Source organism: Bos taurus, chromosome 1 (assembly GCF_002263795.3).
Source record: "Bos taurus isolate L1 Dominette 01449 registration number 42190680 breed Hereford chromosome 1, ARS-UCD2.0, whole genome shotgun sequence".
In the NCBI taxonomy this organism is placed as follows: Eukaryota; Metazoa; Chordata; class Mammalia; order Artiodactyla; family Bovidae; genus Bos; species Bos taurus.
In genome coordinates, this window is record NC_037328.1 from 136,803,989 (window position 1) to 137,050,221 (window position 246,233).

The 246,233-nt window shown below is 38.0% G+C and overlaps 4 protein-coding genes across 7 annotated transcripts; 2 read left to right on the forward strand and 2 right to left on the reverse strand.

Annotated features, from left to right (window-relative positions):
- Nucleotides 1-10,779: 10,779 nt before the first annotated feature.
- Nucleotides 10,780-67,137, forward strand: NPHP3 (nephrocystin 3). 3 transcript variants are annotated; one of them, NM_001192152.1, is made up of 27 exons: nt 10,849-11,244; nt 13,081-13,206; nt 13,917-14,067; nt 15,820-15,972; nt 17,161-17,294; nt 18,888-19,048; nt 30,123-30,279; nt 32,762-32,836; nt 34,486-34,659; nt 38,535-38,638; nt 40,584-40,698; nt 40,952-41,095; nt 41,583-41,680; nt 44,346-44,448; nt 44,885-44,967; nt 46,364-46,502; nt 48,473-48,637; nt 54,900-54,994; nt 55,617-55,739; nt 57,321-57,510; nt 57,669-57,910; nt 59,152-59,227; nt 60,467-60,594; nt 62,137-62,377; nt 63,354-63,479; nt 64,076-64,191; nt 65,182-65,572. In NM_001192152.1, exons 1-27 carry the CDS (start codon nt 10,849-10,851, stop codon nt 65,360-65,362), a joined length of 3,996 nt encoding a protein of 1,331 aa, NP_001179081.1. In that variant the 3' UTR covers nt 65,363-65,572. The 3 variants fall into 3 exon arrangements, with proteins under 3 accessions (XP_005202008.1, XP_005202007.1, NP_001179081.1); XM_005201950.5 differs by lacking the exon at nt 13,081-13,206 and having other exon boundaries at nt 10,783-11,244; nt 65,182-67,137; XM_005201951.5 differs by lacking the exons at nt 64,076-64,191; nt 65,182-65,572 and having other exon boundaries at nt 10,780-11,244; nt 63,334-63,479.
- Nucleotides 67,138-68,762: 1,625 nt separating this feature from the next.
- On the reverse strand, nt 68,763-101,508 carry UBA5 (ubiquitin like modifier activating enzyme 5). The gene is made up of 12 exons (NM_001101067.2): nt 101,155-101,508; nt 94,829-94,874; nt 94,624-94,713; nt 91,562-91,671; nt 89,603-89,689; nt 88,601-88,685; nt 86,627-86,731; nt 86,320-86,447; nt 72,858-72,993; nt 71,575-71,650; nt 71,317-71,423; nt 68,763-70,801 (listed from the first exon to the last, which is right to left on the reverse strand). The coding sequence occupies exons 1-12, from the start codon at nt 101,313-101,315 to the stop codon at nt 70,718-70,720; spliced, it is 1,215 nt and encodes a 404-aa protein (NP_001094537.1). The 5' UTR covers nt 101,316-101,508; the 3' UTR covers nt 68,763-70,717.
- A 580-nt stretch (nt 101,509-102,088) lies between these two features.
- Nucleotides 102,089-221,125, forward strand: ACAD11 (acyl-CoA dehydrogenase family member 11). The gene is made up of 20 exons (NM_001075893.2): nt 102,089-102,277; nt 120,418-120,517; nt 122,545-122,670; nt 123,694-123,855; nt 129,538-129,702; nt 153,599-153,740; nt 154,090-154,211; nt 156,647-156,753; nt 158,329-158,455; nt 168,676-168,753; nt 169,439-169,577; nt 171,878-171,985; nt 176,056-176,154; nt 196,610-196,676; nt 197,306-197,391; nt 199,144-199,215; nt 200,087-200,241; nt 216,321-216,437; nt 218,664-218,773; nt 219,898-221,125. The coding sequence occupies exons 1-20, from the start codon at nt 102,129-102,131 to the stop codon at nt 220,010-220,012; spliced, it is 2,346 nt and encodes a 781-aa protein (NP_001069361.1). The 5' UTR covers nt 102,089-102,128; the 3' UTR covers nt 220,013-221,125.
- ACKR4 (atypical chemokine receptor 4) lies at nt 177,297-181,581 on the reverse strand. 2 transcript variants are annotated; one of them, XM_015473488.3, is made up of 2 exons: nt 181,264-181,581; nt 177,297-178,865 (listed from the first exon to the last, which is right to left on the reverse strand). In XM_015473488.3, the coding sequence occupies exon 2, from the start codon at nt 178,854-178,856 to the stop codon at nt 177,804-177,806; it is 1,053 nt and encodes a 350-aa protein (XP_015328974.1). In that variant the 5' UTR covers nt 178,857-178,865; nt 181,264-181,581; the 3' UTR covers nt 177,297-177,803.
- Nucleotides 221,126-246,233: the final 25,108 nt, after the last annotated feature.

Here is a 246,233-nt window from a genome sequence, read left to right on the forward strand (position 1 = left end):
TAGCTCTCCAGACAGAGAGCCCAGTCATTGTGAAGGGATGGGGAGGACTTTTTCTGAGTGGTTACTGAGTGGGGGACAGGGGTGCTGGATTCTGTGGTTAGGTTAGGATTTCCCTTCTTGGTGAGAAGTTCCATTACTTACAAGGTTGTAACCAACTTTCTTTCAAAAGTGAGAATTAGGGGGGAAGGAAGGGTAGGAGTCCATGGGGTTGCTAAGAGTCAGGCACGACTGAGCGACTTCACTCTCACTTTTCACTTTCATGCATTGGAGAAGGAAATGGCAACCCACTCCAGTATGCTTGCCTAGAGAATCCCAGGGACAGAGGAGCCTGGTGGGCTGCCGTCTATGGGGTCGCACAGAGTCAGACACGACTGAAGCGACTTAGCAGCAACTTACCATGAGCAGGAAAGCACTGCACATTCCATCATCTCTCTACGTTCTTCCTTATATTTTTCCATTTCTTCAATCTCTTCCCCTTCCCTGTTCAAATTAATTCAGTATGGTCCTCTATCAATCAGGACAGGCTGGGATGTGCTACAGTACAAAAAGCCCTCAAACCAATCGCTTAAAACATTTATATGGGAATGAGACCTTCACTGATATGCTTTGAAAGTGCCCACAGAGATAATTTGAACCTTAAGCTCTACATCTATATCTTTTATACCATGTATATAGAAAATAATTACAATATGCCAAGGAGGACCTTATAGTCCCCTAAAAGGAGAACTTTATTTTGGCCTGTGTGTGTGTGTGTGTTAGTCGGTCAGTCACGTCCAAGTATTTGCAACCCCTGTAGCCAGCCCCAGGCTCCTCTGTCCATGAAACTCTCCAGGCAAGAATACTGGATGGGTAGCCATTCCCTTCTCCAGAGGATATTCCCAACCCAGGGAATGAACCCGGGTCTCCTGCATTGCAGGCAGATTCTTTACCAACTGAGCCACCAGGGAAGCTCCTATTTGGGCCTCAGTTCAGTTCAGTTCAGTCGCTCACTCATGTCCGACTCTTTGCAACCCCATGAATTGCAGCATGTGAGAGAGCAGGGACTCTCAAGAGTCTTCTCCAACACCACAGTTCAAAAGCATCAATTCTTCAATGCTCAGCTTTCTTCACAGTCCTAATGGTTGCTAAATTAGGACTTGCTTCAGAATCATGTAGGGAAAAAAAAAATTCAGATACTTTAAATTTTACGCCCCATTCTCAAATACTTTGATTTGGTGGATTCGATGTACAATCCAGGACTCTAAATTTTTAACAAGCTCCCCAGGTACTTCTGAAAGTTATCCAGGTTTGAAAACTACCCCTCTAATTCAGGCATCAGCAAACTATAGGCCTCAAGCCCCCTGCCATCTATTTTTGTAAATAAAGTTTAATTAGAATGTGGACATGCCCATTCATTTTTGTGTTGTGTATGGATGTTTTTATGCTGTAATGGCCAAGTTGAGATAGAAACCATATAGCCCATAAAATGTAAAATATTTGTTATCTGGTCCTGTATAGAAAAAGTTCACAGACCCTTGCCTGTTGTCTATTTCATGACTAATTTCCAGAAGTCATGTTATTACTTGTGGTGGAAACTAAGTAAGGCAATGTATTTTATCACTATTGAAAACAATAATACCTGGACTGAATTCTTTACAATCTTTATCTTCACATGGGAAAAATGATTCTTTTTAATATATACAAGTAACAGGCCAAATTTTTTTCCTGAATTACACTGCCCTCTGATGGTAGAAATGTTAAATCACAGATGTTTAATCAGATTAGATGTTCCCCATTGTTAATCAATTCCTGAAATCAGTCTCTAGATTTGGTAACAGGGACTTTAGGAATCAGTTCATGTGGTAGAACTGAGTAGAACTAAATGGCCTCGGAGAAGGCTGGCAATTTTAATAAGAATTAGAATGTCTTCCCTTTGTGAAATTCTTTTCTCTTCAAAGACTATTAACTCTCTGTATGTGCAATTAGACAGTCATTTATCCCAAGGTGGTACATTTTCTTGGGGACATTTTGGCCATGTGTGATGCTAGGTCATCACCACAACTGAAGAACAACGCTATCAACATGGTCAAAATTACATGAGCACTCACTATGTGATGAAAGGAAGGGAAGCTTAACTAGGAATCTGGATGCATACAAACATGCCAAAGCAGTTTCCAAGGGGGACTGCACACACGTTGGCAATAATGAGTTAGCAGAGGATAAAACCATTGATTTTCCCCCTTGACTATTGACTAAAATTCTCCAAGAAGCTTTTAAAAACATGACGGCCAAATCCTCCCTGGCCCTCGACCCCTCCCTTCCTCCCCACGCCCCACATATTATGACCTAACAGGCAGCAGTGCTTTTTTTTTTTAAGTTCTGCAAGTGATTTTCTGTGCAACTAAGGTTAAGAATTCGGAGAAGGCACTGGCACCCCACTCCAGTACTCTTGCCTGGAAAATCCCATGGATGGAGGAGCCTGGTAGGCTGCAGTCCATGGGGTCTCTAAGAGTCGGACACGACTGAGTGACTTCGCTTTCACTTTTCACTTTCATGCATTGGAGAAGGAAATGGCAACCCACTCCAGAGTTCTTGCCTGGAGAATCCCAGGGATGGGGGAGCCTGGTGGCTGCCGTCTATGGGGTCACACAGAGTCAAACACGACTGAAGTGACTTAGCATAGCATAGCAAGGTTAAGAATTACTGTTCTATAGCAGTTTCTCAAATTTTAAGGTATATTCAAATCACCTGGGGATATTTCAGATGTGCACGTTGATTCAGTGGGTCTGTGATGAAACCTGAGAATGATTCCTAATAAGCTTTAGAGCAGGGGGTTCCCAACCTCCAGGCTGCAGACTGGTACCTCCTGTCAGATCAGTGCCAGCATTAGATTAGAAATATAGTGCACAATAAATGTCATTCACTTGAATCAACCCCAAACCATCCTCCCCACCTCCGGTCCATGGAAAAATCGTCTTCCACGAAATTAGTCCCTGGTACCAAAAAGGTTGGGGGTGTTGCTTTAAGGTGATGTTGCTGCTGGACCACACTCTGTGTAGGAATGAATTAGATCATCTTTAGCCACTAGACACAATTTTTATGCAAACTCAGTGGTTATGAGATCTTAAAGTATGTGTCACTTGGGAGATAACTAAACATGCAGATTTGCAAGCTCCAGTCTCAGAAATTAAACCTCAGTGGATCTCAATTCTTAATAAACATCCTAAGTGGTTTTGAGATTCATAGTCTGGGGACCAAACCTATACTAACCTACACAACTGATATTTACTCTACAAATCACATTGTTTAAAAGATGGCAGCATTATTTATTAATTTTACAAGCTACCTTCACCAAATGTGGGGAAATTTTTCTCTTGCTCTAGGTATAAGAAGAAATTATCCTCAAATTCATTGGCTTAAACCAACAATTATATATATTTCATGATTTTGTAGATCAGGACTTGGGCAGAGGTTGACTGGGTGATTTTTCTACTCTCCTTGTGGTACCAACTCAAGTCACTTAGTACTATCCAACTACCAAATAGGTTGACCTGAAGAGTCCCAGATGGCTTCACTTCACATGCCTTGGCTGGGAGTCTGGGCAACTGTTGCCTGGAATACCTACACACAAGCTCGCCAGTCTGGTAGTTTTGGCTGAGGTGATAGATCTCCTTACATGGCAGCTCAAAGTTTCAAGAATGTTTCAGGACACAGGAAGTGGAAGCTGCCGTTCTCTCAAGGTCTGGACTCAGAAACTGGCACAGTCATTTCTGCCATAGTCTATTGGTCAAAGCAGTTACAGAGCCCAACCAGATTCAAGGAGAGAAGTCAATAAACAGGGTAGAGTAATGGGCACACAGCCCTCTGGAAAACTCAAGGGCAATTGCATAGGGACATGCACAAAAAAGGACTCCATTCTTCATTTATTGCTATCTTAAAATTCTTTATAATTTTTGAATGAAGGTCACTAGATTTTCATTTTGCACTGCCACCCACAAATTATGTACCCTGTCTTCATCATAAACCTCACTTTACAATGGATAGAGTATTTAACATTTTTTGGCCATCTTTAATTGGCCATAAGCTTCCTTAATCCTTACCATCATTCTGTATTCAAAATTATCCTTTCAAAATGCAGACTGAGGTTTGTGGTGTAAATTCAGTATAAAGAAGGGAAACAAATTATGAGGTTGAAAATTGGAACAGATGCTATGATAAGTTTAGGATTAGAAAATGTTGGAAACCAACCACACTGAGTATCTGCTAACACTTTTTAACTGATCACCTCTGGGCCCACTCACTCAGTTAGGTCACTTAGGCATTAACCAACAGGTATCCAAGGTCAGTATCTGTGCTGATGCGTATTGTCCTTGATGAGAAATGTATTGTCCTTGATGAGTATATTGTCCTTGATGAGAAGGTAGCCAGTAATCACTAAATAGAAAGAAGTCTCAGAAAACATGGATTTGTTTTGGAGGCAAAACTATGTAAAAGTTATTAGAGAAGGCAGTGACAACTCCTATGCTTTTGGAGAACCCCAGCCACATTTGACATTTCTTTGGGTCATTGTGCTACATTATATTCTCAGCAGGAGTCCAGTAAGGTTGCTGGTGATGAATCTAAGCAATAAATGGCCTCAAAACAGTAACAACTACCAAAAACCAAGATAGATAGAATGGAGACACAATTAATGGAGAACAAGATCAGAAAAAGTTAAGTACAGGTCTTTGCACAAAGATGAAGATTATTGAATTGAAATTATTGATAAGATAAACTCTTGAAAGGTATGATTGTCCAGTGAAAGTTTCTTGGGCAAAGAAGTTAGACTTTGAAAGAAATGAGGGTTGCCAGAGTACTGAAAAGAAATAGAAACTATGTTGGTATAAGGACCAGAAGAAAATCAGCCCTGTCGGACACGACTGAGCGACTTCACTTTCACTTTTCACTTTCATGTATTGGGGAAGGAAATGGCAACCCACTCCAGTGTTCTTGCCTGGAGAACCCCAGGGACGGGGGAGGCTGGTGAGCTGCCTTCTATGTGGTCGCACAGAGTCGGACACAACTGAAGCGACTTAGCAGCAGCAGTGTGGAGGAACAAGACAAATTAGAGGTGAGGAGAGGAGAGCCATTGCTCCAGGGCACTGTTCCAAGGCTGCAGAATCTGAATTTACTCCACAAGCTATGGGAAGTTTGCTATTGGTTTGGAGGAAATGAGTGACGGCCTTTTACTCTATTATTCAAGCATAATAGTGGAAGTCTCCAGCTGATGCCCATTCCTTATCTAAGGAGATTATTTGAAGAATTTAATATGTATCTCTTAGAGTTTGAAGAACATAAGGATCTGGTGTCTGCACTCCCACCTTAAGAAAATCTAAAGGGTCAAAGGAAAGATGACTAGCTACTTTGATGAAAGGAGTGAGAATTGGCTTGCATTTCCAGAGTTCTTGGGGGTGAAGGTTGTGTCTTTTGTTGTGATAGATGTGATGCCTGAAAGACTTGTTTCTCCAACCACTGGGAGTGATGCCAGCAGACAGTCCTCCACCATCAGTCTCCTGGGGATTGTTTTGGCTGAAGAAAGATGATAACTAGCTGGTACAGGGGTATAAAGTCCCAGTTTAGAAAAATTAGAAAAATTCTGCAGGGCCAGCTTCAGAACTTCCTGTAGACTGGCTAAGGCCTCTGTTGAGATTGTTGCAAAGCTCAACTTCTCCTGCTAATCAATTTAGCCTCTTTTCCTTCCTTTATTTTTCTCCACTCTTCTCCAGGAGCATATTGGACACCTACCGACCTAGGGGTTCATCTAGCAGTGTTATATTTTTTTGCCTTTTCATACTGTTAATGGGGTTCTCAAGGTAAGAATGCTGAAGTGGTTTGCCATTCCCTTCTCCAGTGGATCACATTTTATCAGAACTCTCCACCATGACCCGTCTGTCTTCTGTGAGTCTATACAGCATGGCTCATAGTTTCATTGAGTTACACAAAGCTGTGATCCACATGATCATTTTGGTTAGTTTTCTGTGATTATGGTTTTCATTCTTCCCTCTGATGGATGAGGATTACACTGAAAGATGAAGCCCCCAGGTCAATAGGTGTCCAATATGCTACTGGAGAAGAGCAGAAAAATAGCTCCAGGAGGAATGTAGAGGCTGAGCCAAAGCAGAAGCAATGCCCAGTTGTAGATGTGTCTGGTGGTGAAGTAAAGTCCCATGCCATAAAGAACAATATTGCATAGGAACATGGAATGTGAAGTCCATGAATCAAGGTAAATTGCAAGTGGTCAAACAGGAGCAAAAGCAAGAGTGAAATCAACATTTTATGATTCACTGAGCTAAATGGATGAGAAAGAGTGAATTTAACTCAGATGACCATGATATCTTATCCCTTAGAGAAACGGAGTAGCCCTCATAGTCAAAGAAAGAATCTGACATGCAGAACTTGGGTGCAATCTCATAAATGGCAGATTGATCTCAGGCTCATTTCCAAGGAAAACCATTCAATATCACAGTAATCCAAGTCTATGTCCCAATCACTAATACCAAAGAAGATGAATTTGAACAATTCTGTTCTAAAAAAAGATGTCCTTTTCATCACAGGAGACTGGAATGCAAAAGTAGGAAGTCAAGAGATACCTGTAACAGGCAAGTTTTGCCTTGGAGTACAAAATGAAGCAGGGCAAAGGCTCACAGAGTTTTGCCAAGAGAACACACTGGTCATAGCAAACACCCTCTTCCAACAGCACAAGAGATGACTCCCCACATGGACATCGCCAGAGGGTCAATACTGAAATCACAGGGGGAGGGTATGGGGAGGGAGGAGGGAGGAGGGTTCAGGATGCGGAACACAGGTATACTTGTGTCGGATTCATTTCGATGTTTGGCAAAACTAATACAATATTGTAAAGTTTAAAAATAAAATAAAATTTTTTTTAAAAAAAGAAAAAAAATTGTCTTCTCAGAAGAATACTACCATGTTAAAATTAAAAAAAAAAATACTGAAATCAGATTGATTATATGCTTTGCAGCTGAAGAGAGAAAAGTTCTATATAGTTAGCAAAAACAAGACCTGGAGCTGACTGCAGGCTCCTTATTGCAAAATTCAGGCTCAAATTTAAGAAAACAGGGAAAGCCACTAGGCCAATCAGGTATGATCTAAATCAAATTCTTTATTATTATACAGTGGAGGTGATGGATAGATTCAAGGGACTAGGATCTAGTAGAGTGACTGAAGAACTATGAATGGATGTTCATACCATTGTACAGGACGTGGTGAAAAAAAACATCCCCAAGGGGGGAAGAAATGCAAGAAGGCAAAATGTTTGTCTGAGGAGGCCTTACAAATAGCTGAGAAAAGAAGAGATGTGAAAAGCAGAGGAGTAAAGGAAAGATATACCTATCTGAATGCAGAGTACCAAAGAGTAGCAAGGAGAGATAAGAAAGGCTTCTTAAGAAAACAATGCAAAGAAATAGAGGAAGACAATAGATTGAGAAAGTCTAGAGATCTCTTCAAGAAAATTAGAGATACCCAAGGGAACATTTCAAGCAAAAATGGGCACAATAAAGGACAGAAACAGTACTGACCTAACAGAAGCAGAAGAGGTGGCAAGACTACACAGAAGAACTGTACAAAAAAAATGTCTTAATGACCCAGATAACCATGATGTTGTGGTCATTCACCTAGAGCCAGACATCCTGGAGTGTGAAGTCAACTGGGTCTTAGCAAGCATTACTATGAACAAAGTTAGTAAAGAAGACGGAATTCCAGCTGAGCTATTTCAAATCCTAAAAGATGGTGCTGTTAAAATGCTGCACTCAGTATGTCAGCAAATTTGGAAAACTCAGCAGTGACCACAAGACCAGTAAAGGTCAATTTTCATTCCAATCTCAAAGAGCAATGTCAAAGAACGTTCAAACTACCACACAATCTCATTCATTTCACATGCTAGCAAGGTATATGGGGTCGCACAGAGTCAGACACGACTGAAGTGACTTAGCAGCAGCAGCAGCAGCAAGGTAAGGCTCAAAATCCTTCAAGCTAAGCTTCAACATCATGTGAACTGAGAACTTCCGGATGTACAAGCTGGATTTAGAAAAGGCAGAGGAACCAGAGAAAAAAATCACCAGCATCTGCTGAATTATAGAAAAAGCAAAATAATTCCAGAAAAAACATCTACTTCTGCTTCATTGACTACGCTAAAGCCTTTGACTACACAGATCACAATGAACTGTGGAAAATTCTTCAAGAGATGGGAATATCAGACCGCCTTACGTGCCATCTGAGAAACCTGTATGCAGGTCAATAAACAGCAGTCAGAAGCAAACATGGAACAATGGACTGGTTCCAAATCGGGAAAGGAGTATTTCAAGGCTATCTGTTGTCACCCTGCTTATTTAACTTATATACAGAGTACATCATGCGAAATGCCAGGCTGAATGATCCACAAGCTGGAATCAAGATTTCTGGGAGAAATATCAATAATCTCAGATATGCAGATGACACCACCCTAATGGAAGAAAGCGAAGAGAAACTAAAGAGCCTCTTGATGCAGGTGAAAAAACAGAGAAAAAGCTGGCTTAAGACTCAACATTCAAAAAGTTAAGATCATGGCATCCGGTCCCATCACTTCACACCAAAGACATGAGGAAAAAAATGGAAACAGTGACATATTTATTTACTTGGGCTCTAAAATCAGTCCAGACTGCATTGGTGACTGCAGCCATGAAATTAAAAGACACTTGCTCCTTGGAATAAAAGCTATAACAAATGTAGACAGCATATTAAAAAGGAGAGACATCATTTTGCCAACAAAGGTCTTTATAGTCAAAGTTATGGTTTTTCCAGTGGTCATGTAAGATCTGAACCATAAAGAAGGCTGAGTGTCAAAGAATTGATGCTTTTGTACTGTGATGCTGGAGAAGACTCATGAGAATCCCCCTGACAGCAAGGAGATCAAACCAGTCAATTCTAAAGAAAATCAATCCTGAATATTCACTGGAAGGACTGATGCTGAAGTGAAACTTCACTACTTTGGCCACCTGATGGGAAGAGCGAATTTATTGGAAAACACTGTGATATGGGAATGATAAAGGTCAGGAGGAGAAGTGGACAACAGAGGATGAGATGGTTGTATGGCAGCACCGACTCAATGGACAAGAGTTTGAGCACGATCCAGGAGATGAAGGACAGGAAGCCTGGTGTGCTGCAGTCCATGGAATCGCAGAGAGTTGAACACTACTGAGGGACTAGGCCGGAGAAGGCAATGGCACCCCACTCGAGAACTCTTGCTTGGAAAATCCCATGGACGGAGGCGCCTGGTAGGCTGCAGTCCATGGGGTCGCTAAGAGTCAGACACGATTGAGCGACTTCACTTTCACTTTTCACTTTCATGCATTGGAGAAGGAAATGGCAACCCACTCCAGTGTTCTTGCCTTGAGAATCCCAGGGATGGGGGAGCCTAGTGGGCTGCCGTCTATGGGGTCGCACAGAGTGGGACACGACTGAAGTGACTTACAGTACAGTACAGAGGGACTAGGCGATGGCACCCCACTCCAGTACTCTTGCCTGGAAAGTCCCATGGAAGGAGGAGCCTGGTGGGCTGCAGTCCATGGGGTCCTAAGATTCGGACACGACTGAGCGACTTCACTTTCACTTTTCACTTTCATGCATTGGAGAAGGAAACGGCAACCCACTCCATTGTTCCTGCCTGGAGAACCCCAGGGACGGTGGAGCCTGGTGGGCTGCCGTCTATGGGGTCGCACAGAGTCGGACACGACTGAAGTGACTTAGCAGCAGCAGCAGAGGGACTATTACCTGTCCTCCTACCCCGGGTTCCAAACCTGGAGAGGTTAGAAACTTGGCGGAGGGGCAAGAGCACAAGACAGCATAAGCAAGAAGATGACAACCCCACTCTTTTCCTGACTTAAAAGTTTAAAAGTTTCCCCATCTCTTCATGTTTTATGATATGGCTCATAGTGGATCCTTTCCTTTAATGGGTTAAATATACCATATTCCTCTGAAGTCCAGGTCTCCAATATCCCATGTTGCAAAAAACCCGAACTTTCACCTTGTCTAAGGTGAAACTGGTGGTCTCAGGCTGTAAAGTCTAGAAACATTTTCTTGGCTGATACTATGTCTCTCTGGTCATTCCAACTGCAGGCATTCTGAGAGATGCATAATGAGAGGCATATAGCAGTCGCTCAATAAATTTCTGATTTCCTAACTGCCTTCGGGTTCAATCCCTGGGTCGGGAAGATCCCTTAAAGGAGGAAAAGGCAAACCCACTCCAGTATTCTTGCGGATATTCTTGCCACGGATAATCCCGTGGGCAGAGAAGCCTGGCGGGCTACAGTCCATGGGATCCTAAAGAGTGGGACGCGACTGAGCACACACGCATGCAAACTGCCTTCGAGAGGAGAGCGGCGTCTGGAAAGGCCGCAGCACAGAAACTGCAGCAACAGAAGTGGAGCAACAGGGGACTCAGGCCAGAGTTCAGTGTGAGGCACGCGCCCGGGGGAAGTCTTGGCCAGGTAGAGGGAACTGTGAGACGCCTACTTGCGCCCTCCCATAGGCACTGACAAAGTGCAGTGGCGGGCCAGAGCCACATCCCTGCTGCACTCTGCGCCACGCCGATTCCTTGCGCAGCAACCCGCAGGCGGGCTCAGCTACCTAGCCCAACCCAGTCCTCCCGTCCCGCCCCGCCCCGCCCCATCCGTTCTGCTCCTCTGGCCCCACCCTGTCCTTCTTGCCCGCCCACTGGCCCGCCCCTCCTTGATATGCTCGCCCCGCCCCTTCCTGCTGCCCCGCCTCGTCCCTCTGGTCGTGTCCCGCCCCCTCCTCTTACCCTGCTGGCGATTAGCAGCGCCAGCCGGCGCCATGGGTACCGCTTCGTCGCTCGTGAGCCCCGCGGGTGGGGAGGTGATCGAGGACACGTACGGGGCGGGCGGCGGCGAGGCCTGTGAGATCCCGGTGGAGGTGAAGCCCAAGGCCCGCCTGCTGCGCAGCTCGTTCCGCCGGGCCGCGGGTGTGGCGGCTGCGGGAGCCGGGCCGGGTTCGCTGCCCCGTGGAGCGGGCGGCGGCGGGCTGCTAGGGGCCAGCTTCAAGTCTACTGGCTCGTCGGTGCCCGAGCTGGAATACGCGGCTGCTGAGTACGAGCGGCTGAAGAAGGAGTACGAGATCTTCCGGGTCAGCAAGAACCAGGAGTTGTTATCCATGGGCCGCCGGGAGGCCAAGCTGGACACGGAGAACAAGCGGCTGCGGGCCGAGCTGCAGGTAATGCTGTGCCCGGGCACTCACCGGAGATGACCGCGACACCTGGGAACTGAGGCCCGGGGCCGTCTGCCCACCGCCCCGCAGCCGCGTGGCGGCACTGCCAACTGGACCCTGAACTCCTGACTTCGTCCCTTGTCCGTCCTGTCTCATCTCCAAACCAAGAAGTTTTGAAAGTTAAGCAGAAACTGCTCTGCGTTTTACTTTGAAAGAACATACTGCCTTGCGGTCTTAACTGATTCTTTAACAACCACCAGCTCCCCCACCTACCTTTTTTTTTTTTTTTTTTTCTGTCTTTGGGCCATTCATTCAGACACCTTGAAGCTATTAGCCCGGAGCAGCAAATGCTCGGAGCTTCCCTGGTAGCTCAGCTGGTAAAGAAAATGTGAAAGTGAAAGTCTCTCAGTCGTGTCCGACTCTTAATAGTCCATGGAATTCTCAAGGCCAGAATACTGGAGTGGGTAGCTTTATCCCTTCTTCAGGGGATCTTCCCTACCCAGGGATTGAACCCAGGTCTTCCACATTGAACCCAGGTCTTCCACATTGCGGGCGGATTTTTTACCAGCTGAGCCACAAGGGAAACCCAGGAATACTCGGGTGCTCGAGTGGGTAGCCTATCCCTTCTCCAGGGGCTCTTCCTGACCCAGGAATCGAACTGGGGTCTCCTGCACTGCAGGCAGATTCTTTACCAACTGAGCTCTCAGAGAAGCTCTGTTAAAGAATCCGCCTGCAATGCAGGAACCCCTGGTTGGATCCCTAGGTCGGGAAGATCCCCTGGAAGAGGGAATGGCAACCCACTCCAGGATTCTGGCCTGGGGAATCCCCATGTACAAAGGAGCCTGGCGGGCTATAGTTCATGGGGTCTCAAAGAGTTGGACACGACTCAGCAACTAAGCACAGAGCAGCACCAAATGCTAATCTCCAGGGAAGTAGGTCTGCCAGGACCACACAGATACACAAAAGACTTTGGTGACATCTGTTGAGGCAGCTCATCAAACCCTTCCTAGGCGTTTAAACCCCGCCCCCCAAATGCAATTACAACAGGACAGAGTGCACTAAGGGGTGACAAATGTTCCAGGCCCAGGTTATTTCTGTTACCAATCCTGATTCCTTATGTAACCTTGTTTTTCCTTTTTCATATACCTAGGCATTTAAAACACACACACACACACACACACCCTATATTTATTTAATCCATTCAGTCAGACATTTACTGAAGACCTGCAGTGTATCAGCCTTGGAGCTAGCAAGAGGAATGACGTGGAGCCAAGGAGTGCACAGTCTCACAGAAATAATTATTCTTCAGGTTAAACCTTATAAATTGTGATTTTGTGTGGGAAAACTGAGTTGTAGTGAAGATTCAGAACTGGTGCAGTATTTCAAAGAAAAAGTATTAATTTCCATTGGAAGCTTAATGTTGAATATCTTCATTTATAATTCAAGCACATTTGCAGGGTTTTTTCCCCATTATATGTTTGAATAGAATGGCAGTATGCAGTTCTTGATAACTGGTGAAAAACTAAGTAGACTGTTCATATTCTGAGATATGTAATATGTATATGAGAGTGTTAGTTGCTCAGTCATATCTGACTACCCCATGGACTATAGCCTGCTAGGCTCCTCTGTCCATGGAATTCTCCAAGCAGGAATACTGGAGTGGGTTGCCATTTCCTTCTCCAGGGAATCGTCTGGACCCAGGGATCAAACCCAGGTTTTCCCACATTGAGGGAAGGTTTTTTACCTTCTGAGCCACCAGGGAAGCCCAATATGCATATAACATAATGTAAAATTTGGGAGGCATGCTATTTTTGTTAGAAATAACAAGGTAAATTTTTCCAGGCACTTCAAAAAACTTACCAGAAGATACTTCGGGAAAAGGAAAGTGCTTTAGAAGCAAAATACCAAGCAATGGAGAGAGCAGCTACATTTGAACATGACAGAGATAAAGTTAAGAGGCAATTTAAGGTAAATTTCATACATCTTTATCCCCACAGTGACAGGGAATAAAGCAATATATTTTAAAAGTTCATATAATACTGTGATGAGTAAATAGAAGTAAATGATGTAGGAGTCATGAAAGGTATAAGAGTTAAAGTCTTATAAAAAGTAAATACTTTTTACTTTTGAAGTATTTGAGTTGGACCAGGTAAACTTGAGATAGTTTCAAAGAAAAGGTATAAAAGTGAACATTTTAAAGGGGGTGGGGAGAGGCAAGGGTTATATTAGGGGAGAGCATTTAGAAATATTTGAGAATGTATCCTTTGGGAGAGCATTACTGGCAATAAGTGTACACGCTAAGTCACTCCAGTCATGTCCAACTCTGTGACCCTATGGACTGTAGCCCACCAGGCTCCTCGCTCCATGGGATTCTCCAGTCAAGAATATCGGAGTGGGTAGCCATGCCCTCCTCCAGGAGGGCAATAAGTGGGAGGGGGACAAATTTGCTAAACATCAGGTAGCACACACGGCAGCCCCTCACCTTAGATATATCCTCCTGGAATTCCACTGGGTTCCAGTTACAAAACAGTGACAGAGAGGTATTCACCTTACAAAAGAGGAGATCAAGGACCAAATGAATATTGATTTTATGAATGAAAGAATTTTCCCTTAAAAGTTGATAATATCACTTTTTGCTTATGGAAAAGGATTTCAAAATTAAAATACATCTTTTAAAGATTTTTAGGGAGACCAAGGAAAATGAAATTCAGGATTTATTGAGGGCCAAGCGAGAGTTGGAGAGCAAACTTCAGAGGCTACAGGCTCAGGGGATCCATGTATTTGATCCTGGAGAGTCTGATTCAGATGACAACTGTACAGATGTTACTGGTAAGTTTATTTCCTATTTATAATGTTTTGAGATATCAATATATTAATAGGTATAATGATTGTAGAGTCAACTTTGAATCCTTGTACTGATAAGTAATTGCTGTTACAAATAGAGTTGCTCTTTCTCTTTCTCATGTTATAACAGGTCTTTTCTATAGAAGTCCATGGTGTAGAAGCTGAGGTTCCTTCTATCTTGTTGTTTGCCAGCCTTAACCCATAGCTTTTCTCTCTCTGGTCTAAGATAGCCCCTCCAAGTCCCATCATATATACAATTTAGCTAGAGGGAGTGGGGGAATACATTACTTTCCTTGAAAGCACAATCTGAAAGATACACGCATTACTCCTGCTCAAACCCCTTTGGCCTATACCTTCCTCTACCTAGGAAGATGGGAAAGTGTAATTATTAGTAGGAGAGCCATGTATGCACATAAAGTTTGGGGCTGTGTCATTAAAGAAAGAAAGGGAGAATGGATGTTGGAGAAAGTTAGTAGTTTTTGTTACATTTTCCCACATAATGGATGTATTCTTGCAGCTATCAGAGTATCTACATGATGTTTCAGCAAGTGGTTTCCAATACAGTTTTTTGAAATATTTTAAAGTTTTTGTTTTATAATTAAACATATTAAATGTCTTTCTAGAAATAAAGAAAAACTCAGAATCATAGAATGAAAATGTCCACTATGTTAATAGGAAATAATATTGAAATGTGATTGATATTGAACAATATTCTATTTTAAATGTAGTAGGAAAATGAAGCCACTCTCCCATTTATAAAAAAAAAACTGTAGTTATATTCTTCCAAATTAATGTATTTTGGAGTGAAATATGGCAATTGATAATCCCCTCTTAATTTGCATTTTAGTACCATTGAAATCTACTAACTTTTGAGGAAAAAAAGGCGAATAATGGCTTATTATGACTAACACATTAGTCTTAGTGGTTATTTCAGTGTTGACATATGTTAAAATATACAGTGTTTCAAAACTATTATATTCTAATTCTCTTGGCAAGTTAATAAAAACAAGTTAATATTTCCTGCTAGGTCTTTCCTCCTATTTTGATATAAACATGAAGAAGGAATGCTTGAGGGAATATTGCTCATTATTTGTCACCTACAAATAAAAATCAGTTTTGCCAGAGATTTTCACCCAAATACCAGTTTACTTAAGTTTAGTCAAGGACTCCATGTTATAGCAAATATTACTTATTTTAAAAATGTGTGTTTAAGTACTCATTAATTCAGACATTAATTTTTTTCCTCTGGGAGGTTAAAGAGAATGTACTCTTTACGTCTTTAGCTTATATCCTAATGAATTGCCAATATCAATTACTGGTGTGCCAGTAATAGTCTTCCTTTGAAATTCTTCCCTTCAAATTTTACACTGATACATAAATCATATGGTTATAAAAGTTTTTTAGAAATTTTTGTTGGGGAGTGTTTTTAATTCCTCTCTGTTATTATAATTTCTTTGGTTATTGTATTCCTAATTTCTTTTCATCTGTCTCTCTTTAATCCCCCTTTTAAGATTGAGATAACCAAAACTGTGTTAACTACCACCTTAGAACATGCCAGAAGTTGGTGGCAAAGTACTTTCAGAATTATTCTTTTGATTTCAAAATCAAAGTTTGAATATTTGTTGTATTTATAATCTTATAGTACTTTTTTGGATTAGAAATCCTGTTGAATATATTTGATAAGGTTTTGAAGTTTCAATATTATTTGGTTTTCATCCGATGAAATCTGCTTTACAGCTGCTGGAACCCAGTGCGAATATTGGACTGGTGGAGCCTTGGGAAGTGAGCCTTCCATAGGGAGTATGATCCAGCTTCAGCAGTCCTTCCGGGGCCCTGAGTTCGCCCATAGTTCTATAGACGTGGAAGGACCGTTTGCTAATGTCAACAGAGGTAAATGGCTAATTACCATGGCTAATTAGCTTAGTTAATGGCAATGACTGTTTGTGTACTACAGTCTTGTGCTGGGAGAACTGCCATCAGCAGAGCAGGAGACTTGTTTTCTGGGTGTCGTCCACTGTCAGGCCATTATGTTCTGGTACTTGTCACTGATCAGGAAGGATGAAGTTACATAATTCACATCAGGATCAGATAGTGTCCCCCAGCCTGACTGACCAATAAGTTCTAATAACTGAAATTTTGGTCTGGATTCTCAGGTGTTTTAGTTGAGTAGTGAGAGTTTAATGTAGGTCAGCTGAAAAACAGTAGTTTTCGTCTTTTCTTTTGCATCTTTGATGGTATTGAAAAGTTATGTGTGCATGTGTGCTAAGTCGTTCAGTCACATGTGCACCCTATGGACCGCAGCTTGCCAGGCTCCTCTGTGCATGGGATTCTCCAGGCAAGAATACTGAAGTGGGTTGCCATGCCCTCCTCCAGGGGATCTTCCTGATCCAGGGATCGAGCCTGCATTTCTTATGTCTCCTGCACTGGCAGGCGGGTTCTTTACCAATAACACCACCTGGGAAGCCCAGTTTTATTCATTATCTTTGTATAATTTGGTATTCAAAACAGCTCTTAAGATCTGTTCAGAATTTCAGTACCACAGCAGACCTGAGATATTATAAGTAGCTCCATTCTTTTCTTAAAACTATGAAATTATTTATCTATTAGCAAAATGAAAATTATTTTTTAAATAATGCATTTTCAATTAGTCAAATATGTCTTAAAATATTCATTCTCACTATCTTTAAGTTACTTTTCATTTTATACCATTCTTGAACTTTCTTTTTGACTCAGTATATTTCAAGAATAATAAACAAGTAAAACCAGTCTGGGAGCATAGGCCTTCCTCAAGTTACAAATTAACGGAACAGCCCATATGGCCTAGTTCCCTGACATTTGACTGGAGCCATGGGTACCCCAGCAGAGACCACTGGTGACTTTGATTGCTTTAAACCCCAGGATAGAATTTGAGATTAGAGAACTGATTGCCTTCTAATATGTTATTCTAGAAGTTATGTCAGTATTACAAGTGAGATAAGAAATTATTCTATGATGTCTGTTGTGGTTTTTCAGACTTTCAGACATCATATGGTCTTCTAATAATTCTTTTGGGGAACTTATGAGAAATTTTATTTTCAGATGACTGGGATATTGCTGTGGCTAGTTTATTACAAGTTACCCCTTTGTTTTCACATTCTCTATGGAGTAACACTGTCAGATGTTACCTCATTCATACAGATGAAACCCAGCCCGAAATGGATCTTTTCCTTAAGGTAAGGACATTTATAAATTTTGTATTCAGTGATTTAAAATACAAGTTAATATTGTATTCTGGTTATGATACTACTGCATCTGAACCAGATAGTTTACTACATATAAGATTACATCTTAAAGAATAGGAAGCATCTTGGGCTTTTCTTAAGAAAATGTCTTAGTATTTTCAGTATATTCAAATTAAGTCCTTGAAACTTTATGCTTTTGAATGCTTCATTACACATTCTCCACAGTGTTTAGCTGTGCCTGCTTTAGTTAATCCCTGCCAGCCCTATTCTTGAATCTGTTTCAGGTTATAACAAAATTTAGTCCTTGTCATGATTTTCAATTTTTCACAGCAGCTATTGGGGTTAATCTAAGGCAGGGGTCAGCAAACAAAAGCCTGTTGGCCAAATTTGGCCTGAAGTCTTTGGTTTCTGCGGTTTTAAATTATTGAAAAAGAAATCAGAAGAAGAATATTTTGATGTGAAAATCATATGAAATTCAAATTTTTTTGTCTATAAATTTTTATTAGAACACAGCCACACACAACATGTTGTCTCTGGTTGTTTCACATTAATGGCAGAATAAAATTATAGTGGCACCTAAATGCACCACAAAAACCTCTGCCCAAACAGGCAGGTTCTTAAACTATTATTAATTTGCCATCTGGCTCTTCACAGAAAAGTTCACCAATTACCTTTCTAACTGAATTTTCAATAAATATATGTGGCACATGTAATACCTTCAATATTAGCATCCTCCAGATTGTTGATTAATAAGTCCATTTAGCTTTCCTTTTTGATAATTTTGGCAAACAGACAAAGTATTTTGAAAACCAAAGCTTCTACTCACTAACTGAGTATACATTATTCACAAATACATGTTGAGGGAATCACTAATTTATTGTATAGTAATAATCAACATTACTAAGTAAGTTAATTTCTTATCAGTTCAGTTGCTCAGTTGTGTCCGACTCTCTGCGACCCCATGGACTGCAGCATGCCAGGCCTCCCTGTCTATCACCAATTCCCAGAGTTCACTCAAACTCATGTCCATTGAGTCGGTGATAACATCCAACCATCTCATACTCTGTCATCCCCTTCTCTTGCCTTCAGTCTTTCCCAGCATCAGGGTCTTTTCAAATGAGTCAGCTCTTTGATAATTTGTAATAGACCAGCATATTTTTATTTTATATCTGTTTGCTTTAGTGTTCATGACAGACACTTTTTACTATATAAATTTATGGATTTATGTTTGGCACCCTGTAACAATAAACAGAAGTTATTTGTAAGAATAATAATAAAAATATATACCACGGCAAAAGAACTTAATACTGTTCTCCTGTTGTTTTAAGTTTTATTATGAGATAAATCATTTTCTGAACTAGGAAACAGCCAAGCTGCTAAGCTATTACTATTTTCAATTTATAAAGAAATTTGCCTTTCCTCTTAAAGATTTTTTTTAAATGTGATTATGATTTTTTTAGTTTTAAATCAGAGACTATCCAACATAACTTGTGATAAAGCATGTTTTTTGATTTAAGTAGTATGAAGCTGACTAGATCTTCAGTTAAATAAGCTGTGCTATCTTGTGTTTCAATTTGTTTTTAGGATTACTCACCTAAACTTAAGAGAATGTGTGAGACAATGGGATATTTTTTCCATGCTGTGTATTTTCCAATAGATATTGAAAATCAATACCTCGCTGTAAGAAAATGGGAAATTGAGAAAAGTTCATTAGTTATTTTATTCATTCATTTAACCTTACCAAGGTAAGCAGAAAATTCTATAATTTATTATAAGGGTTAAACTTGTAAATAGAATTAAGTTTGCCAAATGAACTTGAAACATAAGTTCTAATTGCATTTTTTTTTAATTTATTTATTTTTTAATTGAAGAATAATTGCTTTACAGAATTTTGTAGTTTTCTGTCAAACCTCAACATGAATCAGCCACAGGTATACATATATCCCCTCCATTTTGAACCTCCCTCCCATTGCCCTCCCCATCCTACTCCTCTAGGTTGATACAGAGCCCCTGTTTGAGTTTCCTGAGACATACAGCAAATTCCTGTTTGCTATCTATTTTATATATGGTAATGTAAGTTTCCATGTTACTCTCCCCATACGTCTCACCTTCTCCTCCCCTTCCCCCTTGTCCATAAGTCTATTCTCTATATCTGTTTCTCCACTGCTGCACTGCAAATAAATTCTTCAGTACCATTTTTCTAAATTCCATATATATGCATTTGTATACAATACTTATCTTTCTCTTTCTGACCTACTTCACTCTGTATAATAAGCTATAGGTTCAGTTCGTCCACCTCATTAGAACTGACTCAAATATGTTCCTTTTTATGGCTGAGTAATATTCCATTGCGTTATATGTATAAGAAGTAATGGATACTTCTTTATCCATTCATCTATCGATGGACATCTAGGTTGCTTCCATGTTCTAGCTATTATAAATAGCGCTGCAATCAACAATGGGGTACATGCGTCCTTTTCAGTTTTGGTTTCCTTAGGGTTTATGGGTAGGAGTGGGATTGCTGGGTCATAAGGTGGATTTATTCCTAGTCTTTTAAGGAATCTCCATACCGTTTTCCATAGTGGTTGTATCAATTTACATTACCACCAGCAGTTCAAGAGGGTTCCCTTTTCTCCACACCTTCTCCCACATTTATTGTTTGTTGACTTTCTGATGATGGCCATTTGACCAGTGTGAGGAGATATCTCATTGTAGTTTTGATTTGCTTTTCTCTAATAATGAGCAATGTTGAGCCTCTTTTCATGTGTTTGTTAGCCATCTGTATGTCTTCTTTGGAGAAATGTCTCTTTGGGTCTTTTTCCCACTTTTTGATTGGGTTGTTTGCTTTTCTGGTATTGAGTTATATGAGCTGCTTGTGTATTTTGGAAATTAATGCTTTGTCAGTTGTTTCCTTTGCTATTATTTTCTCCCATTCTGATGGTTGTCTTTTCACCTTGCTTATAGTTTCCTTTGCTCTGCAAAAGCTTCTAAGTTTAATCAGGGCCCATTTGTTTGTTTTTGTTTTTATTTCCGTTACTCTAGGAGGTGGGTCATAGCTTTGATTTGTGTCATCGAGTGTTGTGGCTATGTTTTCCTCTAAGAGATTTATAGTTTCTGATCTTACATTTAGGTCTTTAAACCATTTTGAGTTTATCTTTGTGTATGGTGTTAGGAAGTGTTCTAATTTCAGTCATTTACATGTAGCTGTCCAGTTTTCCCAGCACCATTTATTGAAGAGGCTGTCTTTGCCCCATTGTATATTCTTGTCTCCTTTGTCAAAAATAAGGTACCCATACGTGTGTGGATTTATTTCTGGGCTCTCTATCTTGTTCCATTGGTCTATATTTCTGTTTTTGTGTCAGTACCATACTGTCTTGATGACTGTAGCTTTGTAGTATAACCTGAAGTCAGGAAGGTTGACTCCTCCAGCTCCATTCTTCTTTCTCAAGACTGCTTTGGCTATTTGGGGTCTTTTGGGTTTGCATATGAATTGTGAAATTTTTTGTTCTAGTTCTGTGAAAGATGCCATTGGCAATTTGATAGGGATCACATTGAATCTGTGGCTTGTGTTTGGTAGTATAGTCATTTTCACAATATTGATTTTTCCTACCCAGGAACATGGAATATCTCTTCATCTGTTTATGTCATCTTTGATTTCTTTCATCAGTGTGTCTTATAATTGTTGTGTACACTTCTTTTGTCTCTTTAGGTAAGTTTATTCCTAGATATTTTATTATTTTGTTGCAATGGTGAATAATATTGATTGCTTAATTTCTCTTTCTGATTTTTCATTGTTAGTATATAGAAATGCAATTGATTTCTGTGTATTGATTTTGTATCCTGTGACATTGCTAAATTCACTGATTAGCTCTAGTAATTTTCTGATAGTATCTTTAGGGTTTTTTATGTACAGTATCATGTCATCTGCAAACAGTGAGAGCTTTACTTCTTCTTTTCCAATCTGGATTCTTTTTATTTCTTTTTCTTCTCTGATTGCTGTAGCTAGGACTTCCGAAACAATGTTGAATAATAGTGGTGAAAGTGGATACCCTTGTCTTGTTCCTGATTTTAGGGGGAATGCTTTTAGTTTTTTTACTATTTGCTGTAGGCTTATCATATATAGATTTTACTATGTTGAGGTAGGCTCCTTCTATGCCTATTGTTTGAAGAGTTTTAATCATAAATGGGTGCTGGATTTTGTCAAAGGCATTTTCTGCATCTAAGATTATCATATGGTTTTTATCTTTCAATTGGTTAATATGGTGTATCACATTGATTGATTTGTGTATATTGAAGAATCCTTGCATCCCTGGAATAAACCCACCTTGATCATGGTGTATGAGCTTTTTAATGTGTTCCCGAATTCTGTTTCCTAAATTTTGTTGAGGATTTTTGCATCTATGTTCATCAGTGATATTGGCCTGTAGTTTTCTTTTTTGGGGGGTTGTCTTTGTCTGGTTTTGGTATCAGGGTGATGTTGGCCTCGTAGAATGAGTTTGCAAATCTTCCTCTGCAATTTTTTGAAATGGTTTTAGAAGGATAGGCATTAGTGCTTCTCTGAATGTTTGATAGAATTCTTCTGTGAAACCATCTGGTCCTGGGCTTTGTTTTGGGAGATTTTTGATCACGGCTTCAACTTCAGTGCTTGTCATTGGCTTGTTCATAATTTCTGTTTCTATTCTAAGAATCTATCTATTTCTTCCAGGTTATTCATATAGTTGTTCATAATAGTCTCTATAATTCTTTGTATTTCTGCATTGTCTGTTGTAACCTCTCCTTTTTCACTTCTAATTTTGTTGATTTGACTCTTCTCTCTTTTGTTCTTGATGAGTCTGGCTAAAGGTTTGTCAATTATGTTTATCTTTTCAAAGAACCAGCTTTTAGTTTTATTAATCTTTACTGTTGTTTCTTTCATTCCTTTCTCATTTATTTCTGCTCTGATCTTTATGATTTCTTTCCTTCTGCTATGTTTGGGGTTTTTTGTTCTTTTTCCAATTGTTTTAGGTGTAAAGTTAGGTTGCCTATTCAATGTTTTTCTTGTTTTTCGAGGCAGGATTGTATTGCTATCAACTTTCCTCTTAGAATTGCTTTTGCTGGATCCCATAGGTTTTGAGTTGTCATATTTTCATTGTTCTTTGTATCTAAATTTTTTTTAATTTCCCTTTTCATTTCTTCAGTAAACCATTGGTTATTTGGAAACATATTGTTTAATCTTCATGTGTTTGTATGTTTTACATTTTTCTCCTTATAATTGATATCTAGTCTCATAGCATTGTGGTCAGGATGCTTGATATGACTTCAGTTTTCTTAAATTTACTGAGGTTTGATTTGTGACCCAAGATGTGGTCTATCGTGGAGAATGTTCCATGTGCAGTTGAGAAGAAGGTGTATTTTTCTGCATTTGGATGGCATGTCCTAAAGATATCAATGAAAACCATCTCATCTGATGTATCATTTAAGACGTGTTTCCTTATTAATTTTCTGTTTTGATGATCTGTCCATTCTTGTGAGTGGGGTGTTAAAGTCTCCTACAGTAGTAATCGTATTATTGTGTTAGTGTCAGTTTCTCCTTTTATGTGTTAGTGTTTGCCTTACATATTGAGGTGCTCCTATGTTGGGTGCATAGATATTGACAGTTGTTATGTCTTCCTCTTGGATTGATCCCTTAATCATTCTGTAGTGTCCTTCCTTATCTCTTGTAATATTCTTTATTTTAAATTCTATTTTATCTGCTATGAGGATGTTACTCCAGCTTTCTTTTGTTTTCCATTTGCATGGAAAATATTTTTCCATCCTCTCAGTTTCAGTCTATATGTGTCTTTAGGTCTGAAATGGGTTTCTTGTAAACAGCATATAAATGGGTCTTGTTTTTGTATCCATTCAGCCAGCCTGAATGGATTGGAGCATATAATCCATTTACAGTAAAGTAATTATTGATATATATGTTCCTATTGCCATTTTCTTAATTTTTTGTGGTTTTATTTTGTAGATCTTTTTCTTCTCTTGTATTTCTTGACTATATAAGTCCCTTTAACATTTGTTGTAAAGCTGGTTTGTTGGTACTGAATTCTCTTAACTTTTGCTTGTCTGAAAAGCTTTGGATTTTCCATCAGTTTTGAATGAGATCCTTGCTGGGTAGAGTAATCTTTGTTGTAGATTTTTCCTTTTTCAGTACTTTTAATATATCCTCCCATTCCCTTCTGGCCTGCAGAATTTCTGCTGAAAGATCAGCTGTTAAACGTATGGGGTTTCCTTGTACGTTACTTGTTGCTTTTCCCTTGCTGATTTTAATATTCTTTCTTTGTGTTTAATCTTTGTTACTTTGATTAGTGTGTGTCTTGGCATGTTTCTCCATGGATTTATCCTGTATGGGACTCTTTGCACCTCTTGGACTTGATTGAGAGACCCTTTTCCATGTTGGGGAAATTTTCAACTCTAATCTCTTCAAAATTTTTCTCATACTCTTTCTTTTTCTCATCTTCTGGAACCCCTATAATTTGAATATTAGTGTGTTTGATATTGTCCCAGAGGTCTCTGAGACTACCCTCAGTTCTTTTTATTCTTTTTACTTTATTCTGCTCTTCATAAGTTATTTCCACCATTTTATCTTCTAGCACACTGATTCCTTCTTGTGCTTCAGATATTCTGCTACTGATTCCTTCTATTTTTAATTTCAGTAATTGTGTTGTTTGTCTCTGTATCTTTATTCCTTAATTCTTCTAGGTCTTTGTTAATTGATTCTTGCATTTTCTCTGTTCTATTTTCAAAGTTTTTGATCATCTTTACTATCATTATTCTGAATTGTTTTTCAGCTAATTTGCCTGTTTCCTCTTCACTTATTTGGACTTCTGTGTTTCTAGTTTGTTCCTTCATTTGTGCATTATTTCTCTTCCTTTTCATTCTTTTTATTTAAACTTACTGTGTTTGATGTCTCCTTTCCCCAGGCTTCAAGGTTGAATTCTTTCTTCCTTTTGGTTTCTGCCCCACTATGGTTGGTGCAGTGGTTTGTGTAAGCTTTGTATAGGGTGAGATTTGTGCCAAGTTTTTTTTTATTTGTTTGTTTTTCCTCTGATGGGCAAGGCTGAGTGAGGTGGTAATCCTGTCTGCTGATGACTGGGTTTGTATTTTTGTTTGTTGTTTGGATGAAGTGTCCTTCATAGGGTACTACTGGTGGTTGGGTGATGCTGGGTCTTGTATTCAGGTGGTTTCCTTTGCAGGAGTTCTCGCTATTTGATACTCCAGAGGGTTAGTTCTCTGGTAATCTAGGGTCTTGGAATCAGTACTCCCACTCCAAAGGCTCAGGGCTTGATCTCTGGTCAGGATCAAATATTCCACAAGTGGTTTGTTATGGCATTAAGTGAGATTAAAACAAATACCCCAAAACAAGAAACCAAAGATGAAACCCAGATAAATGGCAGTTACAAAATCAGGCAAATAATAATTAAAATAATGGAATATACACATATACATATACACCCATAAGCAAAATCAAAACAGTCCAAGAAAAATAAAGTTCAATAGATTGACCAAGCAAACAAAGGAAAACAAAAATTATATCTAATGGTTAAGAACTAAGCTAACTAAAGCACAAACTAGAAAACAAAACTAAAGCAAGATGCCAAGTGGGGAATAAAGCAATGAAAATAAAACTAACAAATATGTTGAGAGGAAAGGAAAGAAAGAAAGAATAGATATGCAAAATTAAACAGAGGTAGATAAAGGAGACTTATATACATTAAAGCTTAACTTCAAGGTGAAAAGAACAGTAGGAAAAGCAAACAAAGAATAAATGTAGGAAAATAATAATAGGTTTAAAAAAACTAAGATTAAAAAAGGAGAAAAGGGAAAAAAGGAAGAGGAAAGGGCAGAAAAAAGAAAAAAGAAGAGAGAGAAAAAAAAAAAAAACAAAACTCCACAGAACTGCAAAAGCCCAATGTAGATAGAAGAGGTTTAAAACAAGGAAAATCATGATTTAAAAAAAAAAAAAATCAAAAGCTTAATTAGATTTCATGATGCCAATAAAATCAACAACTACAACAGGATGGGTTGGGGGGAAAGGAAAGAAAAAGGGACAAAGGAAAAAGAAAAAAAAATCCAAAAGAAAGTACCGAACAAGTTAAAACATAAGAATAATAAATGTTTTTCTTGAGTCACTGCTGTCAAGATCCTTTCCCTCACTGGGAGTCACAGCCCACCTCACCTCCCTAGGATGCCCTCCAACACTGTGCTGGTCTCTGGACGTGCTGTGGGGGCAGCTCAGATTCTAATGTGGTTTGATTCCTGTGTGTTCTTGCCTCCAATGTCCACAGCTGTCAGAACTAGTGTGTTTTCTTTTGTGGGAGCTCTCAATGTCCTTTTATACATTCCATAGACACACAGTCTGCCTAGTTGTTCATGTGAATTTAATCTGCAACTTGTACAGCTAGTGGGAAGGTTTTGGGTCTTCTTCCTTAGGCACCCTGCCCCTGAGTTTCAATTGTGGTTTTATTTCCACCTCTTTGGTCATCCACTGGGGTTTGCTTCTGAGGCTGCCCTGGAGGACTTGGATCTGTCCCAGAGAGGGCCAGTTGCAGAGGTGGTACAGCTGCTTGGGTTGCAGGGGTTCTGGTAGCACCAGGTACTCAGGGGAGTTGGCAGCTAGGGCAGCAGGAAATATAGTGCTCTAGAAGAGTGCAACCAGTAATGGCCCAAATGCTCCAGTATTCTTGCCTGGAGAGACCCCCTGATAGAGAAGCCTGGCAGGCCACAGTGCACAGGGTCGCAAAGAGTTGGACATAACCAAAGCGACCCCATGTGCATAGTGGCAAGACTTTGTTTTACTTGTGGCAGCTCTGCCCAAGTGAGGGTTTAGCATGAACGTGGTGCAGCTGCTTGGTTTGCAGGGACTTGGCGGCGCCAAGTGTGCAGGTTCACAGACTGCCTTCACTGCAGGAGTTATGGCCCTATCAGAGTCTTTTCTCAAGTCTCTGGTAGCTGGCGATCAGAAGGCCTCTTTGGCTAGTCTTTCTCTGTAGCTCCATCCATTCAGACACTTAGAGGGCTCCCTTGCCTGGGGTCCTTCTCTGTAGTTCAGTGCATCAGGTACATAGAGGCTGGGGTCCTTCTCTATAGATCGGTGAGTCAGGCACTTAAACAGTCACCCTGGGTAGCATCCTACTCTAGTTCAGGTAGGTCAGGGGCTTGGTGGGCCATTCTCTCTATTGTTCATCTGCCAATGCTGGCTGTGGGGAGAGAGAGGCTATGATGATGGCTCTAACCCTTACATGTGACTCAGTATTGCCTTGCTTCCATGGCTGCTTGGCTTTCCTTCACAGGCATTTCCCACCACGATCTCCTCCCTCACATCCCCTCAGTCCATCTGTCCACAGTCAACAGCAGCCCTTGCCCTAGGATTGCTCCACAATCCCTAAGTTGCAGCTCTCAGCCGCTGCACCTTCTGGGGACCTGTGTCCTTGTCCAGGATGCATATGGCTGTGGCAAGGACTGTCTGATTCTCATTGCATTTAGGCTGCCACAGATCAGCTTGTTCACTCTCATAAATGTTTCTCCTCTAACTCAGACAGTTGCCCCAATGTGTGGATTGGACCCCTGCTTCAGGTCCCCGACGTGCTGTGGATGGGTCCAGTCCTACTAACATTCCTGTTTTTCCTCCTAGTTCCTTCATCCTACTGAGTTTTTGTGTGGTTCTGTATATTCTTTTCTGGTGGTCTGGTACTCCTGTCTGCTCTCAGCTGGTGTTCTGCACACACTTCTGTGTCTGAAGGTGTATTCCTGATGTATCTGTGGAGAGAGATGTACTCCACATCCACCTACTCCTCCACTATCTTGTTTTCTCTTTCTAATTGCATTCTTATAATCAAAGACAATCCTTGAAATTCAAAAAATTATATGACTTTTCATACTTCAGTTCAGTTCAGTTCAATTCAGTCTCTCAATCGTGTCCGACTCTTTGCTACCCCATGAATCGCAGCACAACCAGGCCTCCCTGTCCATCACCAACTCCCGGAGTTCACTCAGACTCACGTCCATAGAGTCAGTGATGCCATCCAGCCATCTCATCCTCTGTCATCCCCTTCTCCTCCTGCCTCCAATCCCTCCCAGCATCAGAGTCTTTTCCAATGAGTCAACTCTTTGCATGAGGTGGCCAAAGTACTGGAGTTTCAGCTTTAGCATCATTCCTTCCAAAGAAATCCCAGGGCTGATCTCCTTCAGAATGGACTGGTTGGATCTCCTTGCAGTCCAAGGGACTCTCAAGAGTCTTCTCCAACACCACAGTTCAAAAGCATCAATTCTTCGGCACTCAGCCTTCTTCACAGTCCAACTCTCACATCCATACATGACCACAGGAAAAACCATAGCCTTGACTAGATGAAACTTTGTTGGCAAAATAATGTCTCTGCTTCTGAATATGCTATCTAGGTTTGCTCAGTCATGTCCAACTCTTTGCAACCCCATGGATCACAGCACACTGGGCCACTCTGTCCATCACCAATTCCCGGGGTTTACCCAAACTCATGTCTATCAAGTTGGTGATGCATTCCAGCCATTTAATCCTCTATCGTCCCCTTCTCCTCCTGCCCCCTATCCCTCCCAGCATCAGGGTCTTTTTGAATGACTCAACTCTTCGCATGAGGTGGCCAAAGTACTGGAGTTTCAGCTTCAGCATCATTCCTTCCAATGAACACCCAGGACTGATCTCCTTTAGGATGGACTGGTTGGATCTCCTTGCAGTCCAAGGGACTCTCAAGAGTCTTCTCCAACACCACAGTTCAAAAGCATCAATTCTTCAGCACTCAGCTTTCTTCACAGTCCAACTCTCATATCCATACATGACCACTGGAAAAACCATAGCCTTGACTAGATGGACCTTTGTTGGCAAAGTAATGTCTCTGCTTTTCAATATGCTATCTAGGTTGTTCATAACTTTTCTTCCAAGGAAATATTAATAAAAAGTTTCACACTGTTAGGCTTGTTTTTGATAGGTTATAAGATTAACATCATTAATGTAAGATCATTTTAATCAGGGTTTAGCAAACCATGGCCCTCAAGTCAAATCCAGCCAGTCACCTGTTTTTATAAATAAAATTTTACTGGAACACAGATACGTTCCTTTATTTGTGTATTGTCTACAGCCGCTTTCACAGTGTACCACCAGCGTTGATTATTTCGGCAGAGACAGTGTGTACTGCAAAGCCTAAAATGTTGGCTAGCTGACTCTTCACAAAAAAGGGTGGTGACCCCTGATTTCAGTAATTAGCGTTAACCTTCATTATTTTCTTTGTTCATATACAGATTGAGAGGCACTTGAACACTTGTATAAGTGTTAAATCATACTTTTAATTTGCTGAGGAGGTAACTACTTAAATCCTGTAAAGTGAGCAGTTTTCTTATAATGTGAATATAATCACACCAATGAATCTAATCTGCAAACAAAGTTTTTCTTTTTTTTCACCAGTTAGATATATAGATAGAAGACAGAATAGGATAGATAGAAGGTTAAATAAGGGGTTAGTTTTTCTTTCTATACTTTCTATCTGATTGTATTTAATCTTTCCAAAGCATTTTTTCTTTTTATTGAGGACCAACTCTGACTTTAACTGTGTATGGAAGTGTTTGGAGCCCTAAGCTTTACAAGAGACTCTGCAGTATAACCCATCCTTGATCCTTAAGACTATAGAGTGTAGTCTGGATAGCCAGAGGCCAGGTGGCCGGGGAACCACCTAGTCAAGGAACCTTTTCACAAAACAAGTTTGAGGATTCCTTCAACTTGATTTCCTCTAGTTGGAGTTCTTTACCTCCCCTCCCTGTTTTCCTTTCTTGTTTTGTTTTTATATTTATTAAGAATATATCCTGTTTTATATTTAACATCTGGGTAACATTTTATCTCAGGTGGTAGTATATGTCATTTGTTGTTTTTCTCGTTAATTCTTTAATCTTTGCAACCATGTTGTTTTTTTTTTTTGGTTTTCCTCTTTGTTTTTTCTTCTGTTTTGTATTAGGGCTGGTATTTTAGTTTTTTAATGAAGATTCTGAATCGTATAATTGCTTTCCCTTGTATATACAGTACTTATTTGCCTCCCTAGACAAATTTTGATTTAATGCCTTTTAGAAAGGGAAATTTATAGTTTTCCTTGTGATATAGAAAATGCTAATAGTCTGTAAGATTTCTAGAATTTAAATAGGAATAGTACAAACTATAGTTATAGTTATAGTACATTGTAACAGAATTTCTTTTTAACCTTTACCTTGGTCAAGATTTTTACCTAGCCTTTCTAGCCTTTCTCATTTGCCTCTGGATCTTTCTTACAGTGTATCTGGGGTATAAGGATTCAGATCATTTACTGGATGAGTAAAGGCTAAAGGACTAGAGGAGAGAAAATCTTGAAACCTTGAGGCTGATAATATTTGTGTTTTAACTTGAGAATTATATAATTGTATATGGAATTAGGTTTTCCATTTATTTGCAAAGTGTCATGAGTCTGGTGCATTATTTTGAGCAATGTTTAACAGTATTTTTGAGAAGTTGTTTTAAAAAATTATATTTAAATAAATTTATGTATGATTTTAAATTTAATTTATTGCCCAATTTTTGTCTGCTATTGTCTACTCTGTCTGCTAGTGAATATACTGTACTTTAATATAAGCTAGAACAAAGCTATAAAAAACATCCATTTTTGGAAAGTTTCACTTGTTCTGCAGCAGGGCATTTCCTGGCCGCTTGTCATTGTAGGAAATCCCCTTCTTGGGACTTAGGTTAATAGACTATCTGTGTGCTGCCACAGTGCAGTGTAGCACAAGAAATACTGATTTCCAATCTAGTCTTTTATTGGAAGACTGTGAAGAAGCTTTTCTGAAAAACCCTGAAGGCAAACCACGATTAATTTATCATCGTTTGGAGGATGGGAAAGTCAGTTCTGACTCTGTCCAGCAACTGATTGATCAAGTTTCTAACCTGAACAAGACCAGCAAAGCCAAGGTAAAATTCATAGGTTGTTTTTAAGAACATGCTTGGGAGAGCAGTGTGCTGGGACAAAAGCCATGAGGTGGGAGTGAGCCTGGCATGTTTGAGGAAAGGAAGGACGCTAGTGTGGCTGGAGCAGAGTGAGTGAGGGGACGTGAGCCAATCCTGAAAAACCTTGGTTTTTCTCACTTAGAGTGAGGTGGGGAGCCATTGAAGGACTTTAACCAAAGAGGAAGAAATGCTGTTGTGACAAGGCTGTCTTGGGCTGCTGTGTTGAGAACTGACTGTGGTTTGAAGGGAGGGTAGTGGAGGGGGACAGAGCTGGAGAGCTCCTGCTGTTATCCAGACGAGAGTTGCTGGTGGCTCAGACCAAAGGATGTGATGAGAAGTGACAGGATTCTGAATAAATTTTGACAGAGTCAATAGATTTCCTAAGAGATTAGTCGTGGACTATGAGAGAACGAGACACGAATAGTGATATATACCTAAAAAGTATATGATATGTAAGTGGGCAAATCAGAATCATTACTGTGCATTTTTCTCAAGCACAGAGTCGTTCTATCTATTATTGGCCAAGGATCAGTGTAAAGAAGAGCCTTTTCCTGGTAACCCTTTCTGAGGGCTTTGGGAAAACCCAAAAACTGATGATGAGTGGGAGAAGGATTTGATCATCCTTAGATGCAAAGCAGAATGTATTTTAGAATAGCGATTACAGGCTTTGCATTACTGCATGCTGAGATAACTTGGTAAATGTTTATAGTTAATGGTAAGAATACAATTAAACAACTCTAGGGTTTTCACAAAGTTTCTGTTTCTCTATGTCCAGCCAGAAAATAAGATCAAATGTGAATACAAACATTTTTCTTGAAGTCAGCATAACACAGTGAAGAGTCTAAGAAAAAAAGAGTACATTTTTATTATAGTTAATCTCCAAAGCCATTTCATCCTGTTTTAATTTATTTTAGTACCAGCCTACGTTACTAGATGCTACAAGGGAAGTTACTTATTCTATAGATACTGCTTTTAAAAATTAGTATACCACAGGTTGAATTTTTTTATATAGGAGTCACAATCTCTCTACTATGATTATAAATTTAAATGTAGGCTAAACTTCTTTGCTTTGTTTTGTAGAATTGTAGTTTTACTGGCATAAAGATGGATTTTGAATGTTATGTATATTGAATGGTACAGAAATACATAAGATGAAATTAGCTGTTTAATTCATGTGTGTGTGACTATGTGTTTAAGAAAAAAAAAAAATGCCATTCAGGACATCAAGAGAAGGGACATTCAGCAGAGTGATTAAAACAATAAAGGCTGGTATTTGGCGTTGCCTAGCTTTGGAATGTTCATAACCCAAAAGGTGAAGTGATTAGCAAGGAATCTACAAGTTTTTACCTGAAACAAAACTATGAGAATTCAGCCATTGGAGTTTTCCTGAAAAAAAAAGACTATTCCTTTCACCTGGGGCCAAGCCCCCCAGCCAAACAGGGAAGGAGCTGAGAGGGGCAGTTGTGGGGGTACCTTGTCCTCTGCACCCCCACCTGCTCCCCAGGTGAAGGCCCCCTCAGCCTTGGCACATGGCCTCCTCCCCCCACCACTCCTCTGGATCATTCTATAAATAACCCACAGATTTGCTGAGCACCTAGGCCCCAGGTCCACAGAGAAAAGCAGAGGAAGCCCCATTAACTCCCACTAAAGAAAGGCTGGTTCCCCCTCACCACAACCAGGGACCCCAACCCTTCCACGTTTCCTCAGGTTATCCTGATTACCCTTCCAAAACAAATAGGCAGAAAGCAAGCAATATTCAGAGAGGGCTTTTATATGAGCCTACGTGTTGAGGTTGCAGGACAAGAAGAAAGAAACAAAAATTATTTCCCCCAAGGCTGTGAGATAAAAAGAATCAAGCCAAACTTAGGAATACTTTCCACAGTCTCTGCTCCACATGATAAAATCTGCTTCTGTTTGCAGGCAGAGATGGAGGTTCCATGGCCTCGCAGCACACCCAGGGGTGTAGACGCTGCTTCCAGGGCCCCAGCACATACCATCCCACCTATCCAGGTCTTTAGTAGGTTCCTGCTCTCTTGTGTCACAATGGTCAGCTGTGTGCATCAGTCCAGACAAAGTGGACTTTCAGTGGTGATACCAGGTCCTGGACAGAGTTTTGGCATCACCAATACCAGTCACTTTTCCAGATGAACACATGAACCAAAAAAAAAAAAAAAGGCATATGTTTTGTTTTATTTGCAACATTGTTCACACAAAATCCCTGTGTGACCTTAGACAAGTTATTTAACTTGCCTCAGTTTCCTCTTCTAGAAAATGGAGAGAATAACAGTGTCTTCTTATAGGGTTGTGAGGCTAAGTGAGCTATACACACAGAGCACTTAGAACTGTTCCTGACACATAAGCCTGTAAAAATGTTCAGTACCACCTCCTCCTCCTGTTAGTATTGCTTTTTCTTGTTGTTAAACTTCTTTTTTTCCCCCCCTACTAGATCATTGATCACTTGGGAGATCCTGCAGAAGGAGTCTATAAAACCTATATTTATGTAGAAAAGATTATTAAACAGGTAAATATGCATTCCCTGTAAGATTTCATCTCAAATATCTTGACTGATTTCAACAAAATTGAGTTTTCCAGAGAAAATCACTTGTTTGCTTTTTTGAAAACAATGCTTGAGTTGTGTGCCCTTGTTTCTGGCAAGAGTCCATCCTGTAGTATTGTTGTGACATTCCCAGTACTGTGTATCTGTATCTCTGAGCTCACAAACAATTTGATTCTTTAATACCCATCAGGTATAAAATGGATTACAAAAGCGGTAGGTAAAAAGCAAGTATTTGAGGGATAATGTTCATCCTGTTCAATAGAGGGTCTCCTCAGGTTCTGTGTGCACCTTGAGTTTTTGTAAATAGAAAAATTCAGGATGGATTTTACTATCCTCCTAACCATAGAGACGAGTGAAAACATACCTCTGTGTGTCTGAGGTCACGGATCTCAGAGACATCTCAGACTAAAAGTTTCTATGATATCTCAGTATTATCTTGAAACTTTATGTGAGTTAAATATTTTGCTTGATATTTACCTCTTTATTTTTAATATTAAAAATCATTCAAAATTATGTATCAGCAAAAATGCTAATAATGATAATAAAAAGTATTCCCTATCTTCAAGTAAAATGGACACAAGAAGATGTTTAGTCTGTGTTTATTCTTACCTGCTGACCTCTCCCTCAGGGTACTGGGAACTCTATTTGAGAAATAAGGGTCTGGATTACTTTTTAAAAATTAACTCATGTTAAAGTATGGAGATATGTTATTAGAGAAAAAGAGTGAGCCCCGAAATAAATGAATTAAACAGAATAAATGGTAATAAATGAAAATGGACATACTCACCAACTTTATCACTTGTAGGACAATATATTTTCAGTGATTAATATAAAGAGTAGATATCACAGCAGAGAGATTTAACATAAAAAAACCCTAATTAGTAATTAAATTCTTATAAAAATGTAAAGCAGCACATATCTTAGACATTAGCACAGTCTTTAAAATTGTTCACTAGCCAAATACAACCCTATTGTGTAATATTTTTCAGAAACCAGATCCCCTCTAACTTTAATGAAAGAGAGAGGTCTTTGTTTTTATTATTTTAATATTTCTTTGTGTTGTTCTGTTAGTCACTCAGTTGTGTCCAAGTCTTTGCGATCCCATGTACTCTAAGCCACCAGCTTCCTCTGTTGATGGATTTCTCCAGGCAAGGATACTGGGGTGGGTTGCCATTCCCTTCTTCAGGAGATCTTCCTGATCCAGGGACTGAACCTCAATCTCCTGCATTGCAGGCAGATTCTTTACTGTCTGAGCCACCAAGGAAGCCCTAATATTTCTTTACCTTTATTTTTAAACTATTGCTTAATTTTATAGTTATAAATTGATCCCTGGAGGTACCATTAAAGGCCATAGGTTTGAACTTGCCCTCCAAGGTAGATGAGGGCCACCTTAGGCCTGTGTGCTGACTATACTGTACAAGGTCTTCACTTCCTTCATTCACTTTTTTTTTTTTCTAATTTTATTTTATTTTTAAACTTTACATAATTGTATTAGTTTTGCCAAATATCAAAATGAATCCGCCACAGGTATACATGTGTTCCCCATCCTGAACCCTCCTCCCTCCTCCCTCCCCACCTTCATTCACTTTTGTGTGCTTGCTCTTGGTGTTCAGGACATCCTGGGCTTTGAAAACACAGACCTAGACACCAAGGATTTGGGCAGTGAAGATTCTATTCCAGAAGAAGATGATTTTGGTGATGTTCTGTGGGACATACATGATGAACAAGAGCAAATGGAAGCTTTTCAGCAAGCTTCAAATTCAGCCCATGAGTTGGGATTCGAGAAAGTAAGCATTTGGTTTACAGTTCCAACAAAAATCAGTTGCACTTAAAAGCTGTAATGTAATTGTGGTTTAATCTAATTATAGTCAAGGTTAAGGACTATGTTAATAACTTCCTGATGGCTCAATTATCCATGTTGAGACATGTGCTTAGGTTTGTATCATGTGAAAAAAAGTGAGATTCAAATATACTTATGAACATCAAACATGTTTACTTACAGATTGTGCTTGTGTGCAAAGTCACTTCAGTCATGTCTGACTGTTTGCGACCCTATTTGCCGTAGCCCACCAGGCTCCTCTGTCCATGGGATTCTTCAGGCAAGAATACTGACGTGGGTTGCCATGCCTTCCTCCAAGGGATCTTCCCAACCCAGGGATTGAACCCACGTCTCTTATGTCTCCTGCATTGGCAGCTGGGTTCTTTACCACTAGTGCCACCTGGGAAGCCCTAGTTACAGATTAGGATTTATCAACTACATGTTTATTATGCTACCGTCTGCAATTCTCTAAGATAATATGCCTAGGAAACCTGATAAAAATAGTCAGGCTATCTATTCTTCCAGTTCCTAGAGGAATCAAAATACCAAACATCCAGAAAACAAAGCAGAGTAGTTAACGCAATAGGCAGATCTGTCCTTCAGCATCTTTAAATATCTAAGCGAATAAACAAGACTAGAAGTGTACAAAGAATCTATCTTCAAGTTTAAAAAACACTTAATATTTAAAAATTAATAAAAGAATATCTTAATATTACAGTAACTGTCACTAACAGCTATTTTTTTTATAGAACTTTTAATGGCTTTTATAATTTAGACTCAGTTTTATGTCTTGGTTCCACTGTTTCCTCACTATGGCTTTTGACCAAGCAACTTAGCTCTAAGCTTTGACTTTCTTGTGTATAAAATGAGGATGACTATAGAACCTACCTCACATGGTTGTTGGGGGGACTAAACCAGATCTTGCACATAAAGCACTTGACACGGTACCCATCACATGGTAATGTTAAATTGTTATTTCATAAGGAAGGCAAGATATCACTATTTTATAATTGAAGAACCTAAGGTTCAGATTACAGTTTGCCTATGAGCCTACAGAGTATAGATTGCAGATGTAAGATTTTAACCTAGATCTTCTGGCTATAAATCCTGTGCTTTCTTCTGTGGCAAGGAGTCTTAATGTGGGAAACACAGGTCTATAAAAAGACTTCGTGTACGTGCTCAGTAGTATCTGACTCTTTGCTACCCTATCGATTGTAGCCTGCCAGGCTCCTCTGTCCATGGGATTCTCCAGGCAAGAATACTAGAGTGGGTTGCCATTTCCTCCTGCAGGGGATCTTCCTGATCCACAGATTGAACCCAGGTCTCCTGAGTCTCCTGCATTGGCAGGCAGATTCTTTACCACTTTAAGCCACCTAGACTTTAGGTGGGGCCATGAACTAAATTGTTAGGTCATATAACCTAACAATTTACGAGGTTTATGAGGTCATAAATCAAATAAGCCCTTTGTTTCTTGAGAAGCATCATTTCTATCAGAAATATTTGAATTCCTGGGAAATATGATATGACAAACAGAAAAACTGATTGAAAAACTATACTAAGTAATTATTTATTGTAATTGCTAGAAATCTCTGCTACCCTAAAGCTCACACAAACTGCTTATTACACATTCTTTTGATTCTTCATCAGTTATCATTTACACCACTGGTACACTTAACATCCTAACCCTCAAGATGACTTTGGAAATTCCTTTATAACAACTGAGATGTTGCAGTTTTCTGAGCAAGTTCCTTTTCAGCTCTGAACCAAGTTTTCCTATCTGGGATGGCCTCGGAAATAAGAGTTCTTGGGCTTTGCATAGAATTCACTCAATTTCAAAAAGATCTTAGGTGGCCTGTCCTAACTTGATTCTCTGTAGTGAGTTTGGTGACTCCAAGGCTTCAGATAAGACCTTCTCATTGTTTCTCAGGAATCCTTGGAAACTGAGATGGTCTTCAGAACAGGTGACATCTAGGTTGCTTCCATGTCCTGGCTATTATAAACAGTGCTGCGATGAACATTGGGGTACACGTGTCTCTTTCCCTTCTGGTTTCCTCAGTGTGTATGCCCAGCAGTGGGATTGCTGGATCATAAGGCAGTTCTATTTCCAGTTTTTTAAGGAATCTCCACACTGTTCTCCATAGTGGCTGTACTAGTTTGCATTCCCACCAACAGTGTAAGAGGGTTCCCTTTTCTCCACACCCTCTCCAGCATTTATTGCTTGTAGACTTTTGGATTGCAGCCATTCTGACTGGCGTGAAATGGCACCTCATAATGGTTTTGATTTGTATTTCTTTGATAATGAGTGATGTTGAGCATCTTTTCATGTGTTGTTAGCCATCTGTATGTCTTCTTTGGAGAAATGTCTATTTAGTTCTTGGGCCCATTTTTTGATTGGGTCATTTATTTTTCTGGAATTGAGCTGTAGGAGTTGCTTGTATATTTTTGAGATTAGTTGTTTGTCAGTTGCTTCATTTGCTATTATTTTCTCCCATTCCGAAGGCTGTCTTTTCACCTTGCTAATAGTTTCCTTTGTTGTGCAGAAGCTTTTAAGTTTAACTAGGTCCCATTTGTTTATTTTTGCTTTTATATCCAATATTCTGGGAGGTGGGTCATAGAGGATCCTGCTGTGATGTATGTCGGAGAGTGTTTTGCCTATGTTCTCCTCTAGGAGTTTTATAGTTTCTGGTCTTACGTTTAGATCTTTAATCCATTTTGAGTTTATTTTTGTGTATGGTGTTAGAAAGTGTTCTAGTTTCATTCTTTTACAAGTGGTTGACCAGTTTTCCCAGCACCACTTGTTAAAGAGATTGTCTTTAATCCATTGTATATTCTTTCCTCCTTTGTCAAAGATAAGGTGTCCATATGTGCGTGGATTTATCTCTGGGCTTTCTATTTTGTTCCATTGATCTATATTTCTGTCTTTGTGCCAGTACCATACTGTCTTGATGACTGTGGCTTTGTAGTAGAGCCTGAAGTCAGGTAGGTTGATTCCTCCAGTTCATTCTTCTTTCTCAAGATAGCTTTGGCTAATCGAGGTTTTTTGTGTTTCCATACAAATTGTGAAATTATTTGTTCTAGCTCTGTGAAGCTATATATATGACAAACCCACAGCAAACATTATCCTCAATGGTGAAAAATTGAAAGCATTTCCTCTAAAGTCAGGAACAAGACAAGGGTGCCCACTTTCACCATTACTATTCAACATAGTTTTGGAAGTTTTGGCCACAGCAATCAGAGCAGAAAAAGAAATAAAAGGAATCCAAACTGGAAAAGAAGAAGTAAAACTCTCACTATTTGCAGATGACATGATCCTCTACATAGAAAACCCTAAAGACTCCACCAGAAAATTACTAGAACTAATCAATGATTATAGTAAAGTTGCAGGATATAAAATCAACACACAGAAATCCCTTGCATTCCTATACAGTAATAATGAGAAAACAGAAAGAGAAATTAAGGAAAGAATTCCATTCACCATTGCAATGAAAAGAATAAAATACTTAGGAATATATCTACCTAAAGAAACTAAAGACCTGTATATAGAAAACTATAAAACACTGGTGAAAGAAATCAAAGAGGACATTAATAGATGGAGAAATATACCATGTTCATGGATTGGAAGAATCAATATAGTGAAAATGAGTATACTACCCAAAGCAATTTATAGATTCAATGCAATCCCTATCAAGCTATCAACAGTATTCTTCACAGAGCTAGATTTCATTTTTTCTTGCAGCTTTTCTCCACTGATTTCAGAGGATAATTGGAAATTGACTCTATTTAGTATTTGAAGAGGCATGTTCTTCTTCACAATTTACAATTTACATTCATTTTTATTTCTAGTACTACCAGCGCCTTAATGATCTTGTGGCAGCACCAGCACCAATTCCACCCCTTCTTGTATCTGGAGGACCAGGCTCTGGAAAGTCCCTTCTTTTATCAAAGTGGTATGATACAGTGCAATTAAACAGTTATTGTTGTCATCATTTGAACTACTGAACTCATTCAACAAAGTGAATTATTGCATGTCTACCTTCCTGCAGGGCCTGTATTGAATATTAAAAAAGCAAAAAGAGTAAAATAACAGACTCATGCCCTGAGAAATATACAACTTGAATGTTAGAGGGAAGATACAGAATGAGAAAGGAATAGCATTTGTGATTGTGTACATAAATTATGTTGTTGTTTAGTCGTTAAGTCTGACTCTTTTGTGACCTCATGGATTGTAGCCTGTCAGGCTCCTCGGTCCATGGGATTTCCCAGGCAAGAATAGTGGAATGGGTTGCCATTCCCCTCTCCAGGGGATCTTCCCAACTCGGATCGAACTGGCATCTCTTGAGTCTCCTGCACTGGCTGGCTGGTTCTTTACCACTAAGCCACCAGGGAAGCCCACATAAATTATATAGGTCAGAGCTAAGGGAGTGGTTAATATCAATATCAATAACCTCCGATATGCAGATCACACCACCCTTATGGCAGAAAGCTAAGAGGAACTAAAGAGCCTCTTGATGAAAGTGAGAGGGAGTAAAAAATGTGGCTTAAAACTCAATATTCAGAAAACTAAGATCTTGGCATCTGGTCCCATCACTTCATGGAAAATAAATGGGGAAACAATGGAAACAGTGACAGACTTTATTTTCTTGGCCTCTAAAATCACTGCAGATGATGACTGCAGCCACAAAATTAAAAGATGTTTGTTCCTTGGAAGAAAAGCTATGACCAACCTAGACAGCATATTAAAAAGCAGAGACATTACTTTGTCGACAAAGGTCTGTCTAGTCAAAGCTATGGTTTTTCCAGTAGTCATGTATGGATGTGATATTTGGACCATAAAGAAAGCTGAGCACTGAAAAATTGATGCTTTTGAACTGTGGTGTTGGAGAAGACTCTTGAGAGTCCCTTGGACAGCAAGGAGATCAAACCGGTCAATCCCAAAGGAGATCAATCCCGAATATTCATTGTGAGGACTGATTCTAAAGCTGAAGCTCCAATACTTTGGCCACCTGATTCAAAGAACTGACTCATTGGAAAAGACCCTAATGCTGGGAAAGTTTGAAGGCAGGAGAAGCGGATGACAAAGGATAAGATGGATGGCATCAACAACTCAATGGACATGAGCTTGAGCAAGCTCTAAGAGTTGGTGATTGACAGGGAAGCCTGGCGTGCTGCAGTCCATGGGGTCACAGAGTTGGACTGAGCAGTTGAACTGAACTGAAGGGAGTGGTCAGTGTGACAGGGCATTAGGTGAATTACAGAGGCATGTACCTTTATTTTCAGTTACTGGGCTCATCTTTAAAGATTCATTGGGATTTTAAATATTTGAAATAAGACACACTATTTAGAGTGAAATAAATCATAAAGAATATCAAAATAAAGGATAATCTTTACTATGAATGTAAAACTGGTTCTTTAAATTATGGACTAAGGTTCATTTAAGCTAATAAACTCTTATTTTAGTTCATCATGTTATTTAAAAACAAGAGGTAAGACCATTTTCTTTCATTCATAGTTATTATTTACATTGAGGAATTATCATATGTTATTTCCTTTTTATTGCCCTTTTATTCAAAGTTATATTTCAAAATATTATTTTTGTACTTACCATAGAAACTTTCTTCCTAGGTTAATGTTCATTTTACTAATACTTTAACCTCAAATGTTTTAATTAACATTAGTCACATCAATTTGTAAATAAAATGAAGCTATAATTTTTAACGGTTTATTTAAAAGAATCTAAAAGTGGAGTAAAAATGGAAATTTCCCATATTAATTCAAAATTAACTGATCTTGTAATTACTAACAGGTAGCAATTGATGCTTAATGCATTGTGAATTCTTTTTTGTTGACAGTAAAGGAGGTTTATCAGTCTTACAAAAGGTCTTTTTCTTTCAGGATCCAATTACAACAGAAGAATTCCCCTAACACACTAATTCTTTCTCATTTTGTGGGGAGGCCCATGTCAACCAGCTCAGAGGCTTCCTTGATTATTAAACGACTGACTCTAAAGGTAGAATATACCATTTTTGGAGTTACTACAATTTTTATTTAGATTCAGAAGTTGTCTGGCCTGAGGACCTGATGATAAACTAATTTTCGGTATTACCCATTTGTTTTGGTTTTGCATAAGGTTAAAAGTATATTCAATGCTATTGGGTCCTTCTGGTGACAATTTTGGTTTAAAATGCAGAGACAGAAATATTTCTCACCAGCTGTGTGATAAAGTGTAGCTACTTTAATTTGTATATGTTCTCACCTTGTAGTTGATGCAGCATTCTTGGTCAGTATCTGCTCTGACATTGGATCCTGCTAAGCTTTTGGAAGAATTTCCACGTTGGCTGGAAAAACTCTCTGCCCGTCATCAAGGCAGCATCATCATCATTATTGATTCTATAGATCAAATTCAGGTATGTTTTCACTTTGCAACCTGTTGATACACTCAGAAAGAGACAAAAAGTATCAGTAATGACAGATGTTTAAATCATGTTTGTGAGAAAAAAATGTTGATTTTGTTTCTTTTATTTCTGCTTAATTTATAGAGAGGAAGCCTGTGGATAATACAGAAACACACACACACATACATATATATATATATGCCAGTAGACACTAGTATCTTGTTGGGAAGGACCAACTATATTTTTACAGTTAGCAAACATTGTTCATTTTGATATAGTTTTAGGGCTTTGACATTTCCTTGCATGCCCATAATTCGGATCAGTGATGGTAGTGTTTTGCCACTTCTAATATTCTACGATAAATAATCCCCAAGTAAGATTTTACCCTTAATGAGAACTATAATGAGAATTTCATTTTAATTGGAAAGCTTTTGAAATATTCTAAATTAATAGATGGAATTATTATTGTTTTTATATAAATTGTTTTTATATTTTTAAGCAAGTTGAAAAACACATGAAATGGCTGATAGATCCCCTGCCTGTGAATGTAAGAGTAATTGTTTCTGTGAATGTAGAAACATGCCCTCCAGCGTGGAGGTAAGCTGCTAACATTAGTTATTTCTGGTTACATGAAATATTTTAAGTAGAAAGAAAGTTTTTTGATACGTGATTATTTCTCATATTTTTCATGTAAGTGGGAGTGAGGATAGGGAGAAATGGACAAATTCAGGAAAAGGATGCAATCTATAGCATTTTGTGGGAAATTAGATCTGAGATGTGAGGGAGAAGACTAGGATGGCCCCTAGGTTTCTGGCTTGAGAAATAAAGTAAATTGTGGTTCCATGAACTAAGATGGGAAACACAGAGGACAGGCAGGTTTGTGGAGGAAAGGTCATGAGTTTTGTTTTCAGACATGGTTTGTTTGAGTTGTCAATTATAGCTCCAATTGGTGATTTCTGTCTGGTAGGCAGTTAAATTTATGGGTGAGGAAAACAAGGGAAGAGCTGGGCCCAGAAAAATAAGACTAGCCATCTGCGATCCTGAAATGCAAGTCCAAAACTTAAAAAGGGATGCAGTGGTTGAGTTCTGTGAAGTGGTGTTTCTCAATCTATTTTTGTCTCTCTACCCCGGGAGCATTTTTAGTAATGCTTTTCCTAATCACCTCCCTACCAAGAAATTTTAATATCACACATATACCATACATAAATTCATGAAGATAAACAGATATATGTATATTTGTTGTTCAGCTGCTAAGTCATGTCTAACTCTTTGCAACCCCATGGACTGCAACATACCAGGCTTCCCCGTTCTTCACTATCTCCTAGAGTTTGCTCAAACTCACACCCATTGATTGAGTCAGTGATACCACTGAACCATCTCATCCTCTGTGTCTCCCTTCTCCTCTTGCCTTCAATCTTTTCTAGCATCAGGGTCTTTTCCAGTGAGTTGGCACTTTCCATCAGGTAGCCAAAGTATTGGAGCTTCAGCTTCAGTCCTTCCAATGAATATTCAGGGTTGATTTCCTTTGGGATTGACTGCTTTGATCTCCTTGCTGTCCAAGGACTCTCAAGAGTCTTCTCTGGCACCACAATTTGAAAGCATCAATTCTTCAACACTCAGCTTTCTTGCAAAGATTAAAAGTATACTCAGTGCAATTGGGTCCTTTTGCTGACAATTTTGGTTTAAAATGCAGAGATAGAAATATGTCTCACCAGCTGTGAGAAACATGACTCATACCCATACATGGCTATTGGAAAAAGCATAGCTTTGACTATATGGACCTTTGCTGGCAAAGTGATGTTTCTGCTTTTTAATATGTAGTCTAGGTTTGTCATAGTTTTTCTTCCAAGGAGCAAGTGTAATTTTGTGGCTGCAGTCACTGTCCACAGTGATTTTGGAGCCCAAGAAAATAAAACCTGTCACTGTTTCCACTTTTTCCCCAGGTGTTTGCCAGGAAGTGATGGGCCCAGATGCTATGATCTTGGTTTTTTGAAAGTTGAGTTTTAAGCCAGCTTTATCACTCTTTCACCTTCCTCAAGATGTTCTTTAGTTCCTCTTTGCTTTCTGCATTAGGGTGGTGTCATCTGTATATCTGAGGTTATTGATATTTCTCCCAGCAATCTGGATTCCAGCTTGTGAGTCATGCAGCCTGGCATTTTGCATGATGTACTCTGCATGTAAGTTAAATAAGCTGCGTGACAATATATAGACTTGATGGACTCCTTTCCTAATTTTTAACCAATCTGTTGTCCCATGTCCAGTTCTAACTGTTGCTTCTTGACCTGCATACAGGTTTCTCAGAAGGCAGATAAGGTGGTCTGGTATTTCCATCTCTTTAAACATTTTCCACAGTTTGTTGTGATCCACACAGTCAATGGCTTTAGCCTAGTCAATGAAACAGAAATAGATGTTATTCTGGAACTCTCTTGCTTTTTCTATGAGCCAATGGATGTTGGATATTTGATCTCTGATTCCTCTGCCCTTTCTAAATCCAGCTTGTACATCTGGAAGTTCTTGGTCCTATACTGTTGAAGCCTAGCTTGAAGGATTTTGAGCATAATCTTGCTGGCATGTGAAATGAGCGTAATTGTACAGTAGTTTGAACATTCTTTGGCATTGCCTTTCTTTGGGATTGGAGTGAAAACTGACATTTTTCAGTCTGTGGCCACTGCTGAGTTTTCCAAATTTGCTGGCATATTGAGTGCAACACCTTAACAGAACCATCCTTTAGGATTTGAAATAGCTAAGTTGGAATTCCATCACCTTCACTAGCTTGCTGGGGAGGGGAAATCTTACACTTTTTATGTATAAAGCGCAGATTTGTGGTTTATAAAAAGCGTAAGATTTCCCTTCTCCAACAAAGAATTTCAGCACTTCATTGAGAATGGATGTTATAGGGTGATTAAATTTGACTGAATTACAAGTAATGTTTGGTCAAAGACTATGTCTGGCACTATTCCTCATAGGTACCAATACTGATGTTATTTTACTGATCATATAGAACATAGAACTAGAAATGTTTTACCAGTTTACAGTCAATATATAAGCTTTTATCTTATAACAGTGTTTGTTGTGATTAATTGCTAAAAGTAATGACATGCATATTATAACATGTATAAAGGAAATAATATTACTTACTATGATTAATTTTATGAAGGTAGTATAAAAAATTAATTCTTATAATGGACTTTGATTTGTATTATGGGAAGCTTTGTTGTTTCATTAGAAAAGAATTTCATTTTTCTTTTTCTTTAAATAAAAGGCTGTGGCCTACACTTCATCTTGACCCTTTAAATCCAAAAGATGCAAAATCTATTATAATTGCAGAATGCCACTCTGTAGACATTAAATTGAGTAAAGAGCAGGTAAGTATTTTTAATTATGCTGCTCTCTTTTACTCTCTATAGCTTTTTTATTTAAAAAAAATACCTTATATGAGACTTAAAATTCAATATAGGAACTCTATGTGGTTCCAAGGAAAATTGGAATTTAGTTATTACTTTGTTAAATGCATTTACCCTTAAACTAATAACAGATATAGAACAAGCAATAAAAAAATACTTTGGTCTTAAGGCTTACTTTACTATATTATATTAAGCAGTATTTTAAAAGTGAAAAAGCATTTGAATGTTGACAGCACTTGTAGCTTACCACAACACAGCAGTGATGCCACTGATGAGGTGGCAGGAACTGTGTTATTTCTTCAGGGACATTTGCTGATGGCTCAGTTGTAAAGGCCACTTAATTCCAGGGTGGTTTTGTATTTTTGTTTTGTTTTGTTTTTTTGGTTAACTGGTACAGGAAAAGAAGCTAGAACGACACTGTCGTTCTGCTACAACCTGCAATGCTCTTTACGTCACTCTTTTCGGCAAAATGATTGCACGGTAAGTGGTAGTTATTTTATGTCATCTTCAGCAATTTTGTGTTTGCTGCAGAATGCTTCCTCACTGTGTGAAACAGAACTGACCATTATGGCAATCTCTCAGGCCACTAAGATTCTGGTGTTCTAACTGTGATACTATGACTTGACTGTGATACTGTAGCTTGACATCCATGATAATGTGACGACTGAAAATTACTAGCCCGTGAATATCAGAACTTGTTGGATATATTTGTCTGGTTTTCATCACACTAACCTTTTCTCAACTTGGGGCTGCAAAAGAAGGCCATCTTTGTTCTAAATTGTCACCTTGAGGCCTGTAGTTTTGGGAAAGTGAGGAGGCAAATGAGGCATAAAAAGTGTTATTTCAGGTGTCTTTCAATATCAGTAGATAGGTATATTGGTGGGAATTTTTAATTGTCTCTGTTCCCACATCCTGATAAACGTTTCATCTTACAGCAGAGACGTCTATTTTAGACATTCATTTGTAATGTGCCTTTATATAAGCAGTAGAGAGTTTTACTACTTTTACTTCTTCAGGACAGCCTCACCTTACTTTGTCTGTTTGAAACCAGAGGTTAAAAAAAAAAAAGACTAATACTTGTTTTGGTATTCATCAGAGTAGGTTGTAATCCTAGAACAATTCATACTGGGGAAACTGAAACTAGTACCGTTGTCTCTCAATTCCACATTCTCACCTGAAGCACCAAATTTGAAATGAAAAAAATCTTTCAAAACTTTGAATTGGCTGTGATATTTTCACTGACCCCTCCCCCTGTCCCCAGAGTTATAGCAGTGAATCTGAGAACAACAGTGGCTTGCATGAGTACAAAAGTGTTAAGTCATGCATTTCGTATTTTTTCAAGTAATCTCTTTTAAGAGGGACTATGGACCATTTTTTATTTTTTCACCATTCTTTACATATTAAAAAAAGAAACTACTGGTAAATATTATGTAATGTTTTCAAACAAACCCTATCTACTGTTTTCTTTAAGCTGATGTTTTCTTAACTTCTGGTTCTGTTTGTTTAAATTTAGTTTGCATGGCTAACTAATAATACTTATTTGTAATTATTTTCTTGCTTCCTGTATGTAGGTGGCGTGCATCTAGATGTACCATGTCTTATTTTTATGTTTCATAGTGTGCAGTAATTACTTGATACATAGTTAATTCCCAGCATATGTTTATTGCATTGAATTAAATGGTATACTAAAATAACTCTGATGATTCTAGCAGTCCCATAAAACTAACATTTTTCCTGGGCCATGTTTTATCGAATTCCTGTTGTTACCAGTTGAACAGTATAAAAAAAGATAAAGTAGAGCATTGTTTTTATTTACCCCCAATTATTCAGTTGTTGTCAGACTGTAAGAAATTAAATCTATTCTCAATTCCAACAGTGCTGGGAGAGCAGGCAATTTAGATAAAATCCTTCTTCAGTGTTTCCAGTGTCAAGATACTGTTTCATTATATAGACTTGTTCTGCGATCTATCCAGGAGTCCTTGGCAAACGATACAGATAAAGAACTAATGAAACAGGTAAAATGTAATAAACTTATAAAGGGAAGATTATTTTGCCATGTTTGCATTTGTGTGTGAATTAAAGTAAATGGTAAATCCCTGTAATGTTAAATATGTTTCAAGCATATACTATACCCACTGCCATAGTGTGCTTATGACCAGAAGTGATATCTCAGGGAATCTTCATTTTCCTGATTATCATGGAGATTTTTCATCTTTTCATGCTTCTTGGCTATTCTTGTTTCATCTTCTGTGAATTGCTGGGTCAGGTCCTTTACCCATTTTTTAACTGAGTTGACTTTTTCTTGTTGATCTGTTAGTTTTTAAAGGTTCTGCATATTGAATACAAATTCTTTGTTATAGAGTTTACAAATTAATGTCTTCCCTGTTCTTGTGTTTTAACCTTATGGCATCATTATACAAAGTTTTGTTTTAATAAAGTGAAATTTATCCATAGTTTCTTTTATGGTTTATGCCTGTTTATCTAATTTTTTAAAATCCTTTGCTGTCATAAAAATGATTTCATATTTTTCCCTTCAAAATATTTTATAATTTTGTTCTTCATGTGTAAGTCCTTAATGTACATTACATATTTTTATTTATTGTGTGAGGAAGGAATATACTTTTTTTTTTTTTTTTTTGCCACACTGCACAGCTTGCAGGATTTTAGTTCCCTGACCAGGAATTGAACCTGGGATACTTCAGGGAATTCCCAGGAGCCTAATTCTTAATCTTTTAAAATATAGCTAGTTAATTGTTTATTTTATTTTATATATCTTTCCTACTGATTTGGAATGCTACCTCTCAGGTATCAAGCTCATATATAAACATGAGTCTGTTTCTAGGCTCTTCTGTTCCAATTTACTATTCTTTATCAATACCATTGTCTTAATTATTAGAACTTGAAAGTAAGCTTTGATATTTCATTGGGCAAACCCCTTCTTAATATTTTTCATAGTTATCTTGGCTCATTTCCCATGTGTATCTTTAGAGTTGGCTCAGCAACTCCATGGAAATTCAATATGCAATTTTAATTGGAATTGCACTGAATTTAGAGGCTAATTTGGGGAAAATTATCTTATATCTTCTCCTTCATGAAAAGCTAGATAGTTCTCCATTTATTTAGTCATCTTCTTGAATGATTTTCAATCACATTTTATCTTCTTTCCCATAAAAGTTTTGAACATCTTTTGTTAAAATTTGTTTCTAATGACTCTGTAGTAGTTAAAATAACTTGTAAAACTTTTTTGTTGCTGGTTATTCAACTTAGTTTTTGGAAATTCACTAACAACCTTGCTGAGCCCTTATAGTTTTAACCTGGATCCATTTTTGTGTTTATTTCTCAGCTTGGGGGGGGGGTGGGTTCCTGTAGGTTGGACTTTTCTTTTTTTTTTAATTTAATTTAATTTAAAAATTTTACAATATTGTATTGGTTTTGCCGTATATCAACATGAATCCGCCACAGGTATACACATGTTCCCCATCCTGAACCCTCCTCCCTCCTGGACTTTTCATTCTACCTCTAAGCCCACAAGCTTCCTTCCTTGTCTTCTTGTTCTGCTATTTATCTATCTAAATTTTCAGTTTCCTATTTGGGATACTTGGGGGATTTCCCTTTCTTTTCTAAAGGTTCAGTTATGATTTTAGAAATGTTTTTTTACTTGTTGTTATCTGATATTGAGAGGCATTTGTACTAAGAGGGTTGTTTTCTTCCACCATCTTCCCAGAATTGGAACTCTTTAATTAGTTTACTTTTTCTATATGTATGCTATCTTTGGCATGCTACATTTTATATGTACACTGTCTTATTCTTGATTAGTGTCTTTTGGAAAGTGTGTTTTAAGAAATCTGTTTCTTGGTTTATTAAATCACTTGAATGATAAATTTGAATAAGTTAATAAGCTTAAAAGAATTATGGACATTTTAATGGCTATTAGTTAACAATAGAGGTACTGTATAATCACTGTTAATTTATTTTATCTACCTAGATTCTCTGCCTTGTAAATATTAGTCACAATGGTGTGAATGAGTCAGAATTGATGGAACTCTATCCTGAGATGTCCTGGACTGTCTTGACCTCCCTTATTCACAGTTTACACAAAATGTGTTTGTTGACTTATGGTTGTGGTTTGCTCAAGTTTCAACATCTACAGGTAAATGTTATCTTAGTAAGGTTTTTTCACTTATTGAAATGTCTACATATCATCGCATGTGTATTATGGTATATAATACCATATTATTTCAAATATTTTAATTAAAAGACAAAATTGAATCTCATTTGGCATTACAGATATTTTTCCAGTAATTTTAGGTTAGATACAAAATTTGGCTAATATTCTTATGAAGTAAATACCTTTATGAAATGGCTATTACTTTAAAAGGTAGTTTTTTCTGAAAGAGAAAAACGTTTTTTTTCAATTTTATGTTTCATTGTATTGTTGGTGTAGTATACATGTTTTAAGAGCTTGGGTTCTGTCACTCTGCCTCAGTTCACAGCCCAGCTCTTTACAGCTTAATGTAACCCTGGGCAAGCTCTCTGAGCCTTGGGCAGATGTTTTCAGCTTACCTCGGGGTTGTGAAGATAATTAACTGAAATGGTGAATAATTAATTGGTCCTGGTGAAGTCCTAAACATGATTTCTAGCACCTAGTAAATAATGACTAATATAACTCTTTTTTTGTACCGCATAATTTGCATCAGTTAATCCCAAATTCCCAATCCTTCCCTCCCCAACTACCCCTTCCCCTTGGAAAACACAAATTTGTTTTCTGTGTCTGTGATTCTGTTTCATAGATATGTTCATTTGTGCCATATTTTAGATTCCATATGTAAATGGTAATCATACAGTTTGTCTCTTTCTGACTTCGCTTAGTATGAAAATCACTAGGTCCATCCATGCTGTATTTTATTCTTTTATTTATGGCTGAATAAATATTCCATTGCATATATGTACATTGTATTTTTCATCTGTTCTCCTATTGATGGACATTTAGGTTTTTTCCATGTCTTGGCTATTGTAAAGAGAACTACCAAGAACACAGAAGTGCATGTATCTTTTTGAATTACAGTTTTTTTCTGGATAAATGCCAAGAGTGGAATTGCCAGCTCTTATGATTACTTTATTTTTAATTTTTAAAGAAACCTCCATGCTGTTTTCCATAGTGGCTATACCAGCTTACATCCCTACCAGCACTATGGGAGGGTTCCCTTTTCTCTACACCCTCTCCAACATTTGTTATTTGTAGACTTTAATCATGGCCATTCTGACTGGTGTGAGATGGTACCTCACTGTAGTTTCAATTTACATTTCTCTAAAAATTAGCAATAATGAGTATCTTGTTATATGCCTATTCACCATCTGTATGTCTTCTTTGGAGATATATCTACTTAGGTCTTCTGCTCATTTCTTGATTGGGTTGTTTGGTTTTTTGTTATTGCGTTGTATGATCTGTTGGTATATTTTGGAAACTAAACCTCTGTTGGTCACATCATTTGCAAATATATTCTCCCTTTGTTTGTCTGTTTGTTTATGATTTTATTAAGCCCTGTTGGTTTAGTTTTGCTTTTATTTCTATTGCCTTGGGAGACTGACCTAAGAAAACATTGGTACAATTTATGTCAGAGAACGTTTTGCCTATGTTCTCTTCTATGAGTTTTATAGTGTCATGTCTTATATTTAAGTCTTTAAGTCATTTTGAGTTTGTTTTTGTGTATGGTGGGAGGATGAGTTTTAACTTCACTGATTTACATGCAGCTGTACAGCTTTGCTAACACCACTTGCTGAAAAGACTGTCTTTTCTCCATTGTATTTTTTTGTTTCCTTTGTCAAAAATTAATTGACAGTAGGTGTGTGGGTTTTTCTTGGCTATTTTATTCCATTGTTCCATAGGTCTGTTTTTGTGCCAATACCATGCTGTTTTGATTGCTATAGCTTTGTAGTATTGTCTGAAGTCTTGGGGGGTTATGCCTCCTGCTTTGTTCTTTTTCCTAAGGATTGTTTGTCAATTCTGTGTCTTTTTATGTTTCCATATAAATTTTAGGATCATTCGTTCTAGTTTTGTGAAAAATGTCATGGGTAATTTGGTAGGGATCACATTAAATCTATAGTTTGCTTTGCGTAGTATGTCCATTTTAACAATATTAATTCTTCCAATCCAAGAGCATGGGATATCTTCTATTTTTTTGAATCATATTGTTTCCTTTATTAATGTTTTTTGCTCTCAGCATATAAGTCTTTCACCTCTTTGGTAAGATTTATTCCTAAGTATTTTATTTTTTGCTATGACTTTAAAAGGAATATTTTTTTACATTCTCTAATATTTCATTTTTAGTGTAAAGAAATACAACTGATTTCTTTATGTTAATCTTATATCCTACTATCTTCCTGAATTCATTTATCTGTTCTAGTAGTTTTTGTGTGGAGTTTAAAGTTTTCTATATGCAGTATCATGTCATCTGCATATAATGACAATTTTAACTCTTCCCTACCAATTTGAATACCTTTTACTTTTTTTTTTTTTTTTGTCTGATTGCTGTGGCTAGGACTTCAAATACTATGTTTAAGAGAAGTGAGGAGAGTGGGCATCTTTGTCTTCTTCCAGATTTTAGTGAGAAGGCTTTCATCTTTTCACCATTGAGTATTATACTGGCTGTGGGCCTGTAATAAATAGCTTTTATTATGCTGAGATATGTTCCCTTTGGATCTACTTTGGTAAGAGTTTTTATCATAGATGGATGTTGAGTTTTCTCAAATACTTTTTCTGCCTTTATTGAGATGATCATGTGTTGTCTTTTTTTTTTGTTGATGTGGTATATTACATTAATTAATTTGCATATATTAAATCATCCTTATGACTCTGGGATGAATCCATCTTGGTTGTGGTGGTGTATGATCTTTATGTATCGTTGAATTCAGTTTATTAATATGTTGTTAAGAATTTTTGCAACTACATTCATCAAAGATAGCCTATAATTTTCTTTTTCAGAAGTGTCTGGTGTGGTATCAAGGTGATGGTGGCTTCATAGAGTTTCTTTGGGAATGTACCTTTCTCTTCAGTCTTTTAGAAGAGTTTAGGAAAGACTGGTATAAGTTCTTCCTTGTATGTTTGGTAGAATTCACTTGTGAAGCTATCTGGCCTTGGACTTTTGTTTGTAAGGAGTTTATAAATTACAGATTCTGTTTTACTTCTAGTTATTGGCCTGTTCAAGTTATTTATTTCTTCTTGATTCAGTTTTGCTGGATTGTATGTTTCTAGAAAGTTGTCCATTTCTTCTAAGTTGTTGAATTTGTTGACCTGTAATTGTTCCTAGTATTCTCTTATGGCCCTCATACCAAAAAATATTAAGTCCACACAGGCTACACAGGGATGCTCCCACATAAAAATGGTCCTCCAAGACCACAGTAGATAACTGTTTCTCCTAAATCCATAGAGTTAGAGAAATATAAGTAAAATGAAGCAGAGGAACCACTCCCAAATAAGATCAAGAGATTCCCCTGAAAGAACAAACAATGAGACAGACTTCTTCAATCTAATAGACACTGAAACAACAAGATAATGAAAATACTGAAGGAATTAAAAAGGACTATTCATAGTAATGTAGGTTACTGTAAAAAGAGACTAGAAACTAGAAGGAGGAGCCAAGAAAAATTAGAAAATTCACTTGCTGAAATGAAAGCTGAGCTAAAGGCAATGAATAGCAGAATAAATAATGCAGAAGAATGAATAAGTGATCTGGAAGATAGAATAATGGAAATCACCCTATCAGAACAGCAGACAGAAAACCAAATGAATAAAAAAAAAAAAAGCAATATAAGAGACCTATGGGATACTATGAAAGCATGTCAGTCTATACATAATAGGGATCCCAGAAGGAGAAGAAAGAGAGAAGGGGAATTGAAAATATATTTGAAGAAATTATGCCTGAAAATTTCCCAAACCTAAAGAAAGAAACATATCTTCCTGTGTACAGGAGGCACAGAGGGTCCCAAACAAGATAAACCCAAACAGACCTATATTAAAACATACTATAATAAAAAAAATGGCAAAAGTTAAACATAAAGAGTGCAAGAGAATAAGGGGGTGACAGAGAATGAGATGGTTGGATGGCATCACTGACTCAATGGACATGGGTTTGAACCAACTCTGGCAAATAGTGAAGGATGGGGAAGCCTGGCATGCTGCAGTTCATGTGGTTGCAGAGTCAGACATGACTTATCAACTGAATAACAACAAAATATAAAGAGAAGATACTAAAGGAAGCAAGAGAAAAACAAAGAGTTAATTATAAGGGAATCCCTATAAGGCTATCAGCTGATTTCTCTATGGAAACATCACAGGCCAGAAAAGAATGACAAAATATATTCAAAGTCCTAAAACAGAAAAATCTGTAGCCTAGGATACTCTACCCTCCAAGATTATCATTTAGCACTTTTCAGATGAGCAAAAACTAAAAAAAAAAAAAAAAAAAAAAAACAGCAATACTAAACCCATCCTAAAGGAAATATTGAAAGGTCTTATTTAAATAGGAGAGAAGTAAGAATCAATAGGGAAAAGAAAGCCACAATTGGAAAGTAAATCATTTAAATAAGCTGGTTTGTTATTTAGTCACCAAGTCATGTCCGACTCTTCTGTGATCTCATTGACTATAGCCCGCCAGGCTCCTCTGTCCATGGATTTCCCAGGCAAGAATACTGGAGTGGGTTGCCATTACCTTCTCCAGGGGATCTCCCCAACTCAGGGAATGAACCTGTGTCTCATGCATTGGCAGGCAAATTTACCACTGAACCACTGGTACACAGATATTTAAAAATTTCTGTCAAAGTGGTGATAACCACAACAAACAGCAAAAGGACAAACATTAAGATATAAAAGAGGACATCAAGATCATAAAATGTGGGGGACGAGCATAAGAAAATATAGATTTTTTTTTTTTCCTAGAATGAATGTGTTTGAGCCGTACAACTACCAGTCTAAGGCAAGCAGATATAGGAAAGGGGTTAGCATACATGAAACATAGGGTAACCACAAATCACAAACATATAATAGATTGACAAAAACCAAAAAGAAGAGAAGATAAGCATAATGCAAAAGAAAATCATCAAACCCCAAAAGGAAAAAGAAAAAGAAAGGAACAAAGAAGAAATATAAAACCATGGAAAAACATGATTTAAAATAATAATAAATACATTTCTATTAATAATTACTTTAAATGCCAATGGACTGGATGCTCAAATCAAAAGACACATAGTCGCAGAAAGGATTAAAAAAAAGAGTCTAGAATATGCTGCCTACAAGAGACTCATTTTAGGGCAAATGATACACACAGATTGAAAGTGAGAGTATGGAAAAAACCATTTCAAACAAATGGAAATGACAAGAAAGCAGGGGTTACAACATTCATATCAGACAAAATAGACTTTAAGTCAAAGGTTATTAAGAGAGATAAAGAAGGATACTATATTATGATAAAAGGATCAATATAAGGAGATGACAGTACACTCATCAACATATATTCAGTCAATATAGGAACAACTAAATACATAAATACTAACAGACATAAAGGGATAAATTGATGGGAATACAATAATAGTAGGAGACTTTAATACTTGACTCACATCAATGGACAGATCTTTGAGACAGAAAATCAGTAAAGCAACAGACAGCCAAAATGATACAATATAATAGTTAGACTTAGTTGATATTTTCAAGACATTACATCAAAAATAGCAGAATACACATTCTGTTCAAGTGCACATGGAACATTTTCTAGGATTGAGTACATGTGTGTGTGTGTGTGTGTGTGTGTTCGGTCCTGTCCAATTCTTTACAACCCCCTGGACTGTAGCCCACCAGACCCCTCTGTCCATGGAATTTTCCAGGCAAGAATATAGGAATGAGTTGCCATCCCCTTCTCCAGGGTATCTTCCCTTGAACCCACATCTCTTAAGTCTCTTGCATTAGCAGGCAGGTTCTTTACCACTAATGCCACCTGGGAAGCCCTTCAATGCCATGGTTAATTTACATACGTAAACTAATGTAAATAAATTCTTTCATTTGAGTATGCTGTGTTATATGTAGGTGTGGAATATTTGTAATTTCACAGGCTTATCTTTCTCCTTTGTAGTATTAATATATCACTTAAATATAGCTTGCTGCTTTTAATACTTTTGCAGTTCACATTTCAGATTTTTAATATATTCACTAAAAGTTTGAATTGTATTATATTTTGAGTTCTAACAAGAATTCTCATGTCAGTTGTCACATAAATATATACTGAATTTTTAAATATTCTAATGCTATTTCTATTATACAACTATAAATTGAAATAATTATAAATTTCATTTAAAAAATTCACTGTTAGATGTACAGTGACTTACAGAAAATAGACTGTAATATTTTTTCTTTTCCTCCATAGGCTTGGGAAACAGTGAGACTAGAATACATGGAAAGCCCCACCATTATTGCTTCATATAGACAAAAGCTAACCAACTACTTTACCATGCAGCTAAGGTATTACAAACGTGCATTTTGTTGTTCTTAGCTTCTGCAACACACTGCACCTCTGTGTCCTTACTTTTTTCTTTCTTAGAATAACTTAATGTATAAAAATTTACTTATTATTTTAAAGGTTAAGTCCTCTCCTGTTAATGCCAAAAGAACAAAAATATAATTATGCAAGTCAGTCTTTTAATATTATGCTGAAGATTTAAGTGAAATCAATGCAGGATCATTTTATTATTTTTATTTTATTCTAGTTAAATAGTTTAAGTAGTTTAAAAATATGTGTGTGTCTGTAAATACCTGGGTGTGTACAGTTGTGTCCATTGATTTTTTTTTTTTTTGATAATTCAATTTGTGTCCATTGATGGTTTTTTTAATAGTTCAGTGCCTACTCTATAGGTGTAGGAAAATACCTATAGAGTTTGATCAGTGGTCCTGAATATTACTTTATTTCCATAGTTAGGTTTATAAAGTTTCTGATTTTTACCTAATTTTCTCAGTATTATTCATAGAGTCAGGGATAGGATATATATCAAATATATATCTCCTCCTTTAACATTTGCCAGTAGTCTTTTGAAGCAATCTCACTGTGGGACAGTACTACTGAATGTTGTCCCTTCTTTTCTAATAGTCAGGACCGAGTGACTTGGAGGAGTGCAGATGAACTGCCTTGGCTTTTCCAGCAGCAGGGAAGTAAACAGAAGCTGCATGATTGTCTTCTTAACCTCTTTGTATCTCAAAACCTCTATAAAAGGTAAAAAACTTATTTGTAGGACATCTTTCCCCAGAAAAACAGATTCAAACAGTTGTTCGGTGTAATGGGACAATGGCATTCTTCATTTAAAAATTAGTCCACTTTCAGTGGTAACCGTAATATAAAACAATGTGGGAGAAATTTTAAACAGTTTGCAAATTGCCACGTCTACTTTTTCCAAGAGGTAAACAAAAAAGATGCTGTGCTGTGCTTAGTCACTCAGTCATGTCTAACTCTTTGCAACCTCATGGACTGTAGCCCACCAGGCTCCTCTGTCCATGGGGATTCCCAGGCAAGAAAACTGAAGTGGGTTGCCATGCCTTCCTCCAGGGAATCTTCCCAACCCAGGGATCGAACCAAAGTCTCCCACATTACAGGCAGATTCTTTACCATCCGTGCCACCAAGGAAGCCCAAACAAAAAAAATAGAGTATTGTTTTTATGAAATCAGAGCTGGAATGCTCTTGAGATAGCTTTGTATCTTAATCTTTCACCGAAGCAGGTTTAAATCTAGACCACCCAGAGAGGAGGTTCATGATGTCTACCTCTTAGGGCATCCAAGTATTTTAAAGTGTAGCCTTCAAACCAGACTTTGGGCTCTTCATAGGATCGGACTGGTGTCAGAATTTAAAGAAAGGATTACCCTTTTTTTATAATAATCTTTTTTAAGTTTTTATTCTATCTTTTTGGCTGTACTATGTGGCATGTGGGATCTTATTTCTCTTACCAGAGGTCAAACCCACACACGGTGCAGTGGAAGCGCCAAGTCTTAACCACTGGCCCACCAGGGAAATCCTTTATGTCTCATTGTTATCTCCTGGTGTGTCTGAATTTGCCTCTTGCAGAATCACCTTTTTATGAGCCAACCTTCTGACCTCTAAGCCCCACCTCTGTCTCACCTAGAAATTTAGACACTTCTCATAACTTAGCTGCATAATTTGTTTTGTTCCTTAATGATCTCTCTCAAATTTCTTTGTTGCAGCTCATAAATTATTTCTGGTCTCCATCCAGTTTTTCATGATTTAAAATGAGATTCATCCTTTAGTTTAACAGCTCTCCATCCTACTTAATACCATCTAGAGATGAATAAGCTTACTTTTATCATTCCATCCCTTGATGAAAATACAAAGCAGGTATTCTGACAGCTTGCCTGTGCTTTGTTTCTTCTGTTCGTATTTCCATCATTTAAAATAATTTTGGGGTGAACTCAGCAGTTGACTGCATATCATAAAAAGTCTAAACAGGATTCTGATAGGGTTCCATTGGTGAATAATCATAATGGTATTAATGGTAACAGCCAACACTATGGAGTACTTGCTACATGCCATAATCTCCTTAAAGCAACACTTGAGGCAGGTGATATCGGTGTGCTCCTTCTGCAGTCGAGAATGATGAGGTAAGAGAGAACACAGCGAGAGTGCTGTGGACTCAGATGGCAGGCCCAGTTTACACCTTTACCGCACTACACTGGACTGGCCTCCTAATACACTGTCAGTAGCTTGATATGAATTTGTGGCATCTTCACTCAGTAGTGGGGTTTAACGTTTCTTTTTCATTATATTACTGTTATTTGTTGAAACAGAGGACATTTTGCTGAGTTGCTGAGTTACTGGCAGTTTGTTGGCAAAGACAAAAGCGCAATGGCAGCAGAATACTTTGATTCATTGAAGCAGTATGAGAAAAACTGTGAAGGCGAAGAGAGCATGGTTTGCTTAGCTGACCTTTATGAAACCCTGGGGCGATTTCTCAAGGATCTAGGCCTTCTCAGTCAGGTAACTTCAGCAGGGAGTTAGAGACTGTGTGGGTCTTCATGTTTACTCTTTTCTCCTCCCTAGGAATTGATGTAGCTTTCATTTGTTGTGCTAATGAGATGGCAAATCTTACAGGATTTCACTCACATTAATTGGTCTTTAACCTTTTTATTCCCCAGGCTGTTGTGCCTTTGCAGAGGTCTCTGGAAATTCGAGAAACAGCTTTAGATCCAGATCACCCACAAGTAGCTCAGTCTCTCCACCAACTCGCAAGTGTGTATGTGCAGTGGAAGAAGTTTGGCAATGCAGAACAGCTGTATAAACAAGCACTGGAGATCTCAGAAAACGCCTACGGTGCAGACCATCCACATACTGCTCGCGAACTTGAGGCACTTGCAACTTTGTACCAGAAACAAGACAAGTAAGATTTCAATGAGTAATTCTCTGGTTTTTTGACAGGGAATTACAGTTCTTAATGTACTTATGTGGGAGGCATTGTTTTGTGGCTGTGTACTTTTCTTTATCCTGTACTTTCCTTATCCTATATTCTTTTGAATCCACCATATTCAAATATTATTCTTGGTCTGGGTCTTCATGGGGTAAACAGAAAATTAGAACTGCAAGGTTTATCTCTGTTTCAAGATGTGTGGAGGACAGAACATGGACTTTGGAGTCATAGAGCTGGATGTGAAAATGAGCTCCTTTTCTGACTGGCTTTGTAATATTGAGTACTACTAATACAGGGGACAGCAAACCATCACCCACATGCCAAGTCCAGAAGGTCCCCTGTTTCACACCTAAGGTTGTAGTGGAACACAGCCATAGTTTTTTTTCATTTACATATTGTCTGTGGCTGCTTTCATGCTTTGACGGTAGCTTTTTAGTTTCAACAGCAATCACATAACCCACAAAGGCAAAACTGTTTACTCTCTAGCAGTTTACAGAAGTTTGATCCCTAGTATAATACGCCCTCTGATAGGTATCTCTTCTCTGTCTGAAATCATTTCTTTTGCTCAATCATAAGTGACACATATTGGAATTTTTCTTTAACTTCTAAAAATATTGTTTCACACAGATTTTGTGTGAATTTCACATTTCTATGTGACCAAAAATTAGTTGATATAGCAAACTAAAGTTTTGAATTTTCATTTAATTAGATTGCATTTTAGAGATTGCCTTTTAAACTCAAAATGAGTTTAATCAGCTGAAAAATAGTTAAATGTCAGCTAGTTGGAAGACTTGTTCTTTTAGTTGCTAAGTCATGTCTGAGTCTTTTGTGACCCCATGGACTGTATCTCTCCAGGCTCCTCTATGCATGGGATTTCCCAGACAAGAATACTGGAGTGGGTTGCCATTTCCTTCTTCAGGGATCCATTTTCCTTCTCCTAAACTCAGGGATCAAACCTGCATCTCATGCATAGGCAGGCAGATTCTTTACCACTGAGTCCCATGGAAGCCCACTTGGAGGACTAGATTTATTAGATTTTGTTTTGTGAAAATTTTTGTTTAAGATTTTTCATTCCCTATGACTCTCACTTCTAGAAATAATGTTGTATTTAATTAGCAAAAAAAGACTTTACATTGGTGCTTTCATTTCACTGAAGTGTGACACTTTGGACATGTTGCTTTCCTTTGACTTACTTTTTTTTTTTTTTTTTTAAGATATGAACAAGCTGAACATTTTAGGAAGAAATCATTTAAAATTCGTCAGAAAGCTGCAAGGAGAAAAGGCAACTTGGTAATGAGAGATTTCTTTTGTGTTGTGTTTTGAACAAAAAGGAAAAGAACATCTCCATATCATAATGTAGATACATAAACCTCACATATTTAAAAACTTTTGATTTTAAATTGATTTCTAGGGAAGTACTGATTAATATTTTCTGGTTTAAAATACATGTTTAAAAACTAGTATTACTGAGAAGTACAAATTAGTATATGTTTAAAAAGTGGAACTATATATTTTGGTAATCATTTTACACTATATACATATGTCATATAATCATGTTGTACACTTTAAATTTACACAGTGTTATATGTCAATTATATCTCAATAAAGCTAGGGAAATTTTTTTTTAATTTTTAAAAGGTAGAACTATACAATTCAAAGATTAGATTTTAGTGTGAAGCAATTATACTCCAATAAAAATTAACAAAAATGATAAAGGTTAGATTTTAGAAGATGGACTTAAAAGCTGTTTCAATTTTTTAAAGCGCTTGAAAGGAGAATAAAAGAAATTTAGTAAACATTTAATGTTACATTCAAATGCCAAGAAATTATTATCCTTAAATGCAAAAAATTTTTCATTTTTCTAAGCTGCTGATAAAATAAATATAGCATATTTATTTTAACTTAAAATGCTATATTCAGTTTTTTATTAAAATGTATTTGACATCTAACATTGTGTAAATATAAGATGTACAACATATTTATTTGATGCATTTATATATTGTAATATGATTGATTACACCATAACGTCACATCACAAAATTATTTCTTTTTTGTAGTTGGAATAATTAAGATCTGGTCTCTTAGCAAGTTTGATCATTATAATACAGTATTGTTGCCACTATTCCCTATGCTATCTATACATTTGATTTCCAGGACTTACTTGTCTAAGAGATGCAAGTGCTATGTGCAGTTTTAAGTACCTGGTATTAAATGTTTAGTAATAGGGTTAATAAATATATGCACATTGTTTCCTAATCTTTCTGATGCATTTAGGGATTCTGTTCATTTTGCTAAATTATCATAGTCATTTTCACAAAATAGTTTTAAATGAATTTAAGAATGTGAAGTCACTGGGAAGTATGTATATTTTTTAATAATCATTAGAGTAATTCAGTATACTTAAAGTAATTGTAATCTACTTTAAAGGAAACAAAAGGAGAAAGGATTTTTTCAGAACCCTAGTATATAGCTTCAGAATCAGAGATTGCACTTACTTGATGATTGTTGTAAATTTCTATGTTTCTCCAGTATGGATTTTCCCTTTTACGTAGACGGGCCCTACAATTAGAAGAGCTCACATTAGGTAAGGATACACCTGACAATGCTCGGACCCTCAATGAACTGGGTGTGCTCTACTATCTTCAGAACAACCTAGAGTGAGTACCCTACTGTTAATAATGAAAACACGTATTCATTTCATCTCTTAGATGCAAAGCTGTTTTACATTTCTATCAAGCCAAGCTAGAAAAAATCAACAGAATTTTTCATGTATGATATGTTATGAACATGGCCACATTTAACAAAGACCATGACAATTTCTCCACTGTTTCCTTTCACATTGTTTCTTTAGTAACTAAAAAGATGTTCTGTAGTTTCCTTAGTATTTTATATGTTTATAACAAATGAGTTTGTGTAGATATTATACAAAAGATCTCACATAAGAACAAACTTGGGACTGAGGGAAGATAAAGAAAAGAATGTAGATGGCTGCTAATTTTATTCTTCAATTTATTTGGGCATAGACTCAAAGACTCTTTTATGAAAAATGAGTGTTTTTGGACTTCTTTGTATGTCAGCAAAATACAATAGATTTGACATTTTGGATATCAGAAAAATACAAATATTTAGCCCACTTCACACGGAGAAGGCAATGGTACCCCACTCCAGTACTCTTGCCTGGAAAATCCCATGGATGGAGGAGCCTGGTGTCCATGGGTTTGCTAAGAGTCGGACACGACTGAGCGACTTCACTTTCACTTTTCACCTTCATACATTGGAGAAAGAAATGGCAACCCACTCCAGTGTTCTTGCCTGGAGAATCCCAGGGATGGGGGAGCCTGGTGGGCTGCAGTCTATGGGGTTGCACAGAGTTGGACACAACTGAAGCGACTTAGCAGCAGTAGCAGCAGCAGCCCACTTCACAAAGGAGCAAGGTCTACTGTTTCTTGTGGTGCTCAGGCTTCTCATAGTGGTGGCTTCTCTTGTTGCAGAGCATGGGCTCTAGGGCACATGGGCATCAATAGTTGTAGCACACAGGCTCAGTAGTTTTGGTCCATGGGCATATGTAATCTTCCCAAATCAGGAACTGAACACATGTCCCCTGTACTGGCTGGCAGATTCTTATCCACTGCACTATTAGGGAAGTCCCACAAAGGGTTCTTTAATTAAAACTTATTTAGTACTAGAGAGCTCCCTTGCAGCCTGGTGGTTAGGATTTGGCTGTTTCACTGTGGAGGCCCAGGTTCCACCCCTGGTCAGGGAACCATCTTGCATGCCACAATGCAGCCAAAATATCAAAAAAAAAAAAAAACCAAACAAAAAAAAACAACCAGATTTAGTACTAACTCCAAAGGGAGGGAGAAGGAAAGAATACCAAAATCTTTTGAGTTTGGCTTAGTAATTTTTAAGATATAAAAAGTTTGTTTTGGAAACTATTTATGAGTTTGTGTTTTAGGAGTGAAGTGGAGAATGGAGACAATCATCCAGACACCTTAGGGTCTCACACTACTAGGAAGGCATATTTAATTTTTGGAAAAGGGCAGAAAGAGATGAGGGGTAGGAAAGAGGATTTTGAGCTGAATCCTTCATTTTAACTATCTTGGATTTAAGAATAAAAGTACTTCAGTTCTCCTCCTAATTAGGACTAGGGTTCTGACTTCTAGAGAATAGTTTAAACCATCTGGGTCTTTTGTTCATAGAATAGCTGACCAGTTTCTGAAGCGTTCCTTGGAGATGAGGGAGAGAGTTCTAGGACCAGATCACCCTGACTGTGCCCAGTCGTTGAATAATCTGGCGGCTCTATGCAATGAAAAGAAACAGTATGACAAAGCAGAAGAACTTTATGAAAGAGCCTTAGACATTCGGAGACGAGCATTAGCTCCTGATCACCCTTCTTTGGCTTATACGGTAAAGCATCTTGCGATCTTATACAAGAAAATGGTAAGTAATCCATAGCATGCCTACATGTGTTTTATAATATACCAGTTAAGCCATAGTTGCTGTAAGCAAAATAATTTATCTTCCAATGGATATATTATTTTCTATGAGCTTTTAAATCACAATGATTTATTTCAGACTTAACTAAATTAAGGTCCTAGTTTAGTTTTTAAAAATACATTCTAAATACAAATGCATTTGTCAGTACTCTAACTAGAACTTATTCTTCTTTTACATTTCAGAAGTTTTAAAATTCAACTAGTATTACGTTTGCTGTGTTAGGCTACCATAGATGTATCAAATCACCCAATTGTAAGGACTGAAGAAGTCTCCATAGCTAATGAAATGACCATTTCACTTTTTCTTTGCTTGCAATTAAATGTAACCATTCTTTACCATACAGTTCTAGTCTAAGTGATATTTGGATTTTTTTATGGCTGTCTTTAAGACAAACGAAAATCAGGAGAAAAAACTGCTTTCATTTAGTGTGGTTACAGAGTTGTATAGTCTTTGTGGGACTGTTGCTAACCCTCCTAGTACTGAAGTTGATGTTTCAGTATAAAGGATCCATTGCTGCTATTTCTACCTAAATTTCAAGTAAAAAAGAAATAATCAGAAAAATCTGGAAAGGATTTGGTGGAAAATGAGTTTTAAGATAAAAACTTTGATGCTATCTCTAAATTACATATAGCAGCAAACATACTTTAACTGGCATGTGTTTACATCACCAGAAAGTTATAATGGGTGATCCTAAAGAACTTTCTGAGTTATCAGATAAAATGTTCTTATATTCGATATAGCTTTACTTACATATTAGATTTCAGATACCCATAAACTTATCCATTAAACTGGGAAGAAATATTTCTGAACTTTTTTCCTCAGAATTATTTTACCATGAAACTGTATTTATGGAACAAGCTCTGATCATAAAGTATTTATTGCTTTAATATTTTTGTTAGATTTCACTTTTGTGTTTTAGGGGAAACTTGACAAAGCTGTACCTTTGTATGAGCTGGCTGTTGAAATCCGGCAGAAATCCTTTGGCCCAAAGCACCCAAGTGTAGCCACTGCCTTGGTAAACTTAGCTGTTCTTTATAGCCAAATGGTAAGTTCCCATAATGTAACGCTTTATAAATCAATAGTTTTAACATATGAAATATAGGTAAACATGTATTAGATATAGGTAAACATGTATTAGATATGACACAGTAAAAATAATTAAAGGACAATTAAGGTTATCTACTAATGTTCCCTTTAATACTTGAGAAGTTATTAAAGTTACAACTGTAAGACAGTCCATTCTTCTTAGTGTGAAATACTGTGTTTAGTTCATTGCATAGACTTATTTATTTCTGGAGACTCCCTACATCTCTTTATCTAATATTGTTCCTAAGATATATCATTTGCTTGTCATGAGTAAGAGATATGGTACCCTGGGGTACCACAAAGAAGTTTGTGCTTATATAATTGGATTAATGTCAATTGTTACCAAGCCAGGTCTAAAACTTAAGTTTCTGAATTTTATTATACTACTTCTCCAATTATGATTACTCCTAAATTAATCAGTTTATCTACATCTTGTAGGAGGATATTAACTCTTTTAAAGTGCTTAGCCAAGTAGGTCAGCTTAGTCTAGAGTACCTTAAAAGTAATTTCAGAAACCCAGTGTGTTCAAATGAGCATTGTTTCTTTTTTAATAAGAAAAAACACAGTGAGGCCTTGCCGTTGTATGAACGAGCATTAAAGATTTACGAGGACAGCCTGGGTCGGATGCATCCTCGAGTTGGAGAAACACTAAAAAATTTAGCTGTGCTTAGGTAAGAATTTTTCACTTTCCTCATATAGCCAAAATCCCTCTTAGGACATCTTTGATTCATCATAGAACCCCACAAAATATTTATTGCTGATATGCTTTTTAGTAGAACAGAGGGTTTATTTTTGGCTGATCTAGTTCAAGAGACATTGAAATAATATCCAGAAGTGAAATTGAAGGTGGCACAACATATTTTGTAGAGGAAGTATCATGACAAATAAGAGGATGGATTACATTTGCAGCTAACTGGCTCTGGGGGTAATCGGCAACTTGCTATCCTCAAAGTGGATTTACCATGTTGACTTTTGCATTATATTTACCTCAAGATGCTAACTTCCTTTAGCAGTTTCACTGTACCCATTACAATGTAGTCTTAATGGTGCCCCGTAAGACACTTGGCAGCAGACAAAAAGGAGAATTTGGGTATTCTGTTTTATTGGTCTGCCTGAAAATGGACTTTTCTTGCAGAGTAAAACTTACAAACTGAAGTTAAAATATAAAGGAAGATCATTTCTTAGGCAAAACACAAAACCTAGAAATGATCCACAGAGTCTTTCCAAGTAATGGGTCAAGCTGCCTCTTGCACATCACTGTGGGACCACTCAGCATTTCAGTGCACAGAAAACCTGGCTGCAGGGTTTTACACTAGGTGAGGTGGAGAGCACTTCTGGGTAGATTTCAGGTAGATTTTTTTTTTTTTTCAATTATTTATATTTTGTCATATGGTTAAATGACTAGCAATTGGCTGAAATAATCTTGGAAATCCTGTGATAGTTGGCATTTTAGAAAATTTTGAAAGCATTCAACAAATATAACTTTTTCTATATAAAAAACTAATAATAAAAACCTCCAGTTTTTCAATCTTCAGCTTGGAAAAAAAGAGCACAACTTGTTTTTCTGTATCCTATAAGATCATTTAGAATTGTTAAAAAAATTGTTAAATATTTATCTCAAAATAAATATTTTCATTTTGAGACTTTTTTTTCTCCCAAAGCTATGAAGAAGGGGATTTTGAAAAAGCTGCTGAACTATACAAAAGGGCAATGGAAATAAAAGAAGCAGAAACGTCACTTTTGGGTGGAAAAGCTCCTTCCCAACACTCATCAAGTGGAGATACATTTAGCTTAAAAACAACCCATTCTCCTAATCTTTTCCTTCATCAAGGACAAAGGTGATAGCAGCAATTACCACTCACTGGAAATGCACCTTAGGATAAAATAATTAAGAAACATTTGGAACTTTAAAATTTATAAAAACTGTTAAGAAAATTTAATTTCACTGTGTGATTTAACTGGTTATTTGTATGATATTGGACTACATTGAAGTTTGAGTCATGACTATTTCAATTTTAGCTGTTTGAAAGAATTAGCTTTCCTATTGTGTGGGAACCAATATCAGATCAGATCAGATCAGTTGCTCAGTCGTGTCTGACTCTTTGCGACCCGGTGAATCACAGCACGTCAGGCCTCCCTGTCCATCACCAACCCCCGGAGTTCACTCAGACTCATGTCCATCGAGTCAGTGATGCCATCCAGCCATCTCATCCTCTGTCGTCCCCTTCTCCTCCTGCCCCCAATCCCTCCCAGCATCAGAGTCTTTTCCAATGAGTCAACTCTTCGCATGAGGTGGCCAAAGTACTGGAGTTTCAGCTTTAGCATCATTCCTTCCAAAGAAATCCCAGGGCTGATCTCCTTCAGAATGGACTGCTTGGATCTCCATGCAATCCAAGGGACTCTCAAGAGTCTTCTCCAACACCACAGTTCAAAAGCATCAATTCTTCGGCACTCAGCCTTCTTCACAGTCCAACTCTCACATCCATACATGACCACAGGAAAAACCATAGTCTAAACTAGACAAACCTTTGTTGGCAAAGTAATGTCTCTGCTTTTGAATATGCTATCTAGGTTGGTCATAACTTTTCTTCCAAGGAGTAAGCGTCTTTTAATTTCATGGCTGCAGTCACCATCTGTAGTGATTTTGGAGCCCAGAAAAATAAAATCTGACACTGATTCCACTGTTTCCCCATCTATTTCCCATGAAGTGATGGGACTGGATGCCATGATCTTCGTTTTCTGAATGTTGAGCTTTAAGCCAACTTTTTCACTCTCCACTTTCACTTTCATCAAGAGGCTTTTGAGTTCCTCTTCACTTTCTGCCATAAGGGTGGTGTCATCTGCATATCTGAGGTTATTGATATTTCTCCCAATATAGACACCTTGGAATCCTAAGATGACATGAAGAGTTGATCATGAAGAGTAGACTGGTCTCTGTTCTGTAAGAGCAGTTATAACTCTTTATTAGCAGTTAAGACAAGGAGTTCAAGAATTCCATGATTCTTCTCTCTCAAAATCTACTTTTGCCTCACCATTCCTCATCTTGCTATTCAGTAGCAGTCTGGCCCAGTTGTCTACCTCAAAGAAAAGTTTCGGAATAAAGGGATAATGTTTATGGGACATATGAACTGTCTTCTGTAAAATGAACTAGTATTAGGAATCTCTGTCTGCTACATGTCTTTTATTCTACCTTTTCCTTGAGCAGATACGGCTAAGCCCACTGTTTTCTGTGCTTTCTACATTGTATATTGTTTTTACTGTGTAGAATGTCCTTGCACAATCTGAAGTCAGTATTGCAGTAACAAATCAAGCCCTTTGGCATTCTTTTAACTTTTCCCAAAATATGGACACAACCTTCTTCCTTAAATGGCCTAAATCTACCTCTTCATTTATCTCGAACTCAAATTACTTTCCCGTTTTATATTGAAAATTAAATATTTTTATAGATTTTATAAATATTGCCAATCTGGGGTACTGTTTCATGCCATTTATGTATTTATATATAATAAAATTTTCATTTTTAATACTTGTAACATTCCAGCATGTATTAATTGTAAAGGTGAAAGATGTGATAACCATATTTCACTATTTTAAAATAAAGGTGAAATTTCAAGTTCTTTTTTCCACTCCAGTTTATACAAAAGGATTATATTTACATAATTAAGAAAAATGTTGAACACTACAAAAAAAAAAAAAAAGAATTAGCATTGTAGTTTGCTAATTCACTGAGTAGTTTGCTCAACTTGAGCTTCAGTGACTCCTTAGGATTTTGGTTAATGTTCTCTAAGGCTTGGCTACTCAAGGTGGTCTGTAGACCAGAATCATCAGTATTACCCTGGGAGCTTAGTAAAAATTCACACAGGCTCTCCCCAGACTTATTGAATCAGCATCTGCAATGTAGCTAGATTCTCAGGTGATTCATATGCATATAAATTTGGGGAACAGTGGTCTAATTTTAAGGCACTACAGTGGTGACTTAAAGTAAATGAGGTAGAATCTTACAAAATGAACATCATTCTTCTCCCTTCTGGCAGAAGTACAACAGGGAAAAAAGAAGATAAACTACAACCATAACACATATTTCTGGGTTTGCCAGCTATGAAAGGCACAAAGCAATTGAATTCACAAATATATCAGACACTGACTGATTTTAGAATTAACTTTTTAGAGTTTAAAATTTGATTATTTAGTGGTATAAGTAATTTAACACATCATAAATAATAAATTTAAATTTAAAATTAAATAAATTTAAATGTAAACTTTAGAAAATAACCTGAGATTAATATCCTAGAAGAAGCCTGAAAAAAAGGAAAAACTAGCAAAAGGATAATATGCATTTTTCTTTGTTCCTACAAAGTTTGGACTTGAAAAATATACAAAAAGTGAAAACTTACATTATTCAAAGTGACTTTATGGTAAGTTATTAATTATACTTGAGGGGTGATTATTTCAAAAGGTTTAAGTATAGTTTTTAAGACTATATTTTGATCTTACTAATTATACTACCAACTCAAATGTTTTCATGTAGAATGCCTAAAAAAGAATAGGTACTTCCCTGAAGGTCTAGTGGTTGGGACTCCACGCTTCCATTACAGGCAGCACTATGATCCCACATGCCATGTTGCACGGCCAAAAAAGGTTCTCAAAAGGAATATTATGTACACTTTAATATACACCTTTAACATGAAAAGCATAGGTTTAAAATAATTATAAATCTGAATTGGAAGGCTCTAAACTATGGTAGTTATAATTAATTTTCATTAATACTTTACAAAAAGAGAAATACTAAAAAAACATGCGATGGGGGAACTTAAAGCTTCATTAATATTCTTAAATATTTATTACATTTTTGGGTTGGTCAGTGTGTTTATAGGTATTCAGGAAGTAATATTTTTACATAAAGGAACTCATAATACTTTTTTTACTACATAAAACATTAAAATAGTACCATAAATTAACCTCCCATTAAATTAAAAAGGGATTAAAGTTAAACATATTGTTTGTTTTACTCTAATTTAGAGCATTTGTGCTAAGGCAATTTTGGGAGTGTGTTTCCATCTTTTATACTTGAAGCAATAGTGTTATAAATCTGGTCAAACACTATGGGTTTATTTAGTAACATAAAATCCAATGATGATTAATTTCTCATGGTCAGCTGTCTACATATACAAATTTTCATGACATACAGACTTGTCAAGAGAGCACTCTAGATTACAAAAGATATTTGTTACCAGATTTTTTCTGTTAAAATAATAACTTTAATGGAAGATATAAGAAAAAAATTAGATAAGATTTTATAAAATATAAGATAACAGCAGGGTACAAATTAAGAACAGAAAAAAAAATCTTTAGATGATAGTAGGTTCTAATATATATAACTGATTCACTTTGCTGCACACCTGAACATAAACACAACATTGTAAATCAACTTTTTAAAAAGATGGTAGGTTCTAACTATTTATCAAACTATATAAACTTAAACTTGTAAGTATAGCCTATACCAAATTAGTGTACCAAAGGAATGTTATTTAGAAAGACTGCATTTCTTTTCTGAAATTCAAAGCATCTCTATGAACTAGAAAAGTTATTTTACAGATGAATATACTGAACTTTTAAATAACTGCAATGACCTAGCAAGGCAACATAAATACGTTTCAAGACCAGAAAGCTATCCCCATATATCCTGACATTACTGTAAACGTAAGAATCACAGTACCCTAAAATCTCAAAACTAATATATTAAACATATTTGATATTTGGAGCTTTCTGAAATTAATTTGTAGAATCTTATTTCATAAGTAGGAAAGGTACTTGTAACTTTTTAATTACATTTTCCCCTAGAATTTAGACATTCTCTCTTCAAAGCAAAAAAATCATCAAAATAGGAGACAAGCACAGTAACAGCCTACGGATAATGGTTACCAGTGCATGTTTATTAGTCTCTAAACCATTAGGAATTTACTTTAACCAAGGCTCTCTAAGCCTTCATTATTTGTATGCAAACTCCAGAGAAAAGCAGTTTATCAAATGACAATGATCAGGGAAAATGATACTCTTCCCTGTGAAGAAATACATGTCAGTCATTGCAGAGGTAATTTAGGCTTCATTTATTATCTGCTACCCAGGACAAGCCTTTGCCAGTAACTAATTACCCGGGGAATCAAATTTGAATAAAATAAAGTATTAGAAGGTAGCCCATATGATGGGTATAATTTAGGTGATCTTAAGCCTAAATTTATCTTTTGCTCCTCAATAAAGCACACTGACTCAGACAGATGATATGCTGACTTCCCTGGTGGCTCAGACGGTCAAGTGTCTGTCTACAATGCGGGAGACCTGGGTTCGATCCCTGGGTCAGGAAGATTCTCTGGAGAAGGAAATGGCAACCCACTCCAGTACGCTTGCCTAGAAAATCCCATGGACAGAGCAGCCTGGTGTCCATGGGGTCGCAAAGAGTCGGACACGACTGAGCGACTTCACTTTCACTTTCAGGGCACAAATACAATTTGTACATCCTGAAAATATCTTTACCTGTCTATCCATGAAGGAAGCTTCTTTTTATTTGCCTCTGTCTTGCTTAGATTATATATATCACAAGTTTACACACTTTTCCAGTGCCTACATTTCAGCTTATATTTCATCAGGAAACATTCGAGAGGATGTTTTTATTTTATAGGTTTACAACTTGAAATTCACTGTTGCTCAAGTTAGTAGTAGTGGGCAGTTTTCTTGTAGAGAGCAATTCCAAACACAATGAGTATGTGCCCACTGGCTTAAATAATCAACATGCTGTACCTCTTGTTCTTTCCCTCTATGTGATCACACACTATTCTATTGTCCATGGCCGCAGGCAACAGACTACAAAGGATTACTGAAAAGAAAAGGAATATACCAGCAAATTGGTCCTTTCTTCTCACTGCCCCCGACAAAAGGTCAAAACAGTTCAATGGCTAACCTACAATAATCCTTTAAGTTTTCTTACTATAATGAAATATGAGTTTTAAGAGAGTTTCTGATTTAGTTGAAGGAGGGGAGCAACAAGCAACAGTCACAGTATTTCCAAAAAGTTAATAACAATTCAGTGAAGATTACACATCAATTGATGTTCCCTTAAGTTTTCTCAGTTTTTAAATGATTTTTTTAATTGCAAGGGAATAGGTTTAAACACAGGAAATAAAATATAGGCCAGTCCATTATTTATATGTTCTTCATCTTGGCCATAAGGTCTTCCAAGCTTTCACCAGAATCTTCTACTGTTACTTCAGGTACAGAATCTTCTTGCTATCAATAAATGAGGAAAACATGGTGAAAAAATAATCAAAGTTCTTAATGCTTAGGATCAGTAAGCTATAACTATGTTCAAAAATTTTATGAAGTAAACCTTCTTTAATAAATATGCCTTCTAATTTTTAGGAGAGATAAAATCCTTTATTTTCTCCACCAGTCTTTCGACTTACAAGGCAGTAATTTCAATGTTCTTGAGATCTCTACTGAACTGGTATTTTTAAATGGTATTGTGGCTAAAAATATCAATATACAGAAAAGGTAGTCTTAATCAAAATCTATTTCACCGATCCATCAATGAATGAACAAAACTATGTCTATATTTTCAAACAGTTTAAAATGTGCTGTGCATATTTCCATATTAACACTGAATACCTCTCTCACAAATCTTAATGTAAAATATCTAAAATAAGAAATACTGCATTGGCATTATAAAATAGGTTGAAGATGGAAGAGTATAAATAGACATTTTCTCTTTTATCTTCTTATGGTAAACCAGATTTTAGATGTACCTTTTGGGGAACTGTATATGCCACTATAATTCCTTCAGGTAAGTCAGGGATTGGACCTGAAGATTTTTTCAGTTCCTCTTCTGAAATCTCAGATACCAGCTCAATACCTGTAAAGTTAAACTTAAATCTTAAAACCGCTTTCAAGGAGCTTAATGAGCAATAATCATTCAAAACTTGTATAATCTTAATTATAATTAGATTCCCTCCCATAAAAGAATGGTTTTTTGCTGCCATTTCAATTTATAAAACAATTCCTACCCCACTCATTGTCTTCATGTATTATTTCTCCTTCTTCTTGAATTACCTCCTGTTTGGGCAGTGCTGCTACCTTTTTCTGTAGAAATCAAACAGTTTCGGTATTTTTACTCATTCTCAGTTCTCTGAAGCATCATTCAGACTTGATCAGAATCAAGAATTCAGACACACTTTTTCTAAGGTCTACATACAGAGACCTTACGGAATACATAGAGAGATCCAGCAGACATGTATCACTAATCATCAGGGAAATGTGAATGAAAACCACAACGAGATAACACTTGTCAGAATGGCTACCATCAAGAAGACAACAAATAACAAGTGTTAGCAAGGACGTGGAAAAAAGGCAAACCTTGTGCACTGTTAGCAGGATTGTAAACTGGTGCAATCATTGGAAAACAGTATGGAGGTGTCTCAAAAAATTAAAAACACAACTATCATGTGATCTAGCAATTTCACTTCTGGGTTTTTTTTTTTTTTAAATGAAAACAAAAACACTCAAAAGATATATAATCCAATGTTCACTGCAGCATTATTTATAACAGCTAAAACATGGAAGTTACCTAAATGTCTATCAATAGATAACTGGATAAAGGTGTGGTACATATGTACAATGGAATATGACTCAGACATAAAAAAATTTACTATCTGCAACTACAAGGCATGGATAGAACTACAAGGCATTATGTTCAATGAAATAAGTCAGACAACCAAAGATAAATACCATATAATCTCACTTAAATAAAGGACCTAAAAACAAAACAAAAGGAAAACAGACTCACAGATACAGAGAACAAATAATGTTGCCATAGGAGACGTGGGGGTGCAAAATAAGTGACGTGAACAAAAAGGTCTAAACCTATAATTATATAATAAGTCACAGAAATACAATTTACAGCATAGGGAATATAGTCAATAATATTTTAATAACTTTTCATAGGAAAGAGATGATAACTAGATTTCTCACAGTGATCATTTGATAATGTATGCAAATGTAAGATCATTACGTGGTATACCTGAAACTAGCATAATATGTGTGTCAACAATATTTTAGCTTAAAAAATTAAAATTTAAAAACAGAATTCAGACAAGCTTTTTATCTTACAAAAAACAAGAAAGGACTTTGAACAAAATTTTCATTTTTAAAGCATGGTGAATAAATTAGAACTTTAAAAATCCAGAATCCATTTATCTTGTATTCCAAGTCTAAATAATTACTTCTTCTTTTTCAAGTTTTTGTCCTATGCAATATGATCTCTCATGCATTGTGACACATTGACATATACCTTATATTCCTTCTGCTGCTTCCTACAGTTTCTGTCATCACACTGAGGATTTGGCTTCATGGACATAGTAGGGAAAAAATCCTGCATTGCATTGTATCCAAGGTAAAAACTAACAGTACCAAAATTTAACAGAAACCTATAAAAACAAAGCAGACTTAAATAAAGAAACAAAACCATAAAAATATTAGAAAAAACTGATCCTTTAAAAAAAATTATTTTCAAGGTAATGACTTTTGAAACAAGAACCCAGAAAACAATTTTTTTATCTTGTTTATAGGGCCTGGCTTATAGTAGATTATCTTGAATTAAACAACAGAATGCACTATTATTTTTTGAACCTGTAATCAAGATAAAATGCTGCCAATTAAACTATGACATGTCAACAACATTAAGAAGCATATTAATTTCAGAGAAGTTCAAATGTGAGATATCAAAGATATCTTAAAGACATCTTTGAGATATGGTTCTAAATCTCAGTTTTAAAAGTTTTTATATATGACACTGCAAAGTTTGCTATCTTAAATTTGTATTAAATCTCAATACAATTTTACACAAGTATTCACTCATGTAATAATCACTACCAGATCAAAATATAGTTGGCCCTCCATACCTATGGGGAATTGATTCCCTAACACCCCCACCCCAGGGTACCAAAATTAAGTCCTGCATATTTGCAGATAACCTGTGCACATCCTCCCATATACTTTAAATCATCCTGGTGGCTCAGACAGTAAAGAATCTGCTTGCAATGCAGGACACCAGAGTTTGACTCCTTGGTCAGGAAGATTTTCTGGAGAAGGGAATGGCTACCCACTTCAGTACTCTTGCCTGGAGAAATCCATGGACAGAAGCAGGCTACAGTCCACACAGTCACAAAGAGGCTGACATGACTGAGCAACTAAGCCCTGAGCACTTTCACTTAGATTACTTACAATACCTAATATAAATGCTATGTAAAAAGAAAGTGAAAGTGAAGTCGCACAGTCATGTCCGACTGTGACCCCATGGACTACAGCCTCCCAGGTTCCTCCATCCACGGGATTTTCCTGGCAAGAATACTGGAAGTGTGTTGACATTTAAATAGTCCTAAATATAATGCAAATACTATATAAACAGTTAACAGCCTGTGGCAATTCACATTTTGCTGTTTGGAACTTTATGGATTTTTTTAGATCTACAACTGGTTGATTCTGCAGATGCAGAACCCAAGGAAATTAAGGACCAGCTATATAGTGCATTTCCAATATGCCACAAAGCACCCTTGCTCCCTTACATTTGAATCTGATTCCTTTTATTTATTTATTTTTTAAGTTTTTATGTATTTATTTATTTTTGGCTACCCTGGGTCTTCATTGCTGCACACCGGCTTTTCTCCAGTTCAGCGTGCAGGCTTCTTATTGCAGTGGCTTCTCTTGTTGCAGTACATGGGCCCTAGAGCACTCAGACTTGAGTAGTTGGGGCACGTAAGCCCAGTAGTTGAGGCATGTGGAGTATAGAGTGCAGGCTAAGTAGTTACAGCACATGGGCTCAGTTGCCTCTCGGCTTCCCAGAGCAGGAATTGAACCTGTGTCCCCTGCACTGGCAAGGGTATTCTTAACCACTGGACCACTGAGGGAGTCCCTAATTCCTTTTAGAAGCTTGTCAGTAGAGGAAAAATCATTTACAAACATAAACAACAAAAGGAAAAAAATCGAAAAATGCATAGTCTCAACATACAACAAAAAAAGACAAAACTGAACAGAGAGAACAAGGCGGCAGAGCAGAAGGTGGACATGGAGTACTTCTCCCTCCACGGATACATCAGGAATGTATCTTCAGACACACAAGTGCGTGCACAACACCAGCTGAGAGCGGACAGGAGTACCAGACCAGCGGAAAAGAACATATAGAACCATGCAAAACTTGGTAGGGTGAAGGAACTAGGGGGAAAAACAGGAGTGGTACTAGGCCTGGACCAGCCCTCGGTAGGTGGGGGAACTGAAGCAGGGGTACGATCTCCACATCAGGGCAATTGTCTGAGTCAGAGGAGAAATATTTAAGGCTGAGAGTGAAACAGCTGATATGTGGCAACCTAAATACAATGAGAATCAGAAGTCCTCGCCGCAGCCATATGTACCCCGGATAGGGAAGCAGGTGCCCTAGAAGGTGCAGCAGCTGGGAGCTGGAGCTTAGGGATTGTGGAGCAATCCCCGGGTGAGAGCTGTTGTTCCCTGCAGACAGATGGACCGAGGGGATGTGAGGGATGAGACTGTGGTAGGAAATGACTGTGGAGGAAAGCCAGGCAGCCATGGAAGCAAGTTGACACTGCTAAGTCAAACTAGGGGGTGTAGCCATCACAATAGCCTCTCTCTCCACACATGCCAACAGCAGCTGACAACAGACTGGCCCATCAAGCACCTGACGCACCGAACTACAGACTAGGACCACACCCAGGGCACTCCTTTAAGTGACTGATGCATGGAACAGAGTAGGACTCCACCCAGGGTGCCTGTTTAAGTGCTGGACACACCAATCTACAGAGTAGGACCCCAGCCAGGGGGGGCCTTCTATGTCCTTGACATGCTGATCAACAAATAAATACCCCAAAAGGGAGCCCTCTAAGGGCCTGAACAGGTGGAGCTATGGAGAAAGACTAGCCAAAAAGGCTTCTGATCGCCAACTACCAGAGGCTCGAAAAAAGACTCTGATAGGGCCATAACTCCTGTGGCTGAGGTAGTCCGTGTCCCTGCAGACTTGGTGCCACCAGGGTCCCAGAGACCCAAGTAGCTGTGCCACCTTCACGCTCAACCTTCACTGAGGGAGAGCCGCCACAAGCAAAAAAAAAGTCGTCCCATCTATGCACGTGGGGTCATTTCCATCGTGTTCAACTCATTGTGACCTTGTGCACTGTGGCCTGCCAGGCTTCTGTCAGGGGGCATTCCCCAGGCAAGAACACTAGAGTGTACTGGCCATTACTGGTTTCCATACCCTTCTTTAGAAGCACTATATTTCCTGCTGCCCTAGTCGCCAACTCCTCTGAGTACCTGGTGCTGCCAGAAACCCTGCGACCCAAGCAGCTGCACCACCTCCACACCTGGCCCTCACAGGGGCAAACCCAAGTCCTCCAGGGCAGCCTAAGGAGCAAACCCCTGTGGACAAACCACATGCAGAGGTGGAAATAAATCACAAATGAAACCCAGGGGCAATATGGCTAAGGAAGAAGACCCAAAACCTTCCCACCAGCTGTACAAGCTGCAGATTAAATCCACATGATCAACTAGGCAGACTTTGTGTCTACGGAATATGTAAAAGGACATTGAGAGCTCCCACAAAAGAAAACACACTAGTTCTGATAGCTGTGGAAAATGGAGGCAAGAACACACAGAAGTAAGACCAGATTAGAATCTGAGCTGCCCCAACAGCAGGTCCAGAGACCAGCACAGTGTTGGAAGGTACCCTAGGTGGGTAAGGGGGACTGTGACTGGACCCTGACAGAAGTGATTCAAGAAAAACATTTATTATTCTTATGTTTTGACTTCTGTAGTTTCTTTTGGATTTTTCTTTTATTTTTTCCCACCTCTGTTGTAGTTATGATTTTAATGGCACTATGAAATCTAATTAAGCTTTTAAGTTGGTTTTTTTTTTTCAATCACACTTTTTATTGTTATAAACCTCTGCCTCTATGTTGGGCTTTTGCAGTTCTACAGAGTTTTCCTTTTTTTCTTCCTTTCCTCTACCTTTTTTTCTAATTTTAATTTTTAACTTTTAAAAACCTATTATTTTTTTCTACATTTACTCCTTTGTTTGCTTTTCCTACTGTTCCTTTACTCTTGCAGTTAATCTTCAATGTATGTAAATCTTTCTAAAGCTATATTTAACTTTTCATATCTATTCTTTTTTTCTTTTCTTTCTTTCCTTTCCTCACAACATATTTGTTAGTTTTGTTTTCATTGCTTTATTCCTCATTTGGCACCTTACTTTAGTTTTGTTTTCCAGTTTGTGCTATAGTTTGTTTTGTTCTTAACTGGTAGATATAACTTTTGGATTGCTCTGTTCACTGTGTCAATCTATTGTATTTTATTTTTGTTGGACTGTTTTGATTTTGCTAATGGATGTATATGCATATGTGTATATTCCATTATTTTAATTATTATTTGCCTGATTTTGTAACTGCCATTTGTCTGGGGTTCACCTTTGGTTTCTCATATTGGGGTATTTGTTTTAATCTAACACATAATGCCATAACAAACCACTTGTGGAATCTTCATTTCTGAACAGAGATCAAGCCCTGAGCCTTTGGAGTGGGAGCACTAACTCCAACCCTAGACTACCAGAGAACTAACCATAGGGAGTATCAAATAGTGAGAACACACACAAAGGAAACCACTTGAATACAAGACCAGGTATAACCCAACCACCAGTAGCACCCTGTGCAGGACACCTCATTCAAACAACCAAAACAAAAATACAAACCCAATCGTCAGCAGACAGGATTACCACCTACTCAACCTTGCTCATCAGAAGAAACACAAAAAAAAACTTAGCACAAATCTCACCATATACAAAGCTTACACAAACCACTGGACCAACCTGAAGAGGGCAGAAACCAAAAAGAAGGAAGAATTCAACCTTAAAGCCTGGGGAAAGGAGACCTCAAACACAATAAATTAAAAATAAATAATAATGTAAAGGTAGAGAAATACTGCACAAATGAGGGAATAAGCTAGAAACACAGAAGTCCAAATAAATGAAGAGGAAATAGGCAAACTACCTGAAAAATAATTCAGAATAATGATAGTAAAGATGATCAAAACCCTTGAAAACAGAATGGAGAAAATGCAAGAATCAATTAACAAAGACCTAGAAGAATTAAAGAGTAAACATACAAACAACACAATTAATGAGATTAAAAATATTCTAGAAGGAATCAACAGCAGAATATCTAAAGAAGAAGAATGAATCAGTGAGCTGGAAGATAAAATGGTGGAAATAACTTCTGAAGAGCAGAATAAAGTAAAAAGAATGCAAAGAACTGAGGAAATTCTCAGAGACCTCGGGGACAATATCAAACACACCAACACTGAATTATAGGGGTCCCAGAAGAAGAAGAGAAAAAGAGATGGTATGAGAAAATTTTTGAAGAGGTTATAGTTGAAAATTCCCCAACATGGAAAACGAAATAGTCAATTAAGCCCAAGAGTGGGAAAGAGTTCCATACAAGATAAACCCAAGGAGAAACATGCCAAGACACACACTAATCAAAGTAACAAAGATTAAATACAAAGAATATTAAAAGCAACAAAGGAAAAGCAATAAGTTACATACAAGGGATACCCCATATTTTTCACAGCTGATCTTTCATCAGAAACTCTGCAGGCCAGAAGGGAATGGCTGGATTATATTTAAAGTACCGAAAGGGAAAAATCTACAACCAAGTTTACACTACCCGACAAGGATCTCATTCAAAACTGATGGAGAAATCAAAAGCTATTCAGACAAGCAAAAGTTAAGAGAATTCGGTACCACCAAATCAGCTTTACAACAAGTGTTAAAGGGACTTATATAGTCAAGAAATACAAGAGGAAAAAAAGATCTACAAAATCAAACCCCAAAGAATTAAGAAAATGGCAACAGAAACATATATATCAATAATTACTTTAAGCATAAATGGATTAAATGCTCCAACTGAAAGACACAAATTGGCCAAATGGATACAAAGACCCATATATATGCTGTCTACAAGAAATCCACTTCTGACTTAAAGACACATATAGACTGAAACTGAGAGGAAGGAAAAATATATTCCATGCAAATAGAAAGCAAAAGAAAGCTGGAGTAGCAATCCTCGTATCAGACAAAATAGACCTTAAAGTAAAGAATACTACAAGAGATAAGGAAGGACACTACATAATGACCAAGGGATCAATCCAAGAGGGAGACATAACAACTGTACATATCTATGCACCCAACATAGGAGCACCTCAGTACATAAGACAGACACTAACAGACATAAAAGGAGAAATTGGCAGTAACACAATAATAGTAGGAGAGGTCAACACCCCACTCACATCAATGGACAGATCATCAAAACAGAAAATTAATAAGGAAACACAAGCCTTAAATGATACATTAGATAGATGAATCTCACTGATATCTTCAGAGCATTCCACCCAAATGCAGAAGAATACACCTTCTTCTCAACTACACATGGAACATTCTCCACAACAGACCACATCTTGGCTCACGAATCAAACCTCAGTAAATTGAAGAAAAATTGAAACCATATCAAGCATGTTTTCTGACCACAATGCTATCAGACTAGATATCAATTACAAGAAAAAACTGTAAAAAAACACAATCATATGGAGATTAAACAATACATTTCTAAATAATCAACAGGTTACTGAAGAAACCAAAAGGGAAATAAAAAAATTTCTAGAAACCAATGACAATGAAAACACAACTCAAAACCTATGGGAAGCAGCAAAAGCAGGGCTAAGAGGGAAGTTTATAGCAATACAATCCTACCTTAAGAAACAAGAAAAACATCAAGTAGACAACCTAACTTTATACCTGAAAGAACTGGAAAAAGAGCAAACCCCACCCCCCAAAATTAGCAGAAGGAAAGAAATCAAAAAGATCAGAGCAGAAATACATGTAAAAGAAATGAAAGAAACAACAGTAAAGATTAATAAAACTAAAAGATGGTTCTTTCAGAAGATAAACATAGTTGACAAACATTTAGCCAGACTCATCAAGAACAAAAGAGAGAGAAGAATCAAATCAACAAAATTAGAAATGAAAAAGGAGAGGTTACAACAGACAATGCAGAAGTACCAAGGATCATAAGAGACTATTATGAACAAAAACATGGCAATAAAATGGATAACCTGGAAGAAATGGACAGATTCTTAGAAAAGTTCAATCGTCTGAGACTGATCCAAAAAGAAAATAGAAATTATGAAAAATCAAATTACAAGCACTGAAATTGAAGCTGTGAACAAGTATCCCCCAAAAAACAAAAGCCCAGGAGCAGATGGTTTCACAGGAGAATGCTATCAAACATTCAGAGAAGAAATAATGAATATCTTTCTAAAACTCTTTCAGAAAATTGCAGAGGAAGGAACCCTTCCAAATCCATTCCACAGGCTACCATCACCCTGATACCAAAAGTAGACAAAACAACACAGAAAAAGAAAACTACAGGCCAATATCACTGATGAACATAGATGCAAAAATACTCAACAAAATTTTAGCAAACAGAATTCAGCAACACATTTAAAAGCTCATACACCATGATCAAGTTGGGTTTATTCCAGAGTTGCAAGGATTCTTCAATGTATGCAAATCAATCAATGTGATACACCATATAAACCAATTGAAAGATAAAAACCATATGATAATCTTAGATGCAGAAAATGCCTTTGACAAAATTCAGCACCCATTTATGATTAAAACTCTTCAAACAATGAGCATAGAAGGTACCTACCTCAACATAGTAAAAGCCATATATGATAAGCCTACAGCAAACATTATTCTTAATAGTGAAAAACTGAAAGCATTCCCTCTAAGATCAGGAACAAGACAAGGGTGTCCACTTTCGCCACTATTACTCAACATCGTTTTGGAATTCCTAGCTATAGCAATCAGAGAAGAAAAAGAAATAAAAGGAATCCAGATCAGAAAAGAAGCAGCAAAGCTCTCACTGTTTGCAGATGACATGCTACTATACATGGAAAACCCTAAAGATAGTTTCAGAAAATTACTAGAGCTAATCAGTGAATTTGGGGCTTCCCTGGTAGCTCAGACAGTAAAGCGTCTACCTAGTAAAGTCGCAGGATACAAAATCAATACACAGAAATCACTTGCATCTCTATATACTAACAATGAAAAATCAGGAAAACAAATTCAGGAATCAATCCCATTCATCACTGCAACAAAAAGAATAAAATATTTAGGAATAAACTTACCTAAGGAAACAAAAGAAATATACACCTAAAATTATAAGACACTGATGAAAGAAATCAAAGATGACATAAATAGACGGAGAGTTTTCCATGTTCCTGGGTAGGAAGAATCAATATTGTGAAAATGACTATACTACCAAATGCAGTCTACAATTTAATGTCGTCCATATGAATTTACCAATAAAATTTTTCACAGAACTAGAACAAAAAATTTCACAATTCATATGGAAACACAAAAGACCCTGAAAAGCCAAAAGATTCTAGAGAAAGAAGAATGGACCTGGAGGAATCAACCTTCCTGACCTCAGATTATACTACAAAGCTACAGTCATCAAAACAGTATGGTACTAGCACAAAAACAGAAATGTAGACCACTGGAACAAGATAGAAAGCCCAGAAATAAACCCATGTACCTATGGGTACCTTATTTTTGAGAAAGGAGGCAAGAACATACAATGGGGCAAAGACAGCCTCTTCAACAAATAGTGCTGGGAAAACTGGACAGCTACATGTAAAAAAAATGAAATTAGAACACTTCCTAACACCATATACAAAGATAAACTCAAAATTGATTAAAGACCTAAATATAAGACCAGAAAATAAAACTCTAGAGGAAAGCATAGCCACAACATTCAATGACATAAATCAAAGCAAGATCCTCTATAATCCACCTTCTAGAGTAATGGAAATAAAATCAAAAGTAAACAAGTGAGACCTGATTAAACTTAAAAGCTTTTGCACAGCAAAGGAAACTATAAGCAAGGTGAAAAGACAACCCTCAGAATGGGAGAAAATAGCAAATGAAACAACAAAGTATTAATTTCCAAAATATACAAGCAGCTCATACAACTCAGAACCAAAAACACAAACAGCCCAATCAAAAAGTGGGAAAAGGCCTAAACAGACATTTCTCCAAAGAAGACATACAGACAGCTAACAAACATGTGAAAAGATGCTCAACATCGCTTATTGTTAAAGAAATGCTAGGATGGGGAACACATGTATACCTGTGGTGGATTCATTTTGATATTTGGCAAAACTAATACAATTATGTAAAGTTTAAAAATTAAATAAAATTAAAAAAAAAAAACAAAAAACTACAATGAGCTATCACCTCACACCAGTCAGAATGGTCATCATCAGAAAGTCTACAAACAATAAATGCTGGAGAGGGTATGGAGAAAAGGAATGTTCTTGCATTGTTGGTAAGAAGGTAAATTGATATAGCCACTACGGAACACGATATGGAGATTCCTTAAAAAACTAGGAATAAGACCACCATATGCCCAGCAATCCCACTGCTAGGCATATATCCTGAAGAAATCCAAACTGAAAAGACACATGTATCCCACTGTTCACTGCAGTGCTATTTACAATAGCTAGAACATGGAAGCAACCTAGATGTCCATCAACACATGAATGGATAAAGAAGCTGTGGTACATATATGCAATGGAATATTACTCAGCCATAAAAAGGAATGCATTTGAGTCAGTTCTAATGAGGTGGATGAACCTAGAGTCTATATACAGCATGAAGTAAATCACAAAGAGAAAAATTAATATTGTGTACTAATGCATATACATGGAATCTAGAAAAACAGTACTGAAGAATTTATTTGCAGGGCAGCAGTGGAGAAACAGACATAGATAATTGACTTATGGACATGAGGAGAGGGGAGGAGAGGGTGAGATGTATGGACAGAGTAACACGGAAACTTACATTACTATATGTAAAATAGATAGCCAACGGGAATTTGCTGTATGGCTCAGGAAATTCAAACAGGGGCTCTGTATCAACCTAGATGGGTGGGATGGGGAGGGAGATGGGAGGGAGGGTCAAAAGGGAGGCGATATATGTATACCTATGGCTGATTCATGTTGCGATTTGACAGAAAACAACAAAATTCTATAAAGCAATTATCCTTCAATTAAAAATACAAATAAATTTTTTCTAAAACTGAGCAGAGGACATAAGACAATTCACAGAAAAATATAAATGCTCAAGCCTTTGCACAATTGGAAATTAAAATGAGATACCCTTTTTTCACATGTCAAATTGACAAAGAGTTTGATGACTAACATCATATACAAAAATAAAATCAAAATGGAGTAATGATCTAAATCTAAAACCTAAATGTTTCCTAGAGGGAAACATAAGCAGAACACTCATTGACATAAATTGTAGCAATATTTTCTTGGATCTGTCTCCTACAGTAATGGAAATGAAAAGAAAAATAAACAAATGGGACCTAATTAAACTTCTGCACAGCGATGGAAACCATAAACAAAACAGAGACAAACTATGAACTGGGAGAAAATATCCACAAACTATGACCAATAAGAGGTTAATTTCCAAAATATACAAACAACTCATATAGCTTAATATCAAAAAACAATCCAATCAAAAAATGGGCAGAAGACCTAAACAGACTTTTTTCCAAAAAAGACATACAGATGGCCAAAAAGCACATAAAAAGATGCTCAATATAGTTAATCATTAGAAAAATGCAAATCCAAACTACAATGAGGTATCACCTCACACTGGTCAGAATGGGCTTCATCAAAAGGTCTACAAATAATAAATGCTGGAGAGGATTTGGAGAAAAAGGAACCCTCTTACACTGTTGGTTGGGATGTATATTGGTGTAGCCACTAGGAGAACAGTATGGAAGTTCTTTAAAAAATTAAGAATAGAGTTTTCATATGATACAAGAATCCCACTCCTTGGCATATGTCCACAGAAAACTCATTTGAAAAGATACATGCATCCCAATGTTCACAGCAGCACTATTCACAACAGCCAAGACATGGAAGCAACGTGAAAGTCCACTGACAGAAAAATGGATGAATGTGTGGTGTATATATATAAAATGAAATATTACTCAGTCATTAAAACAAGAATGAAATAATGCCATTTGCAGTAACATAGATGGACCTAGAGATTATCATACTAAGTGAAGTAAACCAAAGACGGATATCATCTGGTACCACTTATATGTGGAATCTAAAAAACTTGATACAAATAAACATTTACAAAACAGAAACAGATACACATAGAAAACAAATTTATGGTTACCAAAGGGGATGGGAGGTCGGCAGAAAGGGAGGAGGATAAATTAGGAGTATGGGATTAACATATACACACTAAATACATAAAATAGGAAAACAAGGACCCAATATACAGAACAGGGAACTACACTCAATATCTTGTAATAACTTATGAAGGAAAAAAAGCTGAAAAAGAATATATATGACTTTGCTGTAAACTTCAAAAATAAAAGTTTGATAACACCTAATGTTATGAAAGATCTGGACAAACCAAAACTGTCATGGAAACGTAAATCCTTTTGAAGGAGAAATTTAGTAGTATCTGTCAAAATAAGTATTGCATAAACTTAGAAATTATACTTCTAAAAATTCACACTATAAAAATCTAGTTTACAAAGATAGAAGGCAAATTGTTTTTTGCAGCATTGTTAGTAACAGCAAAAAAAAAAAAAAAAACTACAATCTGTAAGTAGCCTAAATGTCCATCAACAGATATGATACATCTAGACATACAGATGTACAGAGAGATACTTTATAGAAATGACTATTTTCCCCCTTCTTCATAACATACAATAAAATATTGTGTTTAGATAGGACCTATTGAAGTCTGACAGACTATTTGTCTTATATGAAATAGTCACAGAGAGTTGCCTTGAGAGTTCTTATGTGTGCTGGTATTTCTTTGCTGGTAGGTGATACTAAGATTAGAGTGCCTCTCTGTATCATGTAACAATTTTTTCTTATATTGGATGCTGAAAAACATAATTAAGCTTATTAACAGTGTAAAGTGAGGTAAAAAAATGGCCTGAGTTAAGGAACAACTAAAGTAGTTCTGCTTTTCATAAAGTATGAGTTGGTTCAAAAACTGACATTAATTTTAGCCACAAAGAAACATTTGTCCTTAAAAAAAAAGAATAAAGAAAACCTTGTCCTTATTAGCTATAGTTTAGATGTGTGGTTGCTGGGGTATCTATTTATGTATAGCAGAGATATTACCCTAGTTAAAGTTTAATCACATATTATTTTTATTAATAAATAATAAGCATCAATGGCAGAAAGTGAAGAAGAATTAAAAAGCCTCTTGATGAAAGTGAAAGAGGAGAGTGAAGAAGTTGGCTTAAACCTCAACATTCAGAAAACTACAATTATGGCATCTGGTCCCATCACTTCATGGCAAACAGATGGGGAAACAAACAATGGAAACAGTGACAGACTTTATTTTAGGGGGCTCCAAAATCACTGCAGATGGTGACTACAGCCATGAAATTAAAAGACGCTTGCTCCTTGGAAGAAAAGCTAGGACCAACCTAGACAGCATATTAAAAAGCAGAGACGTTACTTTACCAACAAAGATCCATCTAGTCAAACCTATGGTTTTTCCAGTAGTCATTTATGGATGTGAGAGTTGGACTATAAAGAAAGCTGAGAGTCAAAGAATTGATGCTTTTGAACTGAGATGTTGGAGAAGACTCTTGAGAGTCCCTTGGACTGCAAGGAGATCAAACCAGTCAATCCCAAAGGAAATCAATCCTGAATATTCACTGGAAGGACTGATGTTGAAGCTGAAACTCCAATACTTTGGCCACCTGATGCACAGAACCAACTCAACAGGAAAAACCCTGATGCTGGGAAAGACTGAAGGTGGGAAGAGAAGGGGATGACAGAGAATAAGATGGTTGGATGGCATCACCGATGCGATGGACATGAGTTTGAGTAAACTCTGGGAGTTAGTGATGGACAGGGTAGCCTGGTGTGCTGTAGACCATGGGACTGCAAAGAGTTGGACACAACTGAGCGACTGAACTGAACTGAATAAGCATCAAATCAAGTGAGTGTGTCTGTGCCTAGGTCTTCACCCTTCGGCCAAACCTGCAGATGTAAATCATTTGGTTAAGGCTTCATAAATAAATATATCAGTACTACTGTAGCATTTAACAAGAGCTATTCCAAATGGAGAAAGTAACACAATTATGTGTGTGCTGATGTGTATAAATTAATATATATTTAAATTAAATATATTAGATTTATTTATTTATAAATGAAGGGCTACCCTGGTGGTTCACGCGGTAAAGAATCTACCTGCAATGCAGAAGACTAACTGCCTGCAATGCAGGGGACCCAGATTCAATCCTTAGGTTGGGAAGATCCCCTGGAGAAGGAAATGGCAACCTGCTTCAGTATTCTTGCCTGAGAAATCCCATGGACAGAGGAGCCCAGTGGGCTACAGTCCATGGGTAGCAAGAGTTGGACACGACTTAGTGACTAGACCACTACCACCATATATAAATTAAATTAAAAATATATAGATTAAACCACTACCATATATAAATTTAAAGTATACATATATTACACATGTATAACATTTTAAAATATCTGTAAAATTAAATTTAAAAAATTAGATACTTAGCTGGTAACTCCAATTTTGAAATGTTTGTCAAAAGTAAACAGAAAAATTATTCTTCACTCACTTTAACACATTTTGTACCAAGATCCCAGCAACCACTCCCATAGTAGTAGGAAGACTGGCTGCACAAACACCTTCTCGTTTCAGAGTCTTCTCATCAATATTTGCAGCAACTACAAGTGGCGGAGCACACTACATGGAAAAGAATTAAAAAATGTGTATTTCAAAAGAAAAGGAAAGAAGTATTCAATGTTCCAAATAGTATTCCACCATATTCAAAGTTTGGTTTTCCTTTGAACTATATATATTTTCCCCTAGGAACTCTAGTACTTAACAATGAAAAATAATAACTCAAAATGAATCATGCGTACCGCAAAACAAGCAGATTCTCCAGGGATTATGAGCTGTATATGCCCTGAAACTGCATTTTCACTGACCCCAGACTCCATCCATGTTTGTCCAAGCTCATTACAAGCCTTAAAAGAAATAAGCGAAAAATAAGAACATTAAAAAAAAAAGTAATTTACCGTAAGTTTTTTCGTGAAAAACTGGAGTTTAACAAAATGAATTACAAAGAGTTTGTAAAAATAAATTTTAAGAAACAAGAAAACTGTAAATAATGAAATTCCTTAGCAATTGAGACTGCTTAGAAAAGTAACCGATAGCATTCAGGTAAGCAGTCAATAAATACCTAATTAAACTGAACCAAAGCATACTGGATTTCTTATTAATTAATATAAAACTTCACTTTTCTAAAATAATTTCAGCAACAAGAAACTGCAAAATGTTATTTGCAAAGTTGAAAACACAATAATTCAAAAGAAGAAGAATTCAGTTTTATTTTTGAAAAATCATGTGTGTAAGCTATCTTTACATATTTATACATTTACTTATAAGTAACAAAACTTAAAACCAATGCTGACCAAGAATAAGGCCGTATTCTAAGATATTCATTTATTTTAAAAATTATACATCAGAATTATCTGCTGTTTAATAGTTTCCTCTACTGGCCTAAGACAGAGTAGGATACTGAAACATATGCCTTACCAGCAAGGCTAGACAGGTCCCCTTAGAATAAATTTCAAAAATAGGATGAGATCACATTAAGAATAAATAAAACACATTATCAAAGGGCTTAAATGCAGAACTACTTTCAGAATGTGGAATATATACTGACAGAATAAACAGGAAATTAGTGAGAGGTAACAGGCAGGAAGGCCAGGGGCCTCCAAACAGAGGAGGTAGGCTGCAAGTGTCAGACATTTTTTCTCTCTCTTATGAGGCAGGAGGAAACAAACTAGTGATATATTTTTTTTTTCCCTTCTCTATACAAATTTAAAAAGAGGTTTCTCTTAAAATACTGTGTTGCCATAATGACACCTGGTTTCACCTGAACTTAACTGTTCTCAAACCTTGAGCTAACCAATGCATTTTTCTTATGGAAATGTTTGTCTTAAGCTATGTTAATGTACTATGCAATTACCCCAGACTCTGTCTTCAAGTCCGTTTGGCTAAAGGCTCAGAACTGACTTGACAAACAGTATGTTATACTCATACATTGTTCTCTTAATGAAACTATACTTTTGTATGGGAATATGCCTTCTTCATGTCAATAGTTTTATGGCCTGGGATGACTCACCTGGTGCCAAGATTACCTCAAAATTCATCTTGTGGGTGAGAGGCCTGGTGCCATTCTCTGAGTTTTGAGACATTTCCTTTTTTTAATTAGCAAACAGCTAGTAGCTATATAGCATCCAGCTAAAGGCTAGCAGGGGGGTATTCTTTCTGCCCCCTTCTGATGTGTATGTCAGAAGCTTTCTCTATCTCCTTTATACTTTAATAAAACTTTATTACACAAAAGCTCTGAGCGATCAAGCCTCATCTCTGGCCCCGGATTGAATTCTTCTCCTCCAGAGGCCAAGAATCCCAGCCAAGACAAAGAATCCCAGCCAAGACCAAGAATCCCGGCCAAGACCAAGAATCCTGGTGTCTTTTCCTGGTTCAGCAACAACATTTCAATAGGTAAACCCATGCTATGCTATGCTATGCTAAGTCGCTTCAGTCATGTCTGACTCTGTGCGACCCCACAGACGGCAGCCCAACAGGCTCCTCCGTCCCTGGGATTCTCCAGGCAAGAATACTGGAGTGGGTTGCCATTTCCTTCTCCAATGCATGAAAGTGAAAAGTGAAAGAAGTCACTCAGTCATGTCCGACTCTTAGCGACCCCATGGACTGCAGCCCACCAGGCTCCTCCGTCCATGGGATTTTCTAGGCAAGAGTACTGGAGTGGGGTGCCATTGCCTTCTCCGAGGTAAACCCATGAGTATAACACAAAAGATACTCACTGTATTTATTGTCATTCGAGCTTCAAAATTATCCACACAGCTAAGAACTAGGTCAACAGGTTTTCCTTCTTCTAATCCACCATTACTATGCAAAGAAAACAAGTTTTATTGGAAAAAATCAGGACACAAAATACAATCTTATTTGTTCAATCAACACATTTAGTCCTTCAGTAAATTTTTGAGTATAATTGTAACACAGAATTTAATATTAAAGACCCAGTATATATTAAGTCGGAGAAGGCAATGGCACCCCACTCCAGTACTCTTGCTTGGAAAATCCCATGGACAGAGGAGCCTGTTAGGCTGCAATCCATGGGGTCGCTAAGAGTCGGACACGACTAAGTGACTTCACTTTCACTTTTCACTTTCATGCATTGGAGAAGGAAATGGCAGCCCACTCCAGTGTTCTTGCCTGGAGAATCCCAGGGACGGGGGAGCCTGGTGGGCTGCCGTCTATGGGGTCGCACAGAGTCGGACACGACTGAAGTGACTTAGTATAGCATATATTAAGTATTCACTGTTATAAATATAATATCAATAATATTACAGTATTACTTATACTGTAAAGATGTACAGGGATAGTAGAAATATAAACTGTGTTCACAAAAATTACCATTTCTCTGTCAGCTTTTACAGACTTTTATTCATGTTTCACTACAAATGTAAATGTAATAAAAGTTAATTGAATACAATTTCAATAGTTTAGGTCTGCAGAAAACCATATTCAGATAGAAATATAACCTATAACACAGAACTTATAATGGAGGACCCCTTGCTATATCATTATAATAACAGACATTCTAAGGCTTATTTTTATTTTGTTGTTACTATTGTTTAATGGACCATATATACCATTTACTAAGCTCCCACTATATAAAAATTACACAAAATATTAACTTTTAAAAATAAATATATCAACCTTCTCATTGAGTTAATTGATAGATTTTCTAATACTGAAAGTGAAATGGACATTGTGCAAAATACTCATAAATAAAATTTTACCTTATTCTATTCATGAAATGTTCAAAGTTTTCTACTGTGGTTATATTGTAGTTGTGTACTTCAAAAAGAACATCAGGATTAATGTTCCTAAAGGGAAAAAGAGAATGATTATAAAAACTACAAGTAGAACAGTAAAAGAAAGCAAGAAAAAGCACTAAAAAGAGCTAAAGATCATTTAACAGATATTAGAGAAATGGAATTCAAGCAATTCAAAGAAAATCCAAAGTCCTCTTCTACCTCTTTCATCCCACTCAGGGACCAAGTTCAAAACATGTAGAGTGTCAGAAGGATTACAAAAATATTCCCACAGTCTCAGTTCAGTCACTGAGTCATGTCCGACTCTTTGCAACCCCATGAACCGCAGCACGCCAGGCCTCTCTGTCCATCACCAATTCCTGAGTCCACCCAAACCCATGTCCATTGAGTTGGTGATGCCATCCAGCCATCTCATCCTCTGTCATCCCCTTCTCCTCCTGCTCCCAATCCCTCCCAGCATCAGGGTCTTTTCCAATGAGTCAGCTCTTCACATCAGGTGGCCAAAGTATTAGAGTTTCAGCTTCAACATCAGTCCTTCCAATGAACACCCAGGACTGATCTCCTTCACAATGGACTGGTTTGATCTCCTTGCAGTCCAAGGGACTCTCAAGAGTCTTCTCCAACACTACAGTTCAAAAGCATCAATTATTCTGTGCTCAGCTTTCTTTACAGTCCAACTCTCACATCCATACATGACCACTGGAAAAACCATAGCCTTGACTAGATGGACCTTTGTTGGCAAAGTAATGTCTCTGCTTTTCAATATGCTGTCTAGGTTGGTCATAAGTTTCCTTCCAAGGAGTAAGCGTCTTTTAATTTCATGGCTGCAGTCACCATCTGCAGTGATTTTGGAACCCAAAAAATTAAAGTCAGCCACTGTTTCCCCATCTATTTGCCATGAAGTGATGGGACCAGATGCCATGATCTTCGTTTTCTGAATGTTGAGCTTTAAGCCAACTTTTTCACTCTCTTCTTTTACTTTCATCAAGAGGATCTTTAGTTCTTCTTCACTTTCTGCCATAAGGGTAGTGTCATCTGTATATCTGAGGTTATTGATATTTCTCCCAGAAATCTTGATTTCAGCTTGTGCTTCCTCCAGCCCAGGATTTCTCATGATGTACTCTGCATATAAGTTAAATAAATAGGGTGACAATATACAGCCTACTCCTTTGACGTACTCCTTTTCCTATTTGGAACCAGTCTGTTGTTCCATGTCCAGTTCTAACTGTTCCTTCCTGACCTGCATACAGGTCTCTCAAGAGACAGGTCAGGTGGTCTGGTATTCCCATCTCTTTCAGAATTTTCCACAGTTTATTGTGATCCACACAGATGTGCTGGGAATTAAGCTTTTATCACCTCTGTTAACTACACAGTTCAGTCTAACAAAAGAGCTTCTTTGCTTCTTATTCAATTCAGTGCAAGAACGTTTAGGAACATAAGGAAACATCCCAGAGTAAGAGCTGCCAAACTAGGTCCCTTGAGCCAAATCTGACTACCACCTTGCTACATTTTTTGTAAGGTCTGCAAACTAAGAGTAGTTTTTATATTTTAAAATGGCTGCAAGAAAAGAAAAAAATCAAAAGAACAACAATATTTCATGATGTGAAAATTATAAGAAATTTAAGTTTTAGATTCCATAAATAAAGTTTTATTGGAGCACAGTTTTGCTCATTTACTTTTATATTGCCTATAGGTACTACAACTGTATAGTTGAGCAGTTTTGACAAAGACCATATGGCTCTCCAAGCCTAAAATATTTACTATCTAGCTTATACAGAAAAAGGCTGCCAACCCATATCTTTATGCATAAGTGAAACCTGCATTTTTATACAGGAAAATTCAGTTCCATTTATAAGTTAAGTGACTAAATACATACAGGAAGATTTCACCAATTTCAGTGCCTTCAACTGCTATTCCATTTACCTCAAAGTATGTTCTGCTGCTTGAACTTTACTTAATCCTGCTTGATGAGGTTGGAAGAAAAGTCTATTCATATTGGCCAGTTCCACCTTGTCATAGTCAAAGAGTAGCAACTAAAATGAAAATAGTGGTAATCTGATGAAAAGTGTACCAAAAAAGAAAAAAAAATAACGAACTAGTCGGCTAGTTAAAATCTGATGGGTTTAACTCTTTAACAGTAATAATATTAACTAACTTTGAAAAACTAGATGTCATATATTAACTCATTTAAGGATCACATGCAGTAAGAATATAGGTACTCTCCTCATTTTAGAAATAAGACAACTAGGGCACTTGCCCAAAAGCCACTCAGCTAATATGTAGTGAATATGGGATTCAAACTGAGGCATTCTCTGCTGTACTGCCCCTCTAAATGATTATCTCAAAAATTAATGTTCATTCCATTTCATGACAATTTTTACAAACTGTGCCAAAATCTTATTTCATTCCAATTATTGGCTCAAAGCCAACAACCCATTAGATAAATGAAAATTTTAAATAAGATAAAAAAATGCTGTAACTTAAAACCATGGTATAATACAATGCCTTTCATGAATATGGAACTAAATATACTCACGACATGGCTCAAACATTATTCCAAACAGAATGATTAAGCAGTTAATTTATATTTCCTGCTATATATTTAGGCATGATAGCATTTGTCAAACCTGTTCACCCAACTTTAAAATGGCCAAAAGGTCCATTTCCTATCAGTAAGAGCAGGTTGAACTCAAAGATATCCAAAGTCCTTTCTTTTTTTTGACTATATAAAATTAAACTTTTATTGGATGAGACTCAGAGTAGACTAGACATGGCAGGGGAAAAAGAGGATCAATGAACTTGAGCGCACAGCAATGCAATTTATCCAGAGTGAAGGAAAAAAGAACCAAAAAAAAAAAATTGAGCCTCTAGACCTATGGAATAATTCAAAGCAGTGTAAAAGTGATATACTTTGCTACAGTTGCCAAAGTCACTTCTTTATCTAAAATTCTGTGACTTTGTCATACAATTCTCAGTGTTCCAAATCTAACAACAAAAACAAAAATGGGATGTTCTTCTTCTCAATACAGAAACTAAAGAAAGTTAATCCAGCCCTTAATATCTTGCTAGAAAAGACATCACTTATATTCTCTATAAGTTTCTAACCCTACTTAGTCTCTCCAAAATTTGGTTTATTTAAGCTCATTCAGACAGTATTTATTAGGTCAGGCCAAGTATTAAGTTTGAGTTTCAGCCTCATAGCTATATGAGTAAATTGTAGGAAATCCTAAATTTGAGGACAGGAGGTGTGAGTTGTAACTGTCAATAATTAGCTCTGATTCTGGGTAAGTCACTTTAACTGTTTAGGTCTGTATCCTCATTTGTAAAATAAGGCAGTTGATCTAGATCTGGTTATCCAGGGTACCCCAGGAACTCAGGAAATTTTCAGGGATAAGAAGTGGGCTCTGGATCTCCAATCCTCCATTTCCCTACTTAACCACATGACATAGCTTCTTGTTTCTGTTTTATACATTGAAGAAAGAGTTCTGAAACTTATCTATGCAGATTCTTAGCTTACAAACTTGAGTGCACTTGGAATCACTGTATTTAAAAATACAGATGTAAAAAAAATAAAATAAAATAAAAATAAAAATACAGATGTGTGGGTCTTATTCCCAGAGGTTCTGATTACCTATTATGGGGTGCAGTCTGGACATAAGAAATTTTTTTGAACATCCCAGGTGATTCTAACTACAACAATATCATCAGGAGTTTGTGTTAAAATACAGATTCTGATTCAGCATGTCTTGAGTGGGACCTGGGAATCTTTGATTCTAACAAGCTCCCAGGTGATGCTGGGACCAGACTGAATAAGCAGTTCTTAAAGCACAGTCACTGGAATATCATCAGAGCCACCTGGGAACTTGTTAGAAATTCTTAGGTCCATCTGCAACCTACAGAATCAAAACCACTGGGTTAGAGTTCAGTAATCTATGTTTCAATAAGCCTTCCAAGTGACTCCAGTGCACACTCAAACCAAAGACCCACAAATCTTCATGATCTCTACCACCCTTGGTCAATCAACTAGGGAATGTCAGCTATAAGCAATTGTTGACAGGCATTTATAAACTTATTGAAAGATATTAAAATGTTAATAAACATTTTTAGTACTTTGGTGGTGTCTTTTCTGTATTGATAAATAAGTGCCAATTTTGAAACCACTTTAAGAATCTGGGGCATGGAATGGACCAATATATTAAAGAGCATTGATAAAGCAAGCATTTTCCCACAAAGTTTATCAAAATGATATACAATTGTGGAAAACTTTTATATTCACCCACTATCTATCTGACATCATGGACTTTAGATTTATAAATATAAGATTGGTACACTGATTTCTGGTATAAAGTCAACTTCTCCTTCCTTCTCACAATCACAATCTAAATCAATTTTATAAAAAAGTATGGAACTTCCTGGTGCTCCAGTGGTTAGGACTTGGGGCTTTCACTGCCATGGCCTCAGAGTTCAATCCATGGTAAGGGAACTAAGATCTCACGAGCCTCACAGGGCATGACCAAGAAAACTTACGGCAAAAAAGAAAAATGCCTGGGTTAAAAAAAATCTGGAGCATTCAGCAGTTCAATTTCAAGAGTAAGAAAGGCACATGCTTTCTAGTTTGTCTTGTAAAAAACAAGTTTTAAAAAAAATTTTGGGGGATGTTTCAGTGTTTCACAACACACTTTTTCAATTTAACAGCCTTCTTTCCTAAACTTCTTTAATCAAAACACTTAAGTCCAAATTGTTTATACATTATCCCGAACAAAAAAGTTCCTGAACACAATCAGATAGTCCTTATTTAATCAGCAGCAATATTAGTTTCCTCTTGGGTGGGTTTATGTCTTAACTGGGGTAGAAAAAACAATCTGAATGAATACACCACAAATCAATATGCCATTAATAAGGAGGAAAAAAATCCTTATTTGTACCTTATTTACTCCACAAGTGAATGGGTTCCAAATACGACAGAAAATGAGAAATGCTTTTACCTTACCAATGCCACATCGTGTCAGCATTTCAGCAGTCACACTGCCAACTCCACCAACACCTACTATTGCTACAGTAAAGGTACGGATTTTCTGTAAAATGCAAAATTATATATGTGTTGGTTAATAATTCTTCACTGAAAATGTCATTGAAAATTATTTTCATTTACTGAAACCATCTTCAAAAATTTGGAAGAGTTTATCATACCTCATAGTCGCTCACAATTCCCATTCGTTTCAAAGCCATCAGGCGGCTTAAAAAAAAGGAAAAACAATGTTTTAAAGTTTACAGTCTTTTAATTAATAGTGACATAGGTAAACATACATCATCACAGAAAATAAACTGCAAGAGAAGAAACAGTGAGGGGAGTAGGGGTAAAAAAAATGTTTTAAAGTTTACAGTCTTTTAATTAATAGTGACATACATCATCACAGAAAATAAACTTTAAGAGAACAAACAGTGAGGGGAGTGGGGTGGGAGGAGAAATCTTTCAGTTAATTTTTACCAGATGAAACTAAATCACCTCAGCAATTTTAAAAAGCATGCATGCCCGAATATCCTCCAAGACAGAGCCTGTGCAATAAGATTTTTTTTAAAGTTCCTCATACATTCATTCTAACGTGCAGTGAAGATTGAGACCTATTGACTGAAATGTTAAGTTTCCAGACGAGAATGGGTCAAAGTGAAATTTCAGCATTTTCCCATGCTTATTAGTTTATGTAAATATTTAATGTTTGATTCAGATTTAATATTTAATATCAGAATAACCTCATGACTGGAATTATATTCACTTGTTGCCTCTGCCCACAATGGTAAGTCTTTTAGTAAACACCTTTATTCCAAGGACTCTAAGAGGTACTTTAGATATCTAGTTACTGCTAGTCTGTTACCTTCTTCAGTCACCAAGCCAATCAAACTTTGGATGGGAGGCCTAACAATCGTGTTTCAATAAGCTCCCCAAGTGATTGTGATGCACACTAAAGTTTGAGAACCTTTACTGTAGATTACTTAATTTATTCTCTTGTTATGGTTGGAAGAACATATTCCCAAAGCTTTGTAAAGGGTAAATTTTGGAAGGTAAATTTTGAGAGCTTGTATGTCTGAAATGTTCTTTACCAAATTTCTTAAAAACGTTTTATCAAAATTCTATTCTTAGAAATATATTATAAAATGACAAACTGAAGTGTATATAATTGTTGAAAGCTATACTTTGCCAACAAAGGTTCGTTTAGTCAAGGCTATGGTTTTTCCTGTGGTCATGTGTGGATGTGAGAGTTGGACTGTAAAGAAGGCTGAGCGCCGAAGAATTGATGCTTTTGAACTGTGGTGTTGGAGAAGACTCTTGAGAGTCCCTTGGACTGCAAGGAGATCCAACCAGTCCATTCTGAAGGAGATCAGCCCTGGGATTTCTTTGGAAGGAATGATGCTAAAGCTGAAACTCCAGTACTTTGGCCATCTTATGCGAACAGTTGACTCATTGGAAAAGACTCTGATGCTGGGAGGGATTGGGGGCAGGAGGAGAAGGGGACAACAGAGGATGAGATGGCTGGATGGCATCACTGACTCGATGGACATGAGTCTGAGTGAACTCCAGGAGTTGGTGATGGACAGGGAAGCCTGGCGTGCTGCGATTCATGGGGTCGCAAGGAGTCGGACACGACTGAGTGACTGATCTGATCCGATCTGATACCTATACCCACACAGACACACACACACTCTTAGTTGATAGTTTAACTAGATATATAATTTTACATTAGAAACAATTTTCCTTCAAAATTTCTAACATGATTTCTAGTTTCTGAAACTTCAAAATGTGCCTTAGAGTGAAACTATTCTCATCAATTGTGCTGAGTACTTATTGGACTCTTTCCAATCAGAAACGTTTAAGTTCTGGAAAATTTCCTTGAAGAATGTGGTGACTTCTTTGGTTGGTTGGTTGGTTTTTCCTGAACTTTCTGGAGCTCCTATTATTGGGAAGTTGGACCACTTGGACTAGTCTTCTATTTGTAATGTCTTTCCTCTATTTTCCATTTAGTTTTCCACTGTTCTCTGGATTTCTTACAATGTTATTTTCTTTTATTGAGATTTTCACTTTTGTTATCATTCTCCATTTGCAAGAATGATTCTTTTTGTAGTACTCTGTCCTATTTCATTTATACATATATCTTTCTGAAGATATTAATGATAATGTTGGGGTTGCAGTCCCCTTATATAGTCTATTAATTTTGTTTTCTTCCTTTCACATTAGGAGCTTCTCTCATCCTTTCTGCTCATATTTAAAAGTCAGACACTAATAAAGGCAAGGATGTGGGCGCTGTTTATTTGACTTTGGGATTCACTACAGCGTAATCTCGGAGAAGGCAATGGCAACCCACTCCAGTACTCTTGCCTGGAGGAGCCTGGTAGGCTGCAGCCCATGGGGTCGTGAAGAGTCGGACACGACTGAGCAACTTCACTTTCGCTTTTCACTTTCATGCATTGGAGAAGGAAATGGCAAACCACTCCAGTGTTCTTGCCTGGAGAACCCCAGGGATGGCGGAGCCTGGTGGGCTGCTGTCTATGGGGTCGCACAGAGTCAGACACGACTGAAGCGACTTAGCAGCAGCAGCAGCAGCAGCATAGCGTGATCTGGCTGGGCTGTTTAGTAGTTGAGAAATCCACAATGTCAGTGTCTTTCAGTCTTTCTTCTTGGCACTCTCAGATTCCCTACAGAAGAATCTTTCAATTTCCACACTGAAAAGTCTTTAAGCTGATCAGTTTTGGGGTGTTAAATGGAGAAGCAAGGCTGGGAGTCCTAGCATTCAGTATGTAAACATTTAGTTAATTCCCTCCCTTCAGGCATGAAGACTTGCTTTAATTATTAATAGAAATACTCTATTTTACTCTCTAATGAGTAAATCTCTAGTAGTCTCTCCTGACAGAGAAGAGGCATTTGCCTCGCTACTCAAAGTGAAACAATGAACTTGGGTTGCTTCTTCAACAGATTTTCAGCCATCTTGTTTAGTCCTACCTTAAGCCCTTCTTGAAAGACTTATGCCTGTTCTTGAGCTTTGAGAGAATTCTATTGTATGAGTCGGGTTGCAGGCTTTAGAGTGAATTTATCGGATCCTTTAAATCAGGATCATCTATCAGTCATCTGTCCCTTTCTAGTTTCTAAAACTGTTTTACTATAATCGTTTAAGTACAGAGACTCACCCATCCCCCAATTATTAACAGAAACTCTTTTTTTTCCCAGTGGTGATTTATTCCTTTTTAAAAATTATTCCTTTACTTTCATTTCAGTGAGATTGGGTAGACAGTGATATACGTCTGTGATCAATCTGCCTCTTTACCTTGATGCTGTCTTTAATCTTTATAAATAACCCTGAGAAGAATGCATTGCTGGAGAAGGAAATGGTAACCCACTCAAGCATTCTTGCCTGGGAAAGCCCATGGAACGTGGCAAGCTACAGTCCCTTGGGTCACAAAAGAGTTGGATGGGACTTAGCAACTAAACAACAACAACATCCAATTGGTCCAGCAACACTTGTTGCAAAAACAATCCTCTCCATAAATTGCTTTGGTAACTTAGTTAAAAATCAGTTGACCATATTGGTGTCACTAAGAGTCGGACACAACTGAAGCGACTTAGCAGCAGCAGCATATGAGTCTTTTACCAGACTTTCTATCCTAGTCCATAGAAATATTTGTCTAGCTTTATACTTATATTATAGTCTTATTCTCTGCAACTTTAAAATGAAATTTTAAAATAAAGTTTCCTTAAAAAAAAGAATGCATCACAACCTCCTTTTATAAATGGGGCCAGGTGGGGGAAGGGAGGGCAGATTCAGGTTAATCAACTTGCCCAAGATCAGTTAAATGGCAAATAATTATTCAGAGCTGGATTTTGGAGCTAGTATTTAAAACCAGGTTTTCTAATTTTAAAGACTCTGCTCACCTTTTCATTTAGTTAACATGCTTCTAATTATATCCCTTAACACACAATTTTACAGTTACTTGTGTTGATCATTATTCTACAACCATTGAATCTCCCAAATTAAAGCAAAAGGTCTTTTGAGGGTCAGGAACTTTGTATTTCAAAATGTCACTCAATGCAATTAAAATAATGTAGAATACCTACAAATCCCTCTATATTTTTCTGATAATCATGTGCTGTGCTTTATCATAATTCTTACCACTCATACTGTAATCCCAAGTTTACCTTTGTATCTCACACTTATCTGGTAACCACTGGAGGGAAATGACCATGTCTTTGTATTCCCAGTGTCTGTGCAAATAATAAATGGTAAATAACATTATTCAGGAAGGCTGGAAATGAAAAGGTGCACACTAAATATGTGCTGAATGTACAACAATTCAAAAAATAAGATTGACCTTATCAAGTTTCCATGTACTAGTACAGAGCTTTGGGTGTCAACTGCCATCTCCAAAGTAGCAGTTTTAATAAAGACAAAATGGTACAAATAAGATAGAAAATACTGAATGTTTAAATTTGAGTACTGAAAGATTTGTGGTTATTACAATGTCAAGTAATTGTCTCACGTTAAAATGATGTCTGAAAGATGATTCTAAATATATGATTCACATTCCTTTGCTTTTCTCAGAGGGAGCATTTCAAAATTTTCATTTTTAAAATACAAAAATGTTTAAGCATGCCAAATGGAATGAAAGTGACTAACACTCAGTCATGTCTGACTCTGTCACCTCGTGGACTGTACCCCACTAGGCTCTTCTGTCCATGGAATTCTGCAAGCAAGAATACTGGAGTGGGTAACCATTCCCTTCTTCAGGGGATCTTCCCCCCACCACAGGGATCAAAGCTGGGTCTCCTACATTGTAGGCAGATTCTTTACCATCTGAGCCAGGAGAGAAGCCAAATGGAATAGTTTCTACTTATTCTGATTAATGAGATGGTAAACCTTTCACATGTGCCAAGTAAAATACATGCACTATCGTCAATTATATCTCAAAACTGAAAGAAAACAAAACAAATTTTTTAATGTAGTAAGATAAATGAGAGAAAAGCAAGAATCCAGCATGATTTACTTTAATGTAGATTAAAATAAACTCTTCTGTAATTATAGAACAATTATAATTTTGGTCAGGTTTTCTATGACAAATAATATTGTAATTAACAGCTTTGTGCCTAAATACTGTGTCTGCATTTTATGTTGCAATATATATGAAGTGAAGTCGCTCAGTCGTGTCTGACTCTTTGCGACCCCATGGACTGTAACCTACAGGCTCCTCTGTCCATGGGATTTTCAAGGCATGAATACTGGAGTGGGGTGCCATTTCCTTCTCCAGGAGATCTTCCCAACCCAGAGATTGAACCCAGGGCTCCTGCACTGTAGGCCAATGCTTTACCATCTGAGCCACCAGGGAAATCATATATACATACATACATACATATATATATATATATATATACACACACACACACACACATATATATGCATCTTAAGACTTTTACTGAGGCTTTATGTCATAAATAAAACCTTTCTTTAAAATCCAAATTTCTGCTCTTCGAAGGGAAAGAGCACCAATAATACCTTTCCTGTTTCACCTACTCTAAAACTGTCCAGTTTTTAGAAACACTACTTAATGGCTTATTTATTTTTACTGGGAAGACAAAACAAATCTAATGGCAGTCCAAGCCTTTTTAGCTACTGTTAGCTCTTATGGCCTGAAGCAGGTCACAGCACCTCTCTAAGCCTAATTTATCTCGCCTATAAAATGGGGATAAAATGACAGTAGCTATCTCCTAGGGCTGCAGTAAAGAGGAAAAGTGACAACGCATGCTAAGTGTTTAGCGGGTGGTGAAAGTTCAGTTAATACCTAGCATCGAAAGCTCTAAGAACTTTACATATACTTGTATTTTCAATCTTCACAACTCCACAGAAAGAGATACTACAAGCAAGAAAGTAAAGGTACAGAACTCTCACCAGATTACTCAGTTGCTAAGATTTGACTCCATTCTGGGCCTAGGGTCCCTACCGTCATCACTACCCTACTTTCAACCACTACCCTATATTCAACCTGCTGAATTAACAAAATCTTGGGAAATGAAGAAAGGAGAGGTGCGGATAGGACTAGTGAAGTCCAAAGGTTTTAGAGTTAATCTAGCTGTTTCCACCACGCCAATTTAAGAAACAAAGAAGACTCTATGAAGCTCCCAAGTTTAGCTTAGCAGGTTTTACATCTGGCGTCTTAGTCTGAAAGTTTCTACTATCAGTTTCATGATGAGCGAGGAAGACTAAAAGAGGTAGGGGCGGCAGGAAACCGGATCCGTGTCCTCAGCAAGCACAGGAGCAGCACCATATGGCTGATTTAGTTGAGTTTTTTAAAAAAGAGAAAGAACAACTTTTGACTAGGACTAAGACTTGTCCTTGCTCGCTTAGAAATAAGACCCTAGAAGAAGAAAAGGGAGGTGTGAGCTGTCAGCTGGACAGCGGCGGGAAGCCCCTCACTTCTGACCATCTGGAGACCGTGACCTCGCCCCTCTTCCGGCCCCGACCCGTCACGCAGGTCACCTGTAGGGGTTGGAATCCACCACCTCGGAGCTCATCTTTTCAATGCGGGCCCGACCGCCTCCTCCGTCGCCGCTCCCCAGGGCGCGGCGACTTCTCTCCTGGGCCAGTTCCCGCTCCAGCTCTTCAACCCGCTGCTGCAGCCGTTCCACAGACTCGGCCATGGCTGGGACCCCGGCCGCCAGCGCTCCCAGCCCCGGCCGTCGCCGTCGTCGCCGCCCCACGCTGCTGGCCTGCTGGCCCCGAGAGGGATATGTGGCGAGTCACCTTGCTGCGGCTTTCCCAGCCCACAAACCTGGGGAAGCGCTCCCAGCGCGCCCCTGCCCGACACGTCTCCGCCGCTCCTGCGGGTCTCCCAGCGGGCCACTTCCGGTGCGTTGCTGTCAACGCTCCGCCTCAGGCAAAAAAAAAAAAAAAGCCCCCTACTTCACCTCTTCGCCAGGGCCTAAGAGTCCAGGGAGTCCCAGGGCCCGGGTCATAAGTGTCCAGAACCAGCGGCCTGCGATGTTGCCTTTCCAACCTGGCGGCCAGGAAAAACCCCAGAATCTTTTATTCCTAGGCTCGAGGTCTTGACGGGCCCTTTTCTGCACCGGACCCGGTAGGTCTTCCGCCTGCCAGTGCTTTCAATTTGGAGACGGATCAGGCCTCGGCGTTCTAATATGCTCTTGTGACTAACATGACTTTGCTTTCTTTAGAATTGAGGTCTCCAACTCTGAGGCTGACTGAAAACTTTAAATTCGAACACACAAGGCCCTTCTGGCGTTTCCTGAGTACAGCCCAAGTCCAGGAGACAGCTGGCCTGTGCTGCCGGCCAGCGGCCTGGCGATACGTAATTGGCTGGAGCCGCGGGCCCGCCTCCACCTGGGCGTCTCGGACTCGCCCCTGTCCGTGGAGTAAGTAGCGTTCTCCTAGACATACCGGATCCCAAGAGTCTAGTGAGTTCTGTGACTCTGTGGTCTGAAGCGGCAGCGTAGATCATGGAAACCGCTGCCTCCCGCGAGCCCAACACTATCGAAGTGCTGCCCCAGCACAAGTTCGACTGTAGGTCTCTGGACGCCTACCTAAACCAGCACTTGCCCGGCTTTGGGACCGAGCCCGAGGCCAAGCTAACGGTTGCCCAATACAGGTATCGGCCCCAGCCTTCTCCAGCAGAAACAAATCTGTACCTTTTGCTTTTCTTCCTCTGGCCCTGGGTGGTTTTCCGCTTTCCTCCACCCTATTTCTTTTTCCGCAGTGACCTACTCTGCCGGCGGGAGCTGCTGTCACTGGCTCCCGCGTTACATTCTGAGTATTTCCAATTCCAGCTCGGTAATGGAAGCACTATAGCGTTCACGATTCCAGCTATGAGAAGGAATCTTTGTTAACAGCTGTGTACTTTGAGAATTCACTGAGGCAGTTAAGGTTGGAAGCTCTGTGATATAAAGAGGCCGTTCGCTCAACCTTTGTTCTATAACCTTTTTTTCCCCAGAGAAGCTGATGGAATTCCATTCACATTGGCCATATTCTTAGAGGCTGAGTTAATGGTACCAGTTGGGGGATCCGAATTCTTATACTAGATATTCCATTTAGCAAAGCACAGCACCACTTTGGGCTTTAGTTCTTTTGAAATAGGGGAATGGAACTAGATGACGGTCCTGAGAATACTGTCTGTTCTCCACAGTGAATCTGCCTCTAGTCTGATGTTGTTGTATAATAGAAGGTAATTTACAAATAGACTTTGCTGTAAAAACAGCATCTTGATAAACACAGAACTATAAAAGCAATTCTGGCTTCCAGAAGAATTAGGTGTGTCACTTACTGACTGGAAATTTAAGTACTGTGGTACGTGAACTCTTTGATGACTAGTTTCATAACCTGTAATAAATACTTGCCTGCTCTGTATAATCCTGATAAATGAAGTAATATAGATGAAAGGGCTTAATGTTGTAACAGCACTGTTTACCAGTGGCCTTATCACAGGGTATTCCTTGACTACTGATTTCAGAGAAATTAAAAATAGTGGAAAGGTGATGGATCACAGAGGGTTTGACGGTGTAAAATTAAAAAGCACCATGTGGAATTCCCTAGCTGTCCAGTGGTTAAGACTCAGTGCTTTCACTGCTGGGGACATGCAGTGGCCAAATTAAACAACAACCAAAAAATAAAAGGTACTGTGTCACATAGATATTATAGGATGAAGCAGCAGGTGGAATAAAAAATGGCAGAGGTTTCTAGCCTGAGGCCTTGAGTTGTAAACAAATAGATCAAAGTTCAAATCGGCTATGGCAATCTGGACAAGTTATTTAACTCTTTTGAGCATTGAATCTTCCTTTGGCAAAGTGGAGATAATATTTATTTCCTAGGGTTTTTTGAGAATTATCTAACTAAGAGTTAATTCTGAATTAAGTTGAATGTTAAATCAGAATTGTCCTTGATAAATGGAATAACTAGTATAGAACTATTTAGATAGATAGATAGTATAGAAGTATAGATGGTATAGAACTATCCCCACAGAGAATACACATTTATTTCCAGGACACATTGGAAAGTTTATAAAAATTGAAGACATGTTAGGCCACAAAAGTTTCAAAAATTCAAAAACATCATTCTTAAAAAAAAAAAAATTAAAATTCGGAATATACATGCCAAAACTTTAGAAATCAAAAGAGAATAGCTAATGAACACATTTTAGAAAATAATTGATATACAAATTAAAGAGCCAATAGTCTACAGAAAATAATGGAGTTTATCAAATTTCAGTATGCAAAAATCAATTGAATTTCTCAACTTTAGCAACAAAAATGTAAAGATATAAATTTCAGAAAGATGAAATTAATAAGAATATCAGAAATATAATTTTCTCAAACATTAATAAAGTATTTGCAAGACCTTTGTAGAGGAAATTATAAAACTATTAGAACCTTAGAACTAAATACAATGAAAGATGCCGTGTTCATGAATAGGAGAATTCAGAATTGTATGATTCTCTTTTTTTTTTTTTCCAATTGATATATAGATTCAGTGCAATGACACTCACAGTCTTAATTTTTCCCCTAATTCAAAAAATTACTCCTAAATTGTATGTGCAAGAGCAAAGCGCCAAAAATAAAGGAAAACACTCCTGAGGGAAATGTAAATTAAGATGGCTTATTTTTTCACAGAGATAGACAAATCAATAAACCAGAAGAGAGAATCCACAAAAAGACCCACATATTTATAGGACTTTGATATATGACAGTGCTGGCACTGAGAATCAGTCTTTGGAGAGTTGGAGGGAGAAGAGATTTTTCAGTAAATTATACAGGGATAATTATTATGTATATGAAAAAAATTGAAATTAGACCCTTTCCTTACTCAACCTCACTCAGTTCTAGGTGGATTACAGAGGAACAGTAAAGGCAAAACTATAAACATTTGGGGACTTCCCTGGTGGTCCAGTGGTTAAGAACCCATGTTGCAGTGCAAGGGACACTGATTCATCCCTGGTGCAGGAAGTTCGCACATGCCTCAGAGCAACAGAGTTGGAGCACCACAACTACTGAGCCTCTGCTCCAGCACCCAGGAGCTACGGAGCCTGCAACAAAGAGTAGTCCCCCGCTCGCCACAACTAGAGAAAGCCCATGTGTGGCAGCAAAGACACACACACATTAAAAAAAAAAAAAAAATCTCTTAAACTGTAAACATTTGGAAGACATATAGAAGCTCTTTAGACTGTGGAGTAGAGAATAAAGTCTTTAAAAAGACAAAAGTGCAAACTGAAGGAAATGACTGGAAGAATCCTTCAAATGAAATTATAGATGAAAATATTTTCAGTGTATAGAATGGATAAAAGATTAACCTCCAGAACATATGAAGAACTGCAATAGCTCAACAGAAAAATGGGCAAAAGACTTGAAGACACTCAGCCTCATTACACTGTAATAATTGGGGAAAATGCAAGTTAAAATGACAAGATACCATCTCACAGCATAATTTTTGACTTTTTTTGAAAAAAAAATCTGATAATATCAAACAGAATATGAGATAAGAGGGACTCATCCACTATTGGTGAGGGTGGCACCCTGAAGCTGGGAAAGATTGAGGGCAGGGGGAGAAGGGGTCAATGGAGGATAAGATGATTGGATGGCATCACCAACTCAACAAACATGAGTTTGGGCAAACTCAGGGAAATAGCGAAGGACAGGGAAGCCTGGCAAGCTGTAGTACATAGGGTCACAAAGAGACATGATTTAGTGACTGAACAACAACACAACAACTTTGGAAAACAATTTGGCACAATCTTGTAAAGATGAAATGGGAAGATATACATGCTGAGTGACAAAGCATTTCTATTCCTAGTTGTATACACTGAGGAATTGTTGTACTAGGGTATCAGGAGATAATCTACAAAAATCTTTGCACTGTTTGTAACAGTAAAAATACAGTAATAAAACAACATTAATCAATTAAAGAGTGGGTGAATAAATTATAGTATATTCACATGAAGAAACACATACAGCAGTGAAGATTATTCAACTGCAGCTATATACATCAACACAGAAATAAAAACTGGACAAATAGTATATTGTTTAAGGGGATAAACTTCAAGGGAATGATAAATGTAAAAATCAAGATGGTAGTTACTCTGAAGAGAGAGACAGTGGTGGTCCAGTGGTTAGGACTCAATGCTCTCACTGAGGTGGCTCAGGTTTGATCCCTGGTTGGGGAACTAAGATCTTGTAAGACAAAAAGCAAAAATAAAAAATGAAGGGAAGGATACACAGAGGGCTTTAGAGATGGTGATTTTTTCTTTCTCAAATTATGTAGTGAGAACACTGGTATTTGTTGTGTTACTGTTCTTTTAAATATTATTTTTTACCTATGCAAAGTTTATTTTTAGAATTAGAAAAATTTAAATCATATTAGAAATAAAAATATTTTGACTTAATAATGAAGATATTGTATAACTTGATAAAACAAACCCTATGATTTCCAGGTATGTGTATATTATGTGCCTGGAGCTGCTTCAATCACTGGGAATTTAACAAAAAGAAGATCCTGCCTTTTTGGAACCTGGATTCTATCTGGAGAAGACAGAGATAAAATCACATTCTAAATATTAAAGTATATGAGAAAGTAATGTGTATTATGGAGAGAAACAAAGGAGAATAGGAAATGTTTAGGAGGGGGAAGCAGAAAGGCCTCAGTGAGAAGGTGGCATTCAGCAAGGAGAGATATGGATGTAAGCCTTATAGCTATCTGGGGAAAGACTATTCCAGACAGAGGGAAGAGCAGGGGCTTTGAAGGGGGCATGTGCCCAGTGGGTGGAGAGAATACAAGCCAGGGTGCCTGGAGTTGCATAACAAGGGCAAGAGAAATTCTGTTGACTTTTATAAGGGTTTTGGCCTTTACTCTAGCTAACACTCTTCCCAGGTGGTGCTAGGGGTAAAGAACCTGCATGCCAATGCAGGAGATGTAAGAGACGCAGTTTCGATCCCTGGGTCAGGGAGATCCCCTGGAAAAGGAAATGGCAACGTACTCCAATATTCTTGCCTGGAATATCCCATGGACAGAGTAGCCTGGTGATCTACAGTCCAAAGGGTCACAAGGAGTCAGACATGAATGAGTGACTAAGCACACAAAGCACACAAAGTTAGCTGAGATGGTGAGAGATTAGGGATTTAGGGGCAGAGGAGAGAAGTGATTTGTTTTTTTAAGTAGAATCCCTTTGCCTATTTAAACAGAATCTGTTTGCCTATTATTTGACTGAAGGAGGCAAACAAAAGGAGACCAGTTTGGAGTGTATTTTGATGACCTAGTAACACCCAAAAAAGATGTCCTTTTCATTATAGGGGACTTTCATTATATGCGAAAGTAGGAAGTCAAGAAACACCTAGAGTAACAGGCAAATTTGGCCTTGGAATATGGAATGAAGCAGGGCAAAGACTAATAGAGTTTTGCCAAGAAAATGCACTGGTCATAGCAAACACCCTCTTCCAACAACACAAGAGAACACTCTACACATGGACATCACCAGATGGTCAACACCAAAATCAGATTGATTATATTCTTTGCAGCCAAAGGTGGAGAAGCTCTATACAGTCAGCAAAAACAAGACCAGGAGCTGACTGTGGCTCAGACCATGAACTCCTTCTTGCCAAATTCAGACTTAAATTGAAGAAAGTAGGGAAAACCATTAGACCATTCAGGTAAGACCTAAATCAAATCCCTTATGATTATACAGTGGAAGTGAAAAATAGATTTAAGGGCCTAGATCTGATAGATAGAGTGCCTGATGCACTATGAAATGAGGTTCATGACATTGTACAGGAGACAGGGATCAAGACCATCCCCATGGAAAAGAGATGCAAAAAAGCAAAATGGCTGTCTGGGGAGGCCTTACAAATAGCTGTGAAAAGAAGAGAAGTGAAAAGCAAAGGAGAAAAGGAAAGATATAAGCATATGAATGCAGAGTTCCAAAGAATAGCAAGAAGAGATAAGAAAGCCTTCTTCAGCGATCAATGCAAAGAAATAGAGGAAAACAACAGAATGTGAAAGACTAGAGATCTCTTCAAGAAAATTAGAGATACCAAGGGAACATTTCATGCAAAGATGGGCTTGTTAAAGGACAGAAATGGTATGGACCTAACAGAAGCAGAAGATATTAAGAAGAGATGGCAAGAATACACAGAAGAACTGTACAAAAAAGATGTTCAATCCCCAGATAATCATGATGGTGTAATCACTGACCTAGAGCCAGACATCCTGGAATGTGAAGTCAAGTGGGCCTTAGAAAGCATCACTACGAACAAAGCTAGTGGAGGTGACAGAAATCCAGAAGAGCTATTTCAAATCCTGAAAGATGATGCTGTGTAACTGCTGCACTCAATATGCCAGCAAATTGGGAAAATTCAGCAGTGGACACAGGACTAGAAAAGGTCAGTTTTCATTCGAATCCCAAAGAAAGGCAATGCCAAAGAATGCTCGAAATACAGCACAATTACACTCATCTCACACGCTAGTAAAGTAATGCTCAAAATTCTCCAAGCCAGGCTTCAGCAATATGTGAACCGTGAACTTGCAGATGTTCAAGCTGGTTTTAGAAAAGGCAGAGAAACCAGAGATCAAATTGCCAACATCTGCTGGATCATGGAAAAAGCAAGGGAGTTCCAGAAAAACATCTATTTCTACTTTATTGACTATGCCAAAGCCTCTGACTGTGTGGATCACAATTGACTGTGGAAAATTCTGAAAGAGATGGGAATACCAGACCACCTGATCTGCCTCTTGAGAAATTTGTATGCATGTCAGGAAGCAAGAGTTAGAAGTGGACATGGAACAACAGACTGGTTCCAAATAGGAAAAGGAGTACGTCAAGGCTGTATATTGTCACCCTGCTTATTTAACTTCTATGCAGAGTACATCATGAGAAACGCTGGGCTGGAAGAAGCACAAGCTGGAATCAAGATTGCCGGGAGAAATATCAGTAACCTCAGATATGCAGATGACACCACCCTTATGGCAGAAAGTGAAAAGGAACTCAAAAGCCTCTTGATGAAAGTGAAAGTGGGGAGTGAAAAAGTTGGCTTAAAGCTCAACATTCAGAAAACGAAGATCATGGCATCCGGTCCCATCACTTCATGGGAAGTAGGTGGGGAAACAGTGTCAGACTTTATTTTTGGGGGCTCCAAAATCACTACAGATGGTGACTGCAGCCATGAAATTAAAGACACTTACTCCTTGGAAGGAAAGTTATGACCAACCTAGATAGCATTTTCAAAAGCAGAGACATTACTTTGCCAACAAAGGTCCGTCTAGTCAAGACTATGGTTTTTCCAGTGGTCATGTAAGGATGTGAGAGTTGGACTGTGAAGAAGGCTGAGCGCCGAAGAATTGATGCTTTTGAACTGTGGTGTTGGAGAAGACTCTTGAGAGTCCCTTGGACTGCAAGGAGATCCAACCAGTCCATTCTGAAGGAGATCAGCCCTGGGATTTCTTTGGAAGGAATGATGCTAAAGCTGAAACTCCAGTACTTTGGCCACCTCATGCGAAGAGTTGACTCATTGGAAAAGACTCACGCTGGGAGGGATTGGGGGCAGGAGGAGAAGGGGATGACAGAGGATGAGATGGCTGGATGGCATCACTGACTCAATGGACCTGAGTCTGGGTGAGGTCCGGGAGTTAGTGATGGACAGGGAGGCCTGGCGTGCTGCAATTCATGGGGTCGCAAAGAGTCGGACACGACTGAGCGAATGAACTGAACTGAGTAGACAGTAATTAGTGGTATGGACCAGGGTGGTAGTGTAGGATAGGTGCAAAGTGGTCATATTCTGAATTTATTTTGGAGGATTTATAACTGATCACTTGTGGGATATGAAAGAAAAAAAAGAGGAAACCAACAGTATTTCATTTTTTCTTGGCAACTCAAAGGATGGATTTATCATGCAATAAAATAGAGATGACTGTAGACAATCAGATTGGAAAGGAAATATCAGGAACTTGGTTTTGGAATGTTGAGTTTCAAGATGCATTTTAGACATGGGAGTGGATATGTAATAGTAAGCAGGCAGGTATATGAATCAAGAAGTCAGAGCAGAGATCTAAACTAGCCACATACATTTGGAAGTCACTGAGATAGAGAAGGTATTTAAAGCCATGAGATCATAGAGCTTACCTAGAAGATGAGTCTACATAAAGAGGTCTGTGAACTTATTCCCAGGGATCCCAGTATTGAGAATTGAAGAATTAAGGAGGAACATACAACAGAGTCTCAAAAGGGGTGGCCCAAGAAGGGGAAACCATGACGTGATACCATAGCAATACTAGTGACCTTGAAGAAAGTCACTGCACTGGAAAGATAGGAATGAAAGCTTGATTGAAATGGGTTCATGAGAAAGTAGGAGAGGAGGAATTGTAGCAAACAGTGTAAACATTTTGAGTTTATACTCCTTGCTCTAAAGGGGGAAATGAATGTTTTATGTAGAGGGGGAAGTGGGGTCAAGTTCAGTTCAGTCACTCAGTCGTGTCTGACTCTTTGCAACCCCATGAACTGCAGCACGCCAGGCCTCCCTGTCTATCACCAACTCCTGGAGCCCACCCAAACCCATGTCCATTGAGTCAGTGATGCCATCCAACCATGTCATCCTCTGTCGTCCCCTTCTCCTCCTGCCCTCAATCTTTCCCAGCATCAGGGTCGTGGGGTCAAGATAAGTCTTAAAAGAAAAAGGCAGCATGTTTGTATGTTGATGGCAGTGATCCAAAACAGAACGAAAAATCTGTGGAAGAGAGAAGGCTAGAATGAAGTCCTTGAGTAGACAAGAGTAGAATGGGATCTAATTCACAAGAGAGGAATTGTCCTTAGAAAGAAATGTAGACATTCTACAGACTCTGCAGGGAAGAGAGAGTATATGGATATAGGTGCTTCTATGCCATAGAAATGGTAGTGTAACCTTGTGGAAGTTCTCACCTGATTGTTTGCATTTTCTCTGAAATATGAAGCTAGGTAATCAGCTGAGTGAAGATGGTAGAAGAAAGTGTTGGAGGTTTGAAGGAAGAGGAGGAATTGTTGAACAGTTATCCAAGAGCATGGGAAATGAATGAAAGGACTAAGGAAGTATATCATAATTGCAGCATGATTCACTTTGAGGTTCATAGTCATGAATTCGAAGTAAGAGTAGTTATTTTAGTAGGTATTATTGATCCTTTGCCCAGATTCTCTTGGGTTGCTTTTTAGTTTCCATGTATACACTGCTTTGGTGGCTTCTGCTTCCAGTAGCCAACACATATGGCTCTTTTACAGACTGTCCTTGCCTTCTGTAGCCTCTTTTGCCCTGAATGGTGTAGTGCCCAAGATGGCTCTTAACTGGTGACTCATGGGTTCAGGAGTATGAAATTCCCACTATTTTTGCTTTAGAGATAAGACAACTCTCAGGTGTACCTTACACTGTAGAGTCCCCTCCTTACCATGAAATCAAGCTGAAGTTACCTTCTAAGGAACTTTGTCTCAGATCATAATTTTGCTTAGCATTCTCCCCTTCCCTGACTTGCTTCTCTCAATTCCTTATTGGTTTCCTAAGCATTTCCATACTAAGTCGCTTGCACACAAATCTCTCAGGATCTGCGTCTAGTGGACCTAACCTAAACAATAATTATGACTGTGTTTCTTTCTCCAACTACATTCAATTATATGAATGCAGGCAAACAGTTGGATTTAACCAGGATGGGGGACTCCAAGCAAATAACATGAAGTAAAAGAGGGCAAGTATATTAAAGATGTATTCAAGGGAGTAGTTATGTAACTGATCATCTAATTTAAGCTAGTTAAGGACGGATATCATGGGGAAAGGGGGGAACTGAAGGCCATGAAAAGGTAGTATGATTAATGGTTGGTAGGTAGGTCCAGGAGAAGGCAATGGCACCCCACTCCGGTACTCTTGCTTGGAGAATCCCGTGGATGGAGGAGCCTGGTAGGCTTCAGTCCATGGGGTCACTAAGATTCAAGACACGACTGAGCGACTTCACTTTCACTTTTCACTTTCATGCGTTGGAGAAGGAGATGGCAACCCACTCCAGTGTTCTTGCCTGGAGAATCCCAGGGACGGGGGAGCCTGGTGGACTGCCGTCTATGGGGTCGCACAAAGTCGGACACGACTGAAGTGACTTAGCATTATTAGCAGGTAGGTCCAGGGATCAAAGAATTGTTGAAATTCAGGTACTAGGTGTATGAGTGAAAAGAGGTTATGTTCAGAGTTAGAAATGCTTAAAAAATAGGATAATGCCATGCTTGAGTTGTTGATATTGATAAGATATAAGGTATGTCCCAGGGCTTTCCAGGTGGTGTTAGTGGTAAAGAACCTGCCTGCCAATGCAGGAGACATAAGAGATGCTGGTTCCATCCCTGGCTCAAGAAGATCCCCTGGAGGAGGGCATGGCAACGCACTCCAGTATTTTTGCTTGGAGAATCCCATGGACCGAAGAGCCTGGGGGTCTACAGGGACTTACCACCACCACCACGGTGTGTCCCATAGAATGAGTGACAGGTAGTATAATCACTGGAGGTGAGAATTCAGGGAACTGATAGGCCTAAGAACGAATATCTTTATGGATTTGATGCCATTAATAATTAGGATGGGGGTAGAGTTTTGGCCACCTGATACAAAGAGCCAGCTTACTAGAAGACCCTGATGCTAGGAAAGATTGAAGGTAGGAGGAGAGGAGGATGACAGAACGAGATGGTTGGACAGCATCACCAACTCAGTGGACATGAGTTTGAGCAAGCTCTGGAAGATGTTGAAAGACAGGGAAGCCTGGCATGCTGCAGTTCATGGGTTCACAAAGAGTCAGACGTGACTGTGTGAATGAACAACAAAGTGTTAGTAAGAGTGAAAATCCTTAGGCATTGAGGGAGAATGATCTATGAATTAGTGGCTGACTGCAACAAGAATGAGTAGAGGGTGGCAGAGTCTCTATGACATGAAATTCAAAGCTGGGGGAGAGGTGTTTAGACAGGATGAAGGGCAGAGAGCCTGGAACCGGCAAGGAGTATCAAGAAGGACACAGACTCCATTTCCAGGTCACTGGATGAGTGATGTGGGGCAAAATCTACCACATAAGAGACAAGGGAAACAGGATGCTTGTAGAACATTCAGGTTTTAGAGCAAGAAAGTGAAGGGTCCTTTCAGAGAAGAGATTGGTGCTGCATGTGATTGTGGTGCTGAAAGACAGTGAGTTTCAGGGTGCACAATGTAAAGGCGTTGGGAGTTGGGGGCATGAGGGTCGGGGTGAGAGAAGAAGACTAAGACTGTATAGAGCCTCATGGGAATTAGAATGCAGTGGATAAGTGGTGACATGAGCATGTAGGTCTTTTTTTTTTTTTTTGATAACATAAACAGAGATAAAGAGCATAATGAGACCAGTCCTGGTGGTTTTAAGACAGCAGTGCTATGAGTGATGGGAAGTAGGAAGAGATAGGTGTTTAGGAATGGGGACAGGCAGTCTTATTCTAAGTACTCTGAGTTAACTTTTTTTTCCCCCACAACTGATGCCAATATAAAAAAAAGCTTTGTGTTTTGACATGAATAGCACTTTCCACTTATTTATTATGTGGATAAAGTGAACCTGTATTATTCTCTTTCTCTGTGTGTATTTAAGTATACAGATGTCTATTTGTTGGTTCTGTTCAGTTACTAAGCCATGTCTGACTCTTTGCGACCCCATGAACTGCAGCACTCCAGGCTTTCCTGTCCTTCACTATAGCCCTGAGTTTACTCAAACTCCTGTCCACTGAGTCGATGATGCCATACAACCATCTCATCCTCTGTCACCCCTTCTCTTGCCCTCAATCTTTCCCAGCATCAGGGTCTTTTCCAATGAGTCAGCTCTTCATATCAGGTGGCCAAAGTACTGGAGCTTCAGCTTCACCACCAGTCCTTCCAATGAATATTCAGGGTTGATTTCCTTTAAGATTGACTGGTTTGATCTACTTGCTGTCCAAGGGACTGTCAAGTCTTCTCCCGCATCACAGTTTGAACACACAAAAAAGTTCTTCTGCACTCAGCCTTCTTTATAGTCAAGCTCTTACATCCATACATGTAAGAGCTGTATGGAAAAACCATAGCTTTGGCTATATGGACCTTTGTCGGCAAAGTGATGTCTCTGCTTTTTAATACACTGTCTAGGTTTGTCATAGCTATTCTTTGAAGGAGCAAGCGTCTTTTAATTTCGTGGCTGAAGTCACCATCTGCATTGCTTTTGGAGCCCAAGAAAATGAAATCTGACCCTGTTTCCATTGTTTCCATATCTATTTGCCAAGAAGTGATAGGATTGGATGCCATGATCTTCCTTTTTGAATATTTAATTTAAGCCAACTTTTTCACTCCTCTTTCACCTTCATCAAGAGGCTCTTTAGGCTCCTCTTCACTTTCTGCCATTAGAGTGGTATCATCTGCTTGTGTGAGGTTGTTCGTATTTCTTCCAGCAAGTTTGATTCCAGTTTGAGCCTCATCCAGCCCGGCATTTCACATGATGTACCCTGCATATACAGCCTTGATATACTCCTTTCCCAATATCAAACCAGTTCATTGTTCCACATCCTATTCTAACTGTTGCTTCTTCTCCTGCATACAGGTTGCTCAGGAGACAGGTAATGTGGCTTGGTATTCCCACCTCTTTAAGAATATTCCACAGTTTGTTGTGATCCACACAGTCAAAGGCTTTAGTGTAGTCAATGAAGCAGAATTAGATGTTTTTTGGAATTTCTTTGCTTTTTCTATGATCCAGCGTATGTTGGCAACTTCATCCCTGGCTCCTCTGCCTTTTCTAAATCCAGTTTGTACATATGGAAGTTCTCGGTTCACCTACTGTTGAAACCTAGCTTGAAGGATTTTGAGCATATTCTTGCTAATGTGAAATGAGTGCAATTATATGATAATTTGAACATTCTTTGGCATTGCCTTTCTTTGGGATCGGAATGAAAACTGACCTTTTCCAGTCCTGTGGCCACTGCTGAGTTTTCCAAGTTTACTGGCATATTGAGTGCAGCACTTTTAGCAGCATCATCTTTTAGGATTAGAAATAGCTCAGCTGAAATTCCATCACCTCCACTAGCTTTGTTTGTAGTAATGCTTCCCACGGCCCACTTGACTTCACACTCCAGGGTGTCTAGCTCTAGGTGAATGACCATACCATCATGATTATCTGGGTCATTAAGAGCTTTTTTTATACAGTTCTGTGTATCCTTGCCACATTTTCTTAATCTCTTTGGTTTTTGTTAGGTCCTTGCCATTTTTGTCCTTTATTGTGCCCATCTTTACATGAAATGTTCCCTTGGTATCTCCAGTTTTCTTAAAGAGATCTCTAATCTTACCCATTTTATTGTTTTCCTCTATTTCTTTGCCTTGTTCACTTAAGAATACTTTCTTATGTCTCCTTGCTCTTCTCTGGAACTCTGCATTCAGTTGGGTATGTCTTTCCCTTTCTCCTTTGCCTTTCGCTTCTCTTTTCTCAGGTATTTGTAAGGCCTCCTCAGACACTTTGGCGTCTTGCATTTCTTTTTCTTGGGGATGATTTTGGTCACCACCTCCTGTACAATGTTATGTACCTCCATCTATATTTCTTTAGGCACTCTGTCTACCAGATCTAGGCCCTTGAATCTATTTATCACCTCCACTATATAATCATAAGGCATTTGATTTAGGTCATACCTGAATGGCCTAGTGGTTTTCCCTACTTTCTTCAATATAAGTCTGAATTTTACCACAAGGGGTTCAGAATCTGAGCCACAGTCAGCTCAAGGTCTTGTTTTTGCTGACTGTGTAGAACTCCATTTTGATTGCAAAGAATTTAGTCAATCTGATTTTGATATTGACCATCTGGTGATATCCATTTGTAGAGTCATCTCTTGTGTTGTTGGAAGAGGGTATTTGCTATGACCAGTGCATTCTCTTGGCAAAATTCTGTTAGCCTTTGCCCTTCTTCATGTTGTACTCCAAGGCCAAACTTGCCTGTTACTCCAGGTATCTCTTGACTTGCTACTTTTGCACTCTAGTCCCCTATGATGAAAAGGACAAATGTCTGTAATTTTAATATGTTAAATAATTATAATTTAATTAATATACTAATTGTAAATAGTATATTAAGAAGCTCAAATAATGATTTTTTAAACTGTCAGTGAACCGACTTCCTACAAATCAGAGTCCTTCAGACTTCAAACTCTGTGGAATGTGCTGTGTTGTGTTTTGTTCAAGTTGGTTGATTTTTGCAGTCATGGATCCAGAAAATGCACCTCTGGAGAGATGAGCCACCACTTCCAGGGAATGCCCAGCAAAACACCTATCATGATGCCTGTTCTCTGGTACACTATGTTAGAGTTTTGGACCCTCTCCAGCTTTTTCTGCTGATGTTAAATTCTTCCTTTTCAGTTATCTGATTCTTGGCCAGCCATTTGTTGCTTCCATTGTATTTGTCAAGAATCTTCTGACTTCCTTTGATTCTGCCTTGACATCTCTTCTTCTATCATGGCTCTGAATCCTAGTTTGGAGCAAGTTTTTTGGGGATATTTTGCCTCTTCTTATCTCCAGCTTTGTATTTTTAAGTCTTTTGAACTATATACTCAATATTTTCTATGCTTAAACACCATGATATTAGTCTTTTAGTCTTCTCTTTTCTCGATCTCTAATCCACAGCAAATACATTTGAAGAGCTATCAGCATTAGTATCAAAAGTTACTACTTCAATGAATGCCATAGCAGTGCCAGTGAGTTCAGTTGCCAAGCTGGTTGTTATCCTGCCTCATTGCTCACTCAATTCCATATACCTCTATGAGCATACCAAGCTGATTTTAAGAGTAGATATGAAGGTCTAAGTCCAGTTGGTATTAACTGCTTGCTATGGTGCACTTGGTCAGAATAGTCATGACTCCAAAAGTGGTTTCAACATTAAAGAAAAAGGAGTGATATCAAAGAACAGTAAATTCTGAATAACTTCAAATTTATCTCCAGACAAGGGACAAGATGGCTACCTTCAGTTCAGTTCAGTTCAGTAGCTCAGTCATGTCCGACTCTTTGCGACCCCATGGACCACAGCACACCAGGCCTCCCTGTCCATCACCAACTCCTGGAGTTTACTTAAACTCATCTCCATTGAGACAGTGATGCCATCCAACCATCTCATCCTCTGTCGTCCCCTTCTCCTGCCTTCAATTTTTCCCAGCATCAGGGTCTTTTCCAATGAGTCAGCTCTTCATATCAGGTGGCCAGAGTATTGGAGTTTCAGCTTCAACATCAGTCCTTCCAAAGAACACTCAGGACTGATTTCCTTTAGGCTGCCTACATAGCTGCAAACATATGTGACCTTTATCAGGATTGATGCTTTTTAAAAATTTCTTGCTATTGAAAAAAAATCTTATAAGAATATCTACAAGCTTGGAAGCTTGGAGATGCAAACAGAGCCACCTACTAGGATTACATCATGTATCTGAGGCTAGCATGTTGTGAGAAAAGTGTTTAAAAAAAACAAACAAACACCTTTTCTCCTGTTCTATAGACAAATTAGCTTTCTAGCTCTGTTACTCTGGAAACTTGGTAAGGTGGAGTGTCAGCTGTGTTTCCAAGCAAGAGCACTTATGTTGAAAGTAACATCTATTTGATAAACTGCATCTGAACTGGAAGGCCTGTAAATGTATCTGGTCAGATATTTTATGCTTAACTAATGTATCTGGTCAGATATTTTAGGCTTAACTTGGGGCTTTTCTACGTTTAGTCAGTTCTTAAAATTGGTCATGTCTCTTGCTAGAGGACTGCTACTGGAGATGATGGAGCCATCATGGTGTGGAGCATGAGGCTTCTAAGGCAGGGTGGCACCCACACTCATCCATTGTGGTCTCATTCCTTCAAACCTGAGCTATCACCAGAGGGACACAGAAGTAATGAGGTAGATCCTAGACTGCTGCATGGACCTACTCTAAGGACCTTACTAAAGAAACTCATCTGATGCTACCCCGCTGGCATACTGTATCTCCTGTCTTCCTGTGCTTCTAAGTAAAACCAATGCTAAGAGTCTTTGAGGTTTCTTGTCTAGTCAAATGAGTCTACCAAATGAGTGTTCCTAACTGAACACTTAAATGCAAAGATTCCATCTTTGTAATTAAGGTTCGACAAATCAAAAATGTCACATGTTTGGTTATAAATCAACCCATTTCTTTTAGTATTAAATGTCTTATTCAAGTCCTGCAGGTCCTGCTGCTGCTGCTAAGTCGCTTCAGTCGTGTCCGACTCTGTGCGACCCCATAGACGGCAGCTCACCAGGCTCCCCTGTCCCTGGGATTCTCCAGGCAAGAACACTGGAGTGGGTTGCCGTTTCCTTCTTCAATGCATGAAAGCGAAAAGTGAAAGTGAAGTCGCTCAGTCGTGTCTGACTTTTAGTGACCCCATGGACTGCAGCCTACCAGGCTCCTCCACCCATGGGATTTTCCAGGCGAGAGTACTGGAGTGGGGTGCCATTGCCTGCTCCGATTCAAGTCCTAAAGAATAGTTACGACCTTTGGCTCACTGATGATTCTTATCATATTGATACCATCAGTGGATTCCATACTATAGAGAGGCCTGATGGTTAGAGTGGTAAAATGTAGTCAGTACTTTGTTCACAGTACACAGTGTTGGTCATGGTCTTCCCCTGCTGGGCTTCTGCTTTTTTTTTTTTTATCTTTTTTGTCTTTGTTAGAACCATGGACGGTAGATACTTGCTCAAAGGAGATGCTTTTAGTTTGGTGGGGTTTTGTTTGTGTGTTTGTCTGTTTAGATAAAATTCATGCCATGTTAAACTTAAAATTTTAACTATTTTAAACGTATAATTTAGTGGTTTTTATTCACAATATTCTACAGTCATCACCAGTATCTAATTCCAGGAAATTTGCATCACCCTAAGAAACCCTTATCTCACAATTCCCCCTTCTGACCATCCCCTGGAAACCAATAATCTACTTTCTATCACTATGGATTTACATATTCTGAACATTTCATAGAAATGGAATCATATAATATGTGACCTTTGGTCACTGTTTTCTTTTTTTTTTCCTCTTAGCATAATGTTTTCAGAGCCAATCCATGTTTTAGCATGTATCCAAACTCCATTCCTTTTATGGCTGAGTAATATTCCATTATATGAATATATCATATTTTATTTATCCATTCATCTGTTGGTGAACATTTGGATTGTTTCTACTTTTTGGTTGTTGAAAATAGAGCTGCTATGAATATTCATGTACAGTTTTTTGTTTAAATGTGTTTTCAGTTCTCTTGGATATATATGTTAGAGTGAAATTGCTGGGGCATATTGTAACTATATATTTAATAAAAAGCTTTTAGTTTTCCTTTTATATTTCACCTTGGTCATTTACCATCACAAATGCCAGTGCTTCATAAATGACTGGGTTATCAGAAATACATCCAAGCAGACATTTGGCATTAAAAAATGTCTTTGTAAGGTTCATTGCAACTTAACTCTTTGGAGCATCACAGATAAATTGTCCCATGTCAAGATAGACAACACAGGGGCTTCCCTGGTGGCTCAGTGGTAAAGAATCCATCTGCCAATGCATGAGACATGCGTTTGATCCCTGATCTAGGAAGATCCCACATGTCACAGAGTAACTAAGCCCGTGAGCCACAACTACTGAGCCTGGTCTCTAGAGCCCGGGAACCGCAACTACCGATTGCACTGCAACTGCTGAAGACTGTGGGCCTAGAGCCTGTGCTCTGTGACGAGAAGCCACCTCAGCAAGCAGCGCATGTGCCACACCTGGAGGACAGCCCCACTCTCCACAGCTAGAGAAACGCTCCCGCAGTAATGAAAACCCAGCGCAGCCGAAAAGAAATAAAAGAATTTATATTTTAAAAAGATTAACAATGCAGCTTGATGTTGTCCCATTTGCTGACACTGTGGCAATGATCTTCACTTTCCTGTGCTTAAAGGCGCTCACCCAGGATTAGATGGTGCTTTTTAGTATGATTGCTGGAGAGGATGGGTCCTGCTTATCTGCGTAAGATATAGACACTGGAGGTGCTGCTGCGTTCAATCTGCTTTTGTTCTTTGCAGATGGAGGCTGAAAGCCTAGGGTTAAACTTCAGAGAAAAATGTTTTTTAACTTTCTCTTATTACCTATTACCTCAGGGATTAATTCTGCTTTTTTGGTTCAAGGCCTCTCTTTCATGCTATTGAATTCTTTAAAAGTTGGGTAAATGAAGGTATAGATTAAATAATTTTGGCAGCTGGAGTGTATTTTCTTAGCCCGTGTGAGAATTTCTGTCCACAGAGCAGGGAAAGTCAGTGCCCTGGTGTCTGTGAGTCACCTGGGGCACTATTGCACCTCCTGGCCCAAATATCCACTCTGAGACTTTGCTTATCAGAATTCCCATTTCAGAGAGCTGTACTCGGAGTTCTCTCTCCAATCGCAGATGAGGGAACAGCTGTTCCAGCATCCTTTAATTAATTTTCTGACAGATCCCCTACAATCTCTTCTCCCAGGCTTTCTTTTCTTAGATCTAGACGTTTTTCTAGGAATACTTCTGATAAAACTCATGATTTGCAGGCAGGAAGTAAGATCTTCTCTTCTACCTGTATAGATTATAGATTTTCCAGCTGCCACTGTGTTACTGTCTGCTATATATAATCCAAAAGTGAATGTTCTCAGCAGCTGGTAGCACCCCTCTTGGCTTTCTAGCATTGAAGTGGGTTTATTTTCATTTTGTGTTTTCTTCTGAAATTTCAGAAAAATATGTCTTTGTTGTTGACCTTTTCTCTATTCTTATCTAGATCAGGACAGTCCAATCCAACCTTTCATCTCCAGAAAGGCTCTCAAGCATATGTACTCAGAAAAAAACCACCTGGTTTACTTCTTCCTAAAGCACATAAGGTATGGTATACAAATGCAATGTTAAATTCCTTGTTGACTAATAAATGCATTTTATATTCACAAAACAATTTAAATTGCTTTTAAAAATACTCTCACAATTGTTAAGTATAGAGAATACATTTTATTTCTTAGATGAAAATTTCACTTGAACTGTATTCCCACCCCCTTTTTGTTTTTATCACGGATATGAGTTTGAAATCTAAGGCTGTGTTTAAGCTGGTAATCTTGACCACTATCCAGTCCTCTTGTGGATTTGATTCCTATGTATATAGTCAGCTAGAAATACAGTCACCTGGTGAATATTTTCAGAACTGCTCATTTAGAGATGTTTTGTACTTTGATAAATTATGTTTTAAAAGGCACATTATTATATCTTATAATAATATCTACTCACTGAATACTTTAATATATTTGGTGTAATAATCCTCTGATCTTTTGGTGATAAAAATAAAGATTTGAATAATCATAATATGCTGTAAATATTAGTGAGAATTATAAAAGTTTTTTGTTAAAAACTGATTCTTTTCAGAAAACATATTATCTATGGATTTTTAGAGAAAAGAACATTAAAATCATGATGCATATTTTGGATATTATTATAATCATGTATAACAGATTATACATGCTTCCCAACCAACCCCAACTGACTGGAGATGGGCCACTGAAAGGTGGGTTTAATATCACAGTAATGGAAAATGCAGATTCCGACTATGATATTCTCAGAAAATGAAGTAACCTGCATGCTTAAGATCAAAAAAGTTCAGTAACTTTTATTAAGCCTCAACAAGGCATGGGTGAAAGAGAATCCCCATCTGCAGGGAGAGATTTATGCCCCAGTAAACAGCTGGATTTGTCTCTCTCGTTGATAACACCCTCAATATCTAGAAGACATCAGAACATAACATAATGCTTTCAGCTCAGAGATCTAAAGTACTTTTGTTACAACTCCTTTCATTTTGGAAAAAAGCAGTGTTCCCACACTGACATCTACTTTATGACCAGCCTCCACCACCCCATGCCTCCCCTATTTCACAGCACCAGAAAGCTTCTTTCTATAGCTACTGGCATCTCTGACTGCTCTCACCTTGGTTATGGGTTTAGTCATTTCCCTGCTCTAGTTATTGCAGCAGTGGCTGCTTTATCCCTCTGATCAAAGTGAACGGCATGGTTTCTTCTCCTTAGAAGTGATCAGCCACTACTGCCTGAGTCTGGGGAACAGGACTTTACAGGCAGATTAGTTGGCATCAGTGTTCTGCTATAAGCTGTGTCCCTGGGTTCTGAGTGATAAACATGTATATCTGTCCTGGTTGAAGAAGGCCTTTTCTTCTTCTATCTTAGCTGAGCTTCTGTGTCAGTACCAAGTTGCTTCTCATTGTCTTCTTACCCAGTAGTTATCTTGAGCTCCATGGCAGCCCTGGGTACCAGGAAGAATCCCCACACCACTGCCCTGAAAACAAGTACCTCCATTGATCTCCAGACGGAGTGGGTACATTTCCTTTCTACCAGCACCCACAGGCTTCCACCAGTACCCTGTAGTTGACTGCCCAGAGCGTTGAAATAGAGACCTGCCTGAACCCCATGGTAGACTGGAGAGGGATTGGTAGTGAGGAGCAAGAGCAAGAGTGAGTCAGCAAGCAGGGACTGATAAGAAAAAAAGGTTGTTTTTTTTTTTTTTAATGATACCTGCAAAATATTATGGTCAGAAACTGTCACCTTCATATTATCAGTCAGATTAAGCCCCATGCATAAGCCTGTCCTTTTAGCCTAATAGCAATTTTTGTTGTTTTTGTTTTAGTTGCTAAGTTCTGTCTGACTCTTTGGCAAGTGCCAGCCTAATTTATAATTGTAATGATTGCACTAAGACTACTTTTATGGACAATACTAAGGAAATTATTATCCTCTGGGTTATATTGTTTGTTATATTTGTTGATACTGTTTTAAAATTAATTTCTAGCCTTAATGTTAGCTCACAAGTAATTATTAAATTTCTGTATTTCTGATTTTTAATTATCTATCATCTTATTTAGATTGACAGAGAATTTAAAGTCCAGAAGGCCTTGTTTTCAATTGGATTCCCCGTTCCCAAACCTTTATTGTACTGCAGCGATTCGTCTGTCATTGGAACAGAATTTTATGTGATGGAACATGTACAGGTAAATTAAACTTAATTGTACTTTGTTGCTTTTATTTTTAGGTGTGAAGTTACATGTTAATAAATGGTAGTTTATCAGTCAGCATTTTAGGTAGTTTGCTTTGCAAGGGCTTAAACTTTTTTTCTTTTTATTAAAGAAACAGAAATGTATCCTCTCATTTCCAGAGGCTAGAAGTTTGAAACCAAGGTATCAGCAGGATTGGTTCTTTATGGAAGTTTTTATTTTTGTTTTCCTTTTAAAATTATTTTTTATTGAGATATAGTTAATGTACAATATTGTATGTTAAAGATGTATTACATAGTGATTCACAATTTTTAAAGGTTATATTCTACTTAGAGTTATTTTAAAATACTGGCTGTATTCCCTGTCTTGTATTAAACTTTCATTTTATTTTGAGAACACAATTTGAGTGAGATAAACTGGGAACATATTTACTAATTACAGCATATTGGCCTATTCTTCCTCTAGGTGTCAGTAAAGAGATATGTAATGGCAATAACTAAACTGTCCAGATAGTAGAGGGAAAGAAACTACTCCAAATAAAAAACCAGTCCATTAATAACAATAAATCCAAATTGTTTTAAGATTTTTTATTTGGTAAAATGTTACTTGAGAGTAGTTTTTGTCCTTTAAGTTAATCTTGGTGCATCCTTGCATTTCCCCTGTGGCATATATGTGTTAGTTGCTCAGTTGTGTCCGACTCTTTGCAACTTCATGTATTGTAGCCGACCAGCCTCCTCTGTGCATGGGATTCTCCAGACAAGAGTACTGGAGTGAATTGCCATTTCCTTCTCCAGGGGATCTTCCTGACTCAGGGATCATACATGGGTCTCCTGCACTGCAGGCAGATTCTTTACCATCTGAGCCACCAGGGAAGCCCTGGCACATTCTACAAAGAATTGGTTTTGGTTGTAAAACTGTACCTAATCTTTTTTTCAGGAAACAGAGTATGATGACACAGCAAATAATTGGTATGAAAAGATTTATTTTGTTTTAAATTATCTGTTGTAATTGCTTCCATAGGGTCGAATCTTTTGTGATTGGACAATTCCTGGAGTTAGCCCAGCAGAACGTTCAGCCATATATGTGTCCATGATACAAACCTTGGCTCAGTTACATTCCTTGAATATACAGTCATTGCAGCTGGAAGGATATGGTAGAGGTGTTGGGTATTGCAAAAGACAGGTAAGGCATCCACACAAAGAGTTTCTTTTCTCAAGTTCTTGGAAACAAAATATACATTTTTAATTAAAATAAAAATGTATTATTTTATACTTTTCTGAAATCTGGCTAGAACTTTGAACCTTCAGATTGACTTATTTTAAACATAAAATAATTTTATAATTTTTAGATCAGCAAAAGCTTCTATAATGGACAGCATATATAAATGCAAATTTAAAGCTATTTCTATCTCTTCATTTAATTTACCAATACATTTTCTATACAATTTTAGTTTTTAAAATTAGTTTAAAAAATATTTGTTAAGCATGTGTTTAATAAACAAGTATTTATTAAGCATATAAGTATGTTTAATATGTGCTAAGTACTGTGTTAAATTTCAAGAAAATAGAAATCAATTCTACCCCTAAAGGAACTTAACATTTTTGAGACACCTCTACATGAAACTCATTTACATGAAACTTGAAAATGGTATAAAAGAGTATGTAATCTGGTAGTAGGGGTGGCCGTGAGGAGATACCCCTCGTCCAAGGTAAGAGAAACCCAAGTAAGACTGTAGGTATTGCCAGAGGGCATCAGAGGGCAGACACACTGAAACCATGATCACAGAAAACTAGTAAATCTGATCACCCACACCACAGCCTTGTCTAACTCAGTGAAACTAAGGCATGCCGTGTGGGGCCACCCAAGACGGAAGGGTCATGTTGGAAAGGTCTGACAGAATGTGGTCCACTGGAGAAGGGAATGGCAAACCACTTCAGTATTCTTGCCTTGAGAACCCCATGAACAGTATGAAAAGGCAAAATGATAGGCTACTGAAAGGAGAACTCCCCGGGTCGGGAGGTATCCAATATGCCCCTGGAGATCAGTGGAGAAATAACTCCAGAAAGAATGAAGGGATGGAGCCAAAGCAAAAACAATACCCAGTGTGGATGTGACTGGTGATAGAAGCAAGGTCCGATGCTGTAAAGAGCAATATTGCATAGGAAACTTGAATGTCAGGTCCATGAATCAAGGCAAATTGGAAGTGGTGAAACAGGAGACAGCAAGAGTGAACGTCAACATTCTAGGAATCAGGGAACTAAAATGGACTGAAATGGGTGAATTTAACTCAGATGACCATTATATCTACTACTGTGGGCAGGAATCCCTTAGAAGAAATGGAGTAGCCATCATGGTCAACAAAAGAGTCCGAAATGCAGTACTTGAATGCGATCTCAAAAACAACAGAATGATCTCTGTTCTTTTTCAAGGCAAACCATTCAATATCATGGTAATCTAACCCTATGCCCCAACCAGTAATACTTAAGAAGCTGAAGTTGAATGGTTCAATGAACACCTACAAGACCTTTTAGAACTAACAGCCAAAAAAGATGTCCTTTACATTATAGGGGACTGGAATGCAAAAGTAGGAAGTCAAGAAACACCTGGAGTAACAGGCAAATTTGGCCATGGAGTATGGAATGAAGCAGGGCAAAGGCTAATAGAGTTATGCAAAGAGAATGCACTGGTCATAACAAATACCCTCTTCCGACAATACAAGAGAAAACTCTACACATGAACATCACCAGATGGTCAACACTGAAATCAGATTGATTATATTCTTTGTGGTCAAAGATGGAGAAGCTCTATACAGTCAGCAGAAACAAGACTGGGAGCTGACTGTGGCTCAGATCATGAACTCCTTATTGCCAAATTCAGACTTAAATTGAAGAAAGTGGGGAAAACCATTAGACCATTCAGGTATGACCAAAATCAAATCCCTTAAGATTATACAGTGGAGGTGAGAAATAGATTTAAGGGCCTAGATCTGGTAGACAGAGTGCCTGATGAACTATGGACTGAGGTTCGTGACATTGTACAGGAGACAGGGAGGAAGACCATCCCCATGGAAAAGAAATGCAAAAAAGCAAAATGGCTATCTGGGGAGGCCTTACAAACAGCTGTGAAAAGAAGAGACGTGAAAAGCAAAGGAGAAAAGGAAAGATATAAGCATCTGAATGCAGAATTCCAAAGGATAGCAAGAAGAGATAAGAAAGCCTTCCTCAGTGACCAATGCAAAGAAATAGAGGAAAACAACAGAATGTGAAAGACTAGAGATCTCTTCAAGAAAATTAGAGAAACCAAGGGAACATTTCATGCAAAGATGGGCTCGATAAAGGACAGAAATGGTATGGACCTAACAGAAGCAGAAGATATTAAGAAGAGATGGCAAGAATACACAGAAGAACTGTACAAAAAAGATCTTCATGACCCGGATAATCATGATGGTGTGATCACTCACCTAGAGCCAGACATCCTGGAATGTGAAGTCAAGTGGGCCTTAGAAAGCATCACTATGAACAAAGCTAGTGGACATGAATTCCAGTTGATCTATTTCAAATCCTGAAAGATGATGCTGTGAAAGTGCTGCACTCAATATGCCAGCAAATTGGGAAAACTCAGCAGTGGCTACAGGACTGGAAAAGGTCAGTTTTCATTCCAATCCCAAAGAATGGCAATGCCAAAGAATGCTCAAACTACCACACAGTTGCACTCATCTCACACACTAGTAAAGTAATACTCAAAATTCTCCAAGCCAGGCTTCAGCAGTACGTGAACAGTACATGAACTTCCTGATATTCAAGCTGGTTTTAGAAAAGGCAGAGGAACCAGAGATCAAATTGCCAACATCCGCTGGATCATCGAAAAAGCAAGAGAGTTCCAGAAAAACATCTATTTCTGCTTTATTGACTATGCCAAACCTTTGACTGTGTGGATCGCAATAAACTGTGGAGAATTCTGTAAGAGTGGGAATACCAGACCACCTGACCTGCCTCTTGAGAAACCTGTATGCAGGTCAGGAAGCAAGAGTTAGAACTGAACATGGAACAACAGACTGGTTCCAAATAGGAAAAGGAGTACGTCAAGGCTGTATATTGTCACCCTGCTTATTTAACTTATGTGCAGAGTATATCATGAGCAACGCTGGGCTGGAAGAAGCAGAAGCTGGAATCAAGATTGCCAGGAGAAATATCAATAACCTCAGTTATGCAGATGACACCACCCTTATGGCAGAAAGTGAAGAGGAACTAAAAAGCCTCTTGATGACAGTGAAAGAGGAGAGAGAAAAAGTTGGCTTAAAGCTCAACATTCAGAAAACTAAGATCATGGCATCTGGTCCCATTACCTCATAGGTAATAGATAGGGAAAGAGTGGAAATAGTGTCAGACTTTATTTTGGGGGGCTCCAAAATCACTGGAGATGGTGATTGCAGCCATGAAATTAAAAGACAGTTACTCCTTGAGAGGAAAGTTGTGACCAACCTAGATAGTGTATTGAAAAGCAGAGACATTACTTTGCCATCAAAGGTCCATCTAGTCAAGGCTATGGTTTTTCCAGTGGTCATGTAAGGATGTGAGAGTTGGACTGTGAAGAAAGCTGAGTGCCAAAGAATTGATGCTTTTGAACTGTGGTGTTGGAGAAGACTCTTGAGAGTCCCTTGGACTGCAAGGAGATCCAACCAGTCCATCCTAAAGGAGATTAGTCCTGGGTGTTCTTTGGATGGACTGATGCTGAAGCTGAAACTCCAGTACTTTGGCCACCTCATGTGAAGAGTTGACTCATCAGAAAAGACTCTGATGCTCGGAGGAATTGGGGTCAGGAGTAGAAGGGGTCCACAGAGGATGAGATGGCTGGATGGCATCACTGACTCGATAGACATCAGTTTGAGTGAACTCCGGGAATTGGTGATGGACAGAGAGGCCTGGTGTGCTGTGATTCATGGGGTCACAAAGAGTCAGACATGACTGAGCGACTGAACTGAATCTGGTAGTAAATTGTTTGTTACTTATCATGATAGCTGTTGCATTCGTAGGGTAGATACAAGTATGCCCTTGCTCAAGTTAGGGAAATCTCCTATGAAAGATATGTCTTGTACTGTATATTTAAGGAAGATTAAAATCTAGAGTGATAGGGAAAAGATGAAGAGCATTTCACATCAAAGGAACAGCAAGACCAGATAAGTATGGGGCTGTTTCCCTTTGTACATATGTCTTTTTCAGGGGGCAGAAGGAAGAGAGACAGGAACTAAGGTTGAAGGAATACTCACTATATATCAGGTCCCATGCTAGATGAGTTATAGACCCAATGTTTTTTAATCTTTGTAACAACCTTATTACATAGATATTAATACCCTCATTTTGCAGATGAGGCAACTGAGGCTTGCAGGTATTAAGCAATGTACAAATAAGTGGCCTAAACGTAATTTAAACCCAGCTCTCTGTGATTCCAAAGATGAAGGTCTTTACTGTACTAAATTGAACAGAGATACCTTAGAAAGTAGAGAGAGATAAATAGGCAAATATTATTTCAATTGGTGGAGGACTTTGAGAATAGGTTGAGTTAGTTGCATTCAATTCTAAGAAAAATAGGAAAAAAATTTGTATTTTCATGTCTGTAATATATTTCAAAGATTCTTTAGAAGATTCTATGGGTAATTAAAAAAAAAGATTAAAATGAGAAATAAAAATCTCCTGTCTTTTTCTAATCCCCATATAACATTTTTCAGAGACTACTTGTTTCTTGTGAAATTTCCTATTTTTTTTCACATGTAGGTATATGAGTTCTTTTTTTTTTTTCCTTCTACAAAATAATTGCCATATAAAGGCTAGAACCTACATCTCTTGATTCCTATTGTTGTTCAGTCACGAGTCGTGTCTGACTCTTTGCGACTCCATGGACTGCAGCACACCAGGCTTACCTGTCCCTCACCATCACCTGAAGTTTGCCCAAGTTCACATCCATTGCATTGATGATGCCATCCAGACATCTCATTCTCTGACACCCTCTCCTCCTTCTGCCCTCAATGTTTCCCAGCATCAGGGATTTTTCCAATGAGTCGGCTGTTCGCACCAGATGACCAAAGTACTAGAGCTTCAGCTTCAGCATCAGTCCTTCCAACAAGTATTCAGGGTTGATTTCTCTTAAGATTGACTGGTTTCATCTCCCTGCTGTCCAAGGGACTTTCAGGAGTGTTCTCCAGCACCACAATTCAAAGGCATCAATTCTTTGGCATTCTGCCTTTTTTTACGGTACAGCTCTCAAAACCATACGTGACCACTGGGAAGAACCTAGCCTTGATTATACAGACCTTTGTTGGCCGAGTAATGTCTCTGCTTTTCAAAACACTGTTTAGGCTTGTCATAGTTTTCCTGCCAAGAAGCAATCGTCTTCTGGTTTCATGGCTGCAGTCACCATCCACAGTGATTTTAGAGCCCAAGAAGAACAAATCTGTCACTACTTCCACATTTTCCCCTTATTTAGTTTTAAGCTGTCTCTTTCACTCTCCTCCTTCACCCTTATCAAGAGGCTCTTTAGTTCCTCATTGATTTCTGCCATTAGAGTGGTATCATCTGCATATCTGAGGTTGTTGATGTTTCTTCCACCTCTTAATTCGTAGGCCAGTGTTTTTTTCCCCCTGATAAAAGTCTAGAAGTAGAATGGAACTAGATGGAAGAGAAACTTAAGTGTTGAAGTTTTTAGGCCTATGTGAGTGTTGTAGACTAAGATAAGTATCATAGGCATTATTCCTGAGTATTTAAGACTGAACCCAAATTTGATATAATTGAATTTTGTTTTAATTTAAAAATTGCTGAATCTTATGTTCTACTTTCAGCTCTGTCATTTTTAAAATTTATTTATCTTTAGGTATCAACCTGGACAAAGCAATATCAAGCTGCAGCTCATCAGGACATCCCTGCCATGAACCAGCTATCTGACTGGCTAATGAAAAACTTGCCAGATAATGACAATGAAGAAAACTTGATTCATGGAGATTTCAAACTAGATAACGTAGTTTTCCACCCTAAAGAGGTATTGGAACTCCTGTTTACAATAAATTGAGTATGTCTGACTTGGGATACAAGTACTAAGTAGATGTTCCCCTAGAGTGCTGAAAAAGCCCAAACCATCCCCATTCTTCCTCTACATTCAAGACTATCTTCACCACTCACAATTTTTGGAAATGAGTCTTGTAGATTTTCTGGCATAGGTATCTTCTTATCTTTAAGGCCAGGTCTCATACTGGCCTTTACTCAAAAGGTAGTAAACTACTTTAAAATAATTTGGGAATTTACATACATGTTGCTGTTTTCTTTAAAGATGTTTTTCAACTGCTAAATATATTTAGCTTATCCATATTCTTGCTCTTTCTTCTGGTTCATTTTCATTTTTTTCCCCTATCTGATGAAGAATTTTTAATTTTATTATTATTAGCTCAGAGGACAGAATTCCAAAAGATTCCTTTGAGGCTTCAGAAGAACATGTGTGAAGTTAATGGAATCTTGCTCTATATAAATGTACTGAGTGTAATTTTCATAAAGAGTACAAACAAATCAAAACTATAATCCTCCTCCACTGAGCATAGTGAGGCCTAGAATTGAAAGAGTGTGGTGGGACTAAAGAAAGTACTTCAGTTCTCTCTTTACCTACATGCCTTTGGGCAAGACATTTGGCCCTTAGTATTCTAACACTGCTGTGAAAGATTTACAGTTCCCTGAATCCTCCTCCTTAGGGCAGGATTTTCTGGGTTCATTAGTTTTATCAGAATGCTGAGATGTTACAGGGCCAGAAGAGCTATTCTAAATTCACGTGCTAAGCTTCTGGGTTTCATGTTCTTTTCCTGTAGGAAGAGGATGGGGGAAAATAGCATTATAAATTATATTATTGTCATAATTCAAAGTAGTACTGTATCTATTGAAAGTTCAAATATAAACACATATGAGCACATTTATCATTAAAACAGAAAATTTTTCATAGAAAAATCAGTTCGGATATTTAATTTATGTATATGTAATTATATGTATATGTGTGCATGTAACTTTGTTAATGGTATGGATGGATTCTGAATTCTAACTTTGTTAAATATAGAATAGGAAATTGAAAAATCACTGATTTATAACAGAAAAGTTATAAAAGCTTATGCTTTAAAACTGGATCTGGTCTATATTTTATCTATTATCAATTGATTCATTAATATTTTTGGAGCCTATCTTTGAATAGGTCACTGTTGTTTATGTTTTCTGTAATTGTAGTACTTTTCTTTCATTTCTTAATCAAGGAAGGGATATTTCAGACCTAAATCTCCTTATTATGTGTTTTCTACCAAGGTGTTTAAATATGCTGAAATTAGGTATTAAATATGCTGAAGTAATGACAGACTATAGTAAGTTCCAAATAGTTATTTCCTTTTTGTATTTAATCTCATGTTAGAAAACCGTTTCTTATAAAATTCAAGTTAGCAAACAAAGATCATCTTTCTTAAGTTCTGTGGAGGCAATGCCAATTTGTAACATATGTCTTTTCTGTTTTAAATTCATATGTCTTTTATGTTTTAGGGTTATATAATAGCTAGTAAAATGTCTTCTACTTTATACTTAGTAATGCCATAATTATTAGTGATGTAAAATTTAATCAATTTGTCTCATATAAATACAGGTAGCTAATTTTTTATGGAAGTAACACACAGTTGGCAAAGTGCCAATCAACTAGCATTTATTTATTACCAACTATGTGCCTTGAAACATGGAGGTAGAAGGAAAAACAGCTCTTAATGAGCTCAAAATACAGATGGAGAGAAAAGGTAACTGTGGTAAAACAGAGAACAATATATACTCAAGTGCTAAACTATATCATACAATAAAACTAAGACTAGTCAAAAAGGGAAAAGATATCCACTGTGGTCTGACATTAAAAGCTATGAAACATTACAAATTAATTCTAGTCAATAATTTACTATAATTATTCAATAAAATATTGACTAATAGTTTAAAATTTCATAAATAAGTAGGAAATTAGACTATTTTTCTTTTTCATGAAGGCACTTCACAAGTTGAAATATCAGTCCCTGGATTATAACAAGTTTAGTATGTGTATGTTTGTGCTCAGCTATACATGTTCCTAAGAATGTGATTGAAAGCTTTTTATTTTTCCTTTGAGGGTAAGGATTGTATCTTTAATTTTTTTCTTACTTTTGTTTCTAAAGCCTATATGGTAAATGCTGAGTAAATGGGGACCTTCTAGACTAAACCTCCTATAAAGCAGTAAATGCATCTTACTCATTTATGCAACAGCTACATGTTTCTGAATGAATCTATGCTAAAAGAACTGATTATAATTAATCACTAAGTAGCTGTTTCCATCTCATTTACTTATGCTTAGTTTCTATTCTCCAGTAGTATGGCTGTCCCCACCTCTGTGCCTCCATTTTTATTGTAGCTTTTAATTTTGAAAATCTTTAAAGACTCACAAGAAGTTATAAAAATAGTAATAGGGGAGCTGTGTATCCATCATCCACATTCCCCAAAGAGATCTCACACAACTACAGCAAATTATTATCAAAGCCAGGAAATTGATATTGTGTGCATTTTGAATTGGGGGGAAAAAACAAAATCAGGGTTCCCAAGAAGCTAAAGTGAGGTAATTGATATGGAGCTGATGCTGACCTTATTTTAATTCTTTTCTTCTTTTCCCCTCTGTTTTTAAATTCTAGTTTTCTAAGATATCCTATCAAGTTCTATTATTTAGAAAAAAATTAGAACAAAGTAAAATCTTTACTCTTTAGTAAATATGTACTAAAACCTAAACAGTGGTATAGGGAATGGGATTATAGCAGGCTTATGAATTTACATTCCTGTGATGTTTAAGGTTTGATGTTTTATTTTTTTTCCCCAAGCAATAGCTTATTTTAGTTTTGTCATCAGAAAACTCAGTAATTAAGGAATAAAACAAAAACAATTTTGAATGATAAACCATCCAGGAATGCGTGTGGTAAGCCAGTAGAGAATTACTAAAGGGAATAAAAGAACTGAACCATGTTACTCAGTTTCACAATCCCTCGTCATTTTCTAATTACTGATATGTAAAGTATTTGAAGCATATTTGAACAAGTGTTTCAGTAACAACATGCTCAATGAAATGTTTAAAAGAACTCCAGTTTTCCTGGAAAAGATTGTTAACTTTCCAAATATAAATCAGCCATCTGGCAGAGAAATGTTTAAGATTTTGGAGTTTGGTATACCTATTGCCATTTCAGCTTGAAAGATAAATACGTTTAATTAGGAACAGATAAACCCATAGGTATTTCATCTGCCTTCAGTAATTAGTAGTCAGATGTATTTTAGATAAATAAAAGTACACTGGTTCTTCTGAAGTCATCTGCCTTGCAGCATTTTATATGTTGTCTTATGAAAAAAAAAAGATTTGATATGCAAAGCACAATGTATTTTTAATGGGTTTTTTTCCTTCTTAATTCCCCCATTATTTCTAAGATGCCAGTGTAGTTGGGAAAAAGTTTAGTTATAAAATTTAATTTTATTGCTACAAAAGACATGGGGATGTGTTTTTCCCAATCTTTTTACTTTACAAATAGTTTTAGATACCCTTAATATGCTCTTTGGCCATAAAACCAGGTTTTGAACACAGGCCTACTGACTTCATTTCACGCTGTCCTGCTTCTCATCTCCTCTGGAACTGGTCAATTTTGGTAATCTAGAAACTTAAACCCTTGTCTTTGACCACATCCTCACTACCTTCTGGGCTTCCCCGATGGCTCAGATGGTAAAGAATCTACCTGCTATGTGGGAGACCTGGGTTCTATCCCCAGGTCAGGAAGGTCCTCTGGAGAAGGGAATGGCAACCCACTCCAATGTTTTTGCCTAGAGAATTCCATGGACAGAGGAGCCTGACAGGCTACAGTCTATGGGATCACAAAGAGTCAGACATGGCTGAGTGACTAACACTTTCACTTTTCTTTTCACTACCTTCCACTTCTCTTATTTATACCTCACCTGAGATGCTACAAATTTGATTGCTCTTACTTTAGAATTCATGAACCCCTTATGACTTCATCTGACTTCTCACCCTGCCTGGCCTATTTGCGCATGATCAGTCATTTAAAAAACTACCTTCTTTATTATCAATGAAAAAATAATTTTTTGACAATGAATGTGTGTGAAAATAACGTAAGAGTTACAAAGTTTCCTGACCTTAGCTTACTTGTTATTCCAGAATCTTCTCAACTCTTGTCTATATATATAATCTCCAACCCTGATCTTGATTCATCATATTTTTGCTGCAGAATAAAGTCATAGTCAGATTAATAGGGTTTGGGACATATTTTTGCTGCATAATTTCATCTAGGCTCTAACTTCTCTCTATAAAATCTGTGAAAAAATTTTAATCCCTTTTTCAAATCTTTTGTATTCTTCTTGAACTGTCAAGTTGTTTTTTACATCTAGACTCTTACTCTCAGCATTTAGACTTGATTCATTTTTGTCTTTTTAGTCACTTTTCAGCACAAGCTGCTTTTAGGGAAATTCCCTGGAAGTTCCCTTGATACTGATGAAGATATTTCAGTCCTCTCCTTCATGCAGACTGCTGGGTGACATTTTTCCTAAGCCATTACCAAGAAAAGTTGTTACTTTCTAAAAATTGACGTATAGTTGATGTACAGTATTATATATTACAAATGTACAGTATAGTGATTCATGATATTTAAAGGTTATATTCAATTTATAGTTATAAAATATTGGCTATATTCCCTGTATATTCCAATGTGTCCTTATAGCTTATTTTACACATAATAGTTTGTACCTCTTAATTCCCTACCACTGTATTGCCCGTCCCCTTTCCCTCTCCCCATGGGTAACCAGTAGTTTCTTCTCTGAATCTCTGAATCTGTTTCTTTTTTGTTATATTCATTAGTTTGTTTTATTTTTTAAATTCCACATATAAGTGATATCAAACAGCCTTTGTCTTTATCTGTCTGACTTCTTTTACTAAGCATAATACACTCCAAGTCCATGTATGTTGTTGCAAATGGCAAACTTTCCTTCTTCTTAATGACTGAGTAGCATTCCATTGTATATGTATATCACGTCCTCTATATGCATTCATCTGTTGGTGGACACTTAGGTTGCTTCTATATCTTGACCATTATAAATAGTGCTGGTGTGAACATTGGATGCACGTATCTTTTCAAATCTGTGTTTTTGTTTTGTTTCAGTTATGTACTTAGGAGTGGAATTGCTGAGTCATATGATAGTACTAGGGCTTCCCTGGTAGCTCAGTTGATAAGGAATCAGCCTGCCATTCAGGAGACCCTGGTTTCATCCCTGGATTGGGAAGATCCCCTGGAGGAGGGCATGGCAACCCACTCCAGTATTCTTGCCTGGAGAATCCCCATGGACAGAGGAGCCTGGCAGGCTACAGTCCATGGGGTCACAAAGAGTCGGACACGACTGAGCAACTAAGCACAGCACAGCACACGTGATAGTACTGTGTTTAGTTTTTTGAGAAACCTCCATACTGTTTTCAATAATATTAGGCTACAGGAATTTACATTGCCATCATTATATGAGGGGTTCATTTTCTCTACATTCTCACCAGCATTTGCCATTTGTGTTCTCTTTTCTGATAGCCATTGTGACAGATGTGAAGTGTTATCTCACTGTGGTTTTGATTTGCATTTTCCTGATGATTAGCGATGTTGAACACTGTGTGCCTCCTGGCCATCTGCATATCCTCTTTAGAAAAAGATATATTCAGGTTTTGTGCCCAACTTAAATCATATTTTTAAAAAAGATTTAAATATTTATCTTTGGCTGTTCTGGGTCTTAGTTGCAGCACGTGGAATCTTCAGTCCTTGCAGCATGCAAATTCTTAGTTGTGCCATGTGAGATCTTACTCCTTGACCAGGACTTGAACCTGGGCCCCCTACATTAGGAGTGTGGAGTCTTAGCCACTGGATCACCAGGGAAGTCCCTAATCAGCTTTTTAAAAAAAAAATATTGAGTTGTATGGGCTGTTTATATATTTTGGATATTAACCCCTTATTGGTCATATCATGTGCAAATATTTTCTCCCATTTAACAGGTTGTCTTCTTATTTTGTTGATGGCTTCCTTTGCTATGCAAAAGCTTTTAAGTTTAATTAGGTACCATTTGTTTGTTTTTGCTCTTCTTTATCTTAGGAGACAGATCTAAAAAAATATTGCTACAGTTTATATCACAGAGTGTTCTATGTATTTTCCTTTAGGAGTTTTGTTTCCAGGCTTATACTTAGGTCTTTAATACATTCTGAATTTATTTTTGTTTTTGTATGAGAAAATATTCTTATTTCATTATTTTACATGTAGCTGTTCAGTTTTCTCAGCACCAGTTGTTGAAGAGACTGTCTTTTCTCCATTGTATATTCTTGCCTCCTTTCTTATACATTAATTGAGCATGGATTTATGTCTGCATTATCAATTCTGTTCCATTGATCTATGTGTGTATTTTTTGTGTCGAGACCATACATTTTGATGATATGATACTATAGCTTTGTAGTATTGTCTGAAGACAGGGAGCATGAGTACTCTACCTCTGTTCTTCTTTCTCAAGATTGCTTTGGCTATTCCAGATCTTTCGTGTTTCCATAAAAATTTTATTTTATTTTGGCCACACTGCACAGCTTGTGGTATCTTAGTTCCCTGACCAGGGATTGATTCAGGCCTTCAGTGGTGAAAGCATGGAGTCCTAATCCCTGGACCACCAGGGAATTCCCTCCATACAAATTTTAAAATTATTTGTTCTATTGCTGTGAAAAATACCATTGGTATTTTGATAAGTATTGCATTGAATCTATACCTTGCCTAGAGTTAAAGTGATAGTCACTCAGTCGTGTTTGACTGTTTGTGACCCCATGGACTAGATAGTGCATGGAATTCTGCAGGCCAGAATACTGGAGTGGGTAGCCTTTCCCTTCTCCAGGGGATCTTCTCAACCCAGGCATCATACCCAGGTCTCCAGCATTGCAGCTGGTTTCTTTACCAGCTCAGCCACAAGGGAAGCCCAAGAATACTGGAGTGGGTAGCCTATCCCTTCTCCAGCAGATCTTCCCAACCCAGGAATCAAACCAGGGTCTCCTGCATTGCAGGCGGATTCTTTAACAACTGAGCTACGAGGGAAACCCTCATAGTTAAATGAGTTAAAATCGTCATTTTAACAATATTAATTCTTCCAGTCCAAGAACGTGGTACGTCTTTTCATCTGTTTGTGTTATCTTCATTTTTTTCATCAGTTGCTTATAGTTTTCCAACTGTGGGTCTTTTACCTTCTTCAGTTCAGTTCAGTCCAGTCACTCAGTCATGTCCGACTCTTTGCAACTCCATGAATTGCAGCACGCCAGGCCTCCCTGTCCATCACCAACTCCCAGAGTTCACTCAAACTCACATCCATCAAGTTGGTGATGCCATCCAGCCATCTCATCCTCTGTCGTTCCCTTCTCCTCCTGGATCCCCTCCTCCCAGTCCCTCCCAGCATCAGAGTGTTTTCCAATGAGTCAACTCTTTGCATGAGGTGGCCAAAGTAGTGGAGCTTCAGCTTTAGCATCATTCCTTCCAAAGAACACCCAGGTCTGATCTCCTTCAGAACGGACTGGTTGGATCTCCTTGCAGTCCAAGGGACTCTCAAGTCTTCTCCAACATCACAGTTCAAAAGCATCAATTCTTCGGCTCTCAGCTTTCTTCACAGTCCAACTCTCACATCCATACATGACTACTGGAAAAACCATAGCCTTGACTAGACAGACCTTTGTTGGCAAAGTAATGTCTCTGCTTTTGAATATGCTATCTAGGTTGGTCATAACTTTCCTTCCAAGGAGTAAGCGTCTTTTAATTTCATGGCTGCAATCACCATCTGCAGTGATTTTAGAGCCCCAAAAAATAAAGTCTGGCACTGTTTCCACTGTTTCCCCATCTATTTCCCATGAAATGATGGGACCAGATGCCATGATCTTCGTTTTCTGAATGTTGAGCTTTAAGCCAACTTTTTCACTCTCCTCTTTCACTTTCATCAAGAGGCTCTTCAGTTCCTCTTCACTTTCTGCCATAAGGGTGGTGTCATCTGCATATCTCAGGTTATTGATATTACCTCCTTAGATAGGTTTATTCCCAGGTATTTTGTTCTTTTTGGTGCAATAATAAATGAGATTATTTCCTTCTTTTTTTATGTACATTGTTTTTAATTTTATTTATTTATTATTGGCTATGCTGGGTCTTCTTTACTGCAGTCACTTATTTCTAGTTGCAGGGAGCAGAGGCTGCTTTCTAGTTGCAGGGCATGGGCTTCTCATTGCAGTGGCTTCTCTTGTTGCAGAGCACAAGCTCTAGGGCATGCAAGTTTCAGTAGTTGTGGCATGTGGGCTCAGTATTTGCAGCTCTCAAGCTCTAGAGCGTAGGCTCAATAGTTGTGGCACACAGGCTCAGCTGCTCTGTGGCATGTTGGATCCTCCTCGATCGGGGATTAAACTCACGTCTCCTGCATTGCCACTGAGCCACCAGGGACTTCTTTTTCTGATAGTTCATTGTTAGTGTATAGAAAAACAACAGATTTCTGTGTATTAATTTTATGTCTGCAGCTTTACCAAGCTCTACCAAATTCACTGGTAAGGTCTAGTAGTTTTCTGGTGGCATCGTTAGGATTTTATATGTATAGTGTTTGTCATCTGCAAAGAGTGACAGTCTTCTTCCTTTTAAATTTAAATTCCTTTTGTTTTTTTTTTTGTCTGAATTCTATGACTAGGACTTCCAATACTATATTAAATAAAAATAGTAAGAGTTTGCATCCCTGTGTTGTTCCTAATCATTGAGGAAATGCTTTCAGCTTTTCACTGTTTTAGTATGATGTTAACTGTCTGCTAAGTCTGCTAAGTCACTTCAGTTGTGTCCAACTCTGTGCGACCCCATAGACGGCAGCCCACCAGGCTCCCCTGTCCCTGGGATTCTCCAGGCAAGAACACTGGAGTGGCTTGCCATTTTCTTCTCCAATGCATGAAAGTGAAAAGTGAAAGTGAAGTCACTCAGTCGTGTCCGACCCTCAGTGACCCCATGGACTGCAGCCTTCCAGGCTCCTCCATCCATGGGATTTTCCAGGCAAGAGTACTGGAGTGGGGTGCCATTGCCTTCTCTGGATGTTAACTGCGGGTTGTCATTAATGACTGTCATTATATGAGCATATGTTCCCTCTGTTCCAACTTGAGAAAAATGTCATAAACAAATGTTGTTGTTGTTCAATCACTAAGTCATGTCCAATTCTTTGCAACCCTGTGGACTACAGTATGCCAGGCTTCCCTGTCCTTCACTATCTCCCAGAATTTTCTCAGACTCATGTCCTTTGATTAGGTGATGCTATCCAGCCATCTCATTGCCTGTCACCCCCTTTTCCTTCTGCCCTCAAACTTTCCCAGCATCAGAGTCTTTTGCAATGAGTTGGCTCTTTGCATAAGGTGGCCAAAGTTTTGGAGCTTCAGCTTCATCATCAGCCCTTCCAAATGAATATTTCAGGGTTAATTTTCCTTAGGATTGACTGGCTTGATGTCCTTGCTATCCAAAGGACTCTCAAGAGTATTCTCCAGTGCCACAGTTTGAAAGCATCAATTCTTTGGTACTCAGCCCTCTCTTCGGTCCAACTCTCACATTTGTACATAACTACTGGAAAAACCATCAGATCAGATCAGATCAGTCGCTCAGTCGTGTCCGACTCTTTGCGACCCCATGAATCGCAGCACGCCAGGCCTCCCTGTCCATCACCAACTCCCGGAGTTCACTCAGACTCACGTCCATCGAGTCAGTGATGCCATCCAGCCATCTCATCCTCTGTCATCCCCTTCTCCTCCTGCCCCCAATCCCTCCCAACATCAGTCTTTTCCAATGAGTCAACTCTTCGCATGAGGTGGGCCAAGTACTGGAGCTTCAGCTTTAGCATCATTCCTTCCAAAGAAATCCGAGGGCTGATCTCCTTCAGAATGGACTGGTTGGATCTCCTTGCAGTCCAAGGGACTCTCAAGAGTCTTCTCCAACATCACAGTTCAAAAGCATCAATTCTTTGGCGCTCAGCCTTCTTCAGAGTCCAACTCTCACATCCATACATGGACCATTGGAAAAACCATAGCCTTGACTAGACGGACCTTTGTCGGCAAAGTAATGTCTCTGCTTTTGAATATGCTATCTAGTTGGTCAGAACTTTCCTTCCAAGGAGTAAGCGTCTTTTAATTTCATGGCTGCAGTCTCCATCTGCAGTGATTTTGGAGCCCCAAAAAATAAAGTCTGACACTATTTCCACTGTTTCCCCATCTATTTCCCATGATGTGATGGGACTGGATGCCATGATCTTCGTTTTGTGAATGTTGAGCTTTAAGCCAACTTTTTCACTCTCCACTTTCACTTTCATCAAGAGGCTTTTTAGTTCCCCTTCACTTTCTGCCATAAGGGTGGTGTCATCTGCATATCTGAGGTTATTGATGTTTCTCCCAGCAAGCTTGATTCCAGCTTGTGTTTCTTCCAGTCCAGCGTTTCTCATGATGTACTCTGCATGTAAGTTAAATAAACAGGGTGACAATATACAGCCTTGACGTAGTCCTTTTCCTATTTGGAACCAGTCTGTTGTTCCATGTCCAGTTCTAACTGTTGCTTCCTGACCTGCATACAGATTTCTCAAGAGGCAGATTAGGTGGTCTGGTATTCCCATCTCTTTCAGAATTTTCCACAGTTTATTGTGATCCACACAGTCAAAGGCTTTGGCATAGTCAATAAAGCAGAAATAGATGTTTTTCTGGAACTCTCTTGCTTTTTCCATGATCCAGCAGATGTTGGCAATTTGATCTCTGGTTCCTCTGCCTTTTCTAAAACCAGCTTGAACGTCTGGAAGTTCACGGTTCACATATTGCTGAAGCCTGGCTTGGAGAATTTTGAGCATTACTTTACTAGCATGTGAGATGAGTGCAATTGTGCGGTAGTTTGAGCATTCTTTGGCATTGCCTTTCTTTGGGATTCGAATGAAAACTGACCTTTTCTAGTCCTGTGTCCACTGCTGAATTTTCCCAATTTGCTGGCATATTGAGTGCAGCAGTTACACAGCATCATCTTTCAGGATTTGAAATAGCTCTTCTGGAATTCTGTCACCTCCACTAGCTTTGTTCGTAGTGATGCTTTCTAAGGTGCACTTGACTTCACATTCCAGGGTGTCCGGCTCTAGGTCAGTGATCACACCATCATGATTATCTTGGTCGTGAAGATCTTTTTTCTACAGTTCTGTGTATTCTTGCCATCTCTTCTTAATATCTTCTGCTTCTGTTAGGTCCATACCATTTCTGTCCTTTATCGAGCCCATCTTTGCATGAAATGTTCCCTTGGTATCTCTAATTTTCTTGAAGAGATCTCTAGTCTTTCACATTCTGTTGTTTTCCTCTATTTCTTTGCATTGATCACTGAGGAAGGCTTTCTTATCTCTTCTTGCTATTCTTTGGAATTTTGCATTCAGATGCTTATATCTTTCCTTTTCTCCTTTGCTTTTCACTTCTCTTCTTTTCACAGCTATTTGTAAGGCCTCCCCAGATAGCCATTTTGCTTTTTTGCATTTCTTTTCCATGGGGATGGTCTTCCTCCCTGTCTCCTGTACAATGTCACGAACCTCAGTCCATAGTTCATCAGGCACTCTATCTATCAGATCTAGGCCCTTAAATCTTATTTCTCACTTCCACTGTATAATCATAAGGGATTTGATTTAGGTCATACCTGAATGGTCTAGTGGTTTTCCCTACTTTCTTCAATTTAAGTCTGAATTTGGCAATAAGGAGTTCATGGTCTGAGCCACAGACAGCTCCTGGTCTTGTTTTTGCTGACTGTATAGAGCTTCTCCATCTTTGGCTGCAAAGAATATAATCAATCTGATTTTGGTGTTGACCATCTGGTGATGTCCATGTGTAGAGTCTTCTCTTATGTTGTTGGAAGAGGGTGTTTGTTATGCCCAGTGTATTTTCTTGGCAAAACTCTATTAGTCTTTGCCCTGCTTCATTCCATATTCCAAGGCCAAATTTGCCTGTTACTCCAGGTGTTTCTTGACTTCCTACTTTTGCATTCCAGTCCCCTATAATGAAAAGGACATACTCTATAGCTTTGATTATATGGACCTTTGTCAGCAATGTGAAGTCTACTTTTTAATACACTGTCTAGATTTGTCATAGCTTTTCTTCTTTTAGTTTAATGGCTGCCGTCACTGTCAACACTGATTTTTGATCCCAAGAAAATAAAGTATGCCACCATTTCCACTTTTTCCCCATCTATTAGCCATGAAGTGCTGGGACCAGATGCCATGATCTTAGCTTTTTGAATGTTGAATTTTTAAGCCAGTTTTTTTACTCTCTTTCTTTACCTTCATCAAGAGGCTCTTTAATTCCTCTTCCCTTTCTGCCATTAGCATAGTATCATCTACATATCTGAAAATGTTAATACTTCTTCTGGCAATCTTGAATCTAGCCTGTGACTCTAGCCTAGCATTTTTCGTGATGTATTCTGCAGAGAAGTTAAATAAGCAGGGTGACAATATACAGCCTTGACACACTTCTTTCCCAATTTGGAAACAGTCCATTGTTCCATTAAGGTTCTAACTGATGCTTCTTGACCTGCATACAGGTTCCTGGTGGTCTGGTATTCCCATCTCTTTAACAATTTCCCACAGTTTGTTGTGATCCACACAGACAAAGGCTTTAGCGTAGTCAGTGAAACAGAAGTAGATGCTTTTCTGGAATCCCCTTGCTTTCTCTGTTTCCAGCGAATGTTGGCAATTTGATCTGTGGTTCCTCTGCCTTTTCTAAATCCAACTTGTACATCTGGAAGTTCTTGGTTCTCATACTGTTGAAGCCTAGCTTGAAGGATTTTGAGCTTTGCCTTGTTATCATGTGAAATGAGCGCAATTGTATGATAGTCTGAACATTGTTTGGCACTGCCCTTCTTTGAAATTGGAATGAAAACTGACCTTTTCCCATCTTGTGGCCACTGCTGAGTTTTCCAAATTTGCTGACAAATTGAGTGCAGCACTTTAACAGCATCATCTTTTAGGATTTGAAATAGCTCATCTGGAATTCCATCACCTCCACTAGCATGTAGTAATGCTTCCTAAGGCCCACTCGACTTCACATTCCAGTATGTCTGGCTCTAGGTAAGTAACTATACCATGATGTTTATCGAGGTCATTAAGACCTTTTTGTACAATTCTTCTGGGTATTCTCCCCCTCCCCCCTTTTTTTTATAATTTTAAATTTATTTATATTCTGCTTGAAGGATACTTGCTTTACAGAATTGTGCTGGTTTATGCTAAACATTAACATAAATCAGCCATAAGTATACATATGTCCCTTCCCTCTTGATCCTCCTCTCATCTTCCTGCCCATCCCACCACTCTAGTTGTTACAGAGTCCTGGTTTGAGTTCTCTGAGTCATACAGCAAATTCCCATTGGCTATGTGTTTTACATATGGTAATGTAACTTTCCATGTTACTATCTCCCACCCTCTCCTTCTTCCCGCTACCCCCATGTCCAAAAGTCTGTTTTTTGTGTCTGTGTCTTGATTGCTGTTGCTGCTGCTTCAGTCGTGTCCAACTGGGCAACCCCATGGACGGCAGCCCACCAGGCTCCCCTGTCCATGGGATTTTCCAGGCAAGAGTATTGGAGTGGGTTGCCTTTACCTTCTCCCTGTGTCTTGATTGCTGCCTTGCAAATAATTTCATCGGTACCATCTTTCTAGATTCCATATATATGCCTTAATGTATTTGTTTTTCTCTTTCTGACTTACTTCCCTCTGTATAATAGGCTCTGGATTCATCAACCTCATTAAAATTGACTCAAATGTGTTCCTTTTTATGGCTGAGTAATATTCCATTGTGTATATGTACCACAACTTCTTTATCCATTCATCTGTTGATGGACATCTAGGTTGCTTCCATATCCCAGCTGTTGTACATAGTGCTGCAGTGAGCTTTGGGGTACATGTGTCTTTTTCAATTTTGGTTTCCTCAGGATATATGCCTAGTAGTGATATTGCTGGGTAGTATGGTGGTTTTATCCTAAGGAATCTCCATACCATCTTCCATAATGGCTGTATCAATTTACATTTCCATCAACAGTGAAAGAGAGTTCCCTTTTCTCCACACCCTCTTCAGCATTTATTGTGTGTAGACTCTGGTGATGGCCATTCTGACTGGTCTGAGGTGATATCTCTTTTTATAGTTTTGATTTGCATTTCCTAATAATGAGTGATGTTGAGCATCTTTTCTTGTGTTTGTTAGTCATCTGTATGTCTTCTTTGGAGAAATGTCTTTTTCCCACTTTTTGATTGGGTTGTTTGTTTTTCTGGTATTGAATTGTATGAGCTGCTTATATATTTTGGATATTACTCCTTTTTCAGTTTTTTCATTTGCTATTATTTTCACCCATTCTGAGGGTTGTCTTTTCACTTTGTTTATAGTTTCCTTTGCTGTGCAAAAGCATTTAATTAGGTCCCATAATCATATAGGATTTTTGAGCACAAACATAAAAATATGGTTTTTTTAATTTCCATTATTTTATTCCATTTTATTTCCATATATTGATTTTTATTTCCATTCTTGTAGGAGGTGGGTCAGGGAGAATCTTGTGATTTTTGTCATAGATTGTTTTGCCTATATTTTCCTCTAAGGGTTTTTTAGTTTCTGGTCTTCATTTAGGTCTTTCATCCATTTTGAGTTTATATTTGTGTATGGTGTTAGGAAGTGTTTTAATTTTATTCTTTTACATGCAGCTGTCCAGTTTTCCCAGTACCACTTATTGAAGAGGCTATCTTTGCCCCATTGTATATTCTTGCCTCCTTTGTCAAAAATAAGGTACCCATAGGTGCATGGATTTATCTCTGGGCTTTCTATCTTGTTCCATTGGCCTATATTTCTGTTTTTGTGCCAGTACCATACTGTCTTTTGACTGTACCTTTGTAATATAGTCTGAAGTCAGGAAGGTTGATTCCTCCAACTCCATTCTTCTTTCTCCAGATTGATTTGGCTATTCAGGGTCTTTTGGTAATTTGGTAGGGATCACATTGAATCTGTAGATTGTGTTTGGTAGTATAGTCATTTTCACAATATTGATTCTTCCTACCCAGGAACATGGAATATCTCTCTATCTGTTTATGTCCTCTTTGATTTCTTTCATCAGTGTCTTACAATTTTCTTTTTTTTTTTTTATTTTATTTTTAAACTTTACAATATTGTATTAGTTTTGCCAAATATCAAAATGAATCCGCCACAGGTATACCTGTGTTCCCCATCCTGAACCCTCCACCCTCCTCCCTCCCCTACCCTCCCTCTGGGTCGTCCCAGTGCACCAGCCCCAAGCATCCAGTACCGTGCATCGAACCTGGACTGGCGACTTGTTTCATACATGATATTATACATGTTTCAATGCTATTCTCCCAAATCTCCCCACCCTCTCCCTCTCCCACAGAGTCCATAAGACTGATCTATACATCAGTGTCTCTTTTGTTGTCTCGTACACAGGGTTATTGTTACCATCTTTCTAAATTCCATATATATGCATTAGTATACTGTATTGATGTTTTTCTTTCTGGCTTACTTCACTCTGTATAATAGGTTCCAGTTTCATCCATCTCATTAGAACTGATTCAAATGTATTCTTTTTAATGGCTGAGTAATACTCCATTGTGTATATGTACCACAGCTTTCTTATCCATTCATCTGCTGATGGGCATCTAGGTTGCTTCCATGTCCTGGCTATTATAAACAGTGCTGCGATGAACATTGGGGTACACGTGTCTCTTTCCCTTCTGGTTTCCTCCGTGTGTATGCCCAGCAGTGGGATTGCTGGATCATAAGGCAGTTCTATTTCCAGTTTTTTAAGGAATCTCCACACTGTTCTCCATAGTGGCTGTACTAGTTTGCATTCCCACCAACAGTGTAAGAGAGTTCCCTTTTCTCCACACCCTCTCCAGCATTTATTGCTTGTAGACTTATGGATTGCAGCCATTCTGACTGGCATGAAATGGTACCTCATTCTGTATACAGTTCTTTTGTCTCCTTAGGTAGGCTTATTCCTAGATATTTTATTCTTTTTGTTGCAGTGGTGAATGGAGTTGATTCCTTAATTTCTCTTTCAGATTTTTTCATTGTTAGTATATCAAAATGCAAGTGATTTCTGTGTATTGATTTTTGTATCCTATGACTTTGCTAAATTCACTGATTAACTCTAGTAATTTTCTGATAATATCTTTAGGGTTTTCCACGTATAGTAGCATGTCATCTGCAAACAGGGAAAGTTTTACTTCTTCTTTTCTGATCTGGATTCCTTTTATTTCTTTTTCTTCTTTGCTTGCCATAGCTAGGACTTCCAAAATATGTTGACTAATAGTGGTGAGAGTTGGTAACTTTATCTCATTCCTGATCTTGGAATGCTTTCAGTTTTTCACCACTGAAAAACCAGTGTTTGCTGTGGGCATATCATATACGGCCTTTACTATGTTGAGGTAGGTTCCTTCTATGCCCATTTTTTGAAGAATTTTTAATCATAAATGTGTACTGAATTTTGTCAAAGGTTTATTCTGCATCTATTGAGGTTATCATATGGTTTTTATCTTTCAATTAGTTTATATGGTGTATCACATGGATTGATTTGCGAGTATTAAAGAATCCTTGCATCCCTGGGATAAACCCAACTTGATCATGGTGTATGATTGGCCACCTCTTCTTAATCTCTTCTCTTTCTGTTAGGTTCTTGCTGTTTCTGTCCTTTATTGTGCCCATCTTTGCATGAAATGTCCCCTTGGTATCTCCAATTTTTTTTTTTTTAAAGACCTCCTCTAGTCTTTCGCATTCTATTATTTTCCTCTATTTCTTTGTATTATTCACTTAAGAAGGCTTTCTTATCTCTCCTTGCTTTCTCTGGAACTCTGCATTCATTTGGGTATGTCTTTCTCTTTCTCCTTTGCCTTTTGCTTCTCTTCTCTTCTCAGCTGTCGTAAGCCCTCCTCAGACAACTATTTTGCATTTTTGCATTTCTTTTTCTTAGGGATGGTTTTGGTCACCGCCTCCTGTACAGTTTACTGTCTGTCAGATCTATATTTTGAATCTTTTCATCACTTCCACTGTAAAATCATAACAGATTTGATTTAGGTCATACCTGAATGGCCTAGTGGTTTTCCTTACTTTCTTGAATATAAGTTTGAATTTTGAAGCAATGAATTCATGATCTGAGCCACAGTTAGCTCCAGATCTTATTTTTGCTGACTGTATAGAGCTTCTCCATCTTCAGCTGAAAAAATATAATCCATCTGATTTTGATATTGAGCATCTGGTGATGTCCATGTGTAGAGTCATCTCTTGTGTTGTTGGAAGAGGGTCTTAGCCATATTCTGTTTGCCTTTACCTTGCTTAATTTTGTACTTCTAGGTCAAACTTGCCTGTTACTCCAGGTATCTCTTGACTTCCTCTGTTTGCATTCCAGTCTCCTATGATGAAAAGGACATCTTGTTTTGATGTTAGTTCTAGAAGATCTTGGAGGTCTTCATGCAACCATTCAAGTTCAGCTCTTTGACATTATTCGTTGGGACATAAACTTTGATTATGGTGTTGTTGAATGGTTTCCCTTGGAACAAACCAAGATCATTTTGTCATTTTTGAGATTGCACCTATGTACTGCATTTTGGACTCTCTTGTTGACTGTAAGGACTGCTCCATTCTTTCTAAGGGATTCTTACCCACAGTAGTAGATATAATGGGTATCTGAATTAAATCGATTTTGAATTTTTCAAAAGCCTTTTCTACAAGTATTGGGTTTCAGAAATTACAAAATCTTTGCATACCTAGGGTAAATCCCACTTGATCATGGTGCATGATCCTTTTACCATATTATTGTATTTAGTCTGCAGTTATTTGATTTACTAGTATTTGGTTGAGGATTTTTGCATCTATGTTCATCAGTGATAATGGTCTATAATTTTCTTTTTTGTAGTATCTTTGTCTGGTTTCGGTGTTAAGGTGATTCTGGCTGCAAAGGATAAGTTCAGAAATGTTCCTTCCTCTGCAGTTTTTTGGAATACTATAAAATGAATAAGCATTAACTCTTCTGTAAACTTTGATAGACTTCATTCATGAAGCCATCTGGTCCTAGATTTTGTTTCTTAGGAGTTTTAAAATTACTGATTTAGTTTGCTTACTGGTAATTGATCTGTTCATATTTTCTATTTCTTCCTGGTTCAGTCTTGGGAGATTGTACCTTTTTAAAAATGTGTCCATTTCTTTGAGGTGGTTCATTTTATTGGCATGTAGTTTAATAGTGGTCGCTCATGAATCTTTAGATGTCAGTTTTAAATTCTTCTGTTTCAATTCTGATTTTATGGATTTGGTTTCTCTCCTTTGTTTCTTAATATATATGGCTAAAGATTTATCAATTTTGCTTATCTTTTCAGAGAGCCTTTAGTTTCATCATTCTTTTCTATTGATTTTTTAGTCTCTATTTTATTTCTTCTCTGATCTTTATGATTTCTTTTCTCCTGCTAACTCTGTGTTTGTTTATTCTTCTTTTTCTAGTTCCTTTAAGTGTAAAGTTAGGTTGTTTGAGATTTTCTTTTCTGATTTAGCTTTTATAAGTGTAAATTTCCCTCTTAGAACAGATTTTGCTAAATCTTATAAATTTCAAATCATCGTGTTTTCATTTGTCTTTAGATATGTTTCTATTTCCTGTTTGACTTCTCCAGCGATGCATTATTTAGTACTTTATTGTTTAGCCTCCATGTGTTTGTATTTTTTGTAGTTTTTCTTTTTTTGTAGTTGAGTTCTAGTCTCACAACATTGTGGTCAGAAAAGATGCTTCACATGATTTCAGTTTTCTTAAATTTACTGAGGATTGTTTTGTGGCCAGCATGTGATCTATCCTGGAGAATGTTCCATGTGCACTTGTAAAGAATGTATATTCTGCTGCACAATATTCAGATGAATATTCTATGTATATATCAATTAAGTCCATCATTTCTAATGTGTCATTTTAGGCTTATTGATTTTCTGTCTGGATGATCTGTTCATTAATGTAAGTAGGACGCTAAAGTCCCCCACTAGAATTGTGTTACTGTTGATATCTCCCTTTATGTCTGTTAATATTTGCTTTATGTATTTAAATGTTCCTATGTTGGGTGCATATGTTGTTACATATGTTTACGATTGTATCTTCTTCTTGGATTAATCCCTTGACCATTATGTACTATCCTTCTTTGTTTCTTGTAACAGTCTTTATTTTAAAGTCTATTTTGTCTGATATAACTTTTGCTACCTCACCTTATTTTTTTTTTACTTCCACCCCCTCACTTTCAGTCTGTGTATATCTTTAGATCTGAAGTGAGTCTCTTGTAGGCAGCATCTTTTGGGTCTTAGTTTTATATCCATTCAGCTACTCTGTGTCTTTTGATTGGAGCATTCAGTACATTTACATTTAAAGGAATTATTGATACATATGTTATTATTGCCATTTTGTTAATTATTTTGGAGTTGTCTTGTGGGCCTTTATTTTTTCCTTTCTTCTTCTTTTATTCTCTTGTGATGTGATGACTGTCTTTAGAGTTATATTTGGATTCTTTTTTCTTTTTGTGTGTATATGTATTATAGATTTTTGGTTTGTGGTTACCATGAGGTAAATAGGTATATGAGTATGTGTATTGTTGCTGATACCACAATGTCAGATGCATCTTAACCACCCTGCATTTGTACTCTCCTTCTCTCATGATACTGTTATTTTATCATATTTTACATCCAAATGGTTTCTATATTCCTTACCTGCTTATTGTGGATATCAGTGGTTTTACTACTTTTGTCTTTTAATCTTCATGCTAGCTTTGTGCATGGATGGTCCTGGGGTTATTTCCAGACTACTGGAAGGCAGAGCAGGTCTTGGAGTCTAGTTGCAGGATCCAGGGATTCTAGAGCTGGTGTCAGATTACTGCCAGTGGTAGGTGGGTTTCTGACACAGAGCCTGGGGAGTCCAGAAGCTTGAACTGGCCTGCTAGTGGGCAGAATCAGGGCTAAGTTTGTCTCAGGGCAGGGTATGGCCTTTTGGTCAATGATCTGGGTCTGAAGGCTGCAGGATTGTGGTTTTTTTGCATGTGGTGCCTGCCCATGGTGGGAGGAGGAAGTTCCTGGGCCCTCTGTTGGTAAGGGCTGTGTCCAGAGGCAGCTACAGGCTCATGGGGTCTTCAGGCAGCCTGTCTGCTGATGGGTGGCCCAGTTAGTTGCATGGCCTAAGGCGTCCCAGGACTGGTGACTATAGTTTGTTGGGGCATGGCTGGGTCCTAGGGCTAACTAGAGGGAGGATTCCACAATGACATGTGCCAACACCAATGTCCACCTGGTAGAAGGAGCTCCCTAGAATGGTTGCCACTGGTGTCTTTGTGCCCAGGGTGAGCTGCAATTGCCTCCTACCTCTCTGAGAGAATCTCCGAAACCAGCAGTTAGATCTGACCCAGGTCCCTATGAATATGACTTTTATTTTGAGATCCTGGAAGGTGTGAGATTTTGTGGGCACGCTTTACAAGTGAAGTCTGTATTTTCCCCAGTCCTCTGGTAGCTTCCAAAAGTAAGCTCCACTGACATATTCAAAAGCAGAGGCATTACTTTGTCAACAAAGGTCCATCTAGTCAAGACTATGGTTTTTCCTGTGGTCATGTATGGATGTGAGAGTTGGACTGTAGAGAAAGCTGAGCACCGAAGAATTGATGCTTTTGAACCGTGGTGTTGGAGAAGACTCTTGAGAGTCCCTTGGACTGCAAGGAGATCCAACCAGTCCATTCTGAAGGAGATCAGCCCTGGGATTTCTTTGGAAGGAATGATGCTAAAGCTGAAACTCCAGTACTTTGGCCACCTCATGCAAAGAGTTGACTCATTGGAAAAGACTCTGATGCTGGGAGGGATTGGGGGCAGGAGGAAAAGGGGATGAGAGGGGATGAGATGGCTGGATGGCATCACTGACTTGATGGACGTCAGTCTGAGTGAACTCTGGGAGTTGGTGATGGACAGGGAGGCCTGGAGTGCTGCAATTCATGGAGTCGCAAAGAGTCGGACACGACTGAGCGACTGAATTGAACTGAACTGAACTGACCTTCAAAGCCAAATAAATGCTCTGAGGGTTCATCTTCCTGGTACAGGACCCCTAGAATGGGGAGCCTAACATGGGCTCAGATCTCATACTCTTGTGGGAGAACCTCTGTTGTGGAATTATTCTCCAGTTTGTGTATATCCACCTAGGGGTTCCGACCTTGACTATATTGCAAGTCCACCTGTCCTACTCATCCTGATGTGGTTCCTTCTTTTGTCTTTAATTGTAGAGGATCTTTTCTGGTAGGTTCTGGTCTTTTTCATCAGTGGTTGTTCTGCTTATCATTGTTATTTTGATGTGCTCATGAGAGGAGGTGAACTCATCCCTGATAGATTATTATAAGATAATGGGTATAATTCTCTGTGCTATACAATATAGTGCTGTTGCTTATCTGTTTTGTACATAGTAATTTGTATCTGTTAATTGAATATCCCTAATTTGTCCCTCCCCCTACCCTTTCCCCTTTGGTAACCCCAAGTTTGTCTTCTGTGTCTGTTTATGTTTTATATATGCATTCATTTGTGTTACTGTTTAGATTCCACATGTAGATTATTTCATACAATATTTGTCTTTCTCTGTCTGACTTATTGTATTCAGCAAATATTGCTTAAGTCTCTCCCTGTTGCTACAGATGGCAATATTGCTTTCTTTTTATGGTTGAGTAATATTCCCTTATGTATATTCTGTGTCTTTTTAAACCAGTCATCTGTTGATGTATACTTGGAATCAACCCAGTTGTGGCTAGTTTGTTTTTAATCTACATGCACTATAAACATTGTGGCTGATTATCAACAAAATGAAGCTTCTGTTGTACTGGATTAGGTTTAGTCACTCAGTCATGTCTGACTCTTGTGATCCCATGGACTATAGGCTCCTCTGTCCATGGCATTCTCCAAGGCAAGAATACTGGAGTGGTTTGTCGTTTCCTTCTCCAGGAGATCTTCCCAACCCAGGGATCAAACCTTGGTCTCCTGTATTGCAATCTCTTTACCAACTGAGCCACCAGCGAAGCCCATAGACCAGTTGTGCTGAGGAAGTGCTAATTTTCTTTGGATGTTAGGAGCACAGAAACAAACAGAATGGTATGGACAAAAATGCATCCAATCCTTTTTTTAAAGCAAATTTAACTGATAATTCAGTATAATCACAACCATAAAAAGTCTTATGAAGGCAAATCATGGAGGAAGTAATGATCAATTTTTCCACAGTCATAATAGAAAATTCTTTAATGCCTGTTATATGCCAGGCTGTGTACTTATTCATTGAATAAATACATTTTAGCCACCTACTGTGTGCTAGGTACTTAAATAGACTCTGATAAACAAAATGGACATACTACCTACCTTTATTTCATATTCACACTAACTCTACACCAGATATGTTATGGTTACTTAAATTGAAAATCAGAAGTGTTAACTAGTCCAGAATTGCAGAGTTAACCGTCTGGAATTACACAGCCAGTAAATGATAGAGGGCTTCCCTCATGGCTCAGCTGGTAAAGAATCCACCAGCAATGCAAGAGACCTGAGTTCAATCCCTGGGTTAGGAAGATCTCCTGGAGAAGGGAACAGCTACTCACTCCCATATTCTGGCCTGGAGAATTCCATGGAATGTATAGTCCATGGGTCACAAAGAGTCAGACATGACTGAACAAGTTTCACTTTCTTTCATTAAATTGTAGAGCTAGGATATGAATTCAGGTCTGTGTGGTTCCACAGACCACATTTTTCCTTAAAGCTACAATAATGTGTTCAAATATATGACTGAAGTAAGGGGGTGCAAACACATACAAAGATACAAAAAGGCATGAAACACAATAATATGCATTGCCTAAATGAACTCTGTTGTTTTATCTGGCTTAGATAATCTTGGCTAAATTGTTGCTGCAGTCTCATCTTTGCCCTCCTACAGTCTATTCAAAACATAGCAGCTAGAGTGACCTTAAAATACAAATCCTATTCAGTTACTCTTCCTGTACAGACCCTCCAGTGGAGTGCCTCCTCCCATACCCCATCCCTCCTACCTAACTTGAAGTATCCATAGGCATTGTTATCAGTTTGGTATGTATTCTTTCAACTTTGAGTATTCGTTTGCAACCTTTTTATTTAAATAGGATCATACTGCACATATTATTCTGCAGATTGCTTGTATTTTCAGTTGAATGCCCTATGTTCCTAACATAAAAATCTATATTCCCTTGATATATATTGTTACAAAGTAGAATGAGGAAAGCTGTGTTATTGATTCCAAATTACACAACTCTTTTATCATGTTGCTATATGATGATTTGATTTTATATTCATAAAACTAGCAGCATCTTTTATAACAATTGCCTTCTTGTATCTGCAGCATGAAATAACTTACTTTAAAAAATTACTGTTGCCATAGGAGTAAAATATTTGTCATGTTGCTAGATTCATTATTAGAGCATAGATTCTTAAATTATAGCTAATTGTTAGAATTTCTTCTTTTATTATAGTTAACTTCCAGTTGAATACTTTCAACTGCTCTTGCCGGCGCTCTTTAGTAGACATGTTAAGGCTATGTAAAGTAAAATGAAAAACTGAGAGCCGATCATGGAAGCAAGGGACTTGGCTTTACTCATTCAAGGCTATTAAATAAGTGAATTGTGCCACTGTGGGTAAAGACTGCAAACTACAGCCTCATATTTGCTTTTGATGGAAAATATGATTTTCAATATATTCTATTTCATTTATTTCCTTATTTTAGTTGTTTTGGATTTAATATATTAAAATCTTTTAATTTTAATTACAGTCTCGAGTTATAGCTGTGCTTGATTGGGAGCTTTCAACCATTGGTCATCCTTTGTCAGACTTGGCTCATCTCTCGATGTTCTACTTTTGGCCAAGGACTGTTTCATTGGGAAATCAAAGCCATCATTTGCAAGAAAACATAGGTATGAAAACATAATGTTGCCTAAATTTCTATTAAGGTAAAATCGTCTTTATTTCTTTCCATAATTAACAAAAGATAATTTTATAATCTTAGATAAACAGCTTTTATTTGTTTTTCGAAATGTTTTTAAATCATCTTTATTAATTTTTTTAAAGTGTGCCATTCTACTTTTAGTAATTTGTGACAAAATATAATCATTTCTATATACTATTCTTTTGGAAATAAATACTTGGAACATGTTTTGCTTTGTAGAAAAGTGGTTTTATATTCAATTTTATATGTAATATGACATTTCAAATTATTCACCCTGACATTTTTATTAAAGTTTATAGTATGTACTGTTTTTATAGGGATACCATCAATGGAAGAACTGATTTCAATATATTGCCGCTGCAGGGGAATTAATTCTAATCTTCCTAACTGGAATTTCTTTCTTGCCCTTTCATTTTTTAAAATGGCTGGAATAGCACAGGTAATTAATTTTTTAATATGTGTTTCACTATTACTTACTGATGTACTCTTGAAAATATTTTTGGTTTTGTGGGGTGGTACATTCTTTCTGTTTTTTTGGCCATGTAGTCACTTGGCTTGTGGAATCTTAATTCCCTAACCAGAGATTGAACCCAGGCCCTGGCAGTGGAAGCAGAGAATCCTAACCACTGGACCAGAGAATTCCCTTATATTAATATCTTTAGATCAATTTATTTTCCACAATGGCAAATACCAAACATGGATAAAATATAAATCCAGAGTTTACAGAATAGGAATTTGGCAAGGGAAAAGGTTGAGTAGCAAATGTGGTATAACAGACTAAAAAGATGGAGGAATGGAGAGAAAAAGACATAATGACAAAAAGAAAAAAGTATGTGAAAATTGGTTATTTCCTGAATATCAGTATAAGAAAGAGCTAAACTCCTAATGTGATATCTGATTCAGATTGTAAAGCCATTTATTAATCAGGGCTGATGGTGAGGAAAGAATTATCATTATATTTCCCAAAGCCTAGCACAGTACCTAGCATACAGCAGCCTCTTAATTATGTTTTTGAGTGAAGATAAGCAAAACTGTCTATTTTCCTAATAATATGACAAATTTTGAGAGAAAATTGAACATAAGTACAGTTTTTCTTTTAACTTACAGTTTAAACAAATGCATTCTTCATTATACTACCTCATTAAACTAATTCTTCATTAACCTAAGTTTGAATCTTTGTTTATTTAAGAAATTAAGATGCTTCATCACTGGCAAGGGGTTAGGATTTATAAGAAGAACAAGTAAATAAGAGATTTTAGAAACAAAAGGAATGGGAAAAAAAAGATTAAGGAAAATTATGGTTATTTTTCCCTGTCCTCAGAGTCCATGCTGTCCTCCAATACCTGAAATATCTTCAAAGAAATTGTTGTGTTCATCTCATCCTGTAGTTTAGAATCATATTAATCATATTAATTAATCTTGTTGCTTGGATGGATTTCTCACAATAAGGTTTATGGTATGTTTCTGTATTTGTCAGTTTCCACAAAAAAGATACCAAATAGGCTTTCAAATTAAAATGGATTTTCATTTCAAATGAAAACTTGACATAGTTTATGATTGAAATTAATATGTCATAAACTACTATATGTCATAAACTATATAGTAGTAACTTTAGAGATGATCATAACATTCCATACTAACTGCCACTGCTAAGTTACTTCAGTCGTGTCTGACTCTGTGCAGCCCCATAGACGGCAGCCCACCAAGCTCCCCCGTCCCTGGGATTCTCCAGACAAGAACACTGGAGTGGGTTGCCATTTCCTTCTCCAATGCTTGAAAGTGAAAAGTGAAAGTGAAGTCTCTTAGTCATGTCTGACCCTTAGTGACCCCATGGACTGCAGCCCACCAGGCTCCTCCGTCCATGGGATTCTCCAGGCAAGAGTACTGGAGTGGGGTGCCATTGCCTTCTCCATCCATACTAACTAGAAATGTGGAATTGGAAATGATGGAAAGACTGTTACAGTGTTAATATTGTATAAAGAATTTTTAGATCTTTAGATCTAATTTCATTAGTGAAATTCAGTTGATATTGTTTGGGGTAAGGGAACCAGAGAATATATTATGTTGGAAGCACAGAACATGGTGAGGTAAGAAAAAAAAAAGTTGAGCATTCCACAAACACTGTTCAAAGGAGAATGCTGCTGCTGCTGCTAAGTCGCTTCATTTGTGTCCGACTCTGTGTGACCCCATAGACGGCAGCCCACCAGGCTCCCCCATCCCTGGGATTCTCCAGGCAAGAATACTGGAGTTGGTTGCCATTTCCCTTCTCCAATGCATGAAAGTGAAAAGTGAAAGTGAAGTCTTATCGGACTCTTTCCCACCCCATGGACTGCAACCTACCAGGCTCCTCCGTCCATGGGATTTTCCAGGCAAGAGTACTGGAGTGGGGTGCCATCACCTTCTCTGTCAAAGGAGAATAGTTTCACCTAAATTAAAGGTCCAAAAAAATGAGATAAAATATTCTTAGAAGTCATTTCATTGTCTTCTTTTTGGTTTTATAATTTTTAATTTTATTTTTATTTCTTTAGTTTTTTTTTTTTCTCTACTATGAAGGTAGAACAGTGATCTTTAGAGATGATATAACTTGCCAATTTGGTATCTTTGGTAACTGCTGAAGTAATTTTGAAGTTTGGTTTGATTTCCAGCTATAATTCTGTTATGATGAGAGTATGTTAACCAGATGATAAGCGTGTAATACTTTCATTTGGAGTGGCATGATTTTTCCTGCATGTAAATTAATAGAATTGATAGTCTGATTTATATCTTAGTACTTTGTAAGTTTAGTGATTCACATAGCTGGAAAACTGGGAACACTGGATAGCTGAAGAATAGTTTTCATTGAATTTTAATCACTTTATGTTAATTTACTTATAGGGAATTTATCATAGATATCTTCTGGGAAATAATGCATCTGAAAATAGCTTTCAGTATGCCAATGTTGTGCAACCTCTGGCAGAAACTGGATTGCGGCTCTCAAAAAGGTAAGCAAAATATAGATTCCGTGTTTAACTCAAATAGAGCCTTTATTAGGTATGTGAGGGTCATAAGCTTTAGAAGGATAGGGATTGTTTTTATTGCTTACAACACAAAGATTACCGCTGCCAACCATGGTTATTCTTTTTTTTTTTTAGTAAATCTCTTTTATGCATGAAAATAAGTTGACTTCACATATAAAGAAATATCAATTTAATATTAAAAGGTTTCTCTTTTGCCAAGTTGAATTATAAACTTTTAAGGATATTGATAAAATTCTGAAACGTTCCCTTCTAATGTTTGTTACTTACATATACCTATTTAAAATTATGTATTATATAAGATAATTTATATCTTATGATTTATTAAGTCTAAAACTGTTGCTCTCTTCCATCATCAAATTGCATTAAACTGTACTGAGACATTTAGGCATCTTTTAATTCATATGTCCATTAGTGAGGCACTTCTGATGCATCTAATACACTTTTTCAAACCATACCTCCATCTAACAGGTGTGATGCAAGGGGAGGGTAAATTAGGGGACTGAGATTAACATATACACACTACAATATATAAAATAGATGATCAACAAGAACCTACTGTATAATGGAAGGAACTCTATTCAATATTCCCATAAGCTTTATGGGGAAAAAACATCTGAAAAAGAATAACTATATGTATATGTATAATTGAATCACTTTGGTATACCTGAAACTAACACATTGTAAACCAACTACTCTCCAATGTAAAATAAAAGTTAGAGAAAAAAAAAAAAGTGTGGTAAATAGTACTTACTGAATGCATGAATGATGTTGCCCCTGGAAATTTTGCCCAAGCCACAAGTTTCCATGACATCACCTTGGAAGTGCAAGTGTTAGTTGCTCTGTGTGTCTGACTCTTTACGACCCCAAGGACTGTAGCCCTCCAGGCTTCTCTGTCCATGGAATTTTCCACACAAAAATACTGGAGTGGGTTGCCATTTCCTTCTCCAGGAGAACTTCCCTACCCAAGGACTGAACCCAAAGCTCCTGCATTATAGGCAGATTCTTTACCACCTGAGCCACCAGGGAAGCCTGACATCACCTTAGGACCATTGTATTTTACACTTCATCTTATACATGAATATTTGTGATCTCTATAACATAACAAATGACAGTGCTGCTCTTCATAATGATCTTTAAAGGTCTTACTTAAAATGACATCCTGCAGTTGTATTTGTGAGGCAGATACTAGGAGTGTCTAATTCTATTTGTGTCCAATTTCTTTGCCTTCTTGTTTAGATATTTTGATGAGTGAATTCAATAAAGATTTTAAACTCCCATTGATTGAGGTCATGCCAGGCTATGTTTTCTCCAAAAAGTGCTTTAAGCACTAAGGTTTAATGTTCAAAATAAAGTGATTCTGCATTCCTCCCATAACCATGAAAGGTTAAAAAAAAAAAGCTCCAAAATATGGAAGCTCTTTCTGAGAGATATTTATGGGGAATTGGGGGAAGACTTCACATTCTATTCAGAAATCTGTAATAATAATTTTGGACATCTTTGTAACTTTTTTCTTTCTTTGTAATCTTTTTTTAAATAAAGATCTTTCAGCACTGCATATTCACAGACTGATACTACACGTCAATTGTTTGTACAGACTAGGACAGGTCAAGAAGTTCTTACTAGGGTGAAGCAGTTCATGAAACAACATATCCTCCCAGTGGAAAAGGTAAGTATACTATAAGTAAACAGAATGTATTTGTGCTTCAAGACTACTGATGAATTACTTCTTTTCTCTCTTCTTCTAGGAGTACCCTGCTATCATTTCTTTGCAGTCAGTCCTTACCTAGATGCCCCTTCTCACCTTAGCACTGAACTGCTACAGAGCCTAATCCCGAAAAATTCCCAGCTTCTATAATATGCCAAGGGGATGCCACATAAATCTGTAGAAGTAAAACTAAGTCAAAGGGAATTAGCTGCCTGTAAAGTTAAGATCTTTGAATAGAGTAAAACATTACTTTGAGCATCTTTTCCTAAGGCAGTGACTTTCAGCCTTTTTTTGCTTTATGAGCCCTTTTGAAAATTAAAAGGACTTTATGTTAAACAAAAAGGGCATACCCAGGAAATTTTGTGTATCATTTAAAACTGTACATGGATACTACCACTGCTCCCCTCACAAGCTCCTGTTCTAAGGTGTTAAGTTTCAGTAAATTCACTGAGAGTAGACAAGTAATGTGACACACTCATTCATTCAGTTAACAAATAATAATTGGGTACCAAGTAATGGGTTAGGCACCTAGCAAGCCATTGAAAGTAAAAGGAAGAACAAGAAGACAGGACTTTGTACTCCTACAGAGCTTATACTTTAGCATGAAAGAAAGGCATTAAGAGATGATAAATGCTGTGAAAAAAAGATAAAAACTATTATGACTATATAAGGCATTCTTGACTCAAATTAGGTGGTCTTGGACAAATAAGTTTATCTCTCAGAGGCCCAATTTCTTTATCTACAGTATGAATAGGTATGTTCAGTTTCAGTTCAGATCAGTTCAGTCGCTCAGTCGTGTCCAACTCTTTGTGACCCCATGAATCGCAGCACGCCAGGCCTCCCTGTCCATCACCAACTCCCGGAGTTCACTGAGACTCACATCCATCGAGTCAGTGATGCCATCCAGCCATCTCATCCTCTGTCGTCCCCTTCTCCTCCTGCCCCCAAGCCCTCCCAGCATCAGAGTCTTTTCCAATGAGTCAACTCTTTGCATGAGGTGGCCAAAGTACTGGAGCTTCAGCTTTAGCATCATTCCTTCCAAAGAAATCCCAGGGCTGATCTCCTTCAGAATGGACTGGTTGGATCTCCTTGCAGTCCAAGGGACTCTCAAGAGTCTTCTCCAACACCACAGTTCAAAAGCATCAATTCTTTGGTGCTCAGCCTTCTTCACAGTCCAACTCTCACATCCATACGTGACCACTGGAAAAACCATAGCCTTGACTAGATGGACCTTTGTTGTCAAAGTAATGTCTCTGCTTTTGAATATGCTATCTAGGTTGGTCATAACTTTCTTCCAAGGAGTAAGTGTCTTTTAATTTCACCATCTGCAGTGATTTTGGAGCCCCAAAATATAAAGTCTGACACTATTTCCACTGTTTCAGCATCTATTCCCCATGAAGTCATGGGACCAGATGCCATGATCTTCGTTTTCTGAATGTTGAGTTTTAAGCCAACTTTTTCACTCTCTTCTTTCACCTTCATCAAGAGGCTTTTTAGTTCCTCTTCACTCTCTGCCATAAGGGTGGTGTCATCTGCATATCTGAGATTATTAATATTTCTCCTGGCAATCTTGATTCCAGCTTGTGCTTCTTCCAGTCCAGCGTTTCTCATGATGTACTCTGCATAGAAGTTAAATAAGCAAGGTAACAATATAGAGCCTTGACATACTCCTTTTCCTATTTGGAACCAGTCTGTTGTTCCATGTCGAGTTCTAACTGTTGCTTCCTGACCTGCATACAAATTTCTCAAGAGGCAGGTCAGGTGGTCTGGTATTCCCATGTCTTTCAGAATTTTCCAGTTTATTGTGATCCACACAGTCAAAGGCTTTGGCATAGTCAATAAAGCAGAAATAGATGTTTTTCTGGAACTCTTGTTTTTTCAGTGATCCAGTGGATGTTGGCAATTTGGTCTCTGGTTCCTCTGCGTTTTCTAAAACCAGCTTGAACATCTGCAAGTTCACGGTTCACGTACTGCTGAAGCCTGGCTTGGAGAATTTTGAGCATTACTTTACTAGCGTGTGAGATGAGTGCAATTGTCTGGTAGTGTGAGCATTCTTTGGCATTGCCTTTCTTTGGGATTGGAATGAAAACTGATCTTTTCCAATCCTGTGGCCACTGCTGAGTTTTCCCAATTTGCTGGCATATTGAGCGTAGCACTTTCACAGCATCATCTTTCAGGATTTGAAATAGCTCCACTGGAATTCCATCTCCTCCACTAGCTTTGTTTGTAGTGATGCTTTCTAAGGCCCACTTGACTTCACATTCCAGGATATCTGGCTCTAGGTGAGTGGTCACACCACCATGATTATCTGGGTCATGGATCTTTTTTGTATAGCTCTTCTGTGTATTCTTGCCACTTCTTAATATCTTCTACTTCTGTTAGGTCCACACTGTTTCTGTCCTTTATTGTGCCCATCTTTGCATGAAATGTTCCCTTGGTATCTCTAATTTTCTTGAAGAGATCTCTAGTCTTTCCCATTCTGTTGCTTTCCTCGATTTCTTTGCATTGATTGCTGAGGAAGGCTTTCTTATCTCTTCTTGCTATTCTTTGGAACTCTGCATTCAAATGCTTATATCTTTCCTGTTCTCCTTTGCTTTTCGCTTCTCTTCTTTTCACAGCTATTTGTAAGGCCTCCCCAGATAGCCATTTTGGTTTTTTGCATTTCTTTTCCATGGGGATGGTCTTCCTCCCTGTCTCCTGTACAATGTCACGAACCTCAGTCCATAGTTCATCAGGCACTCTATCTATCAGATCTAGTCTCTTAAATCTACTTCTCACTGTCACTGTATAATCATAAGGGATTTAAGTCATACCTGAATGGTCTAGTGGTTTTCCCTACTTTCTTCAATTTCAGTCTGAATTTGGCAATAAGGAGTTCATGATCTGAGCCACAGTCAGCTCCCGGTCTTGTTTTTGCTGACTATATAGAGCTTCTCCATCTTTGGCTGCAAAGAATATAATCAATCTGATTTCAGTGTTGACCATCTGGTGATGTCCATGTATAGAGTCTTCTCTTGTGTTGTTGGAAGAGGGTGTTTGCTATAACCAGTGTGTTCTCTTGGCAAAACTCTATTAGTCTTTGCCCTGCTTCATTCCGTATTCCAAGGCCAAATTTGCCTGTTACTCCAGGTGTTTCTTGAGTTCCTACTTTTGCATTCCAGTCCCCTATAATGAAAAGGACATCTTTTCGGGGTGTTAGTTCTAAAAGGTCTTGTAGGTCTTCATAGAACCGTTCAACTTCAGCTTCTTCAGCGTTACTGGTTGGGGCATAGACTTGGATTACTGTGATATTGAATGGTTTGCCTTGGAAACGAACAGAGATTATTCTGTCGTTTTTGAGATTGCATCCAAGTACTGCATTTCGGACTCTCTTGTTGACCATGATGGCTACTCCATTTCTTCTAAGGGATTCCTGCCCACAGTAGTAGATATAATGGTCATCTGAGTTAAATTCACCCATTCCAGTCCATTTTAGTTCGCTGATTCCTAGAATGTCAATGTTCACTCTTGCCATCTCCTGTTTGACCACTTCCAATTTGCCTTGATTCATGGACCTGACATTCCAGGTTCCTATGCAATATTGCTCTTTACAGCATCAGACCTTCTTCTGTCACCAGTCACATCCACAACTGGGTATTGTTTTTGCTTTGGCTCCATCCCTTTATTCTTTCTGGAGTTATTTCTCCACTGATCTCCAGTAGCATATTGGGCACCTAATGACCTGAGGAATTCCTCTTTCAGTATCCTATCATTTTCCCTTTCATACTGTTCATGGGGTTCTCGAGGCAAGAATACTGAAGTGGTTTGCCATTCCCTTCTCCAGTGGACCACATTCTGTCAGACTTCTCCACCATGACCTGCCCGTCTAAGGTGGCCCCACATGGCATGGCTTAGTTTCATTGAGTTAGGCAAGGCTATGTTTCTAGTGTGATTAGATTGACTATTTTTCTGTGAGTATGGTTTCAGTGTGTCTGTCCTCTGATGCCCTCTTGCAACACCTACCATCTTACTTGGGTTTCTCTTACCTTGGACATGGGGTATCTTTTCACGCCTGCTCCAGCTAAGTGCAACTGCTGCTCCTTACCTTGGACGAGGGTATCTCCTTACCACTGCCCCTCCTGATCTTGAATGTGGAATATTACTAAGTCATAAAAAAGAATGAAATAATGCCATTTGCAACAACCTGAATGGACCCAGAGATTATCATGCTAACTGAAAGAAGTCAGACAGAAAGACAAATGTCATATGGTATCATTAACATGTTGAATCTGAAAATATGATGCAAATGAACTTATGAACTTATTTATAAAACAGAAACAGATTCACAGACTTAGAAAACAAACATGTTTACCAAAGGGGAAAAGTGAAGAAGAGGGATAAATTAGAAGTTTGGAATTAACATATATATATTATTATCTATAAAATAGATAATCAACAAGGACCTACTGTATAGCATAGGGAACTCTACTCAATGTTCTTTAATAACCAATATGGGATCGAAAAAGAATATGTATATGTATAACTGAATCATTTTGCTTTAAACCTGAAACTAACACAACATTGTAAATCAACTCTACTCCCTGTAAAATTAAAATTTTTAAAAATAAAATAAAATTCTGAACTTTGAGGTTTTAAAAAGAAAATACAACACTTTGAGTTGAAGATGGCAGACTGAAATCTTGGACAAATAAAATCCCCTTGAATTAACAATAAATTTTTTAACTGTATTTTTAAAAGCACAAAAATAGGAGAAGTACACATCAGAGGACTAAAGGTTTTGAAAAGAGAATGGAAATTGGATTTGGAAAGCAGAATGATCATACCAAAGACTAAACCCTAACAGAAAGCCACATTTCAAGAGAATTTCAAAGTGAGCGGTCTTTAATACAGGTGGTAACCAATTTTTTCTTTTTACAATGGACCCCTTATGATTGCCTGTTATGAAGAGCAAGAATGAGAAGAGGAAGAGAAATCAAGATATTTGATTGATAAATAAACCTGTAATATGTGGGCTGCTTGGGCTGGTTTCTAACACTACTGGGTAGCAGCAGTGATTGCTCCATACAGAAGGCTGCCAGAGTACTCTAAAAAAGCAGATGATCTGTTTCCAAAAAACCAGGGCTTCATATGATGGTTAGTGGTCCAGAGAAGAGTTCTCCACCTTTTTTTCCCCAGTGGGGGATTTGGTGTAGACCCCAGCTTGCCTATCAGCCTACCTGATTTATTCAAAGGAGAGTCAAGTGGCAGAGAAAACCAAGTAGCCTTGTTCTTTCATTCCTAAATGTAAATGAGCAATCCAGGGAAGCACAGAAGAGGTGTTACGAATTGGATCATGATACATCTGCTGAACCTCATCTAATGCAGCTACTAAAATATTTACAAAGAATTTTCAATAAAATGCTTTGTGATAAATTTAGAAAAAGCAGTCTATAGTTTTAAAGGAAAGATTTGTCAACATTGTGTGTGGCAAGGAAAGCCATAACCATTTTCTGTTTGCAGATTTTTCAAATTTAAAGTATATCTAATGAGAGCTTTTTCTTCCTTTAAAAACTTGTACTAACATCTGTAAATGTTTTATCCTGTAGAATGATTCTGAACAGTACTAATCCCTATTTCTGAACACACTCATTTGAAATGATGCTTGGGGAAAAGTAATTAGCTTTTTCAAAATAGGTGAGAAAACCTATACAATTCTGTCCACTATGATTATAACTATATTTATAAAAACTAGAACAGTCATATCTAGAAAATAAGATTGTATCATTTAATACACTAACATCTTAATATTACATATCTTTAGTAGTAAGATTCCTGATGATTTTTTCTTAATACTTTATGTATCTTCCCAACTTATAACAGGAAAAAAATAAGGTTCAATTTATGCTCTTCTAATGACCTTTTAAAATTCTTTGGATATCATAAAGTAAGAACATAAGAACCCATTATCCATTAAAATGTTAAAGGTAATTCTTCCTAGAGGGGAGGGAGAGGGAATTGGTGGTAATCAAAAGGTATAAACTTCCAGTTATAAGATAGATAACTAGGAATGTAATATACAGCATGATAAATACAACTTACAGTTATGTGTGAAAGAAAAAATTTTTTCCATTTCTTTAATTTTATATCTATATGACATGTGTATATTCACTAAACGTTGTGATAATCATTTCATGATGTATGTTAGTCAAGTTATTATGCTGTATACTTTAAATATATACAGTGCTATAAGTCAATTATATCTCAATAAAACCGGAAGAAAAAAGGAAATGAAATAAAGGCAATTCTTCTTATTTAAAATGAATAAGAAGTCTTAAAATAGCATGTAGAACAGAAACTAGCAACATGACATACTTGAGAACACACTTTTAATATAATGGTAACATTAGTCATATTTTTTACTGAATCTAATAATATATTAGGGAAGAATTCTTGCTTCTTTTTTTCTAACAGACTTAAGTTTAAAGTGAAAAATGTATTATATTGCAAAATTACTTATAGGCTCAGATTTAAGACTATGAACTAACATACTCCAAAGCAGTGTGTCTGTCAGTGAATGAGAAAGTTAAATATTAAAGGTGATATCTGGGGATAATTGATCAGGCACCAAGCATATTTTCTGTTTTCCTTTTCCATCAATAAACTATTTTTTCATACTTTAAGAATTAAAGAAAGATTATTTGGGATAAATTATTTTAATTCTGACTTCTACCATACCACATATTGTTGTGTTGTTTAGTCGCTAAATCTTGTCCGACTCTTTGCAACATATAGATTTTGCAAAATTCCAAATCAGTCGACTTTAAACAGAAGTATTAAATAATACTTCCCTCATAGCTCAGTTAGTAAAGAATCCATCTACAATGAAGGAGACCCCAGTTCAATTTCTGGGTCGGGAAGATCCCCTGGAGAAGGGATAGGCTACTCCAATATTCTTGGGCTTCCCTTGTGGCTCAGCTGGTAAAGAATCTGTCCACAATATGGGAGACCTGGGTTCAATCCCTGGGTTGGTGAGATCTCCTGGAGAAGGGAAGGCTCCAGTATTCTGGCCTGGAGAATTCCATGGATTATACAGTCCATGGGGTCGCAAAGAGTCAGATACAACTGAGCAACTTCCACTTTGACTTTTCACTATTAAATAATACAAATTTTTAAATAATTATATCAATGGCATAATGAAAACTGAGCACTAAAGAACTGATGCTTTTGAACTATGGTGTTGGAGAAGACAAGTGAAAGTCCTTTGGACTGCAAGGAGATCCAACCAGTCCATCCTAAAGGAAATCAATCCTGAATATTCATTGGAAGGACTGATGCTGAAGCTGAAGCTCCAGTACTTTGGCCGCCTGTTGCAAAGAACTGACTCATCAGAAAAGACCCTGATGGAGGGCTTCCGTGGTGGCTCAACTGGTAAAGAATCTGCCTGCAATGCAGGAGACCTATGTTCGATCCCTGGGTTGGGAAGATCCCCTGCAAAAGTGAATGGCTACCCACTCCAGGATTCTGGCCTGGAGAATTCCATGGACCTCAGTCCATGATGTCACAAAGAGTGGACATGATGAGCAACTTTCACTTTCATTTGGTGCTGGGAAAGACTGAAGGCAGGAGAAGAAGGGGACAACAGAGGATGAGATGGTTGGATGGTATCATGGACTTTATGGACTTGAGATTGAGCAAACTCTAGGAGTTGGTGATGGACAGGGAAGCCTGATGTCCTGCAGTCCATGGGGTCACAAAGAGTCAGACATGACTGAGTGACTGAACTGAACTGACAAATGGCATAGTGTAATTTCTCACAACTATAGAGTCAAACAGAGGTAGTCACAGATGCGAATTTGTACACGTATTACATAACACATTTCTTATCAAACACAATTGCATTACTATTTCCATGGCAACATGAGGGATGGAAATTATAATAAGTAACAACCATAAACAGGAAGTCTTCCAACTTAACTTACTTCCTGACAGAAATGACAAGTACTGTTCATTGTGGTGCCTGTGAAAGAGCCATCCTTTGTCTTCTTGAAGTTTTAGATTAGCCATGCTTCAATAAAAGAAACATTTTAGCATATTTACTTATATGACTGTAATTTGGTGGAACAATTTTAGAAAACAATTTTTAATACAGAGTTTTGACCAATGTTCATAGCCTTATTTCAGTAATTCTATTAGCCTGTATGTAGGAAATAAGTACAGCATTGTTTTAAGAGCAAAATATTGGAAAATGTCCTTATAGTCCAATATTTTAGTTCACAGATTAGAGATTACTGTTATTGTTTTTATGTAGCTAGTTGTTAAATTTCAACTTACCCTTGTATTTATCACTTTATTTATTTACTATTCCTTCTTACAACCCAGATGTTCCTTCTTGGATCAAAATCCTTTAATGAGAATTTGCTAGTAAATGCTTATTTTTCTTTCTTTTTTCCTCCCCCCCTCCAAATTTGAAAAGGGAAGTAATGATTCTCTCTGTATCCATCATATCTTTTAACCACTCATATTTTCCTTCCATTGAATTTCTGTGCTTCATTCAAGAAAGGAGTAATTTCTTCAGATCTTTCTTTCAATTTATTATTATTTGAATGTAACTAGTCCATCTTTCAACCTTGCATAGAGGGGTGTATCTCATTATTTGGATTGTGTGAGAATTGCCTAGAGAGCTAGTTAAGATTACAAAAATAGGAATACACAAGAGACTCATCGAGGAAGGATACAGCCTGAACCCTTGTATTTTATCAAGTGATTCTGATGCCCACCAAAGTTTGAGAATCACTGCCATTGTGTTTTTGAATTTAATTACTATGGTTTTTCTTTGCCTCAAGTTGTATTCAGTCTTTTTCAGGTTTGTCTACCCAAGTTTGATAGTCCTTTGTCGGCCTCTTAATTCCTTCTTTTATTCCTGGAATCTATTGGACACAAATACTTTTTATTCTGTATTTAATCATTATTCTATCTGTGGCCTTTGGGAGTATGATTCTATTTTGTTAAACTTTTGTTTTTGCTAATTCTTGCTAATGGTGGCTTATTACCTTGAGTGTTTAGTTTTTTTCATTCTGGAATCATGTTCTTTGGAATGGAATTTTATCTGCAAGGATTAGTCAAGACTTTTTTTAAAAAGAATTTTCCTCCAGAGTGAATTTGCTTTTGCTTCTGCAGTACTTTTAGGCACTGTCACCAGGAACACTGTAAACTTAATTTTTGACTTGAATCTTTAGGGCCACATAGGTCTGTGAATTCAGATCTCAAACTTGATTGAAGACAGGCTGCAGGTTAGAAATGTTTCTTTTTTCTGTTCCATCCTGTGAATGGTCTTATTCAGCTTTTTGTTTTTATTTTCTACTTTTTTCCACTTAGGTTTTGCAGATCAGGCATCCTGGCTTTGATGCAGGGAAGTGGTGGTCTCTGATCCCTCCTCTTTCCCTGTTTCTGACATTTGGTTTTGCCTGCTTATGTGGCCCATTGGAAATTAGGATCTAGGCTAATATGGATCAGCCTACACCCTCCAGACAAACTTGGTTCCAGTGCTCACTCATGCCTAAAGTCAGACATTTTTATTCTTGGCCTCTGAGGAGTTTCCTTATTTTCCTTTCAGCACAGCTATGTATTATTACATGTATTTTTAAAATTATTTTTAATATTTTACCCAGCATTTTTAGTTGTATTACCCTGGGAGAGGATTCTATGACCATCCAGTATGCCATCTTACTGAAAATGGTACACTCAAATCTTGGTGTAGGATTTTGAAAGTTAATTCTCTAATACCAAGGCAGCATAATTTTGTGAGGAATAAAATATTGTATTATTTACTATAACTATATATTACATATGATTATATATTACACATATAATTATATGTCTTAGCCTGGGCCCTCGTTTCCAATGGGCCACATAGGCAGGAGTCAGGAAGCAAAACCAAATGTCACAAATAGGGCAAGAGGAGGGATTGGAGATCACTGCTTCCCTCTACCAAAGCTAGGATGCCTGATATGCAAAAAAAAAAAAAAAAAATGTAAAATTTTTTATAATTCTGTGTCTGATTTTAGAAAGAAATTTTACTGATTCAATAGCAGCTAAAAGAGCTTTTCACTTAAATATGTTTATTTACTTTGGATATTAGCAGCTTATGGCATTACTTTTATTAACTCTAACTAATGAACTTTTTTATCCTTTTATACTTTTAGGAGGTAATTGAGTTCTGTGTTCAAAACGAAAATTCAGTGGACAAGTGGAAAAAACCTTTAGTAATTGATAAACTCAAGGTAAGAAAAATAAGAGAACCTTAAAACTGGACAATTTATATGCAGGTTTTATTTGAGAACTTAGTTTGTTGTCACTTCTCTTGTTATATATATAGAGGATAATTATATCAATTATAACTTTTGTTATATATGTAGAGGATAGTTATTCAAGTATACTTTTTAAAAAGAAATTTAAAAATAGAATCTGTAATATACAAATTAATTTACATAGTGTGTTGTGTATGATATGTAATGAAGACAGCCTCTTATAGCTATTCAAATTAAAAATACAATCAACACTCTCACTTGAGACTGAAGCTGAGGCAGAGTATTTGTCCCACATAGACTTAATCCAAATTCATGTTTTCAAATGTTAACACATGTTAGAAATTGAAGTGCACAAAATAGTGTATTTGGCATAATTATACTCAAATGGAAGAGATTTTATAATAGCTATGATTCAGTAGGAAGCACTCAAGTAAGTAAATTTAGTTTTTCAGCCAAATATAAGGAAGCTTTGTGGAAAAGTCATTTATTTAACCATTGAGAAAATGTTGATTTATAATGAGTTAATGACGGCACATTGTAGGATACGATGAAGTAATTTCATAAGTTTGAAAGGCATAAATACCAATATCTTTTAAAGGTAAACTATTTGAGGTTGTGATAAATTATGGTCACTCTGGTATATTCATCATCTTGACAGGAAATGGCCAAAGCAGAAGGCCTCTGGAACTTGTTTTTGCCAGCTGTAAGCGGTCTCACCCAGGTGGACTATGCCTTGATTGCTGAAGAAACAGGAAAATGCTTTTTTGCTCCAGATATCTTTAACTGCCAAGCACCAGGTTACAACATTATTTTAAATCATAACATAATTCTTAGATATTTTAAGCAGTGTTTACAATTTCTCTATTTTTTGACAAGGAAATTTTCCTACACAAAGTCATTGATTTATAAATTTGTAATTTTACTTTTTAGTTACTTTCATTTAAATGTTAAAAAATGGATCTAATGTTCTCATTGTATTATTCTTTTATTAAACATCATTACACTGAGTATTAGTGAATAGAAGTTACGATCAAAGGGATTGGCATTATAAAATTTCCAATTTTCTGACTCAGTATTAAATGTATCTGTGGTTAGTTGGAATGAATAGAGTTTTAAAATCTTTTGGTTAGCCTCACTGTCTCTCCACTTACTTGCTCATTCTTTATCAGTTGCCTACTATATGCTAAGTACCATTTTAGGAACTCGGGATAGATGATGAAATACACAAAGTTTTCTGCCATCATGGAGCTGACATTCTAATAGAAAGAAACAAAAATAAACACCAGATAGATTAAATAAGTAATTTTACAGTAAGTTTGAAGATGGAAAGTTCTTTGGAAGAAAAAACCCCAGCAAGGTAGGGAAGTGCTGGAATGCTGAGAGATGGGGAATATGTATTACAATTTATTATTAAGATGAAAGGCACAGGATAGGCCTTATTGAAAACCTGACATTCAGTTAAGACTTAAAGAGGGTGAGAGAGTCAGCCATGCTGAGATCTGGGGTAAGAATTTTCATAACATAGAGAACATAAAGTACAAAGGCCTTAAAGCATGAATGTGATTGGTGTATTTTAGGAATAACCAAGGAGGTTATTGTGGCAGGGAAAGAAAAGTAAAAGATATCAGAGGGAAAGGGTCTTCTTTATATGTTGGGACTTAACAAGCAGATGACAGCTTATACTTTAATGAAATGGACATTTGAGCAGAGGAATGACAAGATTTCTCTTCAGTTTTTAAAGGATTCCTTTGGCTGCCATGTTGAGAATTAACAAAAGGAGAAGGATATAAGCAGGGAGTCTTGTTGTGATGGTCCTGAGTGATGAATGATAGGGATTTGTTCAGGGAAGTAGCAGTGGAAAGAGTGAGAAGTGAAAGATTCTAACTGTATTTTGAAGGCAGAGCTAAAAGGATTCCTGGTTGGTTTTGGGGTATTAATGGAAGAATCAAGGATGCCTTCAAGGACTTTCAGTTCAGTTCAGTTCAGTCGATCAGTCGTGTCTGACTCTTTGTGACCCCATGAACTGCAGCATGCCAGGCCTCCCTGTCCATCACCAACTCCCGGAGTTTACTCAGACTCATGTCCATCAAGTCAGTGATGCCATCCAGCCATCTCATCTTCTGTCGTCCCCTTCTCCTGCCCCCAATCCCTCCCAGCATCAGACTCTTTTCCAATGAGTCAACTCTTCGCATGAGGTGGCCCAAGTATTGGAGTTTGAGCTTCAGCATCAGTCCTTCCAAAGAACACCCAGGGCTGATCTCCTTTAGAATCGACTGATTGGATCTCCTTGCAGTCCAAGGGACTCTCAAGAGTCTTCTCCAACATCACAGTTCAAAAGCATCAATTCTTTGGCATTCAGCCCTCTTCACAGTCCAACTTTCACATCCATACATGACCACAGGAAAAACCATAGCCTTGACTAGATGACCCTTTGTTGCCAAAGTAATGTCTCTGCTTTTGAATATGCTATCTAGGTTGGTCATAACTTTCCTTTCAAGGAGTAAGCATCTTTTAATTTCATGGCTGCAGTCACCATCTGCAGTGATTTTGGAGCCCCCAAAAATAAAGTCTGACACTGTTTCCACTGTTTCCCCATCTATTTCCCATGAAGTGATGGGACCAGATGCCATGATCTTAGTTTTCTGAATGTTGAGATTTAAGCCAACTTTTTCACTCTCTTCTTTCACTTTCATCAAGAGGCTTTTTAGTTCCTAGCAGAGTATATTTGCAAGATAACAGGCAAAAGTTAGCCAGTAAATTATTTTCCTCAGTCCTAATTGAGTCAAAACTCACTAGAACCATGCTTCATTGGGATGAAGTAGACAAGTGTCTGTGATTCAGAACAAGCTGAATAATAGGCACCAAATGCCATGTAGTTATGACTGCTTATGGCATACCTTCATTGTAAATTATATTTATTATTATGTTTAGTCTATGGCCATGCCACCCTGAACACACCTGATTTCATCTATTATGTTTCAAAATATTTTTGTTAGTAAATATTAGAAAGATTCATGTCTCTTATCTATATAAAGTTTGGATTTCATATTAGTACATTTTTAAATGCAAAATTAATGCTTTTCTTCATTACATGCAGACACAGGGAACATGGAGGTGCTCCACCTATATGGAAGTGAGAAACAGAAGCAGCAGTGGCTAGAGCCTCTTCTTCAAGGGAATATTGCCTCCTGCTTCTGTATGACAGGTAAGAGCAAATCAGTCACGTTCTCCCATTGTGCACTCTTGAGGTTATTATGGAGGAACTAAAGAAATGTGGGATGTGGCTTTGTGTTTAGGCAAATTTTTCTGTGACCAGAAATATGAAAGTGTTTGTTGTGAGCCCAGTTTTAATATTTTGGCATTTTAAAATGTGCAGAATAAAATCGTCCTCCACTTTGGGAGGATACCATATGTTTTCTGGTAGCCTGCTTTAGCAGCAGAGTAAACCTAATTTCTGGAGAAGGCAATGGCACCCCATTCCAGTAGTCTTGCCTGGAAAATCCCATGGGCGGAGGAGCCTGGTGGGCTGCAATCTGTGGGGTTGCAAAGAGTCGGACACGGCTGAGTGACTTCACTTTCACTTTTCACTTTCATGCATTGGAGAAGGAAATGGCAACCCACTCCAGCGTTCTTGCCTGGAGAATCCCAGGGACAGGGGAGCCTGGTGGGCTGCCGTCTATGGGGTCCCACAGAGTCAGACACGACTAAAGTGACTTAGCAGTAGCAGCAAACCTAATTTCATAATATTTTGACTTGCATTTAAAATTGCCTTCTAAGGTCGTTTAAGATCTTTTTTACCTTAGTGTATGAAACATTCATCTTTGTGATAATTTTATACTGACACTTAAAAAGTACTCCACTCTGCCATAAATCAAAAAAAATAGAACTTTTACCCGTGTTGGTCATATAGCTCAAATTATAAATTATAATCATGTGGGCTGATGAAAGTAGGAGCATGCTAATAAAAGTGGGTCTTGGTATATTTGTACATAGGAAACAGTTAAGAACTCTTACTCAAAAAACAAAGTCATTGTTTTATAATTGAGTTAGAATTAAACTAAGTTTCATCTGGCCATCAATTTATCAGAATCTATTATCCTTCTATAACACTGCATGCATTTATAATAGTAAAACTGGGACCTCCCAGGTGGTCCGGTGGATAAGAATCCACCTGCCAATGCAGGGGACATGGTGTGATCCCTGATCCGGGAAGATTCCACATGCTGCAGAGCAACTAACTCGTGCAACCCAGCTACTGAAGCCCATGCACCTGGAGCCTGTGCTCTACAACAGGAGAAGCCACCACAATGAGGAGCGTGTGCACTGCAACCAGAGAGCAGCCCGCGTTCTCCACAACCAGAGAGCCGGGGCGCAAAACAAAGACCCAGCACAACCATAAATATAAATTAAAAAAGAAAACTTTTAAGTAGAAAGCTCCTTTTCTAAAGAAAGAGTGTCTCTTGTTTTAGAAAGGGAACACATAAACTATTTGAAGGATACTGCTCAAAAGAGCAGCATATTAACAAATGCAGATTACTATGATTTAGAACTAGCCTGTTAAGTTCTAAAATGCAATGCTGTAAAGCAGTCTTCTAAAGGTGTCCTATGGAAAGCTTTCTGAGGACAATAAATGTTGAGCCGGTTTTATAGAATGCAAAATAGATCGATGACAGCATTACTGATAGAATTTGAAAGGCACAGTTAGAAGTTGTTTAAGATACTACAGAAATAGTGTCAGAGATGTAGAAAACAAGCTATGGTGACCAAGGGAGCAAGCGGCAGGGAGGGATAAATTGGGAGATTGGGACTGACATATACACATTATACACACACACACATGTATATAATAGATAACTTGTATATAGCCTACTGTATAGCACAGGGAGCTAATGACCTGTCTAGGAAAAGAATCTAAAAAGAGTGGATATTATGATTCACTTTCCTGTACAGCAGAAACTGACACAACATTGTAAATCAAATATACTCCCAAAAAAATTAATTTAAAAAAAGTTGGTTAATATACTAAACCTATGGTGATCAAGACCATCCCCAAGAAAAAGAAATGCAAAAAGGCAAAATGGTTGTCTGAGGAGGCCTTACAAATAGCTGTGAAAAGAAGAGAAGCAAAAGGCAAAGGAGAATAGCAAAGATATACCCATTTGAATGCAGAGTTCCAAAGAATAGCAAGGAAAGATAAGAAAGCCTTCCTCAGTGATCAATGCAAAGAAATAGAGGAAAACAGTAGAACAGGAAAGACTAGAGATCTCTTCAAGAAAATTAGAGATACCAAGAGAACATTTCATGCAAAGATGGGCACAATAAAGGACAGAAACGGTATGGACCTAACAGAAGCAGAAGATATTAAGAAGAGGTGGCAAGAATACACAGAAGAACTATATAAAAAAGATCTTCACGACCAAGATAATCACGATGTCAGACATTCTGGAATGGAAAGTCAAGTGGGTCTTAGGAAGCATCACTATGAACAAAGCTAGTGGAGGTGATGGAATTCCAGTTGAGCTATTTCAAATCCTGAAAGATGATGCTGTGAAAGTGCTGTACTCAATATGCCAGCAAATTGGGAAAACTCAGCAGTGGCCACAGGACTGGAAAAGGTCAGTTTTCATTCCAATCCCAAAGAAAGGCAATGCCAAAGAAAGTTCAAACTACCGCACAGTTGCACTCATCTCACACGCTAGCAAAGTGATGCTCAAAATTCTCCAAGCCAGGCTTCAACAGTACATGACCCATGAAATTCCCGATGTTCAAGCTGGATTTAGAAAAGACAGAAGAACCAGAGATCAAATTGCCAACATCTGTTGGATCATCAAAAAAGCAAGAGTTCCAGAAAAACATCTACTTCTGCTTTATTGACTATGCCAAAGCCTTTGACTGTGTGATCACAACAAACTATGAAAAATTCTTTAAGAGATGAGAATACCTGACCACCTGACCTGCCTCCTGAGAAATCTGTATGCAGGTCAGGAAGCAACAGTTAGAACTGGACATGGAACAACAGACTGGTTCCAAATCGGGAAAGGAGTACATCAAGGCTGTATATTGTCACCCTGCTTATTAAACTTATATGCAGAGTACATAGAAAAAAAAATATGTCGGGATGGATGAAGCACAAGCTGGAATCAAGACTGCCAGGAGAAATATCAATAACCTCAGATATGCAGATGATACCACCCTTATGGCAGAAAGGGAAGAAGAACTGAAGAGTCTCTCTATGAAAGTGAAAAAGGAAAGTGAAAAAGTTGGCTTAAAACGCAACTTTCAGAAAACTAAGATCATAGCATCTGGTCCCATCATTTCATGGCAAATAGATGGGGAAATAATGGAAACAGTGACAGACTTTATTGTCTTGGGCTTCAAAATCACTGCAGATGGTGACTGCAGCCATGAAATTAAAAGACGCCTGCTCATTAGAAGAAAAGTTATGACCAACCTAGACAGCATATTCAAAAGCAGAGACATTACTTTGCCAACAAAGGTCCATCTAGTCAGAGCTTGGTTTTTCCAGTGGTCATGTATGGATGTGAGAGTTGGACTATAAAGAAATCTGAGCGCCTAAGAATTGATGTTTTTGAACTGTGGGGTTGAAGAAGACTCTTTGAGAGTTCCTTGGACTGCAAGGAGATCCAACCAGTACATCCTAAAGGAAATCAGTCCTGAATATTCACTGGAAGGACTGATACTTTGGCCATCTGATGCAAACCCTGATGCTGGGAAAGACTGAAGGCACGAGGAGAAGGGGATGACAGAGGATGAGATGGTTGGATGGGATCACTGACTCAATGGACATGAGTTTGAGTAAGCTCCGGGAGTTGGTGATGGACAGGGAAGCCTGGCATGCTGCAGTCCATGGGGTTGCAAAGAGTTGGACACGACTGAGTGACTGAACTGAACTGAACTGATGGTGGGAAAATCTGGCTTGCAAATATGTAGTACAGATTTCCATTGTATGAAGTAAACAATGATATTTTTAATGTGTGTTTGATGATTAGAGAGAGGATTAAGTGAGTTGTAACCCAACTCATGTGTCACTGAGTAAGCCAAAAACACAGTTTGGATAGCTGATCTATCTGAGTTGTTCTAAATATTTCATTCATTCTCTCAGTGCACATTTATTGATTACCTACTATGTGTAATGTTAGGAAGATGAAAAAGACAAAGATGCCTCTGTCATCAGAGAGTTCACATTTCTTTAAGTGTCTTTTATAAACCAGTGGTATCTGCCTGCCTGTAAATTCAGCCTTTGCTTATTTGTAGAGCCCGATGTAGCTTCAAGTGATGCCACGAATATTGAATGTAGCATCCAGCGAGATGGAGACAGCTACATAATTAATGGCAAGAAATGGTGGAGCAGTGGTGAGTATTCATAATGATCCTTCATGCCAGATGCTGTGCTAGAATAATAAGATACATAGTTATTCATTTCATGACCACAGTTCTTTAAATTCTACCTTTGAAAGCATTTTCAAATTTAGAAATAGTTGATAAAAGGAAGAAAGCTGAGCGCTGAAGAATTGATGCTTTTGAACTGTGGTGTTGGGGAAGACTCTTGAGAGTCCCTTGGACTGCAAGGAGATCAACCAGTCCATTCTAAAGGAGACCAGTCCTGGGTGTTCTTTGGAAGGACTGATGCTAAAGCTGAAACTCCAATACTTTGGCCACCTGATGCGAAGAGTTGACTCAGTGGAAAAGACTCTGATGCTGGGAGGGATTGGGGGCAGGAAGAGAAGGGGACAACAGAGGATGTGATGGCTGGATGGCATCACTGACTCGATGGACGTGAGTCTGAGTGAACTCCGGGAGTTGGTGATGGACAGGGAGGCCTGGCGTGCTGCGATTCATGGGGTTGCAAAGAGTCGGACACGACTGAGCGACTGAAGTGAACTGAACTGAACTGATAAAAGGAAAGTAATCTTAAAATAATGTCTTGATTAGGCAATGTTTAATTTAAGAGCAGAAAACATCTATTTTTTTTTTTACAGTTTGTGAGGTAAAATGCACACCATGTTTAGCCATTGTCATTTCTACCAAAATTAAATTTTAGTAGGGGCATATTACCTGAATAATAATAATCTATATATAATTTTTGAAGAGGTAAGCAGTACATGTTATTAAAATTTATTTGTGGTACATATTTTCATTGCTGAAAAATGCAAGTGTTTGAGTGATAAATAATAGTCTTTACATATAGGAAAATATTTAGTAAACCTTCAGTAATAGAATCACATAAGTGGATAAGTCCTTTAGGCAATTATAAAAATTAAAACCTGTGCTTGTCTGAGGATTGCTTCTAGAGTATACATGATAAGTCTAATAGGATAACCAGCTTATTACTAAAGAAAGTTGACATAAAAGTAAATTGTATGTTAAGAAACTTACTAGTAATACATTAAAATGGCCAGAAAAGCTTTTTTTTTTCCTTTGCTAGTTTTTATTCTTTCTGGAGTTTTATGAAATCACTTACACATTAGAAACAGGAGAAAGAAAAAGACAGCCAGAAAGATTATTTTTTTATTTTTGATTGCTAATTTTTACTCTTTCTGAAGTTTTATGAAATCACTTACAAATTAGGAACAGGAAAAAGAAAAAGTCATTAAATGTTGCTGCATGATTATTCAAGTATTAAAATTATGCAGGAAAATTGTTATGTTAAAATTTAGATAATTTAAAATAACTGTAAATGACCCTTAAATTAAACCTCTTTAATAATCTGTTTTAGATGACCTAACTTGTAGTGTTTTTCTTATGTATGACTGTTAATACTATTTTCTTATATTGTTAGCTTTAATTTCTGTGTTTTATGAATTTATTATTTTGTTTCTTCTTTTTCTTGGCTTCTACCCCACTCCCCTTTCCCACCCCAACCTCTTCTTTGCTACAAGTTGCCACCACAGTGTTTGAAATTTGAATTTCTGAAAAATGCAGATGTTTGATGCAGATGCAGATGTTCTCAGCAGGAAGCATCATTCATGTGTATTGAAGCAAGAGACAGATGGGTCTTATATTTAAATGCTGAAAGTACTGGTTGGCTCTGTAGCATCTTCAGATTCGAAAGGAATCTCCTCCACATTTTGTCTTTGTCTTCTCCAGGATCCGTATTTCTTGGCAACTTTCATGATGTAGTTTTTAAAAGAGGTTCCCATGAAAACATATAGGACGGGGTTGAGGCAGCTGTGAAAGAGTGCAATACTCTCTGTGATTTGGATGGCAACGTCCATGCGTTTGCTCATGTCACAGTCAGTGATCAGGGAGTAGATGATGTCTATGGCTTGGCAGAACTTGACAATATTATAAGGTAATTGAGTGACAATGAAAACTATGACCACTGTGAACAGAACTTTGAGGGGCTGAGATTTTTTAATGTTAGGCATCTTGATGAGTGTCTTTGCCGTGATGAAGTAGCACACTGCCATGATAAGAAAGGGTATTATAAATCCAATGCAGATTTCCAGGATTTGAATTGATGCTTTCATTGATGTTCCTAGGTGGTATGGAAAGATGGGAACACACCTAGCTTTATGATTTACTGTATAAAAAACCAACTGAGGGATACTCAGCAAGATGGCAGCCACCCAGACGCAGAAACAGATGACCCAGCATGGTTTTCCCACTCCCGATTGACTGGGAGCTTTAGTTACTGCCCAGTATCTGTCTGTGCTGATACAAGCCAGAAACTGCATTCCAGACACAAAATTGACTGTGTACAAGGCTGAAGTGACTTTGCACATGATTTTCCCTAAAACCCACCCATGAACTGCATTAACTGCCCAAAAAGGCAAAGTGAATAGAAGGAATAAATCCGCCACTGCCAAATTCAAGATGTACACATCTGTTTTGGTTCTCCGCTTTTTGTAATAGGCATAAATCGCCACTACAGTGGAATTGCCTGCAAGTCCAATGATGAAAGCTATTGTGAAGAAGGCAGGTAGGAAAACTTTTGCAAATTTTCTGACCTCTTCTTTTATACAGATCACTTCATACTGACTATAGTCATGAGTGTCATTCATTTCATTTTCCTCATAATAGTAATCTGTTGACTGGTTGTATTCCACAGCCATGGTTCCAATCTAAATGGCAAAAAGAATACAGCATATTTATTTTAATATTGCTTAAATGGAAATACTTTTGCTCTAGCATATGTTTTATGCTTTTATTAGAGAATAGTTTGTTGTTATACCATATGTGAGCCTGAGTCTGCCACTCTTTGAAACTCTTTAATGGAAGTCACATTAGAGTATATCCTCAAGAGTAGTTTTTCATTGCTTGTTTTTACAAGTCTGTACAGGAAACGGGATTTACAGAGGGAAGATAAAAAAAATAATACCCTGAGAAATGTTCTTAATCATTAAGCCCTAAAACTTGTACATACACAACTTTGTGATTCTTATGCAGTATATCAACAATAAATTAAAATGAATTATTTAAAATAAATATTTTACTTATATTTATTCATGAATTTATTTTAGATTAAGTTAAATAAATTATCTCAGAATTGTCCTTAATTTTAGTTGTTGGCTTTTATAAAACAAAGTCTCCTCGAGTTAGCTTCCCTCCAAAACTTGCCACTGCATGCTGATTGTAAACTACTATTTGATAGAACTGTTATTCCACTAGTCACCTAAGCCTTAAACCTGCACCATCCTTGATTCCTCTCTTCATCCCTTCATCCCAGATTTTCAGTCTGCCCCTAAATTCTGATTTTACCTTCCAAATAGGTCTCAAATCTGTCTCTTCCTTTTCACATAATTCATCCACATTATTACCTGGCCTATTACAATGTCTTCCCAACTGGTATCCTACTGTTCTCATTCCTTCTTACCACTTCCTTGTCAAAAACATTTTTCTTACTGCCATCAGTGTGCTTTATCTCTAAAATGTCAGTCTTATCACTCTCCTGCTTAGCTCCTCACCTAAAAGACACATCTCTCTGAAAGATACAATCTAAGTTCTTTACCATGATACCCAAGGCTCCATAATGCAGTCCTACCCATGGTTCCTGTACACCCTCTACTGTACACCTTACACTGTAGACGATGACAGTACTGATTTGCCAGTGGTTTTTGGGCACACACCATGCCATAGTATGCATTTACATCGTTACTCATTCTCTTCTTTTATCTGATATACTATTTCCTTCCCGTCCCTTGAAAGGCCATTTCCTATTCAGTTAACTCAAATTTCACCTTTCTGGAAGACTTTCCCAATCCAATAACTGTATCTGTGTATCAACTGTATCTACATATCAAAGAACTGACCTGGTCCTGTGCAGTTTCCCAGACTACCTTTTCCCTCTATGATCTAAGTTCCCTAAGACTGTGACCTATTGGATTTCTGTTTGTAATTAATAACTGAAGACAGTGACTGGTACACTCTAGGTGGCCAGCAAATATTTATCAACTATAACGTTTACTAATAAGTATAAAGCTGTTACTTTAGGAATAGAAAGATGATATTCCAGGAATCTTGTGTCTCATCATTAAGTTATTCTACTATGTTGTCAATTAATACCCTGTAGTATTAAGATAAGCTTGCACAAAATTCACATTTTAAAATATATATAATAATTACTTTTAGCATTTTTATTATAGTGCTAAGCTTTGTTATGCTTTTTCCTTAGCCCTTCTGTCTTCCTTGGGATATTTTTTGTCCTTGGAAGAATATCAAATGTTCTTATAGAATCATTAATGAAGAAATTATTTTCAAAACAGTACACCAGCTTATGCAACATTTTCAAAAGAATATTCTTATACTTGCTAACCTTTTGTAAATGAGTAAAGCAAAATGAAGAAGGCCACATAGAGGAAAAATACCACATAGAACTGCTTTCATTTTGTAAAAACCAGGTGCTCACAATTTTAAATGACTTTTATCCTTATAGTTATTTGAAAAGTTATGTGAAAAGTTCCAATCTAGAAGACCACTCTAGTGTTCATTCTCTTATATGTTAATTATTAACACAATATGAACTTTGTTCTTTCCTTCTCTTTTATCACAGAAATCTTGAACCTGGTGATAAGGTATAATATGGCCAAACAGTATAAGATATTAAGGAAAGATATTTTAAAAGAATTAATCATACTAAAAATATGAGTAAATAAAAATAGGACTGGAAATTATTTGCAGAAATGATCCTTCTGGCAGATAAATAGAAACACATTTAAATGCCTTTATAATTATTACAAGAATTTAAAAAATTGGTGTTTATAAAACAAAGCAAGAAAAAATGGTATAGCAAAACCTGTTATTAACAAAGCTTTATAGGCAAATAATGGTATTAAAATAATATTTTATTCTTGCTATATTCATATTTTTAAGGTTGAAGTGTAAAACTTTTCAAATAGCTCTTTTTTGCACCTGTAAACTTTTATGCCTCGACTCCCTCTGCATAGATAAATATACAAAATCTTTGGACTTTTAAAAAAAGTCATATCTAACTCTGAATGAAGAAGAAAGAAAAAAACCAACCTGTTTCAGTAGGCAGACAGGAGCAGTCTTGAATGCAGAGAGTAAAATCAAATGACACTCTCTAACTCAGACTACTTTTGTTTTCGTTTCTACACCCCGCCTTTGTCTTACATCCAGGAGGGCTTTCCGGAAATGTAATCTTGTGAGCACTTGATCTTTTATTTATGTTTAACCGTCCTATGAAGTCATATCCAAGTTCTTAAATATCTTTGGTTATAAACTTGAAGGAATTCAATCTTGTTTCAAAAGCTACAGACCTTTCCAAGTTTCCACTTAACTGAAGGGAATGGAAACATGCCTGCAGCTGAGGTACTGACTGCCAAACCAAGAGAATTCACCAGAGCACCTCAAGGCAGCTAATAAGTACTTGTAGGTAGTATCTAGACAAAAACTGTAAAACAAAAATGATTGTAACTCAGACAATTATCTTTTTGAAGATTAAATTATCAAAAATAAATTCTGAGTAATCATTAAGCATTTATAGTAGAATTTAAATTTTTATACCAGATCATTTTATATTTTAATATTTAAACTGTGAGACTCTCCTTGGCTTCACTGAACTCCTCCTCTGTCATTGACCCCAGAGTATGCCTTTCCCCATTACTTTAAATTCTTGTGCCTTCTTGTAATCTTCAATGACCAGACACAAACTTTTCACATCCTTCTGTCTGGGAAGCCTATCTCAACTGTCTCCCCCTCCACCCATTTCCAAACAAATGAAAGTTAGAGAAAGAAATGTATGCAGATTTAACACTAGTAGGCTGTTTGACCTGGACTCTCCTCACATTTGCATGACAGTTCCCTTATTTACTTTCTCAGAGGAAACTAGGCTTAGTCTCTACCTTCAGAAGTTATTTCAGACCCATACCTTTTTTTCTCTAAGCAGTTGATCTAACATTCCTGTTGGTTCACAGAAAAGAAGCTCTAGGTCACTGAGGTCTTCACCTTCCACTTGTGTGTCTGAGGGTACAGCCAGGTTCTCCTCCTTGTTATCTACCAGTCTTTGAGGAAGAGTTATTTGCATGCAGCTAAATCATCTCACCCAGAAAAAAACTACCTAGATTTGCAGTGTTTGCCATTCTTCATGGTGTAAATACTCACTCCATGGCCAGTTTCAGCTACCAATGTGAATTCACTGAGGGCAACTTTGCTAAGAGATGAGTATTTTCAGCCTTTCGTAGGAGGCTCTAGCACAATTCTTCAAAGGAGGCATCTCTGCTGCTGACCATAGCTGATCATTATTCTGATCTCTTACGAAGGATACTGCTCTTAATATTATCCCTGTCCTCTCTAGGGGCTTCCCAGGTGGCTCGGTTGTAGCCATGCATTCCAGGAAACAAACTCACTCAGAAGGACAATGCAGATAGTGGAGTGCAGTTTATTAGACCAGCGGGCCCAAGGCAGAGTCTCCTCTTAGTCAAGGACCCCGACCAGCATTTGTGAAAATCTTTTATACCCCATGTGTACATGTCCAAACCCACCACCCCAAATTCCTTGAGACTTACATAAACCAAGGAAAATACAATCCAAATAACCCCATCATTCATGTGCTATGTGCTCATGTGCTCAAACAGTCAAACAATTAGCCAATAATCAATAAATCCAAGGTTACACTCCAATAGATACAGAAAAATTTATGGCCTGTCTGGAGGAAGGGGTGATAAGTGTATGTTTTCTCTTAGGTGATGAGTAACCTAGATACGATCTTCAAGGTTCCCCTGTCTGGAGGGGGTCTTATCCTTCTGTTGTTGTTTTCATAGGCACTAAACACAGAGTTCAGAGTCTATTGGAAAGGTGGCCGAGCATGATCAGCATGAACAGGCCTAAGATGGAATCCAGGCCCTTTGAATTCTTTCTTCAGCTCAGTGGTAAAGAATCAGCCTCCCAATGCAGGAGATGCAGGAAACGTAGGTTCGATCCCTGAGCAGGGAAGATCCCCTGGGGTAGGAAATGGCAACCCACTCCAGAATTGTTGTCTAGGGAATCCCATGAGCAGAGGAGCCTGGCAGGAGTCTAGGGAGTCAAAAAGAGTCAGACACAACTGAGCATACATGCACACCCTCTCTAGACTCTTTGGTCTTTCACTTTCTCTTACCTTTTATTCTTTTTTTTCCTTATGTATTTTGAGGCCAGGTGGAAGCAAACAAGCGACCTTCCACTAAATTCTTAGAATGATCTACAAGTTCCCACAAGGTCTGCCTCCATCCCTCATTACTTCTCTGACTTATTTCCTTTTACTCACCCCTTTCCTGGCTTATTCTGCCACACCAGCCTCCATGCTGTTTTGAAATGTACCAGGCACATTCCTTCTTAGGGCTTTTGTATTGACTCTTCAATCTGCCTGGAATGTGCTTTCTTTTAATATCCACACGGTTCACTCCCTCATGTCTTTCAAGTCTTTGTCCAATCACCACCTCCTCATTGAGGCAACCTCTGACTATTCTATTTAAAATATTGTCACAAAACAAATGAACAAGCATTAAACAAAACAGAAAGTTATAGATACAAACAAAAAACAGATGTTTACCAGATGGGAGGAGGAAGACGGGGGGAAAGAAATAGGTGAGGGAGATTAAGAGATTACAAATTCTTAAGAAGGAATTACAAACTTCCAGTTGCAAAGTAAATGAATCATGGGGATGAAATGTACAGTGTGTATAGTCAATAAGTAATTTTTGTATGGTGGCATATCGTAACTAGATTTATCATAGTGGTCACTTGAAAATGTATAAAAATATCCAATCACTATGTCATATAATGGGAACTAATATAAAGTCGTAGGTCAATTGTACTTTGAAAACAAGCAACCATTAAAAAAAAAGAGATCAGATATGTGGTTACCACAGGCAGGTGAGTGTGTATGTGCATGCTCAGTCACATCCAACTCTTTAATATCCATACTACATATTGAATTAATATTTTAGGGGAGGAGCTAAGATGGTGGAGGAGTAGGACAGGGAGAACACTTTCTCCCCCACAAATTCATCAAAAGAACATTTAAACGCCGAGTAAATTCCACAAAACAACTTCTGAATGCCGACAGAGGACATCAGGCACCCAGAAAAGCAACCCAAGTCTTCGAAACGAGATGTTTTATCAATGGTGCTATATAGGAGAAGTTTTGAAAAGACTGTAAAAATAGGACCGATAACTGGAAGCAGGAGGCTTAAGTCCAAACCCTGACTCCAGGGAACTCCTGACTCCAGGGAACATTAATTGACACGAGCTCATCAAACACCTTCATACCTACACTGAAACCAAGCACCACACAAGGGCCAACAAGTTCCAGGGCAAGACATACCAAGACATCTCATAACTTATTACTGGACACTTCATTGCACTCCAGAGAGAAGAAATACAGCTCCACCCACCAGAACACCGACATGAGCTTCCCTAACCAAGAAACCTTGACAGGCCACCTGTACAAACCCACATACAGCGAGGAAACACCACAATAAAGAGAACTCCACAAACTGCCAGAATACAGAAAGGACACCCCAAACTCAGCAATTTAAACAAGATGAAGAGACAGAGGAATACCCAGCAGATAAAGGAACAGGATAAATGCCCACCAAACCAAACAAAAGAGGAAGAGATAGAGAATCTACCTGATAAAGAATTCCAAATAATAATAGTGAAATTGATCCAAAATCTTGAAACCAAAATGGAATCACAGATAAATAGCCTGGAGACAAGGATTGAGAAGATGCAAGAAACGTTTAACAAGGACCTAGAAGAAATAATATAGAGTCAATATATAATGAATAATGCAATAAATGAAATTAAAAACACTCTAGAGGCAACAAATAGTAGAATAACAGAGGCAGAAGATAGGAGTAGTGAATTAGAATGGTAGAAATAAATGAATTATGTCTTGCCATTCCCTCCTGGCTTGAAGAGTTTCTATTGAAAGATCAGCTGTTATCCTTATGGGAATTCCCTTGTGTGTTATTTGTTGTTTTTCCCTTGCTGCTTTTAATATTTGTTCTTTGTGTTTGATCTTTGTTAATTTGATTAATATGTGTCTTGGGGTGTTTCTCCTTGGGTTTATCCTGTTTGGTACTCTCTGGGTTTCTTGGACTTGGGTGATTATTTCCTTCCCCATTTTAGGGAAGTTTTCCACTATTATCTCCTCAAGTATTTTCTCATGGTCTTTCTTTTTGTCTTCTTCTTCTGGAACCCCTATGATTCGAATGTTGTAGCGTTTAATATTGTCCTGGAGGTCTCTGAGATTGTCCTCATTTCTTTTAATTCGTTTTTCTTTTATCCTCTCTGATTCATTTATTTCTACCATTCTATCTTCTAATTCACTAATCCTGTCTTCTGCCTCTGTTATTCTACTATTTGTTGCCTCCAGAGTGTTTTTAATTTCACTTATACAGAGTGAAGTAAGCCAGAAGGAAAAACATAAATACAGTATAATAACGCATATATATGGAATTTAGAAAGATGGTAATAATAACCCGGTGTACGAGACAGCAAAAGAGACACTGATGTATAGAACAGTCTTATAGACTCTGTGGGAGAGGGAGAGGGTGGGAAGATGTGGGAGAATTGCAATGAAACATGTAAAATATCATGTAGGAAACGAGTTGCCAGTCCAGGTTCGATGCATGATGCTGGATGCTTGGGGCTGGTGCACTGGGACGGCCCAGAGGGATGGTATGGGGAGGGAGGAGGGAGGAGGGTTCGGGATGGGGAACACATGTATACCTGTGGCGGATTCACTTTGATATTTGGCAAAACTAATACAATTATGTAAAGTTTAAAAATAAAATAAAATTGGAAGAATAAAAAAAAAAAAAAAAAAAGAAAGAAATGAATTAGAGAGAAAAAAAGAAAAATGAATTAAAAGAAATGAGGACAATTTCAGAGACCTCCAGGACAATATTAAATGCTACAACATTCAAATCATAGGGGTCCCAGAAGAAGAAGACAAAAAGAAAGACCATGAGAAAATACTTGAGGAGATAATAGTTGAAAACTTCCCTAAAATGGGGAAGGAAATAATCACCCAAGTCCAAGAAACCCAGAGAGTCCCAAACAGGATAAACCCAAGGCGAAACACCCCAAGACATATATTAATCAAATTAACAAAAATCAAACACAAAGAACAAATATTAAAAGCAGCAAGGAAAAAAAAATAAAAGCAGCAAGGGAAAAACAACAAATAACACACAAGGTAATTCCCATAAGGATAACAGCTGATCTTTCAGTAGAAACTCTTCAAGCCAGGAGGGAATGGCAAGACATACTTAAAATGATGAAAGAAAATAACCTACAGCCCAGATTATTGTACCCAGCAAGGATCTCATTCAAATATGAAGGAGAAATCAAAAGCTTCTCAGACAAGCAAAAGCTGAGAGAATTCAGCACCACCAAACCAGCTCTCCAACAAATACTAAAGGATATTCTCTAGACAGGAAACACAAAAACGGTGTATAAATTCAAACCCAAAACAATAAAGTAAATGGCAACGGGATCATACTTATCAGTAATTACCTTAAACGTAAATGGGTTGAATGCCCCAACCAAAAGACAAAGACTGGTTGAATGGATACAAAAACAAGACCCCTACATATGCTGTCTACAAGAGACCCACCTCAAAACAGGGGACATATACAGACTGAAAGTGAAGGGCTGGAAAAAGATTTTCCATGCAAATAGGGACCAAAAGAAAGCAGGAGTACCAATACTCATATCAGATAAAATAGACTTTAAAACAAAGGCTGTGAAAAGAGACAAAGATGGTCACTACATAATGATCAAAGGATCAATCCAAGAAGAAGATATAACAATTATAAATATATATGCACCCAACATGGGAGCACTGCAATATGTAAGACAAATGCTAACAAGTATGAAAGGAGAAATTAACAATAACACAATAATAGTGGGAGACTTTAATACCCCACTCACACCTATGGATAGATCAACTAAACAGAAAATTAACAAGGAAACACAAACTTTAAATGATACAATAGACCAGTTAGACCTAATTGATATCTATAGGGCATTTCATCCCAAAACAATGAATTTCACCTTTTTCTCAAGCGCACATGGAACCTTCTCCAGGATAGATCACATCCTGGGCCATAAATCTAGCCTTGGTAAATTCAAAAAAATAGAAATCATTCCAAACATCTTCTCTGACCACAATGCAGTAAGAGTAGATCTCAATTACACAAGAAAAACTATTAAAAATTCCAACATATGGAGGCTGAACAACACGCTGCTGAATAACCAACAAATCACAGAAGAAATCAAAAAAGAAATCAAAATTTGCATAGAAACGAATGAAAATGAAAACACAACAACCCAAAACCTGTGGGACACTGTAAAAGCAGTCCTAAGGGGAAAGTTCATAGCAATACAAGCACACCTCAAGAAACAAGAAAAAAATCAAATAAATAACCTAACTCTACACCTAAAGCAACTAGAAAAGGAAGAAATGAAGAACCCCAGGATTAGTAGAAGGAAAGAAATCTTAAAAATTAGGGCAGAAATAAATGCAAAAGAAACAAAAGAGACCATAGCAAAAATCAACAAAGCCAAAAGCTGGTTCTTTGAAAGGATAAATAAAATTGACAAACCATTAGCCAGACTCATCAAGAAACAAAGGGAGAAAAATCAAATCAATAAAATCAGAAATGAAAATGGAGAGATCACAACAGACAACACAGAAATGCAAAGGATCATAAGAGACTACTCTCAACAATTATATGCCAATAAAATGGACAACGGGGAAGAAATGGACAAATTCTTAGAAAAGTACAACTTTCCAACACTGGACCAGGAAGAAATAGAAAATCTTAACAGACCCATCACAAGCACGGAAATTGAAACTGTAATCAAAAATCTTCCAGCAAACAAAAGCCCAGGTCCAGATGGCTTTACAGCTGAATTCTACCAAAAATTTAGAGAAGAGCTAACACCTATCCTACTCAAACTCTTCCAGAAAATTGCAGAAAAAGGTAAACTTCCAAACTCATTCTATGAGGCCACCATTACCCTAATACCAAAACCGGACAAAGATCCCACAAAAAAAGAAAACTACAGGCCAATATCACCGATGAACATAGATGCAAAAATCCTTAACAAAATTCTAGCAATCAGAATCCAACAACACATTAAAAAGATCATCATAACCAAGTGGGCTTTATCCCAGGGATGCAAGGATTCTTCAATATCCGCAAATCAATCAATGTAATACCCCACATTAACAAATTGAAAAATAAAAACCATATGATTATCTCAATAGATGCAGAGAAAGCCTTTGACAAAATTCAACATCCATTTATGATAAAAACTCTCCAGAAAGCAGGAATAGAAGGAACATACCTCAACATAATAAAAGCTATATATGACAAACCCACAGCAAACATTATCCTCAATGGTGAAAAATTGAAAGCATTTTCTCTAAAGTCAGGAACAAGACAAGGGTGCCCACTTTCACCATTACTATTCAACATAGTTTTGGAAGTTTTGGCCACAGCAATCAGAGCAGAAAAAGAAATAAAAGGAATCCAAATTGGAAAAGAAGAAGTAAAACTCTCACTATTTGCAGATGACTCTACATAGAAAACCCTAAAGACTCCACCAGAAAATTACTAGAACTAATCAATGATTATAGTAAAGTTGCAGGATATAAAATCAACACACAGAAATCCCTTGCATTCCTATACACTAATAATGAGAAAACAGAAAGAGAAATTAAGGAAACAATTCCATTCACCACTGCAACGGAAAGAATAAAATACTTAGGAATATATCTACCTAAAGAAACTAAAGACCTATATATAGAAAACTATAAAACACTGGTGAAAGAAATCAAAGAGGACACTAATAGATGGAGAAATATACCATGTTCATGGATTGGAAGAATCAATATAGTGAAAATGAGTATACTACCCAAAGCAATTTATAGATTCAATGCAATCCCTATCAAGCTACCAACAGTATTCTTCACAGAGCTAGAACAAATAATTTCACAATTTGTATGGAAATACAAAAAACCTCCAATAGCCAAAGCTATCTTGAGAAAGAAGAATGGAACTGGAGGAATCAACCTACCTGACTTCAGGCTCTACTACAAAGCCACAGTCATCAAGACAGTATGGTACTGGCACAAAGACAGAAATATAGATCAATGGAACAAAATAGAAAGCCCAGAGATAAATCCATGCACATATGGACACCTTATCTTTGACAAAGGAGGCAAGAATATACAATGGAGAAAAGACAATCTCTTTAACAAGTGGTGCTGGGAAAACTGGTCAACCACTTGTAAAAGAATGAAACTAGACCACTTTCTAACACCATACACAAAAATAAAATCAAAATGGATTAAAGATCTAAACATAAGACCAGAAACTATAAAACTCCTAGAGGAGAACATAGGCAAAACACTCTCCGACATACATCACAGCAGGATCTCTATGACCCATCTCCCAGAATATTGGAAATAAAAGCAAAAATAAACAAATGGGACCTAGTTAAACTTAAAAGCTTCTGCACAACAAAGGAAACTATTAGCAAGGTGAAAAGACAGCCTTCGGAATGGGAGAAAATAATAGCAAATGAAGCAATCGACAAACAACTAATCTCAAAAATATACAAGCAACTCCTACAGCTCAATTCCAGAAAAATAAATGACCCAATCAAAAAATGGGCCAAAGAACTAAATAGACATTTCTCCAAAGAAGACATACAGATGGCTAACAAACACATGAAAAGATGCTCAACATCACTCATTATCAGAGAAATGAAAATCAGAACCACTATGAGGTACCATTTCATGCCAGTCAGAATGGCTGCGATCCAAAAGTCTACAAGCAATAAATGCTGGAGAGGGTGTGGAGAAAAGGGAACCCTCTTACACTGTTGGTGGGAATGCAAACTAGTACAGCCACTATGGAGAACAGTGTGGAGATTCCTTAAAAATCTGGAAATAGAACTGCCTTATGATCCAGCAATCCCACTGCTGGGCATACACACTTAGGAAACCAGAAGGGAAAGAGACATGTGTACTCCAGTGTTCATCGCAGCACTGTTTATAATAGCCAGGGCATGGAAGCAACCTAGATGTCCCTCAGCAGATGAATGGATAAGAAAGCTATGGTACATATACACAATGGAGTATTACTCAGCCATTAAAAAGAATACATTTGAATCAGTTCTAATGAGGTGGATGAAACTGGAGCCTATTATACAGAGTGAAGTAAGCCAGAAAGAAAAACACCAATACAGTATACTAATGCATATATATGGAATTTAGAAAGATGGTAACAATAACCCTGTATACGAGACAGCAAAAGAGACACTGATGTATAGAACAGTCTTATGGACTCTGTGGGAGAGGGAGAGGGTGGGAAGATTTGGGAGAATGACATTGAAACATGTATAATATCATGTATGAAATGAGTTGCCAGTCCAGGTTCGATGCACAATACTGGATGCTTGGGGCTGGTGCACTTGGACGACCCAGAGGGATGGTATGGGGATGGAGGAGGGAGGAGGGTTCAGGATGGGGAACACATGTGTACCTGGGCAGATTCATTTCAATATTTGGCAAAACCAATATAATATTGTAAAGTTTAAAAATAAAATAAAATTTTAAAAAATGAATTACTGTTTTATATGATTTGGGGGGGTGGGGTTTTTTTGGGCAGGGGGGCATTGACCATGCTGCATGGCTTGTGGGATCTTGGTTCCCTCACCATGTATCAAACCCATGACTGCTACACTGGAAGTGTGGAGTCTTAACCACTGGATCACCAGAGAAGTCCTGTATATGAGTTTTTTACTTAGCATTTTTGCTTAACCATTTTCATGTTATGTCAAACTCCCTATAAATGACATTTTTAGTAGCTAAATAATATTTTGTTGTGTGGATTATCATAATTTGCCTTACTATTCAACTGTTATAAGATTTTTCTAGTGTTTTGCTTTTACAAATAATGTTATAGAGAGAATCTTTGGAGATGTAGTAGAAGATTGTACTTAATCTTATCTTACTGAGGGATTTTGAAGAATGGGACTAACCATGTCTAACTATCACTTTTCTTGTTACAACTAAAGATAGCATTCCATAGAATAATCTTAGAGTTCTTTCAAATCATTGCTTAGAATGTTTTCTTATTCTTTAAGAAGGGTTCCATTATATGCACACATCCATATAATTGTCTTCTGTTGGTGGATACTGATTTATGCCCAATTCTTTCCTCTCTCAGTTCATTCATGTGTGCTAAGTCACTTTAGTCATGTTTGAGTCTTTGTGACCCTATGAACTGTAGCCCACCAGGCTTCTCTGTCCATGGGACTCTCCAGGCAAGAATACTGGAGTGGGCTGCCATGCCCTTCTCCAGGGGATCTTCCCGACCCAGGGACTGAACCTGCATCTCTTATATCTCCTGCATTGGCAGGCGGGTTCTTTACCACTAGCAACACCTAGGAAGTTCAGAAGCAGCTACATCTGTAGGATAAATCTCAGAAGTTGAATAGGTGGATTAAGGACTAAGTGAATCTGTAATTTTGATGGATGTTGCCAAATTGTACTTCATAGGGATGGTATTACTTTGTACTCTCACCAGTAATGTATGAAAGTATCTGTTTCCCTAGAGCGTTGCCAGTTGGATGTCTTGTTCCACTACCATTTTGCTGTCTTAAAAAACTTGTAATTCAGTACCAGTTCAGTACCATTCCCCTTCTCTTGCCAACTGTATGTGAGATATTTTTCCTAAATTGTTGGGGTTTTTTGTTGTTGTTTGCTCTAGTTTTGTTTCTTTGTTGTTATCGTTTAGTTGCTAAATCGTGTCCGACTATTTGTGGCCCCATGAACAGTAGTCCACCAGACTCCTCTGTCCATGGTTGCCATTTCCTCCTCCAGATGATCTTCCTGACCCAGAGATTGAACTTGTGTCTTCTGCATTGGCAGGAAGATTCTTTATTGCTGAGCCACCAGGGAAGCCCAGTTTTGTTTCTTACTGTACAATAGTTTAATACAGATCAGCCAATCAGTCTTTCTCTTTTAATTTATTTTTTCTTTTTGGCCACACACAAGGATTGAACCTAGGCCGTTGGCAGTGAGAGCATGGATTCCTAGCCACTGAAGCACAAAAGAATTCCCACATTTATTATTTTTAAGGTTTAAAATTTCTTTTCCATTAAGAAATTTCATAGATACTAAATTGTTTTTTCTTTTAGTTTTTTTTATGTCTTGATTATTTAATTTTTTAAAAATTTCAATTCTGATCTATTTGGACCTGATTTTGATTCAAGTATATTTTGCAGCAGTGATAGCATGTAACGTTTATAGAATACTTTTTAGATGTAAACCTTCCTAGAGGAAGAATAAGTGAATTTCAAAGGTTGTTTCCCCTATTAACAATAGCACATATAATCCAAGGGAACACATGAGATTTTCTTTTTTTTCCTTAGTGAAGTGAAGTAAAAGTTGCTCATTCATGTCCGACTCTTTGCAACCCCATGGACTATACAGTCCATGGAATTCTCCAGGCTAGAATACTGGAGTGGGTAGTATTTCCCTTCTCCAGGAGATCTCCCCAACCCAGGGATCTAACCCAGGGATCTAACCCAGGCCTCCCACATTGCAGGTGGAGTCTTTACCAGCTAAGCCACAAGGGAAGCCCACTTTTTTTTTCCTTAACTGTACGATAAACATTTTTTTTTTAACAGGTGGAAATTTCATTGTAAAATGTTAGTTAACACATAATTGTTTTTAAAATCTGCCTGCAATGTGGGAGACCCTGAAGAAGGGAATGGCTACCCACTCCAGTATTCTTCCCTGGAGAATGCCATGGACAGAGGAGCCTGGTGGGCTACGATCCACAGTGCACAAAGAGTCAGACATGACTGAGTGACTCACTCTTTCACTTTTCATTAGTATTAATGGTAAGACCAAATGAAGTTTATATATTTCACATCAGAAGTTCGATATTGGTAGAAATAACCTTGATGCTTTGTAAATGACTAATTGTACTTCATATTATATTATTGTTTATATCACTTTCCCTATGGTTGCAGACCATATCCATACTCAACAGTTATGTTTTTCTCCACCTGTCATATTTTCTTGTGTTATAGAATAATTTTGTTTGATAGTCATGTGGTTGTAAGAACGTGTGAAACTCATCAGCAAATATCAGGAAAATGTCCCTTTCAGCCTAACTTAATCCTGGCTCTTGAACAGTTTGAAATACCACACAGTCTGGATTAAAACCAAAATTATTTTATCTGTGCCATCTGTTTTCACTCTTGAAGGCCTGTGACACAGCAGATAAATATTTAAATGCTTTCTGATCTATTCAGATTTCCTTTAATATATTTAATTTTTGACATTTGGTATCCTGTCCATTAAGTAAAATAACATGAGAACAAAAACTCTTTAGAAGAAGGACATTTCAGCAGCTGCACCTGCCAAATTTTGCTTGTAGCTAAGATGAGATGATATATTTGTGTGAGGGTTTTCCCATTTTCTGAAACATCAAGGTTAAATCAAAATATTTCAAAATTTACAGCTTATGTATTCATCCTTACTTCCTCTATTTAATGACCCCCAAAAGGAGAGCCAATTTAGAAGTTTCACTTTTTTAGAATCTGAATTGTTTTCCATGTTAGATTGGGCAAAGCAGAATTGAAGAATTCTTTTCCTAGTTTCTTGAGTTTCATCAAAATTTACCTAATATCTGAAATCTGTTTAGGTACTTAAAGTTGTGGCAACAATTTTTCATAATAAAAAGAGCAGGACAAGAAATCCTATTGGGAAATATTAGAGAAAAAATATGGAATTAGAAAAGGAGTGCTTTCAGTTAGAGTTTAAGGGAATTATAGAGAAGAGTTTACTTTTGAAGGATTGAGATCCATGAATCCTTAAAAGATGTACCCAAAGTGGTTTTGATTATCAGGATAAAGTGGACAAAGAAAAGATCTCTAATGAAATGAACCCCAAGTCATACCATTATGTCCTAATCTGATTTTTAGACGTACACCCACCAAGGAGACAATGTGTTATATAGGGCAAGTGGCCTGACTCTTCATTCTTAGAGCCTCAAATCTTCCCACAAGTAAAACCTAAGAAACTGCAAGTGGGAAAATATCCAGTTGAAAAATTAAAAATAAGCCTTTCTGGAAAAGATTCTTTTGTCTATAATTTCTAGAAAAAATCAAAGCATGATTGCATAACATTGCAGAACCGGAGTCAATCAAGGATAAAAAAATTCCCTCTGCTCAGTGCTTTCAGATAAGAAATTTCCATTAATATCCACATTGAAATTTAACTTTTATCATCTACTGTTTGAATCATCCTAATGTTTTTTGGGTTGATCCTCAGAATTGTGGAATTCATTTTCTCTGTATTAGCACCTGTAAAAATCAGAAAGACACACTTATGTAAAAATAACTAAACAATTTGTAAAGTCAAACATGGTTCAATAAATGAGGATAGTCAAATGGACTCAACATCAAGAGTATAACATCTGAGATTTTTAAAACTTAATTTTGAGATATGTGAGTGGGGAAATCTTTTTTCACTAAAATCTGGAAGATGTAGCAGCTGATACATCCTTCTTATAAAGAGTCCTTTCAGAACTGATTGAAAAAAAATAGTTTCCATTAAATTTGAAAAAACCCAAATTAGAGCTTTGGTTTTAAAACAATTGTATTTTAACTTTAACCGTATTTTACTTTACATGTATAATTCACAATATAGAATAATTGAGGGGAATAGAATGGTAAGCTTTTGGTTTTATTGATTTACAATTTTTTAAACTTCTAAGATTCCTAATTCTGCCTCTTATGTGATCATATTTTGAGGTGATCATTGCATTTCTAAAACTTTAACTGACACTAATGATAGGTACCTGATTTAAGAAACCATCACATGAGAGAAGTGAAAACCTGGTTTTGGCAAAGTTTTAAAAACTCTAGGGGAGTGCCATTTCTGGTGTGGTGGATTAAGCACCTAAGATTGACCTTCTCACAGATAACAACTAAAAAACTACAAAAAATAACTACCTGAAGAGTCTGTAGAGTGACCAAAGACAGGCTGATTTTGTAGCAGAGTCAGAATTTAGAAGATGAGATGGACTCAAGGTCTCATTTTAAGAATTTGGCCGAAGGACTCAATGCGGTGTGAGAATGCTGAAACTTCTCTAGATAATGCAGGTCTTTGTGTCCTAAGGAACTAGAGGATAGTGAGGCAGCCATTGCTCCCAGAAAAATGATAGAGTAGGGTGAGACTGCAAGAAAGGAGGAAACAGGAGCAAGAGAGCTCTGTTTCCTGTGTAAGCTTTGCCCAAGTCTCTGGCTTACTCATGAATCAAAGTGATTCACAAGGCAGACTCAAAGCACCTTGCAGCTAAATGAAAGAGCTCAAGTATTGAAATGTGGCCTCTCATTCACCTTAACTGAGACAGACTCTGCAGTTTGACTCTACCTAGGTTAATTGCCTCTTAAAACAATAACATTAACCGTCTTCAGAGAGAGAGAACAGAATCCAGAGTCTTCAAAACAAAGCAATCATTATGTCCAGAATAAAATGGAAAATTATTCATTAAATGAAGAAGCAAGAAAACATGATTCACTTTCAGGGCACCAACCTTGCTTCATCCCTATTCCCATTTCCTCCTCTGCACATATTGTTTTGAAATAAATCCCAGATATCACATTATGTCTCTCATGAACATTTCAGTGTGCATCTCAATAAGAGCTCTTTTAAAAATGTAACCATAATGTCGTTAGCACACCTAAAATTACTTAATATCATTACATATCCAGTAAGTATTCAAATTTCTAAGTGTTTGTAGATGGATTAATGCTTTTCAGTTTGTTTAATTGAAACAGACTCACCCTCATCCAACTCCATGGCTGGGGAAACTAAGTCTTTCTCAGTCACTGGTTGTGGAGTAAATATTGTGAGTTTGGTACTGTTGTCCATAGGTCAGAGAATATGAGATCTAAACAGGAGGAAATACGTTAGAAGTTCATAGTCTTTCTAGCATGCTGATGTTTGAAATGGTATGAATGGGAGAGCCATCACTTTGTCTTAAGGGCTGCAGTTCTTTCATGGCTTCTTTGACTTCTGGTTATTTTCATGCAGCAGTTATCACTGAAAAAGTCCATTCTAGGCCTAAGTTAGTCAATTTTCTTGAGTGCTATACAGTTTTGTACATAAGGATATCTTTTTTTAATGATCAAGGGCTTTCTTCCTATATGTTTGTTTGTTTTTCCAGAGGTAAACTTAGAAAGATTAGAACCTTTAGTGTGAAATGTCAGACTAAAAATTTCTTTTTATGATGTATTCTTTTCATTGTCTCTCTGGTTTTAGGAGCTGGGAATCCAAAGTGCAAAATTGCAATTGTTATGGGAAGAATTAACAATAACTCTGAAACCAGGTAATAAAACAATAGTGATTGAGAAATCTATGAGGAATAAGAGTCAGTCTTTTTTTGTACTCAATTTACTTAAAATTCACTATTTAATCTCATAAATTATAATAATATAAAATATATTATGATATTAAATGTCATATGTCTGTTGTTTCACAATTACTTTGCTAAAGATATATTTAGAAAACATTTTAGGAAGTGTTGGTATACATTCTTCACTGTGAAATTTCCTGTTTTAAAAAGTGTTGCTGAATTCTCAAAGCTGTTTGGATCCAATTATAAGATATATAAACTTTTTCAAAACTGTCTGTAAGTAATTAACTGATTAGATATTTAGATCCAAGGCAATAATCTTGAAATGTTTAATATATTAAATATCAGTTCCCAGTTACCATTCTGAGCAAGGAGAAGCCTCAATTAAATAACTTTCACATATTTTCAAATCATTGTTATTCCAGATCACAGGCTGCATCTGAATGTATTTAATGATTTTTATACAATTCCTATTCCAGACATCATTACTTACATGATTACATGAAAGCAACAATGAAAAGATGACAGTTGAGTCTCCACCTAACATCTGTTTTATTTTTCCACTTAGCAAACTTCCTAACCTCTACTTTTCTTTTGACCAGACACAAACAACACAGCATGATTCTTGTTCCTATCAACACACCTGGAGTAGAAATAATAAGGCCCTTGACAGTTTTTGGCTACCTGGGTAAGTATTCAATCAACTTGTCTGTGTATTTGCAAGTAGAAAACCTAGAATATGCAATAACTCTGAAGGAAATAGATAACATTTTAGTGCATGAGATGGATTCTTAGAAATCCTTTGATCCTTAGTATAAATTACCAGTGGAGTTCAGAATAGAACAAATGAAAAGAGAGGTGGTGCAGCATTCTACCACATTTTTTCTGGTTTGGGGAAAGGGCAAACTGGCATTTAAGGCATAGCAACTGAGGAAGGGTTAATGAAATAGATGTGAAAAATTAAGTATCTTACAGTAATACTCATTTTTAACTTTCTTAATCAACCTACAAGAGTTAATAAGCAAAGGGTTTTGAATGATTTGAATGCAGAACTTTTCCTTCCTCTGTCCTTGGGTGGAATGTCTAAGAAGCAAGGATACTTTTACTCAGTCTCATGTTCACTGTTTCCTTGCTGCTCAGGTTTCTCACTCTGCAAGTATTTGTTGAGCACTCAACCCACTCCAGTATTCTTGCCTGGATAATCCCACGGACAAAGGAGCCTGGCAGGCTACAGTCCATATGGTTGCAAAGAGTCGGACATGACTGAAACGACTTAACACGCACGCACACGCACAAGCAGTGTTACAGGTGCTTAGAATACAATAGTGAACACAGGAAACAAAGATCTCTGCCCTTGTGGAGCTTACTTGCTGGGGGACAGAGACAGAGGATAAATACAGACATGTAAATAAGCTAGGTAGCTGTCAGCAAATGATAAATGTTATAAAAAAGTTTACTGAACTTTAGGTTTTGTGGTGACCCTGGCTTTCTCTTTATTGTTAAATGTGGCTAATGCAAATATTCAAGAGGTGGATTACTTTTTGTAGGTTGCAGCTAGAATATGTACCCACAGGTTAAGTGGTTGGGTTGTAGAACAACAGCCTAAAAGACTGTTGGTTGGCTAATAATGTTGGTTGGCTATTAATTCCCACCATTGTAGAGCCTATGTTTCAAATTTCAGTAGGACAGTTTCACCAACATCTCTCCAACTCCCTGTGCCAAGGCCAAAAGAAATAATGTGGACAGAGTTGATTATTAATGTCTGTTCTGACAGGAAAAGGGTGTGGAGTTAACTGGAGATTATCTCCAGAACTTGGCGAGGAGGAAGGATGATATAAAGACAAAGTGTGGATGTGTTCCCAGTCTCTGTCACATGCCCGCGTTTTCAAGAGGCAAACAAGCCTAGACTGGAAGCAAATATACTTGCACGTCCAGCCTTGGCTTTGTCTCTAATGCTAAACCTGCTCTGTTCCTTCGAGCAGGTTCTTCACATCTTTAGGCATTGGTTTCCACAGTAATAAAATAATAATTACATAATTCACTTGCAAATTTTGAACCATTGGAACCTTTTTTATTTTCCCAAGCAAAATTTTCTTTGGAAGCCTGTATATTAAAAATTTTAAAGAAGAAGCAATAATAAAACAATAATAAGATGATCTAATTTGAGCTATGGAGCCATCTTCTTTTTCACAGCTCTACAATTTCAGAAAATCCATTCAGAAACCTCTGGATGAAATGATATCTAAAATCTCTTAAAATTTCTTAAACAGTTGATAAGTTTTTTGGGCTGCACAGCACTGGGGGTTCAGGGCTCAGATCTACCTAGAAATGTCTGACATATGAGGCCTTTAAATTCCAGTGTCTTCAGTAGATTAATTATCTCTGACTACCTTTTTGTCACCTCGTTTTGTTCTCTAAAATCTTATTCTCTATTTCATAGATAATTTCCATGGAGGACATTTTGAGATCCACTTTAATCAAGTGCGAGTTCCTGCCACCAATTTAATACTAGGTGAGATAAATTGAACAAATGATTCTCTAGTAATTAAAAAATATATATTTTCAGGTCAAAATCTGAAAAAGATGTGAAGTCTACCATAATTTAGATACTTTCCTTCTTGTTTACTCCATTTATAAGGGAAAATTATTTCCTTTGGTAATAATAACAATAACAATAATAAGGTTTTATTTAAGTATTTGATGTGGTGTCACATCAATTGAAAACATAGCTAAATACAAAAATTATACAATTTGGAGCAACATACTTTTTCCTAAAACATGATCCTCAAGCCTCTACTTGTTTTAATAAAACCTCAGTAGTTTCTGAACATTGTATTCCTTGAATGACTTCATCCTCTTGCTTGTTGGAATCCTACCCAACCTTCAAGGAACATCTCTGATGCCACCTCTTTCAAGAAGTTTCTTGTACTCCTCATCTCATCCATTCAATAAGCCCCTGATCCTGCCAGGCCCTCAGGTTACCATGATGAACAAACACCTTTCCCTCCTATGCCTTTCTTGTCCTTCTCCATATCCCTTATCCCTAGCATCCTTGCCCCTCTTCTAGTTTCTGAACTCAGGACTGTGTCTTATCTACCTTGGTAACCATTGCAACACTAACAAAATAACTTATGCAGAGTAGGTACTGAAGAGACCTACTTCAGATCAGTTCTTGAATCTGATCCAAGTTTTTAATGATGGTGGTTTACATTTCTATGTATTAGAAATCAAAGTTCCATAAATGTATAGTGGACCTTATTACAGAACTTACTTTTTTCCTACCGGAATGCCATTTTTATTGAGGATAGTTCATTATTTTCTCAGGATTTGTGTAAATAACAAAAGAAATAGGCTGTGGTCATGTTCTCCTTTCTTTCTCACAGGTGAAGGTAGGGGATTTGAAATTGCCCAAGGCCGGCTTGGACCTGGCAGAATCCACCACTGTATGAGAACGATAGGTCTGGCTGAACGTGCTTTACAGATCATGTGTGAACGAGCAAACCAAAGGGTGGCCTTTAAGAAGAAGCTTTGTTCACATGTAAGAGTAATTACTTATTTGAATTTATTGTAGCCCAATGCACTATACTAACCTTTAACCAAAATAACATTATTTGGTCAGAAAGAGATTTCCTCTGCATAAACAAGGTGATTCTTTTCCACAAAATATATTTATTTGTAATCTGTATTTAAATGTAGTCTGATGATGTGGATGGACCTAGAGACTGTCATACAGAGTTAAGTCAGAAAGAGAAAAACAAATATCATATAATATTCCACATATGATTCCACTTATATGTAAAATTAGAAAATGATACAGGTGAACTTATTTGCAAAGCAGAAATAGAGACACAGAGGTAGAGAACAAACATGGATACCAAGGGGGGACAGGGCAGGATGAATAGGAGGGTTGGGATTGACATATATACACTACTATGTATAAAATAGGGTGTGATCACTGACCTAGAGCCAGACATCCTGGAGTGTGAAGTCAAGTGGGCCTTAGAAAGCATCACTACAAACAAAGCTAGTGGAGGTGATAAAATTCTAGTTGAGCTATTCCAAATCCTGAAAGATGATGCTGTGAAAGTGCTGCACTCAACATGCCAGCAAATTTGGAAAACTCAGCAGTGGCCACAGGACTGGAAAAGGTCAGTTTTCATTCCAATCCCAAAGAAAGGCAATGCCAAAGAATGCTCAAACTACTGCACAATTGCACTCATCTCACACGCTAGTAAAGTAATGCTCAAAATTCTCCAAGTCAGGCTTCAGCAATATGTGAACCGTGAACTTGCAGATGTTCAAGCTGGTTTTAGAAAAGGCAGAGGAACCAGAGATCAAATTGCCAACATCCGCTGGATCATGGAAGAAGCAAGAGAGTTCCAGAAAAACATTTATTTCTGCTTTGTTGATTATGCCAAAGCCTTTGACTGTGGATCACAATCAACTGTGGAAAATTCTGAAAGAGATGGGAATACCAGACCACCTGATCTGCCTCTTGAGAAACCTGTATGCAGGTCAGGAAGCAACAGTTAGAACTGGACATGGAACAACAGACTGGTTCCAAATAGGAAAAGGAGTACATCAAGGCTGTATATTGTCACCCTGTTTATTTAACTTATATGCAGAGTACATCATGAGAAACACTGGACTGGAAGAAGCACAAGCTGGAATCAAGATTGCTGGAAGAAATATCAATAACCTCAGATATGCAGATGACACCACCCTTATGGCATAAAGTGAAGAGGAACTAAAAAGCCTCTTAATGAAAGTGAAAGAGGAGAGTGAAAAAGTTGGCTTAAAACTCAACATTCAGAAAACGAAGATCATGGCATCCGGTCCCATCACTTCATGGGAAATAGATGGGGAAACAGTGGAAACAGTGCCAGAGTTTATTTTTGGGGGCTCCAAAATCACTGCAGATGGTGACTGCAGCCAGGAAATTAAAAGACGCTTAGTCCTTGGAAGGAAAGTTATGACCAACCTAGATAGCATATTGAAAAGCAGAGACATTACTTTGCCAACAAAGGTCCGTCTAGTGAAGGCTATGGTTTTTCTTGTGGTCATGTATGGATGTGAGAGTTGGACTGTGAAGAAGGCTGAGCACTGAAGAATTGATGCTTTTGAACTGTGGTGTTGGAGAAGACTCTTGAGAGTCCCTTGGACTGCAAGGAGATCCAACCAGTCCATTCTGAAGGAGATCAGCCCTGGGATTTCTTTGGAAGGAATGATGCTAAAGCTGAAACTCCAGTACTTTGGCCACCTCATGCAAAGAGTTGACTCATTAGAAAAGACTCTGATGCTGGGAGGGATTGGGGGCAAGAGGAGAAGGGGATGACAGAGGATGAGATGGCTGGATGGCATCACTGACTCGATGGATGTGAGTCTGAGTGAACTCCGGGAGTTGGTGATGGACAGGGAGGCCTGGCGTGCTGCGATTCACGGGGTCGCAAAGAGTCGGACACGACTGAGCAACTGATCTGATCTGATCTGAATGAGAACCTTCTGTATAGCACAAGGGACTCAGTGCTCTGTGGTGACCTAAATAGGAAGGAAATCCAAAAAAGAGGGGATATATGTATACATATAGCTGATTCACTTTGGTACAACAGAAACTAACACAACATTGTAAAGCAACTATATTCCAATAAAAATTAATGAAAAATCCTAAGATTCAAGCTATATGTGAATATATATAGGTTGATGAGAGATAGTTATCTTTGTGCAAGATTCAAGCTATATGTGAATATATATATATAGGCTGATGAGAGATAGTTATCTTTGTGCAAGATTTAATCATTCCTTAAGTGCTTCAACACCTCAGCACACAAAGTGTCGATAATTTGTTCGACTTTCCGGTTCTCATTCTCTAGAGAACTTCATACAGTAGCCCTCTCTGTGGACATGAGAGGGCTGTTTTAAGGAAGAAGGAAGCCTTATTCTTTGGCTCTGTGGAGGAATTAAGACAGATAAGTGGAGAAATACAGGAAAATAGTGCAAAACTCAGTGAAAGAAGAGATCTAAAAATGGAAAGGACTGCTTTATAAAGAAGTGAGCTCCCTGTTGCTGGAGAAATGCAAGTAGAAATGGGACCAGCATTAGCTGGGGTGTTCATGATATTTTGAATTTTCATCTCTAAGTTATGTACTACTGAGCCTATTGTTTACGAAGAACAATACTTACATCCAGGCACTATAATCCAAATTAGAAAATATTTATCAAGAGGAAAAGATGCTACCATATCAGACTTCCTTGCTTATAATAAATATTCAAAGGAGCTTTAAGCTGAAATGGAAAACTTCTTAAGAGCAATGAGATAGCCAAATCATCCCCTTAACAGCCCTTCTAAGAAGGTGAGAAAAATTATTATTGAATATTTAATACTTAAGATTACTAACATGTACTGTTAGGTCAAACTTGTAGTGGTAAATTGTATCCATGTTTGCTGGACATGTATATTTTAGTACATTTTATAAGATTGTCTCAACTGTACTTTACAAGGAGTTATAAAGTTCATTTGTGACAAACTTATAAAAATTTTACAGTATATTTTTTATCATGAATTGTTATAGGCCATGCTTTCTTTTTTGTGAAATATTATTTAGCAAATCTATGACTAAGTTATAACATTGTTCTTATGAAAAAATATAGCCTGCTTTATGGCACATACCTGGGAATAATTTGTAGAAGAACCCTTTTAGTAAACAGTAAGGGCAAGTGTTCAACTGTTGGATGGGCACTGTAGAAGGTAAAATGATACGAAAGTTTGAGGCTATAAATACAACTCCACGATGCTGCTGGAGTAAGAGCTAAAGAGTTGTTCATGGCATCAAATGTCATTTCATGAACATTTCTCTTCTCAAAATTGCCACCCAAACCCCAAGCAGGGTGCAAGGAGGAACAGAAAGGTTAACCTACAGGCATCTTGAACACACAAAAGCACTCTCCTTAAGTGCTGCTTTCATGACAGATGTTTTAATACTGTGCTAAAGAGAAATTTCTTTTCCACTTTGTAAACTTAATGTAGCAAGCATAACAAGCCTGGGCTTTTCAAAAATATTCCTCCCTTCTCTGAAAGCCTCTTGCATTTGGCATAATGGAAATTATCTGGCAAGAGCTAAGAGATGTGTGAACAGGTCAAATAAAAATCTGGGCTAGCTTTTTTTTTCCTTTTTTAATTTGTCAAAGTAACATTCTACTTCCCTGAATTTGGAGATCCTTTCCAGCTGCCTTCTAATTTATTCCAGGCACTAAAGAAAAAAGTTCTTTATCAAAGTTCTCTCCTAGTAAATAAATCTGGCGCCTTCTTAGAGCACCCATTTAATTCTTTTTAGAAATTCTAGGGCCTGTAGAGACCCACCTAAGACCACTTCCCTTTATTCTAATGCTAAGAAGTAATTGCTTATGGTGGTTTGTTCATGAAATTATAATCACCTAGTTTGATCAATTCAGTTCAGTTCAGTCACTCAGTCGTGTCTGATTCTTTGTAACCCTATGGACTGCAACACACCAGGCTTCCCTGTCAGTCGCCAACTCCTGAAGCTTACTCAAACTCATGCCTATCCAGTCGGTGATGCCACCCAGCCATCTCAACTTATGTCATCCCCCTCTCCTGCCTTCAGTCTTTCCCATCATCAGGGTCTTTTCCAGTGAGTCAATTCTTCGCATCAGGTAGCCAAAGTATTGGAGTTTCAGCTTCTGCATCAGTCTTTCCAATGAATATTCAGGATTGATTTCCTTGAGGATTGACTGGTTGGATCTCCATGCAGTCCAAGGGACTCTCAGGAGTCTTCTCTAACACCACAATTCAAAAGCATCAATTCTTTGGTGCTCAGCTTTCTTTATGGTCCAGCTCTCACATCCATGCATGACTACTAGCAAAACCATAGCCTTGACTAGATGGACCTTTGTTGGCAAAGTCAAGTCTCTGCTTTTTAATGTGCTGTCTATGTTGGTCATATCATTTCTTCCAAGGAGTGTCTTAATTTCATGGCTGCAGTCTCCATCTGCAGTGATTTTGGAGCCCAAGAAAATAAAGTCACTGTTTCCATTGATTCCCCATCTATTTGCCATGAAGTGATGGGACTGGATGCCACAATCTTCGTTTTCTGAATGTTGAGCTTTAAGCCAACTTTTTCACTCTCCTCTTTCACTTTCATCAAGAGGCTCTTTAATTCTTCTTCACTTTCTGCCATAAGAGTGGTGTCGTCCACGTATCTGAGGTTATTGATATTTCTCCCAGCAATCTTGATTCCATCTTGTGCTTCATCCAGACCAGCATTTCATATGATATACTCTGCATATAAGTTAAATAAGCAGGGTGACAATATACAGCCTTGATGGACTCCTTTCTCATTTTGGAACCAGTCTGTTGTTACCTAGTTTGATAGCCATTAAAAAAGACACTGACTGCTGGAGTTTTGTTTGACATTGTTAATTCAGAGCTTGGTTTCAACCTCTAGGACAGTGCTATCCAACAGAAATATATAGTGTAAGCCAGAAATGTAATTTAAAATATTCTGCTGCTGCTGTTGCTAAGTTGGTTCAGTCGTATCCGACTCTGTGCGACCCCATAGATGGCAGCCCACTGGGCTCCTCTGTCCCTGGTATTTTCTAGGCAAGAAAACTGGAGTGGGTTGTCATTTCCTTATCCAAAAATATTCTAGTAGCTACATTCTTTAAAAGTAAAAAGAAACAGATGAAATTGATTTTAATAATACATTTTATTTAATCCAATATATCTGAAATATTATTTCAACATGAAATCAATATAAAAATATTACTAGTGGGTATTTTACATTCTTTTAAAAACTGATTCTTCTAAATTAGATGTACATTTCACACATGTATAATACATCTTGTTTCAGACAACGTATTTCACATTGCGTATGATTATTGGCTACCATGTTGAACATCACTGTGATAGGGAAACTGATCAAAATACCCACCACTGAAGCAATGTACTGTAGCAAACATGTTGTTGTTGTTCAGCTGCTAAGTCATGTCCAATTCTCTGCGACACCATGCACTCATCATGCCAGGCTTCCCTTTCCTTCACTATCTCCCGGCGTTTCCTCAAACCCATGTCCATTGACTCAGTGATGCCATCCAACTGTTACATCCTGTGTCGCCCCCATCTCCTCCTGCCCCGAGTATTTCTCAGCATCGAGGTCTTTTCCAATACGTCAACTCTTCCCATCAGGTGGCCAAAGTATTGGAGCTTCTGCATCAGTCCTTCCAATGAATATTCAGGATTGATTACCTTTAGGACTGACTGGTTTGATCTCCTTGCTGTCTAAGGGACTCTCAGGAGTCTTCTCCAGTACAATTTGAAGGCATGAATTCTTTGGCGTTCGGCCTTCTTTATGGTCCAACTCTCACATCTATACATGACTTCTGGAAAAACCATAGTTTTGACTCTGGATATTTGTCAGCTAAGTGATGTCTCTGCTTTTTAATATGATGTCTAGATTTGTCATAGCTTTTCTTCCAGAGAGCTATCATCTTTTAATTTCATGGCTGCAGTCACCATCCACAGTTATTTTGAAGCCCAGGAAAATAAAATCTGTCACTGTTTCCACTTTTTCCCCTTCTATTTGCTATGAAAAGATGAGACCAGATGCTATGATCTTAGTTTTTTTGAATGTTGAGTTTTAAGCTGGCTTTTTCTGTCTCTTCTTTCACCCTTATCAAGAGGCTCTTTACTTCCTTTTCACTTTCTGCCATTAGGATGGTAGCATCTGCATAGCTGAGGTTGTTAATATTTCACCCAGCAATCTTGAATCCAGTTTGTGCTTCATCCAGCCCAGCATTTCACATGATGTACTTTGCATAGAAGCAGAGTGACAATATACAGTCTTGACGTACTCCTTTCCTAATTTTGAACCATTCTGTTGTTCCATGTCCAGTTCTAACTGCTGCTTATTGACCTGCATACAGGTTTCTCGGGAGGCAAGTAAGGTGGTCCGGTATTCCCATCTCTTTAAGAATTTTTCACAATTTGTTGTGATCCACACAGTCAAAGGCTTTTGCATAGTCAATGAAGCAGATCTTTTTCTTGAATTATCTTAATTATTCTGTGATCCAATGGATGTTGGCAATTTAATCTCTAGTTTCTCTGCCTTTTTTAAATCCAACATGTACATCTAGAAGTTCTTGGTTCACATACATTGAAGCCTAGCTTGAAGGATTTTGAGTATAACCTTTTTAGCGTATGAATTGAGCGCAACTGTGTGGTAGTTTGAACATTCTTTAGCATTGCCCTTCTTTGAGATTGGAATGAAAACTGACCTTTTCCAGTCCTGTGACCATTGCTGAGTTTTCCAAATTTGCTGGGATATTGACTGCAGCACTTTAACAGCATCATCTTTCAGGATTAGAGATAGCTCAGCTGGAATTCCATCACCTCCACTGCTTTGTTTGTAGTAATGCTGTTCTACAAAAAGAGTTGTTCATAATATTCTCCTATTATCCTATTGATGTCTGCAAAGTCTTCTGTGATATCCCCTAAAGGATACAAAATTGTTTATTTGTACCTTCCTTCCTTCGTCTGTCTAGTTAAAGGTCTGTCAAATTTATTGCTCTTTTCAAAGACTATGTATTAACATATAGAATTATACAATATAATGATTGATATGAGTTAATATTAACAAGATCTTTGTTTCATTTTCTCTTTTGTTTCAGTGTTATTGATTTCTGCTGTTTATCATATCTTTTCTTTTGCTTTCTTCGGACTTATTTTGCTCTGTTTTTCTAGGTTCTTGGTATGGTAGCTTGGATTATAGATTTTAGACTTTTCCACTTTTCTAGTCTATGTATTTAGCACTGTAAATTTTCCACGCAGTACTGCTTTATTTGTATCCCACAATTTGTATGTATTGTATTTTCATGTTCATTCCATTTTCAATTTCCCTTGAAATTTCTCTTTGATACATGGAAGTGGGTCACGAGAATGTGTTACTGAATTTCCAAGTGTTTAGAGGTTATCTTGCTATTTTTGATCCCATGTGGTTACAAAACAAATTCTGTATTATTTCAGTTCTTTAAAATTTGTTGAGGTTGGCTTTATAGACTAAGATATTGTTTATCTTATTATGTGTTTTATGGATACTTGAAAAGAATGTGGATTCTGCTTTTGTTGGGTGGAGTGTTCTATGAATATCTACTAGATCCTATTGGTTGATGTTATTGTTGAGTTCTTCTGTATCCTTGCTGATTTTCTGATTGTCCTATCAATAGTTGAGAGAAGGGTGTTGAAGTCTTCAACTAGAACTATGGATTTGTTTACTGTCCTTTTCAGTTCTTTCTGTTTTTTATTTACATATTCAGCAGTTCAGTTATTTGATGCATACACATTTAAGATTGCTAAGACTTCATAAGGATTTATCCTTTTATCATTATATAATGACCTTCTCTGTCTCTGTGCTTTGACCTCCAAGTAATTCTCAGTACTTTGAAGTCTACTTTTATCTGGTATTAATATAGCTGCTCCTGCTTTCCTTTGATTAATGTTTGCATGATATATTTTTTTATTTTTGGTAGGTTGTTTTCAACCTGCCTAAATCATTATATTTGAAGTGAATTTCTCGATGACATATAGTTAGTTGGGTCACATTTTTTAGTTCATTGTCTTTGTAATAAGATTGAGGTTAGTGCTTAAATCTGCCATTTTATGTTTGTTTTTAGTTTCTGTTTTTTCCTGCATTCCAATCAGTTAATTTAACATTTTTAGAATTCCACTTTGCTTTATCTAGAATGTTTCTGATTGTATCTCTTTGTAAACTCTTTTAGAGGTTGCTCTGGATGTTATAATATAAATACATATAACATATAATAATAATACATATATTAATATATGTATGTATATATCCCACTACTCTATTGGTATCATCATTTGACCAGTTTGAATGAAGAAACTTTACTTCCCTTTAAGTCCATTTAACCTCCACCATTTATAATTGTTTTAAATATTTCCTCTATGTACATGTAGAATGACATCACATAGTATTAAAATGTTTACTTTAAACATCAAACATAGTGTAGAAAATTCAAGAGGAAAAGAAAAACTAATTTCTGTAGCCATATTTTTCTTTTCATGGTTTATTCCTTCTTGATTTTCCTAGGTTCCCCCTTAACCCCTCTGTTTAGAAGACTTTTTTAAGCTGTTCTTTTAGGGTCTGTAGGCAAGTGTTCTCTGTTTTCCTTTATCTAAGACTGTCTTGATTTCTCCTCCTTAAGGAGGGTCACAAAAAGTCGGACACAACTGAGCGACTAAACAACAAGGATATCTTCACTGAGTATAAGGTTCTATGTTGACAATTCTTTTCTTCCAGCACTTGAAAAAATATCCTGCCATTTCCTCCTGGCATATGCATATATATTTTCCCTGTAGATAAGATGTCATTCTTCACTGGCTGCTTTTAAGATTTTGTCTTTAGTTTTTAGAAGTTTAATTGTGATGTGTCTTGGCATGGATTTCTTGGATTTATTATGCTTTAGGTTTACTCAGCCTCTTAAATCTATAGGTTATGTCTCTTGCCAAATTTGGGAAGTTTTCAGCCATTATTTCTTAGAGTATTTTTTCAGTCTTGCCCTCTTTCTCTCCTTCCTGGACTCCAGTGTCATAAATGTTAGATATTTTATTATAATTCACATGTCCCTAATGCTAGTCTTTGAAAAATTTTCTTATTCTGTTTTCTCTTAGTGGTCCGGATTGGTCAATTTCTATTGACCTGTCTTACAGTTCATTGATTTGTTCCTTTGTCTCTTCCATTTTGCTAGCCATCCACTGCCCATCCACTGAGGTTTTTATTTAAATTGTTACATTTTTCAGTTATAAAATATCCATTTGGTTCTTTATTTCTTCTGTTTCATTACTAATATTTAAGTTTCTTTGCTGAGACTTTCTGTTTTCTCATTTGTTTCTACTGTGTTTACATTTACTAATTGAAGCATTTTTATTATAGTTGCTTTAAAGTCTTTGGTCAGAAATTATAACATCTCTGTCACCTCAGTGTTCACATAATCATTCATTTTCAGACTTCCTGGGTTTTGATATGACAAAAGATTTTTTATTAAAACCTAAACATTTTCATATTATATTATGAGTCCTTATTTAAACCTTCTATTTTAGCTGGGTTTATCTGGCAGTACTCAGTTAGAGTAAGGGGATGCACTACCTCTGCCGGTAGGTAGAAGTTCAGGTTTCCGCTCAGCCTACATTGATACCTGTGGATAGAGATGTTTTCTTATCACTGAGTGGTCCCCATTGACATCATAGAAGGGAGAGAACTTGCTCCTGGTGTCACTCCTTACTTGTCTAATACCACCCTGGACAGGGTGTTGAGGTACCTCATTACAGCACTCAGAACGGTGGAAGCCTATGTTGGCATGAGTTGGGGTGGGGTCAATCATACTTTTCTGCAGTATTTGGCATAGGTAGAGTGGTTATTCTCTAAGTTTTCTGTCTTTTTAGCTGCCCTTTCCCAGTCCTTCAGCTATAGACAGTAGACTTTTGTTGAGGCTCTTTTTCATTTGATTTTTGTCTGTGCTCATTGGCATTTTCAAGTTGCTGGCTTCTTCAGCTCCAAGTCTGGGATATATGAGACAAAGAGAAAATCCAAGGAACTTAATTTCATGTTCTTTTTCTGGTCCAAAAGTCCCTTGCAGTCTGCCTTCTTCTCTCTACCTTTCAGAGTCTTCTTATGCTTGTTTTATAGACAATGCCCATGTTTGGTTTGTACTTTGTCAAAGGAATAGGGGAAAGTACATCTATTCCATCTTCCTGGAAACAGAAGTCTTTGGAAGCACAAGTTTCTTAATTTGTGCAGGTATTCTCTAAACTACTGTCTAAAGTTCTCTGGGAAAGGCTAAACTAGAGAATGGGGACTGGTACTGAAGCTTATTGAGTCTCCTTCACTCTAGGTCTGGAGCTTGGGAAACACACCCTCAGGCATGTATGACGATCATATAGATTTAACAACTTAGATGAAATGGATCAACTCCCCAAAAACCTACAAACTACCAAAATTCACTGAATATGAAATTGCTGTTGTTGTTCAGTCACTCAGTCGTGTCGGACTCTTTGCGACCCCGTGGACTGCAGCACACCAAGCTTCCCTGTCCTTCACCATCTCCTAGAGCTTGCTCAAACTCATGACTGTTGAGTCGGTGATGCCATCCAACATCTCATCCTTTGTCGTCCCCTTCTCTTCCTGCCTTCAATCTTTCCCAGCATCAGGGTCTTTTCTAATGAGTTGGCTCTTTGCATCAGGTAGCCAAAGTATTGGAGTTTCAGCTTGAGCATCAGTCCTTCTGAATATTCAGGATGGATTTCCTTGAGGATTGACTGGTTGGATCTCCTTGCAGTCCAAGGGACTCTCTAGAGTCTTCTCCAAAACCATGGTTCAAAAGCACCAATTCTTTAGTGCTGAGCACTCTTTATGGTCCAGCTCTCACATCCATACATGACTACTAGAAAAATCATAGCTTTGATTATATGGCCCTTTGTCGACAAAGTAATGTCTCTACTTTTTAATACACTGTTTAGGTTTGTTGTAACTTTTCTTCCAAGGAGCAAATGTCTTTTAATTTCATGACTGCAGTCACCATCTGCAGTGATTTTGGAGCCCCGCAAAATAAAGTTTCTCACTGTTTCCATTGTTTCCCCAACTATTTGCAATGAAGTGATGGGACTGGATGCCACAATATTAGTTTTTGAATGTTGAATTTTAAACTAATTTTTTCACTCTCCTCTTTCACCTTCATTAAAAGATTCTTTAGTTCCTCTTCACTTTCTACCTTAAGGGTGGTGCCATCTGCATATCTGAGGTTATTGATATTTCTCCTTGCAGTCTTGATTCCAGCTTGTGCTTCATCCAGGCAGCATTTCATATGATGTACTCTGCATATAAGTTAAATAAGCAGGGTGACAATATACAGCCTTGACATACTCCTTTCCTAATTTTGAACCAATCTGTTATTCCATGTCTGATTCTGACTGTTGCTTCTTGACCTGCGTACAGGTTTCTCAGGAGGTATGTAAAGTGGTCTGATATTCTCAACTGTTTAAGAATTTTCCACAGTTTGTTGTGATCCACACAGTCAAAGGCTTTAACATAGTCAATGAAGCAGAAGTAGATGTTTTTTGGAATTCTCTTGCTTTTTCTATGATCCAGCATATGTTGGCAATTTGATCTCTGGTTCCTTTGCCTTTTCTAAATCTAGCTTGAACATCTAGAAGTTCTTGGTTCATGTACTGTTGAAGAATAGCTTGGATAATTTTGAGCATCACTTTGCTAGCATGTGAGATGAGTGCAATTGTGCAGCAGTTTGGACATTCTTTGGCATTGTCTTTCTTTGAGATTGGAATGAAAACTGACCTTTTTCAGTCCTGTGACCACTGCTTAGTTTTCCAATTTGCTGGCATATTGAGTGCAGCACTTTCACAGCATCATCTTTTGGGATTTGAAATAGCTCAATGGAATTCCATCACCTCCATTAGCTTTGTTCATAGTGATTCTTCCTAAGGCCCACTCAACTTCACATTCTAAGATGTCTAGCTCTAGGTGATAGATCACACCATCATGATTATCTGGGTCATGAAGATCGTTTTTGTACAGTTCTGTGTATTCTTGCCACCTCTTCTTAATATCTTCTGCTTCTGTTAGGTCCATACTGTTTCTGTCCTTTATTGTGCCCATCTTGGCATGAAATGTTCCCTTGGTATCTCTAATTTTCATGAAGAGATCGCTAATCTTTCCTATTCTATTGTTTTCCTCTATTTCTTTGCATTGTTCACTTAGGAAGGCTTTCTTATCTTTTGGAACTCTGCATTCAGAGAGATATATCTTTCCTTTTTTCCTTTGCCTTTCATATCTCTTCTTTTCTCAGCTATTTGTAAGGCCTCCTCAGACAACCATTTTGCCTTTTTGCATTTCTTTTTCTTGGGGGTGGTTTTGAACACTGCCTCCTATACAGTGTTACAGACTTCTGTCCATAGTTTTTCAGGCACTCTGTCTATCAGATCTAATCCCTTGAATCTATTTGTCACTTCCACTGTATAATCATAAGGGATTTGATTTAGGTCATAGCTGAATGGCCTAGTGGTTTTCCCTACTTTGTTTAATTTAAGTCTGAATTGTACAATAAAGAGTTCATGATCTGAGCTACAGCCAGCTCCTGGTCTTGTTTTTACTGACTGTATAGAGCTTCTTCTTCTTCAGCTGTAAAGAATATAATCAATATGACTTCGGTATTGACCATCTGGTGATGTCCATGTGTAGAGTAGTCTCTTGTGTTGTTGGAAGAATATGAAATAGATAACCCTAAATGCTTCTATTAAAGAAGTTGAAGTCACAATTTAATATATCTTGAAAAAAAAATCTTCAGGCCCAAATGGTATCAGTGGTGAATTCTGATGAATTACTAAAGAAGAAATAACACCAATTCTACACAATCTCTTCCAGGAAAATGAAGAAGAAGAAGCACATTCCAGCTCATTTATGAGACCAAAATTACCAAACAACAAGCTACAGACCACTATAGATACAAAAATCTAGAGCAACCCAGCAGTATATAAAAAGAACAACCAAGTAATGTTTATCCCAGGAATACAAGGCTGATTCATATTCATATGTCAATCATTAAGAAAATTATTCATTGTAATCTACCATATTAACTGCCTAAAAAAAAAAACCCACATGATCAATTGATGCAAAACGGCAACTAAATATCAGCATCTATTCATGATATACTAGAGATAAAAAAGAATTTATTTAACCTGATTCAGACCATCTAAAAATTCTATAGCTAACATCATACTTAGTAATGAAAGACTGAGTGTTTTAATTCCCGAAATTGAGAACAAAAGATGTTTACTCTCACGATTGTTCTTTATTGTCATAGAGGAGGTCTTAGCCATTGCAGTGAGACAAGAAAAAGAAAGTTCTTAGTTGGGGGAAAAAAATAAATAAAACTGTGCCTCTTTGCAGACAACATGATTGTATATAATATCCTTAGGAATCTACCAAGCAAAACAAACAATCCCTCCTAGAACTAAAAATAAGTGAGTTTGGCAAAGTCTCAGAATTATATCAACATATAAAATTAATTTTATTTCTATATACTGCATGCTAAGTCACTTCAGTCATGTCCAACTCTTTATGACGCTATGGACTGTAACCCACCAGACTCCTCTGTCCATAGTTAAGAATACTGGAGTGGACTGCCATCGCCCTCCTCCAGGAGATCTTCCCGACCCAGGGATTGAACCCACGTCTCCTGTAGCTCCTGCATTGGCAGGTGGGTTCTTTACCACTAGCTAGCAGTGAACATTTGGAAGCTGAACTTTTTTAAATACCATTTTACAATAGACTAAGAAAGGAAATAGGTACACATATAACAAACTATGTATGCTATCTATATGCTAAAAATTATAAAAGTAATGAAAGAAGCCTAAATAAATACAGAGAAATACAGAATGTATAGATGGCAAACAAACACATCAGCACCTGCTGCTGCTGCTGTTAAGTCGCCTCAGTCGTGTCCGACTCTGTGCGACCCCAGAGACGGCAGCCCACCAGGCTCCCCCGTCCCTGGGATTCCCCAGGCAAGAACACTGGAGTGGGTTGCCATTTCCTCCTCCAATGCATGATAGTGAAAAGTGAAAGTGAAGTCACTCAGTCGTGTCCGACTCTTAGCGACCCCATAGACTGCAGCCTACCAGGCTCCTCTGCCCATGGGATTTTACAGGCAAGAGTACTGAAGTGGGTTGCCATTGCCTTTTCTGACATCAGCAACTACGGAAATACAAATTAAAACCACCATGAGATATCTCTGCACATTGTGAAAATGGCTAAAACTTAAAAGTACTCACTATACCTAGTGCTGATAACTGGAACTCTCATACACTGCTGGTGGGAAGGTAAAATGGCATAGTCACTCTGGAAAATGTTGACAGCTGATAAGTATTTACCACATGACCTAATAACTCCACTCCTGGAATTTGCTTTTAAAAATGAAAAGGTATATTCACACAAAAAGTCACATACAGATATTTACAGAAGCTCTTTAATAATCACCAAAAATTGAAAACAGCCCAAATGTCCTTCAGCAGGTAAATGGATAAACAAATTGTGGTACATCCCTACAGTGGAATACTACTCACTGAAAAAAAGGAAGGGGCAGTTGATAAACAGAACAATTTGGATGACATTCAAATGAATTATGCTGAGTGAAGGAAGCTGGCCTCTAAATAACACATGCTAAAGAATCCCATTTATATGACTTTTGGAAAAAGGTAGTAGTATAATAACTGACAAACCTAGACAGCATATTAAAAAGCAGAGATATCACTTTTCCGACAAAGATCTATATAATCAAAGCTATGTTTTTTCCTGGACTCATGTATGTATGTGAGAGTTGGACCATAAAGAAGGCTGAGAGCTGAAGAATTGATGCTTTTGAACTGTGGTGTAGGAGAAGACTCTTGAGTCCCTTGGACAGCAAGATCAAACCAGTCAATCCTAAAGGAAGTCAACCCTGAAAATTCATTGGAAGGACTGATGCTGAAGCTGAAGTTCCAATACTTTGGCCACCTGATGTAAAGAGCTGACTCATTAGAAAAGACCCTGATACTGGGAAAGACTGAGAGCAGGAAGAGAAGGGGTGACAGAAGATGAGATGATTGGATGGCGTCATTAGTACAATGGACGTGAGTACTCAATGGACATCAGCTCAGTGGACATGAGTGCTCAAAGGACTGCATGCTGCATTCCATGGGATCGCAAAGAGTTGGACACAATTCTTCTCAGGTAGCTCAGATGGTAAAGTGTCTGCCTGCAATGCAGAAGATCTGGGTTCAATCCCTGGGTTGGGAAGATCCCCTGGAGAAGGAAGTGACAACCCGCTCCAGTACTCTTGCCTGGAAAATTCCATGGATGGAGGAGCCTGGTAGTCTACAGTCCATGTGGTCACAAAGAGTCGGACATGACTGAGCAACTTCACTTCACTTCAACAACAACATAATAACTGAGAACCATTCAGTGGTTTCTACAGGTTAGAGGTAGGGCTATTAAGGGGCAGCATGAGGGAGTTTTGGGGGGAAAATGAAACTGTTTTGTATCTTTATTGTGGTTATGCCAGTCTATGAATGTGTTAGAAAAAGTTATGTTTACTAAATAAATAATAGTAACAATACAAGGAAGGACTGATGGACCATTCTCACACTGCAATTGTCTTGGGAATTATGTAGACTGTCTGTAAGCAGATCCACCACCTACACTTTACAAGTTTCAATGGGACTATGCAGTTAGCATTTAAAATAGCCAGTATGGAGAGTCTTGGCAACAAGACAGTTGCTCAGTTTGGCTGTCTTGACTTTAGACACCAGAATATCCAAAATAAATTATTTTTATGAACAAATACATTTTTTTTTCTAAAATCTTCCAATGTTACCTGCAGCCACACCAAATACTGTGTATATGGCTGGGTGGTTATATCAAACTAAGTCTTCCATTTAAAAATATTAATATATAGAATAGGTTGTTTTCATGTGTTATATGAGGACCTCAGACACCAGCTTATTTCCTCCTTCTTCTGCTGCCCTTTGTTCCCCTCCAGGAGGTGGTAGCTCACTGGATAGCTGAAAGCCGCATTGCCATTGAGGAGATCCGCTTGTTGACCCTGAAAACTGCCCGCAGCATTGATACTCTGGGCAGTGCTGCTGCTAAGAAAGAGGTGAGGACCTTTGGACCACAATCTGCCAAGTAACACGTTTCTCCCACACTTTGGGCATTCCGGGTTTCATGGTGACTGGAGGGCACTCAGAATATTGGAAGTTTCCAATTTGATTTTGGTTTAAAGATTATAAATGTATATCATTTGCCAGTTTTCCTTTCACTGGGCTGCTTTAGGGAATGATTTTCAGGATGAAGAATATCTTCAGCTTTCTCAAGATGCAGCAACAGAAGGTAGGAAAATACTAGACTTTATATAGACTTGGAATTGTACCCGGTATGTCACCTTCTGCCAACCTCTTGACCTTGAGCAAAGTAACTAATCTGCCTATGACCTAGAGTTCCAATGAAGAATAACCAAGTTGATGTAGAATGTGGGGCACTATGCTGCCACATAGTAATGTTTCATAGAAAGTCCTTCTTGTCTTCTGCCTTATGTTTCTGGCTTATTTGGAATAAGAACATAATTATTTAACTATAAAATCAATGATACTTCCATGTTCTAGCTATTGTAAATAGTGCTGCAATTAACAATGGGATACATATATCTCTTTCAGTTTTGGTTTCCTCAGGGTATATGCCTAGGAGTGGGATTACTGGGTCATATGGTGGTTTTATTCCTAGTCTTTTAAGGAATCTCCGTACCATCTTCCATAGTGGCTGTATCAATTTACATTCTCACCAACAGTGCAAGTGTTCCCTTTTCTCCACACTCTCTCCAGCATTTATTGTTTGTAGACTTTTTGATGATGACCATTCTGACCAGTGTGAAGTGATATCTCATTGTAGTTTTGATTTGCATTTTTCTAATAATGAGCGATGTTGAGCATCTTTTCATGTGTTTGTTAGCCATCTGTATGTCTTCTTTGGAGAAATGTCTGTTTAGGTCTTTTCCCCATTTTTGGATTGGGTTGTTTGTTTTTCTGGTGTTGCATTGTATGATCTACTTATATATTTTGGAAATTTATCCCTTGTCCATTGTTTCATTTGCTATTGTTTTGTCCCATTCTGAGGGTTGTCTTTTCACCTTGCTTATAGTTTGCTTTGCTGTGCAAAAGCTTTTAAGTTTAATTAGGTCCCACTTGTTTACTTTTGTTTTTATTTCCGTTATTCTAGGAGGTGGGTCACAGAGGATCTTGCTTTGATTTATGTCATCAAGTGTTGTGGCTATGTTTTCCTCTAAGAGTTTTATAGTTTCTGGTCTTACATTTAGGTCTTTAATCCATTTTGAATTTATCTTTGTGTATGGCACTATTTACAATAAAAACAGCACTATTTACAATATCAAGAACATGGAAGCAACCTAGATGTACATCAACAGATGAATGGATAAAGGAGTTGTGGTACATACACACAATGGAGTATTACTCAGCCATAGAAAGCAACACATTTGAGTCAGTTCTGATGAGATAGATGAACCTAGAACCTATTAAACAGAGTGAAGTGTATCAGAAAGATAAAGATAAATACCATATTCTAATATATATATACAGAATCTAGAAAAATAGTACTGAAGAATTTATTTACAGGGCAACAATAGAGAAACAGACAGAGAATAGACTTATGGACATGGGAACAGGGGAGGAGAGGGTGAGATGTATGGAGAGAGTAACATGGAAACTTACAGTATCATATGTAAAATAGATATCCAATGGGAATTTGCTGTATGGCTCAGGAAACTCACACAGGGGCTCTGTATCAACCTAGAGAGGTGGGATGGGGAAGGAGAAGGGAGGGAAGTTCAAAAGGGAGGGGATATATGTATACCTAAGGCTGATTCATGTTGAGGTTTGCATAAAACAGCAAAATTCTGTAAAGCAATTATCCTTCAATAAAAATAAATCAATTTTTTAAAAAAATCAATGACACTGCTAAGGGAAAATGATTAGTGAAGACTCTTTACCTCTTTATGATCCCTAACATGATGAGTATCATTTATCAGCTGCCTGAAATCCTTTGGCAAACAAGGCGAGGCAAGTTATAAATAAATTAATAGAATGTAATTTGGATGAGATAGTTCTTTCCAGAAGGTCTATGTTGACTGAAATATGGCCTAATGGCTGCATTAGCAGATCTTTTTGGCTTTCATCAAAGATCCTGTTTCAGTGGTGAGTGTTTGTGGAAAAGTTCTCTTGTTTCTTTTCACAAAGAACATACAGATTAGATAAAATTCTGTCACACATATTGTCTAAGAAAATAACATTCTTCTTACATCTTGTTTATGTAGATTGCAATGATTAAAGTGGCTGCCCCCCGTGCCGTCTGCAAAATTATTGACCGGGCCATCCAAGTGTGTGGAGGTGCGGGTATTTCCCAGGATTACCCTCTGGCTCACATGTGAGTGCTGTGTGCTAAGTAGTTTCAGTCATGTCTGACTCTTTGCAACCCTATGGGTGGTAGCCCGCCAGGCTCCTCTGTCCATGAGATTCTCCAGGCAAGAATACCAGGGTGGGTTGCCATGCCCTCCTCCAGGGGATCTTCCCAACCCAGGGATCCAACCCACTTGTCTTATGTCTGCTGTATTGGCAGGCAGTTTCTTTACCATTAGCCCCACCTGGGACCCTCTGACTAACATGTCATCTAATCACCATCTACATTTAATGGTGTTAGGGTTAAATATCTGCAGATGCTTTGATACTGTTTACAAAGAAAATAAAAATAACTAACTTACTTTAAAGCATAATTGAAAGCTAACTGAGGTAATATAGGTACTTTACAATAGATATCTGTATCCATAAATAGTTTTATAATTACAATTGTCATTTCCCTCAGTTGTGTTCACTTTTACCCCGAGAGGATGCACTGAGGGTTCCTGGACGTAAATAACTCATGAGGGTTCACCCTGGAACAGGAAGGAGGACAGGGGCAGAGCTGGTCAAAACGGGGCCCAGAGCCAGGCTTAGGTAGGCACTTAGGACGCTTTACCACCCACACCCATAGCTGTGGCCAGACTGCAGCCATTCCTGCCAGCCAACACATCATGTCCACATGGTGAGTGCTGAGATCAAGAAGATACATTCAGCACCGGACGTGATATCACCTTCTCTGTCACACTGGATAAGAATCTGGTGCCCCGCCAGTTTTCCCCCATCAATTTTTAATACGAAAGAACTGAATATATAGTACTATATATCTATATTATATAAAAGTTATATATTCTTCATGGCCTGTGTTACCCAAGATGTCTCCTAGCAACTTCTAGTACCTTACAGCCATCCAAGAATGAGATTAAGCCCACTGCACCATGCCATTTAAGACTCCACTCCCAAAGTGAGGACTTTACAATGACATTTCACAAGCCCTTGGGCTTACTTTTCTTGATTTTCCCTGTGCAATTTTTCTTATCACTGCCTTGGTGAGATTTCAAACACTAATAATCTTGGCTTAGAGTCGGAGTGACTGTTGAGGCATCAGGTTTCTCTATGATAAGTCCTGCCACTCTGTTCTTTATGTTTTTGCAGGTATGCCCTAACGCGGACTTTGCGCATAGCAGATGGGCCTGACGAAGTCCACCTTTCAGCAGTTGCAAAAATGGAGCTGAGGGACCAAGCCCAAAGCCTGAGGGCCAAGATATAGGAGGTGACACCACCTCACCTTGATACATAATATTTTTCCACTTTTGTAACAGCTTGAGCACACTTTGGTAAAAATTTGAGCATCTGTTTTAATCAATGACTTTTATCATTTCAAGGATCACACTTGAAATTTTATAATCTCAAGGGTTTAAGTAAAAAAGGAAATTTTATAGCTGTTGTCATTCAAACACCTAAACGTATATAGCATTTAGTTTTTAAACACACTACTTGTAAAGAAATCATGAAGTAGATTGGAGAACTAAATCATAAGCATAAAAATATTTTTACTTTTTTACTTTCAGGAATTGTTCCATTTAAATAAATATTAAATAAATATTTAATCACTACTTTGTAAAAATATAGTGGGATCTCCTTTTGGTCATTGGTTTTAGGGGTTGGTTTAACACTGTATGGTATTGTTTGCATTGAATGAGGCATGACTGGGTCATTTTAGAGTTTATATTGTTATAAGGCTCTTCATAATTCAGCAGGAGCATTTATCCATAAAATCTGATTATGGTTTAAAGTTTACTAGAAGACATGCATCTTATAAGAAAATAAAATTAAGAAAAATTTTAGTTATGTATAAAATGTTGATGTGAACAATGGATGTTTTAACCTACAAGAAAGTTATAAGTTTTGAGAGGAGATTAAAAACAATCTGCTCTGAACAATGTTTTGTTAAAAGCAATACCCTAAGCCAACATTCTTGTGGCGTGTTAAATCCGTGCTGCCAGAACTACAGCCCTGGACCACTTGTAAATCTTGAGCACCTGAATTATGTGGTCAGCATAACTTAGGAACTGAATTTCTGATTTTTAAAAATTTTAATTAATTTAGATTCTCAACTCAGTTACTGGAAAACTTTTAAGTATGCTTAGAATAACTTGGACATGTGAATTGTCTTTGGCAAATGTAAATTTTTTTAAGTCTAAATCCAAGTATTTTGAATGAAAATTTAGCACCCAAATTAAGAAAGTACAAAATATACACCAGATTTTGAAAACTTAGTACAAAAAAATAAATGTTTCATTAATACATTTTAAATATTGATTACTTGTTGAAATTTTAATATTTTTGATATATTGAATTAAGTAAAATATATTTAAATTAATTTTACCTGTTTCTTGTTACATTTTTAGTTTCTATGGATGCCATTAGAATAGTTACTGACAAATTTTTAAAATTTTCAAATGAAAGTATTTTGAATTCAAAAAGCTTTAAAACTGTACATGAATTTATTGATGTGCATGCTGCTGCTACTGCTAAGTCGATTCAGTCATGTCCGACTCTGTGTGACCCCATAGACGGAAGCCCACCAGGCTCCCCTGTCCCTGGGATTCTCCAGGCAAGAACACTGGAGTGGGTTGCCATTTCCTTCTCCAGTGCATGAAAGTGAAGAGTGAAAGGGAAGTCGCTCAGTCGTGTCCGACTCTTAGCGACCCCATGGACTACAGCGTACCAGGCTCCTCTGTCCATAGGATTTTCCAGGCAAGAGTACTGGAGTGGGGTGCCATTGCCTTCTCCGATTGATGTGCATAAATTATTGTAATCATTATTTAAATGTTTTCCTGGAGTGGGGGTGGGTACCCAGCATTTGACAAAGACCTGGGTTCTGAGTCTTGTGTATCATGTGGGCTTTGTAAACATTTGCCTTCGAGCCTTAACCTTGTGGTATCTTGTATTTCCTTCTGTATGCTGGGATTAACTTTTAAACTTAGAGGACCCTTATCTATTGAGGGCTTGTGTGATAATCACTGAAGCTGTATAAAAATACTCTGATACTTGTGAACAACAATAAAGCCTTCTATAAGGCATCCTTTTTTAGGTGGATAAAATCTTATAACCCAAGCTATTCAATCTTATTACCAGTTTTAAAAATTGCAACTTAGAAGAAATCAAGATTGTTTCTGACCAATTAGAATTAAAAGTTGTATCTGGTAATTGTAATTTTGTGATACTTTTTTCCTCCTTGAGAAAAACTGGCTGAATTGGTGGTGGACTTATTTCAAATGATCTGTTTCTATCTGTCTGTCATATACGCAGCTGTCCTCTCCCCATGCGATCCATATCACCTCTCTCACCTACCTTTAATTTATTCAGATAAAATCATATTAAAAACCATAGTAAAGATTGTTGAAAGAAAAAATTCCAGTCAACAAAGACTAAAGTAAGATCAAGGGCCCCTTCCCTTAATCACAGTGAGTGAATGACCAACTAAACATGGGAGTGACGGGTCCACTTCCAGGGTCTCCTCAGGCTGTCACTGCAAGTCACTCTGAGCAGTCCACCCCGGACAGTCAGCCACGTTTGCCAGTCATTTGAGCCCTCACAGGTTTAAAATGAGAAGTCGCCCTTCAGGTAACCTCACATAGGAAGAAAGGGAGAGCTCACCAGTTAGTGGGCAGCAGCAGGGAAGGAGGGGCAGTGTCTGCCCAACTGGAAGTCACCATAAGGCTTTACACAAAAGCGGCCACAGAAGGCGTGGCTTGTCCAGGGAGTAGCCAGGTAAGGATCTCCAGGAGTTGATGGTTTAACCTTTAAGAACACACAAGAGAAAGTTCAGGTAATCATGGAGGAGCTTTTCTCATAAGCCTGTTTATAAGGCTTCCCCCAGGTCCATGTCTCCCCAGCTCTTCCCACAACTCTGGTCTACTTGCATCTCATAGGCCTGTTTTGTTCAGTTGCTCAGTCTTGTACGACTCTATGCAACCTCATGGACTGCAGCACACTAGGCTTCCCTGTCCTTCACTGTCTCTGGAGTTTGCTTAACTCATGTCCATTGAGTCAGTGACGTCAACCAACCATTTCATCCTCTGCCGTCCCCTTCTCCGGCCTTCAATCTTTCCCAGCATCAGGGTCCTTTCCAGTGAGACGGCCTTCCCATCAAGTGGCCAAAATATTGGAATTTCAGCTTCAGTATCAGTCCTTCCAATGAATATTCAGGGTTGATTTCATTTAGGATGGACTGGTTCGATCTTGCCGTGCAAGGGGCTCTCAAGAGTCTTCTCAGGCACCACAGTTCAGAAGCATCAGTTCTTCAATGCTCAGACTTCTTTGTGGTCCAACTCACATCCATACCTGAAAAACCATAGATTTGACTATACAGACCTTTGATGGCAAAGTAACATCTCTGCTTTTTAGCACACTGTCTAGGTTCATGATAGCTTTTCTTCCAAGGAGCAAGCGTCTTTTAATTTCATGGCTGCAGTCACCATCCCCAGTGATTTTGGAGCACAAAAAATAAAGTCTGTCACAAAGATCCTTTCTTGACCACTTGTTCTGAACCAGCATCACCTGCTCTCCAGCCCCTTTATACCATTCTTCTCACAGCACTGATCACTTGACATATCTACTTACTTATGGTCTGTCTGCTCAGTAGAGTCCACTTTTTTTGTGTATTGGAACCATGCATGGCTAGTACACACTCAAAAATAGTATGAATGAATGAATTCATGTGCATGATTGCTTTCCTGATCCCTGATTTGCAGTTGTTGAGAGGGCAAAGCATTTATTTGTAAGTCTATAAACAAAAACAGAACGGAAGCCTGAGCACTAGCCCAAGAACACAGAGGCTGGACAACAGACCCAGACCGAAAGTGAATATGAAAGTCTTCACTGGGACTGAGAAAGGATATTAGAGCCCCAGCAGTGGGGGGCACACAGCAGTTTGGGCTGATCAACTGATGAAATACTTGTTTTTAATAAGTAACAATTCAGAGAATGCACAATGACTTTTTTCTTTACTTTCTTAAAAAATTCAGTTATTTTTTAACAATATTGGTTTGATTTTTGCCATATATCAACATGAATTAGCCATAGGTGTATATATGTCCCTTCTTTCTTGATCTCCCTTCCACCTCCCACCTTTTCCCGTCCCTGTAGATTGTTACCTAGAGTCCCAGTTTGAGTTCCCTGAGTAATAAAACAAATTTCCACTGGCTATCTGTTTTATGTATGGTAGTGTGTATGCATCTAAGCTACTCTCTCCGTTTATCTCACCCTCTCCTTCCTGCCTTGTTCCCTTGTCCATAAGTCTCTTCTCTGTGTCTGTGTCTCCATTGCTGCTATGCACATAGGTTCATCAGTACCGTCTTTCTAGATTCCATGTATATGTGTTAATATACAATATTTGTTTTTCTCTTTCTGACTTACTTCACTCTGTATAATAGGCTCTGGGTTCATCCACCTCATTAGAACTGACTCAAATGTGTTCCTTTTTATGGCCAAGTAGTAGTCCATTGTATATATGTACCAACATTTTTTTATCCATTCATCTGTCAATGGACATCTATGTTGCTTCCATGTCCTAGCTATTGTAAATAGTGCTGCAAGGAACATTGGGGTACATATGTCTTTTTCGTTTCCTTACTGGTTTTGGTTTCCTTACTGTATATGCCTAGAAGTGGTATTGCTAGGTTGTATGCTGGTTTTATTCCTAGTTTTTAAAAAAATCTCCATACTGTCTTCCATCGTGGCTGTATCAATTTACATTCCCACCAACAGTGCAAGAAGGTTCCCTTTTCTCTGCACCCAGTCCAGCATTTATTGTTTGTAGACTTTTTGATGATGGTCATTCTGACCGGTGTGAGGTGATATCTCATTGTAGTTTTGATTTTGTTTTTTTTCCCACTATTTGATTGGGTTTTTCTTTTTTTTCTGGGATTGAATTGTATCATCTGCTTGTATATTTTGGAAATTAATCCTTTGTCCATTGTTTCATTTGCTATTATTTTCTCCCATTCTGAGGATTGTCTTTTCACCTTGTTTATAGTTTCCTTTTCTGTGCAAAATCTTTTAAGCTAGTTAGGTCCCACTTGTTTATTTTTGTTTTTATTTCCATTATTCTAAGAGGTGGGGCATATTTATTTTTTAAAAATTTCCTTGATGTGGAGTCCAACCTAATCATCCAGAGTGCTGTGATCAGCTCAAGGTACAGAGGGAAGACAGGATAACTAAGAAAAACAAAACCACATTCAGTGATTGTTAGAATTTTCTAATTTTCCAAATTAGGATTCAGGGAAGAGTCCTCATTTAATTCAGGGCAAAAAGCATTCAGGGTTTATGATCCTGCCATAATATTTTTATTTTTATTTCTTCGGGTATCTCTTTCTCATAATTTTGTGATTATCATGAAGAAAATCCACAAACATTCTAGTGTAAGACTGTGGTTGCAATAAGTTTTGTGAAACAAGAGTTTCTTTAAAACTTTTATTTTTAATTGGAGGGTAGTTCCTTTACAATGTTGTGTTGGTTTCTGCCATATGTGACTCAGCCTTAAGTATACATATATCCCCTCCTTCTTGAATCTCTCTCCTACTCCATCCCCATCTCACCCCCCTAGGTCATCACAGAGCACCAGGTTGAGTTCTCTGTATTATACAGGAGTTTCCCTGTAGCTATATATATATATTTTTTTACTCTTATTATACACTTTATTCAAGGAATCTTTGTTGAAAATACAGTCCTACAATATAAGATTCTTATAGAAAGTAAGTTAAAGCAGATGCACGACAGTATATGTGTGAAATCTTGGATTTCACACTATAGAAACAGACCTTTATACTGGTGAGGGATCTGTACATGAAACATGGACAAGGCTTTGCTTTATTCCGACAAAGCACAGTCCACATTTAATGATACATATGATCTGAGAGAACAATTCTGCAAGTTAAAGACACTGATGATGTTCCAAAGATTCTAGTTGATAATGAGTGTGACTTAGAAGATGACAGAGTTGTAAGAAAGGAACAAGTCAAAATCCAGCAAGAAAATAGAACAACTGTGTGTTCTTTGACTCCTCTGGGAGTGTCTGAGGGTCTCCTGCAGAGGCATGGGTCAGCATTGGCGTGCCGCTGGGACAGGGCACTGGCCAGCAGCCTCTACCACTAGCTATCTACTTAACATATGGGAATGTGTATGTTTCAATGCTACTCTCTCAATTCATCCCACCCTCCCTTCCCCCACTGTGTCCACAAATCTGTTCTCTATGTCTGTGTCTCTATTCTTGCCCTGCAAAGAGATTCATCCATACCATTTTTCTAGATTTTGTATATATGTATTAATAAATGATTACACTTCCCTGGTAGCTCAGATGGTAAAAAATCTGCCTGCAGTACAGGCTCTGCACTGGTTCAATCCCTGGGTTGGGAGGATCCCCTGGAGAAGGGAATGGCAGCCCACTCAAGTGTTCTTGTCTAGAGAACTCCAAGGACAGAAGGATTCTCTCACTTAGAAAACTTCCCCAGTCCTGTATTCTCAAGGCTTGCTCCCTTCCTGTAAATGTAACATTTAGGTGTTTTCTCTGTGATTACCCCATCCAAATGTCTCTACCCTTCTAATATATACATACACGCATACATTCCTTACCGCTTCCTCTGGTTTGGCTTTCTCATGAGAATGGCCAGCTTGTAACATACTATGTATCTTTCTTTTTTATTTGGCTTATTATCCCCCATTTCCCATTAAGAAGTATGCTTTAGCAGAGAGGGGATTTGTGTATTTGCCTCAATGCTACACACTTAGTGTCTAGAACAATGCCCAGCCAGTGCGTGTTAGATCCTCACTAAACATTTGTTGAATGTGTCAATGGAATTCTTCCAGCTACTGGAGCGCACGGATCCCAGGAAGTTTGCTTTCCTCTCCATCAGGAGTGTGCAGCAGTGACTCATGTTTACCCATTGGCCATGTGTGTGCTTAGTCACTCAGTTGTGTCTGACTCTTTGTGATCCCCTGGACTGTAGCCCACCAGGCTCCTCTGTCCATGGAATTCTCCAGGCAAGAATACTGGAGTGGGTTGCCATGCCCTTCTCCACTCACTGGCCATGCAGAAGCCTAAAAAACCTAAAGCCCTGTTTCTTAATCCTGGTTGAACATCAGAATCCCAGTTTAACTCAAATGCCCCAGCCCAACCTGAATCCAGTGCTGGTGATGGTGACTTCAGGAGTGACTTGAAGGGATTCTGGAGAAACGAGGGCCACTCCCTGCAAATCCTGATCAGGTCTGTTTTAGAGTGTCTGGCTGAAAACCCCAGGAAGAGACTGGCTAATGTGTGCTAAAGGAAATCTGCTAGGTGAGTGTGGAAGCAGATGACCAAGAAAGCCTGGAGGCTCTTGCCAGGAAAGGCCACAGGGAGGGAGAGCAACTGACCTGGAGGTCAACTGGCAGAGCTGACCTCCCTGGCCCCCATGCTCCTCAGCTGTACCTCTGCCCCACCCCGCCACTCAGGTTCCCAGGAGCCCCTGGCTGGGCAAACTCATTGCAGAGATCACCAGGGCCTGTTCTGCAACAGAGAGAGAAAAGAGAAATAGCATCTGCCACATGTATGGTTGTAAATTGTCTAGTGCCACATTTCAGTTCAGTTGCTCAGTCGTGTCCGACTCTTTGTGACCCCATAAACAGCAGCATGCCAGGCCTCCCTGTCCATCACCAACTCCCAGAGTTCACCCAAACTCATGTCCATTGAGTCGGTGATGCCATCCAACCATCTCATCCTCTGTCATCCCCTTCTCCTCCCGCCCTCAATCTTTCCCAGCATCAGGGTCTTTTTAGATGAATCAGCTCTCTGCATCAGGTGGCCAAAGTATTGGAGTTTCAACTTCAACATCAGTCCTTCCAGTGAACAACCAGGCCTGATCTCCTTTAGGACGGATTGGTTGGATCTTCTTGCAGTACAAGGGACTCTCAAGAGTCTTCTCCAACACCACAGTTCAAAAGCATCAATTCTGCGCTCAGCTTTCTTTATAGTCCAACTCTCACATCCATACATGACTACATTTAAAGAAACATAAAAAATTAATTTTAACTATATATTTTATTTAACCTAATATATCCAAATATTGGGGCTTCCCTGGTGCCTCAGCAGTAAAGAATCTGCCTGCAAGGCAGGAGATGCCAGAGACACGGGTTCAGTCCCTGGGTCAGGAAGATCCCCTGGAGGAGGGCATGGCAACCCACTCCAGTATTCTTGCCTGGAGAATCCCATGGACAGAAGAGCCTAGTGGGCTCTAGTTCATGGGGTCTCAGGGTCAGACATGACTGAAGTGACTGAGTATACACACACACACACACACATCCATATATTATCATTCCAACATGTAATCAATAACAACAAGTACCAGTAAGATATTTTTCACTTTTTCCCCCAAAATCCAAAGTATATTTTACATTTACAATACATCTCAATTTGGAAGCTAATTTTTCAATGCAAATACTTGAACTGTAAAAAGTTAATTGTAGTTTTCATAAAACTTACAGTTGAAAAAATAGATTCATATACTTGAATTGTTTTATGCACATTAAGTTTTTAAAAGCATCAGCTTTTAAAATTAAAAAAAGTTAATTAAAGTGAAATTTAAAAACTAGTTCATCAGATACATTTCAAGTGCCCAGTAGCTACAAATGGCCAGTGGCTATTGTGCTGGCCAGTATGACCATGAGACACTGACCGGCCACACTACATGCAGGAAAGGCCTCGGGGCATTAAATATGGAGAACAGATGCTGAGCAGCCAAAAGCAACTGTTTACCACTGTGACTAAGGGAAGACAGTATTTTTATATCTTCTATATTTTGGTCTGATGAAGGAAGGTTAACTCCAGGGCATTTCCTTTATTTAGAAAAGAAAACAAAACAAACTCATAATGAAAAGGAACTGCTAAGTATTTCTAGTTATCAAAGGTCCTGTGGTAAGCCATTCCTAAAGATCATGCGAGGGGAAAATTGGTATCTGTTCAGGGCGGTTAAGGTTTCCAAGTAGGAAAAAAGCTTGGCTCTAATACATAGTAACAGAAGGGTGTAAACTCAGTCTCTAGAGATCACATATTTGATTCGTGAGCCAGAGTCCTCCCTGCTTCATGGGAATTAATAATAATCTTGTCACAGAAATGGAGGCAACACTTTTAATAAAATTCAAAACTGTTATCATCAGTTATTCTCTCCCAACCGATCCTCTACAAATTGTTTATGATGAGGTTTGAGGTTTTTGGCTTCAGGAGAGATGACCCCCAAATGGTCTACTTGTTGCATTTCATTCCGTTTAGTCCATTATAACTTGTATATCTGTCTCCAAGACACTAAAGGAACTTTCTATTACTAAGGGACTAAGCCATGAATGAGGCTGAAGGGATGACCCTCACATCTGGTGTAGATGTTCAGTGCTTCCTTCTCAAACCGCTGACTGCACATGAGTTAGATTTAAATTCTAAATCTATTTGAAACCTTTCTGCAAGAAGTCTCCTGCCAACCCATCAAGACAGCTAGACTAAATCCCAAAGGAGTAAATAATTTAACAGGCAAACCACAACATGTTGTGATCCTCACATATTAAGTTAATGGGGATTTTTTTTGTTCTTTTTAACCTTTCTTTTAGGGTTAGAAATCTCTCAGCTGGAATTCCATCACCTCCACTAGGTGTGTTTGTAGTAATGCTTCCTCAGGTCCACTTGTCTTCACATTCCAGAATGTCTGGTTCTAGGTGAGTGACCCCACCGCTGTGGTTATATGGGACATTAAGAGTTTTTTTGTACAGTTCTTTTGTGTATTCTTGCCACCTCTTCTTAATCTGCTTCTGGTAGGTTCTTGCCATTTCTGTCCTTTACTGTGCCCCTCTTTGCATGAACTGTTCCCTTGGTATCTCTAATTTTCTTGAAGAGATCTCTAGTCTTTCCCATTCTGTTGCTTTCCTCTATTTCTTTGCATTGATCGCTGAGGAAGGCTTTCTTATCTCTCCTTGCTATTCTTTGGAACTCGGCATTCAGTTGGGTGTATCTTTCTCTTTCTCTTTGCCTTTTGTTTCTCTTCTCAGCTATTTGTAAACCCTCCTCAGACAACCACTTTGCCTTCCTGCATTTCTTTTTCTGGGAATGGCTTTTGTCACCGCCTCCTTTAGTCACTGCCTCCTGTACAAGTTACAAACCTCCATCTATAGTTCTTCAGGCACTCTGTCTACCAGATCTAGCCCCTTGAATCTATTCATCACCTCTGTATAATCATATACATCACCTCACTGTATAATCATAAGGGATTTGATTTAGGTCATACCTGAGTGGCCTAGTGGTTTTCCCTACTTTCTTCAATTTGAGCTTGAATTTTGCAATAAGGAGCTGATGATCTGAGCCACAGTCAGCTCCTGGTCTTATTTTTGCTGACTGTATAGAGCTTCTCCATCTTCAGCTGCAAAGAATACAATCAATCTGATTTTGGAATTGACCATCTGGTGATGTCCATGTGTAAAGTCGTCTCTTGTTTTGTTGGAAGAGGGTGTTTGCTGTGAATAGTGCGTTCTCTTGGCAAAACTCTGTTAGTCTTTGCCCTGCTTCATTTTCTACTCCAAAGCCAAACTTGGCTGTTACTCCAGGTATCTCTTAACTTCCTACTTTTGCATTCCAGTCCCCTATGAGGAAAAGGACATTTTTTTCTGGTCTTAGTTCTAGGAGGTCTTGTAGGTCTTCATAGCATCGTTCAACTTCAGCTTCTTCAGCATTATGGTTGGGGCATAGACTCAGATTACTGTGATATTGAAAGGTTTGCTTTGGAAATGAATGGACATCATTCTGTTGTTTTTGATACTGCACCCAAGTGCTGCATGTCAGACTCTTCTACTGACTATGAGGGCTACTCCTTTCCTTCTAAAGGATTCTTTCCCACAGTATAATGGCCATCTGAATTAAACTCACCCATTGCCATCCATTTTAGTTCACTGATTCCCAAAATGTCAATCGATACTCACTCTTGCCATCTCCTGTTTGACCGCATCCAATTTACCTTGACCCATGGACCTAAAATTCCTGGTTCCTATGTAGTATTGTTCTTTACAGCATGGGACTTTACTTTCACCACCAGACACATCCACAACTGGGCATAATTTCCACTTTGGTTCTGCCTATTCATTCTTTCTGGAGCTATTTCTCTGCTCTTCCCCAGTAGCATATTGGACACGTACCAACCTGGGGGCTCATCTTTCATTGTCATATCTTTTTGCCTTTTCATATTGTCCATGGGGTTCTCAAGGCAAGAATACTAAAGTAGTTTGCCATTCCCTTCTCCAATGGACCACATTGGTCAGGCCCTGACTAGCAGGGACCTGCCCTTGAGTAGCTCCACATAGCTGGAAGACATGCTTAGCACCCTGGTTATCCCACTGCTGATCCTTGTTGAGTGTGTAAACCTTCACTGGCCAATGGATATTGGCTGTTGGATGCAGTACTGGAGAAGACTCCTGAGAGTCCCTTGTGCAGAAAGGAAATCAAACCAATCAATCCTAAAGGAAATCAACCCTGAATATACTTTGGAAGGACTGATGCTGAAGCTCCAATACTTTGACAACCTGATGGGAAGAGCCAACTCATTGGAAAAGACCCTGATGCTGGGAAAGATTGAGGGCAAGAGAAGAAGGGGGTGACAGAGGATGAGAAGGTTGGATGGTATCACTGACTCAGTGCACATGAGTTTGAGCAAACTCCAGGAGATTGTGAAGGACGCGGTAGCCTGATGTGCTGCAGTTCATGGGGTCATAAAGAGTCAGACATGACTGAGTGACTGAACAACAGCAACAAACTTTCTTTTGCAGACAAAGTTTGAAAAGCCATCCAGAAGAACAGAGGCAGAAGCCACCAGTTACAGAAGCTTTACCATTTTTCTCCAAGTACAGCACAAATGCTGAGGGACTTAAAATAGTTTCTTCCTATTCAGTGTTATTGCCTCATGATTCCTTAAAGTATTAAATCATAAAGACTTTGTATTTATAAAGAGATGAAGCAAGATGACCCTAGACCAACTGGAATTGACAGAACACCGGATTAACTTTAGAGCTGAGGAGGAAAAGACCTCAGTCCCAAGCAATTCACCCAGTCCATCTGAGTGCCCACGGGGACACACTTGCCCACAGACCTGGGTTTTCCTGGCCTTCAGGAGGTCTTTCAGCCAGTTGACAACTCCCTTAACCTGAAACCCCCACCCATTTTTACTAGAAAGTACCAGGTTTTCATCAATCACATGACCTTGAGAAAATAAACTGGTACTTACATGGAAAATATTTTTCAAATTTCTAAGATCCCATTTCCACTGCAGAAAGTTGAGCATTGTGAACAAGATGAGTCTGAAGCAACTTCAGCTGAAGGATCTAGAAGCAGGAAGCAAAAGAGGATCAGAGATGGGATTTCTCCCCACTTTGGGCCTCCAGCCCCAACTCCAAACCTCAGGGGGTCTGAGCAGCTGGCATTGTTGAAAATACCTAGAAGTCAGAGGAGACTGTCCTGGAACAGCAATCTGTAATTTTGTGAACAGCCCATGCTGTTTACAGCACTGAGCAGCGCTGGCTCAGGCACAGCCCAGGCTTCTATTAATGCCAGTTGGTAAAACTTTGCCATTAACTATCAATTGCATAATGTTTGGGGGTTTTTTTGCGATTTTTATTGAGAAAAACTGATTTATACAGGCACGGTTCAATTCATTCACCAAATACTTAGTGAATTCCTACTATGTTCTAAGTATAATACTAAATTCTGGGGGATCTAAAGTGGATAAGACAGACATGATCCCTGAACCCACAAAACTTAACTTCCTGTGGGGAGATGGTCAGGTAAATACAAGGCTTTCATTAACAAAGTCCACGATATCAGGGGGGTCGTGGGAGGCTCCCAGACCTGAAGAGCAGTGCTATGAAAAGAACAGTGCTATAAGAAGGCTTGGAGGAAAAGGTTGGCGAATTCTAGAAACTGAGCAGTTCACTATTTGGGGGATGATACAGAGATAGCAGGAGAGATGATGCCAGAGAAAGAAGGGGCTGGAACATGAAGGGCCCTGTGGCCAAAGACAAGCCACTGGACTTGATCCTGAGAGCAGCAAGGAGTCAAGGAAGTGAACGTGGGATTAAAAAGGTCGTATCTGGTTTTAGAACTATTGCTCCATGAAATATGGATTAGACTCAGACCATGTTAGAAGTCAGACACCAAGTAGGATCCTACGTGCTGAACTAAGGCAACATGTTGGAAGGCTTTGCAGTGGGAGACAGACTGGAGATGGATGCTGGACATATTTAAGGTATAGAAGAAATAAAATGTAGTTAATTAAAAGTGATGTTGTAAGAGAGGCTGAAATCAAGGATGATGCTCATGGTGTGGCATGGCAATTGGCCAGGAATAGAAGGTTAACTCTTTTATTTAATGGATTTTGTTTTAGTTTTCACTTTACACCTTTGATGTGGCTGAGATATACATGCATGTAAGTAAATGAGGTGGGGCCACTCTGGATCTTTTCTTATGCAGGGTGGGACTCTATGAAGGTAGCCAGTTGCCTCAATAATCCATTTCTCCTCTCTCACCCACATGCACACACATGCCTAGGGGAAAGGGCATCTTTATCACATGCTATTTATCATGTACTTGGACTGATAGTTTGCTTCTGTTGACCTTTTATGTTTACAGTGCCTATGCCAAGTTTCAATTTTCTGTAGCTTTTTAATGTATTTTAAAAACTGGTTGAACACAAAGATAAACTCAAAATAGGTTAAAGACCTAAATGCAAGACCAGAAACTATAAAACTCTTAGAGGAAAACATAGGCAGAACATGTGTTGACATAAAGCAAGATCGTCTGTGACCCACCTCCTAGAGTAATGGAAATAAAAACAAAAGTAAACAAGTGGGACCTGATTAAACTTAAAAGCTTTTGCACAGCAAAGGAAACTATAAGCAAGGTGAAAAGACAACCCTCAGAATGGGAGACAATAATAGCAAATGAAACAACGGACAAAGGATTAATTTCCAAAATATACAAGCTACTCATACAATTCAATACCAGAAAAACAAACAACCCAATCAAAAAGTGGGGAAAAGACCTAAACAGACATTTCGCCAAAGAAGACATACAGATGGCTAACAAACATATGAAAAGATGCTCAACATTGCTCATTATTAGAGAAATGCAAATCAAAACTACAATGAGATATTACCACATACCAGTCAGAATGGCCATCATCAAAAAGTCCACAAACAGTAAATGCTGGAGAGGGTGTGGAGGTAAGGGAACACTCTTGCACCGTTGGTGGGAATGTAAATTGATACAGCCACTATGGAAGACAGTATGGAGATTCCTGAAAACACTAGGAATAAAACCAGCATATGACCCAGCAATCCCACTCCTAGGCATATACCCTGAAGAAACCAAAATTGAAAGAGACACCTGCATCCCATTGTTCACTGCAGCACTATTTACAATAGCTAGAACATGGAAGCAACCTAGATATCCATTGACAGATGAATGCATAAAGAAGTTGTGGTACATATACACAATGGAATATTACTCAGCCATAAAAGGGAACACATTTGAGGCAGTTCTAATGAGGTAGATGAACCTAGAATCTATTACATAAAGTGAAGTGAATCAGAAAGAGAAAGATAAATATCATATTCTAATGCATATATACAGAATCTAGAAAAATGGTACCGAAGAATTTATTTACAGGGCAGCAATGGAGAAACAGACATAGAGAATAGACTTAAGGACATGGGGAGAGGGGAGGAGAGGGTGAGATGAATGGAAAGAGTAACATGGAAACTTACATTACCATATGTAAAATAGATAGCCAACGGGAATTTACTGTAGGGTTCAGGAAACTCACACAGGGGCTCTGTATCAACCTAGAAGGCTGGGATGGGGAGGGAGATGGGAGGGAGTTTCAAAAGGGAGGGGATATATGTATACCTATGGCTGATACATGATGAGGTTTGACAGAAAAGAGCAAAATTCTGTAAAGCAGTTTTTCTTCAATAAAAATAAATAAAAAATTGGTTGAGTAATTCATTATCCATTTTCTTTCTAATATTTCTGTTATATTCTTATACAAATGAGCCATAAAATCATTTTGTTGGGGTTTTGATTGAGATTGTGTACTTTAGGGACAACTTATATCTCTATATTATTTAATCATCCTACCCAGGAATAAGACATGGCTGTCCATTCAAGAATTCATCCATGTTGCTCAGTAGAGGGCTAGTCATCATAGAAAACTTGCACATTCCATATTAAAGTTATTCCTAAATGTTTTCTTCCTTTTGTTGTGGATAATATTTTGTCTATTGTATTTCCCATATAGTTTGTATGCACAAAAGCTGTTTTACCTTTTTTTAAAAAAAAAAAAATTGAAGTCTAGTTGATTTACAATGTTGCATTAGTTTCTGCTGCACAGCAAATTTATTGTTATACATATATATATATATTCTTTTTCATATTCTTTCCCAATATAGTTCATTATAAGACACTGAATATAGTTCCCTGTGTTATACAGTAGATCCTCGTGGATTATCTATTTTACAGATAGCAGTATGTATATGTTAACCCCAAATTCCTAATTTATTCCTCCCAGGCCCTTTCCCCGTCAGTAACCATGTTTGTTTCTTGTGTCTGTGAATCTTTTTCTATTTTGTAAATAAGTTCATTTATATCATATTTTAGATTCCATGTATAAGTGATAGCATATGATACTTGTCTTTCTCTGACTTACTTCACTTAGTGTGATAACCTCTAGGTCCAACCATGTTGCTGCAAATGTTATCATTTCATTCTTTTATATGGCTGAGTAGTATTCCATTTGATACATGTGCCACATCTTCTTTATCTATTCATCTGTTGATGGACGTTTGTACACTTTTTAAAGATTCCACATGTAAGTGATATCATATTTGTCTTTCTCTGACTTACTTCACTCAGTATGACAATCTCTGTATCCATCTATGTTGCTGCAAATGGCATGATTTCATTTTTAACAGCTGTGTAATATGCCAAAGCCTTTGACTGTGTGGATCACAATCAACTGTGGAAAATTCTGAAAGAGATGGGAATACCAGACCACCTGACTTGCCTCTTGAGAAACATATATGCAGGTCAGGAAGCAACAGTTAGAACTGGACTTGGAACAACAGACTGGTTCCAAATAGGAAAAGGAGTACGTCAAGGCTGTATATTGTCACCCTGCTTATTTAACTTATATGCAGAGTACATCATGAGAAATGCTGGGCTGGAAGAAGCACAAGCTGGAATCAAGATTGCCGGGAGAAATATCAATAATCTCAGATATGCAGATGACACCACCCTTATGGCAGAAAGCAAAGAGGAACTAAAGAACCTCTTGACAAAAGTGAAAAAGGAGAGGGAAAAAGCTGGCTTAAAACTAAACAATCAAAAAACTGAGATGATGGCATCCGGTCCCATCACTTCATGGGAACTAGATGGGGAAACAGTGGAAACAGTGTCAGACTTTATTTTTGGGGGCTCCAAAATCACTGCAGATGGTGACTGCAGCCGTGAAATTAAAAGACGCTTACTCCTTGGAAGGAAAGTTATGACCAACCTAGATAGCATATTGAAAAGCAGAGACATTACTTTGCCAACAGAGGTCCGTCTAGTCAAGGCTATGGTTTTCCCAGTGGTCATGTATGGATGTGACAGTTGGACTGTGAAGAGAGCTGAGTGCTGAAGAATTGATGCTTTTGAACTGTGGTGTTGGAGAAGACTCTTGAGAGTCCCTTGGACTGTAAGGAGATCCAACCAATCCATCCTAAAGATCAGTCCTGGGTGTTCTTTGGAAGGAATGATGCTAAAGCTGAAACTCCAGTACTTTGGCCACCTCATGGGAAGAGTTGACTCATTGGAAAAGACTCTGATGCTGGGAGGGATTGGGGGCAGGAGGACAAGGGGACGACAGAGGATGAGATGGCTGGATGGCATCACCGATTCGATGGATGTGAGTTTGAGTGAAGTCTGGGAGATGGTGATGGACAGGGAGGCCTGGCATGCTGCGATTCATGGGGTTGCAAAAGTCAGACATGACTGAGCAACTGAACTGAACTGAATATTCCACTGTATATACATACCACATCTTCTTTATCCATTTCTCTGTTGATGAATATTTAGGATATTTATGTCTTGACTATTTTAAACAGTGCTGCTATGAACATTGGGGTGCATGTATCTTTCCAAACTAGTTTTCTCTGGATATATGCATGCCCAGGAGTGGGATTGCTGGATCATATAGTAGTTCCTTTTTTTTTTTTTTTTTAAAGAATCTTCATACCGTTCTCCATAGTGGCTGCACCAATTTACATTCTCACCAACAGTGTAGGAGGGTTCCCTTTTCTCTACACATTCTCCAGCATTTATTGTTTATAGACTTTTTGATGAACAGTGTGAGGTGGTACCTCACTGTGGTTTTGATTTGCATTTCTCTAGTAATTAGAAATGTGGAGCATCTTTTCAAGTGTCTATTTGTCATCAGGATTCCTTCTTTGGAGAAGTATCTATTTAGGCTTTCTGCTAATTTTTTGATTCTGTTGTTTCTTTGATATTGAGTTGTATGAACTGTTTGTATATTTTGCAGATTAATTCCTTGTCAGTTGCATCATTTGCAAATATTTTCTCCCAGTCTATAAGTTTTTTTGTTTGTTTGTTTGTTTTGCTTATGGTTTCCTTTGTTGTGTAACAGCTTATAATTTTGTTTTGTTTATTTTTGCTTTTATTTCTATTGCCTTAGGAGACTGACCTAGTTATGTCAGAGAATGTCTTGCCTATGTTCTCTTCTAGGAGTTTTATGGTGTCATGTCTTATATTTAATTCTTTAAGATATTTTGAATTCATTTTTTGGTATGATGTAAAACTTCATTCAAACTTCACTAATTTACATGATGCCGTCCTACTTTCTCAATACCACTTGCCAAAGAGGTTGTCATTTTTGTCCATTGTATATTCTTGCCTCCTGTATCAAAGATTAATTGACTGGACTCTCTAGCCTGCTCCATTGATCCATATGTCTGTTTTGGTGCCAATACCACATTGTTTTGATTACTGCAGCTTTGCTATATTATCTGAAGTCTGGGAGTGTTTTGCCTTCAGCTTTGCTCTTTTTTCTTTAGGATTCTTTTGTCAATTCTGGGTCATTTGTGGTTCCATATAAATGTGGGGCTTCTTTGCTGTAGTTCTTTGAAAAACCTCCTAGGTAATTTGATAGGGATCACATTAAATCTGTAGATTGCTTTGGTAACAATTAATTTTAACAATATTAATTTTTCCAATCTAAGAGCATGAGATACATTTCTATGCTTTCCATAAAAAAGTTTCTTTTTAGAAGTTTTTGTTTTACTGATTTTTAGTTTCTCATTAATACGTATTGACTTTTTAAATTTAACTTTTTTTTTTTTTTTATAAAAAATGTACATGTCTGAATTCAACAGATCAAAGCTAGTTATAAAAAACATCAGGGTTCATCCTCCCACCCTTTCAACATGCTAACTTCCAATTCCCACAGGCAAACTTGTAAAACTTATAAGCTAATTGTTAAGTGTGACTACCTACTTCTAAATATCCAAGTATGCTGCTACTCATCTCTCAGGTTTTACTTTGAAAAAATTTCAAACCTTCAGAAAAATTTCAGAGAGTAAAATGAACACCCGAATATTCTCATCTAGATTCACATTTCTTTCTCTCTCTGTCCTCTTCTCTCTTTCTTTCTCTCTGTGGTATTTCACAATTAGTTGCAGACATCATGTCATCCCTAATACAATGACCACACCTGGGGAATTTGACTTGGAAAATATTACTATTCAAATGCATGCTCAGCTGCTCAGTCGTGTCCAACTCTTTGTAAGCCTATGGACTATAGCCCACCAGGCTCTTGTCTATGGGACTTTCCATGCAAGAATACCTGAGTAGGTCATTTCCTCCTCCAGGGCATCTTCCCAACCCAGGGATCAAACCTAAGTCTCCTGCATTGGCAAGTAGATTCTTCACCACTGAGCCACCTGAGAATCCACTTATATTGCTACTCCTTGATTTTCTTTTTCTAGTTTTAGCTACTAACTGGACATGGAACAACAGACTGGTTCCAAATAGGAAAAGGAGTTTGTCAAGGCTGTATATTGTCACCCTGTTTATTTAACTTCTATGCAGAGTACATCATGAGAAACGCTGGACTGGAAGAAACACAAGCTGGAATCAAGATTGCCGAGAGAAATATCAATAACCTCAGATATGCAGATGACACCACCCTTATGGCAGAAAGTGATGAAGAACTAAAAAGCCTCTTGATGAAAGTGAAAGTGGAGAGTGAAAAAGTTGGCTTAAAGCTCAACATTCAGAAAACGAAGATCATGGCATCCGGTCCCATCACTTCATGGGAAATAGATGGGGAAACAGTGGAAACAGTGTCTGACTTTATTTTTCTGGGCTCCAGAATCACTACAGATGGTGACTGCAGCCATGAAATTAAAAGACGCTTACTCCTTGGAAGGAAAGTTATGACCAACCTAGATAGCATACTGAAAAGCAGAGACATTACTTTGCCAACAAAGGTCCGTCTAGTCAAGGCTATGGTTTTCCCAGTGGTCATGTATGGATGTGAGAGTTGGACTGTGAAGAAGGCTAAGCGCCAAAGAATTGATGCTTTTGAACTGTGGTGTTGGAGAAGACTCTTGAGACTCCCTTGGACTGTAAGGAGATCCAACCAGTCCATTCTGAAGGAGATCAGCCCTGGGATCTCTTTGGAAGGAATGATGCTAAAGCTGAAACTCCAGTACTTTGGCCACCTCATGCGAAGAGTTGACTCACTGGAAAAGACTCTGATGCTGGGAGGGATTGGGGGCAAGAGGAGAAGGGGACGACAGAGGATGAGATGGCTGGATGGCATCACCGACTCGATGGACCTGAGTCTGGGTGAACCCCGGGAGTTGGTGATGGACAGGGAGGCCTGGCGTGCTGTGATTCATGGGGTCACAAAGAGTCGGACACGACTGAGTGACTGATCTGAAAGTGGTCATTCACCTTCTCCCCCCACCAAACTTACATTCCCTCACATGTATCCTTCCTGTTTTTCCATTCTCCCAATATAATCATATTGGCATTATAATTAAGTACCACTCAGAATCTAATGGGTCATATGTACAATGGTTATTTTTCTGTCTGACTCTCCTATATTCCTCAGATACATCAACCTCCTTCCTCTATGTTCAAACACACAGGTTGTCTATCAGTTTCATCTTCCTGAAGAATCTGTTCCCCAAGCCTCTGACCTGCTTTGGCCTGGTCCAGTCTGGTCATGCTCTAAGTCTGCTACAAACTGTTACCTTACTTTGGGATCTCTTTTCACCACCATTTGGAGAACTCCTGCTTCCTTTCTTGGTTATTCTACTTTGGTAGAAAACATCCTTCAGGAGCTTCTTACAAAACATTCATGGGAGGTAAATCTGAGACCTTGTTTATTTGGAAATGTCTTAATTTACACCCCCCACCCCCACCCCCTGCCACATATACACACACACACACTTAACTGGTAGTGTGGCTGGATCTAAAATCCTCAGCTGGGACATCATTTTCCCCTAGCTTTTGAAGGCATCACCTCCTTGTCTTGTAACATTCAGTGTTATCGAGAAATCCAGTGTTATCCTGATTCTTGTTCCTGTCTGAGACATGTTCTCCCCTTCTCCTGCCACACCCTGAAAGCTTATAGAAACTTCCTGTTTCCATGTTGTAAGATTTCACAATGACATGAACGTGTCAGGGTTTATTTTCATCCATTGGGCTGGGCACTGGGAAATCTGACTTTCTGATTATGTTTTCTGCTCATCTTAGCCCACGCTGCTGTACCAAAACAATATATACTGGGTGACTTACACATACTTTATTTCTCACACTTATGGAAGGTGGAAGTCCAAAATCGAGGCACGAGCAGATTGAGCATCTGCTGAGGGCTGTTTCTGGTTTTCAAATGCTGCTTTCTCATATGTTCTCATATGGCAGAAAAATCTCAAAAGAGGTCTCTAGGGTCCCTTTAATACGGTGCTAATCCCATTCATGAGAATTCCACTCTAATTCCATCATCTTGAAGCTTAGAATTTCAACATATGAATCAGGTTGGGATGCACAAATTCAGTCCATAATATCTCCCTTAAAAAAGTAGTATCTCTTTCAGGATCTAGAATTTTTGGATAATGAGCCTCCTAGACTGGGCCTCTTGTTTAACTTTCATCTCCTGTTTTTCCATCTTTATCTTTTTACTCTGCTTCTTAAGGAAATTTCCTCAACTTTATCTCTCAGTGTCTTCAATTGTTTTTCATTTCTGCTATTTTAATTTTTTCTTAATCTGTAACACCTGGTTTTAATTCTCTGAAAAAGTATTTTTTTGAAGTGGCATTCTGTTGTTCTGTGGATGCAATGTTTATCTCTGAGGTTATTAACCAACAATAGCTTTCTTCTCCAATGTTTCCTTCTTCCTTCTTCGTCCATTTTCTCCAAACTGCCTTTTTTTCTTTCCAGTTTTGGCCTCTTCCATGCTTCTACTCTCCTGCCTGGAGGTGTACATGTGTCGGTATTCAATGTAATGAGGTCTGACTTCAAAGGTTTTCCACCACACCGAGCTACTCTAGGACACTCTGTCACATGAAGAGTGTGGTATCATCCAGCTCTGTAGCAAATGATGGTTTTTTGCTCTCAACTCAAGAGGTCCATAAATACTCTGAACTCACCTTACTTATTTTAGGGCTAATGAGATAATCTGCCCACCTCTTGCATTTGGTCAGAGGATATTATCTACTTCCTGTCTTGGAATGCTGGGACACTAGGGAAGTGTATACTAGGGGCTGTTTGGAGTCCTGTAAAATATTAGTGTGAGGGTAGGGCCTGAGTTTAAATTTCTAAATTTATGCACAACCAAATATTTGTAGAATTACTTCCATATGACCTTTATTTGAAGATAAATGACTCATTTCTTCACTGACTCAAGCTTCATAAACTTTTCCCTGAAACAGAGGTTAAGAACATAGAGTTCCTTTTCTGCTCACAGATACTGCCACATTTGATGGTGCCAGGGAAATGAGGAGAATATTCCTCACAGACATAGGATTTATGTATATAATCACTGAAAAGTAACTGAAAAGTGTCAAAAATTTACACAGAGTAACCAGATAATCATATTATAGAAGCCATACACTTTTTCAATGTTAAAAAATAGAAGCATAAACATGAATTCTTTTTTGTATATATAACTGAAACTTTCCATTAACATTTTTGGGCCTCTATCAGCTCTTATGTCATTTCCCTAAGTTCAGGCTTTGTAAAAATGGTGGAAATGTAGACATCTTTTGTAAGCCAGATGGAAAAACAAACTTTTTAAAATAGTCATCCTACTTCCTGAATGTGTGGAGCCCTGGAGCCCACAATAACCTGGTCCCACTGTTTACTCCCTAAATTTGAAAATTATGGAGAGTCTAGACATGAAGTTCTTTCCTCTAAATGCCAGATGACATATTAGACAACATATGCAGTAAGCATTAGCAAGAGGAAAGCGCGGGTGAGGAGGAGAGTCCTGGATGTTCCCAGTGGAGGAGTCTGATTCATGAAAAAAAGCCCAGTTATTTGTTAGAAACAGGATTAGAATTCTTAGAAGTGATTTAGCACTGGGGTTAGAGAGGGACCGACTTTTCTGGTATATTTAAAAATATGTACCTTCATACATCTTTGCATAGATGGCTTATATTATCTTTTGGGTGCTCAGTTGCATCTGACTCTTGGCAACTCCATGGACTGTAGCACACCAAGCTCATCTGTCCATGGGATTTTACAGTTGAGAATACTGGAGTGGGTTGCCACTTTTTCATCCAGGGGATCTTCCCAACCCAGGGATCAAACCCATGTCTCTTGTGTCTCCTGAACTGGCAGGTGGATTCTTTACCACTAGGACCATCTGGGAAGCTCTATATCTTTTATGAGACACTTATTAACTGAAAGTATTAAATATTAAATGAAATATTAATTGACCAGATCAACCTAGGCATTTTAGAGAAGAAATCGATGACCAGCATCAGACTCCGCCTGGTAAGCCAGTGTTTTCTCTTCTCACACCATCTCACTGTCTAGGAGGCTAGCACCATCAAGGAGGTGTTAGTGTTTACATCTATTATCTCGGATCTACAGAAGAGAGACCAGTGTTACTGATCTCCATTTAAAGATGAGCAGTCACTAGGTGAGGGCTAGAATCACTGCCTGGATGGCCCCAAGTCCAGGACCTATGCTGATTCCAAGATAACTTGCTGCCTCTCTTGCTATCAATTAAAGATTGGGTGACACAAAACCACAGTGAGACACAGAATTCAAGACCTAGGTCCGAGGGCATCCAGTAGTGATTCTGATATAACCTGGATACTCAAATTTTAACACATATTTAAGAAAACCAACAAAACAGGGAACACACACTTGGTCCCCGGGGCCACCAGTTACCTCCTTATAACCCAATGTCCATTCCAAATTCTAGTGTGTGCTGCAGACCAGCCTTAGCAGTTTGCCTTCCCAACTTCATGACAGGCTGTCAGTTCTTACAAAGGTACTTAAACTGAATCTATACCAAGTGCAATCAATGCTCAGGTGGCTCTTATTCTGATAAGCTCTTGTCCTGCTAATCTATGAGCAAACTCTCCTTTCTGCTACTGCTCCTCCAGTCAGCACCAGTACATCAGTCAGCTCAGACTGCCATAATAAAATACCACGCTGGGTGGCTTAAACAACAGACATTTATTTCTCACAGTTCTAGAGGCTGGGAAGTCTGAGATCAAGGTTCTGGCAAGGTAGGTTTCATCTGAGGCCTTGATGAAAGGCCTCTTCTTGGCTTATAAGCAGCCACCATCTCACTGTATGAGCACATGACTATTTTATTTGCACACAGGGAGAGAGAGCAAGCTCTCTGGTGTCTCTTCTTATTAATCCCATCATGAGGGCTACACCCTCATGACCGCATCTAACCCTAATCACTTGCTGAAGACTACTTCCAAATACACTGGGGCTTTGGGATTCAACATGAGTTTGTAGGGGTGAGGAACAAACATTCAGTTCATAACAATGGCTTCTCAGAAGTCTTCTTCCCTCTCTTCATAAAAGCAGCCTGAGTACACCTGATGGTAAAACTACCCCATACTGTAACAGGAGTTCAGTCCCTTAAAAATACAAATGATTTAACAATTAAGTCATTAGACAGAAAGCACATTCATCCAACTCCTTGTAACCACTATTTTTGATCTCATTTTAAGGGAACTGAAACTCTTGTGTCAAATCTAATCTGCATGTCCCATTTGGTTTTAAAAACTTTGAATGGGTTGCCCAGATTTTAAAGTCCAACTTCACAATGAAATCAGGATTTGATTCAGCACCCTGTGACTGCTCTGCCCTCAGGTGGGCTCAGTGGAGCCGAGCAGAGGCTGCTCCCTGATCAGCAGGACTGCCATCCCTCTGTATCCACCCACTGGACCTTTGCAGGTCAAGGTTTTTCTGGTCTTTTCATATAGAAATGCAAACGAGGCTGGTTGCTGTTGTCCAGGCAGCCCTGCCTGCTAGATGTCAGTTTCCCAGGGAATTCAGGATTCTCTAGCTTTTTCTAATCCACGGACTCCAAACTGAATTCTACATTTACAACGAGACTCATTTGACTGCGTAAACAGTCTGTGTTTTAGTTTTAGGACAGAACTCTTCGTTCAACTTGGTTGTCAGGCATGCTTCTCAATTTGGAAGTGAATTTAAGTCATTCTTGCTTCTTGGACCTTATCTACTGGTAAACAGGCAGCAGACCAAGGGAAAAGATGTTTCAGTTTGTAGGAAACAGATGGCCTTGCTGACCAAAGATTATGGCATCTCTGATTCTTCAGCCAAGATAATGACTTTTTAGTTGGCAATTATATAGCAACATAACTACTTAAAAAAAAAAAATTACAAATCCCTTTAGGTTGATCTAAAGGTCCTTGAGATTTGTTTTACCCTCTTCCTGATTCCAAGAATGAAAACAATAAGAACTGCTATTGAAACAGCAGCTCAACATTATCACTTGGGTCAGGCCTCACATTTACCAACCTTTTCTCACAGCAGTATTTAATCCTCACAACAGCCCTGGGAAGGATGGGTTGAGGATGATCAGCATTATTTTATAGATAAGGGAATAAGCCCAAGGAAGTCTGCATTCATTGCTTACAGCCCTCAGGCCACTAAAAGGAAAGTTTGTATCATATAGGAGGGGGCCTCCAAGGTGGCGCTCACTAGTGGTCAAGAATCTGCCTGCCAGTGCAGCAGATGTAACAGACACGGGTTCAATCCCTGGGTCAGGAAGATGACCTGGAGGAGGGCATGGGCACCCACTCTAGTATTCTTGCCTGAGAAATCCAATGGCGGGCTACAGTCCACGGGGTCACAAAAGTCAGACATGACTGAAGCAACTTAACACACATGCATTCCTAAAAACTCAAGCAGGAAGTTAAATTCCTCCTCAATGGGATGCCAGAAACAGACTGAGGTTATCTGTAATATTTTCTGCAAATTGCTCTTCCCCAAATCCTAATAAAGTTTAGGCATTTAGATACATTTAATCACATAATGGGCAACTTATGCATCAGGAAAGGGACTGTAGAATTTCCCGGCTGAAAAGGATTCTTGAGCTGACTATCTAGTGACAATCCTCATTCAGGCTTACAGGTGACATCCAGGAGTGGTCTTCTGCCCATTTCAGTGTTCGTCCCCTGCATTGCTCCTGAGATGGGCTGTGTGTTATTAGTGTCCTTCAGTTTTGCCAGCTCTCACCACCCTCCCCCTCAACAAACATACCAAACTGATCACAGCCTATTGTATTTAAAAGCACAGCTCTCATTTGTGAATCACACTGAGGCCTGCTGTGATGCTATTGCCTCAGCTTGGCACTCAGCACAGGGCTCAAGTGGCTCCTCCCTGGATCTCAGGTTACGTTCTCTTTGGATCCCTATATGCCACCCACACCACAATATCCTACCCCTCCAGATGTTCTATACTTACTTTCCTGTTACCTGGCTCATGCTGTCTTACTTTTTCTTCTCAGGGCAAATCTCCCCATGCATAAACCTCAGATAAAACCTCCACCCACAGAGAGAATAGAGGACAAGGCTGAATTGCATCAGGAGTCTGATCAGCAATTTCCAACTGTGGGAAAATCAACAAGCTAGATGGTCCTGGGGACTTCAACAGACAAGTGATGGGGAAAAGGGATGGAAGGGTAGCCAGATTAACAGACTCAAAGAAATTTAAAAAAGAAAAATAGCAAGACCACTCTGGTGTCCAAGGATGTACACGTCGGGTATGAACTAATGAACACAAGGAAGTGTCAGACAAGAGGTCACTTTTGGAGGGAGGGGAGATGATTCTGATGGGGGAACATGATGGGGCTACTGGAAAGGCT

What these genes read in the sequence shown, in the direction of transcription:
- NPHP3 (NM_001192152.1), top strand. Translation starts at nt 10,849, where the DNA reads ATGGGTACCGCTTCGTCGCTCGTGAGCCCCGCGGGTGGGGAGGTGATC. An exon ending in GGCTGCGGGCCGAGCTGCAG is followed by an intron (nt 11,245 to 13,080) that starts GTAATGCTGTGC and finishes AAATTTTTCCAG; the next exon opens with GCACTTCAAAAAACTTACCA. An exon ending in GTTTGCTAATGTCAACAGAG is followed by an intron (nt 15,973 to 17,160) that starts GTAAATGGCTAA and finishes TTTTATTTTCAG; the next exon opens with ATGACTGGGATATTGCTGTG.
- UBA5 (NM_001101067.2), bottom strand. Translation starts at nt 101,315, where the DNA reads ATGGCCGAGTCTGTGGAACGGCTGCAGCAGCGGGTTGAAGAGCTGGAG. An exon ending in GTGGATTCCAACCCCTACAG is followed by an intron (nt 94,875 to 101,154) that starts GTGACCTGCGTG and finishes CTTTTTTTTAAG; the next exon opens with CCGCCTGATGGCTTTGAAAC. An exon ending in CATTTCATGAATAGAATAAG is followed by an intron (nt 88,686 to 89,602) that starts GTAAAATTTTAT and finishes TTCTTTGCATAG; the next exon opens with TAATGGTGGATTAGAAGAAG.
- ACAD11 (NM_001075893.2), top strand. Translation starts at nt 102,129, where the DNA reads ATGGAAACCGCTGCCTCCCGCGAGCCCAACACTATCGAAGTGCTGCCC. An exon ending in CTAACGGTTGCCCAATACAG is followed by an intron (nt 102,278 to 120,417) that starts GTATCGGCCCCA and finishes ATTCTTATCTAG; the next exon opens with ATCAGGACAGTCCAATCCAA. An exon ending in TAGTTTTCCACCCTAAAGAG is followed by an intron (nt 129,703 to 153,598) that starts GTATTGGAACTC and finishes TTTTAATTACAG; the next exon opens with TCTCGAGTTATAGCTGTGCT.
- ACKR4 (XM_015473488.3), bottom strand. Translation starts at nt 178,856, where the DNA reads ATGGCTGTGGAATACAACCAGTCAACAGATTACTATTATGAGGAAAAT.